At 34.8% G+C, this 267,140-nt stretch overlaps 7 protein-coding genes across 11 annotated transcripts; 5 read left to right on the forward strand and 2 right to left on the reverse strand.

Annotated features, from left to right (window-relative positions):
- The first annotated feature begins 23,820 nt into the window (after positions 1–23,820).
- cpo (RNA-binding protein) lies at positions 23,821–144,209 on the forward strand. Its single transcript, XM_074169658.1, has 9 exons — positions 23,821–24,195; positions 57,157–57,234; positions 66,337–66,390; positions 76,392–76,454; positions 98,958–99,099; positions 116,869–117,005; positions 126,804–127,015; positions 134,121–134,301; positions 138,992–144,209. The coding sequence occupies exons 1-9, from the start codon at positions 24,163–24,165 to the stop codon at positions 139,022–139,024; spliced, it is 933 nt and encodes a 310-aa protein (XP_074025759.1). The 5' UTR covers positions 23,821–24,162; the 3' UTR covers positions 139,025–144,209.
- An 11,287-nt stretch (positions 144,210–155,496) lies between these two features.
- Positions 155,497–158,174, reverse strand: Prosalpha2 (Proteasome alpha2 subunit). The gene is made up of 4 exons (XM_023156780.2): positions 158,031–158,174; positions 157,900–157,976; positions 157,423–157,834; positions 155,497–155,754 (listed from the first exon to the last, which is right to left on the reverse strand). The coding sequence occupies exons 1-4, from the start codon at positions 158,069–158,071 to the stop codon at positions 155,580–155,582; spliced, it is 705 nt and encodes a 234-aa protein (XP_023012548.1). The 5' UTR covers positions 158,072–158,174; the 3' UTR covers positions 155,497–155,579.
- Positions 158,175–163,832: 5,658 nt separating this feature from the next.
- On the forward strand, positions 163,833–176,040 carry Raf (Raf oncogene). 2 transcript variants are annotated; one of them, XM_023156781.2, is made up of 3 exons: positions 163,833–164,672; positions 168,076–168,299; positions 173,453–176,040. In XM_023156781.2, the coding sequence occupies exons 1-3, from the start codon at positions 163,884–163,886 to the stop codon at positions 174,561–174,563; spliced, it is 2,124 nt and encodes a 707-aa protein (XP_023012549.1). In that variant the 5' UTR covers positions 163,833–163,883; the 3' UTR covers positions 174,564–176,040. The 2 variants fall into 2 exon arrangements, with proteins under 2 accessions (XP_023012549.1, XP_023012550.1); XM_023156782.2 differs by having other exon boundaries at positions 168,076–168,281.
- Positions 176,041–179,316: 3,276 nt separating this feature from the next.
- LOC111502648 (acyl-coenzyme A thioesterase 13) lies at positions 179,317–183,996 on the forward strand. The gene is made up of 3 exons (XM_074169664.1): positions 179,317–179,502; positions 182,187–182,380; positions 183,699–183,996. The coding sequence occupies exons 1-3, from the start codon at positions 179,392–179,394 to the stop codon at positions 183,859–183,861; spliced, it is 468 nt and encodes a 155-aa protein (XP_074025765.1). The 5' UTR covers positions 179,317–179,391; the 3' UTR covers positions 183,862–183,996.
- A 10,939-nt stretch (positions 183,997–194,935) lies between these two features.
- Positions 194,936–206,071, forward strand: LOC111502657 (kynurenine aminotransferase-like). 4 transcript variants are annotated; one of them, XM_074169661.1, is made up of 10 exons: positions 194,936–195,147; positions 195,207–195,256; positions 195,305–195,471; positions 195,534–195,684; positions 198,234–198,470; positions 198,968–199,214; positions 203,849–204,015; positions 204,132–204,318; positions 205,671–205,834; positions 205,890–206,071. In XM_074169661.1, exons 3-10 carry the CDS (start codon positions 195,305–195,307, stop codon positions 205,950–205,952), a joined length of 1,383 nt encoding a protein of 460 aa, XP_074025762.1. In that variant the 5' UTR covers positions 194,936–195,147; positions 195,207–195,256; the 3' UTR covers positions 205,953–206,071. The 4 variants fall into 4 exon arrangements, with proteins under 4 accessions (XP_074025762.1, XP_074025763.1, XP_074025760.1 ...); XM_074169662.1 differs by having other exon boundaries at positions 195,212–195,256; XM_074169659.1 differs by having other exon boundaries at positions 194,936–195,256.
- A 5,180-nt stretch (positions 206,072–211,251) lies between these two features.
- Positions 211,252–224,870, forward strand: LOC111502650 (kynurenine aminotransferase). Its single transcript, XM_074169666.1, has 8 exons — positions 211,252–211,447; positions 212,267–212,414; positions 214,767–215,003; positions 218,360–218,606; positions 222,996–223,162; positions 224,060–224,246; positions 224,303–224,454; positions 224,507–224,870. Exons 1-8 carry the CDS (start codon positions 211,401–211,403, stop codon positions 224,552–224,554), a joined length of 1,233 nt encoding a protein of 410 aa, XP_074025767.1. The 5' UTR covers positions 211,252–211,400; the 3' UTR covers positions 224,555–224,870.
- On the reverse strand, positions 224,549–253,523 carry LOC111502656 (CIMIP2 protein CG18335). The gene is made up of 7 exons (XM_074169668.1): positions 253,297–253,523; positions 253,106–253,244; positions 243,530–243,620; positions 243,050–243,225; positions 242,719–242,881; positions 230,536–230,773; positions 224,549–224,697 (listed from the first exon to the last, which is right to left on the reverse strand). Exons 1-7 carry the CDS (start codon positions 253,335–253,337, stop codon positions 224,628–224,630), a joined length of 918 nt encoding a protein of 305 aa, XP_074025769.1. The 5' UTR covers positions 253,338–253,523; the 3' UTR covers positions 224,549–224,627.
- Positions 253,524–267,140: the final 13,617 nt, after the last annotated feature.

The following is a 267,140-nucleotide window of genomic DNA, read 5'->3' on the forward strand; positions in this document are numbered from 1 at the left end:
AATAATCACATTAGCTCAAGAGAAATAAGTATGCATTCTTTAGTGTGAGCAAAGTTGATCTCGAAGCAAAATTTTTTTGGGTTTTGAAAGAATGATATATGTTAACTTGGAACACTATTTAAATATCTCCGTAGGAGAAATTAATTGTTTTCCTTTGAAGAGAAACATTTTTCATTCAAACCCTTTCATTTCTATAAATCAAATAAACTCATTTACTTCTTCATCAAAGATGAACTTATGCTTCTGTTTATAAACTGTCCCTCTCATATTGATGTCTTTAGTTACTTGAATCCAAAGTATCTCATCTGTAATATGAACAGCTATAAGTGGTGAGGGAAGAAATTAAATAATACATTATATATTATGAATGGTTCATTTGAAGCAATTGCAAATCATAATTATTATCCTGAAAAAGCATATGATGAAAAACAAAACGTAATAGAGAACTTAATTTTCTTTGCTAACCTTTGCTTAAATGTCATATTCCAACCGCTCACTATTGAGAGATCACACAGTCATACAAATAACAGAAATAAACATTCAATCAGAAAACATATATAAAAAAATGTTTCATATTCTTGACAAATTTCAAATTAACAAATAAAATAAAATCGAAGCCTATAAACAACTCAGACAAGAAAATGAATTAATTCAATAGTAATTTTACATAAATAAGGTTTTTAAAACTAGATGACATTTTGGTAAATAACATTAAAAAAATCACTATCGTCTATCAAGTTCTGCATTCTGCTTTTGTTTATCCACAATTGCCAGAACATCACTTGGATTCTGAAACGAAAGAAGAAATCAGCACATCATCGTTAGCCACTATTTCAAATATCTAGACAGGTAAAACTATGAAAACAGCTGCCACTTAATAAAAAAAAATCTTTTTTTTTTCTAATAAAAAACTGTTTGAGTGGGTTTATTCCGTAAACCAACCGCATACGAACGACACCCCTCAAAATTTTAAAGTTGTCTGAGGTGCTATTGTTTAACATACGATTCCTATCAAGTTAAAAGGTGCTTAAACATTCCTTCATCAGAAATAAATAAGCAATTCAAAAGACGTACCTCAAATCCCTCTGAAGTGGACAGAAGTCTTTACAGAAAAATTTCCTTTCAAAATAATCATTTTGGAACCCTTATAGGAATTCAAAGTGTTGTGTGAGTATTATTGGAAGGATCAATGGAAAATATAAAATGTTTCATTTGAAAAATTTAATTCATGATCAAACAAACATACTTAAAGGTATGTGATTCGCTCTTTAAATAAAAACATTAACTGTTTTCACGTTTTTGGAAATTATGATTTCTCCTCTAGTGAGTTTGGTAATATTTCTACTCATTTCTTACATTCCTGAAGGAAAGATATTAATTAATTTCAAGCTGAGTTGGGTACATTGAATTTGTTCCCAATGAATAACAAACATTTGAAATCAGAAAGTGGCTGTCATATGTAGGTGCTTTTTATACCTACTGGTGCCTATTTTGGTATTTTTCATATTATAATTTATTATCGGAACTATAAATATCTGTTTCGTTCAATAAAAAATGAATTCGGCCTAAAAGAAAATAAAATTTCATTTAGAGAAAATCCACTTATTTGAAACAAGATAAAAGATATGTTCAAAACAAGAGATTGGCGAATTTGAATAAACGTGGAGGACTTTTCAGTTCAAATTAATATACACTTGCAGAGCTCGGCAAATGTAATAATGTATGTGTGAAAAATTATGAAGCATTGATATAATTTTCGCAAAATGAGGGCAAAATTAAGAGTTGCTGTCAAAGTTTACCACTTTCTCTTCGGTACTAGATATACAACGCAGTACTTACTGATATAGCGGAGTTTCTTTCTCAAGTAACCCAAACACCTCAATTTTATCCAATTGTAATACTTACCCATGAAAATATATTTCAACTGTGTAAGACCCAAGTATTGTAAAATCTATTCCATTATGGTAGATACAGAATAATCGGAAAAGAATTGCACTACCTACAGACACATAAAACACTTCCTCCTTAAAATCACAACACACCAACGTCACTTTCCAACACATACTGGCGCGTACGCGAACACTGTTCTACATTGTTAGTTTCTCATAATATTAAATTTAAATTATTTTCAATAATATCTATGTTCAAATAAAACGGTTTTTTTCAAACTGAAATGAATGAAATACTTTAAAAAAAGTCCTATTCATTCTATACAAAATTCCTGTTATCTTCAGTCGATCATAATATAGTTTTGTATATAGATTCGCAAAACTCTTGTTATAAATGAATTGAGTTATTTGAAGGGATACAGCTTTGAATTCAAACAAACAACAATATGTTTTCAGATCAAGTTGATATTGCTCTCTATTTGAAACAGTTTATTTTTCCTCTTTAATATGCGGTAGATTTTGAGATGACATATTTTCTTGATTCAAAATAATTCATCTTCGCAATAATATAATCAAACGAATGATGTCATTGAAAGGCCGAGAAATTTGATTTCTTCAGTAAGAAAAGTGTGATTCTCTTGTGGAACATGGCGCTGTTGGCATGAAGTAATAGTTTCTCCAATAGAGATAAAAATTTCAAAGCTGCCTATGATCTTCTTTGAAAGAAATACTTTTTACTGTGTATAAGAAAATAATATTTTGACATTCATTCAAGACATATCACAGAGATCAGTCTTGCAGATGTTTCTCGTCCCACCAGCAGCAGGACCATTCTGAAATTAATCGATCACGTACAGACCGCTTTGGAGGGATTGATTACCTCTCAACTACATGTATGAAACCTTTGTCTAAGAGACAGATATGTTAGCTAGTAACAGGTTCATCCCGTGAATGAAGTCTCAGAAACGGAGAAGAAACAACCTTTATACCAATACTTTAATAGAAATCAAAATATGTCCGACGACCGTATCGAGAAGATGTACGTCATAAGAAAATAAATATTTCGGAAGTAAATTTCGAAACATTCACAAAATGTATGCCAAAGTAATCATACATCAGATTACTCCGTATTAGCCATTTTCAGAATAGAAACTGTGATTGCACAGGTCATTAAGGAAATTAAAATGAACCATTTTCTCAAAAACAATCTAGTTTCAAAGAAGGTTTTCTCTATCATTTTTAAAATATTGTTTTTTAAGATTACTGAAGCAGACAAATTCCCACGACACATATTCACATAGTGACACATGATGTGATTTTCACTAAAGAAGAAAATCTAACAATGAAGTGTTTTTTGAATAAGTTAGTTAAAGATTTTCATCAACTATTGGTCAATACCCAATATTTATCCAAAAAATGCAGTATGTTATTTTCGAAATAGATAAGAGAAATCTATTGAGAGTATCATGGCACATAGAAATAGGCTGCTAGGAAAGCGGTTAAGGTGTCAGTATAAAAATTAAGTAGCTCAGGAGATTTTGGTTGTCAACGGCCAGTTTTCAAATAATATATATTTCCAAAAAAAATGTCAGGAACTGCCATAACATTCAAAAATGCATATGATGGAATAACGACACAAAAACAACACACACACACAATAAATGAACTGATTTTGAAATATAAATATTTCAACGGGCCCTTCAGAATACAGCATCTAATATTTGATGGGATTTCGTAATTGAAAAAATTAAAAAAAACTGCGTCCGTTATTTTTACGACTCCGTATGGCGGGGAAAAACAAGATCTTTCTTTGGGTTGAATGATTGTTATTAATATTTAATTTCCTGTATATTTCTCTTGCGTGAGTAACTAATGATGATATTTAGATCATTTTTTCTTCCCGTGAAATCTGCGCCATACGTCTTTTAAATCAGGATTTATTTTTTCATTCTTCTGGATATGTTGTATAATTTGAAGATGAGAATAGCTTGTCTAAATATGAGATTGATGCTGCTTTTCTTGAATGAAAGCATTAAAATCAATAGCAATGAACATTTTGAAATATTTCTTGTTTTTAAAACTTGACTACAAATTTATACATCTAGAAAATCAGTAGTTTTGATTCACAAATCGAAGATGAAGAGAAACAAACAAAATTATTCTCAAAGAAAAATATCGATATTGAAGTGGTATGTAAATAAACTCAATTGAATGAAGCTGAATTTTTAAATCAAATGGAAGATAGCTTTGAATATATTTGGCTTACTCTTAATTGTATCATTTATTAGACTACTCAACCCCATATATGGGATTTGCCCCAAAATACTTCATTTGGTTACTTCCCAAAAAAGAACTCAATTTTCATATCAATACTCATTCATAAACTTTGTGGAGTTTTACCATGAATAAAATGGAGCAGCACCAGTTTTGCAGGAAATCCATTCGGTATTCGTGATAAAATCAAAATTTGAATTTTTTTGAACTCATTCAATGGGTTAAATGAAGCTAAAGGGCTTCAGCCACTATCAGAACCGTTGGGATTAGCAAACAAATCAATCTTAATTCTCTGTTTGTGCAGTTCTTAACTTCCAGTCATTCTTTAGTTTCATTCGTTGCGAGCATCAACAAACCGGATACAATTTCCTTACCGAGATTTTTCTGCAAATCTCGGTAGAAAAAATTTTTGGGGGCGACTACTTGTTTGTAACTGTTGAACTATGATTTGTCGTTAGAAGGTAGCGCCACATAGAACCTCAGTGTTGTCAAAATTAAAACTTTCAGATCACCACAGTTCAAACATCTAGCCAGAAATGGCCATTGAGAAGATTATTTTTCACTTAGCATATGCTAAGTGGAAACCCACTTTTGCACGCTTTTTTTCAAACAGTTCACTCATAGTTGGACAACCCTCAATAGAGACTTTACGTATGACAATATGAAAATTAATTGATGAGCAACATTCACTACCTTGATCAAAAATCTATGTTGGCTCTTTCATACTTTGAATAAGACATTTCCTTAACTAATCCAGAAATTTACACAGTCACCGTAAGGTCTCCATTGGGATCTTATGACTACAAAATCATTTCAGTATTGAGTTAATTACCGATAAATGTTGAGGAACAATCTAACCGGCGCAAAGTTTGGCATTACAGATCAGCTGAGTGCGAAGATCTTCAAATTTCTCCTAGCTAGATGTTTGTTTCAGCTCTCCATCAACTTGTGCTTCTCTGAAGTCACGATAGTTATTCTATACTCCATGAATGTAAATATTCCTACTTCAATGAAATGAACTTCTAACGGTAAACCTTGGTTCAACAAAAATTGCGAGCAAGCTGTTCCCTCCGAAATCTCGACTACCGGCAGTGGCGCAAAAATCCCAGTGCCAAAAACCGAACTAGGTTAACAAACCTAGCATTAACAAATGCTTGCAACAGCTGCATTTCGAGAATGAACGAAATCACAGAACTTCACACTCAGAGAATTTGGTATAAACTGCTTGCTTATCCCAACGGGTCAAGATCCTTCTGGTCAGTAGCTAAAACTGGCAATCAAAACTTAACAAAATCCATAATTCCACCACTAACACAAGCGGACGGTTCAATGGCAACAACAGCCATACAAAAATCAAATCTACTAGATGAACAATTTTTGTTCCACTCCACGGTCGATTTTCTGGAAAAGGCACCACCCACACTGGAATCCACAATGCCGGAAATTACCTTTCGACAATGTGTGGTCGAGCGAATTATCAAATAGCTCAATATCAATAACGCGTCTGGTCCTGATGAAGTACCCGTCATCGTACTTAGAAAGTTCGCTTCGGTATCAGTGTTTTAAAAAATCATGGAGAAAGCCGTAAGTCTTGAATATTTGGAAGGTTTCAACATCTCGAGCAATCATCAATATGGCTTTCGGAAACAGGCGACCTTCTATCGTATGTCACCCATATTTGGAATAACGCAATCGAGAAACATGGTGAGTCAAGAGCTGTTGCGCTTGATATTTCTAAGTCCTTTGACCGCGTGTGGCATGAGAATTTGCTGGCCAAACTTCGATGCTATACTTGTCGGATCATTTTTGTGCAAGTGGCCCTGCAAGTGGCCGTCGATGGATATCTCTCGAATACTTTTACCATCAACGCTTATGTTTCCCAGAGATCCATATTGTCTTTAACCCGCTTTTCATTGTACACCAATGACTTTTTGGAAAAAAAAATTCAATGTATTGCTTTGCTGATGACAACAACACTAGTCTCGTCATTCCATTCAGATTTCAGAACATCGGCAGCGGATGCACATCTTCACCGGCAGCAGCAGGTTGAATATCTTAATGAGGACCTAGAAGTGATTTCAAATTGGAGTGAAAGTAACCAGGTTCAATTTCAATGCAACAACAACCGAGGCATCGGTTTTCTCCAAGAAGATAAATGTCTCTGAACCGAATATAATAATGTCAGGACAGACAATTCCGCTTTCTGCTTCGATAAGTTTGTTGGGGGTTAAAATGGACACCAATATATATTGGCACAATCCTATTGCTGGAATTGCAAAGGCTGCTTCTCAAATGCTTGGAACACTGTTCCGAACCAAAAAACTGTAGACACCTCAGCAACTTTTTATGCTTTATAAAGCTCAAATCAGACCTTCTTTGGATTATTATTCTCATGTATGGAGCTCCGCTCCTAAGCATACTAATCTGCTGGATTCCATCCAAAAAAGAACTATCCGCCTGATTGGAGACGCGAACATCAGTTGTTACCTTGATAGTTTGGAACATCGGTTGGAGACTTGTCTCCGTTCTATAGATACTTGAACAGAAAGTGTTCAAGCGACTTGGCACATTTGATTTCACCAAGAGCAGTACATATCACGGACTTAGCTACTTATCGTTTTGAGGTTCAACTCAGTACATCTCGAACTTCACTGTTCAAGAACTCTTTTATTTGGAGAACTGCGTTTATGTGGAATAAACTTTCTGAGAAAGTTTTTCCAAAAAGATTTAATCTCCAGCGATTCAAATCCACTACTTTCACTACCCAAGAGTTTTCCAATAGTGCTTGTGTTGTGTCCTCAAAAAAAACTACTTTCAAACTGAATAGAAAGCTCTCCTTTCTCATGAACCAATTACAAATTTTTCACATAGAGTTTCGAAAGAATTAATGAGTTAATTATTCACAAAGTAGAATCAAACAATTTTTCGAAATTCAGCATGAAATTGAGTTTGATACAATGTATAGTCCAACTATAAGCACTCACATTGTTCTCAGTTCTTTTTTCTATACGAGTATGCTACTATATTACCTATTCGTCCACAAGAGAAATACAAATGGAACTTATTTGACGTTTGAAAAGTGGAGCTTTATCAACGTTGAATGCCTTCATTAATATAAATTACCCGGAATGAAGCGAGCTCGGTGCTACCCCCTTGAGTCTGCCCTTTTCCATTATGAGGTATAACGTTTGAAATATGCATTGCATGTAGTTGGTCGTATCAAAAGCCATGTCGCACAGCAGGTAGCGTTCAGAAAGGCTTCGTGTGCCCTTTGATAGAAGAGAGAATATTTGTTTTCTCTGATGAGGAAATAGACATTTCGTATATAGGTAGTGGTATTCTGTTTTACTGACTCGATGACAAATCGAATATTCAATTCGGATGGATGTAAAGGCGCTTCAAGGCGAGTCAAGTTGGTTGGTTGACCGATGATAGTTGATCAACAGAAAATGAATATGACTCGAATTAGCTTTTGTTCACATTGTTCAACACAATATGTTTCAATGTATCACATTTTCAACTCAGTTTATTGGAATTCAGTTGAAAATGGCATCGAAAGCAGTTGTTGAAAACGAACTGAATCGACTGAATCAACTGGTATTGACACCTGTCAAGACGATAAAGTTACACTCGGACAAACTTTTGTTGACCCACTGAAAAGTTGATCAGCTGAAATGAAATTGGCTTTTTCGTTCAACTTTTGTCGATCAACTGAAATCGTTCAAATAAACTTGACTCGTGAGAACGCGCCTTAACCTATGAATCGGATCGACGTTCGTTCTGTTTGCAGATACGGGATGTTTTAAGAGGTCTCGCATCTTCGATACAGATGATTTCAACTTAGAAGTTGTTAGTGACAAATATACAGTGCGATTTTCTAACTTGTAATACATCAAATAAATCGAGCAAAGTTATTTTTCACAAAAATGCTCGAACACGTCAATTAGTATTTTGATTTGCGCTCGTTTACACGAAAAAAATATCTCTGCAATACGTGTTTAAAGTGTACGTTCAAAGTTCATATCAATTTTGAATACTTATATCTTTTAATTCAAATAAAAAAGTGTGTTTGTGTGTGAGATATCATCGAAATTTTTTATTCGTTTGAAAGACCCATTGCTAAATCTATTTTTAGAAATGAAAGTTGAAAATAATAGCTGAAAATAACAATTATATTAAGCAAAAAACCCTGGTATGAAATTTCAGTTAGATAAAAATAAAATAAAAAAACCATGAAAAGAAATTACAATTGAATAATAATTAAAAAAATTTAAAATTGAGTTAAGTGAGATTTCTAACCGAAAATAACAATTTTATTAAAAGAAAAAACTGAAATTACAAAGAAATAACATTCAAGCAAAACCAAAAAAATAAAAAATTTAAATATTAATAAAAGCTGAAAATTAAAAAATATTATTCACCAAAAATGAAAAATGAAAATTAAAAGATTGCAAAGCAAGTTACGTCACTGTTGCGATTGTTAGTGTCCACAATCGTCTTCGGGTGATAACTGGACTAATTCCTTCGAGATCCGACTATTTATAGGTCATTCGATTGCTTTCACCTATCCTCTCTTCCCTCTCATCGCTTCATTGGTTTTAGCGGGAGATGATCGTTTGGCGGGAGTTGGTTGTTTTTCGCTTGATTAGAGGTTTTTATATGTTACGTATCTCTAGAAGAACGACCAACTCCCGCCAAACGGTCATCACCCGCTAAAACCAATGAAGCGGAGAGAGGGAAGAGGGGATAGGTGAAAGCACTCGAATGACCTATAAATAGTCCAGTTATCACCCGAAGACGATTGTGGATACTAACAATCGAAACGGTGACGTAACTTGGTTTGGAATCTTTTAATTTTTATTTTTCATTTCTGGTTAAAAATATTTTTTTAATTTCAGTTTTCATTAATATTTAAATTCTTAATTTTTTTGGTTGTTGCTTGTATGATATTTCTTTGTAATTTCAGTTTTACTAATAAAATTGTTATTTTCGGTTAATATTTTTAATTTTTTTCAGGGATTTCAAATCAATTTATGTTATATTAGACAATGGAAATCCGAACTGATGAAATACAATTACCATTACATTGGCACGGGAAAAGCCTCCCACTGAAAATCTCTACTAACATATTCATTTTTAAAACTAAAAACCTCATTTTTTCAGTTCAGTGAATTTACAATACAAAATCAAGCCTTCTAGACTTTTTATGGGCAACTTCTGTTGTAACATCATCAGTTGGTATGATGGCATCTCGATGAATTGCCATTAGAGCCAACCCGGTTAGCCTCTCTTGCTCAAAAAAATTCCTTACGAAGGTTTTTAGGCACCTAAGTGTGTAAAATGACCTTTCCGGGATACACGTGGATACTGGTAGAGTCGACGACAAGATGTTCAACAATATATAAATGTTGGGATACAATTGCCTATTGCACTCTCAGACAGTCTCAATGGCGCAAGAAGGCCGGTCTGAAGGGCTTTTGCCCTGCCACAACAATTTGCATAGTTGAAATTCGCTTTGTGTCTCATCTAGTTCCACCAGGTTCTCGTACAACACCAGGTCCTCTCTTGGGAATGGCGTTTCCTTCTCGGAACAGACAGTTGGTATGAGAAGGTACATAGCAGCCATCACTTTCTTGTGTTCAGTAAATCTTATTTTGAGCTGGAAAGTTGAGTCTTGTAATAGGGATACCTATTGCAACAGTTATGCGGTATTACTGTTCGGGATTATTAGTAGGTATTTTGATTAGCGCGAAGGTTCTGTACTGATGTCAACCGTAGAAGCTTGATCTCTTCATTGACATTGGCCAATAAATCCTTTGCTTCTGTAAATCAATTTGAAAATTCTTTTTCAATATTGGATCGAATATCTAGAAAGGGCTATATTACGTTCTCAACATGGTCGACAGCGACCAAAGCGACAGCTTTGCATACCGTTATTTGTTTCTGCAAATACCTTCGCCAAAAAAAAACAGAATGAAACCACGAATTCGCAAGAGCAGATCTCAGAAAACAAGAAGCTTTGGTTGAGGTTTCCATATCCGGGTCTGTGCTGAATTGTTCTGAAATCTCAAAAATTGATTTGAAAATTTTTATAAATTTTAACAAGCCGTTGTAATTTTCCGTGCCCAAATCGTGCTCAAGGGGGGGAGCCCGGACCACCCTAGGCACGACCATGCTATTCAGCAAACACATATCATTGTCTATAATCGTTTACCTTCTTTTCCAGGGTCAATTGAATGTTGTACGGGTGCAGGTCCGAGTCACGACGCAAAATTCGTCAAGTTGTGGTCTGCGAAAGACCGAGTTCTGGTCAGCTACGCGAAATCGACTGCCTCGGATTCTCCTGCACACTCTCACAGATAACGGTGATGTTTTTGCAGATCTTGCGTTTCGTGTTGATCGATCTTTCATTGAACCAGCAGACTTAAATAATTTATGTTCTACATTGCGAATATTCCTCTTGCTAGGACGATAATGGCGACCGTAGAACGGGCGAAGCGTAGAACAGAACTCAAAATTTGATAAAACAATTTGATCATTTGTACGTGTTGTTGAATGCTACATACGTCCATGGTGATTTGGCAAAACAGACTGAATAAATGACAACTAATTTGACAGATGTAGCTTAAACAAGATGGCTGTTATCAATTGTCACAGTTCGGAAGTTCTTGTTAGAAGACCCTATACATCCTGAAAATGGTTAATGATTCCTTTCAAGACAGTGTTTTTTGGTGGATCAATTGAATAAAAAACTGTAGTGAAAACTGTGTTCTTACTTCGAATCAAAATTTATGAATACAACATTATATTGACTAATTATACGGTTTATATTACGCGGAGACCATTCTTTGCACTTCCGTCTTCGACTTCGTTAACGTGGCTCCGTTACAACAATGATTGGAATGTTAATACTGACTGGTTAAAGATATAGAATGAAAGTACTCATTCAATCAGAAAGAAATACTTCGATTTGACACCCATACCTCAAGGGGCTGTAATTTAAATGAAGCAGGCAAACACATACTCGTCTATGAAGTACGTTCAGTTCAGTTCAGAGATTCCCATACTATTAGATGTTTGTTTGAAGGTGGTTGAAAATGTTTCATGATGAATTTCATCAGTTCGGATTTCCATTGTCTAGTATGATATGATTTGAAATCTCTGAAATAACAAATGAAAATGAAAATTGAAAATAATAGCTGAAAATAAGAATTATAATAAGCAAAAAACCCTGGTATGAAATTTCAGTTAGATAAAAATCAATCAAAAAAACCCTGAAAAGAAATTACAATTGAATAATAATTAAAAAAATTGAAAATTGAACAATTAAAATGAAATAAAAATGAAATGTTAAGAGATTTCAAACCAAGTTACGACGTTTAGATTGTTAGTATCCACAATCGTCTTTGGGTGATGACTGGACTTATTCCTCCGCGAGATGACTATTTATAGGTCATTCGAGTGCATTCAGCTATCCCCTCTTTCCTCTCTCCACTTCACCGGTTTAGCGGGAGTTGACTGTTTTCAGCTTGATTATGGGTTTCCATATATTGCGTATTTTTACGCTAGCTTGGCTGAATGTGTCTTCTCCTAAACCAGTGTTTCTCCCTGTAGATCATCTCAGCTTGGAACCACTTGATGTTATGTATATGGGTCCAAATATGCTCTGCTATTCCCGATTTGCTGGTTTCTTCTTGCTGTGTGTACTTCTTGTGATCGGCAATGCGGAATTACAATTACCTTTTTCTAGCTGAACCTCTGAGGAAGTACAATCGTGAAAAAAATTTAATTAAATAAATTAAAAACTAAACATAGACCAGTAAGGAACAGAAAACCCAATTCTTCCTTTTCCGATACTAATACCCCAATTCTTCCCAACAGATGCTGATAATGATAACTCATCAGAAATAAATTAATTATAGGAGAAAATGAATGAACTCACAAGCGATAATTGATAGATAATTGAATGCATACTTATTAGAAATGATTATGAAACGTAGAAGGTAGATGATCTACAATCTACGATATCAATAATAACATACTACCTGGGCTGAAAAATTTCGGGCCCAACACATAGATGGCGCTAATCTTATTGGATTCATCGCTTTTAGTGCTAACCTTTCACGATATCTACTCATGAGTGTGTGCGCTATTGTGGTAAGAGTGACACTACTTTCGTTATTTTCAAAACAATGGATCAAAAATGATTTCGTATTTTAATTTTATACTGCTTCTTGATGGGAAAAAATACCGTTCAAGCAAAGCAAAGGCTTGAAAAGTGCTGTAATGACTCTGCTTCATCAGAGACAACAATTAAACTTTGGTTTTCTGAATTCAAACGTGGTCGTAGAGACACCGATGATGCAGAATGCAGTGGACGTTCAAATGAGGCAGTAACACCAGAAAACATAAAAAATCCAGAAATCGTTTTGAATGATCGAAAAGTGAAGTTGCATGAGTTAGCTGACATTGTAAATATATCGAGAGAACGTGTTGGCTTTATATTGCATGAGCATTCGACTATGAGAAAGCTCTGTTCAAAGTGGGTGCTGCGGGAGCTCATTGTTGACCAAAAACAAAAACGTCTTGATGCTAGGCAGTGTTTAGTCATGTTCAAACATAACAAACGGGAATGTTTGCGTCGATATGTGAAAATGGATGAAACATGGATCCATCACTCCACTCCGGAACCAAAACGATCCTCATCTGAGTGGAGAGCAACTGGAGAACCTCGTCCAAAATGCCCGAAAGAACAACAATCGGCTGGAAAGTTTATGGTCTCAGTATTTTGGGATGTGCGTGGTGTAATATTCATCGACAATTATGATGAGGAAGTGACAGTGAATATAATAAATCGTTATTGGAGCGTTTGAAGGCCGAAATTTCAAAGAAACGACCGCATATGGCAAAGGAAAATATTTTGTTCCATCGCACGTTGTTTCATCAACTGACGTTTCAGTTGATTCTTTAAGAAGAGTACTTTGACCACGCCACTGAAGATGACTGTTGCAGTTGCAGTTGAAACGTTTGTCAAAACCCGGAAACCATCCAAAACATTTACGCCAGCCGTTTAAAGCCTTCTGATACATAGAACTTTTTTTTTGGGAAAAATACGTTGAATTCACGAAGAAACTTATCGGGGTGAACTGAAATGTTTGCCGTTTCTACACCTGTGTAGAATATTTTTGAAATTGTGGAAGGTGAAAATGTCCAAAAAGATAGTATATGTACATTTGTGTACAGTTGCATTTTAATTGAAAATTTCATTTTGATCGCATTCAAATTTTAAATATCTAGGAATCGACATATGGAGATCCCAAAATTAGAAACATTGTCGGGACTGGTAATAGGTGAATTATTATTTAGACGAATACAGCGTTTATCAAAATGTATTGACAACGAAACACAAAAAACAATATAACAGGGTAACCTCGAGGAACTCAATCAGCGAGGAGAGTCTAGAGCGGGTTTAGTTCTCGGCGGAAACCCCAGAATAAGAAATAGTTTCCGTCCGAAATTCCAGAACAGAATTAATGCCTCGGCTAAAAAATGTGTTCGAAGTAGTTCTCGAAAAATCATCTTTGACAATGGTCGGGGTCATAAATATATTTAAGAAGGGTCAACCACTTGGGCCCGAATTCCTTGTCTCAACCCATAAGAGTGTTTACAACGATAAGTACCTACTGGAAACATCCCAAGTGGTGTCGTTCTAAATATTCATCTGTTTTTCGGCAATAAACTTACGTTTCCAGAGAAGAGAGCATTTCAATGATATGCGATGAGACGATTGGACGACTGCTCGATAATAGAGTTATGAAAAGTTAATTTCCTGACAAAAATTTATAATACAAAGTAAAAATCAGTAAAGAAATAAAATGTTTCTAAATTATGTAGTTGTAGGAAATACCAAACAAAGTGTTCTCAAAAAAAAAGTTTTTATTGAAGACTACCCTACACCCTCCACTGTTTGTTAAAATGTTTTCATTTGGCGACAGTCGATAATTTCAACACATCTGAAACCCTACCAACACCTGAAATACGCTTTCCGACATTGGAATAAAAAAAGTCAATAAACTTCAGTTACCTCCACGTCCCTTCCCCCCAAAAAATATTCGATAAAGCCACCCTTCGCTTTCAGACTCGCAGGAAAAACCGTCACGTTTCATAGGCCTACTGATAAAAATAACATTTGATAATGATTTATCTATTTCCTATCTTCCTTCGCCCACCTTTCGCTACCGCTGGAAACACATGTTCGATTCGATTGAACCCGGAAACAGACGACGGTAGGTGGAATGCTCCACTGAGCACACGCCTGCAGTCAACCTGAGCGGCGTTGCCAGGTTTCTGAACAAGTTTACCCATTCAAATTAACGAAGGTAGAGGTGGCGCCTTGAGAATGAACGAGTTCGTGCTGAGGATTTGTTTGATCTGAATATACAGGGTGAATCATCAAGATTCCCTTGGTCCATTGCTATCAGGAAAAACAGTTTTTCGAATTGCTGATTTTTTTTTCGAGGTCATATCGATAAATACTATCTTTTAAAATTATTGTCTCGCATACTGGGTGATTCAGCCGAGCATGGCCAACCAATGTTATATTTCTTTAAAACACCCAGTATATGAATACGTCATTCGATTCCATATTTATTAAGCTCTTTAATGAATTTTTGTTTTCGAATGTCCATTGCGGCATTGACAAGTTATTCCAGAAAAACCTATTGTGGAGACAATATTTTTTTAATTCACCCGCATGTTAACAGCACTTGAGTGGATTTTTTAGGAATAGTTAGTCAACATCACTATGATAATTTCCGGAATCTCAACTTTCGGAAACAATATATAGGGTGCTCTGTAAAACCGGTCAAGTTTCATTCATTTTTAAACAGACATAATTCAACTTTTTTAAATAGAAACACCCTGTATTTTTTCATTTTTATGAAATGTTACAACATTTCACTACATTTTATACGAAACACAGATATTTCATAAATTATGCCCAGTTTTATTAATTGTTGTAACTGTTGTAATTGTTGTTGTAATTGTCCTAACACCAAACTGATATTTTTGCACTCGACGCGCGTTTCGCCAACAAAGTTAGCATCCTCAGGAGAAGAAAATTGATACCTAGTCTAGTCTGGTTAATCCTTATATACTAAAATTTGTTACCTAAGGTTGTATACCTGAAGTCCAATATGGAATTTCTCGTTAATTAACTACCTGCAAGTTCTTAGTAATTATTCTCTTCCTAACAGAAGATTAAAAAGCGGGCTAAACGGGATGGGTCCGTTATCGCCATTCATGCCGTTCTTACATTTTGCTATTTCTAAACTCTCACATGCATCGAGTAGCCTGGTGTCATGCACATGCTCAATCAGTTTCAGATTGTTTCTGTGGTCCTTGTCTAGATCATGTTGGGTGACACTGGATTTTTCTATCCTTCCGTATTTCATGTGTGCACAATGGTCCTTGAAGCGGGTTTTAATCGCTCGTCGGCTCTGGCCGATGTATTTGCCGTTGCAATCTTGACAACTGATTTCGTAAATCCCCGACCATTTTGTGTTTTCTAGTCTATCTTTTGGATTACCAAGAAGCTGTTGCAATTTATAAGAAGTTTTATATGCAACTTTCATATTTACTTTATCGAATATCTGTTGAAGCCCTCTCGTGTATTGGGGTTCATATAGGATTACTATAAACTTGTTTTTACTCTCCTCTTTTTGAAAAGTCGAAGATTTACGAAGTGCTTCCCTAAACTTGCATTTTCTGATTATCTTGTCAACTATATCTGGGTTGAAACCATTTGCTTCAGCTACATACTGAATCACTCTCTTTTCATTGTCGTACTTATCTTTCTTTAAAGGAAAAATTATTAACCTGTGTACCAGAAATTGCAATGCCGCCATTTTGTGTTGTAGACAATGATTGTAGACAATGAGTCATTGGGAATGTATCTGAAAGTGCCCGTGTCTTTCCTGAAGATATCAAATTCTATTTCATTCTGTTCGTTCCTTATGACCAATACATCTAAAAACGGCAACTTTCGAAGAAATAGCAAAATGTAAGAACAGCATGAATGGCGATAAGGGACCCATCCCGTTTAGCCCGCTTTTTAATATTCTGTTAGGAAGAGAATAATTACTAAGAACTTGCAGGTAGTTAATTACCGAGAAATTCCATATTGGACTTCAGGTATACAACCTTAGGTAACAAATTTTAGTATATAAGGATTAACCAGACTAGACTAGGTATCAATTTTCTTCTCTTGAGGATGCTAACTTTGTTGGCGAAACGCGCGTCTAGTGCAAAAATATCAGTTTGGTGTTAGGGCAATTGATCTCGAAAAAGTTATTCAACTTTCACACCAAAGGTTCCAATCTCATCGTTAATTGTTGTAACCACAAAAAATTCGAAAAACAAATTTGAGTAAGTGAACGTGAGAAAATAAATGTTTTGTGGTAACAACAATTACTAAAACTTGGTACAATTTGTAAAATATCAGTTTCCCGTTTAGTATACCTCAGATAAAAAATGTAGCGAAATGTTGAAACATTTCATACGAATGAAAAAATACAGGGTGGTTGTTTTGAAAGAGTTGAATTATGTCTGTTTGAAAATGAATGAAACTTGACCGGTTTTACTGAGCACCCTATATATCATTTCTGAGAGTTGAGACTTCAGAAATTATCATACTGATGTCGACTAACTATTCTTTAAAAAATCCGTTCAATTGTTGTAGACAATTGTCTGCAAAATAGGTTTTTCTGGAATAACTTGGCAATGCCGCAATGCAAATTCGAAGACGAAAATTCATTAGAGAGATAAAAAATATGGAATCGAATAACTTATTCATATTCTGGGTGTTTTATTTAAAAAAATATAACTTTGGTTGGCCATGCTCGGCTGAATCACCCAGTAGGTATGCGAGAAAAGTATTTATCGATATGACTGAACAAACAAATTGAGCAATTCTAAAAATTGTTCTCTCTGATAGCAATGGACCGAGGGAATCTTGTTGACTCACCCTGTATATTCGTTGAGTAATAATTTGTTATTTAATTATTCATTGGTTTTGCCAAGAGGCACATTTATAGATATTTATGATACGATACGTAATTGCTACAATTCTATCGCTTATATAATTGAAGTAATCGGCAAATATGTGAACGTTCCATGTTGGGTAAGTATGGAGAATGATCTGTAACTCACACCCTTGGAGGATATCACAGTTGACCACATTCATAACTCACTACCTTCGAGGCCACTCAAAGATGAGCAGATTCATAACTTTACAGTCGTGTCTCAATCATTTTCATGATTTTAAATATTTTCTTAAACGTCAAACCTAATCATTGACGTTAGCCGGTTGGGTTGACGTGGGTGGTTTGCTTCACCCACTCAATCGATCACTGTGTGAATCGGTGGTTCGAAACGCAAGGCCGAACGATCGATTTTCACTTCCTATCGTCCAACGCGTACTAGGAATCACACGTTAAAATGTAAGACCTCGTTAGTCCTTAGCTCGCACAAGTTTCGACTTTTGAGAGTTGTTCGTAGGGGAGTGACAACTGGTTAACGGAAAAACAGGTTTTTTTTTCAACACTTCGTTTCGAAATATATAATTCCTTCCGAAAAACAAGACTAAAAACATGGTCTCGTGAATTGAAAACAAATATACGATATTTTTTATTTATCAATTTCTATTTTGTCCCCTTCAAAGTAGTCCCCTTCAGATGTGATACACTTGTGTCAGCTTTTTTTTCCAATCCACTAAGAAGTTCCGATATGCACTTTTTGGTATGTTTTTGAATGCTCTCAGCGATTCGGTTTTTATCTTCTCAATCGTTACAAAATGCCGTATTTGCATGGGTCTCATCATTCTTGGAAGCTGAAAAAATTCACAGGGGGGCAAATTTGGTGAATACAGTTGTTGAGACATGATTATGGTGTTGTGTTTTTGGCCAAAAAAATACGAACAAGCAAAGACGACTTAGCAGTGCATTATCGTAAAGCAAAAGAAATGAACTGTTTTTCCATACTACCATACTAACGCTACGACTTTGTGGCATAAACTTCTGATGCACTACGCCATCGAAGAAAACAGATCGTGAAACCTTGATATTTGATCGAACTTGACTTTTATTCTTGGCCCTCTTGGGCTCTTTCTTCGGGACGATTGGACTTTGGTTTAGTCACCAGTAATAACCCTTTCAAGCAAATCGGGATCGCAATGATCGCAATCACTAACATTCGGGATATCATTTTCAAAGTAATCTTATTCTTATTTATTCCTGTTAAAAATTATAGAAAAAGTTTGGTATTCTATTAGCGAGCCGAAGTTCAGCTTCGACAAACTCCATTTTCACAAGTAATGATCACATTTTTCGCTCGTTGAATAAATAATATACTATATTTAAACAATAAAGAAAACACACGTGTAGTGTATCAATTTTACCGTTTCTTGATAAGAAAGACAATACTGTTGCATCATTCTGCGTCGAGTGGGCGCCACCAACTTTTGTTTTAATAGAAACGGTGTCTTGTGGTATCTCGTTTGATGGGTACCTTATTCAGTTGATTTTTACGATAAATCAGAATAGTTTATAACGCGGGCTTCTTCCCACTGTTAGCACTACATTCGAACGACATATATTGTTGAAATTTTGGAGTGATCTCTGAAAAATATATCCAAATTCATCGAAATCACACTAAATTCTGAGAAAATATTCATTCAAGCGGTTAAAACATGAGATAACATTTTTGTTGTCATCATCGATATCCAATACTTTTGGATACATTTCAGAATGATATCCAAAACTTTCCCGTTCAAAAACGGAAACACAATTTCTCGAATCAAGTGCATGTCAAACGACAACCCTCTTGTCAGTGAGCTTCCGTACAGAGCAGTCGTGCATAAAATATCTCATTTCCGTTCGTGAGAAATACAACTTATTTTCAGTAGCGTTCTCTTTTTCAACGAGTAGGTATCACAGTATATTTCAGTGAATTTTATTCATTTATACAAGCCATACCGTGAAAATCCTGACAGTGCATTGGAGCGATACAATCAACTGCTGACCGCGTGTGATTATTTGAGATGAGGTTTAACTATTTTTTATATACAATACCTAAGTGATTGAAGATAGGCAACACAAGGCAGTCTGTTATTGCTCTCCTTCAACATTCATAACTGATATCGCTTATCAAGAAAAACAATCCAGTGAGAATCTCCAAATGTTAGGCAGTACTTTTTCGTCGAAAAAAATACATGAATGAAAATCACCGATACTTGATGAAAATCCATATTAAAAAACTTATTATTACAGTTTATTATATGATTTTCGCTATAAAGGGTTTTACAAAATCCGCGACACGTGTTTCGCTATACAATAGCTTCCTCAAGCAAATTTATGCTTGAGGAACTTTGAGGAGCTGTCGCGAATGATAGGAAGCGTTGTCAAGAACTATTACACTATTCGCATCCAAATATGGGATCAAACCATTTCTCGGAAATATTAGCTTTCATGTTCTTATGATGGTCAACATTGCAGTCCTCAAGTTTTTTTTTCCGCATAAATTCAAAGAATTAAAAACCCATCCTTTACTTCCTCCGCAATGCACAATGATTAGTCGCAATCCTTTGTTTGCAGGCATGCTGGGCGTACATATTCTCGAACCGTCAGTCCACCTTTTCGTAACTGTGTCGTGAGTGCTATACCAAGTTTCGTACAAATAGAAAATTTACCGTTGTTTCTGTCTATATTTAGTTATTTGTTCATTGTATTTGTTACGCAATTCCACTATTCTTCTGCTTTCCATGACTGCTTGACGTTTGTTCATTATTTTAAATCTAAATCCTAGTTTATTTATCAAATTTTGAAGAGTTTTGTCACAGCAGGTCATGTTATGGTCGGAAGTTACGATTTCTTCCTATGATTTCAGTTGTAGGAATCTCATTGCTTTTTAACAGTCGTATATTGTTTTTTTCAATGATTTTATAAGACGAACATCTAAAGGTTTTAGTAATCTTGTATCACGCCGCGTCTTGCGTTCATAAGGTTTGTTTTTGACTATTTCACGTACAGTTGAGAAAGGAATTTCGGTCAAATCTCATGTTGCTTGTAATGTTTGTTTCCCTTGAAACCAAACTTGAAATTATTTTATACATTGAAACATACTCTGAGTTTCAATATTCAAATGCATCGGAATATTATTTACTGGAAAAAGTCAGCGTTGTTATCACACTCGTTACTACTATGAGTACCTGTCCAAGGACGCCACATTTTAAACAGAAAACAAATATTTTAAGTAACTATAACTGCACCAATATCGAATTTCAACACTCAAATCGCGATCATTTCCTGAACTTAACACGATGGCGATAACCAAGGCCGCATTCCCCGATTTCTATTCTTCACCGTAACATGACTTCAAATTTAATTTTATGACTCTTCAGCCAACTCGGTTAGTAAAAATCATCCAATACGAACCGCCTAGTCTACAGTCCACGTGGACTAATTTACTGCCGGTTCATTTCTATGTATTAGTCTTTTTGACCTTTGAGAGAGCTGACATCTTTAAGAGTGCACAATATCGTTTACTTCGACTATACCTAATATTGAGGTTTCAGTGATAAAAGCGTTCCTAGATTATGTTTAAAATAATGCATGCACTTCAGGAAGTTGAACATGGATGTCTAATCTCCGGGTTGATGAAGTCATCTAACTGCTACCCTGGATTTTCCTCAAAGTTTAAAGTTTCATGAACCCGGTCATTATCACGTACTATCATCTAGAAAGTCGTGAATCGAAAAGGTCATCGTACTAAAAAATTAAAGTCACTATGTTTAGAGGAGATCTCTTTAACAATCCTGAGCGATAAGCTGCCAAAGAAGTACCTAGATTTAATACAGTAGAGCTAAGCTATGCATGTTGGACATCGGAACGATCGACCAACACCCAATGTCAACGAAATACAAGATCTGCCGCAGTCTGTAAGCGTGTGCGGGAAAATCCGAAACAGTCGATTTCGTTTTTCTCACAAGACCTCGGGCTTCCTCAGACCACAACTTGGCGAATTTTGTGTTGTAACATGGCCCTGCACCCGTACAAAATTAATTGACCCAGGAACTGAGGGTAAACGACCACTAACAACGACGTGTGTTCGCTGAATGTGCTCTAGAATAGTTGGCAACTGACCCTAATTTTCATGGAAAAATTTTCTTCAACGATGAGGCCCATTTCTGGATGAATGGGTACGCGGACAGACAAAATTGTCAAATTTGGTACGATACCAATCCACATGAGATCCAAGAGCATCCAAACCATCGCGAAACGTCACAGTTTGGTGTGTGGATTTTGGGCCGTCGGCGTCATCGGTTCATATTTCTTCGAAAACGACGTTGGCCAGGCCATCACTGTCAACGGCGAGCACTATGGATGATCTGGACACCGACACGTGGTTTGAACAGAACAGCGCTACGTGCCACATTGGATATTCTGCACGAGCGATTTGAGGTCAGGGAGGTGATGAGAACGGGTCACCGTTAGACTTTTTCTCGTGGGGTTTACTTAAGTCGCAGGTTTTTGCGAATAAGCCACAAACCACAGCGATCCTCAAAGCCAACGTAGCTCATGCCATCGGTCAAAATCAGCCTGATTTATACGCTAGAGCAGTGGTTCTTAACCGGTGGTCCGCGGACCACTGGTGGTCCCTGGAAGCATCCCAAGCGGTCCGCGAAGCCATCCTAAAAAATATGTTAGATGAGTCGACACGATACAATGCGATCCGCCGCTGAAATGTTTGAAGAAGAGTTACTATTTTATCAAGAAATTGAAACGACGTCGCAAGGTGCAGATGTTATGGATGCAATAAGTCGAAATATGGAAAAACATGGACTTACGTGGGAACGGCTTGCAAGGTTTTGTACGGACGGTTCTCCTGCTAAGCTTGGTTCTCGCTCTGGTCTTGCAGCATTGATAAAAACGTTATTCATCGTCAAACACTAGCTACCAAGACGCTTTCAGAATGCTTTGCTTTGACGATGAAAATAGCTATAAAAGTAGTAAATTTCATTAAAAAGAATGCACCCAATACTCGTCTCTTCAAACAATTGTGTTCTGATATGAGCTCTGAACATGAAACTTTGCTTTTCCACACGCAAGTGCGTTGGTTTTCCAAAGGAAACATGTTGTTGAGGTTGTAAAAATATTTTAACTAACAAGGAAAACAAAGAGTTGTTTGATCAGTACTGCGAGTCCAAATTTCAAATACATTTTGCTTATTTGGTCGATTTTTTTGTGCAACTGAATGAATTAAACCTTCTACTGCAACGGTCGAGAAATTTGAAGTTACAAGGCATGAGCAATATTTTTGCTTATGAAGATAAAATCAGTGCGTTTATCGCTTAATTCGAGCTATGGATCAACAAGGTCGAAAGTAATAACTTTTTTGTGTTTGATAAGCTTAATTAAATTATTGTTGGACAAAACTTGAAAATTGAATTCATTCGCTATTTTTCCGACCGCGAGAATAAAAGTATTCAAAAATTGATCCGCAATCCATTTATTGTAAACGTTTCTGAGGTGATGGAGTTCAAGAAGAAGTAATTGATATGCTACACGTCAGCAACTTGAAAGATACATTCGAATCAGTAATCAATCTTGAAAAATTTCACCAAAACTTCGAGACATTGCTATTCGTTATCTAACTTTATTTTCTTCGACATATCTATGTTTTCGGCGCTTCTGATTATTGAACACAAGCACCGAAATCGGTTGGATGCCACTGCTGATATGCGTTTGAGTTTAAGTAACACTGAACCAAGGATTCAGAATTTAGTTAAGAGTATATAATCACAAAAATCGCATTGATTTATAATGCAATTTTTGTTACAGTTACAGATTTTACCTAATGATTAGAGGACACCAAATAATATGCGTATTTTATTTATAGATGAATTAGAACAACCATTCCATTTATTTACTGTACTGTACTGTATTTAATTGTTAATTATCGTAAGGTACTTTATATTAACTACAAACTAATTAACCAACTTGGTGGTCCATGGCCTGACAGAAATTTTGCCAAATGGTCCCGCATGACCATAAGGTTAAGAACCACTGCACTAGAGTCATGAAAATTGGACGTTTCAGATGCGCTCCACCCAAAGAAGACATTTGAACAATGTTATATTCTACACATAACGGCATCATTAGGTCTTCCGAACGAATAAAAATGTTCGATGATATCTCCACACACGTTGTTTCATTTAAATTTAAAGATGAGAAGTGCTCAATGAAAGACATATAGTCACGACAGGGGACAGGGGTATAGTGAACATTTATATAGGTATTTTAAAAGTATAGGAGAAGATTAGTACATCATTAACATTAACAGAATCTATATTTTGGTGTAGAAAAATCAATTTTTTCAATTGACATATTTTACAATATCGACATAATTATATTTGGAAGTATACAAATTATTTCAATTGGTGAATATATAAAATTTAAAACTTTCGTACGAAACATGTTTTGATAACGTATGATGTTCAACTTCCGTGCACACATTTCAGAGGAAATTCTCCAAACACCACAATTCGGCAACGCCCCATCACCTCATCCCTTAAAACAATAGGCGGTCGCTCGAACTTCGAATGTTTGGAACATACACCGATCAGAGAGAGCGTCCGCGTTTGACGTTCGCGCAACCCTCGTGTTTTCGTAGAATCGTGCCAGTGTCAGTATCACCACCTCTAGTAGTCGCTGTTTACCTCCGACTATCGTAAGCACCGCCGCGCCGTCTCTCGTACGGTGTAGTTCACAGTCCAGTCAGCTGTGGACGTTCATCGTGACTTTGTTGTTCCTGCTGCCGTTCAGTTCACAGTAGTCCAGTCGGCTTCGAAAGTTAATCGTGATTTTGTTGTTCCTGCTATCGTGAAATCGCAATTCTTCAGTTAGAGTTAGTGAAGAGATCGAGTTTGGGATTTTTCTTTGAGATGGAGTGCATCGAGATATGCCCCGAGAATGAAGTAATTTGTTCTTGTAATTAATTAGTGCATGATTATGTTTGAACTCGATATTTTTTATGTAGGGTAATTAGTCATGGAACGTAACTTGTAAGGTCACAGATTTATGATTGTTACTGTTTCTTGTTGTTTACATATTCAACACAGTCGCTTATTTAAATTTAGATAAATTCGTACGCATCAAAGTAGAAAAGAATTTTTTTCATTTATCTGACATCTGTCGAGTCCACTCCCCAAAATTTACTATCAGTGAAGATAACAACATAACCAATAAATCACGAATACTTTTAAATATAATTAATGCATAAATTGATTATTTATTCAATTGAATTATTCCTGGAAAGAAACAGAAACGAACCTGAAAATGATTCATTATTGGGTTGATTGGAAGGTAAATCTAGAAATTTTATTGATTTTATTTTTACTTGTGTTTTAATTCTGCAATAAAGTACCTAAAAACATAATGGATGACATAGACTCATTCACATTGTTTATTATTTCAGTGTTCAGTGGTGTTAATGATGTAATATTTCACTCTTTTCCTATTGCTAAGGATATGGTTTCCACAACTTTGCAAAAAGAATGGATTCCTCGCTGCAAAAGAGGGCATAAATTCACTCTCAGAAATGGATTTGTTGTTATTCTATTAATTTAGTGCTTAAAATAAATATGTTTTTATAGGTTTGCCTTTGCGTGGTAAATAAAAAAAATGCAGTACCTAGTGTTAACCTAAATTATCCAACAATTGACAAAGAGAGGAAGTTTTACAGAATAAAAGTCGCAATATTAGAGCCTTACAGAAAAAACACAAAGGAACTATCAGTATGTTACTTGAATCAATTTTGGATAATTTTAAGATGTCCACAACTCAAAATTGCTCTTCTCCTCATAATATTCAACCTCAAGCTGATCAACAAAATATACAAGGAAAACAAGAACTTGGTCCCTCTGTTGATATGGTGGATATTGATTATAAAGCGAGCTCCTGCTTGAAGAGCATCACAATTTAAAACTTCACTGAAGAAACAATACGAATAATTTGAAAAATCTTGCCAATTATTACAAAAATAAGTAGGTACTACTTACTACCAAAACAAATATTGCTGAGAACAGCAATCAGATTGATTTGCATCCAAATAAAAAGAAGAGTGTTCACTGGACGCAAGATGAGATAAGTAGCTACAGCATTTACTATAAGATACCTATTATAGCAAAAAATGTTATTTGTATTTTGGAAATAGTTTAAACTATCCTTTACCAGCACTGTCAAGTTCAAGACGTTGGACAGCAAGGTTGGATATCAGTCAAGGTGTATTAAAAACATTTTTCTACATTCATGCAAAAAAAATAATTCAAATATATTTAGTAGATAAAGTGGTTCCTTTTTGGTCTAATGTTGTATTATAATATATTAAATTGTAGATTTATCAATTTCATCATTTATGGAACAAAGTTTAAGTGAAATTATTCTATCTAAATTTCTCATTTTCTTAATAAAAAATAAAAACCGTATCATGTATTTTCTGTCAGATAAATAAAAAAAGTTGTTACATCTATCAACAATTTATTACTTATATATATGATTATTAAGCTTTTAGTATAAAAGATGGAACAAAAAGTTATAAAAAATTTGTTTAGATAATACTATCATCTAAAACAAAGTGTATTACAAAATTTTCGTGGGAGTTACAGTTTACATGAAAATAATAAAAAACTGATGAAACCTCTTACTTTTGAATTGGGCAAAATAGCTTGCCCTATCATCCAAAAAAGAAACATTTTTATGTGGTTATTAATCCATTTATATTAAGTATTTAATTCTATATAAAAATAATATTTTAATAATACATGAAATTTATTTATTTTAATTTAAAAGTGCAGTACCGAATCAATCCAGAGTCACCACTGTTACGTCACGAGATCACCTGACGTGTCTAACAAAATCGCAAAAGTAAACAATACTCTATGTGCATAATCGTTGGGTTTCGCTAACCATGTTAGCATCATCAGGATATGACTGAAACCAAAGACAACTAGTCATCTCCTTATGATACTAACTTGGTTAGCGAAACGCGCGTTGAGAAAGCATTTTTGTTCTTTTGGGTGTTTTCAATAGACGATAATGATTATTCTAGGCGGAGAAAAATAATGTGGAAGTATCAACAAAGCAATACATCAAATTATTTCTCTTTTTCAGCTACCAACAAACGAATGATTAATTTGTACAATTTATTTCCGGAACTGGTAACAATGAATAAGTAGAAGTGAAACTACCCAGTATTTTCTGAGATTGTGAAATAATCAAATGTATTTAAAGATCATGCGGTTTCTCATTGAAAAGCGATTTTAGTATTTCCCAGATCCATTTCCAATTATCTAAGCGTTCATACCTTCTGCTTTTGTTAATTCTTTTCTTTATTTCACGGACTATTATCGATCGTTTCCATTAGTAATTTATTTGAGTTTGAAATATCATGTTCGTTTGGTCTAAAATCAATCACTATGCAGTTACCTTGTCAATAATATAGTTTTCTTATTCAACACTTGTCTCTATGATGCATCAACGATCTATTAAAAAAGACCAAAAATTTAATGTTTCTCTTTCTTGGTGAGATCTCTCTTTTTTCATTTAGATAGCGGAACATAGGCTGACATAAAACTTCGGTGATAGCAAGTGATATGTTTGAAGAAAGTTTGATGATAAACATCCAATTCAATTTTGAAGATAAATTTGACAGAACTTCACATAATCATATGAATACACACATACAATTCGATTTTTTGAATCGATTAATTTTTTTGGTGTCAAATTGGATACCCAACGTCTCGGCACAATAATTTATCGTAACAATGAAGCCAGAAAGTTGTATATAACATCCCTATTCTATAACAGAATATCAGGATCGATACTTGGACTGTGTTTCTTCAGAAAGAAATCTGAGCTCTGTTGTGGTAGTGTTTAAGGTTAACGAGGAAGATAATATCAACTATGTGCGCCATAAGGATTTTTCTGTAGTGCTTGTGTTTTGTACTTAAAAAAATATATAAACATTTACTGACCGTCAGTACTCGTAAAATACAATTCGTGAGTGGCAAACTAACTGAATAAAGACGACATCGTTAAATGCATGCTTTTTTTTCAATTGAAAATGCTCTGAATCTCGAATACTTTACATTGGAAGGGGTGTATTTTTAGGGAGGACTAGTTGGGAAAAGAATGGTTTTTCATCTCCTCTACTCTTGTATCGATGATGGTACTTAAAGACCTTCAAATAAGCGTATGAATGAATGTCTTCAAGTACTGTCATCATGACACAGTTTGTATCTGAAAGTTACTTCTACGAGTATGCATGATCTACACATCTTCGTAAAGAGTTTATTTGGAACTTAATTGTTTTCTTTCTTCCTCCGGAAGTTTTCCCACATTTTTGTGTATAAAGATGAAAAGCAGCAGGCCAAAATAATTTTTCCCCAAAAATATTTTACAAAACGAACACGGTTGAAATGTTATGAAGAAATGAATTTACACAGATTATATCAATTCATTTTCATATAAATATACTCATTCACAAAAGCAAAAAATATAGTGGCAAAAAACAACATTTTCATATGAAATGTTTCGATTGAGTACACTCAATTCAGCACTTCCTGAAAATGCCAATTTCGACTAAACTCTGTCCATCCAAGCAACGGAGTGCTCCAAAACGTTATCATGCTGATCGCCCAGACAAGGCTGTTTGCACAGAGTCGTACTAAAGAACGACTAATTTTTTCAATGTTCAACTAATTTAACATTAAATGAAGTATAAAAAAGTGGGGTCATTTTATCTTAGTAGGACAAACGGGTAAACAGTTTTTGACTTCAAAATGACATTTTAGCGTGTAATTTAAAATGATTATAAATATCCCATTGTCATTCTAGACCGATTACTCAGATGCTAATGAACTGACACTAGAATAAACATCATTAAAATTAATTATCAACGGATTTCTGTCGACTAAATCATTCATTGGATGGTCTAATCTTAACATTTTCATATCTGGGATCATTTTATTTCAGCAGAATAAACGGGTAAACAGTTTTTGACTTCAAAATGACGTTTTGCATATAAATTAAAAAAATAATGAATCTTTTTGTCATTTTAGACCGATTACTCAGATGATGAAAAACTACTATCAGAAAAATTATCAAGATTTATTATCAACGAATTTCTATCAACTAAATCATTCATTAGATGGTCTAATGTCAACATTTTCATTGCTTCTTTATCTTTCACATGTTTTACGCAATTATTTCATGTTTCAGCGGTAATTGACGAGAAAGCTTCACTAAAAATATATTTAAGATCACAAAATTCAAAAGTAGTTTTTTTGTGGCAAGATAGTTTTTTCTCATATTCTCATACGAATAACATCACATAACAATCTTTATCTTGCTCACGTACGCACGCGCTTGGGTTAGGTTAGGTCCAAAGTGAGTGGGTCTATTCGACCCTCCACCGCAACCCGCAAGGGTTTATTGTGCCTCACACCTATTCACACTCGACCAAATAAACCAACCTTCTCAAGAAGGTATGATGAGTGATCTTTCAGGTCACCACAGTGTGTGCATATACGGTGTGGGGTTAAAACATAACTTACCACTCCTACACTGTAGCGATATACCTGAAACAATGAATTCCGGCAGCCGATTGCAGTTAAATCTGATTGGCCAGCGTAAGGAGGCTTGTTTTCTACCCAATAGATGCTGATGTGCGTGGTGATCATGCTTTGATCCCGCATATGGGATGCTCTGTTTGTTGGATGGATATAGTTTAGTAGTAAACGACATATTTTGTGACAAATTCGTTACAAAAAAGAAATTCCAAATGTTGTCTACATTAATAGGACCCTGTATAGTTTCCTATTCATTATCTAGGTTGTTTCATTTTCACCTTCAAATATATTGTCTAACAATATAGATGAGCATCCTGTAGAAATAGTTTCATTGTGATGTGTTGCAAATTAACTGATGCGTGACGTAACTGTTTTAAAACTTTCCAGTTCTGAGATATTCAATACAAAGCCTCTTTTTCTTTTCAAATCCAGCAAATAGAAGCTAATAATAGAGAGTTATGAGTAATCGTACCGATCTAGATTGCTTCACTTAGATAGTTTTTGTTGTGTTGAATTCGAAATAACCGGAGTGTTCGGTTTTTACTGTTGTTTCTTCAACGGTTGGTTGGTAATGTATTTCTTCACGGTCGGTGTTTTGTAATGTTCAACTTGAACAGACAAATGAGTGCATTCATTTATTGGTCCACAAGATATTTGTTCATTACAGGTGCATTCTAGAAGTTACGAATCGGCTTATAGTATTGTAAATAGTATAATAATTATTGTCGTTCGAGCGTAATGGTTTGGTTATTTGTCATTTTTCATGCATTTCGATTGTTATGAGAAATCAATTTGCAATTGGGTGTTTTCAAAATTATTTATCCCGTTTATTGAACGATTATTATTAAAACGAATACTAAACTCTGCACATAGAAATGAATTTGTTGAAGAAACACGTATATACTATATGTATCACATCGAGATTCCATTGAAAATTTGGTAAGAACGAGTGAAATTATCAGTATATCAAATTCAAATATGAGAGCAATGAAGTTTTATGATTTATTCAAAATAGAGGATATGGAGTAAAATGTGGCTTTGGCACCAAGCAAAAGCTACTCAGACGTGTTCAACACGCCTGAAGAAATCATTGCTTAGTGAAAATTTCATTTGAATACGTACTTAAATGTCATACAGTGAGTTTCAAAAAATTTGCACCACACGTGAAACTTTTTTTTATCAGAAAATGTTATTCTTGATAAAGGTTGGTGCATTGCCGAAAACTTGGATTTGAGTTGTCGAAATTCCAAATTTTCGAACCGTGTACAGGGAGAAAAAATATAGAAATTTTGATCGGGAGTCGGTAAATTACTATTATTTTCGACATTATTTGACAAAATTTCGCGAGCGAGAAAGCTTTACTTTTCTCCCTAGGTGCGTGATATAATATTTTCAATCACAAATTAAAAATTTAACTACCGTCATGTGTTTCAAGTTGTCATAGGCAGTTTGATAAACAATTCGTAGCTAGGTTGCCGGGAGGAAAAGTAAGTTATGAGCATGCGCGTTAATGTTATCCAACCGGGAGAGAACGAGGCAGTGACAAAAAAGTAATTACATAAAAGCTGAACCATTCAAATGTGCTTAGGACGGTTGGAAAGATCAATGAAAACTCAAATATTAATCCGTTTTGTTATGGGAATATTTTCAAAATCAAGTTTTTTTTTCATTATCGGATGATACTTTCGAAAACACTTTCTCACCACAACAAAAATGATGTCTCTCGATGCCGCGTTTCTCTAACCAAGTTAGCATAATCTGGAGGTGACTAAAATAATTGCTTACAAATTATATAAGAGTTTTTGTATGCGCCTACACGAATCATTACCTGCATAATCAATCAATTGATTCCTAGTATTTTGTTATTTACTACTATTGTTATTCACTGATATACCTAATCTTCACCTAGGATGACGAGAACTATTCCTTACAAGCTATGTTTACTTTTTATATGCATCTACATAAAAAAACAGGTACCAGTCAGGTAGTAAATAACAATGGGATAATAACAAAATGTCAGGAATTAAGTGATTGACCCTCATTATGCAAGTTAATAATTCGTGTAGAAGCATATAAAAATATTAACATGGTTTGTAAGGAATATTTTTATAGTAATTTTTCCAACTGATGTTTTACCTGATTCTTCAAAATAACATAACATTTTCATTTGTGAATTGATTGAAATAAATCAAACACTATATGCTAAGTGAAGCTTACCGAAATATATTAGTGAAGACCGCACCCAAATCTGTTGAACATTTTTTAGATTAGAGCGGACAAACAGACAGAAATTATAAAAACACTAATTTTGGGTTATATCGCGCTGATAGAGATCTCCAATATAGTTTCTTCAATAAACAGACAACAATAAGTACATATTTATTATATTATGTATTTGTCTTTTACAGCCAGTTCTTGTGAAAGTTGTTGCAGCTATAGCGCTATAGCTTCTTTAGTATTATGACAAAAAACTCGATGGTTGATGAGGTAATTATTTGCTGCTTTTTACTGTTCTATTAAATGAAAGGTTGAGTCAATATCCAGTTTGTGTTAGTTTTTGATATTTGATGATATCTATCTAAACCAAATGACAATTGTTCATATTAAATTTTCAATTTTGATTCTATACAATGTTCTTGGTGCAATCCTATCATTCTTCGATTCTGTGAGAAGATTGTAAATATTTGCGAATACTTACTCAAGTCTTCCTCAGTTCAGTTCAGTTCAGTTGATTCGGAATAATAATATATCATCACATGAACTAAGAAGATGTAAATTTTTTTATTGATATTCGGTTTTCGATTAAGAGAGACCATTTTTATTCGATTCATTCACTATCATACTCATTCTCACTACTTCAATTTATTCATCACAAGATATAGAATCTTCAGCAGATAAGGACGTTGATATCAAAACTATTCAAAAAGCCTTGGCATTATTTCTATGTTAGACCAAAAAACCTGGATCATATCGATATTTAGAAAGCTGTTCCTACATTTGACTAGCTGTACAGTTAATAGATTTTCATTCAAATGTAGGAAGATGGTTCAGGGAACGCGAAGTTTGTGAAAAGTATTTTTCTAAATTTTACAAGCAATAGGGATAAAATTGTGAAATGCATTCGAAAGTATAATCTCACTTTTGAAATCAATAAATGAAATTTGACTGATAATGGTTACTATATACGTGACAAATATATCTTTGTTATTTCTCATCATGATCGAAGCTGTAACTGATGCCAAAGTTAAGTTTCAAGTAAAGCTATTAATTTACAGGCCATACTGTACACGTGAACTCCTAGATCTCGTGATATCGTATCTATTATTGTTTGTGGGCGTGTTAAGAGTCAGCGGTCAAATGGTCAATTAACTATTATTTTCCAAGGCCCAACTCACGGTAGTTGAACCCATCAAACGAGGTACAGCAGAAAACAGTTCTGGATAGTTGTTTTCTTGCTTTTCATATGTCACTGCCAAGAAGTGTCATTTCAGTTTAACGATATTTGTACAGTTACAATAATGCTAATAAATAAAGTGTTGTCACACAAACCAAAATATTTTAATATGTGGATATATAAAATTGCAACAAATGAAATACATTTTAATCCGGCTCTTGTCTTGACACTTCATCAAGAATTGTTCAAAACATTACAGAATGTTCAGTAATTATCCTTTAATTGTTCAATTGTTCAGAACACGAGGCTAAAGGTCATAGCAGTTGACTCCCAAAAAAATTCACTTAGAATTGAAAAGTGATGACGAAGTAACCTTCTTTTTGTAACGATGAAGAAACAGACATATATTGGCAAACATTTTTATCGAAAGAGGACAGCAATTCATTATTGAATAGTGTCAAAAAAGTCACAGTGAAATACATCAACGAAATTACTATTCTCAAAGTTGAAAAGAAAAAATGTACCGTTGAACTACGTTTCATTTGATTTTCGGGACGGGAATAAATTTATTTCTTACTTGTACAAAATATCACTTACAAGTTTTTTTTATCAGCCTTATACTTAATTATTTCGAATTATTTTCTGGATAGGACCGTTTCAGAAAATGACAAATAGTTTTGTGACGTCGAAGATGTATGTCGTATGTGCCTTTATCACTGGCTGATACGACTTCGACGTCACAAAACTATCTGTCATTTTCTGAAACGGTCCTATTCGGTCCTATTCCTTGTGAATGCCAGTGTACACTGAACACTAATGTTCAAACCTAAATGGTACTCAAAATCTTAATTCCCTATTAGCTTGGCAAAAGTAGATCCGTTTCAAAATTTTGCAATTACATTTCAATTTTGATAGGTTATAAATACAATTGAAGCTTTTGTTTGGTGGTGGTTGACAATGTTTCGTGGTGTATTTCGTCAGTTCGGACTTCCATTGTCTAATATAATATACATTATATATAAATATAAATTAATTAGAAGCCAACCTCGTGAGAAAATTGGTCAAATATTTGATGATGCCATTTGAAATGTTCTATTCAAAAAAAAAAAAATTACTCACCGTTACGCTCTCGCAAGACAATTTCCAACTTGTAAGAAATTTTATTTACACCTCCCATGTGATCTATTTCATCCTTACACGTGTCCAATTGTTTTGTGATCCGAATGATTTTTCTTATACATGTGATTCATTTTATATATAAAAGTCTCGGATGTTCTTATGATTGTTATAATGGTTATTTTAATCTATTTTATTTATACCACATATGATTAATTTTATATCTACTTACACGTCTACAAAGTTTTTGAATGTTCTGTATATATTTATTTCACCCTTTTGTTAACCTTATTCTCATTATTAATTTGAGTATCTGAAGTTATAAAAATTTATTTACACCACGCACAAGCAACACCTGTTGCTTCTGTGGGTTTCCCAATGTTTATTTGCAAAATGTATAGCCTTATTATGGTTGCTGTTTTTCTTTTGTGTAAATAAACGATGATGATGATGATGATAACCCTGAAAAAAATTTAAAAGAATCATTTATCACCCGAAGACGATTGTTGATACTAACAATCGAAACATTGTGACATAACTTGGTTTGAAATATTTTAATTTTTTATTTATTCATTTTTTTTTTAATAATATTTTTAATTTTTCAATTTTTTTTTCAGCTTTTATTAATATTTCAATTTTTATTTGTTTGGTTGTTGTTGTATGTTATTTCTTTGTAATTTCAGTTTTTTGTTTAATAATATTGCTATTTTTGGTTAATCTTTCTTATTTTTTCAGGGTTATCAAATCAATTTATATTATATTAGACAATGGAAGTCCGAACTGATGAAATACAATTAAAGCTGTTCTCATAGTTAGAATTGGAACCTTTGGGGTACATTATTTCCAAAAACTTTGTCTTTCGACACGCGTTTTGCTAAGCAAGTTAGCCAAGTTTTGACTTTTCAAAATTGGTATGGCGGCCATCTTCTTTTCCTCTATTCTATTTGTTTCCCTCGAACCACTATGATTTTCGTATCATAGTGGTATCTTTGGAAATTTGACATATTGAATTTAGAGCGGCGTCATTTCATTTTTCGTATTTTTTTCAGCAAACTCTTTCATTTGATACCCATATCATGGGGTGGATCTAAACTATATCCATCCAACAGACAAAGCAACCCAAACAATGATAGATGCGTGATCAAACCATGATCACCATACGAATTTACATCTATTGGGTGAAATAAACAAGCTTCCGCAGGCTGGTCAATCAGATTCAACTGCAATCGGCTGGCGAAATTCATTGTTACAGTGTCGGAGTGATCAGATACGTTTTAACGTATGTGGTGTGTACATATACGGTATTTTAAACTTTGAAATTTTTGAAATGTCAAGTACTGATACGGCTGAAGAAACTGCTAATTTGTGTCGCTCCACCTGAAAAGTTTACTTATTCCCAGGTGCATATAATTGAGAAAAAAATTAAAATTTCGGTCGTTACTTAGTGCGACTCTACAACCTTGTCCTGGAAATCACGTGCGCTATGCATGATAATTTTTTGAGGCACTCTGTTGTTTGGGTGGACAAAGTATAGTCTACATCTTGCGTGGTCCGTCATATTGAAATAAGAGTGACGTTTTTTATTATTTACTATTATTATTATTATAATTTTTTCACCATAGTGTGCGCTGGTCAGGCCCTATCCTCCAAAGCCCCGATACATTCGGGAGGGCGCGCCAGCATTATCAACCATTGACCACCCCCCAAACCGTGGGGTAAATGATCATTGGGTCCTAGAATCATGTGTCCTGAGCAAGCGCAGTGAGCCAAGAATGACAGCCTTCTACATCTGTGCGGCTAAGATTTCTGCCTTAGTGCGGCAAGCCGTTATGATTTTAAGATTCGAAAGTAGAGAGGACATCATTCCACCAAGGACTCCAATAATCAGAACAAACATCTTGACAGAGTGATCTGGATAGTGTCTGCGGAGTTCGAAGAGAAAATCTCGATATTTTATTCGCTTTTCCTCCTCTTTTCTGACGATATTCGTCTCGCCAGGAGCTGAAAACTCTACGACAAATATCGTTTTGCTCTGGTGGTCAAGAAGGACCACATCAGGCTTATTAGCTTGTATGAGCCTGGGGGTGGGGAACGAATAGTTCCAATAAATTCGGCACTTCTCGTTCCCCACAACGGATTCAATATCCCCTGGAACGTAGGACAACACCGGTGTCTCGTCAATACCGTACGAGTGCCGTAGATGGTAATATAGCACTCTTAGGGCTGCGTTCTGTCGATGGATATAGGCCGAGATCGCATATGCTGGACATGCTGATAGCAAGTGCATTAGGGACTCGGGCGCCTCGCGGCAGGCCTTGCACTTTGTGTCAGGAACCTGTATACCCATCACGCGACTGCGGTAGCCTAAGGTGTCGAAGACACCATCCTGGCAGGCCATGATGAACCCCTCAGTTTCCGACTTCAGCTCACTCGACCTGAGAAAAGCGAAGGTCAGGCGCTTTGATAAGCCAAGGTCTCCAATGTTATTGAAGAAGACCCCATGCAGTGGCTTATTCTTGTGTTTCCGCAGAAGTAAGGTGATCTCTGCGGCTTTTATCTGAGCTTTTTGCTGAACAGGTTCCAACTCGGTGACAGAGTTGTGGTCACCTCGTTCAGTGTCGAAAACTATACCGAGTTCATCAGCTGCTTGGGCAGCTGCCCTAAGAAGAAATGCTCCAATTCCTGCTCTCTCATGGTCACGGACGATGCAGAGAAGGGGATCCGAACTCCTGACGACTTTACAGGCTGTATCCAGTACCATTTTGTCATGTAGACATTCCAAACTCAAAAGTCCACGTCCACCCTGTTGTCGGAGGAAGTACAACCGTGGAACGGACGATTTGGGATGCAAACTCCTATAGAGATGCATAATTTTTCGGGTCTTTACGTCGAGTTGATACAGCTCCTCCCGAGTCCACTTGACTACTCCAAACGAGTAGAGTAAGATTGGATCGGCAAGCATATTTGTTGCAGCAACTTTGTTTTTCCCCGACAGTTCCGATGACCAAATCTGTCGAAGTTTGTGCTGATACTTGCCGCGGAGAGACTTTTTCACTGTTGTTACCTCTTGTGACTGGCGTTGTTCCACCCATGTTGAAACGATGGATTGAAGGTGGATGATCCAAGATGGTGTGGGCAAGACAAAGAATAACCTGGACTACTCGTCAAATCATGCAGAGAAGAACATGACACACATGAACGAACTAGTACACAAATTATATAACCCCATGAAAAGTTTTCGTGAAGAAGCATGAAAAAACTTCATGTAGATACCAAGTCATAAGAATATCAATGGTAATGAAGACTGAAACTTTTCTGTGGGCTCTTGAAGAGGCACATGAAGGAAGAAATCCGACAAGAGAAATTTGATCAAGCAATATATTACTGAAATATAATTTTAGGACAAAGACGAGCTAAAAATTATTATTGTATCGCCATTGAAAGCTGAACAGCTTCTAGGGTTGGACAAAAAAGACATGAGAATGCTAACGGGATTGTCCTCGTAGACCAACTGTTTTGAAAGGTTTCACCTCCTTAATATGGGCAGATTGGACGGTGAGAGTTGCAAGTGCAGGTACCGCACCTCTAACGCCGCCGAAACTACGGAACACGTGCTTTACGAAAATTAATTTTAAAGGGATAATACTTAATGCCTTGGGATATTGAGGAGTTTCCCCTCAAGGAAATTCAGCATTCCGGGGCTCAAATAGATCAGGGTTATATACAAAACATCAAATAAGTTGCAGTAATGAGCAGCTTAAGGTTTTGTGACTAATTACAATCGACAGTCTACCACCCAGACAATTTCTATTCATTGCCTAATTAATTATTTTGATATTGCGCCTTCATAGCATTGATCAGGTAGGTTTATTAGTATGAGATAAGTTCTAACTAACCTAAGCCTTCACTTCAGAGTGTGGTAATAGCTATTTATGATATGAGTGTTGAAAGTGAGGTTTTATTTTGTGAATGAGAAAGTTTGCGAAACGAGCGTTGCGAGTTGAGCAAATTCACAAACAAAATAAAACTTACTTTTAACACAAATATCATACAAAGTTTCTTGTACAACTGTCCTGTTTTCATAATAAAATAGATAAAGTTGATATTTCAATAAAAACAGATTTTGACATGTCTTGTCAGTTAACTATTTTCATGTTATCGCATTTGCCGTGTCAGGTGACTCCGAATCACCTGGTTACTAACAAACAGTACTGTTTACAGCTCACGTGTTTCATTTAAAGTCACATTTGAAATTCTTGCTGGTGTTTAAATGTCTTGCATAATGAAGAACAACAGTGGGGAATTGTGTGTTCCTGGTGATATTGAAGAGGCTGCAAAAAGAGCTTCAATTGAATTTTTACCAAAAAAATCGGCTCAGCAGTACGACATCGCATTTTCTAATTTTCTTAGCTGGTGTAGACTTAAAAACGTCGAAGGAATTTTCAGCGAAATCGTCTTCTTAGCCTATCTAGAAGAGAAATCCAAAATATGAAACTCGTTAAAAATGGTGTTAATACAAGCAAATATTTCAAGGTAATTTCATTCTCAAAGCGGAAAAATTAAAGTTATGGGCACAAAAAATAAAAACTCTTACGTTTGAATTGAACAAGTCCAGAGGTTTATAAATGAGGCGCCAGATGAAAAATATTTGATGAATAATCCCAACAGCAGCTCCAGCATTACACCATCGTCATTTTCACTTCAAGAATTAAATGTTGATGCCCATGAAATTGTCAACTCAGATAGTTCAAATATATTACAAGGCTATTCAAAATCGCTATGTATCAATATCAACAGTTGTTCTAGTTGTACTTTCCATAGTAATGTTCATAAATAATAATAATGTAATTAATGTATATAATACACATTTGTAATAGAATTTAATTGTATCTATACCTATTGTTCAAAATAAAACATCCTTGAAAATTGAATGAATATGTTTTGTTCATTGCTATTTGGTCGAAAAAATCGTGTTAAGAATACTTTTAACACAAGTGTTGAAAATATTTTTAACACGCTACTTTGTGAACATCATCTTTCAATACTCTTGACAACTATTAAAAATGTCACTTTTAATGACAAATTTACAAAAAAGTGTTTTTTGTGGATTAATTCTGCACCAGAAGTACTAATTGTATTACTCCGAATCTATTATTTAACTGTTCAACTATTCGAATGTTCATTGTTGTCGACCATTTAAATACACCGTTTACATAACATTTCGTGTTGAATATTTTGTAACAGTTACCTAAACATTTCAACAAAGACTTGTTGATTGTGAATTCATGTACATTCAAAGGCAGTCGTTTATATTTTTCGAAATATCAAAAGAAATGTTATTGAAAAATAATAGTGAAAAGTGCTGCATTTCAGAATTGAGGGATATTTATTATTTACCATTATATACCTAGAAGCTTTTATCTCATTTTACTTTGAGTTTCTGTTACTCGAGAATTCTTTGAAGTAAATAACTTTCAGCTTTTTGATAATTGGGGCTTTTGATACTGACGGTTTCACGTTCTATAATCTAATTAAACTCCGCGTTCGAAGTTTTGTTGACATGTTTCTTTTACATTGAAAACTGTTGAGGGTAATATCCTAGAACGACTTAATATAAATGAAAAAGTTGCATATATTACTGCTTGGGTGTAAGAATATAATACTCATTTTAAATTGTTCCTGAAAAGAAATTAATATGTAAATAATATATAAATTGAATGGGGTCTATTTTTAGGAAGGAATAATTTTTGGTTGTTTTGAGAAGACTTTTTCTTCCAGTTTGTGTCTAAAAGTTACTTTTCTGCATATGATCTGCACATCTATGTATAGAGTTACTTTTTTGAAATTGATTGCTTGCTTTCTTTCATTGGGAGATTTCTACATTTTTTTCGTATGAAAATGAAGAATCAGAAATCCAAAATCTTTCTTTCCCAACGTTATATACAAATGATGGTAACAGATTTCCAGTGATGCACCTATATTTTATAGTTTTACTGAATTATATAATATGGGAAAATACAGCATAAGTGGCAATACTTATATCATAATCCTGCAAATATGCATGTATCTACTTTTTTTCTAATAGACTGACAAACTATTTGTTTCACAAGAAAAGATGCGATTTCTCAACTGTTCTTCAATAGACATATATCTAGACATGGCCATATTCACCAACAACGTTGAGTTTTTGTATATTTGTAGAAGGCTTTTTACATAAATCCTCAACAGGTGCAGAAAAACGACCAACTGAAAAAATTATTAAATTTCGATTTTTAATCCCATTTAAATATTTTTTTCAATGGATTGAAGAACATTCATCAACCCCGTAAAAGGAGCTTTGAGTTGAATATATTTTCAGAATCTGATAGAAAACCATTTTTATTTCTCTGAAGGGGCTTGTTATATAGGGGCATATTCATAAATGAATTAATGGATGTAGCCGTTACTACGTGAGAGTATACAGGGCTTTTCATGATGAGCGTTAATTAGCCGTTTCTGGCAAACTATTCAACGGATCAACCTGAAAATTCCACAGTATGCATAAGTCAATATGACCTACACGCCTAAAATATTTTAGACGAAGCGGCTTTGTCGCTTCTACTATAAAGTAGCGGCTTCTTTGATTTTCCAAATGGAACACCCCGTATATAATATCATATTATGATCCATTATCACTTTGTCAACAAATTCATAAACTATTTCCCTAAACCTATCTATTACCGTTTAGAAGATATAAAATAATTTCGATATTTTTTTTACCAAACGTGAACTTTTATAAATGCTGATAATCTTGAACTCTCTTGCACTAACACGATCAAATTTGAAATGGAGTGGAGTGATACTATGAGGATCTTCACTCCGAGTCATATTTTCATTTGCCTCATACAGGGTCTTCAAAAAATGCAGATACTATGATCTCATGAAAAAATCAGTGGAACTCAATTTTTTCAAATGGAACACCCTGTATATTTCAACATTTTTGAGCTCTACATCCAATTTTAGATTAACTTTGTTCAGATAATAGTATTTCTATTTTGAACCGTTTTCGAGATAAACTGTTTCAAACGGAAATTGTCGTGGTTTTCTTGCTCGTTTTTTTGAATTCATCACTTATTTTGGATATTCAACATTTTTTTTATACTTAGTAATATTTCTTTTTGATTCAGTTGTTTAACTGTTTCAAATCAGTCAATTCGAAATTGGTATGTACCATGAGGATTCTCCATCGAGAATCCTCATGGTTTTTTCTTTAATTTACTCTCTCAATTGACTGGCATTATCCCTTAAAAATATTAATTGGTATGAATATTACTGGAGTTTTATTGCAACACCAAACCGCTATTTTAACCTATCGACACGTGTTTAAATCACCAAGTGATCATCTTCAAGGAAGATCAAACTGTTTAATCTTCCTCTTGAAGAGGATCAAAGATTTTAATCTTCCTCTTGAAGATGATCACTTGGTGATCAAAACACGTGTCGAGGTATTGAAATAATGGTTAAGTGTTGCGATAAAACCAGTAATATCATCTTCAAAAGTAAGATTGAACAGTTTGATCTTCCTCTTGGAGATAATCAATTAGTGATTCAAACACGTGTCGAGATGTTGAAAAAACGATTTGGTGTTGGGATAAAACTCAAGTAATATTCATTACTAAACCAAAAGTTCCAAACAGTGCATCACAAGTATGAATTGGTATGATATAAACCAATATTTTTTAAGGACAAAACACAAACACTACAGGAAAATCTTTAAGGCGCTCTCAGAGTGGTGCCTGTGCGAAAGTAGCGATTTAGATTGGAGTTGAATCGCTGCAGATTGAATCCATTTGGAAAACAATTCTCAGTAAGTGTATTCCACATAAACGCAGTACTCCAGATAAAAAAGTTCTTAAACAGTCAGGTGAACACTTCCCGTGAGAGTATCTATGGGGGAGAGACAAATCTCCAACCTTTCTTCGATGTTGCAGGCTATCAAGGTTGCACGTGATGTACGCGTCTCCAATCAGGTGGATGGCTCTTTTCTGGATGGAATCCAGCAACTTCAAGGTATGTTTGGGGGCAGAGCTTCATACATGAGAACAATACTCCAAAGGAGGTCTGATCTGAGCTCAATAGAGCATCAGAAGTTGCTGAGCGGTGTACAGTTTTTTGGTTCGGAATAGTGTTCCAAGCTTTTGAGAAGCATCCTTTGCATTGTGCCAAAACATATTGTTGTCCATTTGGACCTCCAACAAACTCATCGAAGCAGAAAGCGGAATTGTCTATCCTGACATTATCATGTCCGGTTCGGAGACATTCATCTTCTTGGAGAAAACCAATGCCTAGGTTTTTGTGGCATTGAGTTGAACCTGGTTACTTTCATCCCAATTCGAAATCACTTCTAGTTCCTCATTTACACATGCAACCTCCTGCTGCCGGTGACGATGTGTCTCAGTAGCCGATGTTTTTGATTCCAAATGGAATGACAAGACAGGTGTGCTGTCATCAGCAAAGCCATACATTGGATATTAGTGTTTTTTTTTTCCAAAAAGTCACTGGTGTACAATGAAAAGCAGGTTGGAGACAATATGGATCCATGGAGAACATCAGCTTTGATGGTAAAAGTATTCGAGAGACATCCATCGACGGCCACTTGCAGGGAACGTTCTTTCAGGAAGCTTAAGAGCCATACACAGAAATGATCCGACAAGCCATAGCATCGAAGTTTGGCCAGCAAAACTCACACTCGGTCAAAGGCCTTAGAAATATCAAGCGCAACAGCTCTTAATTCTCTATGTTTCTCGATTGCGTTATTCCAAATATGGGTGACATACGATAGAAGGTCGCCTGTTAATCTTAGTTTTCGAAAGCCATATTGATGATCGTTCAAGATGTCGAATTCTTTCAAATATTTGAGGATATGATGGTTTATGACTTTCTTCATGATTTTTGATATAACTGATAGCAAAACGACTGGTCTATAGTTATTTGAAAGATTTTTTTGCCCTTTTTGGGAAAAGGCTAAACGCGAGCAATCTTCCAACAAGAAGGAAAAACTCCTTTCCTGTAAGACAGGTTCAGAAGTGCAAAATACTGGTGCGAGTTCAACAAAAAAATATTAAATTATTTTCAGCGTTTGTGTATTCGGCATATTTCTAATTTGAAAGCGACCTCTAAACAATCCTTTGGCTTTCAGTGTATTAACAGCAAACCCGAAACGACAAAAGAACACACCTGCGTCATTATTAAAATACGCGATAAAACACGTACTTTTAAATAAAATATGTTTCTTCTATAAGTGAAAAAGGAAGTTAAAACCGTTGAATTTTCACTAAGAACTCGTGTTGTTTGGCTGATAGCTTGAACTCAGTACATCGAATCCTCGGTCATCGGCAATTTCTTCTATACTATATACAAAAAGTTTTCTCAGCTAACAAACTAACGGCATTTCATATTTCAAATCTAGTAAATTTCATCATGATCATAAATTTCAGCTTTTTCCAACATTCAACAATCTGTCCAATCCAAAACAAGTAACAGTGTACAAGGGTTGACGTGGTGTTCATATCAGACCTGTATTTCCGATAAAAAAGCGTTTGCACCTGGTTACACGCTTCACTTCCAAATTTATTGTCTACCGTGAATATGCTTTCCCACAAAAAGCTAACCTTCCATCTGAAAACTGTATAATTTCACAACCGATGGCTGGCATGTGTTCAGTTCACCTGTCTTGTTACTAATTACGATACTATTTGCTCAATATCCCACATGTCAGGTAATCTTTCAGGGGCGTCACTTTGGGGAAGGACTAATGATTAGTATTAAAATCGTTCATAGATACAATAAGCGGCATGTTTTCGAACTATGTCATTTTGCAGAGATAAGTGATGTGCCACTATTTTCTACTCTAAGCAAATCATTTTTCTGAGATAATAATTTTAAAAAGCTTATGAAGTTGAAATGATCGAATAACATTTTGAAATACTACTACAAAACATAAATTATACCATATACTGAAAACAAATGTTCCAACTCCTATTTACGTACTCTTTGGAATAGTGTATTTATGTATATTTGTCCGACTCAACTTTGAATTACGCTACACTCACATCATTTCCATTTTCCACAAGATTCATTTTCAATTTTTGATTTTCAATCGTGTTCAAAAGACAAAAGATGACAATTACTTGAAGGTAGTTGACAATTTTTCGTGGTGCATTTCATTAGTTCAGACTTCCATTGTTTAATATGATATAAATTGATCTGAAATACCTGAAAAAATCTGTAAAAAAATTAAAAAGCATTAGCTGAATAATAACAATTATATCAAGCAAAAAAACTGAAATTCAATGAAATAAATAACAAGCAACAACCAAAAAATCAAAAATATTGAACTATTAACACGAGATGAAAATTAAAAAAATATTAACAAGAAATTGAAATTAAAAATTAAAAGATTCCAAACCAAGTTACTTCATGACGTTTCGATTGTTAGTATCCACAATCGTTTTCGGGAGATAACTGGACTTATTCCTCCAAGATCTGACTATTTATAGGTCATTCGAGTGCTTTCATATATTCCTCTCTTGATGTGTGTGTGTTTCTTATGCTCGACAATGCGAATTTTCAATGGTCTCTTAGTTTCACTGATGTATGATTCTACGCACTCGCAGGGTATCTGGTAAATGCAATTCTTGGAATCGCAGTCCGCGTTTGGTGGTCTGGTTTTTGTGAGGCTGCTACGGATAGTGTTCCCAGATCTGAAGCAGGTTCTGATGTTATACTTGATCCCAATCCTTCTTATCCTTAACCGACAATCCTCTGATGTAGGGAAGTACAATTACTGGTTTTGGCGGCTTTTCTTCCTTGTGGAGCTCTTGTTGTATTCTAGCTAAAGTCTGTTCCACCATCAATTTGGAGTAATCATTTCGTTGAAGGTCATTTTTGATGATGCCTAGTTCCTTTTCGAGACCTTCCTTTGTAGGTATTGAAGAGCCCAAAAGTACGGTCTGTAGCAGCATAAATACTAATGAACATGTAATTATTAAAAACAAAATCAGGACTAGTAAACCGTGGTCGATGTCTGCCACAGTATCAGACGAAACGTTTGGTACTACAAGTTCCCTTCGGCCACGTCTTACTAGCCTGAATTTTTTGGTTTCCTGCAATAAAAAATAATTGAAATCGAACAAGTGAAAAAGCTTTTATTATTGAAAAAATGGTAAAAAATTTTTAATATAAATAAAAAATACCCCAGTAAAGAGTTGATTGCACTCAAAGTTGCAAAATATAACTTTAATGCGTTTGCTAAGCAACAATTTCTATTGAGTCACCAGATTCCATTGTTACACCTCCCTGGAGCCACATATTCAAAAATTATATTGGAAAATAATTTTCATCGAGTCAAGAAATATGAAAATTGAAACACTGAATATGATTCACTTTGCTCCAAACTGTTTACCTGCCCTTTGAAACCATGAAAACGTGTTAGTATTTCACAGTATCTTATTTGTTGTGTAAATATGCGAGAAAAGGTTTTTGCTCGTGTCATGCAATTTTATGAGAATACTCAACAGACTCCGACAGCTAATTAAGTTAGGGCGTACATACCGATATGAAACGTTTCTTTAGAAATACTGCCGTTCCCCAGCTCTTTCTGGATTCCTCTTTCACACTTGCTAGCCAATGTATTATTTATACCTCCATTCGAGCATGTTTTCTTGGTAACAAGTTTTCAATTCGCACTTTCACAAATCCTGTTTTTTAGTCACATTGGTTATAATATACAGAAGGAAGCTCCTCCTATTTTTTTTTCATTTAGAACAAACCGCATCAGCCGTAGCTATTAGCGGCAAACATATAAAATATATCTAAAATATGCAGTTGTTCACATTACAGTTTGAATAAAATGTTACATTCTTTAAAAAATTCAATAATATTGCTCGTATTGGTATTTTGGAAAATTTCAGTTAGGTTGGAGGGAATTTTATTGTTCAGTCTCTCAACTGTGAGGAGCGTGCACTCAACCAGAACATGATTAACAGTCACAAGCACTTCACACGCAAAACGTTTTGGTGGCGGTTCTTTCTTCAGTAGATGTTCACGCGCAAGGCGAGTGTGGCCCAGTCGTAATATGGTACTTATGACTTGATGGAACCGGATTGTTGCTTTGTTGTTCCAAGGATATAATGTAGATTTGATTTCCATTAGTTTGAAGGGTTTTTGAGACCAGTGGTGATTCCACATTTCTACAATTTTGCCATAAAAAAAGGATTTGAGATCTGTTGGCAATACTTTCATACTGAAAGTACATGCTGGATTTTCTAGAGCTTCTCTGGCAAGTTTATCGGCTACATCATTTCCAATAATCCCAGTATATAAGGGAATTTATACGAGGGTTACTGTCCTGGTGATGGGCATATATTTTCAACAAGGAAATAAGGGAGTTCAGAAAGTCTGTAATTATCAAAAACTCTTTACCAGATGCCGTTTTAATAAAGGAAAGAGCTTTATAGAATACACATCCAACACCACGAGTTGTTTTCGAGGCATCATTAATTTTCTGGTGAAGTGGGTATTGAGATATTATTGTTTGGTAATCTTTGATGTCGGTTTCGAATACGCGTTTGGGAAACAATCCCATTTATCCAATGGACCTTTAGAAAATGATATTGGTGTAACTACATACCTGAAAACAACTTGTATGGTAGTACCTCGTTTCATATTTTTTACAAGTTTTTCATCAGAAGTTTTTTGAAAATCAAGTAAAAACGATGGTCGTTATGTTACTAACATTTGATATGAACGTGACAACACCGTAAAACTTATTCATATTATATAATTTCATTTTGTTCCTCTTCCTGTATTCTTGTTGTTTCGAAATCATGGAGCATTTCATATTGAGAAACTAGGACTTTGATATTTGGAATTTTGTTAAAGAGATATTTGATTGAGAAATGCTAATTGAATAGTTATGTCGTGTATACATTCATATGCTTCATTCTTCCTTACATTTTAGAACATTTTTCTGAAGGGAGGAAAATGGAAAAATTTGTGTGTTACTTTCTGATAAATGAATCATTTTTGTACAGAATTATGTATATATTTATGCCACAATAGCAAAAATAAAAATATTTAATAATTATTCTATATGTGGTTCAACTAAAGATACGGAACTAACGAACATAATGACTTAATTGACAATAATCTGCTCGATTATGAGAAATAGGATGAGTAATAGTGAAGAGAGAAAATGTCATTGTAATTATACCTATTCAAGTGATAATTCGACATGAGACTCACAGAAACACACTTCTCAAAGGCACAAGTATCTCAATTTTTTCAACTTGATATTGAAATTTTGAGCTCCAAATATTATTTCAGTAGAAAAGTATAGAAAGTATCCACAAGGTGGATGAGTTTTTCAAAAAGTTGCATGTATATTATGAAAAAAATATGGCTGAATTACTTGATACAATGTATTCTTTTTTATTCGAAAAATATATAGTTTATAAATAAAATTATAGAAACTTTTATGGGATATTTTCGTTTCAATCCAATTAATTAGAATCGTCTCAGTCGTCATTTTCTTTCGAAAATGTTTCGCACACCTGTAAGGTGTTAATTTCCAGGCCTTTTTTAATGAAGTACCCAGAAACATATTTGAAGATATTTTCTTCATGCAATTTTTTTATGATAATCACAGGTGACATTTCTTAAATTTTCGCGATATTGTTGGTTGTCACCTTGTATTTGTGAACAATTCGATTTGTTTTAGTATTGGAAGGTTTGAAAGTCTTGAATATTTGTTGAAAAAAAACATAGATACTCGTCCGAATTCATTGGCTTAGAATCTCTGTAGTACAAAAAAAACTGTGATGAATTGTGGAATTGATTGAATTTCAACAGTAATGAAGTTTTCCAAACAGTGTTGGGTCAATATTTTCGTGAAGATGAAGGTTATGTTAGGTTTGGTTTCAAATTGAGTGGGGCTATTCGACCATCCACTGCAACCCGCAAAGATTTATTGTGGCTCACTCCTATTCACACTCGACCAAATAAACCCAGCTTCTTAACGGAGCCGATTAGTTTGCACGGTGAGTAGTCTTTCAGGTCAGATGGTTAGAGTACGGCTTTGCCAAACTCTGAAACCCTGATTCGGTCCCCAGCGGGCAGGCACAAAATGTTAAGTCTTCCTATCGAGGAGAGTCGTTTTTGACAATTTGATACCAATTTAGACGTTGCTCTGTAGAAGCCGGCAGCTTTCAATGCCGCTTGACTATTCGAGAATATTTCTATTGATTTGTGTATGAGGTTGGATTCTTCCAATCTCCACATAATTCAATAGCGTAAATTTCCGCTTGAAATACATTCGCAGCTTGATATCTCTGTCGTGAGTCTGCGTCTGAAAACACCTGCACCAGAACCTGAAGGTGTTTTTAATCCATCAATGAACCAACAACTATTTGCTCTTAATATTTCCTTCTCATGCGGGAGGATGCAACTGAAACCCAATAGATTCCAATTATGGAATTTATGTTCATCATCCATCAGTTGGTGAATTTCAATTAACTTTTTGGATCCTTGTGGAACTTGAAGTATCTGTAAACACGTTTTTATTGAAACAATTGTTAGATAGACAGACTTGAAAGACTTTGACAGCTGAGTTTGAGCTTACATACCAATAAGAAGTGTTTCCACCGTCTAGCCGACTTATTATTTATACCTCCATTCGAGCATGCTAGTCGGCCATTTCCGAATATATCCATTTTCCATAATTAAACCACAATTAATATTCATTACAATGGGCCACCAGAGAAACAGTATCCAACAATAACTGAAACTACTATTCCCTAGGTGGCCATTAAATAATTCACTATTTCAATATTGAATCTGGGACTAGTCGGATCCTTACGCCAAAAGTTGAGTTTTTAGTAGTCGCTGGAGAGATGCGATTTGAATAATGCAGAAACTTGATTTGCGTTCGTTGTTTGAATTTAACAGTTTTTTTTAACAGCTGTTTACTCAAGTCAAGTTACACAAGGCTGATCCATATTAAGATAGATAGGTGAATGGATAAATGATTCATGTTATCAGATAATTTCTTCATACATTTGTCAGAAAAAATAGAAAAATGTTTCACAGATAATAACATATTGCACTTGATACGAGCGGCTGTACACTAGTCGGTGTTATCAATTTTATTTGCCGTTTCGGCGATGCATTATTATTCACGGATACAAAATAGAATGAATACAAGTATTTACATCAATAATATATAGAACCATCACCTGATTGTACCTACTCAATTCTTTTGTCAAGTAGTAGTGTCAGTACCTCTAATAAATTTAGATTTTTGTAAATTTATTTGTTGCGATTCTTTAATTAGTTTTCAATTACTCCCAAAACCGTATGTATCTGTTCGGCGATAAGGGTTTTTTCAATAAAACAATTCAATTCGTTTCTATAGTATTTCCAATACCATTTGGAACAGCACAGAGAAGGAATTCCCGCCTCGACATAGGCGTCGCCATATTATTTTTCAGTGGTAGTTTTTCAGTTACTTATTCTTACAATAATAGCAATTGATCACCCCATGAAAAAGTCTCAACTGAATTTTTCAACCATGAGTAATTATGAAAAACTTCGAAATTTAAGGTAGTTGATTTCCGAGTCGAAAACTCTAAAATACAATGAAAACACAAATAATCACACCGAATTCTCGTCAAACATATATTTACAAAATAATAGAAGCCAACAAAATTGCTAGAAAAATCAAAATTCTTCTTCGCTATATTCCGATGAGGTGGAATCATCATCGGGTTGAATAACGATATGATTTATGGAACTTTGCACATAATATTTGTTCTCTTCTTTTATAACGTGAGCCACACAGTTCTTCCACACATCATTATTACCTACTTCATTCACCATTCGCCTTATATTGTCAAGCACTATAGCATTCAAAGTCGATGACTGATTACATTTCCGCAAGCTTTCTTTCATTGTAGCCCAAACCATTTCAATTGGATTGAACACACAATAGTATGGAGGCAAACGTAAGAGAAAATGACCACGTGTTCTACACATCGAATCAATACTATACTCTTTTTTGAAATTACGTTAAATTACGAAAATTCCGATTTCTATTTTTTCCGGATATTTCCGGAAATACTCGAAATTTTCCAAGTTTCAAAACAGTATTTTGTTAAACACAAAAAAACGCAACCTTGCCTCAATTTAAGCTTCGACGTGTCTACTGTAGTTCAGGAGATCCCAATAGTGGGGTCGAATTTGAATTACTTTGAAGATCACATCAATACAAAAAAGGCATCGAAGAGTCAACAATATTCCAGAACATTTTACAGCATTTGAGACTGTTTTATAATATTCCATAATAACCTGGGATATTTTCGAAAAATTCAGCTATTTCCTTACATTCCACAACATTTGAAAATGTTCCGGTATACTCGTATTTTGGACTGTTGAGGAATACTCTCGAATATTCTGGACTGTTTCAGAAGTTTTTAGAGGACGAACCTTTCAGCAATTATACCTTCAAAAGCATACAATTTAGGTAAAAACAAGATCTTTCTTTTCAGATGGGGGATAGATAGCTCCCATACCATATACTATTTTCCGGTTCTGGTGCAGACCCAGGACAGAGATATCAACCTGTGACTGTATTTCAAGCGGAAATTTGCCCTATTTAATTGTGTACGGAGATATTGGAATCCAACTTAATACACAAGTCAATAAAAATATTTTCGGACAGTCAAGCGGCGTTGGAAGCTCTTGGCTTCTACCAAGAGTCGTCTTGGTAGCAAGTTGCCAAAAACGACTTTCCTCAACAAATTGTCTTTGGTCTGGATTCCTGGCCATACTGGCCTGGAAGGCAATGATGCTGCTAACTTCCTTGCAAAGGTGCTGCAAGCAGCTTTATCGGATCAGAACCTGTCATTGGCATCGCTTTAGGCTTTGCCAAACATTGCCAAACATTGAACATCTGGATGGCAAAAAGATTTATGGACTTCTGGCAGAATCTACGATGTCTAACAGGCCTTCTTGCAGGTCATTGTCATTTGAATGATCATATGGAGAGACTCGTAATGTCGCTGTGTGTCGCCTCTGTTTGAAAAATGATGAAACAGCAGAGCACATATTTTGTGTCTGATCCGCTGGGAACCGAATCAGGTTCTAGAGTTCGGCAGAGCCGTACTCTTACTATCTGACCTAAAAGACCACTCAACATACAAACGAATGGGCTTCGTCAAGAAGCTGGGTTTATTTGGTCGAGTGTAGGGTTAGGTTAGACCCAAAGACTCACTTTGGGTCTAACCTAACCCTAATCAAATTTGTAAGATGAAGATTCTAGCCCCCATAAAACGAGACTTTTTTTCATGAATGGGGGATAGAGTGCTATCACAACATATAATTACTTGGATTTTTCCTCAATGATCTGCGATGTTCCCGAACGTTCTATATTATTCCCGAACTTTCCAACACATTCCATGATATACCAAAATGTTCTGGAACGTTGCAGAATATTGTGAACTGGTCTCGAGAACTATTGAATGTTTAAATGATCATTTAATAATTCAGACTTGACAAATTTGTGTCTTTTATGTTGTTCCAAAAACATTTACTCCTAGGGGTTACATACATAGTTTTAACAAAGATTTTCCAGTGGAGATATCTTTATAGTATTTTCTTAAGATGTTTTTCTAAAAGTTATTAAATCTGGTATTATTGAAGCTTACATATTAAAAGTAGTTTAGGAAAATGAGTAGATCAGTCTATTTGAATTATAATAATTTGTATATGAACATCAATGACGTACACTTTTTTTGTCTACAAATAAAAGTGAACATTCTGAAAGATTTATTTAAAATTCTGAGGCGTAAATGCTACATAACTTATGAAATACTGCAGAACGATGTCTGGTACATTACAAATCGAACTATTAAAATTAGATAAACTGAGAATATGACTCGACATGATTCATTTAACGTAGTTCATCTTCTAAACAATCCGAAGGTTAACGAGAAAATATTCGTGAAAATTTTCTCGAGATATGTTTTGAAATGAAAAAATAATATTTTCATTTCAAGTTTGTCGGTTACTGTTCATAAACCTGTGGATAGAAATGATGGCAGTTAATTGATGGAATTTCATTTGGAAAGTGCGGTTTATTTTTCTTAGTAACACCAAAGGCAGTTGTGACAAAGCTTATGTAATTGGGTTTGAGAAAGAAAACCAGAGATAATGGCACTTGAACGGAAATTTAGCTGAAAAAACGCACATCGGAAAAAATATTTACTATACTAATAAAAAGCAAACGAATGAACTACAAAAACGGCTGCACATGATCAGGTGAAAAATATCCAGGGAATAATTATGTTCCATTTCTTTCACAGATGTTGACAAAAAAACCTTTTAGAAAGTTTTGATAAAAAATGAGAAACTGGAATGCGATTTTGTTTTGTTGAGTGGTGCGTTGTCATATGACTATCATTGTATTGTCAATATTCTATAGGATATTTTGAATTTTTTTGATATGGCCGAACAGTTTACATTCAATGAATATGCAGATATGCATGTATTTCATGGATGAGCATTTTGTAATGCTGCAGAAGCTCGTCGTCTGTATTCCGAGCATTTTCCCAATCGAACGGTACCGTCAAGAGAAACATTCGAGCGTGTCGATCGCAGCTTGAGGGAGACAGGTATGTAATAATTGATAATTAATTTGAGCACGTTGTTTTATTTCGATATTATTGTAGGTACAGTTTTGCCAAAACGAGGTGGTGAGGGCGCTCCTAGGACTGTACGTACCGTTGTATTGGAGGAAAATATTTTGGAAGCCGTCGCTGATGATCCTTCAATGAGCATCAGAAATCTATCAGAACAGTTTCATACATCCAAGTCCACTATTCATAGAATAATTAGGGAACAACTGCTCCACCCATTTCACATCCAGAAGGTACATGCCATGACACCTCAAGATTTTCCAGCACGACTGGAATATGCCAATTGGTTCATGGATAGGCAAAGAGAGGATATGACTTTTATTAATCGAGATTTATTCACTGATGAAGCAGGTTTCAGTAGAGATGGAGTTATCAACTCTCATAATCTCCATATATGGGCCGAAGAAAATCCCCATGGGATATTGCAAACCAAACACCAACGGAAATTCAACGTGGATGTTTGGCCTAGTATCATAGGAAACCATCTTATAGGACCATTCGTTCTACAGGACCAATTGAATGGAGAACGTTATTTGGAGTTCATTCAGAACGATTTGAATGGACTTTTGGAACATGTTCCATTGCAAACTCGAAGAGATATGTGGTTTATGCATGATGGCGCTCCTCCTCATTTTAGTTTGATTGTGCGTGACCATCTGAACCATATTTTCCGCAATAGATGGATTGGTAGAGGTGGGCCATATTCATGGCCATCGCGGTCTCCGGATTTAAATCCATTGGATTTCTTTCTGTGGGGGCATCTAAAAAGCCTTGTTTACGCTACACCTATTCACACAAGAGATGCTTTGTTGAATAGAATAACATTACATTGTGAAGCCATACGAAACGACCCTGGAATGATGTTTCAAGTACAGAGAGGGTGTCTTCGCAGACTAAGAAAATGTATAGAGAGAGAAGGTGGTCATATCGAGCAGTTTCTGTAGCGGATTTTTCATTTCTGTTTGCTCTTGAGGCTCTTGAGTTTCGTTAGTTAAACGTGTTTGCATTATAAAAATTCGTTATGAACATTTTACCTATCATTTCCATTTTCCTTAAAAACTAATATTTTCGAATAATGGTAGACATCATTATGTACATACAAAATATGGAATGAATTTGATATTTCATAGTAGAGTAGCTTGTTAGTTTAAAAACACAAAAATTTGATATTTCTTTTGAAAAAATATCTGCTATCACAATTGTGACTTAAACTTCCATATAGGTACTGTACTTTTTGTTTACGACTTCATTTTAGCATACTTTGTATTATTCCTGTTATAAATGTTGTTGAATTAACGTTATCATTATTATTTCTGCTTTGATAATTATTCATTTCAAATAATGGTGGACGACCGGGTTTGATGTCGTCGAGTGAAACTACATTTTTATCAAGACTCGTTGCTCCGATCGACTTTCCACACGAGTACTTTTATTCATAAAATTGTCCAAGTAACCTTAATTTGTTGAAAAATATTGAAAAATATCTGTCATTTCAAAGTTTTGGGGTGTGGACCATCGGGGGTAGTCCGTTCCTGACTTTGTAGCAAAACAACTGACTCCTGCATGAAAGCTCATCGAAGGAATTCATTTCTTTAGTCAATTACCAAAATTTGGATGATTTTGAATATTCACTTGAAAAGTTATCAAAGAAAAACATTTTTCATTTTGTAACTTCGAGGGCCCTTTACTTGGTAACGAAGGATTTTAGAAAAAAAAGTTATATGAAGTACTGGTGATATTTTGACCCCATCTATACATTCCCGAGAGGAAAAGAGGAAGTCCAGGGACACCCTGTATAACGAATCTTCATTATTCATTTTCATTGCTGTATTTTTCTTTTATCAAAGCTTTGTATCAATATAAATAAAAAAATATCTTTTCAAGTTAAAAAAAGTACCCTCTCTAAATAAATGGAGGTATTTCGATATGATCTTGAAATGATACGATCAGTGTATAAACCTCTGAATAAGAAAATGTCTATTTTAAATTCAAACGTTTTGTTGCCTGGGAACCTTTCAACTGTACCTACCTGGTAATCATCAACAAAATTTTCAATAATGAAATTCAACAGGTTATCAGTGATAGTGCGTATATTTTAGTAATGTATCAGTGGCTCATTTATATTCCAGTCCACCAGCTAAGAGTAACGTGATAACTGTAAAATGGCCCTATTGTTATTCAAATATATTTATCGCGCGACGCCACAGCTGATATCAGAGGTTTTCGGTTATCCCATAGTCATGAAAATAATGATATTATTTTGCTTTGAAATTTTGATATTCATGTATACATTTTACAAGCAATATCGCAATCGCACCCCGCAAGGAGAATTCTCGCGGGAGCTTCGGTAGAAAACGAGACGTCCTAGACGGAGCTTGAAGCGTAAATCATTCGAGTGGGAAGCTACCCGCTAACACTAGCGGGAGAGCTTACCATTGTCCAATCGTAAGACCTTGTGACGGCGTGTCTCCTGCCGTCTTGTTAGTCTCAACAAAACAGTCATCCTCTTGCCATGTCCCCCTACATACCTATCTCCCTTCCTTCCCTACCCTACGCCCGTATGTGGGGGAATGTCTGTTTTGTAAATATGTTAATAAATTAGTTAGTGTTGTAACCAAATAGAGAAATACAGAATTTTGGATTTTGGTTCAGTAAACGATCGACCAACACCCGTATGTCGACAAAACGCAAGATCTGCCGATAACATCGCCACTGTCTATGAGAGTGCGTAGGGAAATCCGAGGCAGCCGATTTCGCGTTGCTCACAAGAACTCGGCCTTTCGCAGACCACAACTTGGCTAATTTTGTATCGTTACTTGGGCCTGCACACGTACAAAATTCAACTGACCCAAAAACTGAAGGTAAAACATCATAGACAACGACGTGTATTCGCTGGAGCAGTTTGCAACTGACCCTAATTTTCATTGAAAAATATCTTCAGCGATGTGACCCATTTCTGGATGAATGAGTAGGTACGTGAACAAACAATTTTGTCGAATTTGGGACGATACCAATCCACATAAGATCCAAGAGCGTCCAATGAATCCCGAAAAAGTCACTGTTTGGTGTGGATTAAGGGCTGGCGGCGTCATTGTTCCATATTTCTTTGAACTTTATTATATGACACAATTTCTAAAGAAATTAAAAAAACCACAACTGCTAAAGAATTGATAAATGAAAAGAAATACTGAATGAACATAGTAAGTGGATCGGATTATATACACTGTCCCCATTTTCAGTGAAACCCCATAAGAATCTTTTTAATATTGATATTTATTTACCAGTATAATACAATATCATAACATTAATTATCCGTAGCCAATAAATGAAGAAATCTCCACAAAAAATTGTCTAAATGAACAAGTGAACAGTCAAAATGTTCAAGCCTGAAGTGCTTTACACACCCACCATCCCCAAAATAAATGTTTGGAGAACCATATTTCAGAATCATTCTCTTTGAAATCAAAACCAAATGGCGAGGGAAACAAATTATCAGGTGCTGTAGGCTAATGAAACCTGATATTTTTCAGAATGTAAGGGAGAAAACAGAAACTAGTTGTGTAAGTTAATGATGCTCAGTTTGAACATCTGATTAAGGAATTTTTTGTGTAGATTTCACTATTTACTGAAAAATTAAATAGAACCTTAAAAAACATATTTTATTTTCTGGTATTGTGATGTCAGAAATGTTTCAAGGTTGGATACATAATTTAAAAACCTTTCTAGTATGGCTTCACTTTTACTGTTATTTTTATTTGAAATTTTTGACTTGCGGATTGTTATGGGAATACTTTCACCATCAACGCTGGTGTTCGTCGGGGATCCATATTGTCTCCAAACCTCTTTTTATTGTATATCAACGACTTATTGGAAAAAACAGAAGAATCCAATATAGTGCTTCGCTGACGACAGCACACTTGTCTCGTCATTCCATTTGGATTCCAGGACATCGGCTACGGAGGCACATCTTCACCGGCAGCAGAAGATTTCATATCTCAATGAGGATCTAGAAGTGATTTCGAATTGGGGTGAAAGTTATCAGGTTCATTTCAATGCCACAAATACCCAGGCATCGGTTTACTCCAGAAAGATAAATGCTTCCGAACCGGATATAATGTCAGGTCAGACAGTTCAGCTTTCTGCTTCGATAAGTTTGTTGGGGGTTAAAATGGACACCAATATGTTTTGGCCCAATCATGTCGCTGGAATTGCAAAGGGTACTTCTCAAAAGCTTGGAACATTGTTCAGAACGAGAAAACTGTATATACCTCAGCAACTTTTGATGCTTTATAAAGCTCAGATCAGACCTTCTTTGGAGTATTGTTCTCATGTATGGAGCATACTAATCTGCTGCGTTCCATCCAGAAAAGAACCATCTGTCTGATTGGAGACGCGAACATCATGTGTAACCTTGATCGCCTGGAACATCGGAGAAAGGTTAGAGATTTGTCCTTCTGGATGTGAAAGTATCTATTACTTTCACGGGAAGTGTTCAAGTGACTTTGGCACATTCGATTCCACCAAGAGCTGTACATATCAGAAATACGCGACGGACTGTGGCTACTCATCGTTTTGAGGTTCAACTCAGTACACCTCGAACTTCACTGTTCAAGAACTCTTTCATCTAGAGAACTGCGTTTATGTGGAATAAACTCCCTGAGAACCTTTGCACCGCTAAAAGAGCGCCTTAAGGCTATAAGAGCGCCTTAAGGATTTTCCTATAGTGCTGGTGTTTTGTCTTTCGATTATTTTACACCCTCAATATCAAATGACTTATTGAGGGAAGATCTTTTTATCTGGATTGCACTGTATGCTGTTCCTTGTGAATATTCTATAGCTAGTCATATGAATGTGTTTGATATTCATTGGGATAATTTCCTTTCGAATGTTTGCTCATATTAATTACTTTCTCTGTTTTTTTGTTGAATATATTCAATATTGTGTTGAATTTTTATTTTCGCTTTTCGAATCATGTTCATCAACATTCAATGTTTTTGTGATAATAAAGTTTTTAACCATATATCAGTAATATCTGGCCGTGTTTTAAATTTTTTTTTTAATTTTCAGGTGCGGACGTTATTTGTGAGTGGCCTACCAATGGATGCCAAGCCCCGGGAACTGTATTTATTATTTAGAGCTTATGAGGTGAGTTTATGAAGCTGCCGTTTTCACTACCTATGAATAAGGAATAGACACATGCGTTACGCGATGATGCAGAAAGCTGTTTTGGTCTCGGAGGGTTGAGGGTTGGGACGAATCTTGCTTTGCGAAAAAAAGGGTGCCAACGCTTCCTGAATTGTAAATTGCCATGGTCCTTCGCATGTCGAACAAAGTCGGTTTTAATATTTCTTTTGTGCCAAGGTTTGTAAGTGATAATTTTACAGTTATGTTGTGGATTCTACACAGGAATCGAGTATAGGAACGACAAAACCTTTTTTTATTTTATTGTATTTCGTTAATCAGATATTATTAAGTTGGCTTTGTTCTTCATATAAATGCAAATTTGAATTGAACCACCATTATCTTGGTGTTTACAAAATCCTAATAATAAATTCACTTTTGATAAATGCTTTTGTACGTTTGAAGGTTATTGACAATGTTTCATGTTGAATTTCATTAGTTATGACTTCCGTGTTAGGAATCACACGTTAAAAGGTAAGACCTCGTTAGTCCTTAGCTCGCACAAGTTTGTCAACTTCTGAGAATTGTCGTTCATATGGAGGCGACAGCTGATTAACGGGAAACACAGATTTCAAACTGATTTTTTTTCATTGTCTGATATTGTATTAAATGATTTGAAATCCCTGAAAGAACTAATGAAAAATTTATCACCCGAAGATGATTGTGGATACTAACAATCGAAACGTCGTTAACTAACTTGGCTTGGAATCTCTATTTTTCTATTTTTGTTTAATTTTTCTATTTCACTGTTATTTCATGTCAGAGTTGTTTGCTTAATATAATTGTTATTTTCAGCTATCCTTTATTAATCCTTTTTTTTTATTAGTTCTTTCAGGGATTTCAAATTATTTTATATAAAATCAGACAATAGAAGCCCGAACTAATGAAATTCAGCTTTTCGTTAATTGCGTTGAGTACTAATCAGTAGTTACAAATTTAAATGGTGTCGACTTCAAAATAATTAAATAATCTGTATGTTGGCTGAATATGCTCGCAGTTGCAGGAAAATTGCTGTAGATTTCATATAAGCAGTCCTTTTTCATGCTCTTTTCATAAAATAATTATTTAGTTTTATAGTTAACATAGCAATTTTAGGTTAGGTTAGGTCTAAAGTGCCAGCGGGGCAGGCACAAAGTATGTGCTCTGCTGTTTCATGATTTTCCAAACAGAAGTGACACACACGGTCTTCCGACAGTCCGAGTCTCTGCATATGATGATTCAAATGAGAGTGACCTGTAAGAAGGCCTGTTAGACGTCGTAGTTCATTCCTACTGTAGTCCAACAACTGTTTGGTATCAAGGGTGGATAAACGCCTTGGAGTGAGCCAATCGTGGAAGATTTTGCCAGAAATCCAATAATCTTCTTGCCTTCCAGGTGTCAATCTTTGTTTGGCAAAGCCTGAAGCGATGCCAATGACAGGTTCTGGTCCGATGAAGCTGCTTGCAGCACCCTACGTTGCGAGGGAGTCAGCAGCATCATTGCCTTCCAGGCCCGTATGGCCAGGAATCCAGACCAGAGACAATCTGTTAAGCCTTCCTGTCGTTTTTGGCAATTTGCTACCAATTTAGACGTTGCTCGGTAGGAGCGAAAAGCTTTCAACACCGCTTGACTGTCCAAGAATATTTTTATTGACTTGTGTATGAGGTTGAATTCTTCCATAGTCTCCACATACAATTCAATAGCGTAAATTTCCGCTTGAAATACAGTCGCATAGATTCCTAGGCAGGTTAATATATCTGTCCTGGGTCTGCGACTGAAAACACCTGCACCAACAACTATCTGCTCTTAGCAATTATAAGCATGAGTCATTGCTATTCATTCTATCAACTGAATAAAAGCAAGGATGACATCAAATAATGATAATACTTTTATTGCTCATCAAAAATAATGATACAGGATATTTTGAAATGAAGGTTATTTTGTATTTGACATGCAAACAGCTTTTGGCTCAGATCGCGAATATGTATTTGCTTCTGGTCTTCCGCCAACGCAACAAATTCAAATATATTAAATGTTAAGCGACCTACCCACATGGGAACCTGGTTCGCCGCACTTGGTTCGCACGAACCATGTTCGACATTTGTTTCCCTGTGTGTGGTGTTTAATGAACCAAGATCGCCACAATTTCTCACGAACTTGGTCTTCCATCGGATTGTAAAAAACATTTCTTCGGTTCACTGACACCAAGTTCGTCTGTGTGTGTGGAGGAGGGGATCTGTTGTTCGCCATTTTAATTTTGGTCAGTACTGTGCAAAACCAAGAACTTGGTTCGCCGAACTAAGTTCAGCGAACCAGGTTCCCATGTGTGTAGGCCACTTTAGGGCTTGCATATTACAATGAGGAAAAAAGAAATGAAGTTTCAAAAATAGTGATATGTAAACAAAAAGTAAAAGTGGGCTTGTTAGTCTATATTGTTAAATATAAAGGACCTGTTATCAGGATTCTCGCCGCGAACGCAGACTGCTCAGTTACTCTGAATACTAAAGAAATATATTTAAACATACTTTCAGTATATTTCCTGACAAACTTAGTCAATTTTTTCCATTTATTGAGATACTTCATTATAGACAAGATATTGTGAGAAAAATATCGTTTGAATATTTTTTATTTATGGGTAGGAATATTTAACTTCACCTTCCTACGTTAAATCAGATTATGCACATCGTGTTCTTATGAGCAGGGAGGACACCTGTATTTTACGATTTTAAAGACTATTATACATGCTACGATTGAATATATGTTCAAAAAAATCTGTTTTTCCGTTAATCAGCTGTCGCCCCCATACGAACGACAACTCTCAAAAGTTGAGAAACTTGTGCGAGCTGAGGACTAACGAAGTCTTACCTTTTAACGTGTGATTCCTCAACCACTACAAATCTGCTAATTTGGGTGAAATTCTAGATACTTTCCTATTACCGATTATATCAATCTCATGCAAGAATTTTGAACTTTCTGAATGATCACGTGAATGATCACATCACGGTGATTGAAATTTGATTAAACTAATGAATCAAATAGCATTTTCTTAACATCTACATTGATATATCGACTATGGGGACAAATAAACAACAGAGATAAATACACAATTTCAATTTTATAAGTTACATGAAATTTAAGTTTATTATCTAAAACAAACCCGATATTTTATAAATTCAGACTAAATTGTAAGTCAGTATTTTCCATTCTCAAGCTGTAGTATTTTATTTTTTTCCTAATACTGTCACTTCCAAAAATAATAGATACTGATTCATTTGGATTAATTGTATTCAAATCAAAATTCATAATTAGAAAATAATTTAATTGAGCGTCATCTACATCATCATAAGACTTCAGCTTCTCGATTAATGTAACTTTCAAGGTAATTTGCGCCACAAATTTCACAAGTTTGGTATTATCCAAAATCTAAATGTTGAACTTTCAACATACTTTTATTTATTGTTAAAAGTTTATGTTTACAAACAACTTATTAATGTACCATGATGTGCCCATGGTTATGGTTTAATAATAAACTGAAACGGCGGGTTGAATTGAAACAGTTTTGTCTGATCTCTGATCCTGGCTTCACCAAATTCATCCTCGAAAATATACAACTGGGCCACCAATAACTCAACAACATTGTTCAGAATGTTGAAACTTATGAAGAGAATATTAGGAAGTATTTTCAAATATTGAAATGTATGGGAACATTGACTAGATGCATACTTAAATTCAGCGACTGACCGTAATTAAAATTTCCTTTCCTCCTAAAGTCACTAATGTATTGTACTTTATGTGCACCAGCCAATGTTATCATTAAGAACATAACTTTTTCCTTTGCCGGTGGTCACTAGATATTTAAAAGAGCGGTTGCGAGATAGAAATTAAAATATATGCCAGCTTCAACATAAAACCAGACTATTCTGCATGATATTTTCGGTTTAATGTCTACTTAGTAATATAAACAAAACTCAGTGTATTTTTATTTCTTGGAAATGGCGTAATGCAATAACATGGCTTATTCAACAGATGATTTAACCCGATTACACATGTTAGATCCAAGAATAGAATTAGAAATACATTACTATATCAAAAAAAATTGGTTGACTCGATTCATTAATATTTCCCTAGCAATAAAAATCAATGGAAGGGGTAATTTCAATTATGAAGTACATGTAAATAATGAATTTAAATTAAAATTTCCTTGTGAAGACACATAGGGAATATTTATCAGAGAGTATTTATTATAAAGGGAATATGATGATGGGAAGGATAAGGGATATCTGATTTGAATGATCGTATCGATCATATTGGAAACTGTAATATATAAATCAAAAAGTTTTGAGACATGCCTACCGTTCAAACATCTGAAAACTTTATATTCTGTTTTTTGTTTGTCGGTCAAACGCTACAAATATGTGTGAAGTTACTAGAAGTAATCGGAAAAAATGTAGATATTTTTCTGAACCGAATCAGTTTTCCCAATCTCTGATAATGCTGTTGGGCAGCGGTAACCACCAGAAATGCAATACTTTTCTCGACGAGCTTTTAACCAACCGAATTGGTGGTAGTTTTTTTCATCTCCTGAAGGAGTCAGCTTGGTTGGTGAAACGCGCGTCGAGAATAGTATTGCATTTCTGGTGATTAGGAAAAGTTCTTGTTTTTGGACTATGCCAGTTCCCAGTTCTATCTTTTAATAATTGAAAATGATCTTCTGCAGGTTAATCAAAGATTTTTTGGGTGGATCAAAAATCGAAAACATTTTTTAAAAGGAATACTCTATTTACACACGTACAATCGTCTTGTATTCCAGTTTCTCTGAATATCGGGTTATATATTAAGCGGTTCGTTGGTTATAACAAAATAAATGTAATGTTTTCAATATAAATTTGATTTTCTGTAGACCAATCATATCAGGAATACGAGAATGAATTCAAGTGGTTTCACAAATATGCGTGATGAAGAAAGGGTGTAATTGAATAATCAATGTGAATACTAGATTAGGTTGGGTTAGGTCCAAATTGAGTGGATCTATTCGCCCCTCCATCGCAACCCGCAACGGTTTATTATGGCTCATACCTATTCACACTCGGCCAAATAAACCCAGCTTATTAACGAAGCCGATTAGTTTATATGGTGAGTGGTCTTTCAGGTCAGATGGTGAGAGTTTGGCTCCGCCGAATTCTAAAGACCTGATTCGGTTCCCAGCGGGGCAGGCATAAAGTATATGCTCTGTTAAAGAGGTAGTCGGATAGTCAAGTTGCAAGAATTCCACCTTCAGCTTCAACTGACGATGCCATAGATTCAGCCGTACAGGGCTTTTTCGCCTCTGATTTTGGTGAATCATCACTAACGTTTACTAACCTGCTCATGGGGGGGTTTATTCCCCCACCTGAGACAGATTCTGCGTACGCCGCTCATGAATTTGGTGCAAGGCGGTTTTATAAGGTCCCCGCTCTTGAGGAGACGACTCAGTCGTTTCTTGGCTGCACCAACAAACCTTTTTTAAGGTTCAGTTGTTGGGTGGTCTGTTGGAGTCGTAAACTAGACATCCATCTCCTCTGTAGACTCGCTCCTGAACTAAATTTAAAGGGAGGTCCGTTGGAGTCGTAAATCGGCATCCTCTGTAGAGTCGCTCCTGAACTGAATTTACAGGGAGGTAAGTTGGTGTCGTAAACTCGACATCCCTCTCCTCTATAGACTCACTCCTGAATTAAGTTTACAGGGAGGTCAGTTGGAGTCGTAAACTCGACATCCATCTCCTCTGTAGACTTGCTCCTGATCTAAGTTTACAGGGAGGTCAGTTGGAGTCGTAAACTCGACATCCATCTCCTCTGTAGACTCGCTCCTGATCTATGTTTACAGGGAGGTCAGTTGGAGTCGTAAACTCGACATCCATCTCCTCTGTAGACTCAATCCTGATCTATGTTTACAGGGAGGTCAGTTGGAGTCGTAAACTCGACATCCATCTCCTCTGTAGACTCGCTCCTGATCTATGTTTACAGGGAGGACAATTGGAGTCGTAAGCTCGACATCCATCTCCTCTGTAGACTCAGCTTCAGAAAGAATTTTTAAGTTTACTCTGTCCATAAAAGTCCCACGAGTAGCTAGGGAAAGAAGGTCAATCACGGCAGATCATCACCGTGACAACGCGATGCTACGACGAGAGGGCGCCCGGTATCTCGAAGGTTCCGTAGAGACGCTGAATGGCTCAGTGTCATTCATCCTCTCGGCACGGATACACACACCGTAGGATTCAGCCGTCGTTGGGGTGTCATTCAGTAAGGGAATAACAGAACCACAAGTGATTCTGTCATTTTCGTATCCAGCGGGGCTACGTGGAAGCGGGCATCCGATGGCAGGTTTGCTCAACCCCCACATCCCAAGCCAATGCACTCGGCAAAAACAGTATGCACAATGGTTCAGGGAGTGAAAGATGAGCAAGGACAGCCAACTCGCCAATATGAATACTAACTTATACTTGATATGAACTAGGGACATACTATTTACCTTATTAATAATTATTCCATTAATACCTCTCTGAAAATATTTCTGTTAATGAGGTGTGTAACGAGTTGATTTCTATTCATTGTTTACTGTGCCTTTTCTCTACATAAAAGAAGTTCAATTTCTTGAAAGAATTACTTGCTGGTAACGAAACAGTCACTACATTGAATAATGTCAGGTAGATATAGAAAAATGTTGGTTGAATAAAATGATCTTATTCTAACTGATGCAGGGCAAACTGGCGTTGATAGCGTTGTATTACATCTGGCTCATCAGTTATCCCTGCCACTAATGGAAAATAGTTTCTATATCTAGGTTCTTTATAATTTTTTTTTGCATAGTTGATCTAACTGTAATTGAATTCTAATACAGAATACTCGAAATTACAGAAATGAGCCGTACATTCAATAAATTGAAGCAGTTATAAATAAGTCGTGACAAGGTTTCAGTTAAAATATTGTACTTTGCAGGAAACACTTCAGTTTGAGCCAAAACACTATAATTTGAGAAAGAAATAGAGTGGTAACTGGAGGTGGAGTCAATATTCAACACTTTTTTCACATCTTCAACTGAATAAGTTGATGAGATAAATTTTCTTAAAATCATTTCCTCCATTTTGGTGGACTTCTATAAGATGATTGGAGTGAGAAATTGAGTACATGTTTTTTTCTCCATGAAAATGATTTCAAATGGATAGCTCAATCAATCAAACGAATTTTTGGAAAAGAACCAGGAAAAATGTTCAACATCATGCATTTGGAGGGAAAAAAACTGGAAGTATTGTGGCATGAGGTGGTATTCAGAAATTTCACGCAACCTTTAGCAACCATAGAACAATTGAGATATGGGTATAAAACAGGTCAATCCTGCTGAATATGTACGAGTATATACTCGTATTAGGTCTTGTGAAACAAACTATTATCTTTTTGGGAAACAAATTTTTTGCCTTTCTACTTGGCTTTCTTGATACAAAAAAAAGGATGAGGGAGTCTTCCAAAGAAAGGAAGGAAGTAACTCTATACATGGATGTGTAGATCATGCAAAGAAGTAACTTTCAGACACAAACTGAAAGAAAGTCCTCCTGAAACAGCTACTTTCATATAAACATTGAATTATACGAAAGAAAAAATTCTTTCGAAACAAATACTTCTATATGAACACGGAATTATACAGAAGATACTTTTCTCTACTCAGTTTGTATTTCAAACATTCGTTGTGGAATAAAAATCAGATATCATTCACATGAGTTCTACTTTAAATGAATGGTAACAAATTGCACTTACATAGAACACTGCCATCCTCACTGGTATACACCGATGTTTCGCCTTGAGACACTTGCCCCAAGGCTCTTCAGTACCAAATTGGATAATATTATAGAAAATACACACACTTCATTCATGAATTACGATTTTTTAATGTCACGGAATAAGCTTGATCTGCTTATGTCATCGATGACATCGTAATGACATTCATTCACCTATTTGATTTAATCCCAGCCAAGAGGAATCTTATTTGAATTGAAGGGGTCATATTTTTTAGGAGTGAATAATTTTTGGGAAAGAAAGTTTTTGGCTTTCTACTACTCCATCTTGATACAAAAAAAAGAAGAATTTAAAGTAAAACTCATGTGAATGATATCTGAATTTTATTCCACAACGAATGTTTGAAATACAAACTGAGTAGAGAAAAGTATCTTCTGTATAATTCAGTGTTCATATAGAAGTATTTGTTTCGAAAGAATTTTTTCTTTCGTATAATTCAATGTTTATATGAAAGTAGCTGTTTCAGGAGGACTTTCTTTCAGTTTGTGTCTGAAAGTTACTTCTTTGCATGATCTACACATCCATGTATAGAGTTACTTCCTTCCTTTCTTTGGAAGACTCCCTCATCCTTCTTATTTTTGTATCAAGATGGAGTAGTAGAAAGCCAAAAACTTTCTTTCCCAAAAATTAATCACTCCTAAAATATATAACCCCTTCAATTCAAACTATTATCCTTGGGAACAAATTACGGGTATATAAATATCATGTAAATAAATTGTACTTATCTTCTTTTAGAAAATCCATCACTACTTATAATCAATTAGATTATGAATAATTATTTATACAGTAATTTAACACGTTATTAGAACAATTTATTCACTCAGCCACCCGAGAAAGTCGTTTTCGTCATAACCGTGTTTTAGTTTCAGACCTACAAGCAATATATTTGGGTAATAAATTTTGCATTTTGACATTGTTAATAAAGTTTGGTGCCAGTATGCAATTTGGCACTCCATATTGAGATCAGAAGTTCTTTCATAGTAATTGATCATTTCTTGTAACCTGCAGATATTTTAGTTTTTGTGATTATGCGTTTTTTCTTTGTGAAACAATGGTAAATGGACTGTATCATTCAGCATACTCAATAGAAAAAGTAAATGAAACCATTTTCGTTTAATGCTTGGAGAAAAATAAATAATATTGTGAGTGATTGATAATTGCATCGTAGACTACATAGAAGTCATTGTACATATTTTTCAATCTGAAATAAAACTACCATCGTCAAAAACATTTGATATTTGAAAATAATTTTCTTTTTCAGGGTTATGAAGGATCGTTACTCAAAGTTACGAGTAAAAATGGCAAAACAGCATCGGTAAGTGAAATAATATACATTTTATACCATATTATGATAATAGAGTCTTCGGACCTGATTCAGAACTTTGGTAGAGACGTTAAAAATATTACTAAATAATAAATACTCTCAATACAAAATGTAAAAATATAATACTGGCTGTCCAAGATACGGAGGGTCAACATGGGAAAATCGGAACTGTAAGAGGTGCAAAGTCGATTAAAATAGAAAAAGTGAATTGATTTAAAGCCTATTCAAATTGAGTTTTAAATTTTAAAAAATTCCGAACAGATCCGGAGGTATTCGAAAAGATATTGGATTTTTTCAAACTATTCACCAATATATAGGTTAGCAAGTAGATGCGTGGCGGATCAAAGTTAGGTTCAGAAAGTATATTGATTTCAGTATTCGGTATTCGTCATGCTTTATTCAACTGGCCTCAAAGAAAACTCGGTTGAGGAAACTGTTTTTCATTGCAGAATAATAATTATACCATTTTTTTTTTTAGTTTTTTCCTCCATTTTTGATATCTAGTGTGAGTTCCCTTTGGGCTCTTTCTAAAAATATTGGGATATGATAATGAATATCTAGCAGCAATTCAATAGTTATGATAAAAATAATACACAAACAATTTATCAATATTTATTGAAAATGTTTCTCTTTTCAGTAGATTCGAATAATGAAGTTGTGTCAAATAAATTATTCGACAGAGTTACTGAAAGATTCAAAGTGTGTAAATATTTTCTCCATGTTATAATTTTATGAGCCTATAGGATGTACTACAAAATTTACGTTACTATCAATATCGAGTGTGCTCAATAATTTCATGAAGTTTTTTATGTCCAATTACCATGTTGGAGTTGTCTGAGAAAAAAACTTTCTATATTCACAATGAAGTTGGTCACTTGAAGATCTACTAGGTTGGGTTACGTTCAGAATAAGTAGGTCATTCGTCTCTATACTGCAACCCGCAAGGGTTTATTGGGGCTCACACCAATTCAAACCCTATGACTAGACAGGACAGGAACAGAATAACCCACGGGGTTATAAACTGTAAGGACCAATTCTCTCAATAAATTAATGTATTGTGTGGTATGTCAGACGACAGAATAATTGTACCGTTTTTTTCAGTGATACCATTAACGCTGAACGACTATTGAATTTTTTTGATAATGAATTATGTGAGATCATCAAAAATCTACCCCTCGATGTGCGGCAAGAGATGTATTTTCAGTTAGACGGAGCTTCCATTCATAATTTTTGGATGGTGCGAGGCTGGTTGACGAACACTTTCCATTACATTAGATTGGTAGAAAACACCTATATGAACAGTGGCCTCCTCGCTCTCTTGACATAATTCCAATGGATTGTAACTCCTGAGATACGGTCAAGAATAAGTTTTACAAGTCTAGGCCACGAGTCACAAGAACTTTGTTACAGCAAGCCTAAAATAAGTATTCCAGAACTCAGGCGAGTTGCCAATGATAATAAAAAAAATAATTGAAAAAATGTATCAGAAATGGGGGTAGACCAGTTGAGAGAGGCAATACGTGGAACGGATTTTCAATATTAGTTTTTATTTTATTTCCTGTTGAATTCCCTACATTGTCATTTAATTTCGGCCGATGTCTCTGTGGCTTTTTAGTAACTAATAATCAAACTTTTACTTTTTTCATTATGAATATTAGGTTTTTCATGCTCATTCCTACATTAAAACGAATATGTTAGTTTCGTAGCTTCTTATTCAGAACAATTAATTGAAAATCGTTGAATATGAAAACTACAATAAACTTCAAAATTCGAATTTTGCATCAAAATTCGGTATATAGGGTCATAATCGATTTCCAAGCAACTTTTCCAAATAACTTTTTTCAGTATCATCAACGCGAAGCAAAATTTGCCTTTTTCGCAGAACGCAGGAGGATGTCACTCGAAAAATGCATCCGATGTACCAAAAATAAAATATCTGCTTTCAAAAATTACCAGAATACAAGAGTGTCTTCATCTTAGGTGTTTCACACTGTACAACCAGTGGCGTAGATTTCTATTTGTGATAGGGTCACAGGTACTCAGGCAGTTTGATATATCTGTCCTAGTATCTGCACCAGAACCTGAAGGATATTTGATCAGGGAACGAACATCTACTTCTACTCCCACTACAGAAATTCGTTGAAAATGAAAAATCTCTTCACACAGTCTCCATTACAACTGAGGAACCGTTTAGTACATTCCTATAATATCCAATATTTTCGGAAAATGCTCTCCAAGCGGAACTCACTTACCTAAGGTTCGTTAAAAAAATTAAAAAACTTCTTTCAACATTTCATGATAACTCACTCTCTCAACTCTTAACGTCTAATGGTAGCTCTATGAGATACGCATTACAGAATGTAATGAAAGGAAGATAAAAATTGTTAGTTTCATTAACTTACTGTTATTATCGATTACATATATAAATGGTTTTCCCAATTTTCAGAAAATAAACTTTTGTCTTCATCTAGGCTGAAGTTTTGACATATTTTTCTCAATATATTATTCATATGAAATGAATGATATCTCATATTTTCATCCCGAAAAATGAAAGCAACGCTAAGAAAGGCGCTTTAATAACCCTGTTCTCCGAGGTAGGCCTCAAACTTTCAGGCACATCAATCAAACTCGCGTGCAATGAGAATTTTCTTCATTTCCCCCATTTCCAGTTCACACATTTCAATTTAGTGTTGAGATATACAGTGCGTCCACAAATGTCGCATAAATTCATTATCAGCATCTGAAAATTCTCGTAACAGATCGATTTTTATTTGGCTTCACTGCCTTCCAAAATATTCATCAAATATACAGCATGTTCTACTTTTGAGTCATTATCGAGCTTCTCAAATAGAAAATCCTATTTGTCTTTTAATTTGTGGATTCATTTTGCTGAGCCGATTCCAAAAATATGTTGCGTCAAAGTGGTACAGAGTAGGAAATAGTACTAACAATTCAATTAGAAAGTAGTATGTTACTGTAATTTTCACAAAACAATTCATGAATGATGAAAGTAATAAAAATCATCACATTAAATATGTATGTATATGTAAATGTAATAACTGAACAATTTTCACAAACATTTTTTTAATATTAGATGCGTTTCGTAGCTTCCTCGGTACCAAAATGCGTCTATAATTTAAATTGTACTAATTATTATCATTATTATCATAGTTTTATCCCAACACCAAGCCGTAGTTTTAAATACCTCGACACTTAATTGAATAGAACTGGTCGATACTTGATGAAAATCCATATTGAAAGTCATTAATACAGTTTTTCATTTGATTTTCACTATAAAGGATTTTACAAAATCGCGACACGTGATTCGCTATGTTCCTCTTGAAGATGATCACTCGGTGATCGAAACACGTGTCGAGATGTCAAAATAACGGTTTGGTTTTGGGAGAAAACTCAAGTAATATTCATTACTACACCAAAGGTTCCAAACGGTGCATCACAAGTACATAATGACGGCCAGGTAAACGGAACTGAATCTGTATCGTAAGTACTCAACAAAAAGTAGGCTATTACAAGAAGATATTTGGTTTCTGAAGAACTGTAAAAGATATTGAGATCAATCTTCATCTTGAAGAAGATATCACTTGGTGATCGAAACACGTGTCGATGTGTTGAAATAACGGTTTGCTATTGGGATAAAACTCCAGCAATATTCATTACTACACGAACGGTTTCAAACAATGAATTACAAATAGATAGTGTTATTAATGTTCATCAAGTAACGAGTGTTAGTCCATTCATGAAACGTCGAAAATGTTCAGTGACCCTGTGTAAATTTAGTCCCTGACATTTTGTAGTAGGGCTAGTGTTATGTTCTGATCACAGATATTGCCAGGCCACGCATTATATACTAAGTATAGATTCTATTAAATGAAAGCTAGTAAGCTAAGAGCAGATGATCTAGTGGTCCATTCAACTGTTCTTTCGTCCTAGCCATTGATTTGACAGTTCTTCTTCATAAACACAGCTATACCAATTTTTGCGGTCTGTAGTATTGGCTAACAGAATGTCATCAAAAACACTGCAACAGAAATTAATGTATTTCGTGAAAAGCCCAGGTAGAATGCTCCTATCGACATTTCATAAAAAACATAGACTAATAATTGTATTTTGCACAGCACCAGCTCACTCAAAAAGTCCTTTATATCGTATTTCGGCTTCCGGTATGGATTTGCATTGCATCGTCTTTCCTAAAAATGAATCGTTAACGATTAAATTGTTATTTCTATTCTTTTTATCCATCATATTTTTGCAGAATTCATTTCTTCGATCGAAGTGTTTTCACGGAAGAGACGTACTTTATAAATATGATATATATTTTACCTTTTCAAAAATTTACGATACTGAAGACTTTTAAAAGATTCAAAACCCCTACATAGTTTTTATACTTTGTGGCGTGAATTCTAAACTACCAACAAAAGTAAATTCGTTAAATATTTTTTGGAAGTGGAGGTCTACTTCTGAAAGATCGTAAAATGAGATGAAGATCTAGGTTGTCTGCTGATGGGATCTTAAAATACAGAAAGAAAAGCCATACGTCACTATAATTAGTTCTGAGTAGCAGCAGATGTTTTGATGTCAAAACGAGAATATCCACCAGGAAGTGTCCAAAAGGTACCCCTGACCTATCAGAGGTTTCGCGGAATGTAAATCCTTCAATCTTACGATGACACGTGAACATTATTTTAGAAAATATTACCTCAATTTCGAGACTGTTTTTACTTTTTTTGTCAGTGCCTCAATAGAGCCTTTTGTCAATTTTATTGTCCCACTAAACTTCTTACTGAAATTATGCAAAATCAATAATTTAAACCACCTTTCTAAGATGTCTTCTATTGTATTTTCTTCTTCCGAAGGAAGTAGCATTTTTTTTTTATAAATTCACTTGGGCCTTCAACTATTTGTTGTCATTCACTACATTATGCATCAATTTAATAGAATCAACCCAGCATATAATCGTGTTCTTCAAACATATTAAGAAATCTGTCAACCAGAAAATATTAAATGCTCTGAATATTTGGACCTAGAATAAATATTCATTATTTCGATATCATAAATTCTCGTGCATGACACTGATTACAGTCCAAACGTGATTTTTTCAAATATTCAAGGTGTTTGACCTTTTTTTACTGCAGATTGACCTTCATGCGTGACATGTAATTATGTAAAAATTATGGTATGGTATGGTACTATATCGAGACCTTATTTGCGGGGTTTATTAGATGTGATTATTAGCATTGTTAAGCTGGCATTTTTCTGTTATGGAATATATACATGGAATATGTGATGGATACTTGATGAAAATCCATAACTTATTCAAGAAACACTTCATTGTGAGATTTTCACTGAACAGCTTTACGCTATTCAATAGCTTCTTCAGGAGTGTCTATATTCAACATATAAACAAGCCTTACGGACCTATTGTAGAGCGAAACATGTGTTGCGTTTTTATTAAACTGTTCAGTGAACATCTCACAATGAAGTTTTTTTTGAATACATACCATGCAAAGTTTCGAAATTCTCAAATTAGATTGGTTTTTCTTCTAATATTCAACTCATATATATCACTCCTGATGAAAAAGTATCAAATTTTGATAGATCTCAATTCAAAAAAGTGATATCAAAAATATTTTCAACCAAACTTGGGTTGTATTTTAGATTTACTTATATGGTTATTCATTACCATTTACTTGTATTGGTGATGAACAGATTCATTGAAAATGAAATTTTTGCGGAAGTTTTGAAATTCATGTTTGGCATCTAAATCTGAATAATCTGCGGTATCTCTTGCGTTTGTCTCTCATATGAAAGAGCCATCTAATAGGCGGATTAGTCTAACTATATGCTATAAAACTGATGCCGAAGGTTAAATAGTACCTGAGTCCATATATGACTAACGGAGAATCTGCTAATACCACAGTACCAAGAGTATCCAAGTAGGAGCCACTATGGACAATACCTCCCATGATCGTGCAAAATAATGAACCAAATGAGAATCAAAAAGCGGATGGAGCAAAAATTAACACAGTGAGAAGCCGTGTCCCTGAGGTCTTCAAAGATATGGGAGACTTTGATATTGTTATCGAACAAGTACCCTGGGTCTGCAGGGAGAAGTCCGAAAAGGGATAGTTTCAACACGTTCCACCAAGGAATGTAGAAAAACTAGCGAAGGCCTGCAGACTGATCGAAACACAACCCATACTGGGCTGCAGTTCAATATGGCAAACATCTCAGACATCTTAACTGTATATAAAAACATGTAAACCCACTACGAAAAAGAAAAGAGAAGTGATAGACATATCATTATAACTCCATATATAAGGAAGTTTGTTCGGATATTGTATATGTGTAATGAGAAAAATTGTTTGATCATACCTCGATCATATATTATCAAAACCCACGGTATATAAGCTTAGAACTAAGAGTAGATGTCTTTTGAATTAAGAGATTCAATTTTACTATCAACTTATTGAAAATTAGTTTAAAATATATGTTTAGTGTCCTCATAATGGACGATTCTAAAACTTGTTATTTTTCAGAAAGTAGCTGATACTTTTGTTAGTTTATTCTAATTGAAGATTTTTGACGGATTGTTTGATTTTTGCTACTTTTTTATCATTTTACGATTGTATTCAAATAACATATATCGTGAAATTTTCACTTAACAGTTTTACAAAACCGCAACTCGTGCTTCGCTATACAATACTACCTCAAGTGCTTGTATACATACTGAATTATACTTAATTTGTACTTTATATGACAACATTTGAGTCATGTGATATTCTACTTTGGATATGAATAATAATTTTACCACAGTTTAGGTAAAAACTAAGAAAATTTTACCGACTCATTAAATGTATATGTACAATTTCTGCTTTTTATAATAACAATGTCAATCATATGACCTTTAACCTACTTAATGACTAATAATTTGATCTGCATTCAGGTAAAAAGTCATTGAAAATTTAAGCATCATAAAAGAAAATTGCATCAACTCATTAAATGAAAATGTACTGAACTAACTACCAATCTCCACATTGAGATAGAGATTAAGGAAATTTACAGAATATCTCAGTTTTTGATTTCTCCAAAAGTTTGAAACATTTTTCTTTCAAATGTAATACTCCATCATCGTGATTAAACTCATGCCCTCTTCCAAAAGAAGGTTTGCTAACGTGGAATTTGTCTTCACAGTCAAGAAACTGCGTATATGTTCTTTTATTCTTTGGAGAAAGCTTCTCTCCGTTTGGCCAATATAAAGTTTTGTGCAAAAACCACATGTCAACTTTCATACTTCTGATCTATCCGACACTGAAGTCATATATTCATTGTTTTTTATGAGTATGGTGAAATTCAGTTTTCTGGATATTACTTTCTGACAATAAAATATTCAATAGTCTGTGAAAGGATAGGTACTATTGAAAGCTGGTGATAGGGATGTGTAGACACATAAGGATACACTTTACATATCATTGAAAATAATTCGGAGACATTGATGAGTTTGGGTGCTCTTTATAGAGATTCGGAGATAGAGATTAGAAATTGTAAACTACGAGTTTTTTGGTTCAAGACTCTTGATAAATTTCTATTTTTAATGTGTTCTAATGCATTGAAAGGTACATTCACATCCGTTATCTACTCTATAGGTATGCTAGTGTACTTTTTTGTCGTGAGGTATGTCTTTTTGTATTGTGTATGAAAATACCTACTTAGTCGCCTTTGCCATCCAAATGCTCACTTATATTCCTGAAATGTGTATTTGTATCAGTGCGAGCAAATTCATAAAATAATAATAATAATAATAATCTTCATTGAAATAGGAAACCTAATATACATATCTATGTGTGTAATAATAACACTAGCACAATGAAATATAAAAAAAAATATGTGAAAAATTTTAAATGTAAACAATTTGAGATTTAAACTGGCATGTAGCCAGACAGTGAACATTACATATAAAAATTTCAGTATCATATGTTAAGTAACATTTAAATAGCTAATGAAATATAGGTAAATATATACATTAAATTATTATTAAAACAGTGATATTTGGTTTCATTACAGATACAAATACCCTAACGAACAATTGAAAACAATTGAAAACTATAAATGAAAAAACAATAAATGTCCCAAATAATTCCTCATAACTATACAATTTTTATTCTATTACTTTTTTTCAATTCTCTAAGTGCTCTCTTAAAATCTTTTAAAATGGATATTTTTTTTCTTCAGGTAATTCATTGAATTCTTGATACTTCCGAATGCCGGTCTATTTATATGTATATTATTGGAATTTCTTGTATCAACAATAATTATGAATGTTTTTATTGAATTTGATGTAATCTTTAAAATATTCTGATGCCATTCCATTCACAATTTTGTATACTAGAGTCATTGTAAAATAGTAGAGTCCACTTTCAACTGATAACCAATTCAAACGATCAAGCATACTTTTTATGGGAGTACGGCGATTTGTTTTCAAGATTACTCTCATCCCTTGACATTTTGTAGCATATTTAATTTATTGAGGTTAAATAAAAATAATAATGACGCACAATAATCAAAGTGTGGTTGAATAATGGTATTGTAAACTGTTACTTTGGACTGCAATGACAAATTTTGTGCTATTCTACTGAAAAAATATAGTTTTTCGATATTTTCTTATGTATATATTCAGAGTGATTGTCAAAATTTAAAAAATTATCCAGTTGAAAACCAAGGTATTTGACTGATGACACAACTTCAATTTTTTCGTTATTGATATTGAGGTTAATACTATATTTATATTTCGTGGTGAATATCGTTGATTTTGTTTTTGTTACGTTTAACTGCAATTTGTTAGTGCTTAAATACTCATTTACCGCTCCTAAAATCCTATCCATTTTATGAATAGCTCTATCTAAATTTATATCGCTACACATAAGCAACGTATCATCAGCAAATAGGTTTATGAACTCAGATTCAATAAAAAGTTCACTATCGTTCAAATATAAAACAAAAAGAAGTGGGTTCAGAACGCTACCTTGGGAAACACCTACATCAATGTCTTTTTCATTTGATAGTGCATCTTTAAAACGGATTTTCTGTTTTCTATTGTTTAAATAATCACTGAACCATTCTAACACCTTTCCATCAATCCCATATTGAGCCAATTTCAACAACATAATTTCTCTATCAATTATCTCAAAAGCTCTTTTCAAGTCTAAAAATACAGCAATTACATATTTCTAGTTATCCAAGTTAGTTTTAATATTACATATTGTGAGCTGTAATGCTGTTTCACATGAGAAATTTTTACGGAAACCCGATTGATTATTTATCAATATTGAATTTTTAGTGACGTGATGTAATAACTGATCATATACAGCAACTTCCAGAATTTTTTCAATTGGGGGCAAAGTATTAATGGGTCGAAATTCACTGGCTTTATGGGTGTTTGCTATTTTTGGAATAGGAATAACAGTACTGCTTTTCAATTTATATGGTATTTTTCCTGTATATAGAGATGTATTAATTAAGTTTAGAATAATATGACCGATGGTTTCGAAGACATCTTTGATCATTTTACAGTTCAGCGTTTCATATATGGAGAATTTATTTTCTAGGTTACTATTTTCCGCAAATCTATCATAGAGAGCATTTCGAAGTTTTCGAATTTACAATATACATTATTGTTTACATTGTGCCAACTTTCAGTGATGCTAATACTTTGTATAATATCATTAATACTATGAACAAAATAATTATTAAAACCGCACGCTATTTCTATGTTACTCGTTTGATTCAGTCTCTTCAAAGTTCTCCACATTTCTTTGGGATTATGTCTGTATCTGTCAATATTGTCAAAATAATATATTTCTTTTTTTTTTGTTTTAAAAATATCCTCCTCACTTATCATTCTCCACCTGATAAGTTAGGAGGGTGGAAATACTATGACCTTATACGTACACTGAAATATCCCTTGTCTTTTTCAGCCTGTGGGGTTCGTGACTTTTAACACAAGGGCAGGAGCGGAAGCGGCTAAACAGGACTTGCAGGTGGGTATTTAGTCTTCAGAAGGCGGTGTAAGTATAGGGTGTAGCTGAAAGGCGAAGTTGAACATTTTTCAGTGACTTGCGATTCTTAATTGAATATCGAAGAATTTTTCATTATACAGGGCTGCTGAAATTCGAGTCTATGCATGGGAATTTCGTAAACTCTAAGAGATAGGGAGTCAGAAGAATGAAAAATATAAAAATTTTATTTTTTGCTTTACCTTCTTCATCTGTAAATCTGATTATATTTGCAATATGGACTTTTCATGAGGATAAACTTATAGAACATTTATATAGGGAGTTGTCAACTTTGAAATTTAAAATACGGATATTTTTATAGCAGCTTAAAAATTTTGGCAAAGATTGTATAATATTGAAAAATTGATCACAATATTCTTGAGAGTTTTGTTATTTCATAATTATCATCAAGTAGATTATAAATTTCCATTACGGCCTTGGCAGTGGCTCTCTTTATGTAACGCAGCTGAATTTTGAAAACTTTTTATTCATATATATATATATATATATATATATATATATATATATATATATATATATATATATATATATACATATATATATATATATATACATATATATATATATATATATATGTATATATATATGTATATATATATATATATATATATATATATATATATATATATATATATATATAGCACTAAGTATTTAAAATCTGTTGTTTTCACAAGCCTCTAATATTTTCAAGTACAATGTAATGCAATCCCTATAAGTTTAAGAAAAACTTTCATGTTTCGTCCCTATTTTGTCTCTCGCGATGGTTAATAAAGAAACACTATAGGCTATTACCTTTTACGGCAGTCATTCAGTAACAAAAAATGAGAATTATTGTTCAGGAAAAATTAACTGATCAAGACCTCAATCTGAAAATGAGTTCATACCTTCTGATTCAAAGCTTGTATAAAGTTCCTGCGGAAAGTATACATTCCAGAAACAGCAACAAAATGTCCACATGTTCTTGGTTTCTAAAAACCTGGAGAAATAAAATTGGTATCTACTGTCGCTGGTATCTTTTATTTTGAATAAATTTCTGAATAAAGTACAAATGTCTTTGTAGAAACAAAACTTTGTAGAAACCAGGAAAAAAGTCATTTTTTCATCAAAATTCAATTTTATAATTTTTATATGGACGCTGACCATCAAATAATTTCAAAGATGATAGTGGTCCAAGTCGGTGGTCATATATAAACATTTTTTGAATATTATCTAATAGCTTATTAAAGTTTCTGTGACAAAGTTTTAACGGATTTTCGATATATACGTGAACGAAGAAGATACAGCAAAAAATAGAGTTTGACATGTTTTGCTTTTCCCGGAAACATTTTCAGGAACAAAAAAGCGAGAAAGAGAGATTTCTTGGTGCCATTCAGTAGTACTCGAAAAACATCACCTCTGCCACAATCTAATCAATCCACTCTCGATACAAATATGGGAATAGTATGAAATTAAATTGCATTCCTGTGGCAGAAAATCAATCTAATTAAAAACATTGATACCGCTGACAACAAGTAACAGCACGTGAAGATTGTTCCGTAAACCACGAGTTTTTCCATTATTTCATTGTTCTGTCTTGTACCCAACAAAATCCATTGGTTCCAAAAAGTTTATTTGAAGTTATGTTGAATATTTCCAAGATTCATCATATTCCATGCAAGTAGAAACTGAAAGCAATACCCTAGATAAACTATGCCTTTCTCGCTACACCCCTATTTATAGATTAAGGTATTATAATCCCATCTCCCCCTCTGTAACATACCCCTCGCCGACGCATGCACCTCCCCCGCACACCGTGTGTCACCACCCGCAGTTTACCTGCTTCTAACAGCATTAGACGTACGTATTCCCCCAGGTACCAAGTGTCCCTTCATGTGTGATTCCCCTTTGCGTAGGGTTCCTCGACTCAAGAATGAGACGGCAGGCAGTCAGGTGTTGAAATATTCGAATTTCGGCCCTATATGCGGTTTGTAATTAAAGGAGGAAGTGGAAACGGGGAGAAAATATATGTTTTCGTTGACTGTGGCAGGAATTAGTTCGTTAATACGGATTTGAAGGAGGTTTCTCCTCGAAATTATAGTCGCGTCAATGAATACGAAAATCAGACAATTTTCGGAAGTCTTCAGAAACCCTCCGAATTTAATGATGTTTTCCAACTTTTATTTTTTCAATGTCACTTGATATCACAAACGTTTTGAAGCAGGGACATATTATTTATAATGTGAAGACAATGTTTCTAGAGAAAAATGTTTGGAAAACATGTGCAGGTTATATCATTTCTATTAGATTTTAGTAGTTATATTTTGGCAAACTCATTGTTCGGGAGGTATCAAAAAATTTTTGTTCTATTGTCAGACTGACTAGTAAACTCATTTAATATATCATTCTGCTGCATTCTTTGTCGGAATTAACAGTCGGAGTTGTAAAGTGTTTTCAGAAATATGCCAAATTGACATACCAGAGGTAACTCCTCCACAGAGATTGTTATTATGTCCTATACTTATAAATGCGAAAGTCACTTACTTAACACCCACTCATTCATCTCTGTTTTTCCGTACTGGTAAGTCCTAGAAAGCTAAAATTTGATATGTCTTAGATGCACACTAAGAAAGGATTTTAAAATATTCCAACTAGGGCGCCCCCATGTGGAGTAAAAGGGGCGCGTTTACATATGGAAATTACCTGTTCATCACTGTTTCTCCGTACCGCTATATTTTCGGAGGCTGAACTTTTGTATCTTGGTTAGGTTAGTGCAGGTCCAAAGTGAGTGGGTCTATTCGACTCTCCACCGTTACCCCCAAGGGTTTATTGTGGCTCACACCTATTCACACTCGACCAAATAAACCCAGAATACGGCTCTGCCGAACTCTTAAAACCTGATTTGGTCCCAGTCGGGGCAGGCACAAAGTATATGCTCTTCTATTTCATCGTTAATGAGGTAGTCGAATAGTCAAGATGCAAGATTCCCATCTAAATACCCGCGACAACCTTCCCATCTGAGAGTTTTTGCGCGTCAGCTACGCCTGACGATGCCTAAGATTCAACCGTGCAGGGCTTTTTCACGTCTGGTTTTGGTGAATCATCACTTGAGAGCAAACATTGCTAGCCTGCTCATGGGGGGGTTTATTCCTCCACCTGAGACAGATTCTACGTACGCCGCTCAAGAATTTGGTACAAGACAATTTCATAAGGTATCCCGTTCTCGAGAAGAGATGACTCAGTCGTTTCCTGGCTGCACCACCAAACCTTTTTTTAGGTTAAGTTTTTGTATCAGGAGTTGGAGAGTTGAAAAGCTCTCGCTCCTGATCTAAATTTACAAGGAGATCAGTTGGAGTCGTAAGCTCGACATCCATCTCCCCTGTAGACTCAAAAACAATTTTTAAGTTTATTCTGTCCATAAAAATCCCACGAGTAGCTAGGGAAAGAAGGTCAATCACGGCAGAGCCCTGCATTACCGTGACAAGGCGATGCTACGACGAGAGGGGACCCGGTATCTCGAAGGTTCCGTTGAGACAGCTGATAGGCTCAGTGTCATTCATCCTTCTGGCACGGATACACACACCTTAGGATTGGGCCATCGTTGGGATGCCATTCAGTTAAGGAATAACAGAACCACAAGTGATTCTGGGGCTACGTGGAAGCAGGCATCCGATGGCCGGTTTGCTCAAGCCCCACATCCCAAGCCAATGCACTCGCCAAAAAAAAGTATGCACAGTGGTTCAGGCAGTGAAAGATGAACAAGGACAGCTAACCCGCCACGTTTGTATCTAAGTTTGTTTTATATTGTAGATGTGCAATGAGAAAGGATTTTTGAATATTCCAACTGGGGCCCGAGGGGCGGGGGAAAATCCGCGTCCGTAAAACAAAATTATTTCACCATGCCTTTGAATTTTCGACGGGTGAATTTATATTAGGTATCAGCATTGCACCCGTGCAATGCTGAGTCGCTAGTTGTATATACCTGCGCCTTAGTTCGCAAATAGTCTGACAATAATTCACTTCAATCTCTGCCATGAAGCACCTGTTGGTTTCGTCCTTCAGAGTGAAATTATCCATTTGTTATACCTCTGAAGACACCTTACGCTCTTGTTATTTGAAGCTGATACTATGAAACGTTTGTATTGCAGTACTTGCCAATTTTCATCAGTTTTGAGACCATATTTTGAGAGAATACATTAAAAATACATTCAATATCTCCATTTTTCAAAATGATTATTCTCTTGGTTCTTCAAGAAAGTTTCAGCTGCTGCATGAAGAAAAGATGATTTATTGTACTCGTGATATAAGAATATTTCATTGACAGGCTTTTGTTCGAATACACTTGTTGTAAGGTATTATTTTTGTTTGATCTGAAAGAGGCATTTTAAAAAGAGATTAATTTTGGGAAAAAAGTTTTATGACTTTCTCTTCTCCATTTTCATAAAAAAAATGGAGAAAATTTTCAAAATGAGGAAGAAAACAATTAGGTTTAAAATGAACAAAGATTTTAGATCATGCATAAACACAAACTGGAGGAGAAAGCTCCGCTCGAAATAATTATTTCCAAATGAACATTGAAAAAAATACTCCCGAAACAACTACTTTCATAAGAATATTATATTACATGAAAATCGGTTTTTTCTATTCAGTTTGTACTTCAAAAATTCGTTATGAAATTGGTCATACATCATTTATAGGAACGCTACACAACATAATGTATAGAATAGTTGCGATATATGATTTAATTTACATAAAAAACTATCATCATCAATGGTGGACTTCGAATAAGATGCTTGTCTTATTACCTCATCAGCATCTTCCTATATAGTCAAGCTGAAGTACTCATTTTATTAATATTATCACGACTCCGTGTCACACACTAGACAAATACATATAACTCATGTCATGCGATGACAGTAGTTAAGATATTCATACACTAATTTCATATGATCCCAAACATAGGAATTTTGTTTATGTTGAAAGGGGTATATTTACAGGTGGCTCTTATATAAAGATAGAGAAGAGAAAACCAAAACACTTTTTTTTTAATGAGTATTCTGGACACGTTTTTTTTGTAATTATAAGTTATAAATCTATCAACAAAACCACAATTCCTCATAAGTTTTGAATGGATTTTTTTATGAATACTGTAGAAAATTCCATAATGAACAAAAAGTTAGTAGCCCGTTTCTTCTTGTTATCGGCTGTTCTCAAAAGGCATTATCATATTTTTACAAAATGGATTCTAAATACGATCTTGTTAGCAGGATTGGCACATTCTCTCAGATTTCTATTTAATCGAATATTTGAACGCAAAAGGCCTCCAAATGATAGAATATCGCCACTGAAAAAATTAAGTCTGTTAAAAATACCTTCAAAAGGAGTTGAGAAGTTATATTGACAATGATGATAATAATAATCGTCTGTATCATTTCCAACTCATAATCAATAATAGAGCAAAAAAAGGAACAGATAATTTATTTTGAAAATAACGAGTGAAGTACAGTTCTCCCAGAAATGGATTTGTGATTCACCTCTTTTTCCACTCATCCTCAATAAATAAAACCACGTATGTCATACGTTGTATAAATTGTTCATTAAAAATTATTATATATCTTTAATAAGTTTGCTCCAATTGTTTCATCTAATTCATGAATGTTTGTGAGTAAAGATTCATTTGGGATCCACAATATTGAGAAATACATTGATATGCGAGTCTCGTGGGTAATTAGTTCCGAAATTATAACTCACTTGGGCCATTTCTCCGATAATTTAATATATTAGCTATAACGGGCGAAATACAGTATTTCAACGTTCTCCCATGCCTTACCATTTCCCTTCGGAAGACATCCTTCCACTTGTCCCATGTGTTTTACCACGACAAATACTGAGCTAAAATATTTAGTGGCAATTATTCGATGTTAATCAAGATTAAAGACTCTTCTGACCTAATTACCCATTCCCGTAGTTTGCAAGTTAGGATGTATGAGGCACTCAACTCGGGAGTACAAGAGCATACCGAAATCGTGTTTGAAACCAGATTCATTATGCAGTGAATTTCTAACGAATATATTTTCATTCATACGGCCGAGTTTTTCAGTGTCACTATTTTTCGGGTTTGAAAACCGTCGATCGTTGGAATTTCTTCCTGACGTTTCGCTGGCGCAAGTGGCTGGTATGAACCTCTAGCTAGCAACACGTGCTAGTGAAACGTCAGGAAGAAATTATAAAAATCGTCGGCATTCAAACCCGAAAAATAATGACACAGTTATATTCGTTATAATATGATGGCTCTAACCCACCACCCTCGGTTTTGTTTGAGAACTTAAGAAAATATTTGAATGATACATGTATAAATATATAATAGTTGTCATTTAATTTCTTTTAGTTTTCAACTAAATCCGAATTCAGATCTACTGAAAATCTTATTTGTTTGAAAATTCCTAATGATGGGCTAGCTGGAAAGCTCGAAAAGTTACTGGATGATATTCATTTCTGAAGAAATAAAATCGAAATTTTGACTCACAAATAACATAAAACTACAGAAAAAACAATGCATATACTAAACGTCACTGTATGAAGTTATCGTTCTGGAATATTATTTATATCAAGAGATTACTCCTTTTCAAGAGAAGGAAAATGTCTGTGCCATATTTGGTAGTCTGGATATACGAGGTTCGGCTATTAAATAACGAGACTAGTTTTGAAAGAGGGTTCTATTATAAAAATGATTCTACGTTCAATACACTCCACTTCCCGTTCAATACACTCCACTCTCCTTGCCACACACCTTTCCATACGTTTTTTCCATTGATCAAAGTAGTGCTGAAAGTCTTCTTTGGTGAGGGCCTTCAGGAGCTCTGCCTTTTTTTGCTTTACCGCTTCCATCGACTCAAATCGGGTCCCTTTCAAAGAAATTTTATTTTCGGAAACAAAAATGTCGCATGGTGCTTTACAGATAGCGCATTATGGGCAGGTGCGTTGTCCTGGTGCAAAATCCACGGGTTGTTCTTCCACAACTCGGGCCGTTTCTTACGAACTCGCAGTGTCTGACCCTCTGGAACCCATTCAGTCATCACGATACCGTTAATGTTTAAAAAACCATCAACATTGCCTTGAATTTTGATTTGGACATCCTTACCTTTTTGATTCTGGGCGATTCAGGCGTCTTCCAATGCATCGATTGTCGCTTTGTTTCAACATCGTATTGAAAAATCCAGGTTTCGTCGCAAGTAATAATGTTTTTCATCTGTCCGGGATCTTCTTCTAACCTTTCAAGGAAATCTGAGCAGACCGGTTGACGCAAGAGCTTTTGGTCAGGAGTCAGGTGTTTTGGCACCAACTTCGCGCAGAGTTTTGTCATGTGTAATTCCTTGTGTAAAATTTTTCTAACCGTTTCTTCATCGGCGTTTACAGCCTCGGCAATCATCCGGATGCTCATTCGACGATCTGCACGCACAATTTGGTTGATTTTAGTCACTGTTTTCGGAGTAGAAACAGGCGACCTTGGCGCTGGTCATCTTCAGTGTTCTCTCGGCCCTCACTGAAGCGCTTACACCACTCAAAAATATGCGCACGTGATAGAGAATTGTTCTCATAGGACTCTTGCAACTATTTATAGCACTCAGTCGAAGTTTTTTTCAATTCAACGATAAATTTAAGATTGATACGTTGCTCCTGCTTTTTGTCACACATGGTGTGACGCGCCTAGAGGACGCCCTTTAGGCGTGCAGTCTCGTTATGCAGTAGCCGGACCTCGTATAACACATGCAAAGAAAGGATATTGTCCTAGAACTAGTTCACGTCCATATTTCTATCTTCAAGCTCTCGCCTCAGCAGTGGCCACTAGATACAATTCTGAAGAAACTGTCATTCTTTACTAACTAATTTTGTTTCATTTCAGTTCATTGCGTGATCTTAACAGTTCTGAAATGTGTTCCAATATTCCTGTATTTGTCATCTATGTCGCTTTTGTTGAACAAGTATTTGTAAAGAGATCTTGTTTCACCAATTCTCTTGTCACATGAACAATATTTACTGAAAACACATTTACTTCTCTTAATAATGCTGAAATAGTGTGAGTGAGTTTTCCTCACTCAGTGTATATTTTCTGTAAAGCAATCTTCCTATTTGAAAACAAGCACTTTCACCAATCACCAAAAGTGCAACACTATTCTAGACGCGCGTCTTCAGGGTATGGTGATTGGGAAAAGTACTTTTTTTTGTTTTGGATTTATTTTTTTGCCAGAGGTTAAAGTTTTACTTTTCAATCCTCCCAGTGTTAAAATATCCATATTCGGTGACTTCAATGTCCACAATGTTTCACGAACTTAAATTTTCAAATATCAAGATCGCGAAACCAGGGCTTTTGCAAAAAGCACAATGAACTTCGCTAGTTTTCTGGATTTATGTTCAATATCCAGCAATGATTTTTTTTTATCAACGATTTTAGATCTTCCAGTGGCTATTTCCGTTAGTTAAGCTTTCACCAATTCTACCGCAAAACACCACCCATGATCGCCTGTGTAGAAACCACAATGCACGATGATATTACTTTTCGACAGCTTCTCATTAGAAGTATTTCGAATCATCAAGAAAACTTGGTTTTATTGAAGTTACAGCAAGCGCTAAACGTGATGGCGAGCGATCGCGCAGGTATAGACTCTCCCAACTGAATTACTGTAAGCCCCTTGCCGGCCAGTGTCGTACCAATAAACAGTATTAATTAGGGTAGCAAATGGAACGTGACTTCTTTGTAATTTCATTTCAGATTTTATTTAGTATTATAGATAGTAGTACCAATCATTAAAATGTTATGTAATGATACACTTATCCAAAAATAAACTTTTGTTAAACGATGACGCCTCTGTACATAGCATTTGTATGTTTCGCAAAAGCTGTAGTGGGGGTTACACTGAAAATGAGTTTGTGCAGGGGCGCTCGCCATCACGTTTGGCGCTTGCTGTATCTAGCTTTGTACTTAAAATATTTGAAAATGCATTGATGATCATCAAGATACCTCATATACAAAAGGGACTAAATAAATTGTTCAAAAACTGTACAACAGTTTCGTTACTTCACTAACAACAGAGAAAGCTGAAATTAACATATTTTCAAATATTTGGAATTTCCCAACCTCAAGTGATCTTGATTGTGTTCAGCATGAGGATTTACTAAATGTACTTTGAATTCATGGCTTTACAGATTGTATCTATCTGTAGCTCTCCAGCTCTCTCAAAGATCGTTCCTCACTTCGAATCACACTTTCTGAGAACTCGTTCTTCTGAAGACGGGCGTCATTGTATGAAATATATTAAACTGAATCGACTTACACTCAAATCAATTGTTTGAAATACTGGTACATTTCTTTTATTCATTGTGAATAACTTCTGAAGTAATTATATCAATTTGGTCCCTAATTCCAATTTCTATGGATTATTGGATCTATCAACATAGTCCTGTCTTAAGAACAATCTCAAAGGTTTACTGTTTGCAAGATTATGAATTTGTCAAATGAGTTCGGCTAGTGAATGTGTAGTCACTTTCCAGTTTTTTTATATAATTTAGTGTTCATATGAACGTGTTTGTTTCGGAAGTATTTTTTTTGTGTAATTCAATGTTTATAATATGAAAGTAGTTGTTTCGAGAGGGCTTTTTTTCTAGTTTTTGTCTGAAAGTTGCGGTGCTGATACTTTTTCATTCAAATGGACCATTCTATTGTAATATTTTTCAACAGACACTTTCATAATATTCAATAAACGACTGCTATTTGCCGAAAAGGCACCTCTTTAGTTTTGTGGTTCAATTGAATTATCTCCTGATACCTTTCACTTCATATAGTACACAATACATTTTTTCTGATTCCTTCTTCATGCCTCCTTTAACAAGACAAAATACAGTACTTTTCTAATGAATAACAAAGCTTGGTTAGAGCAAATGAGGTTTTAATATATTGTCTTCATATATTAAGTGAGAACCTGTCAAATATTCTGTTTTTTTTTTCAACCATAGGTTCAAACTTCGAGATATCATTCGTTGTTGCAGTCAACGCACATATCACTGATGATGTCTGCGCAAGTAGCAAACGAAACGTTCTCTTTCAACCACGTCTTACAAGAAAGCCCGTTCTTATACTAACATATAATATTCGAAGGCTCGAGTAACATTTTTCAAACTTATTTTTGATACTCCACTTTTGTTCCAGTGAAAATACCCAAGCAAACATTCATTTTCAATATTTCATCAACTAATCTCTAAAAACTGAAAAGTTTCAGAGATCCCAGTTGACATCGTCCACTAAAAACCAGTAGTTGTTATAATGTTTCTTCTGAAAATGTAATGAAGTTCGTTTATGTGAATCGTTTCGGGTCCTTATGCCCGTTGGCGATAATCCTCGAAAGACTGAGGCTAAATAATTTGGGATCCTTTTAGGAAAATTAAGACGTGAATCATTTAGAAGGGAGAACGTTTCATAATAAAATATTTAGAACGCGTTCAAGAACTCCTCAGAGACAATTTATCAATACTGCCAACAAGTTGAAAAAAAACATGTAATAAAAGAAATAAGAACTCTGCGCGAGCTTGAAATGTTTTTTACGTGATTTCATGAGAATTTCACACTCTACAAATTTATGAAGATTTTATGTAAATTTATATTTTTATATAAAAATGTAATCAAAATTAAGTGTTCACCATAAGAAACTGGAGATGATTTTTTTCCAACTTAACCAATTCATAAATTCGTTAAGATGAGTGAAACGAACAATTGAGTTACGCTTTTTTATCCATACTAATATAAGTGTGGGTCTTTCACGCCTAAATGACTGAACGAATTTAGATGAAACTTTACATAAATACAGAGCATATACATCAGAATAACATATAGGCTACAATTTACGAAGATTTTTTGTAATTTTGGTCATAATATAGGAATAGGTATTGAGTAAGTCGAAAAAACTCTTGCTCCATGAGAGCTCTCTTGGCGTGCGCTGCCTATACCGTTGGGATTACATGCAGATAATATATACCGTAAAATTGTTTATCTTAAATAGTTCTAAACAAAAGTACGCGATACCTGTGGTAGCTACTATATGCAAAATACTGAGCCATAAATACAATTAAATTGGATATATTTTTTAAAATGCACATTTTGAAATATCTGTCAAATTCTTATAAAAATTAATGCAATTATCGTTTTAAGTATTCAATATAGGTAAACTTTGTTTCTTATACTAATTTGGACGAATCGTTTAAAAGTTATCACGATAAGATTAACTTGAGGCAACGCAGTAAACCATTACCCGTCGAGTGTACTGTAAGACGATGGACAGACGTTGTTGACGGCTATGTTAGTTTTGCGAAATTTCTTTATAGGTAACATAATTCAATTCTTGAAGCTATTCTTTACTTAGTGCAGTTGATATACAGCATGACTCACGGTCGATGGTTAGACGTTTCTGGAAAACGCAAAGCATGATTTTTCTGAAAATTCCACCTCTCACATTTCCTTACCTGTTCTGCCGATCTAAAATATTTTCAGCATTGCGGCGTTGCCACTTCCATCAAAAAGTCCTGGCAACGTTATTTTTAATGAAACACCCCGTATATCGACTCCATATCATACAGGGCGTGCTAAAATTACTATTATTTCCATTGTACATAAAAGTAGTCAAAAGTTCATTTTTTCAAATGAAACCCCCTGTATATTACTCGGTAAATTGAAAGATGATGAAAAATGCTTCAAGATGATATATCATGTCCCTATACCTAAATCGTCAAGTTTTCTCAATAAAGTCGCTAGAAACATTATTTTTTTTTTAGAATTTGGATTTAGGTAGCAGTGGAATTATCAAGCTTATAGCAGTTCGGTTACGTTTATAAGTAATTTACAAAGAGTTTTATCGACGGTGTTTCGAATCATCTTCCAAAATGAATGCAAATATCGATTATTCAAACGAAGTTCTTATGAAATTATTTACACATGAACAAAGTGATCAAATCATTGTCAGAACGTGTAAAAAATTCAACCAAATGTATCCTGAATTAACACCAATGAACGAGAGGAAGTTTGTAAGGTAAGGAAATGTGAGAGGTGAAATTTTCAGAAAAATCATGCTTTGCGTTTTCCAGAAACGTCTAACCTACCATCGACCGTGAGTCACGCTGTATTTTTTTGTTACTGTATTTTTAAAGTAAAAATATAAATTACTAGCACAGTTGCCCGCTCTTATATCAACGTACCGCCGAAGCTATTGAACCTAGAATCCTGAAATATGCAGGTAGGTTCTTTGTATAGCGTAAATAAGCATCAAGAAAGGAAATCAGGAATTTCCACCATCAAGAGGGAAAATACAGATTTAAAGATTTTATTGAATTTTGTCAGTTTCAAAGTTCAAAATGGTCTGTCATGAAACTTAATGTGACAAAACAAATTATGCGCGTGCGAAGCCGGGGGCAACAACTAGAATGAAATAATTTTGTTTGTAATTCAAAGCCCTGTAATTCAGAACCATGATTTCACAATTATAAAATTTCAAAAAATTGCAATGAATCCATGAATTCAGATGGCAAAATATACTTCATAGTGGTATAAATTTCAAACAAATATTAAAATGTATTCTTCAGCTTTCCCAAGTTATACTCGTACATATGGTTAATTAGAAAATTAAAAATATTTTGGGTGCTATTAATAGGTACTTACATGTTTTCTGAAATAAACATGTTCATAACCTCAACATTTTCATTCAAATCAGAATAGTTTTATTGTGGGCAATATTGAACACTTTCATCCCTGTACTACTAAATTTCTAACCTAACAGTTCTACCACTGTAGAACTGCTTTGTGCAGTGCGGTTGAGTACAGGGCATCACGAAAGAGGATTTTTATTAGTAATTTTCAATAATATTTACTAAAACAAACGTTGATACCTGTGTAAACACCATTTTCGCTTAACTTCATCAGACTGGGAGTAATTATAGACCGTTGAAGCATAAGAAAATCATCGATTCCTGCAAACAGAATTGAGAAATATTGAAAAACTTTTTCAGCATCACGCACTTCCGTTTCCCCTTTTCAACAAAATCGCTGTCTCGATCATTACAAACAGATATTTTTACGTCTCAGCACATTCGATTTCAATCGTGGAAGTGAAAAATATGTACGTTTTTCGAAATTATTGATGGAACAACTTGGAATTTTAAAATGTTTGTGATGAAGCAACGAATTTAAAAAAAGTTTTCACATTTAGTCAGTGGGCATACTTAAAGACTGGCTATAAATCAAACCATCTAAAGGAACAATTTGTTCAGGCCAGTCTACCTACACTGCAGGTTAATGGACTGACATCTAACAGAAAACAACTACTCTCGTGGCTAATACCACGAAGGGCGTTGGATTATATTCGACAGGCGTCAGTGCAGGAATCTTCACTCTAGTTATTTCTGATAGTGCTGCTGGCGATATAACTGTCGCAAGAGATATTCAATTATTGGAACACATTTGCGTACAGGTTTCAGGCTGTTTGGCCACTCGTCAGTGCAAAGTAGTGTCTATCATCAACATAAAGTCGATGATTTCCGGTAATTGAAAATCGAATTCCTTCAGAGTATCATTCCTCAAATTAGGCTGAAGCGGACAACAAACAACAGGTTTTTCATCGCCCAACCGCATATCCGAAATTTGCCCAATTATTCGTATAAGGAACATACAGTCAGTGGGCATACTTGTATCACCAACAGCATATGCAGTAATAACTTCAGTAAAGAATCCTGCACTGACACCTGTCGGATATAATCCAACGCCCTTCGTGGTATTAGCCAAGGGAGTAGTTGTTTCCTGATAGGTGTCAGTCCATTAACCTACAGTGTAGGTAGTTAAAACTGGCCTGTAAAAATTGTTCCTTTAGATGATTTGGTTAAAAAAAAGTGTTTTTCTGTAGATATTTTGTATATCAGTGCACTGCAAATATGATATATATTGCTCTCCATATTCAGAATTTAGCAGAAAAGTACTTTTGAAAAATATGAGATATTTAACATTCAATAATATCTTGTATTACTCTTTTTTGGACTGTAGTTGAACATAAAAACACTGTCGAATAATTTGAAAATACAAATTCAGTGGCAATGGATTATTTGTCAATTAGTATTATCGGGATGAATTATTTAGTCCATTCCTTAAACCTTCTGGTGATATTATAAATTTATAAATTGAACATGGCGATTATCCCCAACATTTAAAATTTGCTACTTCTATCCATATAAAACCAAAATTTTTGAACAAATTGGTGAAAAAGACCGTCTACCTACAACTAAATAATTAATAATAATGATATAATAATAATAATAATCGTCTTTATTGTTTTCCAGCTGTAATTACTTACAAATATTTAGATAAATTACAGAGCTAGTTGCTAATATAACAAAAGGCGAAGTTCAGCTCAGCACAAGTGCTACTGAGTTGTTCTTCCACTCAACCTCAAAAAGATTCTACCCAAGCTAAGACAAAAAGATAGTAATACATGAAAAAAAATAATGGGATTGTGCTGAGACTTACTCTGGTCTCATAATGATGAAAAATGTATAGGGTTGCGCAGTTTATACTTAAAGTTGGCTTTGAGTATAAGTGGAATTCCTTATTTCTTTCTTAATTACCGCTCATCAAAACGGATTTCAACAAGGTAAATAGACAGAAAGTGCAACTTGAGCACGCCGAGAAAAAAAATTCTGGGTGCACTTTTTTTTACCGTTCGACACACCAGATCTAGACCTGGATATGCGTCAGGGCTCGATATTGGATCCATTGATTTTTTATTGATTATCAATGAGATACCTGCTTATATTAACACAAAATTAGTGTTTGCCTACGATTGTTTAGTTGTGAACGCGTATAATGTTCATAAATTGCAGGAGAAAATCAACTCAGTGTCAGCAACATGTATAAACTAATAATTATCTGATCGCGAACACAACGATCAGTATGCAAAAATTACGGCCTTTCGCAGTCAGTGCGGTTGGGATTGCAGAATTTGCGAAATACCTAGGAATTGTTACTGATTCTAATATGAGATGGAAATTGTTTATAGGTCATATTTGAAAAAAGTCAATAGTGGGTATTACGCAATACCAGTTGGAAGGATTGTTAAATATAACAACTGGGCTGAAAAGGCCCGGGCCTAAGAAAAAATAATGTGTTATTTTTGTGCAAATTTGCTTTATTCATCAACGTAATCTCCACCAAGAGCCACATGATCATTTCAGCGCTCTTATAATATTTTAATACCACTTTTGTTGAACGATTTATCTTTCTTCTCAAACTTGGCAATAACCTCTTCATTCGAGCGAAATTTCTTACTGGTGAGTTTTTTGAGGTCTGCGAACAATTAGTAGTCGCTGGGAGCCAAATCTAGTGAATAGGATGGATATGGGAGCATTTCGATGTTTAATTCATGTAGTTTTACCATTGTTTTGATTGACTTGTGCGCGGTGTGTTGTCTTGATGAAAACCATTTTTTTTTCTTCGCCATATGCGGCCATTTCTTTGTAATTTTGGCCTTCAAATGCTCCAATAACGCTATATAATATTCTCTTTTGATGGTATATGCCTTCTCAAGATAGTCGATGAATATTACATCACGCACATCCCAAAATATCAAGGCCATAACCTTTCTAGCCGATTGTTGTGCTTTCGAGCGCTTTGGACGAGGTTCACCAGTTGCTCACCACTTAGATGACGATCGTATTCGCCCCGAAATGAAGTGATATATCCATGTTTCATCCATTGTCGCATATCGACGCAAAGCAAAAATTCCGGTTTGTTTTGTTTGAACATGGCCAAACACTGCTCAGAATCATCAAGACGTTCTTGTCTTTGGTCAATAGTGATTTCGCGCGGCAACCATTTTGAACAGAGCTTTCTCATAGTCAAATGCTCATGCAATATAAAGCCAGCACGTTCTTTTAATATCTTTACAATGTTAGCTAACTCACACAGCTCCACTTTTCGATCATTTAAAACTGTTTTGTGCCTTTTTTTATGTTGCCCGCTGATAGATGGGAGGCCTCATAACCTTATAACACAAGCCATTGCTTCGCTTGAACGGTATTTTTCCCATCAAGAAATTGTTTTTAATCCATTATTTTGAAAATAATAAAACTAGTGTCACTCTTAGCACAATAACTAACAAACTTAAGAGTGGAATATCATGAATTTTCAACAGCTTTCTTTTAAAGGTTAGTACTAACTGAAAAAGTGATGAATAGCGAGATTAGCGCCATCTATGTGTAGGGCCCGAAACTTCTCAGCCCATGTAGTACAACAATAACTGAATGTATATTACGCCTTACACGTTACAAATTGAAGCTATATATTTATTTCCCAGAAAAAAATATAATCAGATTGACTTCTGAATTGAAACTTGCATATAAACCGTATTTTGAGCAAAACAGTATTATTACTTTTCATTCTGTACACTTACATCCACTCTATAAAGAATCTGACCAAGTTCTTAAGAAATTCAGACAGTCATGATATTTCAGCAGGCATGGAGTTTCATTCGAATTCACCTGATCATTCACCTGAAAGAATTAAAAATTAAACAAGTTTTTATCACTCTCAAAACTAGGATAAATAACGTGTGCGTCTCGGAACGCCCGACAGAAGTAATAACAACTATTCTATGTACATTTTTTGTATAATAATAATACGTGTAATAATACAGGGTGTAACTATATAAGTGTAAAACATTTAAGGAGGTGGTTCCTCATCGAAAAAAAAATAGGATCTTTCATATAAAGGAACTTCATTGGAGCATCCCTTGTTAAGATCCAGCCCCTTAAAGGGGGTATAAAAATTTGTGTAACAATTTTTTTCACAAGCAAGTTACACAATATTGTATTCAATTTCAAAAATTCACAAAGTGACAGCGTCATACCAATTTAATTTTCACTATCGCTAATAGCGACCTACTAGATAGATTTGTTTCCTAATTTCGCATTTATGACGATGTATCTCTGTAGTTGTTCGTAAAATAACCCAAGAGACATTTTTTGTTTAGAATGAAACAGGCTATCGGAAATACATTTTTAAATGGTAAACAAATAATAATACGAAAAGTTACATTGGAAATAAATTTTAGGGTTTGTGTTTTCCCTTACAACCATGGGGTAAACTAAATAAATTTCTGGCAAGTGTCTTTTTGCTGGTACAAAACGTCAGGTTAATTTCAATATTGTAACTTTTTCAGTGCTTGTGAAAAAAATTGTTATACAAATTTTATGTACCCCCTTCAAGGGGCTGTATCTTAACAAGGGATGCTCCAATGAAGTTTCTTTATATGAAAGATGTTTTCTTTTTTTCGATGAAGAATCACCTCCTGAAATGTTGTTACTTTTGTAGTATTAAATAATGGTACATACACAAAATTATAATCATCATTTTTAAGCCACGTTTCACATAATCAAAGACTATTACGTGCTTGCTGTTTAGATTTTTATAATACTGTCAGCAGTACATGTTTCTAACGCACACTAAATACTGATCGGCTGTCCAACGAGAGAGGATGAACCTGCCTTCCGCTGACGTAAGAAGCCAGACAAAGTGGCGCCGTAACGCGTTAGGTATGGGTATCACTTTTCGACAGCAAGTTGATGTTCGTATACTCTACTTGGCACATGTCTGTTGGTTTGGCCTACATATGTTCTGTTGCAATCGAAGGATAGAATTTCGTATATACTTCAGGATTCATTGACAATTTTGTCTTTGGGGGAGCGAAGTGATGTGAAAATTCGATCTTTGGCGATGAATATCGTTTTTATGTCCTGTTTTTTGAGAAACCGGCTAATTTTGTCAGTTACACCTTTGATATAGGAAAGGAAAGCTTTATCGGGAACGTTGTTGTCTTTTGGATCTTTGGGACTGGACGGAGACGTTTGTTGACGACGGATGGATCTGTTAATTTGATGGTCTGTGAATCCATTTTGAAGGAGAGCTGATTTGTTGTGGCGGTCTTTAAGGTTGATATATCTGTGGATGAGAGAATTCAAGACGGATTCGGTTTGTGCTGGATGATGGTGGGTGGTTTCAATTTCTATTGTGAATTTCATTTTTGGGTGGAGGTCGTTGGGGTGATCAAGGAAGTTATGGACAGTTTCGGAGTCGTGGGGCCACATGACAAAAACGTCATCTACGTATCTGAACCAGCAAAAGAGTTTGCGATCGAACCTGTCAATAGCCTTGTTTTCGAAGTCTTCCATGAACAGGTTTGCAAGGACTGGTGAAAGAGAAGAACCCATGGGGGCACCCTTTACTTGTTTGTAAAAGGTACCTTGGATGTCCAGCACATACTTCCTCTTTCCAAGGTACCACTTTTGACCACTATTGTGTTTCTAACTCACCCAAACAAACATAAATGTGATTGAAAAAAATATTACTTTTTTATTACTGCAAGCGTTTTTCATAACATTCGTTCTACCTCTCCCTTTGAGTACATGAACACATTTTTCAGATATGTCCTATTGACATGTAGTAAATTATCTATGAAAAAACAAAACGCTATTCTATTCCAAAAATAATTCACATTACAGCCTCAAGCTGTGGAATGTTTATATTTCTCTCTTTTGTCACAAATTTAATGTTTCATGAAACCTTTATTTTGTTTGTCGATAATAGGTAATATTGCCAATGAGAAATAAATTGAATATTTACTTCAATTCCAATAAATGACGTTTCAATGATGGAAATATATATATTTGATCTGAAAAAAATCCTAGCAATGTGGAACAGTAGGTAAACTGTTTGATATATTGTATTAAAGCTATTATTAATATTTTATTCCAGCAGTGAGTTTAATTTGAAGACCATTTTTGTTCATCGTCATGGCTCAGTCATCCGAGACATCAAGGACGTCGGTCTTTTCTTTTTTCTCCATATAACAAGGAAACTATTTGTCCCACAGGGATCAGCTTGCTCTTTAATTAAAGCTCTACACTTCTTTTCTCTTGAATTCCCTTTCCGAATGAGTATTTTTGCCTCTATATTGCTAGGAAGATGTTCGAAATTTTTAGGTGTCGTGTATCTCGGCTTCTGATTAACCTACAGAGCTGCGTAGTTGCGCTAAAACTATAACTTCGAAAGTATACAGGGTGTTTCCTAACTACGATACGAAACTTCAGAGGGTGATTCATCAAGTCGTTTCAAGAAAAACAGTTTCCATGAACATATGTGCGCGGAGTTACTTTGTTTCTGAGATACACGGCATTGACACGTTCAAAAATATCTGGAGTATTCCTTATGGTATTGCAATTGTCAATTATTCGATTTCTTAAGTCATTCACATCTACAGGAGTTTCATAAACAAAAGCCTTCAGATCAACCCATTAATAAAATTCTAGAGGATTAATGTAAGGACTGCTAGCTGGCCAATTTTGAGGTCCTGCACGTCCAATCAATCAACGAAAATTGTTGCAGAAAATGACGTGGTGATTTTCATGGGCCCAAAAATGGTCATTGTGAAAGTTCCTGATAGCATCTGTAAAAATTTGCTTCGTCCGTAAATAAAATATTTGGTTAAAATTTATTAATATGTACCATCATATGAATCAACCCCCTGCAAAACATTATTCTTGGATGAAAATCATGTGGCAGTAGAGCTTGGACCCGCTGTATGTGATATGGGTATAGGAGGTTTCTTTTTAGAATTGTCCAAACAGTTTTTAGACTGACTTTCAGCTATCCTTGAGGAGCTCTAAGAGGGGACCTGTGGATTTGAATCCCTGGAGATTAAATCTGTTTCTATCGCATAAGTATAGCTTCTAGTTCGGGCTTTGTTACAGTTTCTGGTCTTCCACCACCTGCATTTTTATTGAAACTCCCAGTTTCACATAATCTTGCATGTAGCGTTCTAAATGTTTTAGCACATGGAATAACTCTTTTCATATATCATTCCTGGTAAATTACCCTTGCTTCTTCCGCAGTTCCATTTGCTAATCCATCAAGAAAGTGCATGCATCATTTGAGCGTTAGTAAAATTATTCATGATGAAATCATTGCTAATTGACAACTCTGACTTTCACTGACATGACAAAACTCTCATTATCAGCTGGTCTCCAAAGCAGGTGTTTATGCAAAGTAGCTTAAATTTTTTTCTGGAAGATGAAGCTAAAAACCGGTTTTTTTACAGGCCTTTGAAGTATTTTAAACTTCAACGCCCTGTATATCAGAAACGAAGTAACTCCACACATATGTCCAAAGAAATTTTTTCGTAAAATAACCTAATGGATCATCCTCTGACGTTTCGTACCGTATTTAGGAAACACCCTGTATAGAGTAGTGTTCGCCGTAGAATGGAACTCTTTGGAAGATATACACCAAAAACTGATATAAGTCCGACAATTCAGTGATTTTTTGGGTACCCTAAGTTTGCACAGGTTTTTGCAAACCTGTTTATTTTTCGGTTGGTACCTACTTTAACAACATTCCAAAAATTCAGAACGCTTCATCGCTTAGCGACCTGACGCGTTCTTCCCAGTGATTCAGTGATTTCCATAGTGATTCAGATGGACCCCCATGGTTCCACGAGGGTCTCGACGGGGGTCTACGTTGGTGTGACCAAACAATAGGGGTTTACAATTCGCGAGCGGGGGTCAATGAAAATTTATCTGGTTTCGGTAGTGAAGAAATAAAATGTTGGCTTGACTTCATCTATCAATGTAGGTAGATGATATTTTAAGAAGCTCAGCACTGAGCAGCACAAGTAAAAACTTGCAAATTCCACATTCAGTACAACGTGTCGAGAATGTGATATTATAGGTGTAGCTACTCGAACTTAGCACTAATGAGGAGCTTGAGGTGAAATTTAAAAGGGGATATCAACATTTTGGCTGCAGGCAGAAATACCCGAAAAATATTCTGGGCTGTGGGAAATTGCAAGAAAACTTATGATACCAGTTCCCTCGTCATATCTTGTCGAAAAACGTTGTAGTGCCGTTACAAACCTTTTAACAAAATGGGGAGATTTCTAAATAAAATAAGTGAGAATTGATTGGTGTCTTTAGCTGTGAGTAAATGTCAAAAAAGTGAAGTTGTATGGAATCACTTTTTTGACTGACCAACTTCACTTTTTCTACATCCACTTACAGCACAATCAATTAATTATTAAACCAATCAGTTCTCACTTTTTCACACTTAGATCCAATCTTCACATTTTTGTCGAGTATTAGAAATATGCTAACTGCAGGGGGTCCACCAGAACCAGTAAAATGTTGAAAGTGGTCTCTACGACCAAAAAAAGTTTGGGAACCTCTGTTCAGATGATTATTTTCAAGTTATGTTGAATTGCAAACGAATTAGTATATCAACAAATTTATGATTGTTACATGTCAATGATAAATGAAAATTTTCATTTCACAATATTTATGAGGTAGGTGTATGAGGTATTCAACTCGACCAAATAAATCCAACTCCACAACAAGGCCGATTACTTCATTTGGTGTTTGATCTTCCAGGTCAGCGTATAGTCTCAACACCTTGGGTTGCGAGGACGAGAGTTATATTTCGAAGTCTCAGCAAGCGATATAACTTTCATCCCCGCAATCAACGCATATACATTCGATAATGCCGCAGTATCAGACGAAACGTTTGGTACTACTATCAGCAAGAATTTTTTTCTCTTCAATCGTGCCTCCGGCCATGAATACAATTATATGAAGATTCTCTGTTAGTGCAAAAATATATACTGAACGGACAGGAGTAGTAAAAATAATGTAACAACAGTTTTCTTGTCTGACATTCTGTTGTATTAATAAAAAATCATTGTATTGTAATTGAAAAAACGAACCTTATTCTCAACCACTAGAAATAAACGATTGCTTAGTAATTTTGACCATTTAAACTGCCACAGTTAATGTACACGATGACTGCCTGCTCAGTGAAAAAATGTAACCTGGTTTTTTATTCAATCGCTTAACCAAAAATGATTCAGGAATTCTTTCATCAATTCTCATTACTATAGTCGTTAGAGGAAATACGAGTATTTGGATATATTTGAATGCTCTTAAATTTTCTCGATAAGTTCACTATATTTGAGGAACACTTTCTTGTGAGATTTTTACTAAACATTTGTATAGTTTTTAGGATTGAACACACCTGAAGAAGCTATTGTATAGTGAAACACGTGTTGCAGTTTTGTAAAATATTCGGTGAAATCTCATAACGAAGTGTTGCTTGAGTACGTTCATTACATTTCCCCAATTTTACATTTTGCTTTTCTATAAATAAAATAATGTTTTCTAATAGATCCCGTCATTTTTGGTACAATGCTCTCAGCACATTTTTGAAAACTCTGCCCAGTTACAGTTTTTCCACCACTCGTACATGTCGTTCTCCACTAATTGAGTACCAAGATTTGTTGTAACCCTTTCCATCCCCTTTCAAAACATTTAACCGCATTATTTTACAAAACACCGAATCACTCTTTTTTGTGGGCAATTTTGCAGCAGGGCGTAAGGTTTGACCCCGACATGCCACAGACCATCAGATTGGAGTTTGCTAAAAGTAACACGAAGGTTAGCAAGCCCAAACAACAAGCTGCTAACGCCGCCAACACGCACCCAACTTTGATGCACCCCCTCACCGGACGTAAGTACACGGCACTGGATTCCGGGGAGCGTATCGGACAAATTGACGAAACAGCGAAAGAAGCTTATCAGTAGATTGGCTGAGTGTTGTGTTTAATGGGCTAGCAAACTTCGAGAATTGCGAGCTCTCAAATTCGACGACGAATATACGTTATAAAAGAAAGAAGATTACTATTTCGATCATTATAATCAGCTTCAGAAGTAGATCATCATTTACTTCTGAAGCTGAAATACACTGGGGGTCAGAAAACTTGCCTCAACCAAGATTTGTTAATTTTCCAATCTACATGACTTTCAACGTTGTCGTCCGATTGAAATAATTTTTTGGAGAAAGAAAGTTTTTGGCTTTCTTCTACTCCATCTTGATACCAAAAGAAAGGAAGGAAGTAATCAATTACAAAAATTAACTCTATACAAAGATGTGTAGATCATGCAAAGATAAAGCCCTCCCGAAACAGCAACTTTCATATAAACATGAATCGCATGAAAAAAATGCTTTCGAAACAAATACTTTTATATGAACGCTCAATTATACGAAATATCCTTTTTTTTATATTCCGTTTGTATTCCAAACATTCGTAATGGATTCGAGTCAGATATGATTCACAGGATTCCTACACAATATAACAAATTGAAAGGAGTAAAATTTCACTTACATGGAACACCAACCCCACTGCTAGACATCCGATGTTTCGCCGTGAGACACTTGCCTTAAGACTCTTCAGTACCAGTCTGGATAATATTATACGAAAAAATACACAATTCATTCATAATATTATCCAAATTGGTACTGAAGGGCCCTAAGGCAAGTGTCTTACAGCAAAACATCGGATGATGTCTACCAGTGAGGATGACAGTGTTTGTTCCATGTAAGTGAAATTTAACTTCTTTAATTTATTATATTGTGTAAGAATCCTGTGAATGATATCTGACTCGATTCCATTACGGATGTTTGGAATATAAATGGAACATAGAGAAAAATGTTTTTCGTATAATTGAGATATCATATAAATGTATTTGTTTCGAAAGTATTTTTCTTAAGCGTTATTCAATGTTTATATGAAAGTAGTTGTTTCGGGAAGGCTTTTCCTTCCAGTTTGTGTCTGAAAGTTACTTCTTTGCATGATCTTCACATCTTTTTATAGAGTTAATTTTTGAAATTGATTGCTTCTTTCCTCTCTTTGAAAGATTCCCACGTTTTTTTTGTGTCAAAATGGAGTAGTAGAAAGCCAAAAACTTTCTTTCCAAAAATATTAATCACTCCTAAAAATATAACCCTTTCAATTTCAACAAGTTATTTTTGATTTTATAAAATGATTGGTTGGCATTATGACATATAACTAGTGTGTCTATTATGTCAGCAGTATAGCCTTTCTTTCTTCAGAAACAGGTAATTGTTCTTAAGCTGTTTTCGAAACGCTCTGTGGATTTTAGCATCAGTTAAGCAGGATTAATTTTTTTAATAGCCTGTCAAGTAAAAGAAACCCTTTTACTCTTTGATTTAACTCTTGATTTGATTTGACTAAGAATTGAGTCTTTAAGCTGGGCAAAGGGGGGAGAATATCCGATGTTATCTTCTCATTCATATGATCTTTTGCTGTTCTTATCATTTTGTTGTATTATTGTATTGTAATTAAAGTGCTCAATGTGTTAGAAGTGCATGAAAAAAAAGGGATTGACAATTCTGCGGCCTCTATTTTTTGAACCAGTTGAGATAGAGACATGATTCAAAAACTAAGAGTTTGAAGAACGTTCACTTAACAGGATGATTTAAAATTTCCCATTTCCCATTCCCACTCGAATATTGGCGTAATTCACAGAACTGTTTGATAATAACATAAAAAATATCTACCTGTTATTTGAGAAAAATACACTACACCCTGACATAATGAAGTACTCCAAGTCATATGTCATAATGTCAACGAAATATTCTATAAATAAATCAATGCAGTTGAAAGTAGCAAAATTTTGATTTCGTCAGTTTCTTTGACCATCACTGTATGAACCATACAGTGATGGTCATACATCACTGTATGAACTATACACTGTATGAACCATACATTTTCATCTTCAGCTTACCATAAATTCTATGTTCTTCGGTTCCTTTGGGAATTCGTTTATACATCAATGCTGAGACACAAGATAATCAAAAGACAACTAAACAGAGGGGCCCGTCAATTATTAATTGAATGGGGATACTCTTTTCCGGTATTTTTGAATACGCCAATTACACCAGCAAACGAGAATATGAATCACCTCAAAACAAAAAGTGTTTGTAATTCTTTGGAGTAGCCATTGAATTTGAGAATTCCACCTAATAGTTTTATAAAAAATACTTTTGAAATTGACAGCTCATTTACGAGGTTTGGCTAGACAATAAAAGAATTTTTGGTATAATTCTTCATTTGTTTCGAATTTTTCACTTTACTTCCACACTTTACTTCCACAGATTCCGCTCTATTGAACCTGGTATCTTTTAATACTCATCTTACTTTCAGAAACATATAAAAATCACATTGAGTTAGATCTGGTAAATATGGTGGATGTTCCGACACAAGTAATTCGTGCTTGGCCTGATATGACTTAACAGTCAGTTCAGTGCAGGCTGCAGTAATTTTTATTCACTGTTTGTCCTGCAGGAACCCAATTTACATATACATATCCATGAATGTTGAAAAAAAATCATCATGGGCTTGAATTTTAATTAGGAAATTCGAGGTTTTTCAATCGTCGTGACTGTGGAATTTTCCAGTACATTGATAGGTGCTTAGTTTTTGCCTGTTTAAAATCTGTTTTTCCGTTAACCACCTGTCGTACCCCTACGAACGACAACTCTCAAAAGTCGAAACTTGTACTAGCTAAGGACTAACGAGGTCTTACCTCTTAACGTGTAATTCCTAACACGGAACAAATTTCCATTCGTGGGTCTTTTTGATCAAACGTGAGAATCTTAGGTACCATTTTGGAAAACACTTATCTCATATTTGAATGTTCATGTAATATGTGTGTTATTCTTTGTCGATTCCTTCAGTCTAAACTGCACGAATCCTCGAACGGTGATCTTGACGGATGGGATTGCCTATTTTCTCGATGTGTTCATCCATTTTCGGAATTGAAGGGCGTTCTGGGCGTGGAATATCTTTGATGTCTTCTCGCCCTTCTTTGTCACGTCCATACCACTCAAAAGCCCATGTACATGACATACATTCATCACCATAAACTTGTTTTCAAAGAGAACAGGTCTCTGTTTCGGATTTCCGGAATTTCACTCAAAATTTCACGTGGAGGGAAAATGTCGAGCGACTCAGCAATATGGCGTTCAACATATTGAGACCTGCACTGTTCATCTCACATGAAACCAGTCCGGTTACTTTTTAGTCACACCTCGTATCCAACTGGTGATGACCACCCACTCCTATATAAAAATTTGGATTTTGTTCAAAACTCTCTCACAATTTTCAGACATTTATAGAGAAATCAAGATAAAACAAATGTGGTAACCATGCAGGCCATACTGCCTCTTTTCGTACTCTTCATAAATTAACAGTATGACAAAAATCATTTGATCTTTCAAAAGTTGAAGATCCATTAGAACATAGGATTGGAAGAAAACTCAGCTGGTCACCAGATTGGTCGCCTTTCGATTCATTTTTTGTAGGAATACCTGAAACGTAAAATTTATAGAATACAGCCAGCGTTTTTAGAACATTTTGAAAAAAATATTGTTTCGTAGTGAATTTTAACTTTGCTCAGGTGTAAAATTGATGGAATTACAAGTACCGAAAAAAGTGACCCTTTTGTCAAACTTTTATTCAAAATCCAAAATATTAAAGCAGTTTCTGAAAACAGCTCTGATTGGATTTTCTTTGGCTGTCCTGTTTAAGAAAAGAATTGTCTTGTTTTCATTAGTTCAGAAAAATAAAGCCTATTCATATTGCGGTTACAATAAAATGTCATATCATTAGTTACTTGTATTTCAAAGAATTACAGTTCACAAGATCAAATGTTCGTCGAAACTGGACACAATAATTTCAACCTTGAAAAATTAAACAAAAAATTATTTACCTACTCGAACAATAGCAATAACTTTTAACTTTTGCATTGAAAAAAAATACTTCAGTTAGTAGTTTCAACCACGTTACTTGTGGTTGTTCCAACAATTACTGAAATGAAATGAATTCAGTATTTCACTACTTGCAAAACAAAATGAACTAAAACTGTACACTTTTTCTGTGATACCACAAAGAAAAAATATCAGGAGATTTCAGTTACACTCATACAAAACAGATCAATTCATTTCTATTCAGTAAATGACATTTTTTCGATATCTACTTGAAAATAAATCAATTACCTTTAGTGGCTCTTTCTTGTTTCCAATTTGGACAAAACCGTTTCCTTTGAAGCAACGAATTTTGGATTGACACGTTGAATTTGGGGGCCCGCTCGAAAAAAAAACAAATTGGCTCTTACGATAATTACAAGATTGCTTGCTACACAAATACTGATCTTTGTCGAATACGCTTCCTAGGTTCTTTTGTAAATGGCTGTTCTCTTCAGTTCTGGAGGCAGTTGCTACCTTAAGCACACCTCTCCCCCACTATTACTTTCACACTTCCAAAGCTTTATTTTGTAGTTAACTAATTTCATAAAATGTAACTAACTGCAAACAACACATTTATTCAACAATTTTTTACATGTCGTATAGATGTATCAAATGTTTATCAATTATTATATAAGAACACTATGTATATTTATGTCCAGCATCTGCCAATTTTTCTGAATTTTTTATGGTATTTTCCAATCATATTTCTCATTTTTCCAATAGGTGGCTTCGTTTGGTAAGTATATGTATTTTTAATCATTTGTTTTTATTCAATATGGTATGTTAGAAAACAAGAACCTCGAACTTTTCGTCTATGGTCTGTTTTTTATATTTTATCAAAAAAAGTGTTCTCAAACAAATAAAACGATTTTTCTAGAATCTTATTATTTGACAAGGCTAATCAACTATTTAAAAGATCATTCAGCTTTATAGTGAATATAGTATCCTAGTTCGTAGCCTCCTAAATTTATGGGTGGGTTGATATTCAATGCAAAATAGTACCTAAAAACTTTTTGAAAAAAAAGTATATAATAACGCTCGAAACGTGTACGTCCGTGTGTTCAAGATTCTTTCACAATTTACATTGTTCCTTTTTTGATTAGTTAATATTATTTTTAATGAAAGAAGTTGTTGACTGAAAATATCTTTTTTAGATTTTTTTAAATGACAGGAACAATGCTTATGTTATTTTTCAGAATTGCAGAATAACATATTTTTTTTTAAATGTATTGTTCCAAGTTTTCTATCGAAAAATTCAGATCTGAAATGAAAATTGAAAATTGTTTAAACAAAGTAAATGTTTCTAATTTTTCAACATTCTGAAGAATGAAATAAAGAAGTAAAAAAAATGGAAGCTTCCAATTTGAAAAATTTTGGAGTTTTTGTGTTGGTCTTTTTGCTACTTGGGACCTCTGTCCTAACAATAATGTGTCCTGTATTAGTTCGTACAAGTCCTTTGACGGATATTTGTAACATTGTTGACCTAAAAATTGTAAAAAATACCTAATCAAAGGAAATAAAACAAAACAGGCTATTATTCATACCTCCAGTACCTGAATTTTTTTGCATGCCTAATGTGTAAATGTATATATTAAGAAATCTTGCCAATTTTAGGCTAGAAGAATCAGTATTGAGAATTAATTTCACCTGTAAATTAAAATCATATACAGGGTAATCCCAGCAGTGGTGAAAAATCGTGTTCAGCTGCTAATTTTATGATAAAAGTTCATATAAATATAGGTCCTCAAATACATACAACAACATTCAAACAAACATTGAATTGAGTATCTTCATGTATTCAATCGAGACGTGTGTTTTTTTAATCAATTTTGTATGGTACTACTTTTCGACACATTATTGAATTGTATATTATTGTTCCATGTAGGTCTATTGCGAAAACAATTCTGATATGTTGACAACTTTAATGGTGATACTGTACTATGACATTATATCCGCAGAAAAACTAAAAAAAAATATGCAAAATCCATAAATTATAAGCTTGGTTCTTAGAAAAAAAATAACTCCAAAAACCAGAACTAAATTTCAAGAAGAAGCTATCAACTTCCAAATTCATGTACCAAATCGTTTTCAGTTCAAAGAGGATTTTTCATTAGGAATTTGGAATTGCTATGGACTCTTCCATTTCACCAATTTTATATTAATGGAGTCGTGTTTGATATTTATATAGAATCATAAATCAGATGACTTCAACTCATTTTTAGTTTCCTTGAAAACTGAAAAACCTAAATAACTTTCCTCGTCGCACCGTTGTTCATTGTAAGTTAGAGCTAAACTAAAAACTTGCAACTGTCTTGGGGATTTTGAAAAGGATATAACTACCAAAAAATTCATTTTAAGTTTCTTTTCCGCCCATTGTGTTTCAAATATTAACTTTTATTCCAAGAAGGTAGTAGTAGACAAAAGTAATAGAAATTCCTTCAAACGAAAGCAGTTAATATCCCTTTCCCTGACTCAAAACCCTTCTTTTTACTTAGAAAAGCCACATGGAATAAGAGTTTCGATGATGACACTCGATGAACTATAATGAATGATTGCTAAAATGCCACTGAAATCCTATCACCTAAAATGCTGAACATTTTCGCAAAACTGAATAAGTTTTGCAACGTTATATGTCTGATGGACTGCGAATAGCCATTCGGGGAGTTATTAACATGCCTACCCACGAGGCTAATGACCAATGTAGTCGATGCCGATGACACCAAAAAAAATACTAAATTTTTTTCAAAGAGAAGATCAGCCGTTTAGAGAAGTTCATTTAGGCGCATGAAAAAGTTCATATTTAGCTCATTGAAACTCAGCCAAACTGTTCTCTACAAACGAAATCAGTTACAAACAATAACGAGATTCTGCCCAAACTTGGCTGTAACAAGAATCTCTGGATTCATTCTTTGGTACTCTGCTCTAATTTTTGGCGAATATTGTTGGTTTCAGAAAACTAGCTGGTTTTGTTCTTGATTGTCTATAAATTGATTACTTCTCATGATCCAATCCTCTACATTAGTATAAGGCATGTGTCCATTTGTTGTATTATCTGTAGCTGGAGTATTCAGTATGCAGCCTTATTTTGTACAGGTATCCTTTAAATAAATTCCAAAGTGAGTGGGTCTATTCGACCCTCCACCGCAATCCGCAAGGGTTTATTGTGGCACACACCTATTCACGCTCGACCAAATAAACCCAGCTTCTTAACGAAGCCGGTTATTTTGTATGGTGAGTGGTGAGTTCGGCTCTGCCGAACTCTAAAAATTTGATTCGGTCACCAACGTGGCAGGCACAAAGAATATGCTTTTCTGTTTCATCGTTATTGGTGAAAGGTGCAGGTGCAAGATTTCCACCTTGATACCCGTGACAACCTTCCCATATGAGGGTTTTTGCACGTCAGCTACAGCTGACGATGCCTTAGAATCAACCGTGCAGGGCTTTTTCGCCTCTGGTTTTGGTGAATCACCACTTGAGCGCAAACGTTTGCCAACCTGCTCACGGGGGGTTTGTTTCTCCACCTGAGACAGATTCTGCGTACACCGCTCAAGAATTTGGTGTAAGGCAGTTTCATAAGGTACCCCGCTCTTAAGGATACGACTCACTCGTTTCCTGGCTGCACCACCAAACCTTTTTTTAGGCTCAGTTATTGGATCAGAAGTTGGAGAGTTGAGAAGCTCTCACTCTTGATCTAAATTCACAGGGAGGTCAGATGGAGTCGTAAGCTCGACATCCATCTCCTCTGTAGACTCAGCGTCAGATAGACAGAGTTTACTCTGTCTAAAGTCCCACGAGTAACTAGGGAAAGAAGGTCAATCACGGCAGAGCCTCGCATTACCGTGACAAGGCGATGCTACGACGATAGCGAGCCCGGTATCTCGAAAGTTCCGTAGAGACAGCTGATACGCTCAGTGTCATTCATCCTCTTGGCACGGATACACACACCTCAGGATTAAGCCATCGTTGGGATGCCATTCAGTTAGGGAATAACAGAACTATAAGTGATTCTGTCATTCCCATATCCAGCGAGGCTACGTGGAAGCAGGCATCCGATGGCCGGTTTGCTCAACCCCCACATCCCAACCAATGCACTCACCAAAAACAGCATGCACAGTGGTTCAGATAGTGAAAGATGAACAAGGACAGCCAACCCACCCATCTAGAGATAACTCGCTACTCATAATTGTATACACTTGTTGATACGATATCCATAAGACGTTTCCAAAAAATGTAGTTTGAACATCCCTGAAGGATACGTTAGATAAATCCTAGTTTAATATCCATTGGATATCCGCCAGTAGAATTATTTTCAATAAAATAACAAGCACCATCATTTTTTTTTCAATCAACGAAGTGTGGTATCTCATATCCACCCCTAATAATGAAATCTCATTACGAGTACATCAAAGGTAATTGTAACGTTTTCAAACGGAAAATGCATTCAATATTGCCTGCGAATATGCCGAGTCTTACGCATACAAAAAACGAAACAATCTCTATTGTGATTCGCATTTTTACAGACCAACGATTTCAAAACATTTCAAAAACAATCAATTTCATTGTTAGACACGACAATACAGTCTTTGATGGGAATGAACGGGTCGATGAAACAACAGCCATATTTTCCACTTGTTCTGCTTGGCTGACAAAGGAAGTCCTGTGCTCCAAAGGTATACCGGTTGCGTACTTCTACCGAGTGTGTCAGAGGAAGTGTAATTACCTTGGCGTCCCTTTAAATTCGAATCTTTTTCGAATGAAATGTGATGGTCGCGCATGGCGAATTCAAAGCAGGAAATCATTGGAATGCAATACCGTGGTAATTTCAATTCTGATGGTAAAGTTTCTCTACACCGAACGTGTCGAAATACGGAAGTAATCGATTTGTGATTCTTGACGCTATGATTGATTATTTTCTCATTGAAATTTTCATTGTTTAGAGGGAACAGTACCAACAAACTTTTCAATGAATTGGTGGATGTAGCCGTTACTACGTGGTATGAGATCATCGTAAAAAATGGGAAATAAGACTTTCTATGGATTTTTACCTCTTGTATTTGTAACTAACGTTACTACAGGAAATAATAACAAGTATATGAAACCGATCAGTTGCCTAGCAGTTATAATTATAAAGATGTGAGTCATTGGATCAAAGAAAGCAAGTAATTTATATGCAACCAATGATCTGGGTCACAAGATCCTTTTTTTGTAACTTCTGTCCAAAGGCCTCGAAAAGCAAAAGTTATAAACATTTTAGTATAAAAAAGGGGGTTTGGTATTTTATTAATATCTCGGAAAATGTTAAAGATATTACAAATTTGAAAAAAGATCCTTAAAGAGGAGAAAATTTCCCAAAAGAAAGTGTCACCTTCTGGAACTCTATCACCAATATTTATAATTTTAATTTACCCATTAAATATCATTACTAATGAAACAAAATTTCACATACCATCTAGAAACTTGGATAAACAAAAATCCATGGAAAAAAATCCCGTGATAATTTTATTAGATATACTTTAGTTAACTTATTTTTATAAGTTTTAAATTTACATAAAAACCCTGATAATTTTCAAACTAAAAACCTCAAATTTTTTTCACTTTTTGTAGCTTCTTTTGAAAGCCTTCAAAAAAAATTCCCGTTAAAAATTCGATTTTTCACTTTATTAACAATCAAAGACGTTAAAAAGTGAAAAATTCAACTAAGATAATGAATTTTTTTTTCTGTGGCGAGAAAAAAGTTTGACATTTTATCCCTGGTGACAGGTAACAAATGTCACTTTTTATGAAATTACTTTTTTCCCCGAGAAAAAAGTGAGTACTTTTTTCATGGATATATATATATATATATATATATATATATATATATATGTATTTTTTTTTGAGCGATGCAACTAATTTTCCTTTTTTTTCAGTATTTTAATATTAAATTTCACAAAAAGACTTTGAAGCTTTATATCTTCTATTCGTTATCTGCGAGCGCTTTCGACAGCTGATCGTACTGTCATCTTCTAGGCACTCATCAAACTTTGAGGAGTGCCTAGAAGATGACAGTACGATCAGCTGTCGAAAGCGCTCGCAGATAATCAATAGAAGATATAAAGCTTCAAATCCTTTTTGTGAAATTTAATGTTAAAAAAATATATATATATATATAGATAAGTACTCTTTGATCATTCCCATATTGATTTCAATTTAAGAGCCACCGGTATACAGCTGTTTCAGCCTATTTGGCAAGTTGACTTAGGTGTCACACCAATAGGTGGTTACACTTATGTTGCGCTTGCGTTTACGCAGCTATTTTTATCAAGTACTTTCTTGGTTTTTTCTCATTTTGTCTTCAATCGAGGACCACCTGCCTAGTACTGACGATGCCCACCAGGCTGAAACAGCTGTATACCGGTGGCTCTTGAATTGAAATCAATATGGGAATGATCAAAGAGTACTTATCTATTTATTTTATAAATATATATATATATATATATATATATATATATATATATATATATATATATATATATATATATAAAAGTAAAGGCAGACATTTATTTTTCAATATTAAATCGTCGTTTTTTCCCGTCACAGAAAAAAATTGTGTATTATACACGGGAAAAATATTAGATTTTACACAACCTCGAGCTGAAATCTAATACTTTTTCCCTTGTATAATACATAACTAGTTTCCAATATTCAATTTTATAGGTATTTTTATTATTTAAAGTTACATAATAAGGATTTTTAATCATTTTTAGCTCTATTTGTTTAAAAAATTATTATAAACTAATGTATTTTTTATAAGATATTTGAAATTTTTTGGGGGGGACTTTTATCAGTGATGAATATTATGATTTTAAAAAATAAAATCATTTCTTAAAAAAATGTCATTGCTGAAAAACGCAATTGTTGATTAACAATTTTTTTGCTACTAAATATGAATATCATGGAAAGATTTTTTTCAATGAGAGAAACAACAAAGGACCTGTGCAAGCTAGTGGAGGTAAATGAAATTGTTGAATTGGGTGTCATGAAAAAAATGTAAGTGAACTTATAATCAACCACAAAGAGGAAATTCTCTATAGCATATACGAAGATGAGAAAATTTAATATTCAGTTTTAATTTCATATGTTTCTGTAGCTCCATATTTCAATGGATATTGATTCTAATGTCTACTGTGTTGTGGTGTATACTGATCAATAGAGAATTTTGATGCTGTTCATTTTTTTACAAATTTCAATTTTTTACCCCTTTTCAGCTCATTAGTATATGATATCGTTAAGCGATTTTCGGCCAGTTTTTCTCTACGATTTCCAATTAAACCAAAGCGCTGCTGAAATCTGAAATAACCTGAAAAATCAACCAGGCATTAGGAAATAATAATGTTTATGAAACTCACTGTTCAAAGTTGGTTTGCGAAATCTCATTCCGGATATTTCAGCTTCGAAGATGAGCCTCGAAGGGGTCAACCTACAGTAATCCAGGACGAGGATTTGAGGACTCTGATGGAGACTGACCCATCATAAACGATACCTGAATAGCGGAAAAACTGGGCGTTAGCTACAACGCGGATTTTATTCGTCAAAACGTATTATAAATGCAAAAAAACTCGAAAAGTGGGTGCCCCACGATTTGAACCATTGTCACCTTTTGCGGTCTGTTCTTCTTTGCTTTTGTGCAACCAAAACGATTCTTTTTTGGACCGAATCGCCACGTGTGATGAAAATTGCACCTCTACAACAAGAGAAGTTCAGTACAGTGGTTAGACAACGAGAACCTACCAAAAAAAGAATATGATGGGCACCGGCTGGTGTGATTTACTATAACTTTCTGCCACCGGGCCAAATCATCACAGCAGAGTACTATTGTGAGGAAATCAACGAAATGTACCAAAAATTGCGTCATTGGTCAACAGAAGATGTTCAATTCTGCTCCACTTTTACTTTTACTTATAGTATCGATGCATTTTGATACTCAGTATACTCAGAACAGATAAATACAGATAGATCCACACAAAAAATAGAAAAAGTAAAACCGATGTTGAAAGTAAGAAACCTATGAAAGACATAGCTAAGATGAAAGAAAAAACTGACAACAGAAACACCGAAAGAGATGAGAAAATTAAAAAATCAAGAAAAGAATGGAAAAGTTTTTTAAAGATCGCATGCAATCGCAATCTTAAAACTGAAATGCAAAGTAGTAAAGATGAAAAAAAGAAGTGATTATATTTTATTTTCGAAGAGTATATAACACAATTCCCGTATATATTTCTGTAATCTAGAGTGAGATATAAACTACACAAAATAAACAGCAACAATCCATATCAAGCGGTAAATAATCTAATGAAAACACTTTTTCCCACCAGGAGAAGACTAGTCATTTGCTGATGATGCTAATTTGGGTAGCGAAACTCGCGTGTAGATACAGTGCTTCACTTCTGGTTGAGAAAACTGCATTCAACAAATAAGCAGAATTCACCTGAATCAGGGAAATGTTTTTCAAATCAGACTTGGCTAATTTCAGGCACATTGCACCTATTCTTAGTTATGGAAAACCTGATGTTCCCTGATTGGGAACATCCTGAACTATGAAAAAATCGCTTGGGGTTACACTCAGATACAAAAGTAGGCGCTTGATGGCATCAATCGACTGAGGGCTTCTTGTGTTTATCTTGAGAAAACACACTGTATCACAAGTCCCCCAACAATCAAATAATTGAAGAAGACAGTGAATAGTTTAATAAAATTTTTGAACCCACACCTATCAGTAGGAACAACCGCCGATATCATAAACAGCGCATCCTCGGAGGATTCGGTATAATTATAAGAGTGGGGAACAATGGGCACTTAGGTTTCGGCGAAACATGGGGACATGAATATTACTGGAGTTCTATCCCAACACCAAACCGTTATTTTTAACACCTCAACACGTGTTTCAATCACCAAGTGATCATCTTCAAGAGGAAAATTGAACAGTTTAATCTTCCTTTATCCTTCTTGAATATTACTGGAGTTTTTTCCCAACACCAAATCGTTATTTTTAACACCTCGACACGTGTTTCGATCACCAAATGATCATCTTCAAAGTTTTAATTTTCCTCTTTGTTTTAATCTTCCTCTTTGAAGATGATCACTTGGTGATCGAAACACGTGTCGAAGTGTTAAAAATAACGATTTGGTATTGGGAAAAAACTCCAGTAATATTCATTACTACACCAAGGTTCCAAACAGTGCATCATAAATCCTTCTTGAACTGTTTGATCGCTTGGTGATTAGAAATAACGGTTTGGTGTTACGATAAAACTCCAGTAATATTAATTACTACACCAAAGGATCCAAACAGTGTATCAAGGGGACATGACAACAATATCATTCACCCCACCTCTTGAAAGAGGTATTAAAACCAAACGGGTACGATGTATCCACCAGGATTTGAAAAAAAAATTCCCGGACAATCAGATCAATTGAAGTGCAACTCTTGAGTCTCTAGAATTTTTTGAAACACTGGAGAATCAACTGATTCCTAACCGATGCCAAAATAGGGTGTGCCTTCATTTAGTATTATTAGCTCGAAAAAAAAAGCTAACAGATCGTTCTGCCGATTAGACGAAAAACTTAAGGAAGACATTTTTTATCAGACGAACAATTTGGTATCTGTACGAGTAATCTACTATTCTTCTGGCATTTGACATCTCTTGCTTGACACTTCAAATGCCTTCGACTATGATTGTCTATCAATAGGGTGTTGTATTTCAACGACTCATCTTTGTCTAGAGAACTTGTATACAGTCCTTTCTGGAAGGTAAAACCTTCCACGTCAGTGTTAAAGGAGCACTTTTGGATCTCAGGAACTTGTTGTTTACAAGATATTTTCAGTATACTGAAGGTGGTATTATTTTCCACGTGCAGATCGCTGTCAAGGACATTAATGGGTCTCGTAAAGCTAAGGGATGGTTAAATATGATTTATGCTCTCCTCAGGAGAGCATAAATGGATGGAAAATGGATGGAAATTTGATTTTCAATTTTTTTTTCATGTTTGCTTCCGACGGTCAGAAAAGCAAACCAGTTTTTCATCAATAATGATAACAAACGCTCCATGGGTCTTGTGGGAGGTTAAACGCATCCAAGACCCGAAGGCAGCTCCAACCAGGCAAAGCAAGGCCGTAGGCCCCGAAAGTTCTACAAGCAACGGCCATCCAAAAATTATATCAAATACAACGATTGGCTTGTTTGAACATCACAGGAGCCATGAAAACAACACCAACCGCGTCAATGGGATCAATAACTAGTCTGTCCCCTCTGGACCTGTACATTAAGGAGGTTGCGTAAATGCTCATGTTACGATTGCGTACGGCTGGTGTAAACCTCGAAGTAGGAATGGGTCAACTGAGGCTGAGCCTATGGCGAGAAGCACTCACTGCGCAACCTCTGCTGCAGGCAACCAGTGATGCAATTGAACCCAGGTTTGTGTTTAATAAACCCTACAAAATACAAATAAAACGAAGTCAGATACTACAAATGCAATACGCATATATACTGACAGCACAAAAACCAAAGAAGGCTCAGGATGTGAAGTGTACTTCGTATCACTAAGCCTAAGGATTAAAATAGGAACTGGCTGGTGTCTCAATTGCCACAAAAACAATAACAATCTGCACTGATAGCAGACAAGCACAATTAGTCTTGAACAGACAACGTGTTACCTCATGGCTAGTAATAGAGTGCAACCTAGATTTAGCCTAAGCCTCGGTAGATAATAACATTATCCTGAGGTGGATTAAAGGACACGACAGGAATAAAGGTAATCGTATTGCCGACTCTTTTGCCGAGGAAGCAGCTGGACTAAGCCTGATGACTTCGACAATTGCGGAGCTAGCCGAACGTTACACCCATGCTCAATCCCTAAAGAGATGGGATGGAATCAAAGGATGCAATCTTGCCAGGATAACCCTGGGTGACCCTGGAAAGCTGGCGCCGAAGAAATATCTGGCGATGACCTGAAAAAGTAAGTCTACGCTTAACAGTAGGATTTTTGACTGGCCACTGTCAACTGAAAAAACACCTCCATAATATGGGGCTAGTGGACATATCTCTATGCAGGATGTGTTAACAGGAAGATGAAAGTATCCTAAGCGAGTGCCCGGAGTTATCGTCAATAAGAGACTGTGTATTCGGCGAGTCTTGGCCTACACCGGCCAATATAAAAGAGATGTCTCCTCCTGACCTGTCCACCTTCCTGGAAAAGACAGGATGGACGATGACCTAGGAGGACAACTCCTCGTGAGGATGTACAATGGGTCACATATGGCCTAAGTGCCTACACTCACCCTATCTACTCTACATATTGGAATTATAAAATCCGTTAAAATTTTTATCAAGTCCTTGGCAAAACAAACCAAGTGTTTGATAGAGAATATTGAAAAAAACTTCCCCGAAACACAATGAAAAAACCTTATGGCAATGTGCGTACAAACTTTCCAAACATCTTGGCGATACTACATTTCAACATTTACCCTTGAAAGGACTTTCTCTTCTCTGAAACGCCTCAAAACTCGTTTAAGAAACTCCACAAGCCAGGAACGACTAAACGGTTTGGCGTTAATGTCAATCCACCGTAGAATTGACATTGACACCGAGGAGGTAATTGATTTGTTTGATGCAAAGAAAGCTAAAAACTAAATATGATTTTGTAAAAAGATGTTTATATTTCTGTAATGGTTTTCTAATGAATATGTATTTTCATGTGACACCATTTTCTTTCTTTCGCTATTTTTATATTTCATGTTTTTCTACTGTTTCACCAAACCAAACCCCCCCCGAAATTGTTTTCTGGCTACGGCCTTGAGGTAAAGCAAGCAAAAGTCGCAATCAGAATGTATTCGAACAAGCGAAAAGGATAGCGTAACCGCAACTACCTCCCGGATGACCAAAGAAATTGCTATCTTCCCTTACCAAAAGCAGGAGCCCCTACGACTAGGCTGCAAAGAGGACACCAATCATTTATGCATTATCCAATCGGATTCTTTCGTCTACTTTCTGACGGATACTGGCAGTTGGGAAGTAACAGTGCATAGTACAATCTTGACAGAAATCAGGAAGATGCAATTGATTAGTTGTATGGTTATTTGCATTCAGATAACCGATAGAAAATTCGTAAAAAAAAAAAACAAAAACGAAATCGTGGTTCATATTCATTTTACTGATATTTTTATTTGTGCTTATTATTGTTATTGTAAAATATTTCTCATCTATACTTTTCAAAACATGAAGCCTGGAGACTACCAGAACTTTTTCAGTCTTCTCAGCGCATGTTCCATCAACCACGTCGGTGGTTATCAGGAGATGAACTATTCTTCATTTCTAATTTGCCTATTTGTATCTAAGAGTTTGAACCCCAATTTTACGTCCAGCCATGTATCAATTTCACGAGAAACAGAGTGGTTCATAAAAGAGTTAACGGACTGTTCATAATTCTTGTACCACAGTGTGATACTTCCGAAAGTATTCAGAAGTCTAGTGTCTAGACAACAGTTTTAGACTAGACTTGTTGAAAGAAACAAACAGTTTTGAAAGCTAAATTCAGGTTTCAGGAAAGCAATGTATTTTAGTTCATTATTTTTCTTGAAAAGTAGTGGATTCGATGTTTCCTCATAGTTTCTTAGTATCATAATTTCAAAAACTATAGAATGTTGGTATCAGTAATCTAAGTAATAAAATAGTCGAAGAATACACACATCAGCTCTCACAAATCTACATGGAACAAAATTACTTTCAGTCAGCAACTGTATGGTCCTGTTTTGTCCTTGTTAGGCTGTTGTATTCCCAACCAATACTCTACCACATGTAGTTACTTTTATTTCAGTGTGTGTGAACTGAAAAAGAAATCTCGTGCACACGTCTGAGTCATTGATACTACTGATTCCTAATTCATTTTGTTGTATCTTATAGAAATAATGCTATTATTTATATAACTGAATTGTTAAACTGACTCTATAAATGGGAAACTGGTGGACAATAAACGATACTATTATCATCATCATCAAACGTAAATTTAGGGAATATCTTTATAAATCTTTGACATTTCAAAAAGACAACGAACCAAGTTTATTGAAGTTCCATAATAACCAATTCACGAATTTTCAAAAATAAGAGATTTCAAAACTACATCAACAGATGTTAGGAATCCCCAAAGAGAAGATGATGGTAACTAAAAATGTCTGGGAGTCATTCGACAAAAAGAATCCCGTTTCAGATAGGTTCAAGGCACCAGGCTTTTGGGTACTTTCGATAGTCAAAAACCAATATTTTTCAATTTATGGATTAGTCTATTCTGAATAATCGGGAATTTTTCCGGGGTATTCGAGAAATCACTGATACAGAACTGAAAGTGAAAGTGGCAACATTAGAAATGAGTATTTATTATAGATCATCTTCTCTTGATTTAGCTTGGGTAAAACGAGCGCCGAGAAGTGTGTTACAGTTTTGATGTGTGGCAGTAGTTTATGTTGGAATCGTTTTGGGGAAAAGTTTATCCAGTTCTATCTTTTAGTACTGTAGAATAGTGTAAATCACCCCTTTTCCGAGCTTAATCCGTCCATTTTCACTTTCAAACTAACAACCAGTTGCTTCTGGCCGAAACTAGAACCGATCCTCATTTAAATTGAAGTATACTTTTCAGACCTGGGGACGCCGTTCTTTCCCGGCGCTCCCGAGCTATGGCACCATCCTCTGGCGTACTCCGCGGCCGCTGAACTACCTGGGGCAGCTCTTCAGCACGCCACGCTAGTCCATCCGGCGCTTCATCCCCAGGTGCCTGTAAGGTCTTACCTTTGACTATCTACTGACAAGACTCTGGACTCTCAGCTGCAGCAAGCAGGCGCTCCAGTTCATCATCACGTAAGTTTAAATATTTATTAGAATAATGTTTTACACTTTATCAAAGCATGTCAATCAAAGTAACAAAGTCAGAATCTGAATTGTGCCATTTATTTATTATTCCATTGTTTAATATGATATAAATTGGTTTGAAATCCCTGACAGAATCTGTAAAAATTTAAAAATATTAGCTAAAAAATAAATACAAGCAACAATTAAAAATTGAACTATCAACAAGAAATGAAATTTAAAAATTAAAAAATTCCAAGCCAAGTTACTTTACGACGTTCCGATTGTTAGTATCTACAATCGTCTTCGGACGATAACTGTACTCAGATATCTGATATTTATAGGTCATTCGAGTGCTTCCTCTTTCCTCCCCCGCTTCATCGGTTTTAGCGGGAGCTGACCGTTTGGCGGGAGTTGGTCGTGTTCCGCTTGATTATAGGTTTCGATATGTTGCGTATCTCTACGCTAGCTTGGCTGAATACGTTGGTAAACAACATATATGCGGCTTCTTTGAATTTTCTCCTAAAAAAGTGTTCCTCTTTGTGGATGATGTCACCTTGAGACCACTTGATGTTATGTTGATGAGTCCACATATGCTCTGCTATTCCTGAATTGCTGGTTTCTTCTCGCTGTGCATATCTCTTGTGCTCGGCAATTCGAACTTTCAATGGTCTCTGAGTTGCACCGATGTTTGTTTCTCCGAACTCTCAGTGTATCCGGTAAATGCAATTCTTGGAATCGCAGTCCGCGTTTGGTGGCCTGGTTTTCATGAAGCTGCTACGGATAGTGTTCCCAGATCTGGAGCAAGTTCTGTTGTTATACTTTGCCTTTCCGGAAAGGATACGAAGAATTGGGTCCAAGTATAACATCAGAACCTGCTTCAGATACTTTCCGGAAAGGATATGAAGAATTGGGTCCAAGTATAACATCAAAACCTGCTCTAGATCTGGGAACACTATCCGTAGCAACCCCACGAAAACCAAGCTACCTCACGAAAACCAAGCTACCAACCGCGGACTGCGATTCCAAGAATTGCATTTACCGGGTACCCTGCGAGTGCAGAGAATCATACATCGGTGAAACTTAGAGGCCATTGAAAGTTCTGAGAACAAGAAACACACACAGCGAGGAAAAACCTGCAAATCAGAAATAACAGAGCATATTTGGACTCATCAACATAACATCAAGTGGTCTCAAGCTGACATCATCCACAAGGAGGAACACTGGTTCAGGAGAAAATTCAAAGAAGCCGCAAATATGTTGTCCAGCAACGCATTTACCCAAGCTAGCGTAGTGAAAGCTATCTCGTGAAAAACTCACAATAAAGTGTTATTTGAATACGTTTATAGATTTTTATCAAGTATGAGCCAATGCCATCACATATCTCAAATGACGTCAACGGCAATCCATAACTGGTGACGAATCATGGGTACATGATTATAACACCGAAACCAAAAGTCCAATCGTCCAAATGGAAGAGCTCAGGAGAGCCAAAACAAAAAAGAACGCCAAAGTTTTGCTCACTGTTTTCTTCGATTGCCATGGCGTAGAGCATCAGAAGTCCTTGCCACATGGTTGAACGGTCAATAAAAAGTATTATCTTGAAGTTATGCGCTGCTTGCAAGAAGCAATACGAAGACAACGTCTGGTATTGTGGAAAACAATTCTTGGTTTTTGTATCATGATAATGCACCTGCTCACGCGTCATTGTTTCGTAATTTTTTTGGCCAAAATCAACACCGTAATCATGCCTCAGCCACCGTATTCACCAGATTTGTCCCTTGCGACTTTTTCCTGTTTCCAAGAGACGGCATTTTGTGACGATTGACAAAATAAAAATTGATGGAAATATTAATATTTTTCGGGAAAACTGAAAATTCGACTTATTTTTTGAACAGACCTCGTAGATAACGAAAGGCAGTAGGTACTTTGGACAGGTGTTTGCTCCCTAGAAAATAATGATTAAATTTAATAAAAACCCAGTTCGTCTACCTACTCCATTCGATTTTGTTGTATAGTCTGATAGTATTTCATTTTATCGTAACGTTTTAATTAACTCTGTACACAGCGCCTGGCTGATAAACACCTGTCAAAGCCCCTACGGCGTTTTATTGTCATTCGCCAGCTGGTAACACTGTCGGTTTTTAATTTATTTAACCTGCCCCCAATCATTTCTTTCAACATTGTGCACTGTGAAGTGTCGTCTAAACCTTCACGTAATGTGATTAAAAATGGGTATTGATTTGGTGCTATTACCATGAAGTTTTATATAGTGCGGATCCGAAAAAACCGATATGAAACGAGTGACATTTTTGGACATGAAAATGTCACCGCATATCAACGTTGCAGTTATTTCTGAATTTTTTTGATTTGAATACAAAGTTAAGAAATACTTTATTTGAAAAATATTTCTAACATCCATTCAATCATTTAATTTCAATTATTATACTACGAAAAGATTCACCTACACTGTAGGTTAATGGACTGACACCCATCAGAAAAGAACCACTCCCCTGACTAATACCGCGAAGGGCGTTGGATTATATCTGACAGGCGTATATGTTAAATTGAATACAAAGTTTGATCGATAACAAAGCTTTATTATTAATTTGACCATGACACTGAAATCTGCTACGATCGAAATGGAAAATAACCAAAAAATAGTAGTTAAATTAAAACTATTTGACTAAAAAATTCTATTCCATATTTCTCAAAATATCAGCAAAAGTTGTTACAGTAACTTTTTCCTTGTTTGTCTCAAATTATACTAAGTGACAAAGAAAGGTAAACACCCATTTATATTGAAAATATTTCAATAATGTTTATTTATGTTCAGGCCAGTAAAAAGCCAGTAAAATTTCAGCCGTATCGAAAGCTATTCTGACCAGTTTTTTAATTTTTTTTGTGTGAGCATTTACCATTTTCCAATTTTTATTCGTATTTGTGCTTTAACTGTTAAAAAATTTGTTGTGAAGTGTTTTGTATTGTTAACACTATTAATCCAGTCATTTAAGCTTAAATTAGGTAAGAATCTCGAAATTCGAGATACCCAGCTGTAAGTCTGTAAATACTTGTATATTGACACCCTAAAAGTTGTCTCAAAACCTACATATGGTAGGGTGTAAGCAACTATTAAATTTCAAGGTCAAAATTACAAAAATCGGTTTTTTGCGCTTTTTTTTGAAATATCTCATTTCCTATGTGTTTTTTGCTATTTGTATTTTATTATCAGTATTGTAGAATACAAAATTCTCTACAAATTTTGTTTAAAAAAAAAATTTATACGGTGAACCGTTTTCGAGATAGAGGGCGGAGAGCGCGCGGTCACAGCATCACTTCAGGTCAACCGGTGCCTCCGGTCGAAAACGCGCCATATATAGTTGATGAACTATCGATAAATCAATGATTATAAATATTTGTCAATTTTCATTAACTATTATATTATATTTTATCATTTTTTTCCTAACTTATCCACTTTTTATTCAGTATTAATTTATTTAACAACACTTACCTGCCCATGTAATTGCAGAATTGCGGTTGACCTGAAGTAATGCTGTGACCGCGTGCTCTCCGCCCTCTATCTCGAAAACGGTTCACCGTATAAAAAATTTATTTAAACAAAATTTGTAGAGAATTTTGTATTCTACAATATTGATAATAAATACAAATAGCAAAAAACCCATAGGAAATGAGATATTTCCAAAAAAAAGCGCAAAAAACCGATTTTTGTGACCTTTGACCTTGAAATTTAATAGTTGCTTACACCCTACCATACGTAGGTTTTGAGACAACTTTTAGGGTGTCAATATACAAGTATTTACAGACTTACAGCTGGGTATCTCGAATTCCGAGGTGAACTTACTATAATGACTGGACTATATGAATAAATTGATGGATGTAGCCGTTACTACGTGGTAGGAGATCATAATGAAAAGAGAAATGAAAATTTCTATGTTTTTTACCACTTTTAATTGTAACTAACGTTACTGCAGTTTCGTCCATATAAAAGTGGTGAAAACATAGAAATTTTCATTTCTCTTTTCGTTAACACTATGCCTTGAGTGCAAAGACTTCGTCGCATTCCTCAACTTGATGATTTTGAGAGAGGACGAATTGTTGGCTTACGTGAAGCAGTTTTTTCAGTTAGAGAAATTTCTAGAAGAATCAATCGATCTTTGCATACTATTCAAGATGGTATCAGGTATGGACCCAAGAAGGCCACGAACACAGAATTAGGAGCACCGGTTGTCGCAGGGGAACAACAGCGCGTGAGGATCGCCAATTAAACATTTGGCTCTCAAGGTGCGTAATCACCAAAAAAGCGAACACCAGCGAACAAGAGTGAACGAGCATTCTGCATCAATAATCAATAATGAGCGACCACGAGCAAACATACATGAATGCTCGCTTTTGCTCGCTCATGCTGACTTTTTTCATGAATACGCACCTTCTGACATATTTATCGCGCACGCACTGCTCGCACAAAGTAGATGGATCAACTACGACTACGAACTTGAAGATATTCGCTCTGGTGTGGACGCTCATGCTCATTCGTACTCGCTTTTTTGGTGAATACGCACCTTCAGGGATCGGTTCATTTCTATTAAGGTGCGTATTCACCAAAAAAGCGAGCACGAGCGAACAAGAGCGAATAAGAGTGAACGAGCATTCTGCATCAATAATCAATAATGAGCGAACACGACCAAACATACACGAATGCTCGCTCATGCTCGCTTGTGCTCGAACAAAGTAGATGGATCAGCTACGACTACGAACTTGTAGATATTTGTTCTGGTGTGGACGAGACATCAATATGTCGAGCAAACACGAGCAAACACGAGCGAACACGAGCAAATATACACGAAAGCTCGCTCGTGCTCGCTTTTTTTGTGAATACGCACCTTTAGGGATCGGTTCATTTCTATTAAGATGCGTATTCACCAAAAAAGCGAGCACGAGCGAACAAGAGCAAATAAGAGTGAACGAGCATTCTACATCAATAATGAGCGAACACGACCAAGCATACACGAATGCTCGCTCATGCTCGCTCTTGCTCGCTTTTTTGGTGAACACGCACCTTCACACATATTTACCGCGCACGCGCTGCTCGCATAAAGTAGATTCGCTCTGGTGTGGACGAGACATCAATATGTCGAGCAAACACAAGCGAACATGAGCGAACACGAGCAAACATGCACGAATGCTCGCTCATGCTCGCTCGTGCTCGCTTTTTCGGTGAATACGCACCTTTAGGCCAGTTGCGAATCAGTGGTTTGAAGAACACGGAAGGGTTGTTGGAATGCGTACAGTATATCGGCGAATGTGAAGTTTGTGACTTTTTTCTTATCATCCCCATTGGGTGTTGCCACTGACTTTCGAGGATCGACGCAACCGATTGCACTGGTGCAGAGACAGAATAAATTGGGACCAACAGTGGAACCGCGTAGTCTTCAGCGATAAACCCCGCTTTTGTTTGGGTATGCACGATGGACGAGCAAGCGTAAGAAGGCATCATGGTGAAAGACGAGATCTCCGTGCCGAGACATGTTCACCGTAATGTTGGTTTTATAGTATGAGGTGACATTGCATATGGTTGCAGGAACACCTTTAGCCTTCATTAGAAGCAACATGACAGCTTTTCGTTATATTCACATAGAAGTTCCATATCTTGAGACCATCGAGGACCTCATATTTCAATAAGACAACGCATGTAGCTAGAGTTAGGAATCACACGTTAAAAGGTAAGACCTCGTTAGTCCTTAGCTCGCACAAGTTTCTCAACTTCTGAGAGTTGTCGTTCGTATGAGGGCGACAGCTGATTAACGGAAAATCAGATTTTGAACAGATTTAAACTTCATGGATCAGCATGACATTAACCGCTTGCCATGACCACCCAGATCGTCCGACCTTTCACCGATCGAACATGTGGGATATTCTTGATCACAGACTGCGGAATTTACAACATCCCCACAGACTTTAGCAGCACTTACACATGAGTTAGAAGTAGGGTGGAATGAGATACCCCAACATGATATAGACCACCTTATCAGGACAATGCCAAGTCGTATCCACGAGCGAATAATACATCGAGGATCTGCAACACACTACTGAACTTTACTGGTTTCACGATCATCCAATTTCTCTGAAAACTTACTCGTATGTTTGCTATTATCTGTCAAGTATGTAAGTAAAAAATTATTGAAATATTTTCATAATAAATGGGTGTTTACTTTTCTTCGTCACTTGGTATATAATGTTGTAAGCGACCTTACTCGACTACGCACATGTAGCAGAACTAATATGCCAACTTTTTTTCTGTTATAGTTTCACATCAGCCTGTAACTAATGAATGGCATTCAATGAATTTTACTCAAAAAAAGTATGTTCACAAGACTAGACTTAAACTAGACTTGCAAAATAGAATGTACTAAATTCTCAGAAGTGACCGCCTTTCTTGCCTCAATGTGTCACTTACAGTGGCCTAGGGAAATTATACTAAAGAGGTGATGAAAAATGATGATAAAATATATAGAATGACAACCTTGACAACAAAGTTTTCGTTTTAATGCAATATTTCTGAGAATTTAGTGCCTACTATAATGGGAAGTTATACTATAAGTGACTATCTAGCGAACTAATCCTTCAAAATGATTTACTAGGTAAAACAAAACTAACGCAGTTTCAACCTTTCTTCATTATCTGTGCCGCATCGACTTGTGAAGCGGCTTGAATATATTTACTGGCGCTATAGTTTTATTTTGATATAACTCCTAAATATTGATTTAAATTATTTCGTAATAAACAAAATCTGGTGATATATCAATTATTTGGATATAGATGATTTACTGGTATAAATACACTCCGCGTTGGTTTATAACAATCTCTTTCATATAAAATAAACAACCATTGATATCGATATTGATAGGTCTGATAGTTTTTCACTTCATTTTTCCCATCTGTTATCCGTTTTCTGAATGATTTGTTACTGCCAAATATTCTCTCCTATCTATATTGCTACACTACAATAATGATGGAACCCAAAAATAAATGAGGTTTATTGATCATGAGTTCAAACGATTATCCCAAGCAATTACAGGAATATACAGTGTGTCTCACTGTAAATGGCTACCCTCATATTTTTGTTGTTGAAAATACTATATCTATATTGAAGGAATAGTGGACATTCCAAAATAGAACAACTTGATTGACAAAAAAATTTATCACATTCAGTGGAAATACTACGTTTCCCACTGAAATATACAAAATGTCTTTCTTTCTCCGCCATCAGAGACTATTTGAAAATTAAAATGAAGTATAAACTTTTTCGAAAAAATATTATAATGTAGCAAGCAGTCACGAGAATTTTCACATGTACAAATGTGTTTCTCAACTCTTTCTTCCACGAGTAATTTTCTAGATTTTTCGAATATATTTTGTACAAAGGAGTTTTTGGGGATGCTGATGGTGAATATGAAATCTATTTTGATTTTTTATCAACCTCAAATATAATTTTTGCGCACATTGGACCCAATTGGACACCCGATAAAACAATACGTCAATGCAATATTCCATTTTCTTTTCTTCAACCAAATTGTCATGTCCTCCAACTCTCTGAAGTTGTTCCAAACTATATTATCAACAATATAGGTATTAGAATGATTATATAAGAAGTTGGACACTTTGTTTATGAGGATTGAAACCAAAGAAACCGTCCCTCAACATCCAGCCTAATCAGAATTTTGATAGGTGGGTATGAGGATGGTTCTCTCAGAAATTGGACCCATTGTTTATGAGGATTGGAACCGAAGAAACCGAACCTCAACATCCAGCCTAGTCATAATTTTGATAGGTGGACGAACTATTCATTGGTCGGTCGGTTATCAGATGATTTATGATCGACAAAGATTGAGAAAATTGAACAGCATCAAAGATATTATATTCAAAACGGTTATAAGATAGCTAGTGAATCAACCGCTTCTGTGAATGCGGCATCGATTCATACTCTAGAACAGTCTAGGACGGTGGGTGTTCACAGCGTATTATCTGATCACTGCTAGAAATCGCACGTTGAAAGGTAAGATTTCGTTAATCCTCAGCTTCCACTTTTTTGAAAAAACAAGTTCAGTAATGGTGATCTACTCAAATCCAGTTTTTTTAAACACTATTCAATTCATAAAAGTAGTACAATAATAGTAGTAGAACTCAACTATATTATCACAGTGTGAGAATTTATTAAAGGAAATAAATATTATGCGAAAAATCAACAATATTACCAGTCTGTATCATATTACACCTACATCTTTGAAGTGTATCTATAAAACCAGTTGGTCATTCATTAGACTGTTTGAATTTTTAAGTTCATTAATTTCCATTACTTCCAAATGATTCATTTTCAAAACTTCATTTTTTATGTATAAAATTTCGAACTCTTCGTTGATGATATGATTTTCTTCTAAAAGATGATTTGAATATGTTGAACTTGATCGATTCCTAAATGTTCTGCCAGTTTGACCAATATATACCTTAGGCCACGTTCCAGACTTCAATTTAACTCCTGATTTCTCGAATTAGGATAATTTAACTAACTTTCCCAATGTATTACTTTATGCAATTTTAATATCTCGTTTCCTCAAAAATTAAGCCATTTTTTTCGTTGTTTGTCCAAAATACGGTTAAACTCTATAATTTTGATTTTGATTATCTAACTCATCAATAGGAAAAACGAATCGAATCGCTTTTGCGTAGACTTTTTTGGAAAGTATTTTGTTTATTAATTCGGCTTTAAACCCATTTTTTACTGCAATTTGCTTGATAATGTTAAGTTTTTTATTGAAAGTATTATGAGTTGCTACTTTGTGTTGACATGGATGGGTAGAATCGTAATGTATAGTAATATATGTATAGGACGGTTTGTGATAAATTGAAAAATCATGTTGTTGTTCTTTCTACTAATTGTTAAGTCCCAGAAATTGATTGAGTTGCCTGCTTCTACTTCAATAGTGAATTAAATGTTTACATGAATTTTGGTAATATCCCTATGAAAAGTATCTTATTGTCTCTTAATACCTGTAAAACATACCAAAAAGTCATTCACATATCTATGCCAATACAAGAAATTATTAATCAAAAAACGTTTGAAAATCGACTTCTCTAGGTTATCCATAAAAATTTCCGCAAGTAAGGGGCTTAACGGTTTTCCCATAATTAAACCTTTTTGAGACCAATATATTGTTATTGAACTGAAAATATCAATCAGAAAAAAAACGTTAATGACCTTTTCTATTTTACTATTCACTCAGAGAACACAAACTTTTTCAAGCTCGTAATGGAATTAATTCGAATAACAGATTGTGTATAAATCTACATATTGGAATTAGAATCAAGAATCGAAATCAAATGATACTGCCCTGAGAAACTCGCGGAAATATTCTGGATGACTAGTTCCTACACATACGTTAGAGACAATTTCATTTTGGGTTTCAAAATTTGTATTAACTTGAAGAAAATTTCGCGCGAAGAAGAACAATATACTGCTAGTATGCTCGACACATTTTACTCCAGCAATGCGTTGTGGGTTCAGCCTAGCACCACTGATGAGACTTATGGCCAATATAAATAGCGCTGTCTGGTGTTGAATCATGAATGTTTTATTTGTGTGCTCCTGTTTCAACTGCAATCTAACATTTGGTGCAGAAAGCATTTATTTAAATTATTTATTTTTCCTTCTAGCCTTCAATGACGATGCCGCATCCTACTGCGCTAACATCGGTACACGCAGCGTCGTTGCCACATTTCTTACCGAGTCCTGCCTTGGCTTCTCCCGTGGGTTCGTCTTCGTCACAGCCCGGCATCGGAGTAAGCAACCCTCCTTGTTCCACACTATTCGTGGCCAATCTGGGACAATTCGTGTCTGAACACGAGCTCAAGGAAATATTCGCCAGGTTTGTACAAAACATATTCATTCTTCATAAACTTAAGACACAATTTCATTCGGACAGTCATTTTCAAATCGGTGCAAGGTATAGTGATGATTGAGTATTCATTTGTTGAAAGCGTTTAGAAATGTTCAATCAAATATGACAATTGAATATATTTTCTTCTCCCACACCAAGTGATACTAGTATATCCTCCTATTTAACGGGTTCCGCCTGTTTAAAAATCTGTTTAAAATCTGTTTAAAATCTGTTTTCCGTTAACCAGCTGTCGCACCCCTACGAACGACAACCCTCAGAAGTCGAAACTTGTGCGAGCTAAGGATTAACGAGCTCTTACCTTTTAACGTGTGATTCCTAACACGGAATCACTAATTCGATATGAACAATAATTTTTCCTGAAGGACTTGACCAGTCTAAGCGCGCTGCTGTCATTATTCTGAATTATTTTACAGCTTTTTTATGGGTAGGAAATTGCTATGAGAATTATATATTGTGACTAATCACCAGTATCGATTAACGGAGTGCGATAATGACGCATTCTGATTTTTTGTTCGATTGATTCACTAGCAAAAATAAGACCACATTGTGGTGTTTATTATAGTCCACTCTGTAGAAGATTTTCGTCAAACGATTATCGGTGCATATCGTCGAATCTCTCCAGAAATGCTTCGGAATATACGTTTCTAACATTTTTGTTCGGACTAGGCAAGACCTCTTTGATGAATAAATTCAAAAACAATTCAACAGGTTATCAGTAACTGTGTAACTTTGGAGATGTAACAGTTTTCCTATTCACGCCGGGTAAAGGCCGGAGTAAACCGAAGGCCTTTATGATATATCATTTGGTCAAAATTAGTATTAAACTAAAAAATTCTTGTCATTTGTGGTCGAAACTATTTCTGATATCAGTTTCTCGAACTAAATAACCATAGACAGTATTGTGAAATGGTGTAAGTATGGATGATTGTCACTTCTTTCTAATCAACGTTTTGCTTGAAAGTTTCGAATATGCCATCATTCATAGTTATTCTGTGGTCCAGTCACTTTGCTATGCTTTGCACGGTGATATCAAAAATCATGAAGAAAGCCGTAAACCAACATATCCCTAAATATTTGGAAAGCTTCAACATCTTGAGCGGTCTTTCTATCGTGACCTTCTATCGTGTCACCCATTTTTGGAATAACGCAATCGAGAAACATGGAGAGTCAAGAGCTGTTGCGCTTGATATTTCTAAGGCCTTTGACCATGTGTGACATGAGGGTTTGCTGGCCAAACTTTGATGATATGGTTTGTCGAATCATTTTTTGTATGGCTCTCCAGCTTTCTGAAAGAACATTCCCTACAAATGGCCGTCGATGGATATCTCTCGAATACTTTTACCATCAACACTGGTGTTTTTATTGTATATCAACGAATTATTAGAAAAAACTAAGAATCCAATATATTGCTTTGCTGAAAACAGCACACTTATCTCGTCATTACATTTGGATTCCGGCACATTGGCTGTGGATACCCATCTTCACCGGCAGCAGGAGGTTGTATATCTCAATATGAATCTAGAGATGATTTCGAATTGGGGGTTCAATCCAATGCTATGAAAACCAACGCATCAGTTTTCTTCAAAAAGACAAATGTTTCCGAAACGGATATAATAATTTCAGGACAGAAAATTTCGCCTTCTGCTTCAATATGTTTTTTGGTGGTTGAAATGAACACCAATCGTGTCGTTGGAATTGCAAAGGTTACTTCTCAACGCTTGGAACACTGTTCCGAACCGTAAAAATGTGCACACCTCCTCAGCAACTCTGGATGCTTTATAAACCTCATATCAGACCTTCTTTGTAGTATGGAGCTCTGAAGTTGCTAGATTGCTCCAGAAAAGAGCCATCCATCTGATGGAGACGCGAACATCCCTTGCAACCTTGATAGCCTGGAACATCGAAAAAAAGTTAGAGACTTGTCTCTCTTCTATAGATACTTTCACGGAAGATGTTCAAGTGACTTGGCACATTTGATCCCACCAAGAGCGTCACATACCAGAAATACGCGACGGACTGTGGCTGCTCCTCGTTTTGAGTTTCAACTCGGTATACTTCGAACTTCACTGTTCAAGAACTCTTTCATTTGGAGAACTGTGTTTATGTGGAATAAACTTCCTGGATTTAATCTCTAGCCATTTGAATCAAATGTGAATCGCTGCTTTCCCACAGGCACCGCTCTTAGAGCGCCTCAAGGATTATCCTATATTGCTTGAAAAAAATCATAATACAATTCCGAAGCATCAATAAGAATATGTCAATTATAGTAATGCAATGGAAATATGTGTGAAAATTCCTCCTGTGACTAATGTTATGTTAGCACCCAAACAAATGGACACCGTATTACAACAGCACATATCCGTTACTTGCTATTGTTTTCGTCAGACTTCGAGATATAAATCCAGTCAATTGTTTCGAAATGATAACATTAATTAGAAAGTGTTTTTCATCACTATACCTTGTACTGTTTTCGTGTTGTTCTTTGCTAACTCCATAATTATGCCAATGACGATTGGTACATATAAAAAAGTATTACTTTATAGAGGGCGCGCCATTTAATCGAAACTTTCTCCAGTCATTTCTATGAGTTGAAAATGTTTCAATTTCTTTAGAAGAAACTTATTTGAAAGGAATGTTTCATAAATTCCAGTTGTACCGATGACAACTACCCTTATTGAATGATGTCCAAATCATCAATACAAAAAATGTCGTCAGAAAATCATAAAAATGTTGCATTTTTTGGGTATATACCAAGCGGTTGAAAAGTTATGCCGAATAGTTGATCTATTGAACCAACCCTATTTTCAGAGTGTGTGATTTAATGGAGATATTTAAAAAGCGCAGTTTTTATCTTATCGGATAATAAATTGACCATAATCTTTTATCAAATACTGCGTGAATTGAAACTCAAAAACTAATTTTTCTTGTTTTCTTGTTTCTTTTATTGGAACACTGAATGTTTAATTCGAAATCTGATCTAGTGGTTTGAAAGGTAGATATAAAAATAGAATCATGAAATTATTTTCAACTTCAAAGTTGTCCAGTAAAAACTTCGATAACAAAATTTCACGGTGAAATTAATTCGAAATTAATATGAGATCTTCAAGAGGCTCAATCTTGATATCACAAAGACTGTTTTGGACACAAAAAAAATCATGAAAATTATTGAAAATGTTTATAGGAAAATACGAAATAATCTACAAATAGTTAACACAAAGAAGCCATCTATGGGATGGACAGAAAAGTGTCAATCTTCGAATATCAAAGATACACGAGGCTCCTCAAGGCGGCCAGTTGCAAAGACAAACTTTGACATCGATCGCCGACGAGATTCGTCCTCTTTGCACTGCAAGGCAACTAGTTGAAAATCAGAGCCTAAACACAACGCATTTATGATTCAACCAGACAGCGTTGTTTCGATCCGTCATAGGTCTCATCAGTGATGCTAGGCTGAACCACAAATGCGTTGCTGGACTCAACTGTTTTTGAGAGATACGTCTGAATAAGTGAGGTCGGCGACATCTCCTCTATATAGAGTGTTTCAAATTTGATCCTCACCATTGGGATCTCGGAAACTATGAGAGATACAAAGATGGTTCAATTGGGGCAAAGTTGCGCATTTACCCGACTAACAATATGCCGTTGAAAGTTCTGAAATTCCGAGTAGAATCAAAGTCAAAGGCTATTATGATTAGAATTAATATTTTTCAGCATCATTGAAAAGGTAAAATCTGATTCTATTCAAAACAGAAAGAATCCAATGTAGCGCCTATAAGAAGAAATGAAGTTGATGATGGTGGCCGGAAGACGAAACGGATAGCAAATCTGGAAATACGATTATGTAGCAGGGAAAAGTGATAATGTGGAAGTGCAATTTATTTTCGAATTATTCGAAAAATAAAGCCAGAAAAAAATAAAAACCATTTTCCGAAGTTTCTGTTTTTTTCGAATTTCTCCGAATATACTCGGAATTTCAGAACTTTCTCAACGGCATATTGTTAGTCAGGTAAATTCCCAACTTTGCCCCAATTTAACCATCTTCGTATCTCGTATAGTTTCCGAGATCCCAATGGTGAGAAACGAATTCGAAACACCCTGTATATAGACACGCCTAAAAAAGCTATTGTATAGCGAAACACGTATTGCGTTTTTGTAAAACTGTTCAGTGGAAATCTCACGATGAAGTGTTTTTTGAATATGTACTTATATAGATGTATACTTTCCGATAACTCTTACTCAACGTAACAGTTTTGCATGATTTGGACTATTTTCAAGAAGGGTAATTTTCGTTGGAAAATACGGAAGCTTGGATGGTTTATCTAATTCAGTTTTTTTATTTCGATTTCAATTCATAATTTCGATATTTAAAAAACGGACCTGAAGATTTCCATCTTAGTTTCCGTACAATACGTATTTCATCAGTGTGAAAATATCACAGTATTCATCAACTACTACCCCTAGTCATAAAAAATCCGTTATTTGTATGGCACACCCTGTATATCCATCAATGTTGTTTGAAGTTATGGTATTGGCGCGAGCACCTCCGTTTCACTTTTACTCTGAAGTTTTTTGGGTGCCGCATGTTATCTATTTAATAGGTGATTTTGTTTAAGTGATGAGGGTCTGCTCTATCTAACACGCACTCGAAATATCATGTATGTGTACCCTCGCACACCCTGTAGATTAGCAGTAGCTCAGTGTTGCCGTGTTTTGAATGCTTTCCCTTGACCCTACCCTTCTTCTCATATCGTTAGTATCGCTTTCGTTGAGTTCAAAGATAAGTGCTAATGATGTGAATCTCCAGCAAATAATTATCAAAATATATACTCAAAAACTTTTGTAAAATCACAAAATACTGCTTCTTGTTAATTCCAGAACCCTTCCACAATAACTTGAGCGCTATGAATTAAAAAAAAAACATAACTTTTTTGACTCGTACCTTAGCAAGATATTTCAGTTTTTTAAAGGAGGTGATTAAACATCTGCTGTTAACTATCTAAATAGTGCTGTACCAGAAGGGTCGTTGCGTGGCCCAGTTATATTGCTAATGTCACTAAAGCATCGATTGGCATTAAAGACTTTTTCACGATGTTCCCTAACGGTACTACTTTGCTGTGATGCAAGTAAATAATCTATGAAAGTTCGTTGACAAAATCCCGTACTTTTTGCACCTCGAGTTGCTTGTTCCGCAAGATGCCGCTTGGAGGTCTGAAAATAACCAGAATGCACCAAAGCAAGGTGGTGTCATCAGGGAACAACGTGAATTTGTCTCCTATGCCAATCGATGCTAAATCATTTAGTTGCATTAGGAATACAACTGGACCAAGCAACGATCCTTTTGTTACCCCAAAAAAAACAAGAAAAGGCATGGGATTATGTCGAAGAACTTCCATAGCTATTCACAAATGCAGAAAAATATTGTTACTTACATCTCTTATGATGTAAATAAACCAAAAATTTAGACGACTTCATTTTGCTTCACCAAAAACAAATATTATGACTTCATTTTTCATACTTCTATGGTAGATAGTCAAATGAAATTCTAAATTTCTTGATTTGATCATCGATGATAAAAAAAATTCAATGAACACATCGTAATGCTAAATGAGAATGTATCATCTATGGATACTATGCAGTATCACTAGTAACAAATGAACTTGGATTCACAACAGGAAAAAGTACTTTTCAAGTGTATTCATTTTACGAAGCAGGCAAAAACTGCGTTTTTTTTCATAAAATTTTCAAGGTAATTTTGGTCTCTTCAATGATTGAATAATATTAATTTATTATGTCTTATTGAAGATATTTTTCAATAACTCACTTCTATATTCAAATATGATAATAATTTTCAGTACTAGACATGAAAATTCAACATGACACTGAAAAAAAATTCTATCATATGTTTCTTCACAACACGAGGCATCGTCAATTCTTTATATTCATGAAAGTATTCAAAATATATCAAGATTCATCGGAAGAGAAACATTATTTTGAAGAAATTCGTTAACGAGGTTAAAAATAGAATCTGGTAACGAAAGGGCTAGTTCAGAACCTGCATCCTCTGCGAAAGAAGACTAGATTATAGAAATTAGGAACGTCAATAATATGAAGCTGGCTCAACTGTCACTCGCAAAAAAATATATAACTGTATGTTGAAGGAACTGCAGAACCTAAAAGGAGTTCATAAACTCAGAAAACACCTTCTGATTGGCAGTAACCAGACGAACAAATGGTTAGTCAGGAAAGCCATGGATATGAAGTTCAACCGAGGAGATACTATGTTATTGCACCAGCTTCTGGAAGTAAAGGGAACCTTTTTCGAACTAAAATAGATTAAGAAAGGACCGCATTTGGTTACCAAGAAGACAAGTTACTTAGTTTATCGAATTCAGCTTCAATGAGCAAATTATTGATCTTCGATCTTCAACGCTATTGTGCTCCGGTACCATTTGGAGATCTTACTAAACATAACGTTGTAGCCCAAATGAAAATTTTGATGAAAAGTCACAACTAAATCAAATTTTTGTCAGACATCGACTATCATCATCTTTTCTATCTGGTTCATGTAGATAACCAGTCTTTGAATCATCTTTATTTAAAGTCGACCCATCTAAAGTACCCATAATGGTTCTGTTGTTGAACTGTTATATGCATTTGATTACGATTATGTTAACTTGATTGGTAATACATTTGCAGCATACAAATGCATTTTCAACATATTATTTTAGCGGAATGGAAAATTGGAGGAGAACAGGCAAGTATGTAAATTCAGCGATGTCGGATGCGCATTTTTAATCAGTTAATGACAACGAAACAGGTTTCGAATGGAACAGTGAGTGAATTCATTGGTGAATACACAACGCTGAATTTACTAACTTGACCAAAGTTTTCAGATTATCTCAGGTTGTCTAGGTTTAATGAAATTGAGAGTTTTCCAAACTATTTAGAAAGCATGCTAGCGATCCTTTGCCAACCCTCACCCCCACCCTTGTTTAACCTTCCGAACTCGGCAATACTATTAGGTAGCGCCCAAACACACTGAGCAGCACCTGTGTTGTGTTCTTGTGCACAGCTTTCCCGGCTTCTGCCGCCTACGCATGCACACCAAGGGTGGATCTCCTGTCGCCTTCATGGAGTACCAGGACGTGAGGTGCGCAGCGCACGTCATGGGTGCGCTTCAGGGTTCCTTTCTACTTTCCTCGGATCGCGGACCCATCCGTATCGAATACGCCAAAAGCAAAATGGCTGCAGAGGTCGGTTAATCACCCTATATGATAGAGCAATCAGTACGGAATAACCGATTGAGATTATATTTTCAGAAGATCAAAAGTCGGTTTCAATTGAATTGTGTCTGTCCAAATTAGTATTTTTTTCGTTTTTCAAATAAATTCGGACTGAAATACTTTCACTTCAAATAAAAAATAGTTTTCGTATGTCTGTCGATAATATGAAAGATCTGGTAGATATAGAAATGTGTTCAATTACTTGGAAGAAGAAGAATTTGGGTGCCGTATTCACTGAGAAAGATACAAAAAATGCTATATCAGTCTAATAACAAAATTTCATCATCATTTTTAGATATACTTATTTGAAAATTTAATATAAAACTGGTTTCCTGTCTAAACAAAATTGAACTCAGCCGTTGGCTGAGTCTTGCAAATAGAAAAATTCACAAAATTACGTCAAGACATTTGCAATCTTTTCTCATAAAATGCAATATTAAGAGTATCTCCGCAGATAATTCTAAAGACGATATAGTTATGTATCTAAAGAATAATAAAGATGCTTATAGTAAAAGAGCAATAAATTTACAGAATCAAGTCCCTTCGGTCCGAGATTTGGTTACCCTGTCTGTGAATGCTTTCTCAGCAATAAAATCGTTGATGATGGAAAGATGACAAATAACTACTTCATCCTAGAACTAATCACGATTGTGAAATGTTGAGACTCAAAGCTTTGTATTTAATATACTCTATTGGCTATATAGGCGTTCTTTCGTTTTCCTATATAGCTCTTTGTTACCTGTACCTGAGTCCATGCCTAAATAGTGTCACTATTTTTTTGGTTTGAATGCCGGCGATATTTGGAATTTCTTCCTGACGTTTTGCTGACGAGTGGCTAGCTTCTTCAGAGGTGTATACACCCTGAGTTAGTCTACGATGACTGGATATCACAGCTGCGTAAAGCGTATTTATGTTGATCCAGGTTGTTTGGTATGATAATAACTGTACCTAGATTAGGTAATTTGCGTAAAGCATGTTCATGTTGAACAGGTAGTCTGACATGATAATATCTGTACTTGGATTAGGTGAATTGCGTAAAGCATATTTATGTTGAACAGGTAGTCTGGCATGATAATACCTGTATCTAGATTAGGTAACCTGCGTAAAGCGTGTTCATGTTGAACAGGTAGTCTGACATGATAATACCTGTACCTAGATTAGGTAACCTGCGTAAAGCGTGTTCATGTTGAACAGGTAGTCTGGCATTATAATACCTGTACCTAGATTAGGTAACCTGCGTAAAGCGTGTTTATGTTGAACAGGTAGTCTGGCATGATGATACCTGCACCTAGATTAGGTTATTTGCTTGAAGCGTGTTTGTGTTGAAAAGGTAGTCTGGCATGATAATACCTGTACTTGGATTAGGTAAATTTCGTAAAGCGTTTTTATGTTGACTAAGATAGGCTGGTGTGATAATATATGTTCCTGGATTAGGTGAATTGCGTAAAGCGTATTTATGTTGAACAGGTAGTCTGGCATGATAATACCTGTACCTAGATTAGGTAACCTGCGTAAAGCGTGTTTATGTTGAACAGGTAGTCTGGCATGATGATACCTGTACCTAGATTAGGTAATCTGCGTAAAGCGTGTTCATGTTGAACAGGTAGTCTGGCATGATAATACCTGGACCTAGATTAGGTAACCTGCGTAAAGCGTGTTTATATTGAACAGGTAGTCTGGCATGATGATACCTGCACCTAGATTAGGTTATTTGCTTGAAGCGTGTTTGTGTTGAAAAGGTAGTCTGGCATGATAATACCTGTACTTGGATTAGGTGAATTAGTTTATGTTGTGATAATACCGATTCCTGCATTAGGTAAATTGCATAAAGTGTGTTCATGTTGAACAGGTAGTCTGGCTTAAAAATACCTGTACCTGGATTAGGAAAATTGCCTGAAGCGTGTTTATGTTGAAGAGGTAGTCTGGCATGATGATACATGTACCTTGATTAGATAATTGCGCTAAGCGTGTTTATGTTGACTAAGATAGTTTGGGGTGATAATACCAGTTCCTGGATTGAATATATCGAAAACATTCATCGACCATTTTGTACCCGCCGTCATGCTATTTGCTATTCTTGAACTTGGGTCACAGACAGAATTGGAAAATTCTTGGGAAACACAACATTAAAACAGTTTTCAAAACCACCAAGAAGATGAAACAAAGCCTCAGGTCTACTAAATACAAAAAAGACCCACTATCACCAGCAGGGGTATAAACATACCGTGCTTTTGTGTGAAGGTAAACATCGGAACTACCAAATGATCCATGGGAACAAGGCTGAAGGAGCATGGAAGATTCTGCAGACTAGGCCAAACAGACAAGTCGGCTGTGGCGGAACACGCACTCATTGAAGGAAACCACATGATTCTATTTAAAAACACGAATTGCCGACTGGTACGGGAGGCAATAGAGATCCACAAATACACGGATAATAGCAAGCAGTATGACGGCAGGTAGAAAATTGTCGACGAATGTTATTTTAATATACCTAATCCAGGTACAGGTATTATCACACCAGACTATCTGGGTCAACATAAATACGCTTCACGCAGCCGGGATATCCAGTCATCGGAGATTAACTCGGAATGTATAAAAAATCGACGTCCTTCAAACCCGAAAAACAGTGAGACTGAAAACCTCGGCCGCGAAAGTCTTAACCATTTTGTCATGTCTAAACATATTGTATCAGTTATAAATTGAGTGACACTTTGTGTGAATCATGCAGTTGAATGACTTCTCCATTTCAAAAAATATATCAACTCTAAGCACAACATTTCAACGAAAATCCTTAAAGTGGTCTAACATTTGACCTGTTAAATATAAATTAGTATATACGTATAATCTTCAGGGTAATTCAATTTTCCCCCCAGCTGGAAGGATCAGTTTGGAAGATATAGAAGAAAGTTTTAGGAAAAACGTAGGATTAATATCGATTTTTGAAAATAAAATTGTTAGTTTTCCATAGCGTAAACAGGTCCAAATTTCATTTCGTATTAAAGAAGGTTTACATAAGACTCACTTTTTCTAGATATTCTTTTAGACTCCGATCTCCTTTACACTCTCTCTTGAAGAGAAACTTTGGATACACCTTTTTGAGCAAACTGAATTGAATAGGCAGGTGTACCCACATTGTGATTCTCCGTTGTAAGGAAAATTATTCTTAATAAACATACCGGTATATTTTAAGGGTATATTTTCGGACGCTGAAATTTTGTATGTAGGCTCGTTTCATGTTGTAGATGTACAATAAGAAAGAATTTTTAAATATTCCAACTGGGACGCCAGCCGCAAGAAAAAAAAGCGCATCCATAAAACAATAGTATCTTTGCATCACTCTTTCTCCATGCCCTCATATTTCCGGTGGGTGAATTTATATTCAGTATCAGCATTGCACCCGTGCAGAGCCGGGCGGGCCAGTAATTTATATGGTAGTATTATTTTTATTTTTTTTTTTGAAAAGCACATTGCAGTAAGTTCTATATTATATTTAAAACACGATTGACAATTCATTCATGGTTTCAGAAATTCGCTAAAAGTATTATAGTACATATGGAAACATATAAATGAATCAATGGAAATTCTCACATGTTCCGTACTGACTGCCCTCTTATTGATTCTTCTTTCATTTATTGCGTCACCTGTAGGCTTCTTAGAGTTATTTTATTTTCTGTTGGGTGTTACAGAGCACTGACTGATTTGACTACCATCATGATGAAGTGCGTGATGAAAAAAGGAATTTCATAACAAATATATTTATTGGTTTCTCCACTTTATCTTAAAAAAAACTTTGAAATTGAGAAGCTCTCTAAACTCGGTAAGTTGTCGAAAAGGATTTAAATTGAGAGCTGAAGTCGGATATTGATAAATTTTATAGTACCTATGCCTTGCGGTGTCAAATGACATCACAATTGTCATTGACACCCGTTGGAATTCTGCCGAAGAGATTGAAAGTAAAAGTAATATATTTTTCCCAGGAAGTTTTCATAGAGTATCCAATTTAAAGATAACAGGTTGAGGTCAATACAAGCTCCTTTTTCTTTAGCCAACAACAAAAAATTGTGTAGCTGATTGACGCTCACAAGAGAAATGAAGCAGGGAATAAAAAACATTTCTCGCAGCTTTTTCCCAAGGGGGTTACCACCTTTGAGTTGTATTCCATCCCGCAAAGAGGCTACATTGCCTGAAACAAAGACTTAGTTCTTTTCACTAATCAGGTTTCGAGAATTTTTTTTCAAAAAATGTTTAACAAGATGAAAATCATACGCAATGTTTATATGGATAAATACAGTGTGATTATTGATGACGCTGAGTTGTAGAATGCAATAGATTTTTATTTTGTTGAAATTGTTGGAAATTCCTTTTCTCAGCGTGTATCTAAGATATACCAATTGTGGTCCATGTATTCGATTATGCTTAAATGTTTAGCAGTTATTTTTAATGTGCTTCGATTCTACCACAGTCCCGAAAGAGATCTTTCTGATCTATGAAAAATGTTTCAAATAAGTGAAATTGGCGTTTTTTTTCTGGTTTAAAAGGATTACTTTCGGGATTTTAAATCACTGTTTTACCTTTTGGAGCTGAACTTTCGTTGAAGAATCAAACGTTCTCTCCAACTAGATACATTTCCGTTATCTAATCTATCAATATTATTTTCTAGGGAACAAAAGGAGAAGAAAATGGACAATCTTAATTCTTACATGTCTCTGAGCACTTGACAGAGAACATTGATGATGACAGGACACTGCTGAAGAGTCCAGACTAAGACGGCTATTGTTGAATCGACACTTTCTAGAGAAAACTTAATCTATCTCTGTTAACTGTTGTAGTTGTACTGTTTAGAAGATATACAGGACATTGATTATTGAAGTGATAATTTTAAGTGAACTGTATCAAGCTAAATTTGATCAGATTGCTTCAATACTTTGTATCTTGATATAAAATGGAGATAAGCTAAACCAAAGGTGCCCTAAAAGTTAAGTTTTAGATCTTATTATATTTCAGTTTCCCGAAGATTTTTCAAATGGAAAGTATTCAGGAAATGGCAATTTCTTTCTTTTCAAGTTTTCTTTACGTATAGTTTGGGTTGAAAAAGTATTTCTAATTTAATATATTTTGTTAAAAATAATAGCAATAAACCAATGATGATTCACATTCTTGTGGGTGAAGCTACGGATAAAAATGTAAACATATCATTAACTGTGTAGCAGTGGTACACCAGCGGCAGAATTGAAACAGAGTGTTGCCCAACCCAGTGCGTGGACAAAATTTTTGTATTCTTTAAAATTACAGATATGACCTATATTTTTAATTATTTTATGTATCTTCAGTATTCAAGACTTAACAGTGTTTCTGGTTATCTATTTTCTTATTCGGCGAAAAAGCACTTTAAGAAAAGAGTAGTAATTCTTTTCCAAAAGATTTTCATAAGTGCATCCAGAAAGCACGAAACTGTTTGCAGTTAGGAAAGTTTCTTATTATTGCTGTGTAAAGATACATGTATTTCCGATATCCAAAGAATTCATATCAACTCCTTTATTATTTCGTAGACATGTATAAATGAGGTAAATTTAGTGTAAGCTGTAGATCATAAGGATACTAAATAGTCAATTTTAATTCTATATGTCTAACACGAAAATTTCAGGATTGAAAAAATATTCAGTTAAAAAAATTGTTGGAACATCAACAAGCATTCGCTTTATTGAAAAGACAACCAACAGTCAATTGTTTCTGGGTAATTTTGAAGTAGTGGAAATAAGTTTAGGAGAATTTCCTCTCCTGTCCTCGCACTATTTGAGCCCAGTGTAAAACTGAAACATTCTGCCCAATTCATTAGAGTAATTAAAGAGAAAAAGCTCTTTATTTTCAAACATTAATTTTTGATAACTTAAATTTAAAGATAGATGAGCTTTTGCTTACTTCTAGATACCTTAATAGTAATATGAGCATTTGTTATCTTGCAAATTTGAAAAAAGAGTAAGTTATATTAATGAAAACTTAAAAAAATGTATAGTTTGTAGATTAGACTCTAAATGTGTTTTTAGGTCAAGTTAATATTACTTATTAGACCTCCACAAGGACTTATGTACCTATATTATCATTAACAGGGTATTGAAAAGAAACTCGTATGGAGCACTTGACCTATTCGTCATTTATGCTTATTCAATTTTCACCGTGACTCAATGTTACTTCGAATCAAGTTTTAAATGTCAGGAATCAGTTGAGTAACATTTTTCAGTGAAGTATATATATCCACTATTTCGGTGTTTTTGTTTTAATGCTCTGTTGTGTTCCAGCACAATAATGAAGTTATGAAAGTGATAAGTAGCACAATCAGCTTACGACCGTCAATTACCTACGAAATTCTAAATTAAGTAGAAAAGTGTAAACCGTCTCACTGTTGCATAAGAAATATCACTTCATCTTAATATGGGTACATAATAATTGTTTTACCAAAGTTTTAAGTTAGATAAATCCTAATATATCAACATATTTATTCACGATAAGTTGTATTTTTATTACTAATAGCATTAATGTATTATTTTTTATATAATTTTATAATTTTTTACATCCATACTAACTGCTGATACATCAGTCGAAAAATGTATAATGTTGAATTGGTAATTCTCTAAGTAGTTTATATTCAATAGTGTAGTGCTTTTTGTGTGAAGTTTATGTGATATATCTATTACTATCATTATTGTAGTTGTATTTCATAGGTTTGGGGTTAACATCCCACACAAAGTAGGTAATAACCAGAATATACAGTCAACAGGACTAATACTGTAGACTATTCATTTTTCGATTATTTACAATCAATTCCTTGAATCTCAAATTATTTTCAATGTTATCAATTTCAAATGTCTCAAAAAATTTTAATGGGTTTCAAATTCAAAGTTCAACAATTGGTTTGATGATCCAAAATATTTGAAACATTTGTTCAAATAATGGAAATCAGTTATAGGCAAGGACAATTTCTCTGATATGCAGAACTTTTTAATTTTAATTTTTTGCCCAAGCTACAACGGGCACCCGACCGTGTTTTTGGTTTTTTCTAAAAACAGTAGGTACCAAAGAGATATTTAGGAGCGTTAAAAGTATAAGTGAAACACCATGTTGACTCTATATCCTGGTCCAAACTGCAGATAACAAACATATCGCCCACTCGATTTAGGTTTTTCCTGAGAAAGTGAAAACTAAAATAAGGACTGGGCGATTGTTCTGCGTCTTGTTTCCGTCCAAACATGTCTTGAAGACATGTTGAAGCTCAATGCGAGCATGGGTATGGTGGGTGCGGATCTAGGTGATCAAGCTGGATCAACCAGCTGTTTTTGGGACTATATAAAACATATCAGCTTAATTATTGATAAATTATAATACCTGTTATATGCAATCCGACCTTTAAATGTCGTCTTGTAACTGTGTTTTTTATCTTCAGAGTTATGTGTGAAATTATATGTTCTCAAAGAAATTGTGGAAACATTTTTTATGTCTGCTGCTGAGCTTCAACAGATTCCTGAAGAAAAGATTATGATTATGATTTTTCAAATAAGTCAATGATCTATATTCATTATCCTATTGGAAATGTTGCATAGGTAATACAAGTGGTTCTACTTCAGTAGGTCTTTCCCTAAGTAATTTTTTGTGCAAGCGTTAAAAAAGAAATTTGGAGCCGAATGGCTACCGATTGCCATGTTATTTTTGTAGTTCAAATAGTGTCTCCAGAAGTATTGATATGATTTCTACATAGATCGTGAAATCAAATTGAATATTTTTTAGTGATCATGGGTCCATAAACCAATTAAAAAAATACTTCGCGGTATTAAAATAAGATGTTTCTATGTAAAAAGAAATGTATCCAAAAATGTATGAGCATACTGGATGTTTCATTTAAAATTCCGAAGTTAAGGTAAATTTCTGTGACACTAAAGTCACTAAAAAAATGTTTTTGATCCAGTCGGTACATATTGTGATACCATTTGAGCTACCAAAATTCCATATTGACACCAGGAAAGACCAAAAGGTTATAGGGGTGAGCCTGGATCGGTTTACACCAGTTGTAATAGTCACATCAGTATTTCTCTGGAAGAGAATGAATGACTCCCTAGTATATTTTGATAAATCTTTATTTTCTCTCTGTTGAGGTTTTGCATGCATGGTACTAAATTTATGATGTGATAAACTTATCAACGGTATTATAAACTAGCCACAATCGCCTTCTCTGCTTTAGGTAATAGGTTTATAATAATAAACACCACTTTCTAAACATATCATGATCTGTGCCCCTTGTCAAGTGACATCTTAAATTTTAGCAATTAATAATATAATAAAAAAAGATTTGATAATATTTAAGATATGAGTATGAATTTACAAAAAATTATTCATAATAAAAATGATCTGAAACTTTTATGATGGTGAATAAATTACCAAAAATGGAATTTTTCCGCGTTTTCTCTCGTCTACAATATAACGAGGCAATAAGCTTGTATCTCTTAATATTTCTGATAGTTTTAAGTTTCCTTCTTTGGTTACCATTTGTTAGAAGGAACGGTAGATGTGGGTTCATATCATTGGATCGAATTGAATTTTATTTCGGTAGATTATTTACCATATCAGTTATAGGCCACTTGTCAGTATTCCTTCTACAAAGTATGTTGAGGAGTTCAATGCATCCTCGGTATTTTATAGACTTGCTTAAATTTCACTTTGAAAAATTAATTTGCAGTCTGTACAATGTGGTAGATCCTTGTTTCGCAGATAACATGTCGTGAGTGACAAGAAATAATTTTTTTCAACCATCTCACTCAAGTTGAATGTAGGTTGATTATGCTATGTTACATGGTTGGGACAAATGACCATTGCAGTCGATGCCTTTGACACCAAAAAAAGATTGATAATACGAAGTGATATCTCCATAGAAAGGTAATTTAAAGCACTGATCTTTAACTACCCCGTTCATTCACTTTGTGAAAGTTTAAATTCAGATCATAGTTTTGTTTCGAAAAGATTGGGTATCGTTAAAAAAATTGAAATTTGAATTTGAAGTTACATTTTCAAAAGGGTGTAATACAAGTTTATTAGTGATTGGCTTCAGGCAGGATCAAATCCAAGTCATCAGTTCAGCAATTGTTTTAATTGTTTAAACTTGATGCTTTTGAGATAGTAATTTTGATAAGTTACTTCTAGTTTCAAAAAGAAAGTGCTATAAAATACCGTTGCACCAAGATATCACTACCTCTTACCTGGTATTGCATCACTTTTTGAATTGAAGAACTAATAGCTCAGAGGATTTCTAAAAACTAGCCTGAATAAAATTTTACAGTGATCTTTTTTTTCTTCATCACTTTCAGAAACTTCAGAGTTAATATCCGAACATTACTTGTGCTCAGGAATGAGCTACTTCAAATTTTCATCTGACAAATGGCCTGTACTGATGCTGTCTGCCTGGTATAAACAGGCGATAGCAGAAAGTGTATTGAGCTGCTGAGTAGCTTGTTTCTGTGAACCAGCAAGCAATCAGTGAGGACAACGAGGTTCTCGTACCTAGCCTTAGTAGTCCTGTCGACCAGGGAATGCATATCTTTATTGTAATAATGAAAACAGTAGGCGTCGTAAACTTAGTTTAATGTAAAATGTGTTGAAAAAATTGTTGGTCTAGAAATATAAGTACAACTGAACAACATAATGAGTATCGACCTTCTTTTCTGGTCGTTTATATTGTTGATACTAGTCAGATATTGGTATAACCCACCCCACCATCTTGCCCCTCTTATTCAGAAAGAAGCATTCCATACAAAGATTGTATTACCTGACAACGTACTTAGTTATAAAAAATTGTATAGGGTCCAAATGATGGGAAAATAAATATGTATTACATGTTTTTTTGTTTCTCTTACATAATCCTTTCCAACTTGAAATGGGTTGACCATTACCACATTCTTACAAATGAATCCATGAGAAAATAATTGATATAGAGTATAGAGTATTCAACCCCATGTTTCTGGGCATGTTCGTTCATGTCTCCATGATTGACACAACTTCTAATAAGGGCTTGTTCTACCATGTGCCCAGTGCATAATAATAATAATAATACGTCTTTATTCACCATAAAAATACAAATGGAATAGACAAAAATTAAATAAAACAGTATACAGGAACAAGAACAAAAAAAGAAAAAAAAACTTCCAGTATATGGTGAATAGGCGGAGTATCAGCCAAGGCCGATTTTCAACTCAACCTGCGTCGCGTCGCACTCGAGCAGTCAAATCGCATGCTGAATGCTGTTGTAACTTTTGTCAAATAGCCAAACCAGTTAACTTGAATAATGTTACTCACCAAAAAAATGAGGAGAGTGATAAATTCTTTAAGAAAATGAAAAAAATTCCAACAGATGGCTCCAGTTATATATAGACTTCTATGGAATCCTTAGTTCAAACTAATGAAGCAATGCTTAAAGCAGAAATTTCTTAAACACGACTGCACGACTGTTTTGACAAGTGGAAAATAATAAACTAAGTATCATATTTCATTAGTTCAAACTGAGTATTTCATAGCTGTGAGTGGGAAGGTCACAAAGTAACAATCTCAGGAACCCGACTGTTTTGACAGGTGGATTCAAAGTCCTTTATGAATTCAATCAAATAATTTCATTTTATGGTGCTTTCAATATTCAATTCCAACAGATGGTCCTATGGAATACTTAGCTCAAACGAATTAAACAACAAAGTGACGATCTCAGAACCACGACTGTCTTGACAGGTGGATTCAAAATCCTTTACGAATTCAATCAAATATTACAATTTTATAACGCAGTCAATGTATCCAAATCCAAAAAATGGTCCCACTTATAGACCGCTATGGAATACTTAGCTCAAAGGAATTAAACAACAAAGCGACGATTTCAGAACAACGACTGTCTTGACAGGTCTATTCGAAATCCTTTACGAATTCAATCAAATATTCCTATTTTATAACGCAGTCAATATATCCAAACCCATCAGATGGCCCCACATATAGACCGCTATGGAATACTTAGCTCGAACGAATTAAACAACAAAGCAACGATCTCAGCTCAGAACATTAGTCAGGGAAGCTATGGATTATACTGTAGACGACCCCTCCCGATATAGAAGGCCCCGACACTCTATCGAATGAGGCCCCCCTATATCTTCCGTTGAAAGATGAACAACGTTTTCATCCAATTCACCCCATCCAGGCAGGGGTACACCGTGAAAGGCGGTACTGATGTCTGAGGACACTCATGCCGCCATACCATTAACACCCACATCAGTCATGACCCGTTTGTCCTTCTGGCAAATATCAGTTCAAAGGGTAAGGGAGCCAGGCTCCAACCTGACTAAATTCAAGATGACTTTCACCATCAGCTCAGAACCACGACTGTTTCGACAGGTGTAAAATTAACTAGGTATCATATTTCATTAGTTCAAACTAAGTAATCCATAGCTGTGGGTGGAAGGGTCACAAATTAACAATCTCAGAACCACAACTGTCTTGACAGGTGGATTCAAAATCCTTTATGAATTCAATCAAATATTTCTATTTCATGGTGCATTTAATTTTAAATTCCAACAGATGGCTCCACTTATAGACAGCTATGGAATACTTAGCTGGAACGAATTAAACAACGCTCTTTATATGTGATGGTAGAAGGTTAACAAAGCAACGATCTCAGAACCACGACTGTTTTAACAGGTGGATTCAAAATCCTTTACGAATTCAATCAAATATGCCTATTTTATCTCGCAGTCAATATATTCAATTCCAACAGATGGCCCCACTTATAGACCGCTATGGAATACTTAGCTGGAACGAATTAAACAACGCTCTTTTTCGTGAAGGGCGGCACTGATGTCTGACGACTTCATGGCGTCAACATCCCCTCAGTCATGAACCCATTTGTCCTTCTTCGACAAAGATCAGCCAAAAGGGTAAGGGAGCTGGGCTCCAACCTGAACAAACTCAAGACGATGTGCAGGGATGGTGGAAGGTTAACAAAGCAACGATCTCAGAACCACGACTGTTTTGGAAGGTGGATTCAAAATCCTTTACGAATTCAATCAAATATTCCTATTTTACTAAGCAATCAATATATCTAAATCGAACAGATGTCCCCACTTATAAACCGCAATGGAATACTTAGCTCGAACGAATTAAACAACGCTCTTTAGATGGGAAGGTGGGAGGAGGTAACAAAGCAACGATCTTAGAACCACGACTGTCTTGACAGGCGGATTCAAAATCCTTTACGAATTCAATCAATTATTTCTATTTTATAACGCAGTCAATGTATCCAATTCCAACAGATGGCCCCACTTATAGACCGCAACAGAATACTTAGCTCGAACGAATTAAACAACGGTCTCTAGATGGGAAGGTGGAACGATCTTAGAACCACGACTGTCTTGACGGCGGATTCAAAATCCTTTACGAATTCAATCAATTATTTCTATTTTATAACGCAGTCAATATATCCAATTCCAACAGATGGCCCCACTTATAGACCGCAACGGAATACTTAGCTCGAACGAACTAAACAACGCTCTTTAGATGGAAGGTGGGAGGGGTTAAGCAACGATCTTGGAACCACGACTGTCTTGACGGCGGATTCAAAATCCTTTACGAATTCAATCAATTATTTCTATTTTATTACGCAGTCAATATATCCAATTCCAACAGATGGCCCCACTTATAGACCGCAACGGAATACTTAGCTCGAACGAATTAAACAACGCTCTTTAGATGGGAAGGTGGGAGGGGTTAAGCAACGATCTTTGAACCACGACTGTCTTGACGGCAGATTCAAAATCCTTTACGAATTCAATCATTTCTATTTTATAACGCAGTCAATATATCCAATTCCAACAGATGGCCCCACTTATAGACCGCAACGGAATACTTAGCTCGAACGAATTAAACAACGCTCTTTAGATGGGAAGGTGGAACGATCTTGGAACCACGATTGTCTTGACGGCGGATTCAAAATCCTTTACGAATTCAATCATTTCTATTTTATAACGCAGTCAATATATCCAATTCCAACAGATGGCCCCACTTATAGACCACAACGGAATACTTAGCTCGAACGAATTAAACAACGCTCTTTAGATGGGAAGGTGGGAGGGGTTAAGCAACGATCTTGGAACCACGACTGTCTTGACGGCGGATTCAAAATCCTTTACGAATTCAATCATTTCTATTTTATAACGCAGTCAATATATCCAATTCCAACAGATGGCCCCACTTATAGACCGCAACGGAATACTTAGCTCGAACGAATTAAAACAACGCTCTTTAGATGGGAAGGAGGGAGGGGGTAACAAAGCAACGATCTCAGAACCGCGACTGTTTCGACAGGTGGATTCAAAATCCTTCACGAATTCTCCACTTGTACAGGACAGTTGTGGTTCCTAAATTTTTGCTTTGAGCGTTGATTAATTCGTTCGTACTGAGTATTCCATAGCTGTTTATAAGTGGGGCCATCTGTTGGAATTGGATGTTGACCGCATTATAAAATAGGAATATCTGAATGTATAAAGGATTTTGAATCCACAGTCGTGGTTCTAAGATCGTTGCTTTGTTACCCTCCCCACCTTCCCATCTAAAGAGCGTTGTTTAATTCGTTCGAGCTAAGTATTCCATTGCTGTTTATAAGTGGGGCCATCTGTTGGATTTAGAAATATTGACTGCTTTGTAAAATAGGAATATTTGATTGAATTCATGAAGAATTTTGAATCCATCTGTCAAAATAGTCGTGGTTCTGAGATTGTTGCTTTGTTAACCTTCCACCATCTCTAGAGAGCGTTGTTTAATTCGTTCCAGCTAAGTATTCCATAGCGGTCTATAAGTGGGGCCATCTGTTGGAATTGGATATTGACTGAATCATAAATGAGGGATATCTGAATATATAAAGGATTTTCAATCCACCTGTAAACAGTCGTGGTTGATTGTTGCTTTGTAACCCTCCCATCATCCTATCTAAACAGCGTTGATTAATTCGTTCGAGCTAAGTGTACCATTACAGTCTATAAGTGGGGCCATCTGTTGGATTTAGATATAATGACTGCTTTATAAAATAGGGATGTTTGATTGAATTTATAAAGGATCTTGAATCCACCTGTCAATTCAGTCGTGGTTCCGAGATCATTCCACAGCTATGGAATACATATGTCGAACTAATGAAATTTAGGATAGAATAGAAATTTAGAATAAAAATTTATTTATACTGAACAACAAACATAATAGTTTCCACTTACATGATGTACAGTTTTTTCAAAAGTGCCTTACATATAGTATTCATTGAATACCATTGATACAGTTAAAATCTATATAAAATATTACAATATAAAACAGTAAATAATAAAATGGCCGTAAAAAGATTCAGACACATTTGAGCATTCGGAGGAGTTGTCCCTCTCTAATACTGAATATATCCAGTTCACAGTTCCTCGCCATTTTGTTAACTGTTTCGAGACATTGTTGAAGAAGAGACAAATTGTTTGAGATACGAAACAGATTGTCTCTTCTTCTCAGTCTTACGTCAGGTACAATAAAATCAATATTATAGAGAATTTCAGGTACTTTCAGTTTTCTAAGAATGTTAAAAACAAAAATTACTTCCGAGGACTCACGGTGGTCTTTCAATGGTTGCATGTTAAATTCTTGTATTTGGCTAGAATATGATATAAATAAAGGCCAAACATTGTGTTTTCTGGAAAAGAGTGTTCTCAATAATCGTTTCTGGACTTTTTCTATAGTTTCAGAATATAAAAAGGTCTTTGGATTCCAAATGACACAACCATATTCCAGCTTAGAACGAACAATGGAGTTGAAGAGTAACAAACAAGTATCGTGATTGAATTCACGGCTAGATCTTAAGATAAAGCTCATTTTTCTATAACATTCATATACTAAGTATTCAATGTGCCCAGAGAAACTGAATACACCAGTAAAAATGATCCCGAGATCTTTCATCTCATTGATTTTCTGTAAATTGGTATGATTAATGAAATAATCCTTGATAGTAGGTGACTTCTTTCGTGTGAAACTCATTATTTTGCATTTAGTTTCGTTGAGAGATAGGTCAGATACTGAAAAGTAAGTAGATAGATTATTGAGATCATCTTGAAGCATATCAGAATCTTTTTCGCTTTCAATTTTTCTAAACAGCTCGAGATCATCGGCATATAGGAGAAATTGATAATGCCCGATATACCGAGAAATGTCATTAACAAATAACACGAAAAGAAGAGGTCCCAAAATCGAGCCCTGCGGAACTCCCGAAGTAGCGGTGGATTTGAAGGAAGATACGTTGTTAAACTGTACGAACTGTATTCTGTCGAATGCCTTGGCCAGGTCAATGTATATAACGTCTATTTGATAGCCATTTTTTATTCCATCCGTAACAAAGTTACTAAATGCGCATAAATTGGTAATGGTAGATTCATTACGAATAAAGCCATGCTGTTGGTCTATTATTACTGAGTCCACGTGATTGTATACTCGATTATATATTACCCGTTCAAATATCTTCGACAAAGCTGGTAAGACTGTTATAGGTCTGTAGTTTCTTACATTGTTGTTATTGCCGTTTTTGTTAATGGGGGTAACTTTGACAATTTTGAGAAAGCTTGGAAAACGATTTTCTTTCAGAGAAAGATTGAATATCAATGTCAGTGGTTGCTTTAACAAGTCACAGTAAGCCTTGAAAAAGTAGGCTGGAATGCCATCGATTCCAATGGCTGCTTTAGGTTTCAGTGTCTCAATAGCATTTTCAACCTCTTGTTCCTTAATATCATCAATTTCAATGATGTCTAGGTCGTACTCAGGAACTAGTGTGGGGTTTACCGGCACACCGCTATTCGTGAAAGTTGATTTGAAGAAAGTAGCAAAACCGTCTGCAATATCCTTATCATTGAATAATTCATCATTATCATAAGTGAATCTGTTAGCAACAGCACAGTTTCTTCGACATTCCTTAATATAAGCCCAGAATTTTTTGGGATCGCTCTGAAACTCTCTCTATTTCTTTTATATAGGATTCATAACACAAATTATGCGAACGTTTCACATCCATTCTGAGTTCGTTGTATTTTTCTTTATAATAATATTTTTTTGACTTTTTTCTCATTATTTTGAAAACGTGTTCTTTTAATTTTGTGCACGAGTTCTTTTGAGAACCATGCGGGAAATCGATTCTGGATGAAAGTATTTATTTTTCAAGCATTTCTCAAAAACGGCCTTCAGGCAATCATAGAAAATATCTACACATCCGTCGACATTATCCATACATAGAATATCTATCCACGAAAGTTGAGATATTATTCTATAGAACTCCACAAAGTTTCCCCTCCTGAAGTCAAATGCAGTAGCGTGCTCATCTATAGGACGATTCGGTGAACATTATTTCGAGAGTTGGATGGTAGTTATCCAACCGCACTAAGGGCGTTTCACATTCGCTCACAGTCGCTTCCGTGATATTTGTTAATATTAAGTCTAAAGTATTGGAGCCAGTAGATATATCATTTATGAAATATATATCAATATATATTGAACTTGAATATACTCACACATGATGGAATGGATTAATCTCGCTTTTGATGATCCGTTTCTCAAGTTATATTTCGAATTAGTTATTTCATAGACATTGAAGTCACCCACTAACAACAACTTTGAGCTCATTACAATTTTCCAGGGATTCAGAAAACTGTTCATATACCGTTTAATTCGCTCCCGATGTTATGTACACACAGCAGATCGTGACGCCGCTTGTTTTCTCTTTGGTTGGAACTTGTTCATTTCCCCCTGTAGAATGGTCAACATCTGTTATCGTCTGATTCGATGCATGACCTGGAGTATTGCCGAAATCCGATACCTCTGTCATCTATTTTTCTGGGTCATCATTTAGGTTGCTCACTTCAGATTTCAATAGTTCTTTTACCGTGTTTTTCAATACATTCACTTTTGACTGCATATCGAAAACCATTTGATTTGTTTCACCAAGAATTATTGAGAAGTCTTCAAAGTTTTCACAGTTTCTTGAGACATTCCATTACAATTTTCATAACGTAGTCCGTGATGAATGTTTGGACTTCTTTTCGATCGAAAATATCAATTAAGATAGCTTTAATGTCGCTGGAACTTCTAGTTTTTGATCCCATGATGGCATTAATTTACTATACACACTTTCTTTGGTATACCGAGAGATGCAACCACGTCCGTTCGCTAGGACGGTCACTACATTAATAATACCCAGTATATTATTTTCCACCTGTCAAGACAGTCGTGGATCTAAAATTTTTGCTTCAAGTGGTGCTTCATTTGTTCGAACTAAGTATTCCATAGATGTCTATAAGTGGGGCCATCTGTTGGAATTGGATATTAACTGCATTATAAAATAGAGCACAATGATAGAGCTATTTCATTGAATTTATAAAGGATTTTGAATCCACCTGTCAAGACAGTCGTGGTTCTGAGACTGTTGCTTTGTGACCCTCCCACAAGAATAAGTCAGTGCATGGGGTCTTCTTTAACAACAATGAAGACCTCAGCCTATCAAACCACCTCACCTTCGCTTTTCTCTGGTCGAGTGGGCTGAAGTCGGAAACTGAGGGGTTCATCATGGCCTGTCAGGATCTTGTATTTACCACTTTAGTCTACCGCAGTTGCCTGATGGGTGTAGAGGTTCCTGATATAAGATTCAGGGCCTGCCGCGAGGTGCCATACGTCATCATATCCAGCCTATGCGGTAACATATATATGTTCTTCTCGACCATAGCGTCCGAAGAAAAAAGAAGGAAAAACGAATGAAATATCGAAATTTTCTTTTCTAACTCCACACTCTACCCTGACCACCTTGTTAAAATGATTATTCTGATGATTACAGTCCTTGGTGGAATGATGCCCTCTCTACTCTGGAATCTCTAAAGGACAGGTATAAAACATACCTATATCTTTTTTTAAACGAATGATTGTAATTAAAACTATTATTATTTGAAATGATTTCCTTTTGAATGAACAACAGAAAAATAAAAAATGGAATAGATGGTATATCTTTACCTCATTTTCATTTCAAAATTTCGAAAGGGTTGATTTCATCTGTAGAGTAAGTGATTGAAAAGAGTTTGAAGAATTATCGATATCTGAAAAAATTCATTTTCATAAGAATTTTTAAATTAAATATCATTTAATGAAAATATAGCGCAAGTATTTTGTGCTCGACTCATGATCCAAAGATCGTGAGTTCGCATTCTCTTTTCCAGTAGATGTTCTTCTCAGGAGAATTCAGAGTTTGATTCTGCTTCGTTACATGGCTGACGAGATAGCGAATAGTTATGAGGATCCCTGGGTGACTCGTAAAGATATTAAGATAACCTACCCAGAATACAATGAAGTAAACATAGAAATATAAAAAAAAAACTACTATTTTTGAACTGAATTGCACCTTCTACCAGCAACTGGACTAAACGCAAAAAGTAACTACAACTTATATTAGTACACAAAAGAGAAACGCAGATGGATCTTCTACACCTACTATATATGCACTTCCATCTCTCATTCTCTCTGACATTTTATTTTTGCAGCACCCTACGTATTGTATCTAACTTGTTTTTCAATCATGCATCATTTGAACATCTACAAGCATACATACAATGATAGAGCCATAGAGAATGCGCTTTCTACTCATACAAATGGCAAATCCTAATGCAAGGTTGCGGATAGTATACTATAGAGTATATACAGTATAAAAACATAATATTTTGCTATTCGGTTTACCGATTTTGAGTTTAATTTTCCATTTCATTTATATAAGGATCTTCTGTAGAACTATGCTAAACAATAAAGTAGACTAATCTAGTTTAATCTATAACCTTTGTATACAGACTATCCCTATATACAAAGCTGGTTACTCTATATACAATGCTATAACTGTGCATTTTCCAGAACATAATTTTTATACTGGCTCACTAAACAATACGAGAAAAAAGAATGCTGTAATTCAATTTTACATGGAAATAGAAACATTTTTTTTGCTGTTGACTGGAAAATAAGTTGCTACTGAATTTGCCCCATTTTTGATATTCACGCCCTTCTAACCAATAGTCTACACCCTCAAAGTGAAGAGTTGACAATTATTCGTCAAATGCTTCACAAAATTATTATTGTATTCTAATAATGAAATTGGAGACAAACATCACTAAAACCATATGTTGAGCAGTTCGAAAATATAGACAAAGGAGAAAATTAATTTATAAGTAATCTAATGTTAAAAACATATTGAAATTAGATCTATAGTCAAACCACCGAAATGTTTTCTATAATGAGTTTAGGTCATTTGGAAGACTCAAGTCACGCTATTGTTTTGTGATATGAGATGACGAACTGTTTTGCCCTGCTGCTTTCCTAGTAAAAAACACGATGTATATATGAAACCCCTAGATTTAAATCTATATACTAAATACTATATAGGAAAAATGATATTAAAAAAATGACAAACAAACAAACAATGAGGGTGAAATTTAAAAGTATACAGAAGCTAGCATGTGTAAAAAACAATTACCAAACTGAAATGGAGATGAATTAATAATGGGTTTAGAGTTACACGTTCACCACCAAAGTGTCTCTAAGGCCACTTGTTTTTTGTCAAAAACAGATTAATATCATCTTTTTGAATCAAAATAATTGTTTACCTAGTGATGTTTTTTTTCATATGAACGTTCTGTAAATGACATAATATCTATGCTTTTTGGCGTATTATAGTATTCATAGCAAATATCCTGTGCCATGATCATAGATCAAGCATCTGAATTATTACTTGATTAATTTTGAATTTAAGGTATGTATACTGAAAATCATTTTGTAACTCATCTCCATTTCAAATCATAGAAAATAGTTTTTTTCGCAAGTTAGCATTCTCATACTTTCAAATTTTTCACCCTTATTCCATAAATGTTCAAGTAAGATATTAAACATGCAAAAATGAAATTTACCAGGCCAACTGAACAAATTTTTGCAGAAATATACCAAATCAATTTTTAATACAGGTAAAAAAATCATCAATCAGTTGAAATATGTTTATGAATAATGAAAGACAAAGGCAATTTCTTAGATACTTTGTGGATTGTGGGTTCCATCAATGAAGGAACGAGCTAGGTTGAATTCTAATGAAATTTGCTGGTAGAATCACAGCCAAGAATAAAACAAACTAAAATTCTACCAAATACGAAATTAATTCAGTTAACTAGTTTAGTGATCCAATAATTTTTCTGAAGAAAGGTTGGTTGGGTAACGGGATCAATTTTTTCAAAAAAAAAAACAATTATTTTCTTGCCGAAGTTTCGAATTTGATTAAATTTTTTTTCAGAACTCTAACAATGTAACAAAACTTGATTATTATGGTTTCAATTTTACAAGAAATAATGAGTTCTTGATTAAATTACTCACCGAAAAGTAGTTTCTTCTTATTGATAATATTACTATTTTAAAGATATTAGATACATATTAAAAAAAATAAAAAACATTGCAACAACCAAATTTCCGAGACAACACAAAAACAAAACGACATGAAACAAACGAATGGCTTCATTTGTGATTCTGATAAGGTGGTGTCTATTCTTTAATCAACGACAGAAAGAAAAAGAATGAAAAAAGGGTAATTTTTTTTAGGTATTTCACTTATTAAATTGAAATATGCAGCATTAAGGCCATCGACATATCTTATGGTGTTCACTTATCACATTTTAGGATATGTCTTTTGGACAAATATAGTAAAACATCTAGAATAGTTGGATGATCAAAATAAAAAATGTGTCCATATTCTTTTTCATTTTCAACGAGGAATGCGAGGTTTTTTATATTTAGTTTCTTCGAGTCTCTCATGTGTTCTGAAACTCGTGTTTTAGGATATCGTCCGGTTTATCCAACATAGCATTTGTGACAGCTTCCACAGTTCAATTCATAAGAAAAATTTGTTCCAGTTACTCAACCAACCTTTTTTTACAAAATTAATGTTCAAAATCATCACTAAAGAGCTAACAGACCTTATTTTGGCAGTAATTGCTATAGTCTGTAAGGTCGCCTTAGATTGTTATGGTTTTCTTTTTCATCTATTAATTTATTGCAACTATTATAGGATAAATTACACATATATTTCCTTCAAATCCGGTTTTATTCAAGTGAAACATGAGTTTCATAAAAAATTAAGAGAAATCTTGTTATATAACCTAAATGCCTTATGGAATATTAGCTAGGTAATCCTTCACATGAGAGGGATCTAGCCTCCTGAATCCTGCTTCATCACAAATTCCCACTTCAATGTTGTCCGCTGTCATTTGGCCTTCAAAACTCTCCTTCAACGTCAGAATTGCTGTGTGTACTGCGTCATCAAGTTCCAAATCCTCGCTATATCTTTAAAAAAAATCAATAAAAAAATGCAAGCATATGTCGCCACTCCTACATCTAATAAACGGACGATTTTATTTGAAAATTTCATTTCATCATTTTATTAAGTAAATATAACACAAAACTGACGTCAGGTAGAAGGTAGAAATTTCTTTTCAATCTTACTGATCAAGAGAAAATTATATATCAGAGCCCAAATGGACAAAAATTCCTCGAGGACAGAACAAACACCTCTGTTTCGAACATCATCTACACACAGAACATACAATCAATTCTGATTTACCGAACAGATAGACCAAATACAACATCCGAGAATTTGACAAATTAGAGAAGCCATCGAAATTGAAAAGCAAAGAATTAACATAAGAGTTGATAAGGAAAAATAAGTGACAACAAATAATGAATGATTAATCAAGAGTAATTAACATCTCAACCAATCAGGTATTTGAGTCAACAAATCAGGAATACCCCGATAGAATTACCTATGAGTGACAACATCCTAATAATATTTTTAAGAATCATTGAAGGTCAGTTGCATCTCTGGAAGCAAGAAGCCTTAATAATGCCATCTGAGATAATGAAGACGACTTTTAAAAAACTTTGACCAAACGAAGATGGAAAAACAACGGACAATAATGAAAAAAAAATAATCAAATTCATTGAGCTGTTTTCATTTGAGAAAAGCAATACCAGATTTCATTTTTGATACTAACGTAAATATTGAGAAAAGCATCAAGCTTCTTGGTACCTTAATCATCTCGGACCTCAGATTTATTTCTCATGTTGAATATATTTGCTAAAAATTGAACATTATTTTCATATTCTTCAAATGAAATTGAGCATACCTGAATCAAGAAGGGTTAGTAAACTTACGTTGCATTTTGGTCTATGGGTATAGGGTTTTCATAGCCCAAAAAATAATTATTCTTCTCTTGTTCAACATCAATTATGGTGAAAGTGTTTGCCAAAATACAAATATTAATGAAAAACCAATATTGCTAAGAAGAGGGTAATATATTCTGAAATACATAACCATTGTGGAATGTGATATGGAAGAATCAACTTCAACAATCAACTAGCACAAATATGAAGTGGGGTGTAATAAGTTACAATTCTGAAATTTAAAACATGGATATACAAAAATGCATCACTTCATTTTCCTGATTTTCCTTTAACCAGCTGTTGAACCCTCACAAACGAGAACCCTCAGAAGTCAAAACTTATGCAAGCTAAGGATTAACTAATTATTTCCTTTCAAAGTGTGAATAATAGCACGGGACCTTTGTAACCAAAGAATCAACTTTAATTTCAAGTTCAAATTTGAAGCTATGAAATTTGTATTTTTTACTTTGGAAATGTATTATAGTTTCAAAGTTAAACAATTGTTTTGAATGTTCTATTCATGGCCAAAAATAATGACAAATGTTCATAGTCAAATGTTTCAAAAGCTTTATCTATATGACAGTGTTAATCTAGATATTGTAGTTCAGGATACAAACATCAACAATGTTATATATAAAAATATAAAATATATAAAATAGTATATCTATTCTACATGTTTGTAGAAAAAAACTACTTTCCCGTCATTAGCATTCAAAATTTGTCTACGTCTATAAATATTATGAGATTTGTTTGATTATTTTCTATTTTCATGTTTTTTAAATTTGCTGTTACCTTTTTTCCAAAAATGTTTTTCCATTGATGAAATTCTTGCCCATGGCAGTAGCTTTCCAGGCAAAATAAGCTCCTGATGGATCACATTGAAATAAGTATGGTCGTTCACTGTCCCAACCACATATCAATAATGAAACCCCAAACGGCCTAACTCCTCCGGACTGAGTATATTCTTGCATAACAGTGGCAACTCGTTGAACGAGTTGAACTGTTGGTATAGGCTCTTGATAAACTAGATAATACTGTTGGGCCATTTTACGAGCTTGTTTCACTAACAAGCGATAATCAGGTCCCATACCAGAATATATCATTCCTATATGTTTTGTAATCATTTCCACTTTATGAACACTGTGTTCTTCATAGAGGATCGACTTATGTTTGTTTTCTGTGGCGATAACTACACCATTTGAAGCTATAAGAAAAATTTAATTATGTGCATGAAAATGATGTATCATTCACTAGGTAGAGGTTAAATACCTTTAATGCCCACTGAAGGAGCTCCAGCGGCTACAGCAGCTAGGGCATATTCAATTTGAACTAGTTTTCCAGATGGACTGAAAATTAAAACAATATGAATACTGTTCCTTCAATAATTGAATTATAATCACCTGAAAGTTGTCAGCGAAAAACTATACCGCTCCGAAGCCATGATTACTTGCAACTAAAAAACAAAATCACAGAATCACAGAGGTATAGGTATTCAGATTTTGACATGTGACTTTTATTTGCTCTTCTCAAGAGGTCAAGAAGATTTTTCTCATTAAGGCATTGAAAAAGGTTCAGCATGGCTTCACAAAATTTTTGTGAATAAAATAACTGCCTTAAATAAACGGAAGTATTTGAACTTTATTATGTATCGGAAAAATCATGGAATCACAGAGCATATACCTACATGGTATCTTTTATTTGCATTGGTCATTGACATGGACATTACATCGTCTCTAAACATCGAAAGTTCCCAAATAAATATATAAGGAGAGGAATATTATAATAGATAATAATAACGTGGTGGAGTGTGGCAGAACGCTCCACTCAAACACGTTTAAAAAACATTTTGAGAAATGGATTTTCATTCAATAATTTTTTAAATTAAATATGAGTTGAATTTGTTTGTTGACTGAGCAATTCCATTTCAAGTTCAATTTTCATAAACTTTTGCAAATACACTACTGACTAGCCTGAGATGTTCAACCTTGGTTTAGTCATCATTATACGTATTGTACGTACCTACGACAACCCAACTTTATTTGTTTTTTTTTACAAATAAATCGCTTTTCCTTATTTTTACTTTTTCTTCACAAAGTAGTTATTCCAAATCGAACTCAATTCTGATTCGACTGATTTTGAGTTTTTTGGATTCTCAAATTGCTCTACTTTCCTATAATTAATTGGTGAATTTTCTCATAACTTCGATATGACTAAACATTTGACTGAATTCTTGTTGCATATGACTACAGTTGCCAAACATATTTGAATAGTTATTACAGTATTTGAAATCGTAACAGTTACGGCATGTTTTAGTTTTAGAAAAGGTTTCCCTCTGAATTGTTACTTTCTTGATTGGTACCCTCATTCAAGAGAGACTTTTGTTTGTAATGCTCTCACAATTATGATTATGATTAATATTATGGTTACCATAAATTTTCAGAAAATTTGAAACGTGGATTTGAGAAACTAATGATAATAGTAATAACTCGATTTTCATTGAGGATAAATAACAAATATTAAATAAATAATGAGACTGAGCGAAGTCAAGCTGAGGCTATTTTACTTAACCATCAGAGGGGCTCACGCCCCAAAAGAGATTTATTATATTGAATCAGATGATTGAATTATAGTTTACTGCTTCATAATCAGAGAGATTAGATGAATACGAAAGGTTGTATGATTTGACGAATGAAATTATTTCGTTAATTAAGAGTGTATATACTTATGAGGAGAATTTGAAAAATATGTACATTTCATAATATGTAATGTGTAGAGTGGTTTAAGAGTTTGTTCTGTTGAGTTTTATGAAAACGTACTACAGTGTTGAGGAATCTCTAACTGACTTATAATAGCTAATTTTTATTTTTATGTTTATTTATATAAAAAGATGTAACTGTGACACTTGTCTAATTCGGTAGGTACATTTCTGTATATAACATGTAAATCCTACTTCTCTGCTCACACCTGACATTTTTGTTTTCATTCATTTTTTATTTTATTCACTGTATATATCACTTAATGTTCATTGTGTATGTTGTTTATTATATTATTCTATTCATTTTTAGATAATGACAATTTTGATCTGTTTTCCTATGTAAAAATTGTATGGATGCTTTTCTGGTATAATGCAAATAAAAAAGTAAGAATTTTCTCATTTCATATGGCGATATTAATATATCGCCAGAAGAACTCAAAAAACAACTTGATACTTATCAATTACTTCAATATAAATATCATTTTATTACTGAAATATAACGAAATTGGGCGCGTCGAAGTCGAAGGAAAGGCCAAAGCATTTCAAATGATTTATTCTACGGACTTGGAAAACAATTTTTTAGAAGGATGTCTTCATTTTTAGGCTCATTGTAGTATGAAAAACGAGAATCGGAACAATGCTATCAGTTTGTTGAAATAGATGCGAAGTGAAGGTCTTCGAACCATTTATCCAAACGTAGATATTGCTCATCGTATGTATGTGTGTACTCCCGTTAGTGAATGTTCTGAAAAACGATCGATTTCTTATTTGTAGCGATTTAAAAATTATGAAGATTTAATTATTGATTTTACTATCTTATTTTTGAGAATATACCTGTAGTTGAATAAATAAAACCTAAAACCGTTTTAAATGTTTTATTTGAATCTGAAAACTCGGAAAACATTACAAACTAGCAATGAAATGAATTCATCGTGTATATAGTCTGCGATTTCATGATAGGTGATGAGAAAGGGGCGGCTAGTACTTATTACATAGCCCGGAACCAATGGCGGCCAAGACTGCCACTGGGCCGCAACATTGAGACAGAGACAGTTCGGTATATTTTCAATTTGTTTATAGTCATTTCTTAAAACATTAAAACACCATCAATTCTTCACACTTCTGACAGCAACAGAAAATTCTATAGAAACCTGTTAAAATATATGTTTTTTCCATTAATCAACTGTCGCCCATCTACAAACGACATCCCTCAAAAGTGGAAAATTGTACGAACTAATGGCTAACGAGATCTCACATTTCAATGTGCTATTCCTAACAAAGGTTAGATGATACGCAGTGAAATAGAATTTCCAACATAATGGCTACTGTACCACGCGAGCACGAAATTATGCAGCAAATTCTATGTATAGTTTGGGGACAATATTTTCTAGAAACATATTTTTGTCAAAGCCTACTACGAATCAATTGCAAATTGGATGATAGTGATGTCATTCACTTTCGAAATGTTCCAATTCAAAGTAACGTAGTTACATGTTAACAGCAATCATCAGACTTGCCGTTGACATATTTGACATATTGAGCCTGACGGATGGTATTTTGATATAAATAAGAGAAGACATTCTGAGTCTTACCAAAAGTTGCGTGTGGATGTGTCGATAGATGATCACATAAATGTTATTGTCGAATATGTAGTATTTGAGTTTATAAGTTTTGGTCATTTATAGGAAAATGAAGAAAGTCTTCTTTTCTGAACATTTTGTAAATGTTATTATACATCATTCTGCAGACATCCTTTTAATGGCACGTGGCACGAATACAATGATTCACAAGTGTCACCAAGTTCACCAAAATCGGTTGGGAGTGGAGATGCATACATCCTCTTTTATGAAAAGAAGGAAACGAGTTCGCACCTTTGAGCGTTTTGTAAAGTTATTTTTGAACTGTTCATTTTAATGTTATGTATTATCTAGTTGAATGTTTATAAATTATTAGGAAATATTTGTAATATACTTTGGTAAATGTCAGTTGTCAATGAAACCAAATCAACTATAAACCTTGATTGATATGTAGCATGGGTGTAACTAAGTTTAGCATTTATTTATTCAACGGGTAACCCCCAATTTTTACAAAATATATTAACCATTAAAAGTTAACTATTCTATTATCTACATATCAAATAAATCAACCTACATAGAGATAATTGAAATAAAATTGTGATAAAAAAAGTCTCTGAACCACGCAGATTATATCTAAGAGTGCTCTGAGAGATATGAAAAAAATCAATATTGGTCCCATTAGCATTCGATAGAATTCTCGACAAAAGAGAATGTTTTCCATAATTACACCTATGAAAGTCGAGACTGAAAGTTTGGTTGTTACGTGTCCTCCTCGGGGGAACATGCAGATTGACTTGACAGAGAAGAATTGGGCAATTAATTTCGTTGTTCAACAATTTATGTAGGAATATTATGTACTGAGTTTGAGCAATCCAATAGTAGAGCGAATTTCAAAGAGCGAATAACTTCTAGCTGGCATGTTTATTTTGTAGGCAATATATCTAAGAAATTTATTCTGAACTTTCTCAATATCATAACTGTGATTGAAGTATGTTGGAGGCCAGATACAGGTGCAATACTCAATCACTGATCTAACCAATGCAAAGTATAGTATTTTGATAGAAAAAATATTGGTAAAATCATTTGTTGATCTGCATATAAATCCTAACATTTTCATCGCTTTGTTAGATATGTGTTCATACTGTAAATGAAAATCCATCTTGTCATCCATCATAACACCCAGATCTCGTATAGATTGTACACGTTCCAACTTCTTCCCTGCAATTCTATAACCAGCTGTATAAAGGTTTAATGACTTTGAAAAGGAAATACTTTTACATTTTGCCACATTAACATCCGTATAATTCATCATGCACCAATCAGAAAAAGATTTAAGGTCCATTTGAATTTTCGCACAATCCTGCAACGAATCAATTGCTCTAAAAATCTTTAGATCATCTGCAAACATCAGTATTTCACAGTGAGTAATTTTTTCTTTGATATCATTTACAAAGATATTGAAGAGAAAAGGTCCCAAGTGACTCCCTTGAGGTACTCCTAAGGTAACAGATATCTCGTGAGGGATAAATCCTTTAATTTTGACAAATTGTGATCTATCACAAAGATAACTTGAGAACCAGTCCAGCAAACTCCCAAAAAAGCCAATTGCCTTTAATTTTTCACAAAGAACTTTATGGTTCACGATGTCAAATGCTTTTGAAAAATCGGTGTAAATTACGTCCACTTGTTGTTTATTTTCCAGAGCTTTCAAAACATACTGGGTGTACAACAATAGATTAATGTTGGTAGATTTACCTTCACTAAATCCGTGCTGTTCGTCGATAATCACTTGTTTTAAAGGACTCTTTATATTATCACAAACGATGTGTTCAAGTAGTTTGGGTACTGTACTTAATATGCTGATCGATCTTAAATTATTTATGTCAGCTTTGTTACCAGACTTGAAAATTGGCGTTATATAACTTGATTTCCAAATGAGGGGGAATTTTCCCAAACTAAGTGAAGCTGAAAACAAGAATAATGGTTTAGCTAGTGGTAAATCTACAGGTTTTCAGTAGCATCGATGAAATGCCATATGGTCCCGTACCCTTATATGCATCTAATTCCGATAATTTTTGTAGGATAATTTCTAAGGAAACTGTACAACTATTGATATCAATTGTTTTCTCATAATTTAATATTGGTATTTCATTATCTTTATGTGGTCTATAAACTGATTGAAACTGGTCTGCAAATGCATTAACAATGTCATTTCCATTCTTATAAATATTATCCCCGCAGTACATAATATCAGGAAAGCCATAATTTTCCTTTTGTTGTTAACAAAATTTCAAAAGCTTTTCGTGTTTGATGCCAAGTCATTTTCAATTCTTTTAATATAGGTAATCATCATGACAAATTTTTTACGCCAGTTTGCATCGGGCTCTGAAATCTAAGATTTACATAGTTCATAGGTTTTATGAGCTTTTTTTTCAATGATGAGTTTCTTCAAATCATTGTTGAACCAACGGGGAAATTTTGACTTAGTTTGCCTAACATACGGTACAAAGTTACATATACCCTCATACAAAAAATTCTAAAAAATGTTTGTAGCCGCATTTATATCTGTTAAATTTCTCAAATGATATTCTCAATCAATACCAGCTAAATAATAATTCAATCCAAAATAATCAGCTTTCTTAAAATCAAAGTAGAAATATTCATACTCTAGTTCCTTATGATTATTCACTATTGACAGAGTCATTGTTGATACTGTTAGTTGAAAACGTGATGGTTGGTGGATGTCACATCTGTAACCCATAATTTTAAAAATTTGGTGGACTGATGAACTCATTAGCGAATTCAAGAACTCGTCTCTTTTTTGGGAAACGGGACATGCCCCGTCGGAATATTGCATAGACAGCATGACAACTGACAATAGTGATAGTGACAATTTGAACTGACAAACATGGGAAAGTGCAATGGCTGTTTTATTTGACTTCGGCGAAATAAATAATAATAAAAGAATTGTGAATGGAAGTGCAGTTTCTTCGTTCATTGAATGTGGTACTAGTGACACAATGTCGACAGACAGTGAAGATATGGACATCCAACAAGAACTCCGAAACATAGAGAATGTAATCAGTCTGACCAGAACAAACATAGATGCCCTAAATGAAAAGTTTGCCGACTTTCAGCACCCGCCTGCAATGTACCTCAAAGAATATGAAGACCTGACATCAAAACTACATGAATTAGAAGCTGAAGAAATGAGATTGAGAGAACAACTTAGTAATGGAAGAGAAAGTCCAGAGGACTTAAGTGAACAATATTACCCTATACATTATGAGAGGAAACCACAATATGATAATCTATCAAAGCCTAGGTTCTTACGAGCTCACTTGCCCAATCAACAAAGAACGAGTGTACAAGTGCGAGAAGGTCTTACTTTACGAGAAGCTTTAGCCAAAGCAATGAAACTAAGGAATTTAGTGTGTGAAGTCTGTTGTGTTTACCTGAGTGATTCAAATATCCCAGTGAATTGGGATATAGATATCAGTACACTGAACTGTGAAGAAATAACTGTTAAAATATTAGATAAATTTCCTATTGCTACAAGTATTTCTCATAATTTTGTTCGAAAAACCTACTTTTCACTAGCATTTTGTGAGTGTTGTCGAAAACTATTATTTCAAGGTTTTTATTGTAGGACTTGTGGTTATAAATTTCATCATCGTTGTGCTACTGGTGTTCCTTCCTTATGCCATCAAGTATGTATTTTTATTTTTCAATATTTTTTTCATAGCTGTTTCTGTTTATTTATAAAATTTTCTTGTGATTAGGAAGGTGCACTTTCTTTCTGTTTTTATTTTATGAATGAAAATGAGAGCTGAACATATTCCTTATTGGAGTGAATTTGGGACTACATTTCAATGAAGTATATATATATACAGTGTGTCAATTTGAAAACTTCCCACCCTCAATATCTCCCTTCCAGTACATAATATGAAAAAATGGTCAGACAGGTCAACTTTATTTGCAAGGGGGACACTCTGAATGAATATTTTCAACCCTCGGGGTTCAACCCCCTAGGAGGGGTGGATGTTACCCTCAGAATTTCAAATGGAAAGGGGGGTCAAGTGGCACATCATTTTGAAGGGCATTCAATTCGCTTGCCGACGGTGCCCTCATTTATTATTTTCCGATCAGCAGTATCCGAAAATGTAGTTCTAAACTAATAGAAGTAATTAGAATTGGCCTATACTAAAATGCCTGGTTATCAAGTTAGTATGCAAAGAAATACAATTTATTGACTCTCTTATAAGTAAAACTTGTGATGACGGGTCAGCTTTTCAACTTTCCATCAGGGGTAAAATTAGACAAGCCTCAAAAAATTTACATTAATTAGTTATCTGATTTCGGTGACTTTCATTTGGGTTTATTATCGGATTTAAAATTCTTATCCCTTTTTTGTTACTTCTGCTATAAAAAGTATCGTTTTTTGTGCAAAAAAGGTGTTCATCGCATTCAAGCCATTTGGTAGTACTATCATTTCAGTTTCATTTGTTGAGCTGATCAGCGATACCTTAGAAAGTGTATAAATTGTAAGAATGGTTTACACTATCCAAGACCAAATTGAAATAATTTTTATTTATGGAGAGGTGGGCAAGTGCGCACGAAGGGCGGCATCTCTTTTTAATGAAAGAAATCCAAATCTTAATATAAGTCACCGGTATGTGCTTGATTTGGTGACAAAGTTTTCCGAAACTGGTTCGGTGAAGAATAAAAAAAGGAATAACCCCAGAGTACTGAATGAGGATGCTCAAATTGAGGTGTTGGGAACATTTGCTGCAGAGCCGACTAGCTCCTTACGATCAGTAGCAGAACAGACGGGAATGTCACACGAGACTGTAAGGAAAGCACTGAAAATGCACAAATTTCATCCATATAAAATGCAGATTCTCCACGAGCTCCATGAGGATGATTATGACAGAAGAATAGAATTCTGTGAAATCATGACTCTTCGAATCAATGCTTTACCTAATCTTCTGTTCAATATCTGTTTCAGTGATGAATGTTCATTTTTCCTGAATGGCAATGTTAATAGGCAAAATTGTCGCTATTGGAGTGACGAAAACCCTCACAATTTTCGAGAAGGACATACACAACACCCACAAAAAGTTAATGTTTGGGCTGGTATTCTTGGAAATGCCATTATCGGACCTTTATTTTTTGAAGAAAACTTGAATGGTGATCTGTACCTAGATATGCTTCAAGCACCTATCGATCCACTTATAACTCACGAGCTCGAAACTCAAATTGATGCACACGGTAATTTACTGTTGCAGGAAGATTTGTTACATTTCCAACAGGACGGTGCGCCACCTCATTATTTTCGCCCCGTCCGACAATGGTTGAACGAGCGATTCCGGGAGAGATGGATTGGCAGAAGGGGATCAATTGAGTGGCCACCGAGATCACCGGATTTGACTCCATTAGATTTTTTTCTTTGGGGATATCTCAAATCTGTCGTTTATAAAACACAGCCCACTGATATGGATGACCTCAAAGGACGAATTACAGCAGCATGCCGGTCAATTAGTGGTGAAGTTTTCCAAAATGTTCGAGAGGAGTTCGAAAACAGACTGTATTACTGTTTAGAGCAGAATGGACAACATTTTGAACATATTATCAGATAAAGCGTAACAAGATGGTTGAAATTTGTTTTTTGCAATTTAGTATTTTTTGTTTGCACTCGATGCGTATTTCGTTAACTAAGTAGTTCTACATTCCTCTCACATCCACGAATTCGAATATTACTCAAGGGTTGGAATGATGCTACCTAGTACGATGCTCACCTTTTCCAATAGTCCATTACAATCATTTGTTTTGAATACCAACCTGAATACCAAACATCTAGTGCGGGCGAGTTTTAATCATTTATTCTTATTCACTTCTAATCACCGTTCGTTTGGAACGTTATTGTTCAAAAACTGCTCATCAAAAACTAATGAAAAAGGTATCATTGGCAAGAGAATTGAATGCCCTTCAAAATGATGTGCCACTTGACCCCCCTTTCCATTTGAAATTCTGAGGGTAACATCCACCCCTCCTAGGGGGTTGAACCCCGAGGGTTGAAAATATTCATTCAGAGTGTCCCCCTTGCAAATAAAGTTGACCTGTCTGACCATTTTTTCATATTATGTACTGGAAGGGAGATATTGAGGGTGGGAAGTTTTCAAATTGACACACTGTATATATATATATATATATATATATATATATATATATATATATATATATATATATATATATATATATATATATATATATATATAAATATACAGAGATATAGATATTATTGAGTGTGTATGATATGTGTGTATATATATGTGTCATGTCCACGAATTTCCTCCTTTTGATTTATATATATATATATATATATATATATATATATATATATATATATATATATATATATATATATAATATTGTAGAGCAATAAGGAAAATGAGGTTATATTATAGTTTTTGACCATTTTGGTACATAATTTGATCATCTGTAAAGGATCCCTATTTTTTTGAGAGTATAATTTGCATGCTCTTTGAAATTAAATTTCCGGTCTGCAATAACATCTGGATATTTAAACGTGTCTACCACCTCACTAATTTTTATGTGATGCTCACCTTTCACAAACCTTTTATAATCCCTTTCATTTCCCATTTACATGAATTCAGTTTTTTATATTTATTTTCCGTAAATTTGCACAACACCATATATGTATATTTTACAGTGTCTCATTAATTAAGTACCTTGACATATATATTCATAGTCTGACCTTGAGAAATATAGAAGGGTATCATCTCATTGGCGAAGATCTTCCAGCATTAACTACTATATCATCAATATACACTTCCTTGTACACCTTGATCAGTTCTGATTTCATCAGATAGTACTTTGTTCAATCTCAGTCTCAGCATTCTGTTCTCGAGGTGATCAACAAATTAAGATATGTTATTTCTAATGATTGATTGAACAAGATTAATTTCACTACTGAGTTTTTCTATAGACCATTGTTTCAGACTTTTTATTTTTCCTCTGACTGACTATATTTCCCAATGTCGTTTCCAAATATATTTCCTTTTTAAAATATTTTTTATTTTTCATCTGAAGGTACGAATGGCAGATGCATATTACAGAGCACTTCTTGCCAGACCTCCAGATACAAGTGCTGGTATCCTTTATGCAGGGCAAGCAGAACTGGGAATTTCTCTAAGACAACCCAGGCATCCGGGCACTCTTGGTCACCATGATAGATCTAGTTCAGCTCCCAACGTATGTTTAAATAGCGTCAAGGGTTCCGGAGAAGATTGCCCAAGGTCATTATCGTTAACAAGGCATGTATAGCTTGATAGATATAAGTTGAAAAAATGTCTATATAGTTTTTAGTGAAAACGGTAGTTTTCAACCTTGGTATGTGAAAATAATGAATGAAAACTTACTGATGAGTACTGAACAAAAGGTTTTTGAGTTGGGTTTTGAGAGTTTGGATACTTCCTGTTTTGAAATTTGGTGGAATGAAATTATATATTCGACAAATCTGATAACTAAACTATCTCCCAAAGAGTTCAGTTCTGAGTGGGTCTGGGGACAATATTCCTCGATGTCTAATGTTAACATTATGAACGTAAGCGTGGAATGCCATTTTCTGATGAACATAGAAGGGTCTTCCGGTAAGGATGATTTTATGAAAGAGGTTAACAAAATGTAGAAATCTTCTGTTTTCCATATTCAACCAACCAGCTTCACAAATTTCGTTGGAAGTTCTTCTTGCCTCCTTATTCCATATATTAACCTAAGGCAAGAATTTTGTACCTTTTGAATTTTTGTTTATACTAGTTGGTTAAATTCGATCCATAAACTGAATGGGCATAATTGAAATTAGAGGTTCGCAGAGTAAGGATATCAACTCAATAGGAATACTTTGATATTAGTAACAATGAAATGATAAAATATATACATTTTCAATTAAAACAGAAACAGTAAAAATACAACTCAGTCTCAGTAGTGAGATCGGATATTTCTTCATATCAGAAAGTTAAAGATCATTATTTTGCACAAAATTATTCACATTGATCTTACAATTTTCATAGGTGATTCTGTATGAATATTTTGATCATAATTTTTCTATACACTGTGCAGCTAATTGAATAGAACTTGCCAATACTTGATGAAAATCCATATTAGAGCTAATTAATAAAGTTTATTATATGATTTTCACTATAAGCTTTGTTAATTAGTTTTAATTATTTTTACTTTTGGGGGCTAAAATATTCCTTCTTCTTCTGAATTGAACAAAATTTAGGTTTATACCTAGTTTTTTCTTCGCTGATTCTTTTTATTTCTCAACTTCCTCGACAGATGTAAAAGGAGTACTGGAATGTGAAATACGTCAATCTTGTTGATTGATTCCCGAAACATTTGATGAAGTACAAGATGTTCTCTAATATCAGTCTGTTGCTATTTCGCCACTATCTAAATACAGCCATTTCTGCGGAGCTGTTCTATCTAGATATGAGAATATACGCTGATTCTTTAAGTTTACGTCTCTTTGAGTGGGGTTCATTGGCTTTAATTCTCGTCTTTGAAATTCTCTTTCCATATTGTATTCTGGTTTTCTCAGCCACACCTGCACTTTTTCTGGATATAACAGAAACAAGTATCTTCTGAATTTTCAAGCACTGCAATCTTCTCTTTTACAAGCTCAATATTACAGAAACAACTGAAACTGTTGTTTGTTACCTGATTTCTTCATCAAACATAGCCCTAAAAGATTGGAAAAATGTATCAAAAAATACAGGACCGTATTTAAAAATCGAAAGTTGAGTGGTGTCCAAGAAATAAAACATATTCTAACACATTTCTTGCAACATATTTTTACAGCCTATCAACATTTGTAATGGCAAAGTATGATTAGTCTTTGAATATTTGTTCAAAAATAAAAGAAATAAACTCAAAAAGGAAGTGGGATTCTTCAGTTTTTTTTTGAATATCTCTTGAAATAAAAGCCCTAGCTCGGATTTTAAAACATCCCAATAATAGGCTCTGTCAACTCGAATTTCACTCACCCGGTATATACATACAATAAAACGCGACGTTATTTCAATCCAAAATTTAATTTTGACAAATTATAAACCTTTATAAATTGTACTGTGGTTGAAGGACTTCAGTCGGTAGCCATTTGGTATTGGTCAATGAATAACTTTTATCATTCTTATTATTTGATATTGGCGATATACAACCTGTTTCTTTCCTAAATTTCCACAAGGAGTTTACTAAAAGCCATTTATCTAAAACATTTTTTTATTGATATCAAATTTTTAAGAACAACCTGTTTTGTTATTTGCAAACAGATAACAACATTTTTAAGTTATTAACTGATTGTCTTTGGTTACAAACTGATATCTAAGTGGTCTTATGACAACAGCATGGATCCAAATCTGAACAAATGGTTCTTTTTACATTTGAATGAATGTCAGTCAGTCCTTCATAGATTATAGGTAATCCTTCAGTTCATTCATCAGATTCATCAGTAAACATATTTTTAAAATTGCTTGAAATGGTTGCTTTTATTTGGCATTTAAACTTTAGGACTCGATAAAATAACATCGAATATAATAAAACTTATCGCGAAGTATATAACAAAACCACTTGAATACTGATAAATAAAATATTCGAAACGGGTATTTTCCCAGCTTGTTGGAAAATTGGTCTTATTAAACCGTTATTAAACAAAGGCAGGAAAAAACTTAAAGAAAATTACAGACCAATAACGCTTATTTCCACTTTAGATAAAATTTTTGAAAAAAATCATTAAATTGAGAATAACATCATTTCTTGACAAAAATAAAATCATATCTGATAAACAATTTGGATTTAGGGAGGGAATATCTGCAGAGCATGCCATTGTCGATTTAACAAATCGATTATATAAAGACTTAGACAACAATAAGGTTACAATTTGTATTTTTTTCGATTTAGCTAAAGCCTTCGATACCGTAGAGCATAAAAAACTTTTTGATGTATTAGAAGGCTATGGCTTCAGAGGAATAACTTTAAAATTACTGAAATCTTATATATTAGGCAGAATCCAGCACGTACAAATTGACGACATCGTAAGTGAACCAAGAGTAACTGAATGTGGTGTACCGCAAGGGACTGGGTTGGACCTATACTTTTCACAATGTACATGAATAAATTATTAGAAAACGAATCACAAGGTTACATCACGTCCTTTGCGGACGATACAACTATTCAGTATACTGGAAACACATGGGAAGAAGCCAAAAATATAGCAGAAGACGACCTTGAAAATTTAAAGAAATTGTTCGATGATATGAGCCTCACCATAAATTTTGAAAAAACTAAATACTCATCTTTCAGCTGTAACATTAAAAATAAACCAACTTTTCATTGCCTCAATGTGAACTCAAATACCAGCATGTTAAAAATAGAAGAAGCAGAAAATGTGCGTTATTTAGGTATCGAAATCGATCGCTTTCTCAAGTGGGATAAACATATACAAAATATTGTGAAAAAACTGCGATCAATGATCTACAAATTCAAGCAACTGAAAAATATATTACATTTATGTCATCTAAAAATGCTATACTTTGCATTAGTGGAATCACTAATCCAATATGGCATAACGGGGTGGGGTGGATTATTCAAGAATCACTTGAAAACACTCGAAACTACAAAAAAATTATTTTAAAATTGATAATCAATAAAAATGGAACTTACCCAAGTCATTTACTGTACGAAGAATCTGGAATTTTTTCCGTGAGAAAGCTTTATATATATAAGGTACTAATTCTCCAGCATAAACTGAAAAGTAATTTAGAAAATATTTCCCATATATACGATACAAGAAAGAACACATCACCAAAACACATCGAGCACAGAAAAGATTGGGACAAAGGTCCTTCAATTATATTGCGTCACACTCATACTGTTGTATACCTACAAATATAAAAATGAGTTATAACATTCATCTATTCAAGAAACAAATTAAATCCTGGCTCAGAAATCCGCAAAATAGTGAATGTATCATTAATTCATTATTAGACACAACATAAGTTAATCACAAGTTAAACGATGAATTTCTCGTCTCCAAAAATAAAAGTTCATATTTATATTTATATACGTGTATGTGTGCATATGTGTATATAAAACAAAAGTAATAAAATAAATCAATAATTATAGCGTTACTTACCAACTGTTCCTTGATAATGTTTTTATTTTTATTTTTTAGTTTGATACTGTTCTATTATAATTCTACACTTCACTTTCTTCCAACAGACAAAATTGGAACTTCAATAATCTCTGACAAATTTTATCCATTTCGCTAATAAATATTATCCATTTTCCATTCAAAATACCTCGGTTACCATAAATTAAATTTAGTAGAGAAATGTAAAATCCCTACGCACGAATCTGAGAATGATTTCGGTAGGGCTTTTCTTTTCTTTCTTTATTTCTGTTTCAAACTATTGTAAATAGCAGATAAATGTAAATGTGACTTTGGAAATAAATTTATTATTATTATTAAAATTCATTATTATTACTCAATTAATCAAAAATTTACTTCATAGTTCGAAGATATATCATTATTATATTTTTCTATTCTTGAAAAAAGTGTTGAAAATTTAAAACAAATTAATGAAAAATACAACTTGCACTCATACATATATACAAATATGTATAACTTATATTCAACACTTACGTAGGTTTGAGAATGAACAAATAAATATAAGGTAAAAAATTATGTTCAAGTGACACTTTATTGTGATATTTCTACTAAACAGTTTACAAAACCGCAACACGTGTTTTGCTATACAATAGCTTCATCAAAAGTTTTCATATTGGGAGTGAAAATAAAGTGTTACGAAATTGTTTTGAAAACTGAGATCTTTGTCTAACTTTATCCCAATAAATTTGTTAGAATCATTGATTGAAAACTATCAGTTACTAAAATTATATTTGAAAATTCACAATTGAATGATTAATAATTGGTATTCAAGAGAGCTCCGCTTTGTATGGATTCATGAGAAATGTTGCCAATGATCCACTTGATTCTTTGGTTTGTGAATATCTTTCCTACCAGGCTCCTACTAGATCAGTTATTACCACGTAATGGCTCTTTGTAGATCTTCTTCCACAGTTATCTTGTATCTTGGAAATAAACTGGAAATTTCTCATATCAATAGGTAGATGTTGAAGTTAATAGAACACTTTTTTACAACTAGAAAAAAAAGATCATTTATATACTCACCTGTACCCACTTCTTAAATAAAATATTTTGTGAACATTGTATAATTATTATCATGGACGAAATTGTATTTAATATATATGGAAAATAATTCAAATAAACCCTCAAGTACCGAGAAATCACCAATGGTTTACTCTGGAAACATTCCTTTTTAAATCTTTAATATGAATATTATATTCAAGAGCTTGTAATTTCAATTTCTGTTTTTTTTTTCATTAGGTCTGGTGCTGATGTAGATGGCTCTCCACACTGCAGGAGCACCCAAGCATCACCAACGGGATCTCTTCAGCCCGGAAGACCCAGAGCTCGTTCAGCAGATGAAAGTAAACCCCTTCTCGCTCCCCGAGAAAGCATCGAAGACTGGGAGATTCCTGCAGATGAAATATTAGTAGGAGCCAGAGTAGGATCTGGTTCGTTTGGAACAGTATACAAGGCTCACTGGCATGGACCGGTAGCTGTCAAGACACTCAATGTGAAAATACCTACCATGGCCCAGTTGCAGGCTTTCAAAAACGAAGTAGCTGTGTTACGAAAAACTAGACATGTAAATATTCTTCTTTTCATGGGATGCGTCAGTAAACCTCAGTTAGCTATAGTGACACAATGGTGTGAAGGATCGAGTCTCTACAAGCACATACACGTTCATGAAACAAAATTCCAACTCTTCACTTTGATTGAGATAGGTAGACAGACTGCACAAGGTATGGATTATCTACATGCTAAAAATATAATCCACCGTGACTTGAAAACCAATAATATATTCTTGCATGATGACTTGACGGTGAAAATAGGAGATTTTGGTCTGGCAACAGCAAAGACGAGGTGGTCTGGATCTCAGCAGTTCCATCAACCTACCGGTTCCATACTCTGGATGGCACCAGAGGTTATCAGAATGCAGGAAGACAATCCCTACAGTTTTCAGTCTGACGTGTATGCTTTTGGCATTGTAGTATTTGAAATGCTTGCAGGCCAATTGCCATACGCTCATGTCAACAACAAAGATCAAATTCTCTTCATGGTAGGAAGGGGCTATCTCAAACCGGACCTCACTAAACTGAGATCAGACACTCCCAAGGCTCTTAGGCGCCTAACGGAAGACTGTATAAAATTCAACAGGGACGAAAGACCTTTGTTTAGACAGATACATGCATCTCTTGAAGGATTCTTGAGAAACCATCCAAAAATTAGCCGTTCCACCTCGGAACCAAACATGAATCGAACTCATTTACAATCTGACGATTTCATTTATACATGTATGAGTCCCAAGACACCTGTCAATTTTGGACCGAGTAGCTTTTTGTTTTATCCATCAGGTACGGGTAACATATAAATTGTTTGGTCTTGAACTAAGTGATATTTTGCGGGATCAGTTGATGAAGTATTTCTTGATGAATGGTATGAAAACATCACATTCAGAATGACCGATTTTAATTGTTCAAGATTGAGATGATTGGTGGTCCTTTTGTTTTCCAGATCCTTGAAGATTCAGCACTTGAAAGGTCTTGAAAGATATTCCAATTTGATGAATTGGAAAACTGATATTCCTTTGTTTTACATAGGAAAATATGCTAGAGATTGAGTTGATTATATATCAGTTGTCTGTAGATAAGACATATTAATAAATTAAGGGCTGTTTTGGTCATGAAAAATTAATCTCATGAGAAACAGTTGACTTTCATTTAACGAAGAAACATAAATGTTTATATCAGGGACCTTAACTAAATTTCACTATGAAATGAGTTATTTTCAAATAATAATACAAAACATTTAATACATATTGATTTGAAGAAAGCAGATGCTAGAGAAGTTTTGAAGTAATTGGTAATTCCTTATAAATAACATTATGTGAAAGTGTTTCAATTTTATTGGTAATAGAATTTTTGGATTTCCTAGTGTGACATTCATAGAAGGTTTCAGCAGCCTCTAATTTCAGAGATGAATGTTTGTTTCTATTAACAACACAATGAATTAATATACATATTTTCAATTTAAACAGAGAGGAGATATCAAGAAGTTCATTTTCAGTACATAAATTGGGAGAGAGATAACATAACGCTAATTTGAATATCTATATAATTGTTTTATTTCCCAAAAAGTTTAAGGGACTTGTGATTGAATCATTAACAATTCCCCATAATGATACTAAATATTGTAATTTTGAATAAATTCACATTATAACTTGAAAAACCTCTGTTTTTTCGTTAACCAGAGTTTCATCAGGAAACACATTACTATTCAAAGAAGTAGGGTGAGTTTTTCATTTGAGTAGAGTTGAAACATTGAAATTTTTGGAATATTTCACACAGATTCAAGACCGATTCACATATGGGGTCCACCTGATACTCATTTAGAAAATTATATCAACTTAAATTTTGTTTTCCAATTCATGTTGGGTCATTGATTAATATAGAAACTTGAAAATTTATTTTGTTGTTGACATACATTTTCTTGAATGTGTAATTTGAAACTTCATCAATAGTAAATATCAAATGCTTTTTGAAATAAATATCAAAGAAACCTTTATAAGATATTGCAATTTGAGGTTAGGTTCACTATAGCCCAAAGGATGTCAACATGTCAATATTTTAATATTCTAATGGTTAGAGATACAAAAAGTTTATCCAGTTGTATATTCTGTTATTTCATTGTATATGAACTATAGATACTGAGCAAGTAATTATTTATGTAGTTGTGATCGTGTGTTTGAGTAAGTTGGATGTGCAAAGGTGATTTTAATTTAAGTTATTGACTAATGTATATTTAAATTATACAAAAGTTTTGTTTTTACAATAAATCAAGAAAATGTTTCTAGTGTCTTATTCAGTTGTTATTTCTAGATGCTTTAAAAAATTACATTACAATATTTGTACCTGTTTTGAAGGAAATCAAAATATATTTTTAACTAGAAAGCAATAGAGTGCTGTTAGATAGATACGAAGTCTGTTAAAAAAATGAGGTGAGTGTTCAAATTTCATGGGCTACATACGTTCAATTATCAATTTATTTATTCTTTTATGTTGGTACACTAGTCTCGAACATTTGTTTACAGTTTCAGCTGTTTAGTATGTTTAGTTTGTTAGTGAGAGGCATAAAAGTTAGAAGTGTTCTGGGACATTTGGTTGTAACATCGAAACCAAAATCCAATCGTCCCAATGAAAGAGCTCATAGGAGAGCCAAGATAAAAAAGCATGCCAAATTCCATCAATTATCAAGGTTTTGCTCACTGTTTTTTTCAGTTACCGCGGCGTAGTGCATAAGAAGTTCTTACCTTATGGTCGTACAGTCAATAAGGAGTATTATTTTGAGGTTATGCGCCGCTCGCGAGAAGAAAACGTCTGATGTGGAAAAACAATTCATTGCTTTTGCATCACGATAATGCAAATGCTCACCCGTCATGGCTTGTTCGTAATTTTTTGGCCAAAAAGACACCGTAATCATGCCTCGGCTACTGTATTCACCTGATTTGACCTTCTGCGACTTTTTCTTGTTCTTAAGATTGAAGAGACCTATGAAAGGACGGCGTTTTGCAACGATTGAGGGGATAAAAACCGAATCGCAGGAAAGCTCAAGGATACACCAAAAAGTGCATATCAGAACTTAGAGGATTGAAAAAATTCTGGCATAAGTGTATTATATCTGAGGGAGACTACTTTGAAGGGGACATAATAGAAATTGATGAATAAATAAACATTTTTTTAGAAAAAAGAAAATTCTTATTTTTTTAACAGAACTTGTATATTCATTATTTGTCATATTCATTGATATAAATGACAGAATAATGAGAACAAACACTATCAATATTTTCAGTATACTTGAGATCAAGTGCATAGCCAGGAATTTATTTTGAGAGGGTATAAATGAAAAGTATTTGAAAATTAAATGCTACGAAAATTTCTTTAAAGCATGGTATTTGGGACCGCTACACAAATATTTTCTTCAGTTTCAGAAAAACATGGACATGATCGTAAAAATTTTCTTCGGTAAAAATTATTTTTTGTGATGGAATCAGACGGTTGTTGAAAATATTTCAAATGAGCGAGAGGGGGATGATACATTAATTTATTAAAATTTACAGGAAAAAATCTACAAAATGAAAATATACATCAACTCACCTCGGAATATAAACGTCTTTATGAGCCACACTAATGAAATTATAAATCTTTTGGCTACAAACTGGTCAATTACTTCTTCCACAAAACATGTCTGTGAAGCTCTCTCCACCTTAGAAAACACTGAAGGAACCGATGGGCTAAAATTTGACACAGTTATTGACCTACGATTTTTTTATCTCAATTGTATTTGATCGATAAATTCATTGAGAAAAGAAATTTCAGTTGCAATACGAAAATATATCTTGGAATTTTTCGAATTTAAATGAACGTGTGTTCTATTATTTCTTGTATACCATGCATGAATTTTAACGTCCTTGTTTTTGATATGTCCCAAATTTTTTCACCTCGTTTAGGAAAAATTTGATTCAATATTCTCATTCAAAGCCTGAATCCTTCAGACAGAATTCTTGAGAAAATTTCTCACTGGCTAAAGAATGGCCATACAGTTTCTATGGCGGATGTCCGCCGTTGAGGATGACAGTGTTCCATGTAAGTGAAATTTTACCTCTTTCATATACCTACTATTTTGTGTAGCAATCCTGTGAATGATAACTGATTCCATAACGAATGTTTGAAGTTCAAACTGACTAGGAAAAAGTGTTTTTTGTATAATTCAATGTTCATATAAAAAATTAGTTGTTTCAAGAGGGGTTTTTATTCCAGTTTGTGTCTGAAAGTTATTTTTTTGTATGATCTGCGCATATTTGTAAAAAGTTCATTTTGAAATTAATTGCTTTCTTTCTTTGATAGGTTCTGTCATTTTTTTGTATAAAGATGGAGAAATAGAAAGTCAAAACCTTTTATGCCACAGAATGTTTGTGACATCAGCGAACATTGTGAATGTAAGGGGTTCAAAATTGATCCTTGGAGCATTTCAATTTTTACATCTTATATGGTCGGCTTCTGTAACGTTTGTGGAGTTCAATATTGGCATGGCAGCCATCTTGTTTCTCGACATTATGAATTTTTTTCGGCTCGAACCCTTTCTTTCATTTGATATCCATATCAAGGGGTTGCCTAAGAGAACATAGTCGACCAACTTTGGGAATCAGCTATAATGAATTTGGAATAGCCTCATTTAATTTTTTGTATTCCTTTCAGCAAATCCTTCCATTTGATAACCATATTATGGAGGTGCATAAACAAAATAATCCTTCATCTTGGGCGGGCACTCATATTGGATTCAGAGTGGAGTCATGTTAATTTCAATATTCTTTTCAAAAAATATTTTATTTTATATCCATTTCATGGAGGTGATGTAACTTTATTATTGTTATTTTTTTCACCTACCCCTTTTAAACCTCGTATCAAGGGAGTGCTTGAAAGAGCGAGTCCACCATCTTGGGCGGTCTGTCTTATTGGTTTTAGAGTGACATGTTATTTTTCCTATTCTTTTCAGCAAATCCTTTTATTTGATACTCATTTTGTGGGGGTGCATAGAAAAAACTAGTTCTCATCTCAGGCGTGGATGTAAAAAGGCATCACTTAGCAAACTTAGTTATTCACACATTATCCTCCAAATCAAACGTGTTTGCAAAATTTTAGCTCAATGGGTGGATGATAAGTGCTTCAAAATTTGGTTACAAGATTTGATCCCAACTGACATACATACATACAAAGCAAGTTGACTAAAAGCTTGTGAAAAAAAACGAAGTACTTTAGCTGGAAGAACAGGAAGGAGAATGAAAAAAGTAGGACAAAAGACGTTGTCGAAACAATATAGGAATAGAAAAGAAAAGAGGAAAACTTGTTAAAAAAAAAACAATTAGTGCGGTAATTTAAAAAATCAGCCAAGGCGTTGAGGGGAATATGACATAAACAACGGTCCAGTAAGAGAAGTTAACAAATTGAAGCGAATACGTTTAATTGTTCGTCAGTTTGTTTTCTTTAAATTAAACTATATCGCTCATGAACCTCCTCTACATTTTTACATTTGACCTTTCATATATCAGTAATCAGTATCGTTTTACTTCTCAGATAACAGTTTCCAAACTTCACAATTTATACTGATTCTCGTTTGAACATTGTTAGTTTAGCTTCATTTGAATGAGAGGGTACAGAAAGAAAAAAATGTCTGCTGCAGTAACCAAGATATCAGCTGAATATATAACCAATTTATTGAAAAACACCAAAAGATTCGACAGATGTCTGAAACAGGTACCTACAATGAAATTAGAAATTATGAAATTTTTGTTCTACCCATGATAATAATAACACAATTTTCACAAACATTTTAATTTCTAGACGAATTTCGCTACCACTGTAGCTTTTTCGGTAGAGTTAGTCGAAAAATTAATTTTTGTACAACTGTCATTATTTAACATGATTTTTTCGAACAAATAGCAATAAACAAACCATAAGTATTCAATTTTCAAGGAAGTTATATTATGAACAATAGATATAGATACAATTGAATTCTGTTACAAATGTATTATATACATTAATTACATTATTATTATATAAATTAATATGAAAAGTACAATTAGAACAACTGCTGATATTAAAACCTTGCGATGTTGAAGAGCCTTTTAATATAATTGAACTATCTGAGTTGAAAATTTCATGGGCATTAACATTATTTGATTCTTGAAGTGAAGAGGACGGTGCTGTAACGCTGGAGCTAGCTCTGTTGGGATTTTTCTTTCAGCCATAGCTTTTTTTATAAGAAATAGATTGATCGATGTAACCCCCAGCTATTGTTGTAGACTTCCATCCTCCGTGCTTCTTAATATCCGTTTTATCTCCTTTTGATTCTGCTAGCAAAGAAGCAGAAGTCCTTCTGAAACAGTGAACAGTATATTCCTTACGTTCCGGGAGGTTCAGAAACTCAGCAATGGTAGAGGGCATTTTCCCAAATGTGTTTATACCAACTGGGTTGGCACTGCATTTATAATTTGAGTATTTAAGAAAAAAACGTTGATGATTGATAACAGAAAGGCGTAATGCAACGTATTTATTAAAATAGTCAATGTCAAGAACGACCTATTTTTGTATTTGGAATTTGAACAATCAATGATTTATCCATTAATTTAATGTCTTTTATTAATAAATGGCACAGCTCTTCACGACGGCAAGCTCCATATATTCCGAAAATAGTAGCAAAACTTTTATCATCAAATATTTTTCATCTGGCGCCTCATTTATAAACCTCTGGACTTGTTCAAACGTAGGAGTTTTTGATTTTTGGGCCTATAACTTTAATTTTTCCGCTTTATTACCTTGAAATAGTTGCTTGTATTAACACCATTTTTAACGAGCGCACTCGACTTTCTCATTGAAAACTTGTTCCACAAAGTTGACAAGTTCCATATTTTTTATTTCTCCTCTAGGAAACTAAGAAGACGGTTTCGCTGAAATTTCCTTCGACGTTTTTAAGTCTACACCAGCTAAGAATCCAATCTTATTATTCCAAGTTGTCTGCAGTAGTAATTTGGGACATAACGATACTGGACAAGAAAATCCAATAGGATCGAACAGCCTTTGAGCAAGGGATAAAATCTTGGTTATCAAATCCTTGATATCTTCACACGAATCAGAATTCAATTCCAAAGTGTCCAAATTTCTATTCCGATTAAGACCCAAAACTGCGACAACTGTGTTATCCATGAAGATTTTTATATCTTCCTAGCTATCTAAGCTATTCACGCAGTTATCGACATAAAAACTCCGCAGCAATTCAAAAATGGTGGATTTCAAGTATGGTGAGTTAGTATTCATTCGTATCTAAAAATGTTTTCAAGTGGTATTCCATTAACGCACCGATCAGAAATGAGCTACAGGTCCTCCAAAACCACAAAAAACGCTGGAAGTATCTATCCGTCGAAGTTAAGCCAATCTGAAGAGAAGCCTTTCGAATATCGGAAATCAAACCTATTTTTCCCGATCTTAATCTAACGGTGTCAGCGAAATGCTTCTAGAAATTAAATTTTTTTTTCATGAATTGTTATTCGAATATTTGCTTTAATTTTCATAAATGGTGAGCTTATATTTAAGAATTGAAGTGATTCCAACCTGATTCTACATGAAAAATGAACAAATCCAGTTCAAAAAAGAATCAGAGAAAATGTAATAAAGGGAAAACCTTTTATTGCATAATGAAAAGAGAAATGAAAATTTCTATTTTTTTACCACTTTCATTTGTAACTAACGTTACTGCAGTTTCGTCCTATACGGACATTTTCAAACTTACACAAATTAAAGTGGTAAAAAACATAGAAATTTTCATTTCTCTTTTCATTATGATTTCCTACCACGTATTAGTAACGGCTACATCCATCAATTTATTTTATTGCATAAAGTTTCGGAAAACTATTCATTTTTGTTTTCAAAATTAGATTTTTTCTTCACTATTTCGTTAGTAATAATTATTCAACTTATATATACGTTTTTACAAGAATGCTAAAAAAAATCAATATTTTTGATATATACATAGGGTTTTCTAGAAAGTCTCTTACAAAGGTCGCTTGGTGGCAAAAAGGTTAAATGAAGGTATTGAGAAAATTAATAATCAGTAGAGAAATTATAAGCCTTTAGATTCTTCTCAATTATCCAAAATTTTCAGTTTGTTTCGTTAGATTGATATAAACATCTCTTGTAATCCCTCAATTGGAGGATCCTTCAATTATAGGTACCATGTATTCATTTCATTTTATATGCAAGTAAGTTTATTCAACGATGTCTAAAGCGCATTCTGCAATGATTTCATTCGTGGACAGATTTGTAACGGTCCATTTGAAATATATATTATTACTATATATTACCATTGATTTCATTGTTTTCTCTCTGATCGCTTCAGAGGGCGCATATATTGATCCTTCATAGACCAAACTTTTCTTTACTAGCTCAAAATACTGAATCTCAGTGATGGAAAATGCTCAGCAGAACTGAAAGTGGAAGAAGAACATTTGAGTCCCTGGGACACTTTGCATGGGGGTATGTCTGCACTCCTTCTTGATAACGTATCCACGTGGGCCTTACAAACACACAAAAACGCCGATGACGTGAAGGCAGCAGTATCCGTCGAAATCAATATGACGTGTGTATAATACAAATACATATTTTGTACTTTCTTTAAAAGGCCATTCACGGCTGTATAGGTACAATTATCTTCAGTCTTTAGATTTTATGTAGAAAATTCGAATAAGAAAATTAAAAAATGTAGCCCCGAAAAAGCTAGCTAGAACAAGAGAGTGGAAATGATAGTAGTAAAAAATGTTCAGAACTTACCAAACAAAAAAAACCATGAAATATAAAAATGAAATTTAACAATGAAAAATTCAAATGATAATATTACAACAAAACTTCGAATCTTGTTTCTTGTAGAAAATGAAACACATATTGAATGCGATCAGAATAACTGTGTGCCAAATCTATTTTTAAATAAGAAACTCTTCGTCATATTCAACAGAGTTCAATATGCTTCAACCCTTATCAAAAAGAAAGCAGCATTTCTGAATATTGCCCTACTCTTTATATTATAATTTCAACGAGACATTGTTTATGTATTATGGGTTGTTTTTATGGAGTATTAAAGCAAGCTCTAACGCTAGATCCACATAAAAAATGTCCAGTCCGTCATTTTAGGTGTGGAGAAGTTTTGTTGGTCAATATATCTCTTCCATATTTGAGAAGCCATATTCTATTTTCAGATTTCATACAGTTTGCGGATTGGAATTTCGATTATATAGCAAATCTTGAACGTATGTTCGATAAATTTCGTGTTCTTGAATAAATAATGCGCATAGAAAACAATTTCAATCTTTATATAATGAAAGGTGAAATTGATTCAAAAAAGAACACCTCCCACACATCAGAACTATACCATGAATGGTTGTAGTAGTGTTTACCCTATCAAATTTTGAGATGATCTGAAATAGGTCAATTTTTTCTTTGATATATTCTTTGAATATTAAAATTAATTAAAATTCGGAACTGTGTCATTAATCAGGAGAACAAGTCTAACACTTCTATACAATGTTTGGTTATAACTTATTAGGTAGATACTATCGATGCCATTAGTAGCTCATGTTCATTTTCTCTAAATGTGAAACAATCGCGCGTATCATCTGAAGTGTTTCTTTGAAGTGTACGTTATCTATTCATAGCTAGTAAATGGGCAATAACTTTCTTGTTAATGCCGTGGCATTTACTTTTTAATAGTTTTCTCAACTCTGGAGTATTTATTTTTTTTAAAGTTCTTTGATTTATCTTCATGTAGACTACTTTTTTGTACAACTCTTCTTGTTAAAGTTCTATTATTAACCATATTTTAATTTCTCAATTTCGTTATGAAAAGTCATCTATTCGTATATCGATCCAGATTTATCATGAAAAATGTTTCACTATTTTTTTAGTTTCATAAAAGCCGCCAAAGAAGGAGAAGAAATACAGATTGACGCCAATACATTGAGAGCTGGAAAATCGCTAGCATTTTTAGAAATGTTCATCAAAAACAAATCCACAGGAGAACTCTTAGTGAAAGGAGGCCAAACGAAATATTTAGTACGTCGACAATGACAATGAATCTGGCATATGTGCCAGATTCCACAAGAATCAAATCTAATTGTTTATCAGGGAAAATCAAACAATAATTGTCGATATTACCATCATCATTATCGCTGTTAGACACACAATAAAAGTTATAACAGTATAGCGATTGATATTTTCGTTAAGAAATATTACTGGAATTTTTTCCCAACACCAAATTGCTATTTTTAACACCTCGATACGTGTTTCGATCACCATCACCTTCAAGAGGAAGATCAAACTGTTTGATCTCTCCCTTGAAGTTCCCTTGAAGATGATCACTTGGTGGAACCAAAGGTTCCAAACAGTGCATCATAAGATATTTTCGTTGTTCATTGGTACATATTACAAACAAAATACATCTCTTTAGTCCAGGCAGAGTCTCAACGAGAGGATGACCAAAGGCTCGAATAAATAAGATATAGCTATAAGTTTAACTGGTTTGATGCCTGTTAGATATTTGAATCATTTTTCACTATTCAAATCCTGTAAACAAAATGGTATTCAATACCTTCCTTTGGGTCTTGATCACTCACCCAGAAGAAACTGTCAATATCTATAACATCCCTGAAGTCATGTAAATATTTATCTCTCAGATAAATTCAAAAGTCAAAATCTCAATCGATTATCAACCGATCCTATGCCACTTTATAAGTCAACCAGCCTGTTGTGCACTGAAATAACTCCTAAACGTATAAGACCTTTTCATACAGCAAATTCAATAAAAAAACACTTCGTAATAAATCATGTAAGTCAAAAGTCCTGAGTCATAAGAATTCATGTTGAAGATGTAATAAAGTATAAGTAAGTATATTATTTTCGTTAACTATTTTAGAACATTCAACCTCATTATTCACTTCATTATCATGACGTTAAGGGTCGAAAATATATTATTCAGATTGTGTATTTAGAATAACTGTCAATAAGTACTTAAAAGTATGATAAATATTGAAATTTATTTTATGAGTTCAAAGTTTTAACGACATGATAAAATTAAGGCACCCGAGATAGTCTACATACCTCTTATTCGAAACAAAGAAAATATCAAAGTAACCCTTGCAGTGACATCTATATATCAGTAGCAGGCTCACGACATTAGAAATATCGGGGAACAGGCAGTAATTCTTGCGGACTTATTCGCTGGACGTGTAGATGACGTTAAGAGTACCAGTCTTGGAAACAATTTCATACTTTTTGATTGGTGGGAATTTTTATGAGATTATTTGAATTACATCCCCTAACAGAGTTAAGGTGAGAAGTTGTTTGGGAGAATTAAGTTAGTGGTGCGCAGACCCGCGAGGAGTTCGCGGTCTTTTGACCGGGTCGCTTCGACCTTCGGGCATGGTTCTGGAGACCCAGTGTCGCGAAGTGTTTCAGATTTGTTAATTATTCGCGGTTCAGTTGAATTGAGATGAAAAAGGGTATTAGCGTACGAAGTCAGTCGTGCGCGGACCTCAGGGTCGTTTGGGGCACTTAACCGGGGCGGTTGGCCCCTTTTGGGGAGGTTGCTGGGAAAGCTATTGAAGGGACTGAGGTTCTAGGTGTTCTAAGACACTGGGACGCGAGGGGATTTCAATAGTTAGAAATATTCGCGGATTATTTGGCTAGCTGACTGAGGTAAAAAGTCGGGAGCGTAGGAACTCACAAGTAGGTCGTAGTACCTACTAAGTTCTGAGTGAACTCTGGAGCTACTGAAATACGAGGTAGTTCAGGGCACAGTTTTGTGAGGTATTTCGGGATTGATAAATAATCGCGGTGTAGCTGAATTGAGGTAAAGGGAGTCGTGCGCGGAGAATTGGCTAGTTCAGTTGAATTTCCTACAAAGTTTGGAAATTCTTGAGGAAGCTTTGAGTGAGTTGAGATATTTCACTGTTTCGAGAAGTGATATTGATATTTGGGAGCTTGTCGCGTTTCATTTGGCTAGCTGACTTGAGGTACGGACGGACTCAGAAGTAGGTCGGTTGGACTTCCTACAGAGTTTGTCAAATTATTGAGAGAATTCGCGAAGTGATGGGGTTTTGATTATTATTCGCGGTCTGATTCAGTTCAGCTGATTTAGAGAACATTTTCGCCTGCCTGGTAAGAGTTTGGGACAGTTTTTGGGGAAGAGTGGCTTTTGTTGAAGACTTCAGGAGAGTCCATCTACGTTAATATGATGAGCGTATTTAAAAACAATTCTGATATATATATATATATATATATATATATATCGGGTGTCCCACATTTTATGTGACAGGCAATATCTGGTTTGTTGAAGGAGATACACAAAAATGTTTCATACAAACGTTTTAGGAGTTCATGAGAGCTATATTTTGATATAATTTTTAAATATACAGGGTGTTTGGTGTAGGTGCTACAGACCAAAATTCCATTTTTTAAAATAGAACGCCCTGTATATCATTACATATTCAGATGCTACGTTAAATTCTGATATCATTTCATGTTTGGTTTTTGAAATTCGGTTACGGCGTTGTTGAGTTATTGCACTTTTCCTTAAATATAAAGTTTCAAAAAAACTTATTTACTCGTACACGAATCCAGTCTATATCTTTTATTAAATTGAACTAGACTACTACTGAATACAAACCATTATTCTCACCTCTACGATACGATATCGATATCAGTTGAATATAATATTGAAATTCTTGAGAATGTGACTAACTTGAGGGTGAATTGCTTTATATTGCACAATTTCATCAAGAAGCTTATGTTTGTTGATGCTATAGTAACAAATGTTGTTGAATTGTATCTACTTGTCAGTTCGATTCAGTGATTCTTTGCAAAACAGTAACTGTGTTCTTTGTGCGAAAACTCCAGTATGCCTTTCGCGTTTAGTCCAACTGATAGCATTGATATGTTATTAATTTTTGGGGAATGTCAGAAAAACTGCCGTCAAGCACAACGTCTATACCAAGAACGTTTTCCAGACAGACCCATTCCGTCACGAATGACTTTTTCGAGAGTTGTAGAAAAATTGCGAACTGGGTCATTTCCTTCTACTATAAAGCATCGTCATCATATGAGATCTGTTAGAACTGAAGATTTAGAGATCAATGTGTTGGCTTATATTATTATTCATCCACATGTTTCTATCCGTACTCTTGCAGAAGAAGTCGGTGTGAGTAAATCTAATGTACAGAGAATTCTGAAAGAAAATAAATACCACCCATTCAAAATTCAGTTGGTACAAGGTTTGTAACCCACGGACTTTGAACGACGACTTGAATTCATTGCTTGTATTCAGGTAATATTACATGAAAGTCATAATAACATATTCAGTCAAATTTTGTGGAGCGATGAATCGCGATTCCACAATAATGGAGTTGTGAATCGACATAACAGTCACTATTGGTCTCAAGAAAATCCCCACTGGGTCCGCGAAAGTAATTTTCAAACTACTTGGGGTATTAATGTATGGTGTGGATTGTTCAATGGCCGCATCATAGGACCTTACTTTTTCAATGAAAATCTCAATGGATTGCGATATTTACATTTTCTAGAAAATGATTTGATCCAGTTGATGGAAGATATTCCCATAGCAGAACGACAAGGAATTTGGTGGCAACAAGATGGTGCTCCTCCTCACAATTCACAGGTTGTTACTGAATATCTGGATAGAACGTACCCAAATAGATGGATTGGTAATAAGGGTCCAATTCGGTGGCCGGCTCATTCCCCAGATTTATCACCGCTTGATTTTTTTCCTATGGGGTTATTTAAAAGATATTGTTTTCACTACTCCCCCTTTGAATGTGGATGATCTGAAAATGAAAATTCGACTAGCGTGCAGTGATATTACGCCTGATATTATAAGAGCGACTTGTACGAGAGAAGTGATTCGACGTTTCGAAGCCTGTATAATATCTAATGGGCATCACTTCGAACAATTTTTATGACTTATTTCTAGGTACCTACCATTCTTATGAAATGATTTATCAAGTAATATTATTTACATTGTTATTAATTATGAAGATTTGTTTTCGAGTACACCTCTTTCAATTTCGCAATTGTTTCATATTCAAAATGATTCCCGACTGAATTCCACAACTCAAAATTGAAACCATTACTTCGAACACCCAAAATTTTGACTAATTTTCATGTGATCTGATGCAGAGAGAATAATTGTATGAGATATTTTTAAAAATAATAGTCGTTCTCAAGACTTTACATTTTAAGCAATAACTCAACAACGCCGTAATCGAATTTCAAAAACCAAACATGAAATGATATCAGAATTTAACGTAGCATCTGAATATGTAATGATATACAGGGCGTTCTATTTTAAAAAATGGAATTTTGGTCTGTAGCACCTACACCAAACACCCTATATATTTAAAAATTATATCAAAATATAGCTCTCATGAACTCCTAAAACTTTTGTATGAAACATTTTTGTGTATCTCCTTCAACAAACCAGATATTGCCTGTCACATAAAATGTGGGACACCCAGTATATATATATATATATATATATATATATATATATATATATATATATATATATATATATATATCTCTTTCTCGATACAATCTCTCTCTCTCTCTCTCTATATATATATATATATATATATATATCTCTTTCTCGATACAATCTCTCTCTCTCTCTCTCTCTCTCTCTCTCTCTATATATATATATATATATACAGTGTGACCCATTTAAAATGGAACCACCCCTGTAGAATGTGCATTTTTCAATCAATCTCAATTTTTTTTTATTGAAATATTAAGCATGAAAAACTGTATCTTGACACTAACTTTCACAATTTTAGTTTCATTTCCAAGGCACTCTATGGTTTTTTTGTTTGTCAAAAACGGCAAAAGTTTATTAGGCAATTTTGTTTTCAAATTTGACTACACCACTGGATTCGTAGTCGTTATAAATCAAAACTGTCAAATTTTCATTAAAAAATATTTGTTAACAACGAAGTTACAACAACTTCAATTTTGGAAACAAAGTATTTGTTTGTAATTTTTATTCAGATTATAGACATATTTGAGATCTGACAACACTGTCATCACCAAGTAGAACACCAGTGAATTTGTACAGTGAAAATCCGAAGTCAACAGCTCAATGCGTTCTACAGTTATAACTCCTGAAAATATGGTAATGTGAGAGATTTGTGGTGCAAGCGTTTTGTAATAAAAATCTGACTACGCCACTGGATTTGTGGATAATATTCCCTTAAAATCATTCGAGTGTAGGTTACGAGAAGTGAAAATTAAAATAAAAATTGAATAATTGAATAACAGAAAATTAAAAGTTCATTTTCAAGTTACGTAGTAGTAGACCAAGTTCAGAATCTCATGTCATGGGATCTCCCAATTGCGCTTTTACCAAATCTTGATAGAATCTTGAAGTATTAATGGTCATACTTGTAAGCTTTTTGGAAGTTTCCCAATAATAAATAATAGTACTTTTGTAACAGCGCACCTGGAAAATCACATTTTATGAGATTCTGAACTTACTCTACCTTCTTCTATAGCTGATGAAAACAAAATGTAGGTATACAAACAAGTTTCAAAGTATTTATTCAACAATTAATTGCCATTAAGAAAAAACTGATACTAAAATAAACATTGATTTAAAACTAAACATTCAAATTTTTGTGGCTTCTACCAAACCTCCATTAAGTTCAATACATTTATCGTATCTCTTCCGAATATTGTTTACACTATTTCTTATTTGTTGAACTGTAATTTCGGCACAAGCTTGTCGTATCCTTTGCATGAGTTCAGCTCGATTCGTTGGTCTTGTTCTGTATACTTTTTGTGTCAGAACACCCCACAGAAAAAAGTCTAATATTGTTAGATCAGGCGATCTAGGTGGCCATTCAATTAAGTCACTACCTCGTCCTATCCAATGATTTGGAAACTGGTTATTTAGCCACTCTTTAACAATCCTCGAATTGTGCACGGAACAGCCGTCGAGCTGAAAATATAAATTTACTTGTTCCGCAAGAGGCATTTCATCTATTTCGTCCGATAATTGGTTATTTAGAAATTCCAAAAAATGTTGCCCGTTTATGTTTCCATCAAAAAAATATGGACCTATTATTCTATTTTGTACTATACCACACCAAACGTTAACTTTTTCGGAATATTGACTTTTACAATTTATGATCCAGTGCGGATTTTCCGTAGCCCAATACCGAGCATTTTGCGATGAAACTACCCCATTGGTGCTGAAAGAAGCTTCATCACTAAACATTATGCAGTTTAAAAAATTTCTTGTATTCAGGTACTCGCCTTGTGCCCACAAACAAAATTCCATACGTTTCACTTCATCACCTGCCTTTAAAGAGTGAAGAAATTTAGGTTTAAATGCTCTCATTTTGTTTTGTTTAAGACATCGTCGAATAGTCTCTCTCGGTAAGTTTAAATCCAAACTGGCGACTCGTAAACTTCTGTTTGGGTGGTTTCTAAAATAATCTAAAACAGCACCTTCGTTTAAATTTCTTCTTCGGTGATTATTTTTTAAAATATGTTTGCTGACTGCACCGGTTTCTTTAAATGTTTTGTTAATTTTACTGACGGTGTATATATATATATATATATATATATATATATATATATATATATATATATATATATATATATATATATATACAAATCCTTGGAGTTATTTGGGATAGCAGCGAAGCGCAAGTGTACTCTTATAACATTATATTTCCAATATTTCGACAATGGTTATTGTCATCATCAGGGAGCTAAGATGATAGACTTTGAATTAATACAGAACTTAAGTTAATAAATGAATACTTACAATGTTAGTGAGATTGGTCGCAATTGAGTTGAGTTAAATTTAAAATATGAACGTTGTAATCATGATAAAAACAAGTAACAACTGTACAAATACAAGACATATGAATTAAATGAAAGCTACAATATATATACGTTAAATAAGGAGTAATCATAAAAATTTTTATTTGAGAATGAACGTGGTGATCTTAGGTTAGAAACACATCACTTGTCAATTTGTCAATTTATTAAAATTTTCAAGAAGAAGTAGACTTGGCTTTTGCCGCTGGTGCCATTAATCAAAGAGTTACAGTTGCTTTCAGAAGAAAGAGTTTTGTTATATAATTTTTGTTGATAAGTTGATAAATGAATTTAAGTAATGTCGAATTAGTTGTCTTTGAAGGAATTCCAATTTTTGTCAATAAAAAGTAAATAGGAATATATTTCACTTAAATGTTGTAAGTCAGTTTTTTTTATTTAGACAATTTCGTGATTGCGAAATGTACGTCATTTCAAGGAATAATCTTTTAGAAACATTCCTCTCTTTAGTCATGATTTTTACTGAATTAAAATCCATTACATGTCCATTATTATAAACATGTTCACTAAGGGCACACCTTTCTGGATAAAGTCTACAATCACTTTTGTGAGCAGATATTCTGTCTTTTAATAATCTGGCAGTCTGACCAATGTATTCAGCACTGCAACTTATACAAGGGATACTATAAACCACTTGAGATACAACTCTCAGAGTTGTATCTCATTTTGTTTTTATAACAAATCTAGTAGATAAATATACCTATATGTACCTAGGCATATCTATGTCCTCAGTGAAGTTATTTCAATTTTCAGAGGAATAATCCTGTCATTTTCTTTTAGTGGTTTATTAATATTTTTCACATGGTTATAATTATATATTCCTATTTCTTTCATATGGCACACAGTTTAAATAATGTTTAGTAAAACATATATAAACGAATAGTTTCAATATTATTTTGTGTAGGTTAAACTCGTATTAATTTTTGTTAATTTTATTTTATCAATTGCTAATCCGATTATTCCGCCGACTTTATTCATCAATAAAGTTGGTTTGTGAAAACTCTGCTAATATTATTTCATTTCGTCAAAACCCTAAAAGACCACGCATTTAAGCCGCGTGGCCGAATCCAGTCTCTAAGGATATGATTGGTGGCACAACCAAGCCATTGCTTTACGAAGATAGAAAGGTAAAAAATTCAACTGTTGACCAAGTCGCCCATAATTCTCAATCCGTGTGATCAGGACGGATTTCAAACTTTTTCTGATCTGGTGGCAGCAACTCTCGCGCTACCAAACTAAATTAAAAAATAATTACCTTCGGATGAACGATCCCATATACAGGGGGGTGTATTTTTCTGGTGCGAGTATAACTGAGATAATTATTATATATCATTAGTAGTATATAGCGATCGCCAATTCGGATCCGACGGTCTTTTATTATAAAGAAAAGAGAATTGAAACTTTCTATGAAAGTAGTAAAAAACATAGAAAGTTTCCGTTCTCGATTTTTCATTAAGATTTCCTACCACGTAGTAACGGCTACATCCATCAATTTATTGAAAGAATTTATGTTGGTAATTTTTTACAAACTTGATATATGGATGTTTGAAAATGGTTGCCAATGTTTCGTGAAGTATTTCATCAGTTCGGACTTCCATTGTCTTATATAATATAAATTGATTTGAAATTCCTGAAAAAAATTAAAAATATTAACCAAAAATAATAATTTTATTAAACAAAAAACAGAATTTATAAGGAAATAACAACAAGCTACAATCAAAAAATTGAAATATTAGTAAAAGCTAAAAATTAAACATATTATTAACAAAAAATGAAAAATAAAAAAATTAAAAGATTCCAAACCAAGTTACGTCACGACGTTTCGATTGTTAGTATCCACAATCGTCTTCGGGTGATAACTGGACTCATTCGCTGACCAAGCGTCTCCATTTCAATCAGGTTGGAGCTCAGCTCCCTTACCCTTTTAGCAGATTTTTGTCGAAGGACAAATGGGTTCATGACTGAGGGGACAACATATACGCGGCTTCTTTGAATTTTCTCCTGAACCAGTGTTCCTCTTTGTGGATCATTTCAGCTTGAGCCCACTTGATATATTATGTCGATGAGTCCAAACATGCTCTGCTATTCTGGAATTGCTGGTTTCTCCTCGCTGTGTGTGTTTCTTGTGCTCAGCAATGCGAACTTTCAATGGCCTCGTAGTTTCACCGATGTATGATTCTCCGCACTCGCAAGGTATCCGGTAAATGCAATTCTTGGAATCGCAGTCCGCGTTTGGTGGCCTGGTTTTCGTGAGGCTGCTACGGATAGTGTTCCCAGATCTGAAGCAGGTCCTGATGTTATACTTGGACCCAATCCTTCTCATCCTTTCCGATAATCCTCTTATGTAGGGAAGTACAAGTAATGTTGTGGCGGCTTCTCTTCCTTGTGGAGCTCTTGCTGTCTTCTAGCTAAAACCTGTTCTATCATCACTCATCTGGAGTAACCATTTCGTTGAAGGTCGTTTTTGATGATGCCTAGTTCCTTTTCCAGACCTTCCTTTGTATTACAGAGCCCGAAAGCACGGTCTAGTAGAGTCTTGATGATTCCTCTCTTATTCGATTGATGTTGGTTGGATTTTTGGTTCAGATACTGTCCTGTGTGAATGGGTTTTCGATATACAGATGTTTTCCATTTAGTGTCGGTCCTCTTCACCAATACCTCTAAGAAAGGTAATTCGTTGTGGACTTCCTTCTCCATTATGAATGGAAGGACTAACGTTGTTGATGTGCTTCAGGAAAGTGTCTAGTTCTGCATTCCCATGGTTCCATATTATAAAGTTGTCGTCTACGTATCTCAACCAGACTCGGGGCTTCTTGTGGGCATATATATTAGCTATAACCGGTGAAAGTGGCGATCCCATTGGCAGTCCCTCATCTTGCGTAAAGAAATTGATATATGGAATCGGTACCTCTGGCGTAAAATGAATCTATTGAAAATACTTATCCCACACCTGAACAAAAATACTGCCTTTTAACGAGCGTTTCGCTAAGTTAACATAATTGGAACATCAGTAACACTATATTAATGTAACAGTAAAATTATATTAATGAATGTTGAGAGTCAGTATTTTTGTTTATTGATAATAATAATAATGTGTGGAAGAATGTTTTCAATAGATTTGTTATTAATACAATCTTATCACACGTTAATGAATGATACAACAAGAAAGGCTGTTTTCTCCGATCTACATACACCATTTTCGAAAATATTTTGTCTGTGTAATACGAAAAAAAAATCACTGCTGATTTGCCGGTAGTGGAACAGCACTCCAAGACGGTACCCACGTTATCGCCTTCAAAAAGAACCATGTGTGCGATACAGCATAGAGTTACTGTTAACTATCCAGTCTTCAAAACAATAACAGTTGACCAGATTCATAACTCACTACTTCGAGGCCAATCACAGATGAGCAAATTTATAACTTCACAGTTGTGTTTTAGTTATGTTCAATCGCAAGTAAGCCTTGAAAATTTCCTTTTTCCTCAAACGATAAAATTATTCATTGAACTGACATTTCGTGATGAAATATATAATTTCTAACGGAAAACAGGAATAAAAACATAGAATCGGGAAGTATATAACGATACTTCCCACCAGAAATTTGTAATGTGGGAAAAAAATGACACATTTTGAAAGTGCATCTTTCTGAATCTCCAGAACTTCAATAGGTACTCTACTCGACGCGCGTTTCACCAACCAAATAGGCATCTTCAGTAGATAAAGAAAATTTTTATTTTGAAGTGAGTATTCCTGTTTAAGTCATAGAAAAAGTATTGTATTCTCCACTCAAAAAATGGGTTTGGGTTGACAAACTTCATTCTCGCCTGTTCAAATTCAAGAACAAGATCTTTCCCAATAACCAGAACCTGTGCCAGAACTTCAATACTCTTCAAGACGCGCATTTTCCCAACCTAATAAGGGTCTTCAGGAGATGAAGAAAACTAAAGAAACGCGCGTCAAGAAGAGTAATAAACTTCTGGTGATTGGAAAAGGTGCTTCTTTTTTGGATTTATTTTACGCCAAAGGTTCCAGTTTTACCTTCACTTCTATTGAACAGAACATTTTCATTTCGACAAAACAATAATGAAAAAGTTCAATCTTATTCAGACTTTTTGACGAGCACTGTATAATTCGTGCAGCAGAATCACAGTATATTAAGCTTTCTACAGTGCCAGAATCAGCTGACCTTCTTTATCAGTTACTGACAGTTGATAGAGTGGTTGTTGGAAGAGAAATACCAAGCAATGGTGGATAATTTTGATATTCAGATTTAGACAATGATTCAGTTATCAGTTTATTAGGGATTAGTTCGAGCTATGATACGTAGATAGAGACAGTGTCGTTGTATTTTGTAAAAATTCACTTTAAATTTGTGGTTAACTGGATATGTGCGAGTGAGAAGCAGTGCTATTTGGAGGGTCAATTACAATTTTTAGTTGAGTATGTGAAATTTGAATATTCATGTTTAGATTGTTTATTAAATATATTCCTATGGTCAGTGTAGCAGCGCTATAACCTTAACATTGAAGAATTTGAATGGGAATAGAAGGTAAATTGTGCATCCTTACATATATTTTCAACATATGAAACTTTTCAGATGTTATTTCCGAACGTGTTATTAAACTCTACCAAAAACTTGAAAGCAAGCACAAGTTTTGTCAAATTGTTCCTTCGATCAATTTCGACCACTCATTCAAAAATGTCTGAAGTTGATAAGAGGTTCACTCTACCCCAACGATATGCTGGAACAAAAGAAAGTGTATGGTATGATATTAAAAGACCTGATAACTCATCAACAAAGTCACATATGTTTTGATTCACTCTAGGACGGAATACATACAAATGGCAATAGACTATAAACCGTTGAATCTTGGACAAGGATTTCCCGACTATCCACCACCTCAATATATCATGGATACTTTGAGCAATGTTGCAGTTGGAGAGGACTACATGCTTCATCAATATACTAGAGGATTTGTGAGTAAATGTTCACCAATATTTCTTATAATTTTCCATACTTCGTCTGTAAATTTTGCCAGGTACCAGGTAAAGGAAGAAATGCATACATTGCAAAGTTCAATTCATTGGACTATAGCAATTCCAGGAGTCTTATTACATCACATTTAGATAGAAAGGGCAGATTAGTTTCCTACAATTGAGGCAACAGAAAATTACACATGTGTCATCAATATAATATGCAATAAAACATATTTCTTAAGTGAAAAACAAAGAAAGGATTCATGTTTGGATGGAAATTTGTTAGATTGTGACTAATTAATGATGTATTACTGTTGTTCGATACTTTAAATTGACTAATCGAAAAGTATGTATGAATTCAATATTTTTATACTACACAAATATTTGTTTTCACAACTAATAACCTGTTGGCATTTCATATTTCACGATAACTAAATTTATATGGTAATTATAAATTTTAACCTCAAATTTGTAATGGTTCTGTCTAATGTTCAGCAGTAAGAAATATATTTGAATTGCCAGATAGTGTAGCTGAAAAAGGAATATAAAATATAATGCATTTACAGAAAAATTAGTAAAGTGCTGGAGAATTTCATGAAATTGTCTGAAAATATTAATATTTTAGTTTCCTTCTAGTGAATTTCTAAAATAAAAGTAGTTGATCATTGAAAGATCAAGTAGTTCGGAGCAGTAACCATGTCATTTCATTTTCATTACTTGTCGAATTATATCTGTTTGTTAAATTAATGACACATGCATAACCTTGCATTGTCCCAACTAGTCCCAAGTGAAAAAATATGAACAGGAAATATGAATTTGGAAAATGTAGTTAAATGGATACAAATTTGTCTACACTTTGTCTTACAAATTCAATACAATATCCTTCATAAATGTGTCTCAATTATTCAAATTTTAGCATAATGTATTCACAAGTATGCCATTTTAGAATTAGGAGGGAGAAAAAGTTGAATTTTGATACCATTTTGACAATAGGACTGAAACATAATATATTAACAATAATCATTTGATTGTTTTGAAGTTGATAGTAATAAAATATATGATTGTAGTCAGCTGAATGAAGAAATGAAATCCTGGATGATAAATAACATACTATCAGAAATAATTAGCTTTTTTTATTTGTAAACTTTCAGATCAAATACAAAAATATGGTAAAAGATATAATTTTCCATAGTCAAATTATCTCAGAATCCATAAATCTGACACACAGCTGGTTCACTTTGTTAACTGGATCAAGATTAATAATTGTTTGATGAAAGTCTGACACAAATAGAAGAACCATCTATTTGACTGAATACTACTGAATTTAAAGTGATACAAATCTATTGGTCCTCTTTAACCAAGAAAGTTGACTTGGAATTGGTAGATTAACCGATCATCCACCAATTACTAACTTAGTTTCTTAGTGAATTTGAGCTGTATGTAGTGGTCCTAACTATATTATTTACAAAGTTTCAGCATTCGTTTTTTTATTTAAAAGAATTCAAATCTGCTTCTTGAGTTGCAAATAATTTATCATATATAATAATTGATCAAATGAGAACTTGCTCGTTAATGAATATGCTCAATATTCATACAATTTTTTTTGTTAATTAACAAATGTTTGGTTCAAGGACAGATGTTATCAAATTGAACCTAAACCATCTCCTTCGAATTGAAATAATTTTGTTGTTCTACTGAATGAATAGTTACATATATAATAGTAAGTTTCTTAATGATAACCTATGCCTTTTATTGTTGGTATTTCTTTCAAACTCTTCTCGTATCATCTCTTCAGTTGAATAACAAATGACATATTCTACATTAAGACTTATCTTAAGACAATATTATGGTGGAAGTTCTAATTTAAAAGTTATGATTTCAACACAGTTCAACGTTTAATACAGAAGAAATAATTTTACATATTCAGTTTAACATGGTCAGGATTACTGTGAATGACATTAAAAGTTGACTTGAATTCAATGAGAAATATAAATTAGAATTGCAAAATGTATCATGATTCATGATGAAATTGGAGGAATTACATTAAAAGAAGGGATGATTTTTCAAAAATTGGGTCATAATTGGAAAATCAGAGTACTTTTGCTGACCTTCAAGTAGTTATTTCTGCAACTGTATTTGTGCTCTATGGGAGAGCTAAAAAAATCGGGGATTCGCTGTATATCTAATTAAAGTGTATGTCCTCGCAAGGACCCTTTCTTACCCTCACTATTGACTTCCAATAAGACGTGTGGGTTAAAATTCTGATAATAAAAACAGTGAAATTTTTTGACGGTTAGAATTTGTCAAGATGTTACTGCTTCCTGCTTCATAAAGATCGTCTATCAAGAAACTTTGACTGGTTGCATACCCGGAAAAACAACCCAGCAATCTAGTTTGATCATACATCTTGAAATTTTATTTTGAATAATGTATAGTCATTACAGATGATAAAAATGATTTTCGTAATGCCAATTCTGTGCTGTCTTACTTTCAAATTAAATTCAGAAGTGAATGTTTTTATCTACTTCATATTTTATGAACTATTGTAGGGTCATCCAAGGCTTGTGGCTGCTCTCTCCAAACTATATTCCAAATTAATTGGAAGACCTATCAATGAACGAACTGAAATTCTTACAACTAGTGGAGCATATGAAGCACTTTTTTCAACAATCATGGGACATACAGAAGTTGGAGATGAAGTTATAATAATAGAACCTTTCTATGATTGCTATGAACCTATGGTTAGATATGCAGGAGGTATACCCAGATTCATTCCTCTAAAATTGGTAGGTATATTAAAGTTTTTTTTTCAAATCAATAAGAAAACATCTTGTTAGATACTAATAATTTCTGTTTTTCCTGACAAATGGGATGAAGGAATATATTTTTCAAATATAAAAAAATATTATTTTATAAATAAAATTGTTCTCTTTCCACTGTACATTTTACAATAATCTGGAACTGTAGTAACCAGGTAGAATTTGATGCTAAGAAAATCGAGGCATTATTTTTCTTAAAAAAAATGTGACGGAACTTGATATAAAGTCACACTGAAATTTCACACATACAAAAATAAAGAGAGTATGTATATAAAAACTCATTGGACCAGACATAAAAGAGAATCGCATAAATGTACAAATTCAGTATATACAGTAATAACCAAATTATTATCAACAATTTTAAAATTCTCATATACTTTAGTGTCATCTAGTTGCTGTAGTGTTACACCTCTTCATTTATTTCATTTCATAAGTAATAATTATTTAATGTACTCTTGATGCAGAGAGAAGTAACAGGAAGACTTCCTACATCAGCAGATTGGGCCCTGGATAAAGATGAATTAGAAAACATATTCAATAGTAAAACAAAAATGATTATCCTAAATACTCCTAACAACCCCCTTGGTAAAGTTTTCTCGCAAGAAGAATTAGTCCACATAGCAGATTTGTGTAAAAAATGGAATGTGTTGTGTGTTGCTGATGAAGTGTACGAGTGGCTAGTTTATAAGCCACTAAAACATATCAGGATTGGTAAGTACTAGTGATAAAATATATATGAAATAATCATGATGTACTTGCCGGATTTTTGTGATGGATTCGACTGATACCTGATCGAGAAACATGATTGCATTGAATATACTTTAAATAAATTGATGGATGTAGCTGTTACTACATGGTAAGATAATACAATAATGTATTCGTTTGAAAATGTCGTTATAGGACGAAACTGCAGTAACGTTAGTTATAAATACAAGTAGTAAAAAACTTAGGAAGTTATATTTCTCATTTTATTGCAAGATTTTCACATACCTACATTTTCGCATATGTTTAACTATACGGTAGCCTAGAGTTAAACATTGCTGTGCTCCTTCTAAATAGATTACTTTCAAGTAACTAATGGGTTTAGAAAATCGACTTTTTGAATTTGTTTATGAACTACTCATTTATAAAAGATAAGTCTTTCAGTAAATTTTTGAGTCAACCTAATCTTTCGGTACAAAAACTTGTAAACTTATTTTGATTTCATATAATTGGATCAACTCATATTCGACAAACTGCACACAAACCACATTAATAGAAGGCATTGAATCATATAAAAAAAGTCGTTATTTCAGGAGCACCACAAGGGTTCATTTTGGACCCTTTATGTTTTTAAATACTTATCAATGTAATTTCAAAAACTTGCATTACAAAACTGTTAACAAAATGAATGAATTCCTAATGAGTCGTAAACTTTATAGATGAGATTTCTACCAAAAAATGTAACCCTTGATTACTGAGCCAGATCGAAAGTTTTTTAATTTATTTTTTGCTTTTTCGGAAGCCCTTATATCGATTCCGGCTGCATTTGATTAAGTTGGCTTGATAAAGCTGCAACATGGTTGTTAAGTCAACGTGGTAATGGTTGCACTTGGTACACTTGGTTGTTTCTCTCAAGAGGAAGATGCAAGTGTACTTGCATGCAAATACACTAGTTTGCATCAAATCATAGTACACTTGTGCGATGAGTGGTCAAGTAGGAACTGTCCTTTTTATATTGTCTAACCATTCAGTCTATTCTTGACAAACGGGTTGTTTCTTACTTATTTAACGAGGTACTATAGGTATATAACGGACGATGAACTAGCTTGTGAAGATCACAACATATAATTCAAATTGCGTTTTTATTATATTTTGGGTTAGTTAAGTTTTCACTGCAACCAAAAGCAAGTTCACCTCTATAGAGAACTCAGAGGTATGTTGAAAAATCCTCGGACTAGTTTTATGAAATATAAAACATATGGGGTTCTTATACATATTGTTGTCATATTTATCCGGGAAAATAGAAATTACTTTACAAAAAATTGCAATTTCTCAAATACAGGATTCGATACAAAGGAAGATTATATTACCATCCATTCTCTAAACTTCCACTTTGCCAGAATTCATCATAATATGTGGGAATAAAAATTGCTTGAGAAATGAAGTACTCAAATGATTTCAGATGTAAAATTAATTTTTACACTATAAACGATTTTCTGAACACTGTCCACTATTATATGTATATTTATTTATTGTTACATCTTATCAACCTCCATAAAACTTTTGAATACTTTATAATGTTTATATTTTCCTATTAATTGAATAGTTTGATATATTTTTAGTATTTGCTTATTCATTACTTTCAATAGGAACATATATATACAGGCTGATTCACGGTGGATGGCACATTAGACGTTTCTGGTGAACCAGACAACGGATCACTTTGAAAATTTAATGGAGGGCATATTCGGACATTCTCTAGCCAACTAAAATATTTTCGACAATGCGGTGTTGCCGCTTCTATTAGAAAGCAGTAGCAACTTTGATTTTTCAAATGGAACACTCTGTATATAATATTATTTTTGGAATCTCCAACAATTGCCCGACAACTTTTCTTGATATTTCCCTATACCTATCTGTTACCGTTTTCGAAATAAAAATTAATTTCAATTTTTTTCTTCGAAAATCATGACTTCTAAAAATGCCGATATCTTTTAGTTAAGTACTATGATATCGAAATTTGGTTTGGAGTTAGGTGATACTTGGACACTTCCCACACGTCAGCCTAATCTCCGTTACTTCAATACAGGGTGGTAAAAAAATACAGTTTTTTCGTTTGCTTGAAAAAGTTGCTGAAATTTGATTATTTTAAATGGAGCACCCTGTATATTATTGAAAATTCGGAAAGCTGCTGAAATTTGCTTTCTTTCTATGTATATCATACCTATACCTAACTAGTCAAGTTTCGGACTTATGAACATTTATTTGTGAAAATGTCCCTTCAGAATGGTATTTCCATTCGGTATTTGGTAAGCAGGCCATGATTACTATTTGACAGTAGCGTTGTGACATTCTCCTAATAATATCGACATTTTCGTCACTTCAGAAGTTGCAAATACCTTCAAAACGATGGAACAAAACTATTCAAACGAAGTTCTTATGAATTTGTTTATTATTTTTGGACAGTGTGACAAAATTATCAGCAGAACATGTAGAAAGTTCAATGAAATGTATCCGAATCTACCGCCAATGAACCTCAAGAAATTTATACGAATTCAGAACAATTTCAATATGTTTGGATAAACTTAAAAAAAGCACCAAGAAACTTGAAATTGGAAATATTGATATGAATAATTATAAAAAAGTAAAACAATCATGTGGAATATTTCAAAATATGTTCGAATCGCTGGCCGTTCACTTCCAAGTACTTTAAAATGCGGGTGTTGACTGCTTTCGTGGTGGCAGATCTGATTTCATTGGGATCCAAATCTTCAAATGTTTGGGCAATCCTTTCTAACAATTCATCTCTCGAACTCACAGGTATTTTGTAAACTTTTTCTTTAAACATTCCCCACAAATAAAAATCTAATGGATTAAGATCGGGTGATCCTGCTGGCTAATTCCATGGTCCCAAGCGCCTCATCCACCGATCGTCAAATAGTCTATCCAGTTCTGCGCTCACTTCTCTTGTGCAATGTGCAGGAGCTCCGTCGAGTGGCAGATTATCCACGAAACTGTCTACAGTATTCTCCAAAATATTCAGGTAGCTTCTGGATGTTAATGACTCCTCGTATATCACGTACCTCAATTTGTTGTCCATCAACATGCAGAAGACATTAAAACTAAATTTTTCTTGAAATCCGGCTTCTTTTGTGGCGTGAGGATTTTCACTGGACCAAATAATGACGATTTTTTCTATTGAAAATCCCTTCTCTCGAAAATTTCGATTCATCAGTCCAAATAATTTTATTTAAAAAAAGTGGATGTTCTTGAATGCGTGTCAACAACATTTCATAAAATTCTACTCTCTGTTGAGGATCTTGAGGCTTCATTGCTTGAATTTTGGTGAATTTATAATCATGCATTTTATGTCTTCGCAAGATTCTTTGAACCGATGAATATTTTATACCCAAATCTTCTTCAGCACTTCTTATCGATGACTCGGGAAATGCGTGAAAATATGCTAAGACATTAATCTGGTTGTCTTCGAAAGTTACGGGTCGAGGCAAGTTTCTTGGTGCTTTTAAAGTTGATCCAAATGCATTGAAATTGGTCTGAATTCGTATAAATTTCTTGAGGTTCATTGGCGGTAGATTCGGATACATTTCATTGAACTTTCTACATGTTCTGCTGATAATTTTGTCACACTGTCCAAAAATAATAAACAAATTCATAAGAACTTCGTTTGAACAGTTTTGTTCCATCGTTTTGAAGGTATTTGCAACTTCTGAAGTGACGAAAATGTCGATATTATTAGGAGAATGTCACAACGCTACTGTCAAATAGTAATCATGGCCTGCTTACCAAATACCGAATGGAAATACCATTCTGAAGGGACATTTTCACAAATAAATGTTCATAAGTCCGAAACTTGACTAGTTAGGTATAGGTATGATATACATAGAAAGAAAGCAAATTTCAGCAGCTTTCCGAATTTTCAATAATATACAGGGTGCTCCATTTAAAATAATCAAATTTCAGCAACTTTTTCAAGCAAACGAAAAAACTGTATTTTTTTACCACCCTGTATTGAAGTAACGGAGATTAGGCTGACGTGTGGGAAGTGTCCAAGTATCACCTAACTCCAAACCAAATTTCGATATCATAGTACTTAACTAAAAGATATCGGCATTTTTAGAAGTCATGATTTTCGAAGAAAAAAATTGAAATTAATTTTTATTTCGAAAACGGTAACAGATAGGTATAGGGAAATATCAAGAAAAGTTGTCGGGCAATTGTTGGAGATTCCAAAAATAATATTATATACAGAGTGTTCCATTTGAAAAATCAAAGTTGCTACTGCTTTCTAATAGAAGCGGCAACACCGCATTGTCGAAAATATTTTAGTTGGCTAGAGAATGTCCGAATATGCCCTCCATTAAATTTTCAAAGTGATCCGTTGTCTGGTTCACCAGAAACGTCTAATGTGCCATCCACCGTGAATCAGCCTATATATCTACATCTTTGTATATGTTGAGATCTTCAACATTTTTTAATGTCAGTATTGTACAAAACTTGGTAACTTAAATTACGTTCAGTGAATTCTAAATCATTTACATATACATATACTTCCTTTTTAATCATTTGCTTCATTTGATTTTTCATTTTTGAGTTATTGAAAATATAAAGGGTAATTTTTTCAGCTACATTACCTGGAATGTGGGAAAGAACAATCACAATTGGATCTGCTGGAAAAACATTCAGTGTTACCGGTTGGAAAGTGGGATGGGCATATGGTCCAGCAAATTTAATGGTTAATTTGCAAATGATTCATCAAAATAGTGTTTACACTGGAGTAACTCCCATACAGGTGTTTATGCCAATCACAGTTATATAATTGACAATAAATTCGATTATTTTTTCATTGTTGAATTGTTTTAATTTTCACAATGAAGCTTAGAAATTAACTGGAATTTCTTGTTATAGGAGGCTACTGCAATCGCTTTTGAAAAAGAAATGGAACGTCTTGGATCAGAAGAATGCTTTTTCAGATCTCTCCCAAAAGAATTGGAAGCTAAAAGGGATTACATGGCAAAGTTTTTAGTTGATGTTGGGATGCGGCCAACGATCCCCGACGGGGGATACTTCATGATTGCTGACTGGACTCCTTTAGGTAATTTCTGTTTCTGTTGAATCGGTTTTCATGTTATGTGAGCCGTCGCACTTGTTCATTTCTCACAAGTATCTACATATTAGCAAAGTTTTTTTGACAGAATATGTATCTGCTCATTTGGTCGAGGCCTCAAATCAATATTTTTGGGGCATTGCAAGATTGTGGACACTCCTACCTGAGGGGCAGATGTGTTTTGACAAAGTGACAGTAGTGTAAATGTCTCCTTGCACATAGGTAAAACCAAAATGAAAGTAGTAGCTACATTTTTTGAATTTAGTACCTAACGCAACAATTGACTGTAAATTCATATGTTTGTTGAAGAGAATCTCCAAATTTATAGTGTTATAGATATTTTCATAATGCTTCTGCCTGCGAAGTTATTTGGCAAATTTTATACATCTGCTAGAAGCCATATATTTTCAATAAACTGTTGTAGCCAAATACAGCTATAGCCACTTTTGTAGCTTTTTTGCGGAATAACTTTACTTGTTTTGAAATTCTATAGGTGATAATTAGTTAACTTGTACCCCAAATGTACTTATCTTTAATTTCAATTCCTACCTATAAACTAGAGATGAAACGGAAGAAGCAGAAGGGTGGTCCAATTTGTACATTTCGTTGATAAACGAAAGTTAACAATTGTTTTATTAGTTGACTTAATGTATTGATTGCAGTGTAAAATTATTTTGTGATTACTGATTGTATTTCGTTAATGTTACTAACTGAATAAAAAAATTATTTACCTAAAAATATATATTTTTAAATCCGGCATTTGGCCGGATAGTATATAGGCCGCCGGATACTTTCTGGATATCTCTTTCATCTCTAGTATTAACACATTCATGGATACTGGAATACTTCATTTCAAATGAAACTCTCTCAGCCAGGCAAGTTGAACAAGAAGTCTGGAATATCTAGAGATTTTGTAAAAACAATAATTTCAACCACTTACATTTTACGTGGTTCGAGACCAATTTTCAGAAACACGCGAATTGATAACACGCGAATATGATAACACATTCCCAAAAGAATATAATTCAGAATTAATGTTTAAATTATACCCTATCGAAAGTAGTGAATTCAAGTTGCATTTGTTGTTTACAAACACGTTTTCTTCTTCTTCAGCTATGTTCGTACTAAACTCTGTCAACTTAGCACTTGATATGTATATTGATGAATTGAATTATATGACTATATATCTCAATTTATATGACTATATAAAGAAATGATCTAATGCACAAAGAGCCGATGTGATGTCATTTGTTTACATAGGAAAGGCATGGAAGAGACAAACATTGACAATGTTGATATTGGAAATTTCACCTTTGAAATATGTTTATTTGAATTTTCAGAATCTCAAATAAATCTTGAGTCAGAGAAGGATGAATACAAAGATTATAGGTTTACGAAGTGGATGACAAAGAATATTGGAATTCAAGGCATTCCACCTTCTGCTTTTTACAGTGTTCCTCACAAAAATTTGGGTGAAAACTATGTTAGATACAATTTTATCAAGGTGAGTATTTGTGTTATAAAAAAACTGTTTTCACTGGTATGTCTATTATTTGCAGAAGGATGAGAATTTGAAGAAAGCCAGTGACATTTTAACTAAGTGGAAATCTAGTCTCAAGTGAAATATATTGTTCACATTAATTATAGGATAAACTGACGATATTTTAAGAAAAACTTGGTGCTCAACTTTTTAACAGAAAGTACGTTGTTATTGAAAGAATATATTTTGTTGAATGAAAAATGTGTTTTTTTGCTGTCAGCACAATCGACAATTATGGTCTTTAACAATTTGGTTAACGTATTCAAAAAACACTTTATTGTGGGATTTTCACTAAACGATTTCACAAAAACGCAACACGTGTTTCGCCATACAATGGCTTCTTCAGACGTGTCTTTACTAATTCTACATATTCAATGCTTACTATACCTTATTCTACAATTTGAAGTACCTACATTTCAAGTACCTAACTTTTACTTAAGTTTGTAATGAATTAAATTTAGTGTCCGACCGAAACCGAATTTCGGCAACGGTATCAGTTTCGGCCGAAACCGAAACTTCCTTTCAAGGATTATATTTTGAGGGAAATATAAAGAAAACGTTATTATAATCAGTGAGTCTTTATTTTTATCTTTAAATCACAACGTTATGTAGTCCTCGACGTTTTTACTTATTGATAATCAACATAACAACCCCTTATTTAAGAAAAAATATTGCACCTTAAAAATACTTAAAATAGGTGAGGCGTTTATTTGAGTAGGTGTAGATTCTTCTTTTAAATAATAATAATGGTTTTTCAAAAATATTAAACATAAAATTACTTATTTAAGTTGTTACCTAATATCACAATAGGTACTTAATATTTATGTAATAAACCAAGTAAATCACAAAATAAGTCACGACATGATTAGGCACCTGGACGCGGCAAAATGTCTTCGTTGCTTGTATGAAATTCATCGCGCCGAACATGACCGATCACAGCACGAGAACTCCCGAATGCAGTTTCGGTCGTAGTTTCGGCAAGTTTGCCACCGAAACCCGTTTTTTTGCCGAAACTCGACCGGAACCTAACTTTCGGTTGGACACTAATTAAATTACCTGAGCTTATGTCCCAATTTCCACATTTGAAAAAATATTTATTATCGGGGAGTTTTCAATTCTAATTGATCATTCAGTAAATTACCCGAATTTCTGAATCTATTGATTTCTAAACATTCTAGAAGATTGAGTTTCAAAATGTTTCTCTTCTAAATGTAACACATCGTATTCATGATTGATCTCATGTCCTTCTGCTAAAAGGTGGTTTGAAAATGTGGAATTGGTCTTTCTATTTACAAAACTACTTCTATGGTCTTTATTTCTTTGAGAAAAGGTTCTCCCTGTTTGGCCAATATACAGTTTTGGGCAAGAGCCACAAGTCAGCTTAATGTGCTCCTGATCTATCCGACACCGAAGTATTGTCTTTAATAAATTTACTTAGACTATTATTCGTTCTGTAAGCTACGTTTACGTATTCTTTCTTCAAAAAAACGGACAATATCATTGGTTGGTTCACTGTAAAAATTCCTATAATTGACGTTATCGCGTCTTGAATGGATAATGGAGTCTATAATATCTATCGTTGTTAACCGCGTTTGTTTGATCAAAGTCAGCTCTCTCTGGAAATTACTCTCAGACAGTGGAATATTCAATAGTATGTGAAGCATCCTATTGAATATAGCAACTTTATGCTGTATGCATTTTCAAATATTCCAACTTAGCCGCCGCCCGTGGTGATGAAAGGGGCGCATTTACATATGAAATATACCTTTTCATCACTGTTTCTCCGTACCGCCATATTTTCGGAGGATGAAATTTTGTATGTAGGTTCGTTTTATGTTATAGATGTGCAATAAGAGAGGATTTTCAAATATTCCAACTGGGGCGCCTACACTGGGGAGAAAAGGGGCGCGATTACATATGAAAATTACTTGTTCTTCACTTTTTCTCCATGCCCTTAAATTTCCGATGGGTGAATTTATATTTAGTGTCAGCATGGCACCCGTGCGAAGCCGGAATGAGTCGCTAGTATACTATACTGAGTATGTTTTTTCAATGGATTCTCATCTGAAAAACCTTCAGATCGATATAATGAGTTCGGAACTTGGTAAAATATACGACTACATTAGAGAGTTGAATGATAACAGAAAGAAAAATATACACAGACACATTGAAAGGCTATCTAGATATACAATATACATGTATCTAGATCGCTAAATCGACACCAGGACAAGTATTGCTCATTTTTAATTCACTATAGATACATGTGCTCGGGAGACAGCCAAGCAGCACTGAAAGCTCTAAAGATATTTACTTGTGGGTCTAAACTGATAAAGGATTGCAAAAAGCTTTCTAATTAACTGGCAGAGCGAAATCAAGTAATACTGATGTGGAGACCACAAGGAAATTGGAGGAAACGAGGAAGTTAATGTACTCACGATGAGGGAGTTAAATACAGCTTCTAGGGGTTACCTAAAAAAGATCTGAGATTGGTAATGCAATTTCTCACAGGACACTGCTCACTGATGTATCACTTCCATAAAATAGGTTGATGAGACAAATGAGAATTGCCACTACTACGGATGTGCTGCCTAAACTGATGCTCAACACTTGCTTTGCAAATCCGTAGTGCTGTTCTGCTAAGACTTGACGGGATCATTAATGCCCTGTAGTCAATGAATTGCTCCCCGAAAAATTATGAGCAATTGTAAACATTCCAAGAAGTATTAGCAGTCAGAGGCTCTAATAGAATATGATTAACTAAAATAACTTTATAGGTGATACTATTGAGAAACTGGGATGTCATTCCAATTCACACAATCTGGTAACATCATGGAACTGGTTAGAAGCTTCAACTTCCTGAGTCTTGAATTGGAGCATATATCGCGAAGCCGTGGGATCGACAACTGTCTCGGATCGTATCAAGTTATTCCACAATTATATTTGTTGCCTTATTTTGAAACTCTCAATCATTTTCTTCGAATGGATCAATTGTGTTTGTTCATTTTGTGGAATGGAAAATGAATTGCAAAATTATAATCCATAAAATAAAAATTGTAACATATTTAACAAATGTTACCGCTAATATGTTTCAACATGAAAGATAAGACTCGTGGTTGATAAGAAATAAATGATGAAACAACAATCACAGGTCCGGACTCAATTTATTTTTGTTTATTTTCAGATTGTGGAAGGTTGAATAGCCAAACATCAGCATGAAATTTTTGTGGTTGAGCATATTTAAAGATTTTTCACAAACTTATCGCAGATAATGCTAAAAGGTACTTTAAATTAATATATATTATGTAGAACAAAAAGGATACATTACCTGAGAAGAAAAAGTTCTTGCTTCGCCGTCAAGGCCAACTCGTTCTTAAAATTCTAAAATTTTGAGTCCATCACGTTTCTTTTAACAATAATCCTGGAACACACTGTATATAAGAAAGAACAATTAATCAAGTATGAACATGAAGCCTATGTTAGGAAAAAAATGTAATAAATTTTTTTAATTTTTACTTCTCTATCATTAAACAAATGATATGGAAAAAGTTTTCAAAAAAAAAGAAGAAAGCAAAATAGAAATCCAAAACATTTTTCCCAAAAAACTGAAAATATTAACTTTTCAAAGTTGGCTTTTTTCAGTTTTGAAGTATCAGACGGAAAAATTGTGTTCAACTCCCTATCATAACCTATTTGCATAACTTTGAAAGACGAATCACTATCTGTATGATTTATGATTGATTAATGTAACCCTAGACATATACTTTTCCTTTATATTGTTCAAGAACTAGTATTGGGACATATGTATTAAGCTTCATTTCGCTGATTTTTTTGAAATTCTTGAAATGTGACTGTTAAACAGGAAAATTGACTATCTCCGTTCCATAAACCAACTCCGTATGTATTAATTGTTATAAATTTAAAAAACAAATTTAAAACGAATTGTCATAAGTAAATTATGAAATATAGTGGGAAAAAAATATAAGGAATTTGATGGTAGGATCAAAATTTCGGAATATGTGGAGGAACGAAGATTAACATGTTCACTGATCACATGACATCGAAGTTTCACTCTTTTAGTCACAAACCGTGAGTACAGGATGTTGAAACATCATCGAAAGAACATATTTACCAAAAACACCTGATGGTTAGACGGGTTGAAAAGCAAATATCGGACGGGAGCTGGGATACACTGTGTGGGGAGAAATACCACTACCCGCCTCGTCAGTAGACATGCGTCTTCCAAGAGACTGATTCAAGAATGCTGAGAAGAACTGAAGTAATTGAACCGGAATAAATATATATTGGGTCCAAGGACACTCAAGAGGGTGCAAGATCAGGGACAACTTTCATAAATGGGCCGCCTGAAAAAAGAACTGCTTCAGCAGTGCAGAAATTTGCTCAGGATTATCGCAGAGGACTACTCAGTGAACATTATCTGTTTAGAGGACACCTGAATAAACTCTAGCTGCGGAAAGTGGATCATATGAATTAAGCCAAGGAGTGATTAATTCAAATTATATCCAGGAAATGGACCTTTACAAACTAGAACATCACAGTGGTTCATGCGAAGAAAAGTTACAGCTGACCAGATTTATTTCCGCATTATCTTTCACATACACTCACCAATCAATAGATAAGAAATTAGAAGAATACCATAGAACCGGCATGTTGGTGTTGTAGTTACTACCTCTAACAACTTTTGGTAACCTAGTTGAGGGATTCATCAGTAATCACCCTTGAGAAATTCAATGAAGCCCATGCAGCCTGTCCTCGAAAAGCTCTCCAGAAAAGCTCATTATAAGTTTATGAGCTACGTTTTTTTTTTGGTAAATTTATTAGCGCAATTGATCGTTTCCGACACTTTGGTGGTAATATTCATTATTATTATTATTTTTTGAGTTAATTGAATTTTCTACGAGTCAGCTCACCACAGCTACAATGAAATGTTTCAATTTTATTTTGCAATCATCTTAATGATGTGAGACAAAGGTATAAGTGTGTACGTGTCGGATATTTTGAGCTATATTTTTTTGAAACTAAACACCATATATAAATTCATACAATTTTTCCCAATAGTTTAAGTTATTCAAGAAACACTTTATTGTGAGATATTCAATTTTCATCAAGTATCAGCCGAATTCATCACATAGATTGAGTTATATAGTAGGAATGAATTGAAAAAGGGATATTTTTTAAAAGAGATTAGTTTTTGCAAAAAGTTTGTTGGTTTTCTACTTCTACATCACGATATGGATCATTAACCTTTACATAAACTTCGATTGTGTTTGTCTACCAAAATAGTAAATACGATAAATGTAAAATAAACACACAAGTGAAGATCACAATCTTAGATAATTAAGTACTTTTGATTTAGTTCAACACTTAAATATCACTATAGTCCAACTCTGATTCTGGAACGCTTGAAACTGTGAGTAGCTTATTGGATTTGTTGCAATTTTAACTTCTGCATAAGCGACTGTTGAAAAAATATATAGTGTACTTACTAAGACAGGTGAAGACTAGTGAAATAATGTCACTAAGCCTACGTTTGAATGATATAGACGATGAGGATGTTTGGTAAGTTTCTGTTATTTATACCTTTATCATTTCTCAATTGTTTATCTTTTAACTTGTGAATCTTTGTTGGGCGTTTTCATTATAAGAAACGCAATCATAGACAACAGCCTTAGAATGGTTCAGATCTTATCTTACTGGTAGAAGTCAAAAAATAACATTGTGCAACAACACTTCTGGTAGTGGAAAAATTGTATGCTCCCTCAGGGGTCAGTCCTAGGCCCAATTTTATTCTTGCTATATATTAACGATATGGCAAAACTTGATATATCTGAAGTACTTACCTTGTTTGTGGACGATAGATACCACTTCCCCACCCACCTTTTGTTTAAATCGTAAGAAAACGAAAATCGTTCAGATTCATCAAATTGAATTTCAAAGGGTAACTCTTTCAACAAAGACGTCATTATTATGCTATGAATCCCTTCGTCTCTATAGTAACCTCTGCTTCCAAATTTTCAGTGGAGGAGTCGTCATACTTGTATATACTTTTTTTGAGAATTGATTATTGATTAACTACTTACTCCCCAAGAAATACACAATTTGTTTATACAAATTGACATTTGTAGAAAATAATACCTACGTTCAATTAGCTCAAAAGTATGAACCTATAGATCTTGGACTTGGTTCTCCTGACTGTGACTAAGATATAGGTAATTAATTATTGGTTATTTATTAACAGTGTTTTGATTCGTTCAGTTTTCACCTTACAAAAAATGTTATGGATATGTTATGATCATTGCAATAACAGGTTGTGTCAGGAAAATTAACACACGTTTTTGGTTCTATTGCGTTAATAAAGACAGCGATTGGCATTTGTAGGAAAGAATACGCTAAATTATCTCAAGAGTATAAACCTGTAGATCTTGGACTTGGTGCTCCTGACTTTCCACCTACGAAGTACATAAGAGATACTCTAGCACAAGTTGTGTCTTCCGAAACGTCTGTACATCAGTACACCAACCCGAAGGTGAGTATGACTAGTTTTAAGTTGTTTGTTGATAGGTAGCCAAAAAAAAATGCAAAAACTAACACAATCATCTACGGATATAGAATCAACCATAACTGGCTGGATCATGCCATGCTGATGAACAGAACTGAAACTTCGACTCTTCAAGGCGAGGCCATTACGTTCATGGTCACCAGAGGCTGGCCTCAAGGTGGGCTAGCCCCTTCTGTGGTCGCTCTTGATGGATAGTCTACTTGATGCCCTTGACAGAAGAAAAGTAGATCTGCAAGCTTATGCAGATGACCTTGTCATCTTGGCAAGGTCCACGTCGGGAAGGGTAGCTTGTAATATCCTCCAAAGCACGATGGACGTTGTTCACAGTTGGTGCCTGAGGGAGCAGATGTCTGTCAACCCCAGCATAACTGTGATAATCTCCTTCACCAGGAGGAGACAATTGGACGATTTAACGCCACTTTTTTTCAATGGTGAGGTCATTCCATTTGGAACGGAGGTGAAATATCTTGGCATTGTCCTTGATAAAAAACTCACCTGGAACGCTCACTTGGAAATAGTTTTATACAAAGCTAGACTGTCCCTATGGACATGTCGAAGGATTTGTAGTAAAACTTATGGTTTAGGTCCAAAACAAATCCATTGGATTTATGTGATGATTGTCAGACCAATGATCACTTATGGTGCAATTGCCTGGTGGCCGAAGGCTTTACAGAAAACTTCTCAGGCAAAGCTCTCTCGTTTACAGAGACATGCTTGTCTGGCAACAGCCTGGTGGTTGACTGGAAATGACCTCCGACTTTATGCCTCCAACTGTCAACTACAAACTGCCTTATAAAGTACTGTTCTCGAGTGGAGAGGACTGGATCCTCCCGGTCGCAGACCCAGGACAGAGATATCATCCTGCCTAGGAACCTATGTGACTGCATTTCAAGCGGAAGTTCACGCTATTGAATAATGCGCGAAGAGATTGGAAGAATCCAACCTCATATACAAAAATATTCTCGGACAGTCAAACGGCGTTGGAAGCTCTTGGCTCCTACCGAGCAACGTCTAAATTGGTAGCAAATTGCCAGAAACTTTCTTATCACATTGTCAAGTACATCTATACGCAGATGATATACATTTGTCTTCTCATAACACCGATACAGAAAGTTGCGTGGCCAATATAAACACAGATTTACACAAAACATTCTTATACTCGGAGAATCATGGACTGAAAATCTTTCCAAATAAAACTTTGGCCTTATGCATAGGGTCTCAAAGACAAATAGTAGAAACTCAGTGTAAGTTCAGGCTCACTCTCGATAACGCAGACATTGACTGGGTAGAGAGTGGTGAACATGTCACACCGTTTTTGTTAAAAATGAAGGAGCTGAATGTGAGGTACAGAGTCAAATATTTTATAAAAATGTTTTTGTCTAAGTTGCTTCAAACTAAAACACCTAGGTATTTATTCAGTTTATCAAGCAAGCATTCTGACATACATATGGTCAATTTGAAATTAACTCATTCAACATGCCTAGGCACCGTACTTCCAAATTTGAAGGATGTTTTTCATATATAACCCCTTCTTATCTGAATGAAATTTTACCCCTTTTAAATCACGATGTTCATCAATTTGAGAAAGAAATAAAATCACAGATGCTTACTGCTCAGTGCTAATTTAAACAATTTAAAATTTAATGTATGGTAGTGTAATGAAATTGTTAAATTGACCAAAATAATGTTAAGAATATTAAGAGTTATTATCAACTATATGATGTATTATTTTTTTCTCTTCTCTATCATTGTTATGATAGTAAACAAGTATTTTCATTATTATTTTCTTACACTCACTGTATAATTTTTGTTAGGGGTGGAAGATAGCCTTTGGCAAACCCTTTTTCTTTTATATATAAATGTATTTTTATGTAATTTATGTAATTTTGTAAAATTGCCACGTCAAAATTTGTAGACTCTTCAGAACTGTTCTCTTACTTGGGAGAAATTAAACTTTTTTGAAGATTTCAAACAACTCAGAATTCTCTTCAAGTTATGCATGTTGGAAAATCCCAACCTTCTCCTGGTTCTTTCCCTTTTCCTATTACCTCTCCTTTTCTTTTCTCTCATTTTTATTTTTTTACATTTTTATTCATTTTTTTACTATTATTTTTTTATATCTTCATAGTCCAAAATTTCCCAACTTTTCTCAACTTTTTCCCAAGTCGAAAAAACAGGGGGGAGGCTCCCCCATTCCCTCCCCCATGGCGACGGCCCTGCATCCAATTAAATTAATTTCCACTGACAAATTACTTAAACTTTTCAATTTTCGTGAATATAACGAAAATGACATTTTCTTTAGCTCGTTTAATATTTTAGGGCCATCCTCGTCTCACCAAAGCTTTTGCACAATTATATTCGAGACTCATAGACAGAAACATCGACCCAGAAAATGAAGTTTTGATCACCTCTGGATCAAGCGAAGCACTGTTTTGTTCAGTAATGAGCCTCGTTGGTGAAGGAGACGAAGTTATTTTGATAGAACCATACTTCACCGTTTATACTTCTCTAATACGATTGGCAGGGGGAATACCAAAATTTATTTGCTTGAAACCAGTAAGTATGTTAACATTGTATAGTTCTCTATTATAAGCATGTAATGTTTCTTCAGAATAAAGCAACACCAAATCGTGTCTATTTTGTAGCATTCCACAATAATCTATATCGGATCCATTTCTTCACAAGTTACTTATTTCATATTAATCAGCATGCACTATTCCTCCGTTTTATAGACTATGAAATTGTATTTGAGAAATTATGGTTACTAATAGTTTGATGGTAGGAAATTTATATAAAAAATTTGTTAAAATCTATTTTCCATTAACCAGCTGTCTCTACCCTACAAACGACAACTCTCAAAAGTAGAAACTTGTGCGAACTGAGGACTAACGTGCGATTACCAGCACGGATCGTCCGACCTCTAGGCTTGAACCACCGGCTCTCACAGTGGTCGGTTGGCTAAGTGGAATAAACCATTCCCTCCAACCCAATCGGCTACCGTCTCATAATTGATTTTTATCAAGCTCTTGAAGAAGCTTCGGAACATCCAGACAGACTAGAAATCTAATTTAGTTTTAGAAATAATTTATTCTTGATATGGTTGGCAAGACTGACATGAGACAAAGTTAATGAAAGCTATAATTGTTTTCAAATATTTTTACGATCATGAAAAATGAGAAAGGTATAGTTCAAGTAAACGATATTGTGCACTCTTAAGTTGGCGACACTCTCAAAGGCCAAAAAACCGGCAGCGAACTAGTCCACGTGGACTGCAGACTTAGCAGATAATTTTTAATAACCGAGTTTTATGATTGGTTGAAGAGTCATACAATCAAATTTGAAGTCATGTTACGGTGACGAATAGAACTCGGAGAATGCGGTGATGGTTATCGCCGTCGTGTTCAGTTCAGGAACTGATAGCGATTTGAGTGTTAAAATTCCATATTGGTGCAATTATAATTATTTAAAATTTTTGTTATCTGTTTAAAATGTGGCGTTCATGGACAAGTACTAAAAATAATAAGGAGTGTGATAACAACGCAGACATTTTCCAGTGTAGTGATTTCGATAGCGATGGTGAACAATGCGAAAAAGAGATACCAGTGATTAAGATTCGGTGCATTTGAATATTGAAACACAAAGAGTATGTTTCAATGTATAAGAATCTATATCTCAAGTTTGGTTTCGAGGAAAACAAACTATTACATCAACATCAGATTTGACCGAAATTCCTTTCTCAACAGTACGTAAAATAGTCAAAAACAAACCTTATGAACGTAAGACGCGATGTGATACAGGATTACCAAAACCTTTAGATGTTCATCTAATAAAATCATTGAAAAAAACAATCTGTTACAAAAGCAATGAGATTTCTACAAATGAAATCATAAGGAAGAAATTGAATACTTCCGGTCATAACGTGAGCTGCTGTGATAAAACTCTACAGAATTGGATATAGAAACTAGAGTTTAGATTTATATCAATAAACAAACGCCAATCGGTTATGTAAGGCAGAAGAATATTGGAATTGCGTAACAAATACCTTCTTAGAACAAATAACTGAATATAGACAAGAACAACGGAAAATTTTCTATTTGGACGAAACTTGGTATGACACTCACGACAGTGTTACGAAAGGATGGACTGATGGTTCGATAATGTGGTTCGATTGAAATTATGTGGAAAAAACTTGAGGACTGCAATGTTGACTAACATAAGAACATGAAAGGGAATATTTTAGAGGAATGGTTTGGCCTTATAATGGATAACAATCTGTATATTGAAGATTACTATACCAAAAACCAAGTACTTTAAGTTTTACAGACAAAAACATTTGAAAAAGTGTATGCCCTTGAGAGTATTACTGAAAAGTATGAATACACCATACTGCGACTTTCCCCTTTTTTTTTGTTTTCAATCACATCGAGTTGATTTGGGGAAAATTGAAAGAAAGCATCAGGCGTAAAAATAACTTTCCAAAATTTGATAAGAAGGTGATAGAGATAATTAAAGAAGAAGTATCTAATATTACCGAAGAAGACTGGCAGAAAAGTTTTTAAAATGTGTAATTTTAGTTGAAAGAGACTATGAAGATTGGACACTTCCATATTAATGGTGGAAATAAATTCATTATTGATTTAAATGACGATAGTAATAGGAATATGAAAGAGAAATGGTCAGCAGCTTTCCAAAAAAGTTGGTGAGGTGTTTTTGAATCGAGATAATTAGTATATATTATATATTATACATAATAATAATAATAATAATGATAATAATAATGTATTATTCCTTTCAAATGATCATTTAACAATGATATAGGAAACGTCAAGTAAAAAAAAACATGTAGATGTGTTACATAGAGTACACTACATTGATTACAATCATTTGGAAGTATACTCAAAATACTCATTGATATAATAAAACATCACTCTAAAAGGTATTCTTTAACTTTGAGTTTAAAAGTAGATATTAATGGGATACTCTTTATATTTGAAGGTAGACAATTGAATAACTTGGAAGCTGCTAGAAAGGGTGATTTTTGAAACAATCTAGTACGATGTTGCTGCAGTTTAATTAGATTTCCATTTCTTGTTGGGTAACTGTGACACTTTGAATTGGTTTCAAACTCAGACTCCTTCTTTTTTATAGAAAGTAGACAATTATAAATGTATATAGATGGTAGTGTTAAAAATTTTTTTCCCTAAAAATGGGTCTACAGGAATCTGTGTGTCGAAGACCATACAACATACGTATTATTCTTTTTTGAGAGATTAATGCTCGAATGCTCAATCAAAAGTAATCAAAAATGATTACCGAATAACGAATTTAGTAGTTAGCTCCCTAACTATATTATCAAAGGGGAGCTGTTGGAAGGTAGGTCGCACTATATCGTTTACTTGAACTGTATCTTTTATATCTCAAGGTTTGTTATTGATCTGTATTTCGAACCGTTTCGAAAGCAACCTTTCTGGTAAAATATTAATGCCAACGTGAATAATGATCATGCTATCATCTGATTATTAAAAGTTAATGATTTTCATAGTCTTAGTATATTACTAAATTAACGTTACAAATAATAGCTGAATCCAACCGAACAAAAAGAGTTCTAATTCTGATTAATGTCTTCTAGTATAGCTTTTCTTGGTGTTTCGATAGAGTCAATCGTTAAATTTGTGGAGTGAATTGTGATATTTTATAAATTTTTGCACATTTCCAAAAAGGAAGTAACATACCACTTCATCTCCTAAAGACTCTGAATTGATTGGCAAAACACGCGTCGTGGAATGTGTTGTAGTTCTGACGTTTGGGAACAGTGCTTGTATTGAACTTATTGCACGCCAAAGATTCTTATTCTACCTTCAGTTTGCACTTTTCTGCAATAATCAATTAAGTCTTGTTTGATTTTCATGCAGGATCCAAGGAAAGATAAACTTGAGTCATCAGCAGATTTTATTTTGGATGCGAAAGAATTAGAAGGCCTATTTTCCGCTAAAACAAAAGTAATTATATTGAATACTCCAAACAACCCTCTAGGAAAAGTATTCAATTTTTCTGAACTGACAATAATTGCTGAACTATGCAAGAAATGGAATGTCACTTGCATATCCGATGAAGTTTATGAGTGGATGGTGTATAAACCTAACCAACATTTAAGAATTGGTAAGAAAAACTAAACTAATATGTTGTATTGCTACTTACAAATATTGCTCATTTTTTAAAATTCATCAGTAGAAATATGTTACACAAATATTTTTTTAATCCAATCCCACTACATAACTATAACTACAATACAAAAATATCATTAGACGATATATTGTTTTTTCTCCTACTGACAGAAAAATCGGTATCTCCAACGTGTGAATAGAATGGTCAGTTCTGTTGAAACCGTTCTTCAATTTTTTTCTCAGACGGGTCGTTTATTAAGGTGTTTTCATGTTTGTTTCAAGGTATATTTTCCCCGTAATATTTATTTTTATCGCAGATTCATTTCTTGATTTGGTTCTGTACCAAACACAACAACTGGTTGTGCTATTATCATTTCTAAGCTGTTAAATTTGGAACTGAAATTTTAAACTTTCACGGCCTTTAGTGAAATTCTCACTTTGGTTATCCGGGCTTGGTAGCTGCGGTCCAATGGAGAGATCAATTCCGAATGTTTCGCCCATAACTAAGATGAGCATCTTCAACGGTGGTTGGCAGCAATGACAATGCCTCCTTAATTCTGGATTTCTGTTGATGATCAGTTTTTCTTAATACCAGAATAGGAAACAATAATCAAATGAAACTCCTCCCACTAACGTTCATGTCGACTGTACAATAATTCTATTTAGTATTCCCATAAATGCGCCATAAGTTAAGACTGGAGGCTAGGCGGTTGTACAATAAACGATTTCCTAATCGTAATGTGCCTAATAGAAAAACCTTCCAAAGTATACATCATCGACTTTGTAAAACAGGAGTATTGAAGCGAAATGGAGGACCAGGAAGGCCAATGACACTAAGAACGGTAGAATAGAATGTGCTGGCCATAATAGAAGAAGATCCAGGTACCTACCTCTACATCGAAAAATTGCAAATACTTTAAATGTGAGTAACGTAAGACTATTTGTTGTACCCATACCACATACAACGAGTTTAGGCACTTCTTCCTGCAGATTTTCTTCCAGAAATTTTCACAATAACCATGTTTGGGCTGAATAAAATCCATATGAGATGCTTGAAGATCGCTTTCAACATCAGTTTTCGTTAAACGTTCAGGTGGGAATAGTAGGTGACTTCCTATTTGGACCGGTATTTCTGCCAGGAAGACTTACCGGCGAGGTATACCGCAACTTTTTCGAACGAACAAACGCTACCTCACTTTCTGGAGGATGTACAAGGAGGATGTTACAAGAAATGCAATGTGTTTTATGCACGATGGTGCACCAGGCATTTTAGCATATTGGCTCGAGAGTTTTCAATAGTAACATACGGAGATCGCTGGATTGGTCGAGGTGGACCTCACTTGTGGCCTGCTCGATCACCGGACTCAAACCCTCTGGATTATTTCCTTTGGGGGTAGCCCTTTCCAACAATTCTTGTAGATTAAGAAACATTACATGTACATTTTGGTAATAAATTTTTATTGTCGAAATTTTTTTCGCCCTGTAAGTATCTTCAAAATAAAGCAACCTATCAAAAATCATCAAGGGACAAAATGTTCTTAGACTAGTCCAAAGAATAGTCCCATGTTCAATAAACACCCTGTATAATTATTCTGATGGTGCAAAATTAAAAATAAAAATTAACATGTTTGTCAGGATTTTCTTCAATATGTTGTTGTAAATACCGCTAAGTGCGGTTGGTAGATTGTCTTTGAACGGTAAAAGTGTTTATTAGTCGTTATGGTTTAATTAATTCCTTTCGGGTTGAAAATTGATAATATAGTCTTAGAAAATGAATAATATAATAACAAATATTTATATTGAGTAAAAATTATTTTATTTACTGTTGCCATTCTATTCGTTATAAGACGTCAATATCATTCACATTCATTACAAATTATTAAATTTGTCGCTCTACAATATCGTCTAATTTCCACATATTTTGGCTCCACTTTTTACTGCACGTGATCAATACATTTTTCCACTTTTCAGAAATGATGGTAGCTTTCGCATTATGGAAGATGTTTTTAATGTCAGCAAATTCAAAAGTAGTATTATATATCAGCTCAAATTAACTCAATGGGATTGAGTTCGCAGTGATGTGGTAGTAATCTTGAAACAATTTTATTTTGAGCTTTAGCCATTCCATCAGTAATATATTTATTATATTTTTTCTCAGAATTCCACATTGAGAAACGCTTCTTCGAATTGGACACTTTTAGAACGCAGCCAGTCTTGAATATCTGATTTCCTCAATGCTGTAGTTGAAATTTTTTCCAGTTTCTTTGAATAATACGAGGCATTGTCTAATACAACAATACCGTTATTATTGAGTTTTGGCGAAACATTTTTAAACCACTTTTAAAAAAAATCCATGCATAATCTTTGATTTTTTTGGATTTGAAAACCCACAGCGCCCTTAGAACAAATCCGTCATCACTTTCAATGTGGCAAACTATCAGTATGTGGTTAGCATTTTTTATGCTGTAGTATACACCCAGACAAATAAACCAGCTCAAGATGACAGTCTTCTTAATAATAACGTCCAATGGAAAGCCTATATGTTTTGAATGTGCCGATACAATGTACTTTCTATAATTTTTGAAGTATTATTTAATCAGCCGAATATATACCAAAATTGTAAAATATACATATTGCTAAGTAAATAAATATGAATAATATAATACGATTAAAATTTCCCTGGTGGATTTTCAATGCTGTTGAAAGTCCATCAAAAGAATGTTCGTCTTGAGGAAGAAAGAATTATCAACCCAAATTTTTTATTTGGTATATCCGGCATTCACCCAAGTCTTGTCTGCCAAATTAATCTTTCTATTTTCATTCCTGTAGATTTTAATTTTTTTTTAATTACTCACTTCTTCATAACACTTTTTCATCCCTGTCTAAAAGCAAGCTATTTTTTCCTTGTTTTTGATATTTAAAATTCAATGTTTTTGGCCAAACTTCGATGCAATGCTCTGTCGGATTATTTCTGCTTCCTGAAAGAACGTTCCCTGCAAGTGGCCGTCGATGGATATCTCTCGAATAGTTTCACCATCAACGCTGGTGTTCCCCAGGGATCCATATTGTTTCCAACCCTCTTTTTATTGTATATCAACGACTTATTGGAAAAAACAAAGAATCCAATAAATTATTTTGTTGACGACAGCACACGTGTCTCGTCATTTCATTTGAATTTCAGGACATCGACTACGGAGGCACATCTCCACCGGCAGCTGGAGGTTGGATATCTTAATGATGATCTAGAAGTGATTTCGAACTGGGATGAAAGTAACCAGGTTGAATTCAATGCCACAAAAACCCAGGCATCGGTTTTCTCCAAGAAATAAATGTCTTCAAACCGGATATAATAATGACAAAAAATTCCGCTTTCTGCTTCGATAAGTTTGTTGGGGTTGAAACGGACACCAATATGTCTTGGTACAATCATGGAATTGCAAAAACTGCTTCTCAAAAGCTTAGAACACTGTTCCAGAAACCAGAAAACTGTACACACCTCAGCAACTTTTGATGCTTTATAAAGCTCAGATCAGACTTTCTTTGGAGTATTGTTCTCATGTATGGAGCTCTGCCCCCATACATACCCTAACGTTGCTGGACTCCATCCAGAAAATAGCCATCCGCTTGATTGGAGACGCGAACATCACGTGCAACCTTGATAGCCTGGAACATCGAAGAAAGGTTGAAGAATTGTCTCTCTTCTATAAAAACTCTCACGGGAGGTGTTCAAGTGACATAGAACATTTGATTCCACCAAAACAGTTACATATCAGAAATACGCGACGGACTGTGGCTGCTCATCGTTTTGAGGTTCAACTCAGTACACTCTTTCATCTGGAGAACTGCGTTTATGTGGAATAAACTTCCTGAGAAGGTTTTTTCCAATGGATTTAATCTCCAGCGATTCAAATCCAATTTGAATCACTACTTTTGCACAGGCACCGCTCTGAGAGCGCCTTAAGGATTTTTCTGTAGTGTTTGTGTTTTGTCCTTGAAAAAAGTGCTTCTGAAAGTTGACAATCTCGGAGTGTCATTTATGCCTTTAAATACCTTGTCATGAGTAGGTAGTTTGTTTATAGAGAAATATTGATGCACTATTCTTTTGATTGCATTTCTATGAAAGTCATTCGCCAATTTGTCAAAAACACAAAATAAAATTATTTATTAAATTACTACTAACGTGATATTATGTTATTTACAGTATTTCCTTTAAAATTATTCAGCAATTCAATTTTTGACTTCATTCTCCAGAAGATATCAGCAGGAATGTAATGGTTTATTCAGTTTTAGTACATTATAACTCCTGCGTTCCTTCTTCCGGCCTCACCTGAAAGTATCCATTTTATGCGTCACCGTATTTTTTAATCTTGTTGAATATTTTCAGCCTCACTTCCTGACATGTATGAAAGAACGATTACAATTGGAGCTGCCGAAAAATCTTTTTGCGCTACAGGGTGGCAGATTGGATGGGCATATGGCCCAACTCATTTGATGAAAAACCTTCAAACCCTGCATAAGTTAGCTATTTACAATGCCAGCACACCTTTACAGGTAAGCACTTGTAATAATATATGAAATTGAATCTGAGAATTATTCAACAGAGAGAACGGCCCCCCCTTTTATTTTTTCAACAGGTCAACTCAAAAATTGAAATTTGGGATAATGAAATTAATGCATGAATACTTTATTTTCAAGTGAAATTGATAGATGAAACTTTCAAGATGGCGACTGGGCGCCATCTGGGAAAAAAATTAAATGGAAAGGGGGTTAGGGACACATCATTTTGAAGCTCCTGACGAATACTTCACAACCCTAGAATATGACGTCAATATCTTCACCTACTACAAAATGGCGGAACATTTACTAATTTCCTAAAGACAAACACAATAATATCGATATTTCTAGAAATATTCCTTTTTATCTACCATATGGCAATTCCAACAACCCGATAAGGTTTGTTAAGTTATTTTGTGAAACATTTGTCAGAAGCGCCCCGATGGCGCCCAGTCGCCATCTTGAAAGTTTCATCTGTCAATTTCAATTCAAAATAAAGTATTCATACATCCATTTCATTACACCAGATTTCAATTTTTTGAGTTGACCCGTTCAAAAAATAAAAGGGGGGATATTCACCTCAACACCTTGAAGATGTTCGCTTGGTGACCGACACACATGTCGAGGTGTCAAAATAACGGTTTGGTGCTGGGAAAAACTCTAGTAATATTCATTACTATTCCAAAGGTTGTAATATAGAGAATGTTTTGTCGAATTTAATTTTTCACTTACTAAAAATGTATTGGTTCCAACAACCCTTCCATGTTCTTCAAAACACTGATTCGCAATTGCTCTAGGAGACATGAATTGATCCCTAAGAGCCCCTGCTGCTGTAATTCAGACTAATTCAAAATTTATGATTTGACAGACCACTTCTTTAACATTTCATTTTAGGAAGCTTTTGCAATACTTTTGGAGAGAGAAGATGCCAGACTAGGACAAAATGATTCACATTTTGTTACCTTGGAAAGACAATTAACTGAAAAACGAAATTTTATAATGCAGAAATTATCCGAGGCTGGAATGAAACCTATTTTACCGGATGGAGGTTTTTATGTTATGGCAGACATCTCAAAATTAGGTAACGATTTACGAAAGTAAATTTTTGAAATAATCACATTTCAACATACCACGTAGATTCATTTTGCGAAACTGACGACTTCATGGATTTGAGAGTCACCAAATGGTTGATCAAAAACCATCAACTACAAGGCATTCCCACTAGTGTGTTCTTCACTGATCAAAACAAGAAAAAGAATGAACAGTTTGCTAGGTTTTGTTTTTACAAGGTTGGCTTCATTTAAATGTACAATTTTGATTCTTAATCATTTTCTTTTTTAGAAAGAAGATACTTTACAGAAGGCTGCAGAGATACTTGCAAGATTTTGAGAAAATTTTTATTTATGATTCCAAACATTCCAATGCTCAAATGATAGACTTCTCTGAAAACAGGTTATGCAGGTTATGTCGAAAAATCACCTCGAAGCCATCGCTTGGCATCTCTTGAGTCATTACCATACGTTTTACCGTACCTGCAATCATAAAACATTTCATTATGGATGGGATTTTTTGAGTACAGAAAAAATATTTCAGGTTTATAGGTTATTAAATGTAGGTAGACACGTGTCAAATTTTTTCATTTATATATAAATCAATACCAGGAATTGTAACGAAACCATCTGAACAATATATGAGTTAAATTATTCTCTGTCAGGAAAATCGTTTTTTCTATCCAACCATATCGCCAATACTCATAACCAGAACATAAAAAATGTATCTTTCCTATTCCCTAGTTCTTTTTCCACACCGACCACCTAACTCATAGTCATACTGCAATACCAGAAATCGCTGCCATAGATATCATTAGGTACGCCTAATGAAATCACGACCATATTATGCGTTAGCACTAATTCATTTTACTCCGTTATAGTCCTATGGGACCGTTCATATATGACGTAAGCATATTTATTACAATTATTAACCCTCCCCCATATCCCTTCTTAGCAAAAGTAAGCAAAGCTCTTAAGCCCCCTCCCATACTCATGTAACCATTGTTATATGCATTTTTCTTTAAATGTATTCTGTTTTTTATCGATTCATGAGCAGCAGTTATAATTATAGAAATGAGAAAATAGACTTAGGATAGAGGATCTTAACAAACTTTTTTGACACGGTATTCAACAAAGAGTAAGGTCAAATATTATAATCTTGAGTAATATTAGGAACAAATTTTCAATCTACATATTATTAGGAACAAATTTTCATCTACATATTATTTCCAATCAACAGTTTTCAGTCCGTGTCACCCGATATGACGATTTAGTGACCTGACGAAAGCATGATAAAGACCACACGTTCTGCATGTTCGACTTGATAGCTGGAAGATTGAGAAATTACCCTTCATCATCCAAAACCAAGCCATCAACTTACTTTTACTGGTGGTGGAACAAACCTGTTGTGTAATAGTGATATAAATAGGCCACTTCTTGGACGATAGCATTCTATGTTTCTACATTTTACAATTTGAAGCAAGTATTGGCTTTCACGCATATGTTTTTTATACCATTCAATGTCTGGGAAATCAGAAAGATCTTCTTCGCACGGCCCAACTTATTTAGACAAGTGAACAGCGCGTGGTAGTTCCCCTATTCGAGTCTAAGCTAGAACCTGAACTTAAACATTATTTGTGGGAATCCCCAAAATGCGTTTTATTTTCAAACAGACAATGTGTGTTTAAAAAAGTAAATAACTACTGCTGACGTAATCGCCATCTGGACTCCCGCCCCCCATGCCATAAAAAATAAGCAAAGCAAAGCCCCCTCCGCTCGCTTATAGTGCCTACATAATACTTGAACGGCCCCCTATTGTAGGACCTATTTGGGACCAAAATGGAATAGTGCATAATATGGATTGGGTTAGTGCGTTCTTACGGTCTTAGCAATTCGACCTTAGGGCAAAGCTGATGGGGATAGGAACTACAGCGTGGAGGAGGGCCATCATTCTCGAGCGATACGGAAGCAACAAGATATTAATTCCTGGGAACTATCAGGGTGTGGGGTCGCTCCTTTTGATGCAAACCGTCTTCTGTGTGATTATTATATTTGGTAAACACTTTTCATTGGCATGCTCTCAGAGAATGGTGGCTTATCTTAAGCAAGACAGAAACGTTTTCAACGAGCCGTTAAAGACGTTTTTCTAGCTTCAAGATAAGTAGGGGAAAAACGCAAAATTTTCATCTATAAGGACTTTCTTCAAGCGCTTCCTTTATTTAAACTTATAGCCTAGCCACGGGACATTCGCTGATGCGAATATTCACGCGATGCGAACGGCAAAGCGTCTAGCGACTGAAATAAACGCATAGCAATGTACAATGTACTTATGAAGTCAACGGCAACGGGCGAAGCGGCCAGCGAAATGTACCGAGCGAACCGCGTGGGCGACTTGCGGCGCGGCGGGCGAGCAAAACAAAGGCATGAATCAATACGGCGCGGCGCGAGCCACGGAGTCGAGCGGCAGTCGCAGCGAATAGTGAGTTTAGTTGTTTTCGCAGCGAAAAATGAACATCGAGATTTTTATTGCTGAAATAGCAGCTAGACCAGCTATTTGGAAGTCTGGCCATCCACATCATAAATTTAAACATGTAGTGAAGAGATTGTGGGAAGAAATGAAAATAACATTTCCAGATTTAGAATATAAGATTCTAAATATAAGTAAAAGACTGTCTGATTATTATAATTCATAATGATTGAAAAGAACCAAAAAGAAACTGTTTAAAAAGTTAAAAATTTATTATTCATTCTACCGTCAATTACAAGTCAGAAGTTGTTTTTTGGTTTAGTTGTACAAAAAATTGCTGTCATATAATTTAGATGTTTGCAATAAATAACATAATTATCTGAAAGTGTTTTTATTTCATGAAATATTTAATTAGCTGATATTATTTTAGGCAAAGATAGTTCCAAATGAATTTAGTTATAACACAATCTCTTTGCGACCATTACTTTCTTGGGAAAAGTTGTTCATACTGATAGATACTATAGGTAATTCTCCAAAATATGATAAGCTAATTAAATATTACCTTTATACATAGGTATATAGATAAATATAGATTAATATAGATGGATATGTATAGATAGGTAAGTACATACCTTAATGTCAAAACGATTTTTCAGCGGCACTTAAAATTATATTGGCATTAACTTTTTTTCCAATTCTAGTTGAATATTCATAAGAATATAATCGAAGGTTTCAATTCTCAATCTGGTATACTCAAAAAAATTTTCTTGTGGAATTCTCCATCAATACCCCGATTCTTATTCAAATAATGTACTCCACAATCTCTTCCAAATATTACATCTTGAACCAAAAAACTATTACTTTCTGAGCAATATCGAGATAATTTCGATAGACATTTAGCTGTCAGACACCTGGTCGCGGCGGCGAACGTGACTGTCCGTGGCCTGCAAACGGTGCCGCGCGAATGGTCGCGCGAAACGTGGGGTGACCATGCCCTCAAATCGCTCGTGCGGAATATACAATGTAATCCAGTCATTTAAGCTTAAATTAGGTAAGAATCTCGGAATTCGAGATACCCAGCTGTAAGTCTGTAAATACTTGTATATTGACACCCTAAAAGTTGTCTCAAAACCTACATATGGTAGGGTGTAAGCAACTATTAAATTTCAAGGTGAAAGGTCACAAAAATCGTTTTTTTGCGCCTTTTTTTGGAAATATCTCATTTCCTATGGGTTTTTTGCTATTTGTATTTATTATCAATATTGTAGAATACAAAATTCTCTACAAATTTTGTTTAAAAATTTTTTATACGGTGAACCGTTTTCGAGATAGAGGGCGGAGAGCGCGCGGTCACAGCATCACTTCAGGTCAACCGGTGCCTCCAGTCGAAAACGCGCCATATATAGTTGATGAACTATCGCTAAATCAATGATTATAAATGTTTGTCAATTTTTATTAACTATTATATTCTATTTTATCATTTTCTTCATGCATTAAATCTATATCTATTCGATAATACTGATAACCGTTTACTAAAATTAAAAAATAATTAAGAGAAAAACATTAAGTGGCTGTGACACAACTTCTGCGCTTTTTAAAAAGGAAAAAAATCATTTTTAAAAGTTTTTGAGAAACTGACAAATTTGGATGAACTAGCTGCAGCATTTGAGGAAGAAAATTGTTCGGCCCAGAGATTATTAGAGAGTGGAACTCAAACCTTATTGGCAGTCTATAATGCTCCGAAATCTGTGAAAAGTCTCGATCATCTTCGTTATATGCATTACGTCAAGTCTACAAAACTTAATAAACCTGTGCAGCTTTCAAATATTCCACCAACAAGTGCAGCTGCTCATCAACATTTCAACCGTGTATATTATCAAGTTCAAACTTGGTTAGGACATGATTTGGAACCCCAGGTATGGGGTTGGGCAATGCGAAACGATTTTCTGGAGCCTATCATGACAATTTTACCACCTGCTCCAGAAGATTTGCTAAATACAATTTTCTGCAACTGCAAGAGTGGTTGTGGTTCGCGATGCGGATGCAGGAAAGCGGGCTTGCAATGCTCTTTAGCTTGTGGCCAATGTAATGGGCAAGCTTGTCTCAATGCTCTACCATATCAGAGCGACATTAACGAAGATGGAACCTTTGACACCGAAATCATGGAAGAACTTGAGACAAATGTCATTGAAGACGATAATGAAGACCAGTTTGAAATTTACCAGCAGCCAGAAGACTACGATGAAGAGGAAGAAGATGATTAAAATTATAAATTGTAGTTTTTGTACCCTTTATTCCATTTCTTTACTTTCAATAAAAATAAATGTATTCAATGATATTTTTTAATAAAAAGATTAATTCATAATTTATTTGTTTTTTTTTTCATCATGTAAGAAGTTATAAATATTAATTAGGTTAAAATTCAAATATAATTCCTATATTTTCATTAACAATTCTGCAATTACATGGACAGGTAAGTGTTGTTAAATAAATTAATACTGAATAAAAAGTGGATAAGTTAGGAAAAAAATGATAAAATATAATATAATAGTTAATAAAAATTGACAAATATTAATAATCATTGATTTATCGATAGTTCATCAACTATATATGGCGCGTTTTCGACCGGAGGCACCGGTTGACCTGAAGTGATGCTGGGACCGCGTGCTCTCCGCCCTTTATCTCGAAAACGGTTCACCGTATAAAAAATTTTTTTAAACAAAATTTGTAGAGAATTTTGTACTCTACAATATTGATAATAAATACAAATAGCAAAAAACCCATAGGAAATGAGATATTTCCAAAAAAAAGCGCAAAAAACCTATTTTTGTAACCTTTGACCTTGAAATTTAATAGTTGCTTACACCCTACCATATGTAGATATTGAGACAACTTTTAGGGTGTCAATATACAAGTATTTACAGACTTACAGCTGGGTATCTCGAATTCCGAGGTGAACTTACTATAATGACTGGACTAATGTGACATGAGCTGTGTGGCATGTAGCGCCGTCCTGCTGAAACCACATGCCGTTGGTGCCCAGATCATCCAGTTCAGGCCAGTGATGGCCTGACCAACTTCGTTCTCAAAGAAATATAGAACGATGACGCCGCCAGTCAAATATTCAAACCAAGCAGTGGCCCATATCGATTGTGAAAGTTCGGTAGTCCCTGTTGAAAGACCCTATGGAAGCGACATTGAGGGATCCTGACAGATCTAGTAGGAGCCTAGCACAACTCAAAAAGAAGTAATCAATTGACAATTTCAAACCTTTCAATCGACGAAGATGGAGTTTTTCCATTTGATTATAATGTCCTTGTCGAATAGAGCCTTTACAAAAAAAGTTATTTAAAACCAGTTTCATCCTCAGATGTAGTTCGAAAGCATGGAGGCTCTCATAACAAAGACTAGTTCATTGAGTAAACCAAATTCTTAACCATACTGAATATAATGGTAAAATTAAAATTCCTATACGAGAAGATAATCTTCAGCAGACAAACCTCTTCATAAGAAACAATTTGCCTATCAAGAAGTCGAATTCACATTCAGTGCTGTACCGCGTTCAAAAGAATTCAACATATTTTCGTAGCAAAGGATATGGCTCTCTGTCCTTTCGTTGATACAGGGTACTTTTGTTTCTCATTCGATCACCAAGCCTCGATTTCAGCAGATCGGGCCATTTTCAGCTCCAAGAATTGGTAACTATTGGTATTGAACTCAATATATTCATAGTTGTTCATCATTTTGCAGACAACAGGTGGAGCAAATTTCATTCCATAATTTTATCCTTTTCTATAATAGTACAGCCCATGTTCATTCACAAAAGTCCCATAAGCCCTAAAGAACAACATTACCTGAATATCGCTCCTGGTATATGTCCTCCATAGTTAGGTAATTGCCCAACATTCTTGTGATATATTTCTTCGGGCTGAATCAAAAGAGGGGGATTAGGTTTCTCAATCTGAACGGGAGCCCATTCGTTACTCAGCCTTTTTCTGTAATTTGAGGTAAAATCGCAAAGGGCACTATTCGTCATTGCTTCATTAGTTTTGCCAAAGGCGGCATAACCAAATGGAACATGGCCAGTGAATCCTGAAAAATGTTTGAAATGTAATGACTATTTACTTGTGATGCACTGTTTGGAACCTTTGGCGTAATAAAGAATATTACTAGAGTTTTTTCCCAACAGGAAACTTCCTCTTGAAGATGATCACTTGGTGATCGAAACACGAAAAACGTTTTGGTGTTATGAAAAAACTCCAGTGATATTTTTTAATGACTATTTATTTAAACCAGCGGAAGAGCAAAAAAAGTTCATTTGGAACCTTTGCAACGGTTACAAAATGAAATCATAAAATCTATATACAAGCTGAATCAGACAAAGAGGACCAGCAATCTTATAAACCTAGAAAATTATTTGATATTAGGGAAATATATCATTTCAAAGTATGCATGTTCATTCATAATTTGAAGATAATAAAAACATTTAGTTTGTTTGAAGGTGATTGACAATGTTTCACGATGATTTTCATTAGTTCAGACTTTCATTGCCTGATATTATATAAAATGATTTGAAAACCCTGAAAGAACATAATTAAAATAGAATTGCCGAAAATAATAATTATATTAAGCAAAAAAACCTTAAATGAAATACAAGTAAAAATAGAACAATTGAACAAAAAATAAAAATAAAAAATCAGAGATTGCAAGCCAAGTTACTTCCTCCGAGAGATGACTATTTATCGATCATTCGAGTACTTTCACTTATCCCCGCTTTCCTTTTTCCGCTTCACCGATTTAGCAAGAGATGACCGTTTGGCGGGAATTGTCCATTTTTCGCTTAATTATGGGTTTCCATATGTTGCGTATCTCTACGCTATCTTGGCTGAATACATTGTTGGACAGCATGTATGCAGCTTCTTTGAATTTTCCCCATAACCAAAGTTCCTCCCTGTGTATGATCTCAGCTTGGGACCACTCGATGTTATGTTGATGGGTCCAAGCATGCTCTGCTTTTCCTGATTTACTGGTTTTTCCTCGATGTGTGTTTTCTTGTGCTCGGCAATTCGAACGTTCAATGGCCTCTTACTTTCTTCGATACAGGATTTTCCGCACTCACCGGGTATTCGGTAAACGCAATTCTTGTAATCACAGTCCGCGTTTAGTGGCCTGGTTTTCGTGAGGCTGCTACGAATGGTGTTTCCGGATCTGAAGCAGGTTCTGATGTTGTACTTGGAGCCAATTCTTCGTATCCTCTGATGTAGGGAAGTGCAAGCACTGGTTGTGACGACTTCTCTTCCTCCTGCTGTCTTTCAGCCAAAGTCTGTTCTACCAACGCTTTGGAGTAGCCATTCCGTTGAAGATAATTTTTGATGATGTCTAGTTCCTTCTCGAAAACTTCCTTTGTATTACAGAGCCCGAAAGCACGGTCTAATAGAGTCTTGATAATTCCTCTTTCAGTCTTGATGGTGGCTAGATTCGTGCTTCAGATACTGTCCCGTGTGAGTTGGTTTTCGGTATACAGATGTTTCCCACTAAGTGTCGGCCCTCTTCACCAATACGTCTAAGGATGACTGCTGGAAGTGGCGATCCCATTGGCATTCCCTCATCTTGTGTAAAGAATTCGTCATTCAGTTGGAAATGACAGTATCGTACACAGCATCCTAGTTATTCCATAATTATTTCTATAGGTAAGTTCTTTCTATCTTCTAGGTCTCCATCTTTGGATGATTTGGAGTGCTTCTTCGACCGAAACGTTGGTGTAAAGGCTTTCCTCGTCGAAATTGGTTAGTTGCTGTGTGACTTCAATTGTCCCTAGTAGTTCGACGAAATGCCTTGAATTCTTCACAAAAGATGATGTTTTTCCTTGTAATGGTTGTATTATGGGGAGTAAAAATCTAGACAAGTTTTGAGTAACCGAATCTCTGGAGCTTATTTTCGGTCTGAGCGAAACGTTGTGGATTTTGGGTAGTCCATACAGTGAGGGGGCTAACTAAGTTGCGGAGTTAGCGATGATCTGTTCTTCTCCGAAAAATAAACTTGGTGTTTTTTGAAAATCTGGTACAACTTCCTTTCAATTGATGCAGTAGGGTCTCGTACGATCTTGGTGTATTGTCCCTTCTGAAGAACCTCTTCGATCTTGTGTTCGTAGAGAACAGTATTCATCACCACAGTAGCGTTTCTTTTATCTGCAGGTAGGATCTTGATGGTGTAGGCCGTTCAAAGTTCTACGTTCTTCATTGCTGATGTTAGATGTTGGAACAATGTCGAAGTTTGGGGCTTTCCTCAATAAGGATTCCTCTCTTTCCGTTAGCGGGCGCTGCTGGCGGGAACTCACGTTGATGATGTTGGCGGCTTCATAGTTGTCCTGTTTTCTGTTTGCTTTTGGGCATTATTTCCTCACTAATTTTCTATTGTGTGCTTTCTATTGTGGGTATTCTTCATGTCTTGGCGGATCTTCAAGCACGTGCTTTCAATCTTGGCAAAGATTGGTCCATGATCCTCTTCTCTCTTCTCATTTCTCCAAATATTTCCGTGGCATCCTGCAGATAAGTTGACCTCCTCCAACGGTGAAAAAACATTCAGTACTGTGTTTCGACGAAATCAAATCGATTCATGATCATTATACACGGCAATTATATAATATAGTTTCACAACCACACAGAAGCAAATCAACGAAGAGTAATTTTCATCACTTCATTATTTCAGAAATATTTGAAAAATACTTTTAGTTCATTTCGAACAATCTGAACAATTCACCTAAAAAAAAATTGGATTTTTTGTAGTACTCATAAAAATGAACAAAATTTGTCATTATATATTTTTGGATATTACTAGAAGAATCACTTAAAATTTTCTCAATTTTCGTCAGATATACCTACGTTTTCTCAAAATGATCAAAAAAAATTTCATATTTTTGGATGTCATTACCAAACTATTTATATTACCTACCAAAAAATTGATTAGTTAAAAGGATTTGGAAAAACTGAATACACTTATTTGAATTAATGAATCGAAGAGGTTTTGTTTTAAAGTGTATAATATTTTAAAATTCTTGCAAAGCGCTTTCGACTTTCGTCATCATCAGTGCTCACTTGTTAAGCAACAGGAAGTATCAAGATAAGTGAATTGTACATTGTAATATTTGAATTATATAAAACAAAATAGGCTTATAGCCAAGAAAATACATTTTTGGATTGAGGCCATGTGGTTCAGTCAAAGTATCTTTGACTGAACCACATGGTTCAAATGGTTCAAATATTACACATGGTTAAAATATTACAATGTACAATTCACTTATCTTGATACTTCCTGTTGCCTGACAAGTGAGCACTGATGATGACGAAAGTCGAAAGCGCTCTGCAAGAATTTTAAAATATTATACACTTTAATACAAAACCTCTTCGATTCATTAATTCATTAGTTGTTTTTCTGTTTTGGGGTATGTTGTGTCTGTTTTAAAAATCTGTTTATCCGTTAACCAGCTATCGCACCCCTACGAACGGCAACCCTCAGAAGTAGAAACTTGTGCGAGCTAAGGATTAACGAGGTATTACCTTTTAACGTGTGATTCCTAACACGGGTTGGACGATAGCAAGTGAAAATCGATCGTTCGGACTAGGGCTTGAACCACCGACCAATATGGTAGTCAATTCGAGTGAATGAACAAAGCACCCACGTCGAACCGCCTGGCTACCGACCTGGCAAGTAATATTCAAAACCATTCTGAAGATTTTCAAAAAATTTTATTTTTTGTTTTCTACGGATTTTCCCATTTTCTCAAATCATGGAAAATAACCTTTCAAAGGAATGCATCAGCATATAAAATAAATAGATTATTTTTATTCAGACGGTTTGGACGATATCCCGTTATATTGGACAATTATCTTGACCCATAAAATCCTGACAACAAACATCAGATTTTTTAATTTTTTTCGATGGGACCATTTATTCTCATGCATCTATCTAACTCGTTGAATAACAATGTTTGGATTCGTTCTGTCGGACTTTTAAAGGTCGTAAGTATAGGAAAGTGAATAATTTTATCCAATTATTCAAATCAAAACACGATCTAGGCTTAGTTTTTTGACTGCTTATTCATTTTCAACGTTTCATTATGTCAGTTCACTGGGAATTTCTGCGACATTTTCCTTACCAGAAATTTGTGGCTTATAAAAATCTTACGTTTGCCTGGACCTGTTGTATACCTCTGCTGCTGTAAATACGAATTATACAGTCGATCATACATGATTTTTGATTAGTCATACAAAGTTTCATCGGGTTTTTCTCATAAATGACATTCAAAACTTTGACATAAACGTTAAGCTATATACAAAGTGTTTTTGAAAATCTCGAGTGTTTCCGAAAATACGGTTTATATTACAAAGTTTTATTCATGGCAGAAGAAACTTATCAAAGTAACCCATTTTCAATAACACACCTGGTTTACAGAACTTCACTAAACACTTTACTTCAGTCTGTCCTGATACTCTAAAATAACTGAAAGACAACTCTTGTGAAGATCCAATTTATATATCCTCGCTAATCCTTCCGCATAATTCCCAGATCCACCGTTATAAATATTTGTTGGTAGACAATTCATTACCCCTTTCTTCAGGTTATTTCCTTACTCATCTCGATCGTTAGGATACTACTTTAAGAAGCCATTGTTGTTTGGGCAAACTACTTATTTTCGGCAAAATAAGATTCTATTTGACTTTTCTGCTTTTTAATCAAAAACAAAACTGACAACAATAATGGTAACTATATAAAACAATAAATAATCTCAACTTCAATACTAGATGTGAAATTAATTCACAACATCCTCCGGGGCTCGCAAATTACTGCTTTGGCTTCAACAAAATGATTTTTGTGATAGGACGACGATAAACTCCTGTTGCTGTAGTCACTTCGACTACCCGTACTCTGCCATCGGGACCAGGAAAAATTCGCGTAACTTTTCCCCTTGGCCATGAGTTTCTGGGAAAACTATCATCCGCAATAATGACGATGTCTCCTTCTGCAACATCGCTACTATTGAACTGCCACTTGCTTCTCTTTATCAGCGAGGGTACATATTCTCGTATCCACCGTTTCCAGAAAAGGTCCGCATATCTTTGTGCCACTCGCCATTGTTTTCTAAGATGTGAATTTGTATCAGCAGAAATACCTAGTGGATTCACTTCATTGGACTTTCCAATAAGGAAGTGATTGGGTGTCAAAGCTTCCACATCTTGATGATCAGAAGACACATAAGTTAAGGGATGGCTGTTCACTGTATACTCAATTTCAACTATAAGAGTATGCAAAATCTCTTCTTTTGGGCTCTGTTGGGTAAGAATTACTTTTAGGGCACTTTTAACAGATTTAATCATTCTTTCCCATATTCCTCCCATATGACTTGCTGCCGGTGGATTCTTGAACCATTTTATATGACGAATGCAGCAAAACTGTTGAATTCGGTTTGAATCTAGTTCTTTGATGGCTTGTTTCATTTCTTTTTCAGCTCCGCAGAGGTTTGATCCATTATCAGAGTGTATTTCTGATGGATTACCTCTTCTACAAATGAATCTACGAATTGACATGATGGCAGAATCCGTAGTAAGGGAAGAAGCCAGTTCTAAATGAATTGCCCTCGTTGACATACAGGTGAAGATAACCCCGTACCTCTTTTCCTTCCTTCTACCAATTGTTACTGTCATTGGGCCAAAATAATACATGCCTGTAATCATGAATGGCCTGCATTGTTGTACTGTCCTAAAGTCGGGAATTAGTCCCATCTGCTGAGTTTCAACCCTGGCGTTTTTCTTCTTACATATAATGCAGGATGATATACAAGCTTTAACTGCTGATCTAACGTTGATTATCCAAAATCTTTCCCTCAAATGGTTTATGATTTGTTCTCTTCCCTGATGATGATTCAGTTTATGATAATGTCTTATCAACAACTTGGTCATCCAGTTTCTTGAATCCAGAACAATTGGTTGTCTCATATTGATATCTAGGTGTTGTGCTTCATCCAACCGTCCACTTAGTCTCAAAATATTGTCTTGGCCGATAAATAAATTCAAATTTCGAAGACGACTTTGTTTTCTATGATTCTTCATACGATTGAGTCTCTCAATATCTTCGAAGAAACAACTCATTTGTGATTGCCTAATAATTTCAAGTTCAGCCTTTTCAAATTCTTCAACCGTTAGCTCTGTGAAAATCTCAGGAGTTGGTAGACCAATTTTCTTCTTCATGAGATGAATGAATCTTATCACCCAAGCGACTGATCTGACAAGTCGTAAATAATTCGAAAATCTTGAAAAATTGATAATTTCTTCACATCTCTTGTTGATTACAAAAGCAAAATTCTTCTTTTTTTCTACTTCTGTACCATCTTCTATCTTTTCTTCAGCATGAGGCCATTTAATCTCTTCTGAAGTCAAGAACTGAGGACCTTCAAACCAATTCTGAAAGTTATCAATGTTCCAGACACCCCTGGTCGCTTCATCTGCTACATTGAACTTTGTCGGTAGCCAATGCCATTCATCAGGATTTGTATTATTAGAAATTTCTCCAATTCTGTTGGCAACAAAAGTCTTATAACTCCTTGGGTGCGACTTAATCCAACTTAAAACTATTTTAGAATCAATCCAAAAGAATTTTTTATCTATTTTTATGCTGTGGCCATTTTCGATAGTTTTAGCCAATCTTGATCCAAGAAGAGCTGCTTGAAGTTCAATTCTAGGTACTGTCATGGGTTTCAAAGAAGTGACTCTTGACCTAGCCATTACCAAAGACGTTTTAATCTGATCACTGGAGTCTTTCATTCGAAAATATGACACTGCAGCATATCCTTTTTCACTGCCATCCGTGAAAGTATGTAGTTGAATTTCAACAATTTGACTGCTGAATCCATACCATCGAGGAATTCTCAAATTTTTTATTTTATACACTGCAGATAGCCAAGATTTCCATTTTCTAAATAGATCAGGAGTGATTTTATCATCCCAAGCAATTTTATGTGACCATACTTCCTGCATCAAAATTCTGGCTTGTATAGTGAAAGCTGCTAACAGGCCAAGTGGATGATAAACTGACATTACCACTTTCAATAGTTCTCTCTTCGTGGGAATATTGTCTGTTACAATTATTTTTTCATGTTTTTTCAAAAATGTATCAGGAAAACTGAGAAGATCATCTTTTGTATCCCATATTAAACCTAAAGTTCTTTCAGACGTGGGTAACTTTTCAGTATCGGTATTACTTTTGGATAGTATTTCAGCTGGTATATTTGTCAGGACATGACTAGAATTGCTGACCCAGTTTATCATCCTAAATTTGCCTTGATTATGGATGTTTATGACTTCGAGAACAATTTCAATGGCTTCTGCTTCGTTTTCAAAACTGTCTAAGTAATCATCCATGTAATGATATTTTTCAATAGCTTTCACTGCTTCTGGATGTTTCTTTCCATGTTTTTTAGCATTTTCACGAAGGACGTAGATCGCAGAGCTTGGAGAACAGATTGCTCCGAAAATCATGGATTTCATTTGGTAAGTAAGGATAGGTCCGTCTTTATTTCTTCCCCTCCACAGAAAACGCTGCGAATCTTGATCTTCATTTCGTATGTATATCCTTAAAAACATTTCTTCGATGTCTCCCATTACAGCTATTCGATTTTGACGAAAATTGAATAAAATGTTTACTAAGGAATTCAAAAGATCAGGACCTTTTAATAAATTTTCGTTCAAATTGATTCCATCTATTTTGGCTCTGGCATCAAATACAAATCTGAATTTTTGTGGTTTACTAGGATGTTTTACTGCAAAGTGTGGCAAATACCAGGTTTTGTGAGACGTAACGGCGGCTTCTTCGCAAGTCAAAACTTTTGCGTATCCTTTTTCAACGAAATTTTCTATTTTTTTGGAATATTGCTCTCCAAAATGCTGATCTTTCTGCATTTTCTTCTCTACAGTTAATAATCTATTCAACGCGGTAGCTCTGCTGTCTGGCAAATCGATATTTTGTTTCTTCCAAAGCAAACCAATTTCCCAGTGATTGTTCTCTACTTGGCGACATGTTTCTTCCATGAGTTGGAACGCTTTTTTGTCTTCTTCTGAAATATGATTGAATTTGTCATTTTCAACTCCCAAATTATCCATCAGAATAGTTTCATTTATTAGTTCTTTCAATTCGTCATCTTCAGAAACATCATTTTTCATATAACATGTCATAGAATAATGAGAGTCGACTCGATGTTTGAAATATGAAGAGTTTCCATGAACCACCCATCCTAATTTGGATTTTGAAATAACAGGTGCATTGGGAGGCCCCTGTATAACATCTCTGGCTATTGTTAAATCGATGTAGTCCTGGCCAATCAGAATCAGCGGTTTTGCGTTCCTGAGATTGACCAATGGAATTCGTGACAGATGATTCCAAGTTGTCGCTAAATTTTTGACATCTACAGATTGAACAGGAAGCTTCAAATTTGAAACTGTTCTTACATTTGACATGTCAAAAATTTCCTGATTGAGCGTTCCCTGAATTTTCAAATTGACACGTTTCGATTGGTCGTCTGTATAGGAAGTACAATTGGTCCAATACATTTTTAATGGATCATTTACACCATTCACTCCTATCTCCTCGGCAAGGTTAGAGTCCATCAATGTAACCGTGCTTCCTTCATCAAAGAGCGCATATGTTTTCATCGACTTTTTGGGGCCGATGACAGTGACAGGAACTATTCGAAGTAAAACGGTTTTATATTCGGTTAGAATCTGAAGAAAATGCTCATTATTAAAACAATCAGGATTCTGTGATTCCTCTTCTTTCTTCTCAGCTGTGATATTGGAAGCGGCTAACTGAGTTTGCAAGTTGTATCCCTGCAATTGGTTTGGATTTACAACACTATTCGGGTGGAGTAAGCGATTATGGTATTTTTCGCATTTATGCAGACCACAACGTCTTCGATTTTTACATTTGAAAGTACGATGAGACGAATTGAGGCAAGAAAAGCAAACTTTTTGTTCTTTCACCCATTCCCATCTCTTATCAGTGTCGAGACGCAGGAAATGGTCGCATTTGTATATGGAATGAGTAGATTTAGAGCAAAATCGGCAGTACTTTTCCATTGATGAGTTTTCTGTTCCAGTGAAAACGTTCGTTTTATTTTTCTTGTCCATATACGGGACTGTTGATGCAGAATGTGAAATAGAAGGTTTACATAACAAACAAGCTGCTGAAGATTCTTCTTGTAACCACTCTGAAAACTCTCTCAACGATGGTGTAGGTATGTCTTTGTATTTCTTGACAATAATTCTTGCCCACTGGAACTGAAGGTGTTCTGGCAATTTTTGAACGAGCTGACTAAGAAGTTGGCTATTGTTGATATATGTTTCCATTTTCAACGATTTTGCAGTGATAGTAAGATTAAGAACCGAATTGGCAAATTTTATAAAGGATATTGGAGAACGAGTATTTACGGGTGGTAATGATTTCACTTTATTCATCATGGATTCCATTATAAATTCAGGTCGTCCAAATCTAGCCTCTAACGTCTTAAGTATGTCATTGAGATTATCTGGAGATACAAATAGTGGCTTCACTGCATCTAAAGCTTCATTTTTCAGGGCTTTTTGTAAACGTAGCAAATTTTCTTCATCAGAGTAAGCACATGTTTCAGTGGATCGTTGATATAGAGAAATAAACATAGGCCAATCCTCAACATTTCCGTAGAAATAAGGAAGTTATTTCCCCACAACATTCCTGCAGGATACCTTAGAAGATTCGTTGTGGATTTGATTTTGTTTGGTTACTGATTTGAAAGCATCTGTCATTGCTGAAGTGAATTCTTTCATAAACTGATGTGTTGTGATAGGTTCATTCATTAATTTTTCGGTTTCTGGGTTTGACTGCTTTGAATACGGAAAACTATTTTCCAATAACCAGTCAACAACTTTGACATGAGTATTTTCTATTGAAATATCTGATAACTTGGCGTATGGAAGAGAATTCATTCTGCTACTTCTTTCAATGCTTTTTTTATGTATGCTACTTTCCACACTTTCACTTTGCTCACTACTACTTTCAATGCTTTTTGAAGATTTTTCTGCTTCTATAGACGTTTGAATCTCCAAAATAGCTAGCTCTCTTTCAGTTTCACGTTCTAAATATTCTAATTTTTGTTGTTCGAATTTCAATTGCCTATCTTCTAATTCTTTCTGTAGTTGATTTTCAGCCTGCAACTTCTTTAACTTCAATATTTTCAATTTACTTGCAGTTGATCTACTTGACTTGATAGATTTTGATGACTCAACTGATTCATTTGGCGTATATTTCGACGGCGGGATTCCAGCAGTGGCTCTGCTAGTTCTTCGAACAGCACCTTCCTCTCGTGACATCATTCAATTGTGGTTTTACAAATTTGACAGCAATCAATAATTTCCTTTTTAGAATGCGTCTTCAACTCGAAAAGGTACTGAACAAAACTCGAAGGACCAAAATGTTTGGGCAAACTACTTATTTTCGGCAAAATAAGATTCTATTTGACTTTTCTGCTTTTTAATCAAAAACAAAACTGACAACAATAATGGTAACTATATAAAACAATAAATAATCTCAACTTCAATACTAGATGTGAAATTAATTCACAACAATTGTATCTGCTAAATCAATCATTGATTTGTAGCTATCAACTAAATTCAAAACAAGTTAATGCGTTTTCTATAGCCAGGATAGGGACCTCTTGTCTACTGCTTGGGAGAAAATGCTACCTTCTCGTCGGTTGGTGGGGCCATACTGCTTCTACTCGTCGTAAGAAAATATTTGTAGTTCACAGAGAGCCAGGTTGCAATTGGGGCACACAAAAGTGACATCCAGACTGGTCTGGAAATGCCGTGTAGAACTGTGGAATAGATTAACTATATACTGGGTATCAGGACACTCGCAGACACTGGGTATCAGGCATCGCAGCCAACGAAAGAGCTAATGAGCCATATATAGGCCCTGAACCAGCTGTGGGGGTACCACAATCTTTGGTATGGAACCCGATTGGTAAACGAGTCTATAAAAAACATAAATAGTACTGGGAAAACATACCCGGGAACACACTCGTCAAAACTTTTATAAACGGACCGTCCGAGACGAGAACCGAAGAACTGCTCCAAAAAAGAAGAGATCAGTTCAAAACAATCACGGGGCGACTCACTGGATACTGTCCATTGAGAGGACACCTGAACAAAATAGGGCTGTTTATGAAGACCTTCACTGCAGACAATGCAGCAAAGGAGCATAGACAACGAGCCCAAAAGTTTTCCGGAGACTTAGAAGAAATGGACGAGTCACACGGCTCCCAAGTAGTGAAAAAAAGTATTCGTAGTTGCCTATGTCTGATCTCCTCTAGAGAAAAAACAGTTGTGGTTGTTCTTGGCCTCTCTGGGACAATTTTTAACAACTGTTGCGTCAGTAGTAAGACTCAGCTCGCTTGGCTGTTTTGACTTGGTAAGAGATAACTATGCTCCACTGCTGCCCTCTGTGGAGTTTATTCGTAAATTTATGAAAGCAGTGATTTATTACATGAATGGGATCGTCTTGAAAATTGAGAATCTTGACTAGCACAAATCTGTTGAACACTTGTGCTTGCTGAGCAATTCAGTGATTAAATTAAATTTAAACGATTGGTTTTCAAGATGAATAAATCCAAAGTATTAAAGTTAAACTTTATTGTGGGATTTTAACCAAACAGTTTTTCTCTAGTGAATATCTTATCATGGACTTCCATCATATATCATATTATTATAATATCCATTTCGAAATTTTTGAAAGTTTGTTTATAATTACTTTGAGGGTTATGTTTGCTGGATATCTCTCAGGATATTTTGAAGACATTCTACTATAAAATATAAATAACAACACGAAATAATATAAACATTCATATGAAATCATTGGAGAGTGGGGTAGCAGTTATTTCTTTTGAAGGAAGCGTTGAAAAATCAAGTCCTGGAAACCCTAAAAATAACTTCTATGAATGAAAGAGTGTTTCTCACCTGATTTCATATATTTCTCAGGATCAATGTTATCTGAGAAATAAGGACTCTGTGATTGTCTTGATGGAGTTATAGGAGCTTCTGTTACTGGCAAATTCCTGAGAAGTCCTCCACATTCAGGTCTCACTTCAAGTAATGGAAGTTTGAATTGACTTTGAGCTAACTGAAAATTGAGACTTTGCGTGATTGCTTGCACGTTAAAGATGGTTATTTTCAACAGAATTGATGAATTTGAACTTTGAAGGGACTATATTCTTTCATATATTAATTACCCGTATTCAATTTTTAAGATATTCAACACTTTGCAACTGAACCTTTCAGAACAATATACCTCTTTATCTTCTAATGTTTTTGGGTCCCAGCTATTATTCTGAAGATATCCAATTTTCGTTATCTGATTTTGAGCTTCCCTGTCAGCCATTTGAAACTTTTCAAAATCGGAAAGAGCCTCTATGGCTTGTACACTATATCTTTGACCAAATCTTCCATGTTCCTTTGGTACGAATCCTATAACAAATATATGCAACAATTTATCAATTGAAATGTTTGGCAACCTGTCCACAAGCTATATTTTGATAAATTCGGGCAAGAAAATCATTTATTATGTTCCATGTCGATCCTTTTTCAAAATTGAAAGGAAAGGAGATATATGATTTCCCAGAACCCGTGAAGAAATATAATAATCATATGAAGAAGGTAACCACGAATATCTCAACAGGGTGTTATTAAAATGATTTACATATTCCTTGGAAGTATATAATCCATATGGTGATTGATTAATGTAATAAGGTGTTCTTCAATGAATGACTACCTTCATATCCAGGTATTATGGGATGCTTGTAAATTGTATCCCCATGTCTTTCGTTCACTATATCAATATCCCGGTTGGAAGGCCTGAAAGTCTGAAAAAATGAAAAAGATGAATAATGATGGAAAAACTGAACAATCAGAATCACTTTAATAGATAATAATAGAAAATGGTCAACAAATTCCAGGGTATATATGAAATTCCTTGTCCCGATTGCCATAGAACATATGTTGGCCAGACCAACAGACGTGTGACAAGCATAGTATGCGAACATCAACTTGCTGTCTGAAAGTCAGACCCAAGCTCAGCCTGTCCAAATATCATCAAGAGACAGGACACAATATAGACTTTGCTAACACTAAGACTAGCGAAAACACTACAAGCTCGGATAATGGGCTTGTTTCATGTTTTTGGTTTATAATTCACTTGATAGAAATTTCAAATTGAAAAATAGTGCACTTTTTTTCAGCTCTCTAAGTACCGTAATTTTCCCGTAATTAATTATTAAAAATCGAATGTGGTACGGCGGTAATGTCACGGCCCTATTCCCGCTTCTTGTTCGATTGACCAATAGGAACAATAGAAATAATCAACATTGCCAAATCGTAAAATTGACGAAGCCTATAATTATCAATTTAATTATGGAAGTGTATATGAACCTATTAACGTTTCGATCAATGAAAAATTTCCACATGGAATAAAATGTACACAAAAAATCATGTTTGGAAATAAGTTCTATATCTAAAATCAGTACACAAAGTCGAAAGATCACAAAATATTTACCTAAACTATGATTTTATGCATTATTTAATAATATACAGTTATGAAAATAAAAAAATATAGCAAACTGGATTAAAGAATCATTTCAAATATTCGATTTATTCTACAATGCTCAATCTGTACAACTACAATCTATTATTAAAAAAAAATCCTGCATATATACCTCTTTCTGATATCGCTACTAAATTCAAGCATTATAGACTCGCTTGGGTAATCTGTTGAATCTTGCAAAACTTGAGAGGAACGTTGGATGAAGTCAAGTATAGACAGAATTTATTGTACTCGAACTGATCCAACAAAAGCTTCTGAGGTAATACCATTATTCATATGATGAAATTCAATGAAGTGAAAATGCATCATACTTTCAGCAACAGTATTAACTCCAGATAATACTTTATGTAGAGAATACTTGAAGTTGAAATAAAAAACTGTCATCAAATTCAATACTTTCGTCCCCCTCTCATTTATAGTCACTTTTTAAATGATTTCTATAAAGTCTTGAAAGAATAGAAGGATTGTACTTCTTTCTTTTTAATACTTTCACCCATTTTTTTCTCATCATTTTATCCTTTGGGAACCTAAACTCATTATATGAAATAACTCATCTATAAACCAATGCGCTTTCTGTTTTCTTGTGCCTTTCCGCACAATTAAAATCAGCACTAGAATGCACCATGTTAATATTCAGATATATCTCTGAACACTTTTAAAACACACACAAACTAAACTCGATGAAAAAACGAATTATTCCTACGCGAGCTGTCAAAAAGTTGAGATTCAATGTTGCAAAAACAAGCGGAATGGATCCGATATGACATAGATTTTCAATGCCTAATAATACAATAAATTGTGATATGGGTACTCCATTTTCCTGAGAAAATGAAAGATCAATTAATATTTCCTGTAATTATTCACTCATTTTTGTTAGGAACGAAGCCAGCAAACAAATAAATATACATTAATAAGATCCCTCGAATCCACGAATTAAGCATAAAAATGGATAATAATATTTGCCTTGATAACTGATTTAGTACAAGTTATATCTAAATATGATTCTATATAGAGCTATACAGGGTGTCCCTGGACTTCCTCTTTTCCTCTCGGGAATGTATAGATGGGGTCAAAATATCACCAGTACTTCACATAACTTTTTTTCCTAAAAACCTTCGTTACCAAGTAACGGGCCCTCGAAGTTACAAAATGAAAAATGTTTTTCTTTGATAACTTTTCAAGTGAATATTCAAAATCATCCAAATTTTGGTAATTGACTAAACAAATGAATTCCTTCGATGAGCTTTCATGCAGGAGTCAGTTGTTTTGCTACAAAGTCAGGAACGGAATACCCCCGATGGTCCACACCCCAAAACTTTGAAATGACAGATATTTTTCAATATTTTTCAACAAATTAAGGTTACTTGGACAATTTTATGAATAAAAGTACTCGTGTGGAAAGTCGATCGGAGCAACGAGTCTTGATAAAAATGTAGTTTCACTCGACGACATCAAACCCGCTCGTCCACCATTATTTGAAATGAATAATTATCAAAGCAGAAATAATAATGATAACGTTAATTCAACAACATTTATCCTGAGATGTCTACCATTATTCGAAAATATTAGTTTTTAAGGAAAATGGAAATGATAGGTAAAATGTTCATAACGAATTTTTATAATGCAAACACGTTTAACTAACGAAACTCAAGAGCCTCAAGAGCAAACAGAAATGAAAAATCCGCTACAGAAACTGCTCGATATGACCACCTTCTCTCTCTATACATTTTCTTAGTCTGCGAAGACACCCTCTCTGTACTTGAAATAGCATTCCAGGGTCATTTCGTATGGCTTCACAATGTAATGTTATTCTATTCAACAATGCATCTCTTGTGTGAATAGGTGTAGCGTAAACAAGGCTTTTTAGATGCCCCCACAGAAAGAAATCCAATGGATTTAAATCCGGAGACCGCGATGGTCATGAATATGGCCCACCTCTACCAATCCATCTGTTGTGGAAAATATGGTTCAGATGGTCACGCACAATCAAACTAAAATGAGGAGGAGCGCCGTCATGCATAAACCACATATCTCTTCGGGTTTGCAATGGAACATGTTCCAAAAGTCCATTCAAATCGTTCTGAATGAACTCCAAATAACGTTCCCCATTTAATCGGTCCTGTAGAACGAATGGTCCTATAAGATGGTTTCCTATGATACCAGCCCAAACATTCACGTTGAATTTCCGTTGGTGTTTGGTTTGCAATATCCCATGGGGATTTTCTTCGGCCCATATATGGAGATTATGAGAGTTGATAACTCCATCTCTACTGAAACCTGCTTCATCAGTGAATAAAACTCGATTAATAAAAGTCATATCCTCTCTTTGCCTATCCATGAACCAATTGGCATATTCCAGTCGTGCTGGAAAATCTTGAGGTGTCATGGCATGTACCTTCTGGATGTGAAATGGGTGGAGCAGTTGTTCCCTAATTATTCTATGAATAGTGGACTTGGATGTATGGAACTGTTCTGATAGATTTCTGATGCTCATTGAAGGATCATCAGCGACGGATTCCAAAATATTTTCCTCCAATAAAACGGTACGTACAGTCCTAGGAGCGCCCTCACCACCTCGTTTTGGCAAAACTGTACCTACAATAATATCGAAATAAAACAACGTGCTCAAATTAATTTTCAATTATTACATACCTGTCTCCCTCAAGCTGCGATTGACACGCTCGAATGTTTCTCTTGACGGTACCGTTCGATTGGGAAAATGCTCGGAATACAGACGACGAGCTTCTGCAGCATTACAAAATGCTCGTCCATAAAATACATGCATATCTGCATATTCATTGAATGTAAACTGTTCGGCCATATCAAAAAAATTCAAAATATCCTATAGAATATTGACAATACAATGATAGTCATATGACAACGCACCACTCAACAAAACAAAATCGCATTCCAGTTTCTCATTTTTTATCAAAACTTTCTAAAAGGTTTTTTGTCAACATCTGTGAAAGAAATGGAAAATAATTATTCCCTGGATATTTTTCATGTGCAGCCGTTTTTGTAGTTCATTCGTTTGCTTTTTATTAGTATAGTAAATATTTTTTCCGATGTGCGTTTTTTCAGCTAAATTTAGATTCATGTTAAAGAATTTCTCCCATAAAATTATAATTATCAGTGAAACTCTTCAACAGTTTAGCTGTGAAGAAGAATTTGAAACATTCGAATGTTGAGTTTCATGAGATTCAGATAACTGATCAACACGAAACGTGATTATTCCACACGTATTATGTACATACAAAATATGGAATGAATTCGATATTTCATAGTAGAGTAGCTTGTTAGTTTAAAAACACCACGAATCTACAGAACTTGATATTTCTTTTGAAAAAATATCTGCTATCACAATTGTGACTTAAACTTCCATATAGGTACTGTACTTTTTGTTTACGACTTCATTTTAGCATACTTTGTATTATTTCTGTTATAAATGTTGTTGAATTAACGTTATCATTATTATTTCTGCTTTGATAATTATTCATTTCAAATAATGGTGGACTAGCGGGTTTGATGTCGTCGAGTAGAACTACATTTTTATCAAGACTCGTTGCTCCGATCGACTTTCCACACGAGTACTTTTATTCATAAAATTGTCCAAGTAACCTTATTTTGTTGAAAAATATTGAAAAATATCTGTCATTTCAAAGTTTTGGGGTGTGGACCATCGGGGGTAGTCCGTTCCTGACTTTGTAGCAAAACAACTGACTCCTGCATGAAAGCTCATCGACGGAATTCATTTGTTCAGTCAATTACCAAAATTTGGATGATTTTGAATATTCACTTGAAAAGTTATCAAAGAGAAACATTTTTCATTTTGTAACTTCGAGGGCCCGTAACTTGGTTACGAAGACTTTTAGGAAAAAAAGTTATATGAAGTACTGGTGATATTTTGACCCCATCTATACATTCCCGAGAGGAAAAGAGGAAGTCTAGGGACACCCTGTATAACGAGCTGTATTTTCAAATGGTTTTCGAATGTTCATGAACCCTAATAAAATAAATCAATTATGCATTCATGCCACCCACCAAAAATAAAAAATTCAATGTTAGTGGTATATTAGCCATATTGTCATCCAGTCAGCCAGCGCCCTCTGTAGTGTATTCGACAATGTGCTCTTTCTAATGTCAATGGTTTCCACACATAACTTTGTATTTTTGGTAAAATAATTTCAAAATGTTGAGCCTAGTTTTGTTAAAGCTGACTCTTACCAAGAGTCGATTTTGAAATGATCGATAATTTTACTTAAAACATTTGCAATACTTTCGTACCAAAATGAAGAATGAAAAATTGAAACGGTAGGTGGTATATTTAGTTTTATTTATATGACTTTCATTTCAGACTTTGTATTTTATCGAAGGATGGAAAGTTTTGATTTAATTTTAATTTTAGCTCGGCCAAGGTAGTAATATTAAAATTGGATCCAAAAATAAAGTGAAAAAATATTTTTCGGAATTTTTCAGAATGTAAACTAATGACACTGCATATGCAGCAAAATAGGCACCCACCGAGACCTACCTTTCACAAAAACAACGTTCTTTAACGTTCTCGGTTTTCACACCGATAACAACAATAACAACAAAAATGGCAACTGTCAAATTAGATCATCAGATCTGTGATTGGATATTAAAAACCACTACACTTGGCAACTCTGCTCTAGACACGATACATTTTATTGGTCAACAGACACGCGGCCAATTTAAATTCTTGCTTTTCGAATTGTTCTTTTTTCTGCAAATATAAAGAGATCATGGGACCGAAGAGGCTTGATAAGTATAAAATACCCCTAACTCGATCAGTCTGTAAGCAAACCAGTATCATTTTCCATAGCATGAAACAAGCCCATTCGCGAGGCCATCGAAATCGAGAAGCGACTTTCCTGCCCGAATAAACGTGACGACGGTTAGAGATTTACAACTTTTGAAACCCCGATGTCCACCCCCCACCAAAATATCCGGTGATGGTAATCAACCAAAGTCCCGTCCTCACATTTCCACTTCAGTAGCACCCACTTGGGGCCAGTGCGCAGCGATATACAGAAGACAGATCCAGTCATTTATGAACGCGTGCGTACGGGTCGCCGTAAACGCTTCAAGATATGTACCGAATAGGTACATATCTTTCAGATAAATACACGTCAACGATAGTATACAAGGGGACATATTTTGACATATTCACCTTTGATGTTACTTCCCCTATGGTACCCCCTGAGCATGTCACCAATTTTTTTTAATGGATCCCCCTATATTGTTTTGCATTATCAGCTGCTCCATGATGAGCAGATTTCAACAAAGTTTAAAACATATAGTCTGAAGCTTATGGTTCGGGAGATACAAATTATTTGAATTGAAAACGAGCCACCCTGAATAACTCTTGAAACAATGATTTGCAGAAAAAATTAAAAAAGCAGGTGAATAATTGTATAGGAGGCCCCATTTTGAAACATCCGTTCTGGAGACAAATATGGAAAAAGATATTTTTCATCAATTCTTGAATCAAAATCTGAGAACTGGACAATGAGAAGAAACAAATTTTTTATTGTAAATGCTCAAAAACGTTTCCACCAACTTCCATACAATGGTACAAACGAGCTTCCATTGCCACCCTCACATGGTTGGGAATTTCGGGAGTCATTTCTCTGCAATGTCTCATGATATTCTCTCTCTCTCTCTCTCTCAAATCTTCTAATATTGTTCATTTTATCTCATACACTTTAGACTTCAAATGAACCTATAGAAAGAAATCTACAGGAGTGAGATCCGGAGACCTTGGTGCCCATTCTGTAGGACCTCTTCTGCCAATCCAGCGACCAGGAAAATGATCATCCAAAAATTGTCGGATTGGAGCTGCATAATAAAGAGGTGCACCATCCTGCTGAAAAACTATTTCGTTTTCGAATAAATTTATATCCTCCCCAATTGCCCTATTGGTGCACGGTATTATTCGATTCTCCAACATATCCAAATATTCATCACTAGTCAAATTATCATCGATAGAAAAAGTTCCTATTATGTGGCCACCTAAAATTCCTGCCCAAATATACAGTTTTTGAGGTCGTTGGTTATGAACTAGACGGTATAAATGAGGATTCGTATCACTTAAATATCGGCAATTTTGCTGATTCACCTCACCATTTCATTGAAAAAAATGGTGACATGCTCTGGCGATGCGATAGTGAAAGTTAGATCAAATGTGAATATTTCAAAATGTGCCCACCTGTATACTTTTATTTGAAGGTGGTTGACAACGTTTCGTGGTGTATTTCATCAGTACGGACTTCTATTGTCTAATATGATATAAATTGATTCGAAATCCCTGAAAAAATCTGCAAAAAAAATTAAAAGATTAGCTGAAAAAATAACAATTTTATGAAGCAAATACTGAAATTACAATGAAATAGCATGCAAGCAACAACCAAAAAATCAAAAGAATTGAACTATTAAGACGAGCTGAAAAAATTACAAAAGTTAAAAACTTATTAACAAGAAATGAAAATGAAAACTGTAAAAATTAAAAGATTCAAAACCAAGTAACTTCACGACGTTTCGATTGTTAGTATCCACAATCGTCTTCGGGTGATAACTGAACTATACTACTAACCAAGCGTCTTCAGTTCAATTAGGTTGAAGCCAAGCTCCCCCACCCTTGAAGCGGATTTTTGTCAGAAGGGCAAATGGGATCATGATTAAGAGGTGTCGGCGGTATGAAAGTCCTCAGTACCGCCCTTCACGGGGTACCCCTACCTGGCTGGGGTGGGATGGATGAAAAATTTGTTAATCCGTTAACGGGGGACATAAGAGGCTTCATTTAACAGAGTGTCGGGGCTTTCTATATTGGGAGGGGTCGTCTACAGCATAATCTAAAGCTTCCCTAACTAACACTGAACTATAACTTCGAGATCTGACTATTTATAGGTCATTCGACTGCTTTCGAATGACCTATATATAGTCAAATCTCTAAGTTATAGTTCAGTGGATTGTGGATCGAAGACGATTGTGGATACTAACAATCGAAATGTCGTGAAGTTACTTGGTTTGGAATGTTCTAATTTTCACATTTTAATTTTCATTTCTTGTTAATAATTTTTAATTGTTTTAGCACGTGTTAATAGTTCAATTCTTTTGATTTTTTGGTTATTGCTTGCATGGTACGTCATTGTAATTTGTTGCTTAATGAATTTGTTATTTTTTCAGCTGATCTTTTTAATTTTTTTTACAGATTCTTTCAGGGATTTCAAATTAATTTATATCATATCAGACAATGGAAGTCCGAACTGATTAAATACACCCCTGTATACTATTGTTGAGGTGTTTTTTTTATTTTTCCTGAAAATCATTGTAGCTCCTGAACCATAAGCCTCAGACCATATGTTTTATACTTTGTTGAAATCTGCTTGTTATGGAGCATCTGATAATGCGAAACAATATAGGGTGATACATTTGAAAAAAAATTAGTGACACGCTCTAAGAGTGCGATAAGGGAAGTAACATTAAATGTGAATATGTCAAAATGTGTCCCCCTATATATTATGGTTGACGTGTATTTTTCTTGCAAATCATTGTACCAAAAGGTATTCAGGGTGGCTCGTTTTAATGCACTGTATGAAACAACACAAAGAAGACGCGTTTGACAGAATTCGATCGCACGACAATCCAGCGCTACGCTATCTACACAATGCATTAAATAGGGATGACCCCAAATTCAGAGAGAGAGAGAGATAGATAAACGTAGAAGGTCAACCAAGCAGAACCAACGTTCACCTCCGAGATTCGCTGTCAGGCGGCTCCGGTAAGTATAATTTTTTTAACAGATAACAAACACTTGCTTTTGAGGATCAACGAGAAACACTCGACCGCCATCTCTTTTTAAACAATAGTCTCCGGTTAGTTTTTGGGGATCCCGTGCAAAAATTCAGTTAGGAAACACAACATAAAACAAAACATTAGATAGGAAAGTAAAAGCACCTGAAGGCTGACTTTCGACCGAAGGAGGTCAAATGTCAATTTTGCTGAAGTGCCTATCAGCAAGGATTGAGGACCGCTCACGTAAGAGCGGGGTTGGAAGGAATGGGATATTAAGTTTTTCTCACAAAATTTTCTTTGTGGAGCAAAGTTTTATCCCAGGGTACTCAACCCGGGAGGGGGCATGGGGGGCGATACCTCAGTTCAATCTAAGGAGTAGGCAAATTGAGACCTTAGATATAACTCATGACGGGACCTGGCGAGTCGGCAGATTGAGGCCCCGGTGTCGAGTCACATCAATTTCTTGAAAATGGTTTCAAAATCGGAGGACATATAAAATGAGTTAGGGCCCATAAGTACATTCTTATTTGCAAAGGAAGGTTCAAAAGAAATAGATACTGATTACACTCTACGAGTATCTACGAAGCCAGTGAATGATGAATAGACCAGCTCTGAATATGTTTCCAAACACAATATGTATAAAGGAGCATAAAACTAATTTTTTGTTTAAATTTGTATTTTGGCATGGAGCCAAATTGTTGTGAATGAAATTTAGTTTACTGGTAACCACTTCTACTTACTTATATAGCATAGCATGCTAGAAATCACATGTTATAGGGTAAGATTTTGTCAATCATCAGCTCGACTTCTCAGAATAGTCGTTCGTAGAGGGACGATAGTTGGTTAACAAAGAAACATATTTTACCATATTTTACACTGCAAGTACCGAGCTTTACAGTCGAGTAAATTGAAAATAACATTTCAAAAACTTACCTGGAAGTCGTCCGCGGTTCTATCTGATAATACTAATTTTTCTGCATGACAAACTGTTGGATCTAACAGTACTTTATGTGTAGTAGTACCGTAAGTATCTCCTAATCGGTACTTGTACTGTGGACAGAACCCAGTATAGCTAGAAATAGAGTATTATTCCACTGCAACTCAACTAAAATTCACTTCCTCACCCCGGAATAAAATGGGGATTAGGGGATGATATGAGCTCCATTGCTGAGATTTTAACATTCCAATAAAACAGCTAATTTTCTATTCCGCGAGGATGTCATCCGACATTCTAAAACCGAACTGAAATTTCAGACGCCTCGCCTGCAAATATGTGTGATTGTTGATTGTTACTATAGAAACAAACTTGGGTTGATTTAATGGATTGGGCGAATGATTGCCTCTACAATAAATACAATCTCAACAAATACAGTTGCCCATTTCTCACACTGATTGAAGAGTACCTCAAAATGTTTATTAAAAAAAGCATTATATGAAAAAGCATTGGATTCTAATTTATTTTACAGGGTTAGCCACGCTCTGGAGAATGAAATGACATTTCATGAAAAGTTGGTAATTACTATGAATGAATGCAATCTAGATTATTAAAAAAATATACTGAGGGCTACAGGGTAGCCAGCTTAACCGTTTTGCATTGTCAACTTCGTTTTTTCAAATGTTTTGATATACATGTATTTAATATGCATTTCAATGATTGAGACAAAACTAGGAACTGATCCAGTTCGTATCAAACTTAAATATCATGCATACAGCGTGTGTTACAGTTATTCATTTCTGATGAAATACCTTCTATATTTTTGTATTTCGTATCAATTTTTTCAATGGAAGTGAACTTTGTTAATGCATTTCCATATCAAAAAACTTCAAAATATTTATCGATTTTGAATACTTCAAGAGGATTTTACGATTTATGTTGAAACTCCTTCGGCTGAACTGTTTTTCCTAATAAATGAACATCTGAATGTCTTACCAATTTATATATCAATAAAACTATATTTCTTGTAAAGGTCCGTTTCTTGAATAAGTGAAGTGAATAACGGTTGATCATATTTTCGAAAGTAATACCAGAAAATTGTAACGATTATTTCCTTGAAATAAAAAAATGATGAAATGATGAAAACATTTAAGGCTATACCACCAAAACAGAGTTTAACAGCGATTAAATGCTTCTTTTCAACAGCCATGAAATTTATATCTACGAATAAGTGTAATTATTCTTGAATCATACATAACTATCAGGGACTAGTTATGCATTATTCTAACAATTTCAATTACTTTTAAATTGAAATATTTTTGTGACTAAATATTAAAACTTTGAATAAAAGCTTGTAAATAAATTTTCACGGGTTTAATTTCATATTATGAATATAACAGTGACTAGACCTTGAAAACAAAAATGAATTTGTAAATCAAATCAAACTCACCAATACAATACAAGGAATCGAAAAGAGAAACGAATTGCCATACTTCGTATAATATTACGAAAATGAAACAACAATACTTCAATTTACACTCCACCTTGAATACCAACAATTCATATATGATATTCAGAAATTTCAATATCTCAATCGAAACTTATTGGTATAATAAGACAAGACAAGAATACGCGACGTACAATTAATGCATCTAACAGCGGCAAGTAAGTCGGATGACACGGGTGCCGGCTCTGTGTGTGGTCTTATGTCAAAGCTCGATAAATTTCAAAAATTAAATCTTATTGTTGAAAAATACGAGTTTAGTCATTTACGTACTTTGTTCATATATTCGAACACATTGATTTTGACAATTTTACTTTCAAACAAATGTTCTTGTTGAAATTTATCGTTATTCAGGTAATACAATTGATTCAATTCGAAAATTGATATTGTTTTCCCATATCGATGCATTCACCTCACTCAAACTTTATAATATTTGAGCAATATCAATTGATAAAATATTGAGCTCATGTGGTATTACTTTTTAATTTATTTTAAATGTGATTAGTATAGGGTATGTTTTTTATTAGTTCGGACTTTCATTGTCTAATATGATGTAAAATGATTTGAACAGTTATATTAAGCAAAAAAACCTTGACATAAAATTACAGTGAAATGAAGTATAAGCAAAAAATTGAACAATTGAAAAAAAATCAAAATTGAGAGATTTCAAGCGAAGTCACTTCACAATCTTTCATTTTTCAGTATCTGCAATCGTCTTCGGTTGATGACTGGACTCATTTCTCCGAAATGAGGTTTATAGGTCATTCGAGCGCTTTCACTTATCCCCTCTTCCCTTCCCTCTACCGCTTCCCCATTTAAGCGGGAGATGGCCGCTTGGCAGGAGTTGGTCTTTTTTAACTTGATTATGGATTTCCATATGTTGTGTATTTCTACGCTAGCTTGGCTGAATGCGTTGTGGACAACATATATGCAGCTTCTTTGAATTTTCTCCTAAATCAGTGTTCCACCCTGTAGATGATCTCTGCTTGGGACCACTTGATGTTATGTTGTCCAAATATGCTCTGCTATTCCCGATTTGGTGGTTTCTCCTCGATGTGTATTTCTCGTGTACTCGCCAATGCAGACTTTCAATGGCCTATCAGTTTCACCGATATAGGATTTGCCGCACTCACAGGGTATCCGGTAAATGCAATTCTTGGAATTGCAGTTAGCGATTGGTGGCCTGGTTTTCGTGAGGCTTTTTATTCTTTTTGAAGTGCAAGCACTGGTTGTGATGGCTTCTCTTCCTTGCGAGGCTCTTGCTGTTTTTTAGCCAAAGTCTGTTCCACCATAACTTCCTTCCTTCGTATTACAAAGCCTGAAAGCATGATCTTTTTGAAAATTAGGTTCTAGTCTCCATTCTCGAAAGTACTAGGTCCGCCCACGGCCTCATATAAAAGCGCGCGCGCCAATCAGCTAGTAATGTCATTCGACGATATCACGAAAACAAGTGAATTCAGTTAGCGACTAGCTAGGTAAAGTGCTGTACGTGCGGTGGTGAATACTGTGAGTGGCGTCATTAGCAGGTTTTTAATACTCGATTCTTCACTTCGGCATTTTTGAAGATAAACTTATGTCGGAAGCAAAAAAAGAAACGACAGCATAGTGCGGAATATATAAAATATGGATTTATTGAAAATCCCACAAATCCATATTCGCCTATGTGCCTTCTTTATCAAAAACAATTTTCGAATGAAGCGATGAAACCCTCAAGGCTAAAGATCATTTGAATAAAATGCATTCAGATAAAAAAGACAAAGGTGTGACTCATTTTCAAGAACTGGAAAAAAAATACTCAGCTCAGCCAACTGTGTCAAAACTTTTTTCAGCGGTTTCTAAGCAAGACGACGACAGACTCCGAGCTTCTTACAATATCTCCTTACTAATTGCTCAAACAGATAAACCTCACACTATTGGAAATTATTTAATTCTACCTGTTCCATAAACCAGCGGCAGATATTATCCGAAAAATTCCTTTGAGCAATAGTTCCGTGCGAAGACGAATTGATGAGATGGCTGAAAACATTGAAGAGTCATTGTGCAATCATCTGAAGACTTCTAAATTCTCAATTCAGTTAGATGAGTCCAACCAATGAAGCATTGTTGTCATACGTGAGGTTTATTGAAAATGATAAAAGATATCAAGAACTACTATTTGCCAGAAATTTAGAGACGGATACAAAAGGAGAAACCATATATAATACACTGAAAAAACGTTGTGATGAGAAAGAAATTCCACTTAAGAATATTATATTAGCTGCTGCGGATGGCGCTACGACTATGACAGGACGTCACAAAGGCTTCATAGCGTACTTAAAAAATAAAATTTCAGATGTGCTCGCTGTACATTGCGTTATTCATAAGCAACATTTGGTTGCGAAAACTTTGAGTGAGCGCCTCTCGCAATCACTGCAATATATCATCAAAGCACTCAATAAAATCTGAAACAGCTCTTTAAATGACAGATTGTTTAATCAGCTTTGTGTTGCTAATGACGAAGATTTTAACCGATTGCGTTGGTTATCAGAAGGTTACTGCCTGACTCGATTTTACAATCTATTTGACTCTGTAATAGTGTTTTCGGAAAATTTAACAAAGACATAGAGTTGCACGACAACCTCATCACTTCAAAGAATGATATTGCGTACTTGACAGATCTGTATAAATTATCTAATGATGTTAATCTCCAACTTCAAGGTGACGACTTGAATTTGATTAAAACAAAAAATGTCATTGCTGCTTTTGTGGCCAAGCTGCTCTCATACAAGGATAATATGGGCAGACGAGAGTTTCGCAATTTCCCTAATTTGTCAGCAGTTTCCTTCAACAACGACGAGCTGCTTGTTTACTGCCAACATTTGGAGAACCTCCACAATGATTTTTCAGAACGATTCCAGGACATTTTAAAATTGGAAATACCGGACTGGGTGGTGGATCCTTTTTCGAAAGTCAACACAGCAGGATCACCCCAGCTGGAAGAAGAACTTATAGAACTAATAACGAACGAGGAAATAAAAGTAGAATTCAAAAATGGATACCAAGAATTTTGGCTACAAAAGCCAATCCCGCAATTGTACCATGGATTGTGGTCCATCGTTCAACGATTTTTGATAGCATTCCCATCATCGTATTTGTGTGAACGTTGATTTAGTGCTGTGGCAACGTTGCTAACTGAAAAGAGTAATCGGTTGCAGATTACTGAACGCGGTGACTTACGGCTGTTTTTGAGTAAATTAGAGCCTGATATTAACAAACTTGTTAAAAATCATCAATGAAGAATGAATTTGTTTTTTATAACACGAATACAAGTTTTCCTAATATTAGAAAATGGTGTTTTACATTACCCTCATCAGAAAGTCTTATTTTCACATGACACATATAATTTAATTATTTAAAATAATGACGGCGATTGTGATTCTTAAGATGTAGTAAAGTAAAAAAAATTGGGGGGCGCTAGAAAATAATTAATTCTCGAAGTGGGTAGACAAAATAAGTTTGAGAACCTCTGGTATAGATCAATATGGCCTTTTACAGCATGTCGTTTAAATGAGTATTTTCGAAGATATTACAGATTCAGACACAAAGGTTGCGGCGGTACCGACCAGAAGGCCGGCATTGCACCCGTGTAGAGTCCTTTCTCATTGTGTTGAATTTCTGGTGAATTCAACTTTTGATTGACAGGTATGCTCTAGATTTTGAATGTATATCTAAAATAGGTTGTGTTGAAGTTTATCGGAAATCGATGCTTATTTCCAAAAAAGGTGGATAAAATAATTATTCAAAATTCAACGGAGTATCCGAAATACTGTATTATATAAGGTGTTGAAAAAAAGAAGTTGACATGTCAAACTGGCTTAACTGGCAACGTTGATTCAGTGAATATAATTTAGTTGAATGGATCTTATTCATTCATGGCCACCACCAAATTTTCAGATCGATATGTCATTGTGATCTTATACATATTTAGAATGTATCCATTTTCACGATGTTATATAAAATTGTCTCTGTCTCTGCTCGTTTTCCAACTCGAACTATCAAAATCAATGTATTTTATTACCATTCCTTTGAGAGATCACACAATTTCTTTCTTCATGAAACAGCAGGCATCGGCCCTCATATGTGGAACCCTTATAAGTTTAACATTCGAATACTACAGACATAATTACGATGATAATGAGAATACCTATTATCTAAAACATATGACGCGTGCGAAAACATCTGCAAAGCGAACAAACTGCAATATACAGTACGTCCGGCGATGTGGTAGATAACAGGAGAAACACGCCACATATATCCTTTTCAATTTTAACGCCAAAAGTGTTTTGAAGAAAAATGAATCCTTACGAAAATTTTTGTTTGCTCCGAAATACGATTTTAAATGTCCTAGTTCTCTCTCACGCCTACTATGCAGATATAAGGTTCGTTCCAACCTTGAGTCACAAACATATTTCCAACTGTTTGTAAATCATTGTCAACGCGCATGTCTGGTAAATATTGGTTTCTGAATAATTTGAAATTTCTGATTGGAACAGCTGATAGTTCAACTGAAGTTTGGCATGGAATTTCAACATAACCTTGAAAAATAAATCTAATCAAGTGTATTTCTGGAGAGTAAAAGAAGGTTGCAGTATTTTATATCTCTATTCTATTTACTAATACACATGGAAGAGGAAGGTCACCGCAATAATTAATTTGTGTAATTAAAGATGTTCATATTTCATGGTCATCTAAAGAATTCCTAATTTTTCCTGGGTCAGCAAATACATAATTTATTTTATAACAATTTTTGCAGGTTATGTTGTTTACAAGTTGCATGAACATAAAACAGAAACAGTAATACGGAATACGCATGCGTCAGATTAATGGTTAGAAGATAATCCCCAAACCAGTCTAATAGATTTCGAACAGGCTTGAATCTTGGATGGAACAGAAAACTAATAGTTTACTAATGGTTGGAAACTCACGTTGGAACGCAATCACACTACTGCGCAGAATCCTGACTGTCAGAAACTGTTTCTGATGCTGGTTGGAACGAACCTATAGTAAATGGCCCAGTGTTACGTTTATCTGATAAAAAAAGAATACAAACCCTACAAAACGCATTCCTCTGACTCATTACGGGAACTAGGAGGGGACAACACGTGTCTCATCATATGGAGAGACTGGGATGGCTGAAAATGGAAGCTTGACGAATATCTTCACGACAAAATGAGACATCCATAATGTGAATCTGAGACTCATAAATCAACTAACTACACCCCGCCACAGAACCAATTCATTTCGTTGATTCTTCTCTTATAATGTACCTGGCTTTATAATCGAATTCCCAATTCAGTAATATCACTCTCCGCGCTAGATTATAGAAATAAACTCAATATTCACTAACTGGAATATAGGCCAAAACCGCACATGCTGATAGCAAGTGCATTAGGGTCTCGGGCGCCTCGCGGCAGGCCCTGCACCTTGTGTCAGGAACCTCTATACCCATCACGCGACTGCGGTAGACTAAGGTGTAGAAGACACCATCCTGGCAAGCTATGATGAACACCTCAGTTGCCGACTTCAGCCCACTCGACCTGAGAGAAGCAAAGGTCAGACGCTTTGATAAGCCAAGGTCTCCAATGTTTTTGAAGAAGACCCCATGCATTGGGTTATCCTTGTGTTTCCGCAGAGGTAAGGTGATCCCTGCGGCTTTTATCTGAGCTTTTTGCTGAACTGGTTCCAACTTGGTGACAGAGTTGTGGTCACCTCGTTCAGTGTCGAAAACCATACCGAGTTCATCAGCTGCTCGGGCAGCTGCCCTAAAGAGAAATGCTCCAATTTCTGCTCTCTCATTGTCACGGACCATGCAGAGAAGGGGATCCGAATTCCTGACGACTTTACAGGCTGTATCCAGCACCATTCTGTCATGCAGACACTCCAAACTCAAAAGTCCACGGCATTCCTGTTGTCGGGGGAAGTACAATCGTGGAACGGACGATTTGGGATGCAAACTCCTATAGAGATGCATCATTTTTTGGGTCTTTACGTCGAGTTGATACAGCTCCTCCCGAGTCCACTTCACTACTCCAAACGAGTAGAGTAAGATTGGAATGGCAAGCATATTTGTTGCAGCAACTTTGTTCTTCCCCGACAGTTCTGAGTGGCGTTGTTCCACCCCGAGGTAAGTATACGTATCTCCGGCATCCAGATGGTGTAAGATGCTTCCATCTACGAGCTGCACATCCTCTCCGTAGTCCCCGCATCGTCCTCTTTTGAGATGGACCATTGCACATTTGTCTATCCCGAATTTCATACCGATAGCATGCGTGTACTGTTCCACCACCCTCAAGGACTGATGGAGATCCTTCTCACCAAAGGCATAAAGTTTAAAATCATCCATATAAAACAAATGGGTGACCTTGTGCCTCCGATTTCCGGTGGTGTCACAGTTATACCCACGAGTGTTTCTGAGCGCAACGGATAATGGCAATAGTGCGATGCAGAAGAGAAGGGGACTGAGGGAATCACCCTGAAATACACCCCTTCTGAAAGTGACCCACCCTGTTTGGACTCTTGCTTAACCAGATGTTATGGTAAGGCGAGTTCGCCAAAGTGGTATCAGTTGTTCAATGCATCTCACTATTTTGTCGGGTACCGCAAGGCATCTGAGCAAATGCAAGATGAGCTCATGCGAAATTGTATCAAATGCCTTACAGTTACGGTAATCGATCCAGGCCATAGAGAGGTTACGCTTATATTGTATCGAGTCCTGCATTAAACATCTATCGATGAGCAGGTTCTCTTTACATCCAGCGACTCCTCTCTTCGACCCTCTCTGCTCATATATCCGTTCGAACTCTCGGTCAACTGCGGTGAGTATTCGTGTGTAAAATATGCTTGTAAACAACTTATAACACGAATTCAAGCATGTTATCGGTCTGTAATTCTTAGGAATCGACAAATCTCCGCTTTTGGGGATGAGAACGGACCGCCCCTCGACAAACCAATCCGGAATCGGCTGCTCTCCGTCCAGCCATGAGTTGAAAACTCTGGCCAGATAACGGTGGGTAGTTTTTTCCACCAATAAGTGTTAAGCCCATCTGGGCCTGGAACAGCAAAGTTCTTGGAACCAACAAGGGCCCTTCGAACGTCATCCGGGGTTATCGGGTTGTGCAGTTTATTGAGCTCAGGCTGTCGAAGTTCTCTGTTGAAAGCTTTGAACTGCGCTAGGGCTGGAGTGTCTAAGTTGAGTGGCTGCTTCCAGAAGGATTCCACCTATTATTATTATTGAATAAAAAATTGTATATAAGGTGTATGCATGAAAATTTAAATATATGATTATACATAGTATCCATCAGTCTAACTGATGTCCTGATTAGAGGAACAAAAACTCTCATACCGCATTAAACAAACAACTTCAGCCTTATCCAAACACCACCTTGACACCGGTCATAATATCGACTTTGAAAGCTGCAGATCGCAAGTATATAGTACCAAAAAACCAGAATCATAAGAGAGGTAATCGAAATTGAAAAGATCGGCAGTCTAAACAAGAGAGGTGACAGTACCTCTTAACTACATGGAAAACCATCATATCTAAAATCAAGGCCAGTGCTCAACCAAAAACAGCAAGAGCAATAATCTATGTGCCTCCAGTCGAGCGAGATACATTACACCAATCATATACCCCACCAACCAACCAGATCAATTGTCAACTGTGGTAAGAAACGTTATCCATACTATAACAATAGTATGTGCTTTGTGGGCAAGCACTTCGTGGTTGCCCACAAAGCACTCATCACTTTTAATAATATCGATCGCAGTTATAGACGAAACGTCAAGCATGCAACTTGCAGACCACTACTAACTAATCACTGAAAATGACATGTATGAACACTATTGGTTGGTATATTGAAAGTAGTTTTCAAATGTATGTGATTAACAACTCAATGATATTTTTCCGATAATAACAAGCAATTTGGATTTCAACCTCTATAGATCCAGCAAGTAAAATTGACATCTTTTTTCGTCTAGATATATTTCATTTGTGATTTGTTGACAATAACTTTAATATCAGTAGAATATTTAGAACGTATAATCTATATGCGTCTTAATTCCATGAGAGTCGTTTTATATTGGACACCAACAAGTTTCAAGCACCTGTAGAGATATGTTCGGTTGCATTTATAATTGCATTCATGTCACACAAAACGTTCATATAAAAATTTCAAGTTTAGTAAACCATGCTCTCGATATATTTTACGAGGGTGATCTGAAATATTTCCGACCTCAACATGAAGATAGCAGCACTTGTGAATAAAAGCTAAGAAATTTCGTTGTTCATCTGTTGGCAGTTACACACCAAAGTTTCAGTAATTTTTCACGTGCAGTTTTTGAAAGGCGATATACGCCTACGCAAATCAATGATGAGTTTCATTCTATGTATGGAGACTCTGACAATGAAGGTTAGCGACATCCAAAAACTGCAACTACCAACGAAACCTTCGCCAGATTTCACCAAATGGTGCTAGACGACCGTCGAATTGAAGTGGGAGAGATAGCAGAGGTTATGAACATGTTAGAAGAACGTGTTTTGGCGCCGATTAATTACTGTAGATGAAATTTGGATACATCATTTTACGCCCGAAACAAAAATAGATTCCGAACAGGGGACTGCAAAAGAGAAACCGGTTCCAAAAAAAACAAAAACTGTTTTTTCGGCTGGGAAAGTGATGGCGAATGTTTTTTGTGACAATAATAGAGTTAATTTAATCGATTACATTCATAAAGGAAAAACCATTACAGAGACATACTGCGAATCATTACTTGACAACCTGAAGATAAAACTTGCGGAAAAAACGGCCACATTTGCAGAAGAAGAAAACTCTGTTTCACCAAGACAACGCACCGTCTCACACTTCACCGGTTGCCATCGCGAGAATCGACGAATTACGGTTTCAACTGTTTGACCATCCGCCTTACTTGCCAGATCTAGCTCCAAGCGATTTCTTTTTGTTCCCTCATTTAAAGTTTGCGTTCGGAGGACAGGTATTTTCGTTAAATGTAGAGGCAATAACCTTCGTGAACAATTCTTTTGCAGAGAAAAACGCTCAGTACTATTTGGAGGGGTTACAGAGATGTAAGCATCGCTGGGAGAAGTGTGTAGAGTTGAAAGAAGACTATGTTGAAAAATCAAAGAAAAAGCTGAAAAATGTTTGGTATCTTTGTTAGGTCGGAATCTTCTCAGATCACCCTCGTATATATCGTATTATATCTGTACTAACCATACTGTCTCTTCGCCTTTTCCTACATTCACTACTCCCCATGCAGTTATCTCTCGCAATTACCAGATCCCTGAAGATGGGGCACTAGAATACCCCTGCCGGGCGATGTGTCACCCGTGTTTGGGATCTGTGCTGAAAGGAATGACTTCAAGTTCACTCTGAACCCACTAACGAAACTTTCAAAATACTGAGCGAAATACCGGTCGTAGAAAACCTTGTCACGGTAATACGGGGCTTTGTCGTGCTGGACCTAATTTTACTAGCCACTCCTGGGACTCTTAATGGATCATGAAGTAACCAAAGAATCCGACGCTCTGTCGTGCTGGACCTAATTTTCCTAGCTACTCATTGGAATCTTGATGGATCATGAAGTAACCAATGAATCCCTGAGTCTACAGAGGATTGATTAAATGACTTCCACTGTTCTCCCTGTAACATTGGATAAAGAGTAAGAGCTTCTCAGTTCTTCAACTCTTGATGCTGTTAACAAACCTAGACGCTAGATTGTACATCCAGGAAGCAGCTTAAGAACAGTATATCTTATGAATCTACTTTGCATCAAATTTTTGAATACCAGAAGAGCAAGTTAGCAACCGTCTTCACTCATGAAAAACCCCTGCATGGAGGAATCTAATGTATCGTCAGATACAATTATTATCAAATGGAAATCTTGCATCTTGAACATCCGACTTCATTATCGACCAGGATACGCATTCTGGTCGGTACTGATAATGTGGGCTGCCGTACGATGGAAGAGCTGCTCACCTGGATGGCTAAGGGTTACTGGAAAGAATTAAAAGAGCGTCTCCTTACTGGTGGGTGCATTAAGTACCTTGTAGCAATGGGATGACGTCTCCCTAATATGGGAGACCTATTTCTCAAGCCTCATATTCGTGTTGATTACCTACCTGAGACAGGTAGTAGCAGACTGAGCTCCGATCACGTCCTAACTAGATTGAGGAAAATGTAGCAGGATCTGTCAACCTTGGAGTGGATTATTCTTCACAAGGAAATTCAGGCCTTGGTAGACAGACTCTGAGCTTGCCCCACACTAAATGAAGTTATTCAGATTCCTTAAAAATGTGGTATCATTATGTTGGGTTTGAATAGGTGTTAGTCTCAACGAACCCTCGCGGGTTGCAGTAGAGGCCACTTTGAATCTACCGACCTATGTATTAATGCCTGTCTTACATAAGTTATAATTCCTCAAACATATGAATACATTTCTCAGGTGTCTTAGAAGTGAGTTCGACGTTTAATTCCGTAGTCTACATTTCGTCTAATTCAGACTCTGAACTCTATGTTTCAGATAAAAATTCATCGAAATCTAGTGGTCTCCACATACTCATTTCCAAAAACAGTAACCTACGAACGCGTAGAAAGGCTACAAATTTTCTTAAAAATAAAATTTGCTAAATTTTGAGTTCAAATTCGGAATTTAATAAAATTCCGTTTTATCATCCATACTTGAATTGCCAATTCAGTATAAATCTGAAGACACTTTTTCATCACTAAACTAATTCTTCACACCCTCAACTGATTTCATATTTCAATCCACTCTGTACAAAAGCCACTAACGTTCCAAAACAAAAGGGTGACCCACATCCCACACGGGGGGTGAAATGATTGAACTATCGTGTCCCTTTCTCTTCCTTGGTCTCTCGTTTTTTCTTCTTACCTCACCAACCTTCTTTTTGAGAATTTCATGTTCAGGCTTTCTTCGGCCAGGTACGCCGGAGGGGTCGGAGGAAGAACAAACCGTTTAAGCCGGCGTTGCCGGCTCTTTGAATTCGATTTCAGCTGATTGAAAGTAAAAATGCACTGGCGAAAGATACAGGTATACAAAAGTTTCTGTTTCGATCTATGACCTACTTTGGCGATCCGAATTTTTTGTAAGTAGGTTAGATTCGGTTGTGCGAGCTTTTCACATATTTCCAATACTTCATTGAATAAAGTCTAGAATCTCACAGACATGATCAAAGTTTTCCAGTTGGTGCTTGCTCTGCTGTGAAGTAATTTATTATTTTTGCTCTTCAAACATTGAAAATACATAATGTTTTCTAACTGACATTCCTATACTGAAGTTGACATTCAACCTTGTTCAAACCAGCACAATAGTTACCGTCTACAAAGATGCATAGAAAATAGAAACCCTGGTGTTTGAACAGATTCGCTTTTGTTTTGTCACACTCTCGAATCAAGAAATGAAATTCACCCAACTTTGAAGCAAGAATCGAAATCTGTCGTTCGTATTTTATTACGATCTTTTATTTATGGGTTATCTATGATGTGAAAAATGTTTCACTTAATAGCAATTCATTCCAATTTGACATTGTTAATCAGTAGGCATGTTCTGGTTGTATCTTGGAACTGTTCCTAACAATCAGAAAACAGTCACCCAACTGAATACTGAACGTGTTGCCACGTAAATTTTTTCAGCAAATCAACTGACTAACTAGTTTAGGACGATTCGAAACAGTACGAACTGAGAATCAGAACAAACCTGATGTCACTTTTAAGTGTACTCAGCACCTCTGTGAATGGGAGGCTGAATCTTATAGCATCTCATCATTATTTCTTTATCAAGAGTACAGTAAGTCGAGAGTTTTTATCAAAATGTTTTATATGAGGTCCAAGTGATCACACCAGAGTTTGTTACTATTACGAAATGGAATATTTTGGAAAAACTATTATTTTCACTGCAATATAATACATACTGGAAAAAAAATTTTCCGTTCATTTCATTCATTCATTCATTCATATATAATTTTGTAATAAACATGTTTTTTCGATTTTTTAGTTTTTTTCTCCTATTTCAATTTCAGAAAGATAGTTGTTTTTATTCATTCGATTACTACTTAAAAAAATGAAGAGTGAAAATTTATTTGTATTGTATTTGTATAATATAATAAATCGAAAAAATATTAAAAGAATGTATGTCTTTTGAATACAAAGGAGCAATGAAATTAATGACTCTTCAAAAAATTAGCTACCTACTCAGTATCAATATTTACTGGCAAAAATGAATCGATTTTTTTCTAAATCATTATTTACATAATATATGAGATCACAGAAAAATATTATCTCGTGAATAATGCATTTGTTTATAATAATTTTTCAAACAATGATAATGAGAAATTGAAAAAAATTCTATCAATGTAGCTTTTATCGAAAAAAAAACAAACCAATTGAAAAACAATGCATTGTTTAGTTTTTTCAATTTTTCAACTTCTTTGCTGTTCAATATGACTGGAAATTTATCCC

Source organism: Leptinotarsa decemlineata, unplaced genomic scaffold (genome assembly GCF_025532065.1).
Source record: "Leptinotarsa decemlineata unplaced genomic scaffold, Ldec_3_MD MMD2_P_RNA_scaffold_5, whole genome shotgun sequence".
NCBI lineage: Eukaryota > Metazoa > Arthropoda > Insecta > Coleoptera > Chrysomelidae > Leptinotarsa > Leptinotarsa decemlineata.

Coding starts and splice junctions, on each gene's coding strand:
- LOC111502650 (XM_074169666.1), top strand. CDS start 211,401: ATGTCACTAAGCCTACGTTTGAATGATATAGACGATGAGGATGTTTG. Junction 215,004..218,359: donor AATTTATTTGCTTGAAACCA/GTAAGTATGTTA, acceptor ATTTTCATGCAG/GATCCAAGGAAAGATAAACT. Junction 224,455..224,506: donor CTAGGTTTTGTTTTTACAAG/GTTGGCTTCATT, acceptor TTTCTTTTTTAG/AAAGAAGATACTTTACAGAA.
- cpo (XM_074169658.1), top strand. CDS start 24,163: ATGGAGTGCATCGAGATATGCCCCGAGAATGAA. Junction 66,391..76,391: donor AAAATGGCAAAACAGCATCG/GTAAGTGAAATA, acceptor TGTCTTTTTCAG/CCTGTGGGGTTCGTGACTTT. Junction 99,100..116,868: donor GATGCACCCCCTCACCGGAC/GTAAGTACACGG, acceptor TATACTTTTCAG/ACCTGGGGACGCCGTTCTTT.
- LOC111502648 (XM_074169664.1), top strand. CDS start 179,392: ATGAGAGGGTACAGAAAGAAAAAAATGTCTGCTGCAGTAACCAAGATA. Junction 179,503..182,186: donor TCGACAGATGTCTGAAACAG/GTACCTACAATG, acceptor TTTCTTTACTAG/CTCAAAATACTGAATCTCAG. Junction 182,381..183,698: donor TCCGTCGAAATCAATATGAC/GTGTGTATAATA, acceptor CTATTTTTTTAG/TTTCATAAAAGCCGCCAAAG.
- LOC111502656 (XM_074169668.1), bottom strand. CDS start 253,337: ATGGAGCTCATATCATCCCCTAATCCCCATTTTATTCCGGG. Junction 230,774..242,718: donor TGAGAAATATATGAAATCAG/GTGAGAAACACT, acceptor AACATTTTTCAG/GATTCACTGGCCATGTTCCA. Junction 224,698..230,535: donor ATACCAGGAGCGATATTCAG/GTAATGTTGTTC, acceptor TTATGATTGCAG/GTACGGTAAAACGTATGGTA.
- Prosalpha2 (XM_023156780.2), bottom strand. CDS start 158,071: ATGGCTTCGGAGCGGTATAGTTTTTCGCTGACAACTTTCAG. Junction 157,977..158,030: donor TTTTCGCTGACAACTTTCAG/GTGATTATAATT, acceptor TTTAATTTTCAG/TCCATCTGGAAAACTAGTTC. Junction 157,835..157,899: donor TCCTTCAGTGGGCATTAAAG/GTATTTAACCTC, acceptor TTTTTCTTATAG/CTTCAAATGGTGTAGTTATC.
- Raf (XM_023156781.2), top strand. CDS start 163,884: ATGGCTGTTTTATTTGACTTCGGCGAAATAAATAATAATAAAAGAATT. Junction 164,673..168,075: donor TTCCTTCCTTATGCCATCAA/GTATGTATTTTT, acceptor TTTCATCTGAAG/GTACGAATGGCAGATGCATA. Junction 168,300..173,452: donor AGGTCATTATCGTTAACAAG/GCATGTATAGCT, acceptor TTTTTTCATTAG/GTCTGGTGCTGATGTAGATG.
- LOC111502657 (XM_074169659.1), top strand. CDS start 195,305: ATGTTATTTCCGAACGTGTTATTAAACTCTACCAAAAACTTGAAAGCA. Junction 204,016..204,131: donor CTGGAGTAACTCCCATACAG/GTGTTTATGCCA, acceptor TTCTTGTTATAG/GAGGCTACTGCAATCGCTTT. Junction 204,319..205,670: donor TGCTGACTGGACTCCTTTAG/GTAATTTCTGTT, acceptor TTGAATTTTCAG/AATCTCAAATAAATCTTGAG.